General features: G+C 43.7%; 5 protein-coding genes and 1 long non-coding RNA gene across 8 annotated transcripts; 3 read left to right on the forward strand and 3 right to left on the reverse strand.

Annotated features, from left to right (window-relative positions):
- The first annotated feature begins 39,767 nt into the window (after positions 1 to 39,767).
- Positions 39,768 to 52,139, forward strand: DLL4 (delta like canonical Notch ligand 4). Of its 2 annotated transcripts, XM_042791161.1 has the most exons (11): positions 39,768 to 40,562; positions 40,698 to 40,961; positions 41,415 to 41,472; positions 42,271 to 42,540; positions 43,557 to 43,617; positions 43,726 to 43,856; positions 45,292 to 45,461; positions 46,555 to 46,774; positions 47,252 to 47,960; positions 48,685 to 48,793; positions 50,251 to 52,139. In XM_042791161.1, the coding sequence occupies exons 1-11, from the start codon at positions 40,509 to 40,511 to the stop codon at positions 50,254 to 50,256; spliced, it is 2,052 nt and encodes a 683-aa protein (XP_042647095.1). In that variant the 5' UTR covers positions 39,768 to 40,508; the 3' UTR covers positions 50,257 to 52,139. The 2 variants fall into 2 exon arrangements, with proteins under 2 accessions (XP_042647095.1, XP_042647094.1); XM_042791160.1 differs by lacking the exon at positions 50,251 to 52,139 and having other exon boundaries at positions 48,685 to 48,957.
- On the reverse strand, positions 48,997 to 79,541 carry LOC116960978. The gene is made up of 7 exons (XR_004406699.2): positions 79,326 to 79,541; positions 78,247 to 78,362; positions 77,226 to 77,332; positions 72,908 to 73,834; positions 56,339 to 56,426; positions 55,779 to 55,883; positions 48,997 to 49,690 (listed from the first exon to the last, which is right to left on the reverse strand). It is a non-coding gene; the product is annotated as an uncharacterized LOC116960978 (long non-coding RNA).
- Positions 79,542 to 80,431: 890 nt separating this feature from the next.
- Positions 80,432 to 82,924, forward strand: CHAC1 (ChaC glutathione specific gamma-glutamylcyclotransferase 1). Its single transcript, XM_042791268.1, has 3 exons — positions 80,432 to 80,751; positions 80,868 to 80,903; positions 81,114 to 82,924. The coding sequence occupies exons 1-3, from the start codon at positions 80,500 to 80,502 to the stop codon at positions 81,543 to 81,545; spliced, it is 720 nt and encodes a 239-aa protein (XP_042647202.1). The 5' UTR covers positions 80,432 to 80,499; the 3' UTR covers positions 81,546 to 82,924.
- A 12,840-nt stretch (positions 82,925 to 95,764) lies between these two features.
- INO80 (INO80 complex ATPase subunit) lies at positions 95,765 to 166,465 on the reverse strand. 2 transcript variants are annotated; one of them, XM_042791022.1, is made up of 36 exons: positions 166,103 to 166,465; positions 157,861 to 158,046; positions 156,882 to 157,048; positions 156,722 to 156,789; positions 155,134 to 155,295; positions 153,185 to 153,305; positions 151,696 to 151,910; positions 150,653 to 150,706; positions 148,897 to 149,100; positions 146,599 to 146,794; positions 146,342 to 146,409; positions 145,810 to 146,019; positions 145,145 to 145,225; positions 143,855 to 143,950; positions 141,151 to 141,210; positions 140,390 to 140,532; positions 139,239 to 139,323; positions 138,614 to 138,731; positions 137,508 to 137,593; positions 136,356 to 136,523; positions 135,778 to 135,911; positions 134,910 to 134,977; positions 133,356 to 133,449; positions 132,028 to 132,205; positions 126,369 to 126,509; positions 121,167 to 121,392; positions 115,340 to 115,467; positions 110,434 to 110,528; positions 105,552 to 105,624; positions 103,783 to 103,941; positions 102,339 to 102,441; positions 101,683 to 101,771; positions 100,719 to 100,874; positions 99,486 to 99,645; positions 98,451 to 98,669; positions 95,765 to 97,825 (listed from the first exon to the last, which is right to left on the reverse strand). In XM_042791022.1, exons 2-36 carry the CDS (start codon positions 158,001 to 158,003, stop codon positions 97,608 to 97,610), a joined length of 4,686 nt encoding a protein of 1,561 aa, XP_042646956.1. In that variant the 5' UTR covers positions 158,004 to 158,046; positions 166,103 to 166,465; the 3' UTR covers positions 95,765 to 97,607. The 2 variants fall into 2 exon arrangements, with proteins under 2 accessions (XP_042646956.1, XP_032845977.2); XM_032990086.2 differs by lacking the exon at positions 166,103 to 166,465 and adding an exon at positions 165,295 to 165,442.
- Positions 166,466 to 168,661: 2,196 nt separating this feature from the next.
- Positions 168,662 to 198,168, reverse strand: EXD1 (exonuclease 3'-5' domain containing 1). The gene is made up of 11 exons (XM_032990018.2): positions 198,019 to 198,168; positions 197,454 to 197,522; positions 196,393 to 196,444; positions 194,753 to 194,883; positions 193,423 to 193,490; positions 185,750 to 185,836; positions 184,555 to 184,659; positions 184,349 to 184,429; positions 180,176 to 180,319; positions 177,173 to 177,364; positions 168,662 to 170,033 (listed from the first exon to the last, which is right to left on the reverse strand). Exons 1-11 carry the CDS (start codon positions 198,149 to 198,151, stop codon positions 169,716 to 169,718), a joined length of 1,380 nt encoding a protein of 459 aa, XP_032845909.2. The 5' UTR covers positions 198,152 to 198,168; the 3' UTR covers positions 168,662 to 169,715.
- A 240-nt stretch (positions 198,169 to 198,408) lies between these two features.
- On the forward strand, positions 198,409 to 218,847 carry CHP1 (calcineurin like EF-hand protein 1). The gene is made up of 7 exons (XM_032990103.2): positions 198,409 to 198,682; positions 203,884 to 203,956; positions 211,950 to 212,030; positions 213,278 to 213,405; positions 214,262 to 214,323; positions 215,392 to 215,514; positions 216,882 to 218,847. The coding sequence occupies exons 1-7, from the start codon at positions 198,616 to 198,618 to the stop codon at positions 216,933 to 216,935; spliced, it is 588 nt and encodes a 195-aa protein (XP_032845994.1). The 5' UTR covers positions 198,409 to 198,615; the 3' UTR covers positions 216,936 to 218,847.
- Positions 218,848 to 220,630: the final 1,783 nt, after the last annotated feature.

Genomic DNA, 220,630 nt, shown 5'->3' on the forward strand with positions numbered 1-220,630 from the left:
CAGAAGGATGCAATATACCTGCAAAGGCACAGGGTGGGGGGAAGAATAAGGAGCTGTCCTTCTTCAGTATAAAACTGAGGCACCTCAGGAAACTGAACTGGGACAAAATGTAACGTAATCAACTCCTGCCATGTACAGACTATGAGAAAAATATGAAATATGTCACTGCAACAGAACCTCTGCAGAGGAAGTATGGTGAAGTTTGTCTTCAGCTTTTCTGACCTGGGCTTTTTTGTGCATCAGCAAGTGAAAGGTGGGCAGCTCTTCTCGGATACGCAACAGAACCTGTGTGATAGCACGGGTGCTACTAGTGAGTAGCAGGATGGATCTAAGACTCACAAGAGAGGAAGGGAAAATCCAGAGCGGGGCTTTCTGGGATTTGTTTCTTTTATGCGCTACTGGAACCAGGAAATACATCAATATGGAAGTTTAGAAATGGCCTGAGGTTTCGTGGAACTTGCATCAGAGTGGCCCAGTGCCTAATACTACCACAACTCGCAGAGGTCACACACTGCTGGTTTCAGACAGCGGCTCTGGGAATTTCAGAGAGCTGTTTAAAGGAACACTCCAAGGGTTGGCCAAGGTACTGATCAGGCTGTGCGGGAATCTCACGTCACCCCACAGATGCATAAAAATCAATTTTGTTGTTTGTGAACCATCTGTGACAAATGCAGAGTTTTTGTCTGTGCTCATGAACTTTTTTTATCAGAGCAAGCTATGAGCTTCCTTGGCCTATCTGGAGAGTCATCAATTTTTTGAGATGGCTGTTGATGGAAACATTTCGAGTCTTAACTGGATTCACTAAGAAGTGAGATACGCAAAAAGCAAGCCAGTCCTTTTCCAGCACGTGGTATTGACCAGTCACCCACAGCCACACCAAGGGGTTCTCGATGGTGATGCACCGAGACAGCGCCTGCACTCGGCTTTTCTGGAGCACCATGCACCAGTGCAGGAAAAGCTGCAGCCAAGAGACCTGCATCAGACAGCTTCATTTTTATTGCATCATCACGTGGAGCCTTGCTCATAAGAAATGAGATGTCAGGGTGCTAAAGTGCTGGTGGGCAGCCTGCAGCAGAGCTGGTGCCTCTGTTAGCAGAGGGAACTTGCACTGTGGAAGTACAGAGAAGGCCAGTGCATTCACAGAGACAAGAATAAACTATGCTACAATAGGACTTGGCAACAAATGTGAAGCATTGTTTGCTTTGCTGTTGTTGGGGGTGCAGGGGAAAGCACAGTTTCTCATAGAGAAGAGACATTTCAGCCCAGTTCTCTGATCCAGATGGAAACCCGAAATGAGGCTGTACCTTAGCTTCTGGGTTTCTCCAAATTGGGTAGGCTTGGTTTTGGTTTTAGCTGCATCAGAAGCTGGCTTTGTTGCTGTTTAGCTTCATCATAATAGATTTATTTTAGCTATAACTCAAAAGTGACAGGTTCTGCCCTGCGTTAGGCATGGCTGGCAGCTCTGTCCCACCTTACATGGCCACAGCCCCTGGGGTGGCTCCTGAGGTGCACTTCCTCAGGTGGGAGTCCAGGTTCTACCTGTCTGAACTGCAAATCTGGGCAGATGGGTTCAGATAAAGACTACGGGCCACATTTTGAAAAGTGTGCACAACTGCAGATGTAATGTTTTAGGCTGGTGAAGCAAGGAAGAACAGTTTCTGCCTGCCTCAGTGTCAGGAGATAATGTGTTATTCTTTAGTAACTCTCATTAAATGCACCATTCAATCTAGACAAGTTTTAATATGTGCTCACATACCTACAGTTTGATCTATCTGTGTGTCTGTCTTGTTCACTGTTAGGGAAACCTTATTTTTATTCAGCATTGCCACTCAACCTGTGGAGCTGATCACTCTTGCGTGGTGCTTTGCAGGACAAGGACCAATTTGATAAAACCAAAATTTTCCTTTCATGGAAACTGCGGACTAGGTAGGAGTCACCGCCACACCAAATTCTGCATTTTGAATAGCCTGTGTCACTTAATGGCTTGCTTAAACAGCTCTGAAAGCCTGCCTGCTACTGATGGAGCTAGGAGCCGAGCGGGTGTCACAGTCAGGTGGGGCTTTCCCACAAATGCCCCACGGAGCACAGGAACTTTTCATGATGGGCCACATGCATCCAGTAACCTCTGAGTTATGGCCAGGCTTTCATGCCACATGTTTCCCCTATTAGCTTTGCCTTAAGATAACCTTTCTGAATGCAGAAGACAAGATCCCTTGCAACCGTACTCAGGGACTCAACGTTCACACCCTTGCCCTTACTGGTTTTAAAGAACAAGGATATTGCCAAGTCATTTTGTTGTTTAAATGGCCACTGATGACAGAAAGCAAGAATCAAGAACTCAGATACATCTTAAGAAAACTCACCTTGATAGTTGTATTTTACTGACACAATTGTTTTCTAGCAGACACGACCATGATCGCTCCTGGAGCACACGCTGCCTGTGCTCTGTGCTTTCCAGGTAATCTGTTTTTCCATCCCACATGCTCCTGGGGAATGCATGGACTCCCCATCTGCTCCTTGAGGGACTCTGCTCACTCCTCCTACTGAGGAGAATTCAGTGTTTCACCAGCATTTCCCCTTTTGCCCTGTCTGGCTGGAGTTCCCAGACCTGGCCGCCCATCCCCAGGCAAACAAACCTTGCATGTGTTGCAAGATTTTTCTCTTAACATGACCTCACCACACTGAACAGCAACTCCCCTGGTGTGATGTTCAGAGTGTTTCCTGAAACCAAAGGACATTGTCATAGCCAGGGCCTTGTACAATGCACTCCACAAAAGGAGGGAAGGAAAGTAAATATAGAAAATTGAGGAGATATTCAGAGTTGTGAGAGACACAACGAAAGGAAAACTGCCAGGAAATGACTCTACAATGGGGCCAAATCCAGGCTCCTTGGTCCATAATACTTTTTCAGGCAACCCCTCTCCACTAGCAGCTGAACTGTGAGTGCACATCCCCCCTGGAAATGGGGGTAAGCCCTGCCAGAAATTAGTGAGAACCTTTCCACTGAGTTCAAGAACCAGGCTCTTATTTTAATATCTAAATAAAGCTTTGTCAGTTGCTAGCTGTAGGCTTTCAGTTTTGACAATCTGAGCCTGGTTGGGTGCATTTAAAACATCATTCTCTGCAGATATTAACAGACATTTTGTATTCACATACTCACTGCATGCAGAACCAGAGGAGATGCTGATACAGCACAAGCCCATTTATCACCTTGTCATCTGGTCTAGGCCAGTCATCTTTGCACTCTCTAAAGTCAATGGAGGGAGAAAGAGAGGTATTTCCAAAGGATAGTTCATCCCATTCCAAGATAAATGCTGTTATCAGGGGGAAGAGGGGTTAAACTGCTATTTGAAGATGCCTCTATGGTCTACCAGGAAGCACAGATGACCCAACTTAGACTAAACACCTATCCACTAAATAAAAAAGGGATGAATCCCACCATCATGGTCTAAACCGATAATACAATACAGATGTGTAGAGCGGTGAGTGACCAGATGGTGAATTTATCATACTAAAGTGTAGTTTCTTATAATATAAATACAGTTTGATGAAATAGTTGATTTGCTCAACAGACTGCCTCAGCTTGATTACAAGAGCTAGTCTGGAGCCATTACAATTTGTCACAGGGCCCTGTGTATATTTTTAGAAAATACGATGGTCTGGAAATAAAAGATTATGTGCAAGCAATAATTTTTGGTCAATTAATCTAAGGTTCTCTGTACTGAAAAAGAATCCTAGCGTCCATTTTTTCCACACTATGTGCAGAAATCATATTTAATGCCAAATTACATTTAAATGAACAAAACCACTACAAGACTACAATGCATTAAGACTACTAAAGATAGCCTCTCCCATCTATTCCCCTGTGCCTCAGAAGCAATGGTTTTGTTTTGAACTAGTAAAGCAGATTTTGCTTCAAGCCTCTTTGGGTCAGGGAGCTACCCAAATGCTTCAACAAAACTATTTCTGGTACTGTGGGGACTCTGAAAATAAAAAAAAAGCATGAAAATTTAAAAAAAAAAAAAAAAAAAAAAGAGGGCTTGCTTGAGTCATTGTACCTGGTGGGAGCAGTTCCCTACAGCTTGAGCATGGGCAGCCCACAGCAAGCACCTCCCAGGGCAGGACACGAATTAGACCCAGACTCATGACTCACTGCATCTCTCTTGCTGCCCAGGGCAGAGTCATGGCAGATCCCACTGTCTCCCAGTCCCGCAGCGCTCATCCGTCCCCTGGCCCCAGCTCCCCCACAACTCAGCAACCCCAAGACCTGCTCACCTGCCTGTGAGGCACACAGCAAGCCCACGTCTGTGACGCCACCTTCCCCACAGAGATGCAGGATGGAGAGCAAAATCCCAGCGTGGATGATGCCAGGGGACCACAGCGTGACCTCACACAGCTGCAGGGATACCTCCTGGGTAAGGGGCAGGTTGCCTCCAAAATGAAAAAAGAGATGTCCTTCAGAAGAAGGCATGCCTTCAGGGGAAGATCCTCTGAGAACACAGTGCCTGGCCACTAGTAAGCAGCTCTTGTTTTCAGCAAAGGCCAGCCCAGCTCTGCCCCACCATTTGCTGAGGACCTCTAGGCAAGCACTTGGCACGGTTTCATCTGGGATAGAGTTAATGTTCTTCCTAGTAGCCGGTACAGTGCTGTGTTTTGGATTCATTGTGAGAATAAGGCTGATAACACACTGATGTTTTAGTTGTTGCTAGGTAGCACTTATCCTAAGTTAAGGATTTCTAAGTTTCCCGTGCTCTACCAGTGAGGGGGTGCACAAGAAGCTGGGAGGGAGCCCGGCCAGGAGAGATGACCCGAACCAGCCAAATGGATATTCCATACCATGGGATGACATGCTCAGTATATAAACTGGGGGGAGCGGGCCGGGAGGGGCCGATGGATGCCCAGGCATCAGTCAGCGGGTGGTGAGCAATTGCACTGTGCATCCCTTGTCTTTTCTTGGGGTTTATTTCTCTGTCTTTTGGTTAAATTCCTTTTCATCATCATCATCATTATTATTATTATTATTATTATTGTTGTTGTTGTTGTTGTTATTATTACTACTATTATTATTATAATCTTTTCTATATGATTTTATATTTTTATTTTAGTTATTAAACTGGTCTTATCTCAACCCACAAGTTTTACTTTTTTTTTTCTTTTTTTTATTCTCCTCCCCATCCTACTGGGAGCAGGGAGGAGTGAGTGAGCAGCTGCGTAGTGCTTAGTTGTGGCTGGGGTTAAACCACAACAGCACTGCAGAGCCAGGCTCCCCATAAATGCACCTTCCCCATGTCCAGCCTTCTTCCAGGAAAGGTTCTGAAGACATGTATCCTCAGACAGGCTCCTCAGAGGATCTTTTCTGATATATGTTGCCTGCCCAGGGACTTTTCCACTCAAAGAATTTTTTCCAGCTGTGTGGAAAACCAGTAAGAGCAGGCATTTATCCAGCATTTTCAGAAGAAGTTGTGCCTGTGTTAGTAGCTGGCATTGCTTCATAAGAGAAATATCGTGTTGAAAATAATGTAAAAGGTCTTTGGTCTATTAATCATTTAGTTTATGTAACTTTGTTGCTTTTAAAGTTGTATGCAATGCCAGAGCTCAGAAAAGTGACTCTTCATGGGGAAATGCAAATCAGTAATCGAGGTAACTGCTGATTACATCTCCTGAGTCATGCCTTTCCACCGAACCAGTGGCCTACTGCTCTTGCTTTGGATCTGCTCATGAAATAGTCTATCCATTCAAATTTGGCCATTCTTTCACCCCTCTCTGTCCCCCCCTATGGAGCTTTCCTTCATAACAGCCCAAAGGGGAAGAGCCTAGAAGACTGTCATGGTGGTAAGAATGAAGATGTGTTGGAGATTTCGAAGATAACATTTGAAAATCAGGGGACTACATAATGAAAATCTGGGCTACATAATATGACTGTCAAGACTAATATCCTCCAAAAACCATTCTAGTCCTGAGGGCAACTCCCACTGCTACTTCTGTTCAGACCATCTCTCCACTAGTGCTGGGGTCCCATGCCTGACAGACCTGGCACTTAGAGGTAACCTCCTTTGGGAAGTACTTCATGGACTCTGTTGCTGTGTGATTTGGAGAAGCAATCTGGCCAGAGGATGCCTTGAAGGGTGAGATCTGATTGTCCTCTAGCCACAAGAATTATCAAAGCAACAAAAGGACCTGGGTTTTGGTGTTGTCATCTGTGTATGCATGTGTGTGTGTTATCTTGACCTGCAAGTTTCTATATGGCAGGAGGGCTGACGAGGGCTGCTCTGAGGGGCAGAATTTGGATGGTGGGAGGGAGAGAAATGCAAAGAGAAGGATGATGAAGGGCCAGAGTCTCCTGTTAAAGCACAAAAAGGATATAAATGGCTGGTCTAGGTATTGCTCCCAATTCCTCCCTGATCTTTATCTTATTCACATTTAAATGAACATCTAGTCTTTCAATTATCTCTTGCTACCAAGAATGTTATAAAGTAGAGACAGAAAGACAAAGTGGCTTAGTCTCAACCCAGTAATACTCCTTTGGACACTAGTTTTTAATATTTCCACCAGAGCAGTTTTAAATGACACAAACACCTTTCTCCTTATGAAACTGTCCCATAAACTGCATGTCAGATGTCAAGAGGAGCTGTTAACCTCCATCACCCATCTCAACACATCCTCTTTGCAATCTTGCAAACAGTCCAGTCTATATTTACACATCATTTACCCAAGCTAACAGCACAATATACAAATTATAATTAATAATTGTAATTGTCTCTCTCATGGTTCCACTCCCCTTTTGACTTCTGTTGGAATAAATCTGGAGAAATTTTGCCTGCCTCAGGAGAAATAAATTGGTGGATGAAAGAGGGCGGCCAGGCAGTGCCTGTCCCTGCAGCTCCCATGTCATTTTTACTTATTTTTCCACTGTGTATTTTGCTTCTCTTCACACCACTATTGGCAACAGCCAGTGTGCAGGGCCACACACGGGGCTGCAGAGCTTCAGACACGCCATGGCAAAGAAACACTTCAGATGTGACTGTTTAACCTCACACAACCGACTGACACCTCGCCGTTCCTTGCAGGGAACATGGGAAAAGGGAGATGACTCCTGTTCTGGTCAGCCAGTTTCACCAGCCAGCCAGCTGCTCCCTTGGCTCTCACATGCCCACAGGACAAGGGGGTGCTCCCAAACTTGGCCCCCCTGCACCATGTGCTCAGGAGGAAGGCAAGCAAGGACTGGCACCACAGAGGTGGTTTCTCCACCAGCCACAACCCCTGAGAAAGGCCATGAGTGTCCCTGGGGCTCCCTTTTACTGATACCAAGAGGTCACTGAAATGATTAAAAAACATATCTTGAGGGGGAAAGAAGTGTGTCCTTCTCCACTTCACTTACAGAGGCAGAGCCCCATGACACCCTCAGGGTGTGAAGCAGCGCCACCTTTCCTCAGGGCTGTCCTCCTGGGCTTGCTGCATCATTCCCAGGAAGAGAGAACTCAGAGCATGACAGTGCTGGATGAGTCCAGCTCCAGGCTGCAGAGGAAACCTTTCTTTCCGGCCTACTCCCCCTTCTGTCTTCTTGACCCTTCCCAAACCCCGAAGTGTGGTCTGTGCATTTCCCTTCTGAGATGGATCACATTTTTATTAATTTTACAGTAAATCACTTCCCCATTTCCTTTGTTTACGCTAGGTAGATTCGGTGGTTTCCATCTCCATGTGACGCAGCGCTCGGTACATGAGCACAACCCATACCATCGCTTCATCGTATGCATTGCTGACGCTCCAGCTCTAGGAAAAGAAGGTAAAAGGGCTGGCTCCACCCTATCATTTCCCTTCACCAGTTCAGATGGAAACTGCAGCCTCGGGTCCCTTGGTCCCTTCCTCCTTCAAGCAGAATGGTCCCAAACGCTAGCGCAGCACGGCCCAGATGCGTGCTGGCCAGACAAGCACCGCAGCTTGCCGAGTACAGCTGCTCCGCGTCTCAGCTGCTTCTCATGCTGTGAATCTTGTGCTTTGTCTGGGAGAGCACTGCAGCTTGGAAAGGAGGAGTAGCTGGTAGCATCCCCCCACTTCTCTCAGGAAAAGTGGGAGTGACTATCTGAGCCCAAGGATAATGGGTCGAGATTCTGGTCTTCTCGCCTCTGAGACCCTAAAGTAAGCAGCTTGCGTCTTGTCCTAGAGCAACCACAGCCTCAGACCCCTCTTCCCTTCACAAAGCACAAGGGCTATGGGATGGTCAGGCACGACAGTGACAGACGACGAGCCCAAACTATGAACGGGTGGAATGCACACCAGGGCACACATCCTCACTTTCCCCAAGGCTGGGAAGGAGGGAGGAACTTTGACTTCAGTGCCATAAAGCAAAGCCATCAGAGCTCAGCCACAAATATTATCCCAGGCTTTCCCCAGGGACCGGAGCGTGGAGGGAGCAGGCAGGGAGTGGGCAGAGAGCAGGCGGGGAGCAGGCCACCATCTTGCCCATATCCCCAGGCAGAAGGACAAGTGCTGTCCCCTCCTTGGGGTGAATCACAAAATTACCATCTAGTCCTCTATCCTCCTGCAAAGTCTCTTTCTCTATTCTCACATCTCTCACACTCTCAAACGTTGCTCCAAAATAATAACACTAAGTATAAATGCAGAAGATCCTTTCTGCCACCCTCAGAGACAAGAAAAGCTGCCACACTGTCAGCCCAGGCAAAGGCAGCATCCTCTCCTCTACCCGCTCCCCCTCCTCCCAGGGCTTTGGACCCCTTGCTGAGAACAAACAGCTGGCCTGCACTTTTTTAATTTCTTGGGTTTCTATAGCTTGGGTCCCAACCTTAATGTTGTTTCCATGCCATTTTTCTTCTGTGCTGAATAGCAGGCCTGGAAAGCTCCACCTCGCTGCGGGCGGCACGTGCAGCAAGGATCCTGCCGTGCCTGTGCCAGGCGCTTTTCTTCCTAAGGACCTGGCCAGTGCCAATCCCCGAGGGCACCCATAGCAGCAGGTTAAGTGTCTCCATGGAGATCTCCCCAGCTCCCTCTCTGCAGTCCCTCCCTCCTCTTATAGCTTTCGGTTTATTGTAAACAGCATCCCCATCTCAGCCAGAGCTGGTAGCTCTCCGCTTCACCCTGGTCACCTGCCCACCCAAGTCGCCTCACAGCCTGCCGTTGCCTGGGAAAACAGCAATGCCACCCTTTGAAAATAACCCACACGTGACAGAGGGCTCTTTTCATTCCTGGGTTTCTTGCCTTTTTTTGTTTTTGTTTTTGTTTTCCACCTCCCTATTATCAAATTTGCCTGGATCTCTCGTGGCAGCTGCAGCGTCATGCTGCCAATGAGGACTGTGTGTTTGTACAGGAAGGGAGTGTTCAGGGAGAGCTTGTAGGAGGGAGGTTGGGGGGCTGCAACCTCTAAACCCTGCTCCTTCCTTCTTCCAAATACATTGCCCCATCACAGGAAGGGCACTGGTGTGCCCAAGGCTGAGATATTGGGTAACTGTGCAGCCATATCCACAGCATGCCTTGATCCCACCTGACCAGTCAGGAAAGGAACCAGAAATTCCCCAAGTCCCCAGGATTCACCTGCTTCTTCAAGCTCCATACAGTCCAAAGGCCCCATCTCCCATCCAGTGTCTTCCATCCACCTTCCAATGCCCACTAGAGATGAGGGAGCTCCATGGGGAATGGCATTTCTGTTGTGCTCCCTCAGTGGCAGTACAACCCTACCTGGCCTTAGTGCGGTCATGAAAAGCACCCATGGCTGGGAAACAGTGTCCTCTCCCTCACGACTGTTTTTAAAGAGATTTGGGGAAAAATGTGGAAGAGTAAATGCACCCAAGTTCCTTCCTAATCTATCACCCTCCTCTCTAATGCAGACAGCTGGCATGTCCCCAACATATCTCTACAGTTCCTCTGCTCTTGACACTATTTTGAGTCCGTATCTTCACACCAATGAACCGTTCCAAAACAATTTCTCCAATGTATTTGGCACAAACAGACTTTCCTCTGACATGCCTGTGCAGCAGCACCTACTGCTCATTGCCAGGGTATTTGCTGCGCTCAACCCCAAGGAAACCTGCCTCTCCCTTTCTGCAGGAACGCCTTTGACAAGCTCTGCTCCCTGCCCCACTCTCCGAGCAGGGGAGGAGTGCTGGGGTTTGCTACACGAGGCTGTGGGGGCCATGCTGGGAAGAGTATGTGCAGCTAATGCTCAAGTTTCAACTGGCCTTCAGGTGGCCTTGAATCCGGCACTTCATCGCTTGGTGCCTCAGTTTCTCTCACTGGAGCCTGGGAATGACACTGGTCTCCTTTCAGAAGTATTTTGATTCCTTTAGCTAAACACAAGTTAGATAAGCCTCTGTGAATGGCTGAAAAGTTGCATCTATAGTTTCCAATAACAGGCAAGACAATATGTCCTTGGAGCTTGCCCCTACCATAGCAGAAAGTAAAAATCTTTCTAAAATTGACTTGGGACAGAGTTTTGTCACCCAACTCCTCTTAGGATAGCACAAACCAGTAATGGCAAGCATGACTTACCATCCTTCCAGGTTCCCCCAGCTTTGTATCATCCAGCCAGCTCCCAGAGGGGCCTTTGCTGCTTCTGACCCCCAGGCATGTTTATCCGACTTGCTCTCGGGCCACAGAAGTGCAGATTCACCAAACACGGCTGCAGGGAGGCCTGTGCAAACTCCTGTCCAGCAGCTGGTGAGAGGGGGACCCTTCCCAGCGCCTGGCGCACACCACATGTCACCTAGACACGGAGTGTCACAGGTGTGTAGGAGGTACCACATAAAACATGATCATGATAAAATCAAATCTGTGCGACAGGGATGAAGCCACTCTGGTTGCTTCTGAACTGGGATTTGCACAGAAAGAGATTCTGACAGACAGAAATTGAGACAGAGGAATGAGGTCCTGGTGGCAAACAAAGTTCTTCCTATAAAGCAATTTCAGAAGGACTGGAAGGGCTTATCCACCTTCAAGAGCAGCCTCCAACTAAGTCAAACAGAACACTCCTGTTTATTTAATCTCTTTTGTGACCAGAAGGTTCAGGGGTAAGTTTATGTGCATCAGAGTTGCAGAGGCCCGAGTGCTGCAAGTCCCTGTGGGGTGGTGGGTGCAGATGATCAGAGTTGCTCGCATCACTGAGAAACCTGGGGGTAGTTGTCCCCTCCTGCAGCCTGAGCAGTCTTTGGGTACATATAAACAGTTTTGGCACTCACATAGCTACTCCACACCCTTTGCCCCACCAATGTGTACCCCACTTGTCCCAGGACCATTGCCGCCTGTCAACTCTTCCGTAACATCTTCCCTACAAGAGCTACAGATGCTCCCATTCAATGCAAAAAGGGCAACCAAAAAGACTCATCACTAGCAACAGATCTTGTGGAGAAGCTCCTCCAGATCTTTGGGGGAAACCCAACATTGCTTTTGGAAGAGTGATACGTGAAGGTCTCTCTTCCATCCTCACATTCTTGCTCCTACAGCTGTCTCACCATTACAATTAGAAAGCATTTCCAGGGAGGAGAGAAAAAAAATGAGATCTTTCAGTTCCTTTCACCTCCAAGTCAAAAATAAGCTTCCCTACTTTTACTGTTCAAGGCAGATTTTTCCTGGCCTTTAACCAAGTCTTTTTGCCTGATCTGCACTCAGATCTATGACGCACGGTCAACATGTTCAGTGAAAGCTGCATTTTACTGTTAACCAATGAAGGTTTATAAAGGAGAGTGCTTGGGTGTCAACAGGAAAGAAAGCAAGACCCAGAGTTTCATAGTGTCAGAAACTGGCTTTCTTTGACATTAGCTGTGCTAACACCTTTGTTGGTCTGGAGCCGTCCTTTTTTCTTCAGGGAAGTCCAAGTCCTTAATAATGGTGCTCCAACTGCACTCCTAGGGCAGCTCGCACAGCATAAGCTCTGCTCAGCAGACCCTCATACAGACCTCAGTGAGTCTGGACGATGCAATCCTCCAAGTTCTGCGTGATACTCAGGACAGTCAGAGCCTTTTCCACCCCAGTGCACTGCGGCTCTTCCTATAACCTTCCCTCGGGAGAGCAGCACTCAGTGAAGGTGGAGGGAAGCAGGGGAGCTAGTGCTGACAGATGCAAACATTGATGGCTGGTCCAGTCAGGTCCTTCACTTACTTAAACAGGTGCCGTAGTCCAGTCCCTGACAGGGTGAGTGTCTCTCCCAGACAACTTTAATGCACTAGCTGGGTTGATCCAAACTACACTGTTTCATGGAGCAATCCCATCTGTTGTACCTGGAGAATTATCACCTTCGGACAGAGAACAAAGTTAAAACAGTAGACATACTAGTGAAGCACAGGTACCAAAAATGGTGAAAACTTATGAGATCATCCTGTCCTTCCCCCACACTTAGTCAATACAGGATTGTTCCCTGCCGGACTCCAGAACAATGCCACTTAACCTAGATGCAATCATGCTGCAGGAACTGCCAAACACAATGCAATGAAGAGCAGAGAATGAGCTCATATGAGTTAATCCGATTCCTGCAATAAAACAATCCAGGGCTCTGGTCTCCGTCCTGCAACGTTCTCCTGAGCCAAACCTTCTGCACATATCTGCTCACACTCAAACAAAAGCTGGAGCCACTGGTGGGCTGCTGAAATAACCTGGAGCTGACAAGACGCAGGCACAACAATATCCACAACAGGTCTTGCTACCAAAACCATTGCTTTGTTTAGGTGAAATCTATAAACCTTGTTATTCACAAACATTCAGGAGGCAGAGCTTTATTTCCAAGAATGCTCATGGAAAGGAAATCCATTGTATAGGCCAACATGAATAGACCCTTGCATGTGCAATTTGTATGGGAAGCATCCAGGTGGCTAGTGAGAAAATAGCTTCTTATCAAATAAAGTAATGCATTACAAACAGCTACCGATGATTCCCAAGCAGTTAGAAGGCATCCCCATCTGCGAGGTATGCGTCACCCAAACAGGAGTCCGAAACAATGCTGCATAGCAGGCACTGCAGGAACGGCCAGCCACGATGCGGCAAGCACTCTCCATGATCCACAAAATCCACCATCAGCCAAAGTGTTCACACTCACTATCTCACTATTTGCAAGACATGTCCAGAGCAGCAAAAGCACGCTTAGAGGGTGAAAAGGAGCATCTCAAATATTCCTCGGACTGGTAGCTTGCAGTGCCTTATATATAATAGACCTTAAAATAAAGGGTTTAAATGCCATCATGGGGTCCATCAAAACATTCTCCTGAAAGTGGCCTAGATAGCAAACCCATCTCCTCCTTCTTAAAATCATGTAGCTGATAAAAAGCAGAAAGTCTTTCATCACTATTCTGTATGCATAATTAAGTTTCATTTGTAGAACAATGAGTTCTTAGCTAACAAGTGAACACACACACCCCCACCACAGATTTTGTTCGTTTTTGTGACTGATACCCAGAAACACAATTCCTCAGCCAGAGTTTGGGCAGCAAATACGAAAATGCATTTTGATAGTTTTGATGCTGGAATGCAACAGCATGCACAAAAATATGTCCACCAAGTGCAACGTATTGTAAACAGGAGCATAAGTAAAATAAACAAGTACATGTCATTTCATCTGGGTCACAAGTTAACTCAACATGACATTTCCTTTTGTAGTGAAGAACACTGGAGAAAAGAGAGCCTATTTATACATACTGGAATATATTTGGGTAAGTTTTTTCCTAGCTCTTTTGGCTATTTTTGCAGTTAGCCGGTCTAAGAGTTTAGAGGCTTTTCCCCCCTTTCAAGGTCAAGATTTTCTTTCTGCTTGGTCTCACAGGCTCCTAAGTCAAAGTCCTGAATCCTTAAAAATGATGTTGCTGTACAGCTGAGATCAATGATCTAACCATGTGATTTTGCCCCAGAATCAAATAAGAGCCTAGGCTGAAAACAGTAGCTCTGAGTTCAATACTACCAGCTTTTAAAAAGCATTGGAGTCAACCTCCATTTCTCCCATGTTCGTTTTCTCCCTCTGAACGATGCTTTGCAGCTGTGTCTCTTCCAGCAGCAAGGCAGCCGGGGCTCCCTGGGGAGCCCATTTACACTGTTGCTCTTGAATGGCTAAAGTGGGAACACGCGTCCTGTGTCTCTAGACACACACACGCTTGCACACACAGCTCTGTGAAGCCCTGTGGGTGGTTTCCATGGAAGAGGAAGTTTTGGCTAAAGCTTCACTTGCTCTGCCTGCCTCGTACAGAGCAAAGGCAGTGCTGATCTCGGACGCATCCCTCGTGGTCCCTGAGCTGGGCACGGTGCTGTGGTCAGGATCAAATGTACCCGTGGGGATCGCTGTTCTGGAGGCTTCCCACACCAGAGCAGAAGGGGAACAGCGAAAGCTGCTCCACTCCTTATGCAGGTTTCCATCCGGAGCACTCAAAGCACCACACACAGAGGATAAGAACCACAGGGTGGGATGGGGAGGAAAAGAGATTGATCTAGTCATCCAGCAAGCCAGCTGGCTGCAGGCTATGTGTTTTGAGCTCCAGGTCAGGCTAGAAGTGTCACAGCATCCTACACAAAGTCACTCGTTTACCATGAGCAGCAGTGTATGGCAAGCACAAATAACATATTGTGAAATCCTGCGGAGAAAGCTAAGCCTTGCTCTGGGCTAGGCACGCCTTCACAGCCCTTTGGGAAGGTGGCAATGCAAAGCCAAGGCTCGCTGTGGAATATCATGTATGCCTGTGTTGAGGCAGTTGGAGGAATTGAGAAGCAGGCTTTTCTTTTAACAAGGAGATGAGGGAACACTGGCCAAGGTAAGCAACTCCCCAGAGCTCCCTGTCCATTCAGAGTGACTCCGCAGCACTGAGCAAATGAGATTATAGTCATTAACAGCTCATCAGCCCTGTGAGAAGGACAAGAGTAATCACCTCTGCTTAACAAACAAGGGACCCGAGACAGGTCAAGTGCAACTGCACCAGTACTGGGAGCAGCATAGCAAATCTCTGCCCTGGCTCTCTGGGGTACACGCTAGGCTGGGCCTACAGAATGGTCCATCAGCCTCAGTCCTCCGGGCAAAGCCATCCCTCCGAGCCTCTCGGCTACAGGCAGCGAGTAGAGAAGGAGCCAGGAAGGGGACCTGCACTTCAAGGCTGTTGGCTGTGCATCACTGACTCAGCTCTTGCCCACACGACTCCCCGGCATCACCCCAGCTCTTCCTCTTGTGCCGCTGGTACGGGGCTCCTTGGGCTCACAGCTCACGGAGGCTGCAAGGTTGGCAGGAAAGGCTGACCTAACCCTGCACCAAGCGGGCCCTCAGACCTATTGTCTTGAAATCAGGGTAATGATGGATGCCTAGGATGTTTCATCATTTCCCAGCACTGTTACAAGGCCCACATTTAAACCTCATCAAAAATTTTTTGGTTTCCTTTCTGATTTTTATGTGCCCAGAGTGCTGGCCATACCTCCCCCAACCTTTGTTCGCCTTTTATTAAACAAGCGGTCCATTTTTCTGAGGATGTGTAGTACTTTAGAACAAACCTGTTAATTAACTGCATTAGCATAGAGACCCCAGTGAAGTGTTTGCCACTTGGGAAGTGTCCTTCACATCCTCTCCGTCCTTCTCCCCCATCCACCCAGGCTCCATCACTCCCTTCTCAGCTTTTTCCCACACTTGCCACAGGGTCAAACAAATGAAAGGCTGGATGTGTCAGCAGGAGAAACCAGGGCAATGAGCTTCAAAATGCTTTTGACAGAGAGGTTAAAACAAGAAGGTTAAGAGGCAGAGAGATTAAGAGGCTGAGGGCCCTGGGCTGAGTTTAAATAGAGCCCCTGGGCCAAGGGGTGCGGAGAAGCTCCAAGTGAGGCTGGTCAGGGTGGTGTGTCCTCTTTGTACAAGGGCTGCACATGTCTGTTCACACAGGCAGGCACATCATGGTTTTGACATTTGCCCCTCTTAATTTTCCATAATTCTCTTCCCTTAATGTTTTTCCCCGCATTTGTGCAGAAATGAATACCCTAGGCTTCCAGTCTTGACCGGGACTTTTCTATCATTGGTGCAATAAAAGCTTATAAAAACAGTGGTTGCCATACCACCATAATTTGGAAAAGAGATTGCACACAACAACTTGCATGTTTCGGTGGCTAACATAATAAAGCGGCAATTACAGCCCTCCTTTGGGTCTGGTCCAGCTGTTTGCCCAAGAAGTCTCTAGGTGCAGCTGTTCCCACCACCAGATTCAGATCCTTTTAGTTACTGCTGAGATTGTGCCATAATGCTGCTTACAGATTTTGTAATTTCTTCCTTGAAAGCTGGAGAGGGACTTTTTACAGGGACATGTAGGGATAGGACGAGGGTTAACAGTTTTAAACTGGAGGGTGGCAGTTTTAGATGAGATACAGGGAAGAAATTCTTTCCTGTGAGAGTGGTGAGGCGCTGGCACAGGTTGCCCAGAGAACCCTCCCTGGAAGGGTTCAGGGCCAGGTTGGACAGGGTTTTGAGCAGCCTGGTCTGGTGGAAGGTGTCCCTGCCCATGGCAGGGGGGTTGGGACTAGGTGATCCTTAAGATCCCTTCCAACCCAAACCATTCTGTGATTCTACAAAAGCACCTGCTCAGCATGCACAGCCAGTTTTGGTATTAGATAGTCAGGAAAGGCAAAAGCTGAGTTCTGCTTTCAGGCATTTCACAGAGTGAGGCCAGCTCTCATTTTGGAAGCACCTTCTCTTGTAAGTTCTGCACATAAATTCATCTACGTCTGCTCCCCAAACCTGCCTTGCAGGTTAATTCATACCACTCATGAATGTAGGCTGGCTTAAGAAAATGCAGATCACTGCAGCAGTGAATAAAATGTAAATATCTGTAGGAGCTTTGGCAAATAGCTCAGAGGAACCAGAGAGGGAAAGGATGTGCTTATCTCCAAAAGATGAGATTTTTCTCATCTCCTCTGTGCTTTTGATCCTTAGTACGAGTTCAAGTTATTATTTGCACAGGTTGTTAAAAACGCATGAAAGAGTTAAAAACTGGCGACTCCAGCAGGGACAGGAGCAGTGCAATTTGGGAAGAATCATGCTGTTATTCAGCCGAAAACGGCCCACACGCATAGGGATCCCAGTGCCATCATCATCGACATGGGGGAGCAGCAGGGCCTCCCCTTCGGCGCGGGAGGAAACGAGCCGTGGCCGCTCGCTGGGGTCAGGCGGCACGTGCAAGCCTGAAACGCCGGAGCTCCCGGCGCCAAGAAAAATATCTCGGCCGTGCTTCCTCCATGCCGTCGGTGGGCAGGACAGCCCCGGTGCTTTCCTCTGGACTGGTGGTCAAGCAGGCAAAGAGGGACGTGTGTCGTGCTTGGAGCCAGATGCCTGCCCTCCTACACCGGCCCGATGGCGCGGAGCCCGGTGGCCCTTTGCTGAGCAGCGGCCGTCGCGCTCGCCCGCAGCTCCTGGGCTTACCTGGGGCTGGTGGAGCCCTCTGTGACCCCAGAGCCTGGGAGGGATGTCCCCAAGGGCCAGCCCCACTTGCCAGCAGGCTCCTCTGGCACCCGCTCACCAGTGGTGCACAGCACAGCTTCTGGGGTTTATATCCACAATATAAAATCATGACTTTTTTTTGTTGTCTGTTTGGTTTTTCCCCCTCTCCTATCCTCTTTCATAATTCCTGCCTTTCTCCTTTAAAGCCCAGCAGCCTGATTTCCCCTTGCCTTGCTCACATCAACGTAGGTGCAAAATAGCCCTCCAGCCTGAGGCACCAAGAGTGTTGCTGCCTGTACAAAGCACCAAGTAGCAACCCCAGCTGTGAAGGAGGAGGGGACAGGGTACCCGGGATCCTCATTCCCAAAAATGAGCTTGGTCAGTCTTGGCTGCCCTTTTACAGACCTGCACCTCACTCACAGAGCCCATTTCTTTCTTAGTCTTTTTCAAAAAGACCTGAGGTCACTTCGAACAATCCTAATACCAGGACTAGATGGACCTACCCTTCTTAATGCTAATTGCAACGCGATTAGAATAAACAAATTGCTTCAAAACCATCAAATAAAGTCAGTCCCTCTCGCAAACGTGGCTGTCATTGTCCAGCGGACATCGATGTGCTGTGAAGAAAACTCTGTCACGTGCCACGGCTTCAAAAAAGCATGAGAAAACACTCACAGCGTTCCCTTAGATAAGAAGCCACAAACAAATCAGAAACAACAAGTGAAAATTCAATTCAAGGTTTACTCCAGGATGGACGTCTTGCTACGATAAATTAAGGTGTTTTTCATTATTAAAAATAAACAAAGCAATGAAAGTGAACCATGTCACCATTCATACATTTAAAAAACATCTTTAATCTGCTTGGGAAAATCTTTTTTTCCCCCTAACAGGAAAAAATATTAGTTGTCCAGATAACAAGCAAAACAAAATCAACCAAAGGGCATCAAGAGACTTCCTGAAATTGAAAAAAACAATGTTTTGTGTAACAAGTTTAAAAAACAAAACAAAACAAAACAAAAAAAAAAAACACACACAGCAAGCAAAATGATTCCTCCAGCTTCTTCAGGTCGTCAGTGGTTTCAGGAACACAAGGAAGAAATACACAAGCAGTCAAATGTTTTATTTAACCTTGCAGCATTTTACAGCTGTCCTAAGCCTCTTCCCTTCTCCCTTCCCCCCCGGAAACCATTTGTCTTTCTAGTGCCTTATTTTTAACAGCTCAGCTCAGCCCCAAAGGGACATGTGTAAAAACAACGAAAGAACCTAATCCGGCAACTTTGGGGTTCCCAGGACTGAAATAGCAAGCCTGATGCAAATCAGGATGGAGGCTGGTTTGCAAGAGGGAGCGATGCCTCCTCCTCTCGTAGAAGGGCAGAATGGAAGGAGGCAGAGCCGAATGAAGGGCGGCCCAGCCGCTCACCAGCCCTGCGACTGGGAGATGCGGGCGATGCTGGGCCGTGCTAGCGGGGAGACCTGGGGACCCCATTCATCCCGTGGCAAATCAGCCCCTGGAGATGCACGGGGAAGTTTGCACAGAGTCTGCCCAAACTCTGCCTGGATCCCTGCCAGGGCTGGGAAACTCATTCTCATGAGTTCACAAATTCCACCTACAAAAGCCTGATTAAAACAATACAGGAGATGGCGTGGCGTGTCCCCCCCCCCTCCACGTCCCTCTCTCTGCCACCGCGCTATGAAACCACAGGAAATCATGAGCTGTGCCTGCTAAGAACTCCTGAATCCCAGCAAATTATTCACATTTGATGTATTCAGAGCTTTTTATTGTTGTTTAAAGTTACTTATGGCTTCCACAGGTTCATTAGTGATGTTGATTTATGCAGTTTCTAATGTTTGGCCATGTAGATTAAGCATAGCAAGGTAGGGCTCGAAGGCCTCCTGTGTTACAGTTACTCCGGTTTTAAGTAACGCAGTTGCTTGCAATCAGGCAATTAGGCCATGAAATTATATCTGCTCCCTAATAAATACACACAGAGGCAGTTCCCACCCTCATATGTTTATGATCCAGTTTCAAATGCGATCTCCAAAATGCTGAAAGACACTTTCCGTGAATATTTACAGCAGCAGAAGTCCGTCCACGGACTGTTTGCAAAGAGTAATCCCTAGACAGGTGTAGTACTAGCCAAAGCAAATTGATTTAGAAATGTCAACATATATTCATGAATTATTTGCCCAGCTCAAGCACTTATAATGTCAATAGATCTAGGAATAGGGTTCAACTTGCCGTTAAGGAAACCTTTAGCCTTGCAGCAAACACGTGTATCACAAAAGGAAATAAATGCAAGCCTGCTGACCAGAGGAAACCCCCCCGAAGAGGGTGATGGGAAAGAAAAGCACAGTCAAGTCCATGTCCACATCCACATTTTCTAAGGCCATTCCTCCAAGGGAAAGTTGGCAATCTGTGGTACTTTCAGCGTATCTGATCTTCCCTGTCAGCACAAGGTCCCTTTGTTCAGCAGGGTGGTTCCCAGCAACCCAGAGCCAGCCTCCGAGGCAGCCATGAGGTGAAAGGGGCACGTTTCCCATTTAGGGACGTTCCTAATGCTCACCTGCACCCTTTGGCAAGGTGACACTCCCACACCTTTCCTCCTCCAGCAGACCCAACACTTCCACCAGCGGATCGATCCATCACGCCAGCCTGCTGGCTGGGAGCAAGAAACCCTTTACTGGATAAATCGAGCGCTATATGGCACGTCTGTGCTGCCTACACCGCTAACACTACGCTCCGGGGGCCTCCACGCATGCAAACCAGAGGATTTGCCCCTACCGCCTTTTAACACCTGAATTTTGTTATGGGATAAGAAATGCGCCAGAGGCCACAAACCTCGGTGTCGGCCGCAGCCCCTCCCGCGAAATAACCCCCTCCCCTGGCTCTGCTGCCTCCATTCACTCGACGTTCCCGATCAAGGGCTCCATCCTGCAAAGTCACCAGGACCATCCTGAGCCAAACCGCACTCATTCGGCCGCACCATATCCTGACAGGATGTCAGCAGTAAACAGTAGGTAAATACTCATGCTTTATCATCGGTAAGTATTTGTTGTTTTTAGAGACCTGGACTAAAATTCCCACTGAAAAAAAAAAAAAAAAAGAAAAAAAATATGTATGACAAAAGTAGCTTCTATTTTCTGCCCACAGGAGAGCCATGTGAAGAAAGCCATTTCCTTCATCCTTATTCCCCACACAAACCAGTTTGATTATGTTTGCATTGCTTTTTTTTTTTTTTAGATCTTTTGCATCCATCTACTTAATTCTTGGGAAAAGATTTGATTTATTTACAAACTTATTTTACGGATCAATAAAGAGCTAGCCCTGTTCCCCACGAGCATTTGCCTTTTGCAATGTGCGCCTTCCCTGTGTGCGGTAAAATGAGTCCAAAAGCCCTATGACCATCACCACGGGGCAGAGCTGGCACCTACCCCTGGCATGGCTATTGCTCACACAACTCAAATTTTGGCAAATCATTGTGGGTGGCATTTGGAAGCGAGCTCTCTGCAAAAAGCACATTCCTGCAAAACTGAAGGAATAAAGGGGTACAGCAGGCAAACCCTTACTCCAGCATGACTAAAACATAAACAGATATTTGCTGGAAATAACTGGCAGCATTTGCTCAGCAAAGTTTATTATTAGAAAATATAATTGGTATTAATGTCTAGGGTTATCTCATCTGATTGTATCAGCAAAATATGGTATCACTCAGTAATTACTTTTAACATGATTTTCATGGGAGAGCAGTCAATGCTGGAGAACAGAGTTGTCTTTTTAAACGCAGCAAAATACCCCGCCTAATTATGAATTAAACTCCAGGCTGAAGCGAGCTAGCCGCCTCCGTATTGAGTTTGAGCAAGCTGCACTTTCCCATTAAACTTCTGATTATTCTCATAATCATTTTTCCATGGAAGTAACACTTTTCTGAAAAAATAACGTTGTTAGGCCGCAGAACATTGAAATGATACAATAGCTGCCTGCTTGGAGCTCACTTGCCACCTGCTTTTCCTTGTTTTGTTTTCTAGCCTCTAATTACTGAGCAGAGTCAATTCCTAATGAGGCAGTTTGATTTCCTGTTTTTCATACTTCTTGAGCCGCTTAAAGAGCCCGTCCAACATAAAAGGAACCCTTTTCTAAACAGATTTTAAATTAATTATAATAACCTTGGTGGTGGTTGTTGTTGTTGCTCTGCATGTGTGCATGTGTGTGTGTGTGCGCGCATCTGAGTTTTCCATGTCTGTGTTTCTCATTTAATGTTTCCACACGAAATGACCTTTTTTTTCCCGCCCCCCCCCCCCCCCCTCCTGTTTCCCCCCCAACAATGCAAACTGGAAATTCTTGTCCAGGAAATTGTAGCCACAGAAACACTGTGTCTGGGGCTGAGGAGGAAAAGGTGGTGATGTCATGAATAATTGGGCTGTGAGAAAAGAAGGAGCATGAATAAGGAGGGAAATATTCTGACGTCTGTATTTAAAGCTGGAAGATAAACACTTGTTGTGAATGGTACACGCTGCCTTCCAAAAAGGCTGGTAGGAAGAAGAACAGTATTAAATGACCACTCAGAAATATATGAATGATGCTAATGAGGTCTCTCAGCCCTCTCCTAGCCCCACCAAACACACGTAATGCCTCTCACTCCGTGTCTCAGCACTTCCCCTGTAGATATTGGTGGCACTGGAGAGCTGCTGCCATTCCTGGGATTTACAGAGGTCTTAGTCCTCCTCCCGCCTCTGCTCCCTCCTCACTCCATCCCTGCCTGCTCCCTGGGACCCCAGGCCACAGCAAGGGGCTGCTGCAGGCTGCACGTAAGGGGTGGCCACGAGCATTGACCTTGCCCAAGAGGTCCCACCGGACACTGCTCCTCTCTGGCTGGCCACGGGCATCTCACGGATGAGGTCGGTGGACGGTACGAAGGGCTGCCGGGCAGAGCCTCCCGGAGCAGCATCAGAGGGCCCTGCCATCATCCACCCGCATTTCCCCAGCACCCCGGCCCCCCTCATCTCCCTCCCAGGGCGACTTTGGCCAAGGCCGCCCGCAGAAGGCACCGAAGGACTTCGCTCCCCCTTCACCTCGCTCCTTCCATTCTCCAGCCCTACACCTTCCCCAAGGAATTTCCCACGGGATGCTTCATCCGGAGCGGAGCCTGCTGCCGGGCCTCAGTAACACTGAGAGGCATTGCTGAGCAGCACGGAGGAGGTGGCGGGTGATTTCTGTGTGTCTGAACGACAGCTGCTCAGAGAGCATCCAGTCGAGCCCCGGACCGTCATGCTGGGCCGCTCGGCAAGCGTGCTGGAGAAAGGCACCTCCCATCCCGCAAGGTTCGGAGGAGAAAGCAGCAGGCTTGCACCAGCCAGCCCCCCGGCCCCGATACGTTCGCAAGCGCTGGAGGTTTTGCTGTGGAAAACTGCGTACAGAGCTCATTGAAAAAAAAAAAAAAACAAAACACCACAACCTGTTGCTAGAAACACAGAGAAAGCCAATCCATGCTATAGCTCTCAAAATTCAAGTGAACCTCGGCTGGGGAGGGCTACATTCCAACCCCACCCAAATCATAAAGCTGAGAAAACTTCAATGGGCTCTAGCTTCTGGATTATTATTATTATTATGACAGGGTTTTCCTCTCAGGATTCAGACTCTCTCTAAATGGTGGGAAAAAGGGTTTTATACAACCTCCAGTCTCCACATGACAAAGTGACTGCCTATTCCTACAGTCATCTGAACAGAATAGACGGAATAAGCTATTGTCTGTGCTCAGAAGTCAGCGACTACACCGGCACTTGATTGGTCCAGGATGTAGAGGAACAAAAAGGTCATTGAATAAAAGAAGAACAATACTTTTCATGAAACAAATGAGCTTTTGCTAATTTATAACATGTTTGGTTTGGGTATCATATACATCAAAATGATGTAATTAGTAAATGTCATTTTCTGGAGAGAGAGAGCTGAGCAAACCTTTAATGATGGGAATTTCCTGCCCCGGGCTGGAGTCTCTGGACTACCGAGGCATCATAAAGATGCTGTATTTCACTAATAATTAGAATATGTACAAAGTGGGACCTAGATGTGTGACAAGGGAAAAGGAAAAAGTTCACCTACTGCAAAGGTTAGTTGCACTGAAGGATTAATCAGAGAAATACAATGGACCGAAGGCTGATTAAAAATTGTTGTGCACATTCCTCATCCAGTGTTTGAAACCTGGAATCTGAATTGGTCCTGCGTCCAAATACCAACATAGCTCAAACCTGTCACCATTCGGCTCTGGCCCTGACCGCTTGGCTGATGGTCTTTCTGTAATGGGCACAATTGTAAGTTCAGCTCTCAAAGCACCTGAGTCAGAGGGATGTCCAGACCGGGACAGAAGCTTTGCAGATGGTGCAGCACTCTGCTGAACGCATTAAACTGCAAGGGTGATTTTCAATAAGGGACCTCCGTACGCTCAACGCAAACTTCAACTTGAGAAGTTTTGAGGCCGTTGTTCCCCTGCATGCACACAGACACACGCGGTCATGTTCACGACGCGAGGCAAGATCACACCAGAGGCTACACTTTGCAGGTCTGAGGGAAAAACTGCTCTCAGGATGCTCTTCGCTCAGAAGGGAGTCAGAAGTACTGGACACCTCACACAGGAGACGTTTCTCAAGCAGTGTCATTCCAGGTTGTGTAAGGCCACCTCCCGTCTCCAGATACTAACAAAGCTAGACCCACTGCAAGACATGAGGGACCTAGGAGCATACAGAACCTTCTCGTTAAGGAAAACGGTAAGCATTTTGCCCTTTCTTTGCCAATTAGACTTGAAACTAAGCTCAGGGTAGACTTGCCCAAGCCTACCAGAAAGAGCAGCTGGCTGCAGCAGTGAAAGCCAAAAGCTCTAAAACCCCTCTTTCAAATAAGCTTATCAGCTACAGCTGGGAGACGCCCAGAGAACCTCCATGCATCTCTCCCTCCAGGTCCTGAAGCCAGTTCTGAGCTGAATGGTGTTATAATGACAAAAAAATATTGTTTCTGCCTGCATTATAAGGGATAAAGAGACCTAGCAAATACCATGGGGTCTACCAGACTCAGAGAGTCTGCCAAAAAGGCTGTGCCCTGACCTCATTGCTCAGACTTGGGAGAGGACAGAGGTCTACTGCTCTGTTTTCATTTCACCTCTTGTTAACCCTTTCCCTCCAGAATTTTTACATCAGGTCTGTCCTTTTGGCCCCAAAAGATCCTGCTGTAGCATGAAGATCCTCAGGACACCACAAAAGCAGTACAGCACGCTCTGTCCCTGAGGCTCACCGGAGCTCAGCTGCTCTCAAAGCAACACAATGAACAGACTTGACACCTAGAGAATCTTTTCTCGTGTGAAAAATCCAATAGGCAGGTTTATGAACAGAAATCTCCTCTGGCAACAGCCACAGCATTCCCTGAGCTGTGTGATAAATATGTTATATTAGTTCACGTTTCCTTCTTTGCAGGAATTACTCAGGCACATGCGAAACAATAACATGATTTGGAAAAACTTCCTTGATCATTTGTACTGCAACTTTGTTCTTTGTGGCAAATTAAATGTAAGTGGGAACTAAACCAAAGCCCCGAAGGGCTAGCAAATACTAATCACAGAGCCTCTTCTGCCAGTAATGGGCATGTCTGAGCTGGAAATGTTTAACTGTTAGGGATTTTCACCTCTCTACTAGCAAAGGAAGGACACCTCTAAATGTGACATTCCTCTTCCCAGGAAATACCCTTACATTCTCTGTTAGCTCCAAAAGGAAAACACTCCACTGTAAATAATTTACTTCACACCTGCTTCTTTCCTCTACTTTAATTTGCTTTTTCAAAAATTCCTTCTGCTGCCAATTTTTCTATCTTTTATGAAGATTAACCCAGCAATTCCCACATTTGTGAGCAGCTCCAACGGAAATCTGCTAAATTAATAATCTTCAGTCAACAAAACTGTATTCTGATGGGCTGTGGCTGAGCCAGCTGCGTTCCTGCGACTGCGAAAAGAAAAGCGTGAATTTTCTCCTTGGAGGTAGAGCTAAAAATCGGAAGGGGTTGCCACGCATCCCTTGATCTACTGTACATGCCCTAGGTTATTTTCAGGAAAGTGGCTCCCGGTTAACACTCCTGGTCTCAGACGAAGCAGGAAAGCCTGAGAACACTGGGGTGCCGGGATACTCACCCAGCTCCTGCAACCCTGCCACACAGGCAAGCGCCGCAGCCCGGTGGGGTATGTATTTCTGTACTGCCCAGTACGAAGAGTACTGGCAGCTCTCTTAATCATAAGGGGAACAAGGCTGCAGCCCTTCCTGCACAGCCAGTCAGATACCAGCCTATGACACACCAGGTAAAGATGTCGACTCACAGGCGATCCACCTGTTTTGAGCAAACTTCTCATTTACCATAAACGAGTGCATACAGCCCACTTTCGGTTTCTCTAAGTCGCACTCCAGTTTAACTGTCTTGGGCTCACCAGATAAGAACACATCCGTAATCTCAAGGTAATATTAGCTCTCTACAGCTACAACTATTACGAAAATAGCTGTATCACGCCACAAGTGGGATTCAAGTAAATCAGGTTAATGGGCTGAGTGAGAGGGCTTGTAGGTGGGGAGGGAAAGGGAACTTGCTGTAAAAATCAACAGCCTATGACTGCACATGGGTGTAGACATGCGTGGGTGACAAAGCACTGAATAAATGGGCAGCTCTTGTTTGTGCCAGTGGTGTCCTACATTTTTGATGTCTGGATGGGCAGAAGCAATAAAAGATATAATTCCAGTTAAATATTCATTTATTGTCTACTTAGATAATATGCCACTGAGCTGACCAAACAGTCTCTTCTTACTCTACCAGTCCAAGGTCATATACATTGCCAGTAACTGCATTGTTCAAGCCTCATCTTTGGATTTGGTAGAGTGCGTGTTCTCACAGGTCCCTCATCCAGTCACTGGTAGGTGAGGATGGAGCCACCACCCCGTGTCTTCAGATATTTTGTGGTTCTTTCCTGTCCCTTTCCTACAGATGGAGGGACCAGAGCCCTGTTCAGAGCTCCAGAGATGACAATATTGCAGATCCGAATTACGGGCAGTTGAGTTTCATCCCCAAATCCTGTCCTAAAATCTTCTGACAGTCCACCTGCCCATTCACAAAGGGAGATGTGAGAATGACAGCAAGCACAATAAATCTTGGTCTAGAGCTTCACAGATTCGGTGGACAGAAGTGACCGCCTTCTGCATAGCACAGAGCCATCAGATGTCACCTGGGATTCAGGCCCTGCCTGTGCACAGAGCAAACGAAGGACTTTTATAACCACGTAGTATCCAGTAGCATCCTGGAAGAACAGTGAGTTTTCAGTGTGGACGTGTACATGGCATCCATGTGGTGAGGATCTCTGCATGCACTTGGTGTGAGAGATCACCAGGAACAGACAGACACTCAGCGCTAGCTGTTACCAGCAAGCTCACAACCAAACTCCACAGAAATCATCCCATATCTATGAACCTCTGACAACCAATTAAAGAAAATCCCTGGTTTGAGGAGAGAGAAAGCATACATTAGTAATAGGTCTAAGTCAAGAAATCTCATCTGAACACTAGCATGCATGCTCCCACATGTCCATACACCCAATTTCCAGGGAAATGGCCAAAGCAAAGCAGTCATTGGTTCCAGAGTTTCCATACTTTGCTTTTCTCTGATTTGTGAGCTGCTTTACTGATGAAAAGCTGGCACAAATGGTCAGCTGTCATCTCACCACCACAGAAACACCTTCCTTTACCAGACTAGCTTTCAGCACTTACAGCCACTGGAGGGCTAGGTCCCTATGGAAAACTTCTTCCAAACCTCAAAAAAAAAAAAAAAACTTTGATCAATGCAAAACATTGATCTTGACTTACATATTTGAATTAGGTTTACACCTTGCTTGGTGCTGCTTGATTTCCTATTGCCCAAATGCCCTACCTCTGGAGATGTCCCAATAGCAGGCAGTGGCAGTCCAGCACCCCAAACACAGTAAGATCTCACCTAGATGGAGGAAAAGAAAGTAGTAGGATCTAGCAGGGCACATCCTGAGGGGGAACACGGCCCTGAGCTCAGCCAAGAGAAGTCTTTCCATTACTGTGGCACTGCAGTAGGACAGGCTAGAGACAACACCACCGAGAGAGACTCGAGTACCTTCTGAGCATCCCTACATGACTTTACCACGCATGAATACAAAACTTCGCACTCCAAATTTCAAGGACTTCTAACACAACAATGACTTCTGTGACTTACTGACCTTTAGGTCAAAGCAATGTAAATTAGCTTTCATCTGTCAGCAGCTGAGAGCTCCACATTTCATCCAACCCTGAGACTTTCTGGAGTATAGCCCCCAAGCTTAACCACTGCTGGAAGTCAGGAGCTCCACAGTCTCTGGCGAAATCACCAGCAGGACCTGCTGGCTCAGGGACCTGGTTGTGACCTGGGGCTTCTCTCCAGGTCTCCACCCAACATGGTGGTGACCAACAGCCACCACCACCTACACATACTACCCACATTGCACACAATGAATTGGATGGTTTCTGCCTCACTGCCAATGGATATCGATCCACATGCAAAGCCTGAAAGCACCTTTTCTAACGAGTGTAGTACAAACTTTCTAATGCTACTGGCTACCCATCCACATTGGCATGAAGGAATATTAAATGAGCAGCACAGGATAGTTTCCACAGCTGCTGCTTGCGCTGCAGCGGATCCTTTAATAAGATAAAGTATCAGCCTGTAAAGCTACATGTCTAAAATCTCCCAGCAGCACTGAATTAAAGAAGAATGAGTTTGGGGCATCACACGAACCTGGTCAGAACTGTGATCCACTGACTCAGAATTTGGTGGCTGCTTTCATTGGTTTAACAGAATCTGATAGGATTATGAGCAACACATTTCCAGGCTAGCTAAGCTGTACACAAAGCACTACAAAAAAATATGGCAGTGCCGAGTCCGTTGTTAGAGGTGCTTTGAAGTTCACAGCAATACAAGCCTTAGACTCTTCAGCAGATTTTTAAGCAACAAAATTTATCAATCTCTGTTATTTTAGGAGTAAGCCAAAACCACTTTGGTGTTGATACACCACAAACCTCAACCATATTGGGATCATTGCTATGTTTTGCTAAGAAAGGTCCTGTTCTTTAAGCATTGTACTTGTGCAGCAGCTTTTGTTGGTATTTCCTCATCCAGGATGCAGTCACTCAGAGTATGGTGATTTCTATGAATCTTCTAAACACCCTGGCTGACTGCCTCTGAATGACTGTGCAGCTAGAAGTCATGTGAATAGCAATTTTAAGATCGAGCTGGATTTCACCAATTTGCCTATCTGGTAAATAAGAAGAGAAACAAGAGTCAGAGCTAAGAACCTGTTCTGACAACTGATACCAAACAATGCATAGCAGTTGTTGGCTGTTTTTTTGTTTTTTTTTTTTTTCCCCAAAAACTGTTGCGTTCAGAAGAGCAGATACACTTATGTCAGGATATCCTAGGCCTGTGTGCTAAAGCAGGCTTCCTGGGCACCTCTTTAGACCCAGCCTCCTGCCCTCTGTCCCACCTCCTTCCCCGCACCACACAAAGAAAGCACCTCCATATTTTTCCTCCTTTTCCACTATTCTTACGTCCTTTTTCAGCTTTCCTTCATTCTTTACATTAAGATCTTTACAGAAAACATCACCTTACCTACCCAGTGCTTGTCCCCTTAAACATCCAGCACACCCCACAATCTCTTACCTCAGCCACAAACTCCAAGCAAAACGATACCAGCAACAGACCAAGGATAAACTTCTTCCCTGCCACACAACTTGTCTCTCCCCAACTCACCGCTCTTATCCTGCTATTGTGCTGGCTAACAACAGAGCTCAGGTCAGTGCAATTTTTTTCCATCATGAGGAACACCTGTGTCTGGGTTTAGGAAGAGCTCCCTGGCAGGGCTGCCTGGCCTCAGGTGAGCATAGTGATGCCACCTTCATTAAGAGCCTCATGAGAACCACAGAAATAAATTAGCAGGTGGATGCATTTCCTACCTCTAACCATTTCCCCACTGTTTGCAAGATGAAGAGACTTTGAAACAGGTTCATCAGAGAGGATCTTTTGTGGGATTTATCTTGCTCCTGTGCCAGCCGCCCTAAGTGTACCAGTGAACGCGGTCCCCTCTAGGCAAGAAGAGCAGGCAGGAGGGAGCGAGCAAAATTTGCACCAGCAGTTGTATCCCTGCCAGACTTTTATCTCCAGCTTCTTCTGTCATTGCTGCTCTGCTAGAGCTCCACGGGTGGCAGTCACTGCTGGAGAGTTAACATAGGGAAAGCCGTCCCTGGTGATTTTTCTGCCCTGTCATCCTCGCTTGTTCTGAGAAAAAGCAGATATCATGGTGGTTAAAATTCAAGGCAACAGGACACAGACTACCCTCCCATTCCAATTCCTGCTACCATGTCTGATGGGAGAAGAAGTGGGAAATGACCGGGAAAAAGGCTCATAAAGGCCTTGCCAAAAATCTTAAATAAAAAAGCTACATGTAAGAGTACTTTAAAGCTGGAATTAGTCCTTGCAAATGCATGCTCCTTGTTTTCATCAATTTGAGGATTTAGCAGAAATTAATCAGCTGTGAAATGTTTCTAAAATGAGACAAGAAGCAGCACTCATCTGCAGGGGGGCTGCAGCAAGCATGAAATGAAACACAACATGTAAATATGGCCAAAACTCTTAAACAGGAAAACAAGCAGGCACCAAAATAAGCAGTTGTACGATATATTGTGCAAAGTGCATTCACTGGACAATTCATCATGAACAGAATAAAAACGTTTCCCAGTACATGAGATAAAGCATCCCAGTTTGGTGATGTTCTCCAAAGACTTGGGCTGCCAGTGTGTATGTTTCAAGACTGAAGGCTAGATCCTAGATAATAAACACACTGGACATCTAAATTGCTATATATCTTGGCATTTGACCAGCAAAACGTCCATGTAAAACTGTATGCCAGTAAATCTGCCTGCTGCTTTTAAACTGATTATTCAAGGGTTAACTATGAGATTCCCCTAATGAATTAATAAAACAGAGCCAGATTTTAAAAGCTATAAATTCCTTGCAATATCTATTTTGGAGCATTCTAAATGTATAAATAATAAGATGGAAATGCTTTGTAACCTACAAAGAGTTCATTAGTCATGGTATATGTCAGTTGAAACACTCCTTCCTCTACCTTTGCAACAACGCTCCAGATTTTGTTAGGAACGGGCCTAAACCAGCATCTTGCATTAGGCTCTCCTTCTCTCAAAGCTGAAAGGGTGCTCAAAATCCAATCCCCAGTGCGCAACCTGATTTTACCAATTAATCCATTCAGCATCGTGATTGTGGTTCAGCCCCCTGGTTTAATCCATATATCCCAGTTTGCAGCCTTTCTGGATTGCAGAGATGGCTTTTAGTCAGGTGTCCTGCTGCAGCATAAGGAAGGCTTCAACAGCAAGAGTGTCAGAATGCAAGCAACCTACGAGGCTGTATTTCTTTATATCTTGTAGCTAGTTCTGCAAGCTTTGTCATAAGGGTCATGCTCCTCCCAGAACTGGGACACCCCCGATCCTAATCTCGGCCAGACATCCCAAGCACCGGCCAGTGACGGATGCTCCGAAATGCCACCCCTTGCTCCCAGCTCTACCCCAGGCTGCTATGCATCAGGGCAAACCACATCATCCCTGCCCTGCTCAGGCACTAACAAAGGGATTCATCTCACCTGGCTTTAGCTTTCTAAAAATTAGGGGTCTCACCCGATCTGGTCATGCAGGTCCCTCTGGAGTCAGTGGAGAGAGAAGGGTTTCTGCAAATGATGACTCATCCTGTCTAGCACAGTGTCCCCTCCCAGGATGAGTGATATGGCCCTATCTCTCAGTGTTGACTCAAGAGGAGATGCAGATAATTAACGTAGCCTATATACCTATTACGCTGCTAAAGCAGGATGAGACAAATCCCATCCTCAGGTCTGAGAAGAAAGGTTTCCCACCCTGGGTTTGTGTGTGTATGTACAGGAAGAACCACACAGAATGGGCCCATGCCTCACCCCAGGCTTTTCAACAAAACGGTACATCATCCTTACCCAACTGTTTAATCGCTCCATCATGACAGCTACATCCCCTCCAGGATGGGAGCCACGCTGCCGTCTGCCCTCCCACAGGTGATCTGGTCACTTGGGGAGACTTTGGTGGTTGCCCCCCTTAAGCAGCCCCTGCCAAAAGGCACCCAGTGACAGAAGACCTCTTGGTCCCTCCCTGCTGGCTAAGGGTGGCAGCACAGCCCTGCCTAAGAGCATTAAAAAGCCTGACAGGGTGTCCCCACCGTTGGTCAGCTCAAGGAAGGCTCCCATGTAGGCTGTGGAGGAGCATCTCCATCACCATTATCCATGGGCACGGAACTCGAGTGGTACCAGTGCCCTCAGCGTACCATTGGTTTACATCATCTAACACTCACAGACGAAGCGCTTATTGCTCATCCGTTTGGGGCTCGCTATGTGGTCGAGTACCAGCTTTCTTCAGCCTGCTAAATTACCTGATGAAACTTTTGACTTAAAGAATACAGCTGGGAGCTTGGGCAAGCATAGCACTTACCAGCCAACTAGATGTACTGTCGCATATGACTGATAAGATATTTATGCTGATGGGTCAACAGACAGACAGATTCATTAATTTTCTTCTCCCTTGTCCCATTATCTAAGCCCCCCGTGCCATCCACAGCCACTGGAGTGAATGTTCATTTCTATTCCATTGTCATACTAACTACTGCTCTAGTTTAAGTATTCTTTTGAACCCCAAGAACAATGTGCGCAAGGCGCAAATCCATCCCGCTCCTCCATGGCTAAGTAGGGCCATTAGACAGGAGAAACAATAGAAACGCAGCGGGTGCTCTGTGTTTGCTCCCTGCATGGCCGCACACAAAGACAAAAAGCGAGGAGGGCTGGATGGGCCAGGGATGGGTATTGGATACCCTGATGCACTCATTTTCCCAGCATCCCCAGATCACAAAGGAGAAGGGGTTTTGCATGGGCCTGCAGAGGCTACATCAGTCACTGGGCACAGGACCTCATTGTCTGGTTTGTTTTGTTTCCCTGAACAATATGTCACATATTTACTTTCCTCTTGGAGGGCTGATGCTAGCATAAAATCATCACCACGTTATGTCAAAATGTCAGCATGCCACATTGCCACATCTCTACATGAGGCTGCCTCATGGGCCCCCACTAGGATTTCTGCATCCAATCATTTCCCATAAGCAGTGTTTGCAGGATGCAAGATCTTCCTAAAATAGGACAAACCCAGAAATCCTGGAGCCGGTGGCAGCCCTCGCTCATGTCTCTGTCTTGAGTGACTCCATCTGGACAATCTAGGATTGCTTTTGATGGGCTGTGGAAGCAGCTGGTCCTGGTTAAAATCTTTTTTACTAGAAATAAATATAAATGTTACGGATAAAAAGTCAGGATGGTCTTTCTCTCTCTTCAGTCATTAGCAAGTTTTACCTCCAGTGAAGGGATTTTAAAATGGATTTTCTTACTTAAGTGGCCAGCTGTGTTTTAAATACCTTTAACTTTTACCAGTGTGCAGCTCTGAGAAGTTACAACTGTCTTGCTGCAGCTTAGCCGGGTGCGCAAGCAGGTGCAACTCAACACCGAGTCCCACAGACCTTCCCCCACCAGCACTGGCCTCCACATGCCTCCAAAAATTCGGTCCTGGGCGCACGACACCTCCTGCCCAACGCCGGGCTACCGGGAGAGCAAGGAAAGCAGAAGAGCTCAGCCAGAACCTGACAGCAGCACGGCCCTTGCGACGAGGGACCAGCCCGGAGTAGGTAGGTGCCACCGGGGTGACGGCGTGTCATCGGCCTCCTCGGGGTGCAGGGTTGGACATCATGCACCTCCAGCTGCTCCAGAAACGCTTCCCAACGCCCCGCTCGGCTCTCCGCTCCATCCCACCCTGCCGGGACAGCCTGCGCCGTGGCTGCGCCCGGGGCCGGGCGCCTCTCACTCCCAGGGTTTGCTCTGCCAAATCTCACATGCCAGAGGTCTGAGGCTTCTTCCTCCGACTTGCTGGAGCGAGCGCCACAATGCTGGGCCCCTACCAAACATCCCGTGGGCTCGGTATGGGGGGACGGCAGAGGAGGGACGGGTCACACAGGCGGAGCGTGGATCCATGCCACTCCCTGGGGGAAGGGTTAAAACTGCCTTTTGCTGGTTTTCTGTGACAGATCTCTTTACTCAGTGCTATATAATATAGCCCCAAACATATTCTAAGTAGCCAAGGGCTGCCCGGCCATCTGTTTGAAGACACAGACCTTCTGATGCAGGAGTTCCCAAAGCCTGGCCCATGGGACATTTACTATGGAGCCTGCAAAGGGCATTTTTCCCCTTTCAGAAGCCAGCCTGTACTTATTTTGTTATGCTGCTCCAGGCCAGTGTCACATCCCTGAACGCTGACCCATACACGACTTGTATATGAACAAAAATGTGGGAACCTCTGCTCCAGGTGAGACATCTCCATCCTCTCCAACTCTCCCCTGCCAATCTCACCCACAGCTCTGAAGTTCAAAAAAATAGGAGAAAGATTTAGTCACCTCCCACGTACCTACTCTCCGTTCCAGCCATAGCTCCCAGGGGTGCTTTTTATGAGAAATCCCAATTTTATCCAGCTATCCCAGGTAAAATGACAAATGACTGCATGGCTTTCTCACTGACTTTCAAAGGAAACTAGGCTTCTCCAGCCAGGTACATTTGCAAATGGTATCCATGGTCTGCACGGAATTAATTAAGACAGAAACAGAGCTACATAGCTGAAATATGTACATATCTGTAACTATGTTTTTTGCATTACATGTTTCATTTTATGTATTTATTCAGATTTAGAGCAATAAAGGTGCCTTTCAAAGGCTCTAGGCGCTCCCAGAACAATAAATTTTACAATAAACGCAGTCAAATAAAATCCCAGCAGTACTGAAATCACCTCCTCCAGAGGAACTTGGCCAGCCTGAAGCTGCTCCCTTCCTCCAAGAGGAAACTGCCCCGTAACTTCCCCATGCTGTATTTACTCTTCACTCCGCTTTCTCCTATCCCCAGAGACGCTGTTTTCCCTCTCCTGAGACCTGCAGGGTGGCATCTAGAGAGATCCACCTTTCTCCCTCAGCCCCGTTTAGCGTGGAGCGCGTTGTGGCGTAGCCAAAGGGAAGCCCGAGGTTTGCCACGGCCAAAGGGAAACCTGAGGTTTGCCACGGCTCAGAGGCCAGGGGGGCTTGGCCCCAATGCCCAGCAAAGTGGCCCCTCAAGGAGGGCTGTCCCCCTCCTGCCCCAAACAAGTAAAAGGATGGGGCCCCTCATCCCACACAGTCCCCGCAAGGGAGGCCCAAGGCAGCCTTGCCCCTTGCCGTGGGGTGATAAACTAGGCAGGCAGAGTGTCTTTGCGTCCTTGAGACCCAAAATCCCTTAAAAAATGCAAAGTGTCTGTCGGCGAGTAAAATAAAAGGGGACGAAAAATGTCACAAACTGCCCTGATGCTTGTGACCCGCAGGAATCCCAGCGCCACGTGTAATCCTGCCCGTGGGCCGTGGGGCAGCCGGGACGTCACTCCCCAGGCGTTCAGAAACAGCAGCGTTGAAGAAGAAGGAGAGATTGGTGGGGCTCGTGATGAAAGTATTTTTAAAAACAAAAGGAAAATAGCACTTTTAAAGGTTTCCTTTACTTTCCAGCTCTGCTCCGCACCCTGGCAGAGGGTTTCTGCCGAGGCAAAGCCCCGGGCTGGGCGGCTGGGCTGGGGTAGAGGTTTGGAGCTGCTGTGGCATCTGGCATGAAAAAATGTCCCGGGAAGCTGTTACATTAAATGGCCAAATCGATTTATTGAATGGCAGGTGTTAGCTACAAACAGATGGAGAACATAAAGGCATAAGCAGGCATTTGTATGGAAAAGAAGCCATCGATTTGTAGCGAGAGACTCAATAGTGATCGTTATAGCCTTTAATAGAAATGTTCTTATTTTTTATGGGCTGGGCACGGGGCGACCAAAGGGTGGAAGGGGGGAGTGGGGAGGGGACACACACACCCCCCCCCTACACCCACGGGACGTGGGCGGCTGGCTCCGGACCCACACCCCCCCGTGTACCGCTGCCCGTGGGTTCCCGGCCTTGATGCTGAGTTGGGGGGGGGGGGGGGGGGGGGGGCGTGGGGGGGATGCGCCCCCCCCCCCGACCCGGTTGTCACGCGGCGTGGCCGGGCGGCCCGTGGCAGCGCCCGCGCGGCAGATGAGGCACGCGCCGGCCTCATTACAATGAGAATGGGCAGGCTGGAGCAGCCATGTGGCAGCAACAGTTTGCAAATCCCCCCTCCTTCTGTGCGAATCGGGAAACATTTCCAAACATTTGTACCCCAAATCGACCACATTAACACCCCTCGGAGCGGCGCTCCCTGGAGGGATGCTCCGCGCTATGGACATTTAGGCAGAAACAAAACAAGCAAGGAGGATTTTTTTTTCTTCTTTTCTTTTCTTTTTTTTTTTTTTTTAATTTTTTTTTTTTTTTTTTTTAACTTAGAGGCTCTCGGTGTGTGTCAGCGCCGAATCGATGCGCAACTTTCTAGCCGAGGGGTTTAAAAGCCACCGGGGAATCCGGCTCACAAAGTGGGGCTGCGCGCATGGAAAGGGCTGGCGAGCACTGAATTAAACGGGCGAGTGGCTAACTAGGGGATCCAAAAGGCGACCGGCGGAGCCAGCCCCAAAACGCAGGGCTGGAAAGCAGCAGCGCTACCGAGAAAGGCACGCAAGGTGCACCACAAAATCCCCCGGCGCTGGGATGCTGTACTGACCCGCAAAATCCTTACGATAAATTTGAGGAAACGCGGAGCCAGCAGCCGCTTCGCGAGGGGTTTCTCGGCGCCCCACAGCCCACGGGGAAAGGGGAGCCGGCTCCCTGGGGAAGGCGGCTGCAGGGTACGGGGGGGATGGGGAGCTCCCTCGATCCCCTCCAAAATAAGAAGTGCGGAGAAGGGGGAGGAGGGTGGGCAGCGGCTGGAGAAGGGGCAGCCTCCAGCTCCGGTGTGTCCCCTTCCAAAAAAACAAACAAAAAAAAAAAAAACAAAAAAAAAAAAAACACCACCACCCACGGGTGGCACCACGACGTAGCCGCAGCACCAGGCAGGTCCTGTCCCATCAAGACCTTGACAAAAAGCCCTGTAAAAAAACCCTCGGTGGCTGCGGCGTGACCGGGAGCTCCTCACGCACAGACTCACCCCCGCGGGAAGTTCCCCAGTGGGTCGGAGGGGCAGGTTAGAAAATAGAGAACCATCAGAAAGAGAAAGAAGGGGGGGCTGATGGCGGGAGGCGCGATGCAGGTGCTCCTGGCTGGGTTTGGGCGGGCCATAGCGAGCCCTTCGCCCCCCTCCACCCACCCGGGCTCTGCAGCCTGGGAGCAGCGGGACACGGGTGACAGAAAGGAGCCGGGGAGGGGGACGGGGGGACTGGGGGAAGCGCTGGATGTGTGTGTCCCCCCCCGGGAAGGGAGGAAGGGCAGCCTGGCACAGGGGCTGGGCGGGAGGGGAGGCTTGGGCAGGCTGGCAACTTTCACCCGCCCGGAATTAATTAACGTTGTCTCGTTAGCGAGATGCGTTTGGCCTGGCCGGGAGATAAACCGGCAGCAAATGGGGCGCGAAAGGGGCGGGGGGGGGGGGGGGGGGGAAGAAAGCAAGCCCCCTGACCTCAAGTAAGCGAGTTGCAGAGATGGGGAACAGGGTGGAAAATCGGCAAAGCCAGGGGCTCTGCCGCCCCCCTCCCCGAGAACGTGCGCCCCTCAAAACGAGCTGGGACCCCAAAAGCGACCCGGGACAGCGCGTTGGGCCGGGGCCGGAGTTGGTTGGAGTTGCGCTTAATCTGCTCTCGGTCGATTTCCAGGCTCAGCTGTTTGATGTTATTAATGCAACTTTTTTTTTTTTTTTTTTTTTAATCTGAACTCCGTGTGCGTGTGTGTCAACATGCAGCAGGTGGTTTATTATATTCCCCGGTTATTATTTTATTATGGGCTCTTTTTATAGCTGCAATCAAAATAATGCCCTGGAGTTTCGAGGAGGATTTTTACGTCGGTTTTGCACCGCTCACCCGAGCTTCTGGAAATATTTACTCTGGGGGGCGGGGGGGGGAACACGGGCGACGACGACGGATGACACGTGGGGAGCTGGAGCGACTTCTGCTCCTGCCGAGAACGAGCGAAACTAGGTGCAAAAGTTGACTATCAAAATAGCGGCCACCCAATGGGGGGCTGGCGAGCTCTTGGGGCGGGGGGGGGGGGGGGGGGGGGCCGCACCCCTCTTGCCAGGTTTGGGGGAAGGCGGAGGTGGGAGCCGCCAAGGTGTAAGGCTCCAGGATGGCAGAGAGGTTTGGCGGAGCTGTGAAAAGCAGAGATCAGCTTGTCTTGCTTTAACCTACATTAACTCCGGGTCCATATGGTAGATGCTGCCTGTGGATCCCCAGCACCGAAGCGAGGCCCTATTCTTGCACGCCGCCCTGCTTGTGCCAGATGGTGCCTGGACCAAGTGGCCATGCGTGGGGTGGCTCTGGTTAGCCTAATAAACGTCCAATACAAGTCAAAAATCAAAACACACACATACTAACATCTGCTAGAGCCTGCAGTACCCAGCTAGCCTTTCAATACTGAATTAAAGAGCCCCACAGCCCTTCTGTTCCCCTAGGTTAGACACTCATTACCATTTATCAAGCACTGATGTTATCTGGCCTCTCATTTTATTTAGTACCGAAGCTATTAGCATCAGATTTGATTTTGACAGTTGACGCTGCTGCTGGTAAAGCCGGGATCTGGCCGGGCGGATCGCTGCAAAATTCCGAGTTCATCAGCGGCGACACATTCCTCCTTCCCACTTGTTTACGAGGCCGAGACAAAAGAGCTCCTCGACCGTGCCTCTGCCTCGCGGTTTCTCTCCGCCACGGACACGGCTCCCGGCCGTGCCCGCCGAGGCCACGCACACGCGCGAACACGCGGCCCCCCGACATCCCCAGCGCTTGTGGGTCCCGTCCCCCCCCGCGCCCTACGGCTTTTCCCGGCGCAGCGGGGACCAGGAGAAGTTTTAATCCCCTTTTGGCGGCGACCCCGATTCCTGGCCAAGCCCCCTCCCCAAACCTGCCCACACCCACGCGCGTCGGCGCCATGGCACCGTTCACGCCGGCGGCCCTGCCCGTGGCTTTTCCCCGCGGGAGGCTCAGCTATCTCTCCGTGGAAGCCGTGTCGTGCCCTCCCTGCCCCACTCGGGGCGTTTGGGCACACACGGGCCCTAACCGCATCCCGGACCCAAGCTGGTTTCCAGGAAAAGCGGCCGTTTTGTTGGAAACGGAGGGGGAAACGGGACGGCCGGGGAAGTTTACCCGGGGTGCGCCCTGCCCACCCACGCTGCCTCGCCTCCAAACAATCCAGAACCCCGGCTTTCCGCCTTTATTTCCCCCCTCCCTCCAAAAAAAAAAAAAAAAAAAAACGAAACGACCAAAAAAAAAAAATATCCTGGACTGGGGAATTAACGCTGCAAGGAAAGACCCTTTGGGCGAGCAGAGAGGCTGGAGGGCTGCTCGCTGCTCCCCAGGTGACCCACGCCGGCAAGGTCCCCAGCCTTGCGAGCCGGGCGCTGGCATAAAGGTGGCAAGACCTCATTATCATACAGCTGAGGGTTTATCTCTCCCTTCCCCCCCCCCCCCCCTCCGGCCTCCCATCCATTTAACAAGCTGAAATAAAAAGCCACATGAAAGGCCTTCTCTGTGCTTGGCTTTAATGAGGGACACGCGACCCAACAATAAGCGCACGCTGCAATCAGGCCAAGGGCTTTGCTGGCACACGCCAGCCCACGGTCACGCACCGGCCACTGCCCCGCGGTCCCCACTCGCCTGCAAGCGCCCGAGTCCCCCCCTTTGCCCGTTATTTTGTTTTTTCGGTTTTGGTTTTTTTTTTTTTTGGAGGGGGTTGGGGGTGTTTGGGGCAGCAGGAAAACCAGACATTGTCCCCGCCGCCGACCTGGGCCACCTGGATTTTGGAAAGGCGACCGAGCGCCTGCAGGTCCCCGCCGTGGCCGCCTCCCAGCCATCACCCCCACACACCCCCCCCCCCCCTTCGCCCCCCTCCCTGGGTGGGAGGAATAACGCCGGGCCGGCGGCACGGTTGCCCCCGGAGCAAACCGCTGAGCCCCAGAGGCGGCGACGGGGCTGTCCCGGGTGCCCGAAGCACCCTTTTAATTTTACTTTTACTTTTATTTTCTCCCCGGGGCCAGCCCTCGCCAAGGCAGGGCAACTCCTGCCCGCCGGGCCGGGGAGAGGGCGGGCGGAGGAGGGGGCACCCGTGGAGATGGGCGGCGGGGGGGGGGGGGGGGGGGGGGGGGGAAGAAGAAAACAAACAAACAAACAAACTAAGAAGGGTGCTTTTTAAACATTTCATCCCCTGTTGTCGCTGTGGAAAGCTGCTCGGTGGATTTTCGAGGGAACTCTCCCCGAGCGAGCGCCGTAAATATCTCAACAGATGCTGGGCTCGTTCGTAATCAGCTCGGCTCCTCGGCGGGCAGCGCGGCAGCGGCGGCAGGGTATTAATTCTGGATATGAGGGCTCTCCGCAACATTTGGCTCTTTTTTTTTTTTTTTTTTTTTTTTTTTCCAGAAAGGAAAGATGGAAAAGGGGAGGGATCGCCCGTGAGTCTGACTGACAGTTTACATAATGAGCTTGCGAGGATACGAGGCAACTATATAAACAGCTCGAAGGGAAGCAAGTTTTCCATTTACTGAGCGCTGTTAGCACCGGTTGAAGGAGGAGCGGTTCCACACTAAGCACTCCCCTCCGCGTCTCTCACCAAACCCACCCGGCTTTGGAGTTTATAAAGGCGACGACAGCGATCAGAGGTCGGCGGTTGGCTGCAGGATTAATTCCCTGAAGGGGGACGGATCGACACCTGGATTTTACCTTCCGATTTCTGCTGGTGCTCGGGGAATATTTGGAAGAGCAGGTTGATCCAGGAGAATCGCCGTGACGCCTCTCTTTTCTCCCTCGACCGAGGAGTGCTTGCTTGGATCATTTGAGGAATACAGGAGGAAAACTAAGCCCACTAAGAACTGGAAGCTTGAATAACACAAGGATGACAGCCTTGCGCATCTTTGGCTTGACGTTTCTGTTAATGATTTTGCAGCAGGTAATCGCACATCGCAAAAAAAAAAAAAAAAAAAAAGGGTTCGCGAAATGTAAAGTGGGTGATGGAAGCAAGTTTGCATGGCAAAGCCGGGGTAAGGTCTGATTTGGCTATTTTGTGTGTCTCCCCTTTGTGCAGAGGGTGTCCGGCTCTGGCGTCTTCCAGCTGGAGCTGCACGAATTCGTGAATAGCCACGGGTCCCTGGCCAGCGGGAAGACCTGCACCCCCCACTGCAGGACCTTCTTTCGCGTGTGTTTGAAGCATTTTCAGGCAGTGGTCTCCCCGGGCTCCTGCACTTTCGGCAGCATCATCACCCCGGTTCTGGGAATAAACTCCTTCAGCATCAAGGACACGGAGAGATTTGACAGCCCCATTAAGCTGCCCTTTAACTTCACGTGGCCGGTGAGATCCCGCTTGGAAACCGCGGTGGCGATGGCGGGGCAGGAGGGCGGCCGGGGCAGGGTGACACGCTGCTTTCGCCTTTAGGCTTATCCCCAGAACTTCCTTTAAAATTAAAAAAAACAAAAAAACAAAAAAACAAAAACAAAACAAAAAACAAACAAAAAACCCCAAAACAAAATAAAAAAAAAAAAAAACAAAATAATAAAAAAAAAACCCACATGCAGCCCAGAAGCAATATGGGGATTATAAATGTTATTAAGAGAAATAAAAGCGATGAGGGCGTGTGGGGAGGGGATGATATAAGGGAAGGGGGGGTGCGTAGCCGTGGGAGAGGGGCAGGTGGCGGGGCAGGGGGGTGGGTGTGGCAGGGGTGGGGCAGAGGGGGTGGGGCGGGTTTTGGAGGCGCTGGTTGACGCTGGTTTTCTGCCCCCCCCCCCCCCCCCATTTTTGCAGGGCACCTTCTCCCTCATCATCCAGGCCTGGCACGCGCCCGCCAACTACCTGCCGGAAGGTGACTACGGCCGCGCGCGCCGCCGCCAGGGGGCGCCCGCGTGGCGGGAGAGCCCCTCGCGCGCGTCTCGTGTGTGTGTGTGTGTGTGTGTGTGTGTGTGTGTGTGTGCGCGCGCGCCCCCCCCCTCCATGTTCTTACCCCCCCCCCATCCCGAAACAGTTAATGGCCGCCCCCACCTCAGCTGTTGATACCACCCAACCCCCCGGGCTGCCGTTATCCCGCCATCGGGAGCCGGACCCCGTCGTGTTCCCCCCCCCGCCCCGTGCCCCCCCCCCCCCCCCTCACGATAACCCATCAGGGGCCGCTTTGATTCTGCCCCGGCCCTAATCTCCCAACACAATTGCGTTTCCTCCGGTTTATTTTTGGCGTGGGAAAGCGAGGCGGGCTGCGGTGAGAAAGCCGGGAGGCTGCCAGCGAGCCCCGGCCGCCTTTTCCTGTATTTTACACCTTGCTCGAATTCCGCCCTTTGGAAAAGGAATAATGGCTTTGGGATGTTTTTCTGAGCGGGGAGGAAAAGGATATTTCACGGCGGCCCTCGCTTGCAAAGGCCCCTCCGCTAAGCCCCCCTTGGCCGGGGTTAGTGCCCCCCGCTACACCTATATACATATATCTATATATACACATATATGCGAGCGGGGGGGACCCCACTCCGCGCCTCCCCATCGGGACTCGGGGTGCCTCATCGCTCGGGGCAGGCGGTTTTCGTGGCGGTGGCGGTGGGGTGACACAGCACGCAAAGGGGGTTGCCCGCTGGGTGCTGACACCGGGTTGGGTGGGGGGGATTCCGCTGTCCCGCAGGCTCCCGGCCGCCCTCGGAGGACTGGTTGATCAGCCAGATGTCGATCCAGCGGTCGCTGGCGGTGGGCGAGGACTGGTTGCAGGACGTGCAGAGCGGCCCGCTGACCCGGCTGCGCTACTCCTACCGGGTGGTCTGCAGCGAGAACTACTACGGCGAAAGCTGCTCCCGCCTCTGCAAACGCCGCGACGACCGTTTCGGACATTACGTCTGCGAGGCGGACGGCAGCCTGGCCTGCCTGCCCGGCTGGACCGGCGAGTACTGCACCGAGCGTAAGTGCCCCCCGCTCCGGGGCTGGGGACACACCCCGGGGCCTTGGTGGGCATCAGGCGGGACCTGGAGAGCTCACGGAGGCTTCGGCGCGTTGAGGAGCACCGGCCACGCTTGGGCTTCCCTACGCAGGGGTTAGCGTGGGCTGGGGGGTGACGCCCAAGAGGCCTTTGGGGGAAACGCATCCCCCTCCCACCCCAAGGCGTCAGGGAGCTTATTTGGCGGACGCTGGACCCAAAAATGTGTCCCTGTGTTGAGTTCTGCCAGCTGGCCCAACGCTGGTTGGAGCTGTCTTTGCGGTCGGCCGTTAAAACACGGTGGCCTTGACGCGGCTGTAACCAAGCGTTGCGCACAGTTACCCAGGAGGCGCGGGGGGCCCTGTGTTCATCTTTGGGGCCATGTTTTCATGCTGACCTTTCCTGTCTGGAGAGAAAAAGTTGCCTGCCGAGGACTTTGCCCCCGTTGGCTGCAACTCCTGACGCTGCGCTTCGCCTCTGTGAGCGTTAGCGGCAAAGACCCAGCTAGCTAGCAGAGAGAAGGGATCTTGGCTGATATCCCCAAATCAGCAGTATCTAGTCCGAGTTAAAATGCTATAGCGGCTTGCCCACACAAATGCTCCCACTGTTCCTGCTGCCAGAGGAGAATGAGACAGGTGTTGCAGTGTAGAAGTGGGAATCTTTATGGCGAGCTCAGGGTCCCACTGGGTTTCTTCAGTCCTTCGTTAGCACAAGCCAAAGCCGCCTCCTCTTGCTCCTTTTCTAGCGAGAGTTGCAAGAGTTCATGTTTGTTGTATAAACAGAAAAACTAAAGGACAACTTGTCAAATGTTGGCTCTCCTTGTTCACTTCCCCCTGCTCCAGAACTCCCCGTACTGAGATTTTTTAAAACAAAGCTTTGGAAGTGCAAAACCATTTTTCAAAGTGTTTTTTAAAAGCTGGCATTTGCCCTTTTAAGACTGTATTCTGTAGTGCCGTGTGTGTTTACCTAAACATTTCTGCTTTTTTATGTTGTCTTTACAGCCATCTGTCTGTCTGGATGTACTGAACAGAATGGGTATTGCAACAAGCCTGGAGAGTGCATGTGAGTAGATGGCAATTGCAATCTGAACTTCAGTTAAAATGTCACCTTGTAATAGAAGCTTAAACTCTTTTCCATGTCATTAATGTTTTAATTTGACTTTTCTTTTAGCTGTCGTCCCGGTTGGCAAGGCCGCTACTGTGATGAATGCATTCCCCATATAGGCTGCCGCCACGGGACTTGTAAAACACAATGGCAGTGCATATGTGATGAGGGATGGGGTGGCCTCTTCTGTGATCAAGGTTAGTTCTGAAGGTTGCGCTTATGGCTCTAGACTGGGTACTCCTCAGTACTGGACTAAGGAATCTGACCCATTGGATCTAGAATTAAATTTCTTCAAGGTTCTTGCTCATGGGCATCAGTTTTTACCACCACTGTCTTAGATACCAGTTCTTGCATTTGTAGTAATTTTGTCTGAAAACAAGCAAACCTTTTTGGTAGCTGCAGTTTTTCTCTTGAAAGAAAGAAAAAAAACGAAGTTTTTCTCTTGGAGGAAAAAACCCAACAGATTGGATGAGTGTTGAACGGGCAAGTTTTCTGCCTGCTCAAGCTAAGTTTAACTTATTCCCTGCACAACTATAACAATTTACTAAACAGTTTCCAGCAGCAGTAAACACCATCATTTGGGCCTTCCTTATTTTGCATACAAGGAAGTTAACTCATGTGATAAGTCTGGAGCATGAGAGAAAAATCATGTAAGCAAGAATGAAAAGTACAGGTTCCATTTTAAGGTACACCAGACCACTTCCACCTATTCAACCCATTGAATCACTGAACTGTAGCCAGCTGAGCAGTCATGTCCTCAAGGCCGTATATGCACTGCTGGCACTGAGATCATTAAGTGCTCAAAGCAAGCTAAGTGTTTGCAAGACAGTGATAGGATTAAGATGGCAAAGACTGAATTAAGCAGGAAAAGTAAAGTTGCAGGTTTTTTTCTGCTTGTAGTTATCTATTAACCAGTTGTATTCCAATTACTCTATGGTATTTATAGAGATAATAAAGATTTTCTACTTATGTCCTATGAACTTGTGTGCTTAACCTCTGTCTCTAAAGGAAAAAAAAAAAAAAAACAAACGGGACCGTCAAGCTTGGCAGAGCATTTAGACAGCTTAAACTACTAACACTCATAACAGGAGAGCGTGGTAAATAAACAATAAAAGATTTCTAGTGTTTGTTTAAATCTCTAAGGCAAAACATCTTTATTTCCTTCCTGCCTCCCCAGAATGTGCTTCAGAGCACACCTTTTAGAGATGGGACTCACTGTTTTAGTATGTGACATGTTGCTCACAAAGTCTCCATAGTGCTGTGGCGTGTCTGTCGGAGAGCACACGCTTACAAAGTACGCTTTCCAACTTGGCATCTAAATCCCATGGCAGCCAACGGGTTTATGCACACAAAAAAGGGGGAGTATACCAAAGCACTAAGAAAGTTAAATTTTTGCCAGGTCTCTCAAAATTCAGAGCTCACGTATTACAGTGGTGGACATAGAGAAATACTTAAAACGGATGATAATCTGAAACATCTGATTATTCCTGATAATAACCTGGATAATCATCTCCCATATTCCTATTGATGGCAAGCTGAAATACTTCATTGAAAATTCTGTCTTTTTTTGTTGGCTAAAGCATTTTTCCCAGCTGTCAGAGACGTTTTCTCTAACTCCTGGTATTTTTGCAGATCTGAACTACTGCACTCACCACAGACCATGCAAAAATGGAGCAACCTGCATGAACACTGGCCAGGGCAGCTATACGTGTTCATGCAAACCTGGCTTCACCGGTGTTGACTGCGAACATGAGATCAGCGAGTGTGACAGCAATCCCTGTAGGAATGGCGGTAGTTGCACGGTACGGGCATTTTAAATGTAAAGTCTTTGTGTGAAGCAAGCCACAGTATACCTTTTCAGACATGGTTCTGTAACAACATAATGGGAATTCGATAGTACACAGGTTCATTACTGACGCTCACAACTCTCATACTGAACCCTTCCCGAGAGGTGTCAGGGGAGGAAGTCTGTTACTGGAGGAGATGTATCATCTAGATTAGAACCAGTCAACTGATCCTTAGGTTTCTGTGGCAGCCATTATGAGAGGCTGGCAAGATCCAAGGTCGGTGAGGGAGCAGATCTGTAAAAAATAAGCTTCTCAAACCGAGGTTCATACTGAAATGTGCTAAGTCTGTATTTTAATAGCAAACAAAAGAAAACTTATGCTTTCTGCTATGGGAGTGTAGTGTCAGACAGAATGAGGGCAATCAGCTGAAACACTTTCTGTGAAACAGGGTCCTGCATTTTTCGTTTCCCGCAGTCTAGTGTTTCAGTGTGTTTTCAGACTCAGTCAATGATTGATCCTACTTGTTGATAAAGACTGATTGATTATAGATATCAAATGTAATCTGATGCTGGCTTAGATTAGAGCTAGTAGCGCAAGACCCTACCTCCCTTCTCCCAAGGCCTTGCAGGTACAGTACTTGGAAAGAAGAAGGAGTTTTGTTGTGATCCAAGTGGTGGGACTTATCCATCACAAAACAACGTATGCCCTCGTGAAGCAAAAAATTGGGCTCTCTTGCTGAGGGTAAATGTCCTGATCGCCGCTGTGTAGTTCGGCACGTGCCATTCTGCGCTGGGAGGACCTAGGGGATCCCATTAGTCAGCAGTGGTGGTAGTAATGTTTTTGTCTAGCTGCCGGCAGGCTCCCTCCAGCTGCATCTGCCCTGCTGGTGTAGCCACACGCTTACTCCTACACGCTGAGTACGGCCCATTCGCAGCTCTGCCCCTCATAGTCCAGCCTGCAGTTATTTACTCTCCAAATGTCACTTTTGTCACATCCGAACGTGGATGAGAAGGGACCGAACAGCGCTTGCTGCCGACCGAAAACAAGCGTGCAAGCAGCTATCGTTTGGTGCCATCAAATAACAGTAGCCTAATGTTGTGTTTTGTAGGACATGGAGAACGGTTATCACTGCCTGTGCCCCCCTGGCTACTACGGCACTCACTGTGAGCACAGCGCTTTGACGTGCGTAGATTCTCCGTGCTTTAACGGTGGCACGTGCTTGGAAAAAGAACAAGGGGCCAGCTACACCTGCGTCTGCCCCTTCGGCTTCACAGGCTCAAACTGCGAAAAAAAAGTAGACAGGTGCACAAGCAACCCGTGTGCAAACGGTGAGTCTTTTTATCAAAGAACCTTGTGTCTCTGGCTTGTTTGTGCTTTTCAGTGCAGAAGCGATAGAAATCCAATCTGACCTCTACTTTTCCTCTAATACATCAGTCCCTCTCCCCCACTGTATTTCACATCTACCCTAATTTTAGCCTTTTGCTGCGGGGGGGAGGCTTTCACTGGCATTTTCTATGCAATAAAACAGTGCACAGGGTTTATCTTGTGATGGGGAAAGATGGCAGAATTATGTAAATTAAATTGACTTTATCACATATTTAGAAGGGGCATATGTTTAAGGCATCGTGATGCAATTGGGTAAGCTAGAAGGAACTTTTAGACGTGCGGTTGTTTTGTAAAATGACCTCCCTCTTCTTGAGATAGTATAAAATGCTAACCAGGGAGAAGTTTAGGTTTCTGAATTAAGTGCACATGGACTAATTTTATTTTTATTTATTTTACTTTTTTTTTTTTTTTTTCCTCAGATGGCAATTGCTTTTACCTTGGTCAGATTCGTGTGTGTCGTTGTCGGGCTGGTTTCTCTGGTCAGAAATGTGAGATAAACATCAATGATTGTGCCAGAAACCCATGTTCCAATGGGGGAACTTGTCATGACCTGATCAACGACTACACCTGCACTTGCTTGCCAGGCTACAGTGGCAGGAACTGTGACATCAAAACCAGAGACGAATGTGCTTCTGGGCCATGTGAGAACGGAGGCACATGCTACAGCGGACTTTATAGTGCCAACTTTGTCTGCTACTGTCCTTCTGGCTTCATGGGCAACCGTTGCGAATTGCCAGTTTATTCAGTGCCCGTTACACTCCCTCCTAAACCAGTCCCCTGGATTGCTATATCCATGGGGGTGGGGCTGGTGGCTTTGCTCATACTGTTCTGCATGATAGCCATGGTCATCAGGCAGATGAGGATGCACCCAGAGCAGGACTTAGAGACAATGAACAACCTGTCTGACTTCCAGAAGGACAATCTCATTCCAGCGTCCCAGCTCAAGAACACCAATAAAAATAAAGACCTTGAAGTGGACTGTGGACTGGAGAAATCAAACTACAAACCCAAGAATCATAAACTGGACTACAATCTGGTAAAAGACCTGACAAGTAGAGGGACGCAGGAAGATAAATACTACAAAAGTGAAAAGTGTTTAGGAGAAAAGTCTCCCCTCCGACTACACAGGTGAGAATGCAGTCTTCCTCTAGTCTTTAAGGCTCCTCGTCATCATACCGGTCTAGAAGCAGATGAGAAAATATGGGGAGGAAAAAAGAAATCTTGAGCAGATAATACACATAACAAACGAGAGAAAAGCCAGGAATTTTCGTACGGGAGTATGTGTGTCACAGCCAAGTGGTATCCTTAGCCAAGTCAATTAAATCGAGTGTTTGTGCAGGGTGCTGCTAATATGGGTACTGCGAAGGGGGACAGGAGTGGCTAGGTCAGTGGTGAAAGTGAGAAGGTCTTGCCTTCCTCAGTAGATCTTGGAGGAACAACAGTTAAGGCGTACAGTGATTAAGTATTTTGTTTACTGAGAAGAATGATAGAGTAAAACTAATGCCTCTTTTTCAAAAAAAGAAAAGGGCAGGTATTCATTGGCTCATCAGTCTTCTGATACACATACTGAAAGGCTTGTCTGGGACCTGCTTGTGACCATTCCACCGAGGGGTCTGAGGAGCACGCTATTAGGCTGGACATGGCAGAAGCGTAGGAAGACAGTAGCTATTCCTCACTTCCAATTTCTAGTCTAATGTCCTGCTATCATAGAGAACATGTGAAACTTCATCATCTGCGCTTCCCTCCCACACCTTCAGGGCTATCTCATTCCCCTCTCCATATTCATGGTAGATGTTGAGAGTCAGGCTTGTTAGCAGTCAATTAACGTTCTTTTCTCTCTGCCCTGCCTTAGTGAAAAGCCGGAATGTAGGATATCAGCGATATGCTCCCCGAGGGATTCAATGTACCAATCCGTCTTTGTGATAACAGAAGAAAGGAATGAGTGCATCATAGCCACAGAGGTAAGTAAGTACACAGGTGGACAGGCATAAATTCACAAAGTAAAGGGGTAAATTATCCTTTAGAATTGCATCTGAGAAGGTTACTCTATTTCCAGGGATCCCGATGCTTCACAGCACTCACCTCTCCTCTTTTGTGGCCCACGCAGACCGTACGGTGGGGAAAATAAAGAAATTAGCAGCTCTGATTTTATTAAACAAGAGATTTTGAGCTTAGATAAGTCAGCGGGAGACGAAAGCACAGAACATCAGCCCATTAAAATTCAGCACATTGCAGGATTATTTCCTCTTAGATACGTAGTCAGCAAAAATGCAAATTATAATCGTTCATAGGCCTGTTGATATAAAGCCACATTTTTTCCCATGACTACAATGGGTAATCTGTGTTCTGTGGAAACAGGCAAAACTATAGCTTTCCAGCAGAAGATGGAAGGTAGCTGAATGTGTTAGTGGATAGGCGTAACAGCCCTCTAGGAAGTCTGTAGAAAGGTAATTTCAGCCTCTTGGGGTTTAAGCTCCAGCTATGTATTCTTTAACAGAAGTTAACACAGTTATTGATAAACACATCTAGACTTTGATGTTATATTGAAAAGTCAGAGGACAGATACACGAAAAAGGAAGGGCCTAGCGCTGGACTTTAAAGACCTTAAAAAGCACCTATTGAGGAACCAACCAGTTCCTGAAGAATTACTGAGCGTTTGGAAAAAGTCTCAATGGAAGTCAAAAGTAATTTGACATTAACTAATACCTGCCTTCTTCAGTGTAGCCATCTTTAGGACTAGTTTCAGACTCCAGGAAAGAGAAGCTTGCCGTGCCATGTAGCAGTGATCTGTGAACTCAGATCTGCAGGCCTCTGTCTCCCTTGCCAGGGTGGATATCAGATTTCCTCTTGAAGGCAAGCTGGAACACAAGTCAACCAACAGTATTAAAAGTTTAAGACTAAGTGAAAGGATTTTCAAAGATACCAATGACAGCTAGATGCTTCATTCCCATTAATTGACCTAAATACCATATCCTCCTTTGAAGATCTTGCTGACCAAAGCTAGACTCCCAGATTTACATCAGACATCTCCAGAGGTGTTTTTATTTTCAGAATGACAGCCCCTGAAACTCCTCTCCACATCATTCAGTCCTAATGTTTCTGAACATGAGCTATTTAACTATACCATACGCTTTTTACAGAGACCTACCGTTAAGCACCCAGATTTGTAAGCGTTCTTTCCCTTGGTCCAGGTAGAGAGGCTACTTATCACACAGATGACTTTGTTTTTTTTTGTTTTGGCTGGTGATTCTTTGTCTCTGGACCCAGCCAAAACCACTGAATGCTGATAGTTAAACTGCAGTAACGTCTGGCTTGAATTGCTCTGGTTTGGCATACCTGAGTTACAATTTATTAGTGCTGTAATACTCTGTATGCTGTGCTTCCTTCTCATTCCGGGTGTTATTTTATGTCCCGACAGGTATAAGACTGAAGATCAGCCCATTTGCACCTCAGATTTGGTAATGCCAGTAGATGGACATTCCTGCTGCATTGTTTACAATTCAGAACTGGATTGGACTGTTTTTAATTACATGCAACTTGCTGCTCTCAGGCGGAGGATGGAACTGGGTGAACTGGACAGACTGTGAATTTACTGAAAGATGCAATACACCTTTTTGTTCTTACTGCCCTTGTTTGAAGTTTGATACCAGAAATCTCATTGGCTATAGAAGAGGGGAGGCAGAGGGAAGAGAGAGGGGTTAAACATTTTGTTGTTTTAATTTGTTTTTAAAAGATACTGAGGCCAGTTCCTCATGGACAGACCCCTGGCTTTCCAGAACTCTGGTTATGGGAGGTGCCGGTAGATGAGGAGGCACTTAACTATCACAGATGTTGCCACGGAAGGTGTGAAGAAAGACACATTGCTATGCAGATAATGGATACAGTATAAGCAAGGTCTCCATTTTTTTCTGGGTTTCAAAGTGCCTAAAAGGTGTCAAGAGAATCTAACAAGCCCAAACAGAGACTTGACTGCTCTTTTTGCAGTTACCTGAACAGTATTGGGCAGGGGTGGTTGATATTTCCTGCTACACGTCTGTTTGCGTCTCCTCTCTCCTGCTGCATGTGCTGGCGACTCTGTCCGGGGCGAGAGGAGGAAGGGAAGAGGAATTCCGAATTTACATGTCATCGCATTTGGTGATGCTTTGGAGAACTGATTGACCCAAGCCACAGTATGGGATAGGATTTTCGTGGATTTAAACGTTTGAGAAGGAAAGTTGTGAGAAGGAATGTTTACTGCCTCTTCCCCATTCACGAGGAGGAGGCGTGATCCCAGCTCAATTTCAAGCCTTACAAATGCGTTTAAAATCAATCAGCTCCTAGAACCTTTATGTGCTGAGCTGTCTCAGCGGTTTTCATGCCCTTTGCACTACCAGTGGTTGTGAATAGACGTTATTTTTTTCCTTCTCCTTCCTCATTCTCTCCCCCCCCGGCCTTATTTTGACACAAATTTGGGGGTTTATGTCGTGTTTCTGAATTAGGTGCCACCTTCTACTGCAAATAGTCTAAAAATTGCAGCTGTTACTTTCTGAAGGAGAAGCAGCAGTGTGACCTTCCCTCCCCGCCCTCCCCATTTCTCCATCTGGTTGCAAAACTCCAACTCCTGCCCTTCATCCCGGTTCCAAATGCCCAGTAGCGAAGCACCCACTGAGACGCCCTCTGCCCAGACAGATTAGAGTTAGAAGGTTCTAGGCTCAGCCTGTTTCTTTCATACCCACCCACGCTACGCGGAGAAGGGGAAGCCTGCCCCTGGAAACCAGAGGTGTGCAGAAGCTCTTTTCTTATATACGTACATACTGCAATAATACCAGGCACCTGAATGGAAAATGCTGTGCCACTAATGGGATGAGACCGTGGGGTGGGGCAGAATGAGGAGGGAGGAAACAAGATCTCTTCGAAGAAACCTGGACCGTGCTATCTCTGGGACAGCGATATTCCTGCCCTTGTAAATCCTGTTGGACTAGCCCATCTACTGCCCTGAACTGTGCAGACAAGACCCCTTCATAATGTCCACTACTGACCTTCTGCTCTGACCACGTAGGACCATTTTGAAGATGACCTTCAGAAATCAATAATATGGGTTTTAGTTTGTCTGTTTGTAGTTTATTTTGAAGACTAGTATTTCAGTAATTTAAAAAAAAGAATCAGAAGCACTGAACTTTCTACGTTTTATAACATTATTTTGTATATAATGTATATTTATAATCAAAACAGAAGTGTAAATATGTTTATTACTTCTCATGTAATGTTTTTAATGTGATGACAAAGTTTGAATTTTATTTTTTTTTTCAAGCAATGAAAATACTTTCCTGCTACTACGAAGTTTTCTGTGGTTTGTCCTTTTACACTTCAGGTTTCATGATTCCGTGACAGCCGAGGTTACCTGAAGCCCCAGAAGTAATCTTGTCTGCCTGCTCCCTGCCGTCAGCCCTACATTTACATTTTGCACACCAACTGCTGCCGGCTGCTTTTTATAAAAGAGTTATACTGTTAACTGATGACAACAAAGTTGTTTAGATGAGTGGCATTCGTCTGACAAACGTTATACATATTTATATTGCCATATATTTGAATTATATATATATATATGTATATATTCTCTTGCTATGGAGTGGGACTGAACTGTCAGGAAAGTTATTTTTATTAACGCTTCACTCTTCCATGACAACTTGGGCCATGCAAGATACAGATTTAATACCATTTCAAAGCAGCTTAATAAATGTGCTGGCTTGGGGTTCGCTTACAGAACAAGATACAATTACTACTTTTTAAAATCCTATTTCTTTAAATACTTTCAAGGAAGACCCAAATCTTGCCCTCAGGTTGCACTTGCACAGCATCTACATCTAGACTTGCACGACTGTATCCTTGTTTGATGGCAAGGGGTAAGATTTGTCTTTCATTTGTGGGATTAGGGGGACTTTCAAGCTTTCTCCTCCCGAGTTCCCTACGCTATACCAGCAGCCGTGTCCTCCCAGGGCATCTCACAGAGTCATTATCTTCCGCAGCCCTTTTGGAGAACGTTTCCACACAAAAAAGTGTAAAAAGCACATTTGTATAAAACACTCCCAGCAGGTTTAGTAGCCTCTGAAGCACATACATTTACAGTCAATTAAATCTCCATCTAGATCAGCTAGGTGCAATACAGTCATCATCTGAATGGACAAAAGCAAAAGCTATAAGAACAGGAAACCACTGCTGCTCTATTTTAAAACCAGACTTTTTTTGTTGTTGTTGTTGACAAAATGCCAAGAAAGCATCTTAGTGTTGGATGCTTTTCCTATCTTTCCCAAAAATAAAATCCAACCAAAATTTGCTAGTTTTTTTTTAAAAAAAAAAAAAAAAAAAAACAAAACAAAAATAATAAGAAAAACCCCTTGGCGTTAAAACTGCACCGTAACAAACTATTTTTACTTTGTCATTAAAATACTGCAAATAATGGTTTATAAGGGTCCTTCTGAGTGTATTATTAAGGTTACATAAATACTATTTACTTTGGATGGGTTTGTTTCCCCCTCTTCACTTCTTTTCTTAGAGAAACTAACTTTCAAATCCCAGCCAATTTCCCTGGCTACCATAAAAATAAATTTAAGATGAAACTCAGAAATAAAAAGCCACCTCCCCCTCCCCAAACATTCACCCTGTAGAGCAAATTATGAAAAACAAGCCATTGACAAAAAGCCGAGCAGATGCTCCCTGCTTGCAGTCCTTCCTCGGCAATGTGAAATAAACCCAACAGATGCCTCTCTTAATTGAGCACATGGATTACATACACACATGCACTCTGTCCTGCTTAAAACAAAACACACACAAAAATCAAACAGGAAAATAGCCAGAGAACTCTTCCCAAAGCCTAGGCAAGCAGGAATGCTAAGACCGAAAAAGACTCGGCTCTTCCTGCTCAAAAGGAGACAGGAAACGGTATCCGTGGACAGAAGGGAGTTGAAATCCATTAAAACCCATGGACCTGATTATGTAGATCCCACAGGGTAAAGCAGGTACAACACATGCCTTTGTGTATCCACACAGGAGAGAGGAAAGAAAAAAAGGCATCAGCTTACAAGGAAATCTGTGAATATTTACTGGAGGCAGTACCGCACTATGCAGCTACCAGAATAGATCACAGATCCTACACAGGAAAAACAGGAGCGGTGCCTGCTTCCACACAGGAGGAGATGGAAAGCATATGTGAATCTATGCACGTGTGCACATCCCCAAGTCCTTGCCAAAGACACTAGGAGCAAGTTAGCTGAATGCATAATATGACCTGGATTTAACCCACATCTTTGGCCCAAAATTTCCTTACGGAGGGCTGCTGTGCACTGACAGCTCATCAGCCTGCCCGCCGCCCCGAGGCAAGCCCATCTCCCAGCCACCGTGTATGAACTCACTAGGAGGAGCTCTGAGATCCTTCTGGGCTCTAAAGACTCAACCTGGACTTCAGAGATTCCTCTTGAGGACGACAGATGATGCTGGGACTGTCAACGTACTGCTGACAAATAATGCCTTTTCTCTTAACAAGCTAATAGAGGTCTCAGACCCAACTGTACGACTAACTTCTCTCAACATAATTTGCACTGACTATGGCAAGATTTGGCTCAAGGGCTGCACCTAAGCTTGGCTTTCAGTTTTAAAAGACTGCAGAAACCCACTTAAAAGCAACGTGACAAAACTGGTTTATGAACCATTTTACGAATGGACACCTGACTGAGAAACGCTTTGGTGTTTCCTTGTATTAGCACCTGATAGACACTATTTCACAGCCACGCAGAGCCCTTCCATCTGAACAGTTTCAGAGCTGGATTGAGTGAAGGGGGTGCTTCACTTGAGTTGTTCCGTGTTTGGCTCCAGCCCTTCATCATTTACCTCTTTAAACAGTCTGCTGATTAGGGGAAACAGATGCCGGGATATACCCGTAACTATAGCACCCACTGGTGCTGAGACAACATGCAGCAGGGCTGTGCTGATGCAAACACAGCACAGGGCACAGAGTTCAGTTAGGTTGGTGTAGGTGAGGGGTGCTTGTAGAAATTAGGCTTAATACAGGACATGCCTAAAATGGGACATTGCAGAATTGCAGAATGCAATTTATTATGCATGATACTTCTCCAGCAACAGCTCTCAGCCTTGAAAGAGCTGCTGAGAAAAGCTGCATTAGTTATTGTGCAATTGCAACCATCTAGTCCAACAGAAGAAACCACCTCTATAAAAACACATTTCAGGTATTTTCATTGCTCCTCAGTCTTTTTTCAGTAGTCCTTGCTAAAATGAGGAAGGCACAGCAGTTCACTAACAGACCGGTACTGCAGTGACTTAAGCGACAGTTACGTATCTGTGTTTGCCTGTCATTCCCTTATCTCACATACCATATTGATTTTATGCAGCAGATACGACACTCCCAGCACATTTTGCTCACAATCCAAACTCCAGTTGTGGAGAACCGACATAACTCAGTGGCCCTCTGCCACGCTTCACTATTTTCATAACTTCAATTTTACAGCCTCTTTGAAGAGTCAACATCAAGATTTACTCTCCTCCACACTCTCTCTGTTTAAATTTTGCCAGCGCAGCTGCCAGAGCTTGCAGGTAGTGATCCTGCTGGCCAGTGACACCCACAGCAGTGAGATTTCTCCTTGATCACTCTTGAGCCTGCTCTAATCCTGCCCACTCTGCTCTCAAACTTAATCTGGGCAACAGTGTGACTCAGCACCATAAAACTACCATTCCTCTTTCTCCTCCCTCTGCTGGTGTTACCACCATCGCCGTCCTTGCTCCTCTTCCCCTGTGCAGCTTTGGGGCATATTTCTGCAGCACAGTGGCCTGCCGTGCTGCAGGGTGAGGATGGAACGCTCTGATTCACCATGCAAATTATTGTGTACAGAGCAATAATGTCAAGCGCTAGAGCAATTGTTCAGTGCACAGCATTTGGTTCTGGTGACCAGCACATACCTCTGTCCCTTCCTTTTTAAATCTTGATGTCAGACCATCACATTCTCAGAGGTGCTCCCTTCTCCACAGAGAGATCAGCCATCCCCTTCGATGAGCTGTTCAGCCCTTGGGAGATGCAAGGGGGAAGAGACACAATGTTGATCTGCTTCCAAGGCTCCCCCGGCAGTCACTGCCACCCAGAGGTCTTCACTGCCTTCCAGCAACCCTCCACACATGTCCCCGAGGGACTCGGTGGTGACAGGCTCTGTGCAGCTTTCCACACTGCAGGAGTGTGCCCCTGGGCGGGAAGAAGAGCAGGTGAAGTTTAAAGCTGCAGGGCATGGAGTGGACTGGAAAATGACTCCTGCCCACCAAACCTCCATCTCACCATCCTCCCCACTGACTGGGTCACTCAGGGCTTCTGACATGTCATGGCAGAGGGAAGACCTAACAGCTAAGGCAAATAGAGTGGTCCACAGCTGGAGCTAACATAACCCTGGATGTTATATGACCTGCATCACACAGACGATCCCACAACGACCTTCTCTCTTCCGTACACCATAGATTAGTAACGGACTCACCTCTCACGTAGGTAGCAGTGTAGCACATAACTACCACAGAAGGGCTTAATCCTTCTTCTTTTCCTCTGCAAGCATCGTGTCTTTCCTCCTGCCAACCAAGATGGAAGCAATGCTCAGACTCCATCCATCCCTGCAGCCAACCCACCCTGCAGGCTGCTCTGCACAAGGACCAGGTCATTCCCGGGAGGAGGCCCAAGGTACAAAACAGCAGCTTGTTCACAGTCATGTTTTGTAAATACACAGATAAATGAGGGAAACACGCAGCTTGAGGAGAGGCTATTTGGTGAGGATATCTTTTATCTGTGCTTTATGACTTATTTGTTGAGTTGTTATTTGTCTGGCTTCGCAGTGGTTTTGTTGATGATGTTTTTAACTACCTTCCTAGGAGGTCACAGAGGCACCATGTTTGTTTTTACAAATTAAGTTAAACCAACCCATATTTAACATCCAAACAGATCTGCTTAGAGTTGGATTTACATCTGGAGAGGCCATCACCAGTCAGAACAGGATTTGACCATTCCCATCACCAGGCAAGAGCCCTGACAATCCCTGTGCTTGGGCACACAGCTCCCACAATGGTTTGTGAGCTCAGTCAAAATTCCTGGTGCAAATATGAATCACCGTGCATTTGAAATTCCTTTTCTATTAACACAGTTTAATATTTGCATTACATTTTCTGCATTGGCAGAAAATACCAAAGCATTGCCAAAGCCTTTTTGTTCCTGCCCATAAACTCATTTGTTCTCTGGAAGATTGTCAGCAAAGAAACACGAGACAATCTGAACAAAATGTATTGGGAGGGGAGAAACCCACACAGGATAAAAGCATGATAATTACAAAAGAAATAGCCCTACTTTAACCCCCTCTTTCAATTCAGCCCACCAGGTCCTGCTGTTAGCTTCTTCATCAATAGCTTCTCCTCCACTCACGTCTCCTTATATCACAGAGGTTCTTTTCTTCCCCTCTATGAATGATATTTACATTTGTCATAAGTTGCTTAGAAAGAGGTTTTTGAAGTTCTCCAAACCTCTAGATACAATTCACAATGCAGAGTTCACTTACATCCTCGGAACAGGTAGAAATGCCCACGTGCTTGTAATCACAAAGAAGCTCCTTTTTCATGGAGACAGCACGGTTAAAAAGCACCTACATCAGACACACATTTGTCATACGTGGGGAGGAAGCATTTCCTTGCCATTTGGGCAGCTGCTCCACAAGCTGCTCTCAGTCACCTTCCGCAGACGCAGGTTCATCTCACCTCACCACAGCCATCCAAGCGTGAAGCGTCTAGTTTAAGCCAACCATGTGGCTTATCTAGGGTTCGGGGAGAAAGGTAGACCCTTCCAGCACTCTCCCCCGGAGAGGCGGCTGAAATAACTGGAAGCGAAGGGTGACTCTTGAACGGCCAACGCCATTAACTGAAACCTGACAACCACCTTTTAAGACGGTTTGGGCTGTGCAAGAGGCATCCTTAGGCGTGAATTTGAGAAGCAGGCAATGCTTCGCTGAAGGGAGCGGGATGTGGACGCTTAACCCCTACGTGTCCTTGAGAAAGCCTCCCTTTCGCTGGCTGCCCCTTCTCCTCTCCTGACATGCAAGGTGGCGTTGTTCACGCTAACACGACTCAGAAGGATGCTGCGAGGACTCATTCATATCCTTCAGACTCCTCGCAGCTGCGGAAGTGCAAATAAGCCTTTACCAGGCTTGTCTTATTGTTTAAATAGCCGCTCAGTGTAAGCAGCGCCTGGGCAGGCCAGAGTGGTACGCAGGCGTGGAGGCAGACGTCGCTCCCGCCGCCTCCTCTCGCAGCGGAGCAGCGCTTTCCTTGGGTTTGAGCCCAAACTGGGCCGCGCTGCCATCATCGCTTCCTGTTTGTTACCTCACGACGCCGTTTCCTGCTTCCTGCCCGATTACAACCATGCCAACTGTTTTTCCCAAGCTTGAACCAGCTTCCCAGCACCCCCCCCCCCCCCCCTTTTCGGCTCACACAAAAATACCACCATCGACACCGGCCTGGCGGCAGGCTGCTGTGTGAAGCGCAGCCCTCTACCCCCACCGGCATCTTCCCTCTCCCTGGGTGCCCAGTCCCAGGCTAAAAAACTGCATTTCACGCATCCCATGAAGTGGGAGAGAAAGAAACGAGGCGTGGGTAACTCCCAGGGTTTTACTGCAAGCAAGCGCAAGGCAGCAAGGTGCCCTGCAAGGCACCTGAGCCGGCTGGATGCAGGAGGTGGTGGTGTGAGGGACTCGTGGGGCTCGTCTCTTCAGTCACCCTGTATGTCACAGGCTTTTCCATTTACTCAGCAACCTGGCACAGAGCTGGCTAAAGCAAACGCTGTGGGAAAGCACGTTAAAGCATCAAAGTACGGGGGGGTTAATGAGGTCCTCAGTAGCTAGTCCCAGCGGCTAATCACCCCCGCGGTAGAAACGCTTCCACTTTTGTAGCTGAATTTGCTTTCAGAGTCCAGCTACTTCTAGTTATGCCTTCCTCAGCTCTATTCAGGGCATTTTAAGCGTGTGTTATTGTCTCTTTACCTGCAATCAAATTATGTCCCCAGTCCTGTTTCGGTACCTGAGGCAGCTGAGTCCTTTCAATCTCTCCATGACTGTCACAGCTTCTAATGCCAAGGTGAGCTCCCTGGCTTGGGTGGGAAGAACACCTTCCTCCTCTCTACACTCCTGTTTAAGCACCTAAGGACCACACAGACCCCAGAAGGGGTCCGTTTCCCAAACCCCAGGAGGACTGTTGTCTTCCCGCCAACCGCCTGATGGTGTACCCAAAATCCTAACAGGATCCTGGACATCTCTTGGAGACAGGGAGCAGTCTACAGGCTGGCAGAAAGCAAACGCTCTGCAGTTCTGATTTTTAAGGGGCTGGGGGTCAGGGAGACATTGGAGAACAATCTGCATTTAATACCAGTTCACACTAAAGCACACAGGAGCCTCCTAGGAGCTGTTATGTAGCTCTGGCCTGTGCCTTTACCTGCTCTCCTGCAGTCACTGCAGCAATGACCTGTCACAGCCAGATTAAGTGAATCCTCTTTAGCATCCAGTACCCATTTCAGGGCCTGACCCAGCTAACACGTATTACCAGCTACTTACTGTGTCAGGTCACCACCTTTCAAATATGAAGAAAAAGAAATAGCATTTGCAGATATACACCAGAGGCATGTGCCCATTTACGCTTAGCAGAATGCCAGAGAAACCCTGAGCTGGCACTTTTATTTCCTCACATCTCATCTACAGCAGGCAAAAAAAAAAAAAAAAAAGCAACCCTGCTCCTTCACCTTTTGCCTGCCCTGTCTATTACAACTGTAAACTATTTGAGGAAGGAACTGTCCTTTGCTGCAGCTTTTATAATGTTCAGGTGCTTCTGAGATGCAGCATAGGAAAGACCCTGGACATCCTGAACTGCGGAATGAAGATATCAAAGTGGCAATAACTGATCTACAACAAAAAAATAAAAGCCAATTTCCTTAACTGACTCTAAATGAATATGACATATGCATGCTCTGAACTAGCAGTTTTCTTACTAGAACACATGGAAATGAGACTGCACCACGATGAGCGGTCCCACTGCAGCATAAAGCTTTATGGCTATTCCATTTGAGCACTGTCGTCAGGAATCTGAGCAGGCAGTGGTATCAGGGCATTTTCTGTACACTACCTTCATTATGGACTGTCCCACCATGAGTAACTGTGGGGCACGCTGCTGGGAACAGATCATAACATGCAAATCCAAACCAGCAGCACATGGGAGTGGCGAGAGCTCTGGTGTTGAAGGAACTCTTCGCCGTGTACCAGCTATTGCACTCACATTTTGTCTTTGGAAAGCTGAGCACGTTCATCTGTGCCGGAGGGCAGGGAGAGCAGCGGGAAAAGGGACTATGTATTTGCACCAGTTCCAAAAGCCTCGCTCACGGATGGGCACAGGCAGCCTCGCAGTCCCTCTGGAGCCAGAAATGCAGCGTCCCTGACCAGCACTGCTTAGCCAGCAGAGGTCTGTAGAGTAGTCGGAGCCTGAGATGCAGCTCTGAGGCTGTGAAGGCTCAGGGTAGGTGGCAGACTATGTCTGCCTGTCACAAGAGGCACCTTAACAGAGTTGAGCTGTAGGGTCTCTTGTAACTAAAGCCACAGCAGTGCTCTGTCGCTGTGTGCTCTGGTTAATGGGGAATAGAATAGTGGGGCTAAAAGAATAAAATGCCCTGTGCTGCACGGCCACAGACATGCACTGTTACTGCAAGCAAGATTTGGGGCTGCAGGGACAGCTTACTAATATCAGGAATACAGCTGCATTGTTGCACGGTCACAGATTGAAGATGCCTGGCCAAAGCACTTTGTTAACAGAGTTAGAAGGTTTTGCACAGCTCTGGGATCACAATAGCAAGGTCACAAATGACCTGGTCAATAAGAAGTCTGTATCACCATGGGAAGTGCACTGAGGCATTGCAAAATGCTGTCTGCAAGGACAGTTGACAGGCTGGAGTCCTGGGAAGAGGGTGTGCAGCATGGAAACCCACGTTACAGACAAGGTTTCAGAATGGGCCCCTGCAGCCAAGGGTATGCAACTTGGGCATTTTCAATGAGACTGAAAGCTAACGCCCTCTCCCAAAGCTGTAAGAGATAAAGCGAATTCTACCCTTTAAGAAACCCAGGGGATTGGGGAATTCGGTGACTTATTGCCACGTGGCATATGATGCGGTACGCCAGGCAATGCACATTAATTCAGTGCCGGCGTGCAGGGCCAGGAAGGGCATCTCTCTGACAGTCACTGCTCACATTTCAGCTTCAGACTGCAGCTCCACACAAGGAGGGTTACTGCCGAGCAGCAGGAGTGGGGAGAAAGCGAACAGCACTGTTTCCCCTCAGTATGAGATTCCCACCCCAGGACACTCCTCTGGTGTGCTCCCCCTGGCCACGAGCAGGAGCCCTGGGCTGCAGCTGTAGCACCAGGAGCTCTTCGGTGACAACAGACAAGCTGACTAACAAAAAGGTTTGTGTGAGAGACAGCAAGTTGCATCCCTCCCCAGCCTGCTTTCACAAAACTGACTGAAAATAGCTGAACTAGAAGGTGGTGGAGCAGCCACCCTCCGGTGTGCACCTTGAGGTGGCAGAAAGATTTCTGGGTTTCTCAGGGGTCCCTTTGCTTTAGGGGACACCTGTACACCTGGCTCAGCAGCAGCACTGAGGTCCCTGGTACGGAGCCCTCGGGGAGCCAGGGACCAGCTCCAGCCCCCCAAACAGCAGCCTGTGCTGCACAGCATTGTGGTTCTTGTCAGAGGCTCGTTAACATATCAATATTTAATCTCTGTTACTAGGGCACAAAGGAAGAGGGGCTGGGGAGCACAGGGCTTTGGAAGGTGTGCTGGAGAGGCAGCACACGTGTCCGTGGGACTGCCAGCTCCAGAGCCTGACTCCCAGGGCAGCCTGGAGGTGGGTGGGGAGAGCAAGCCACCTGCTTCTCTAGGTTTGGTTAAAGATCAGAGCATCACAGAATCACAGAATGGTTTGGGATGGAAGGGACCTTAGAGATCCTCTAGTCCCAACCCCCCTGCCACAGGCAGGGACACCTTTCACTAGACCAGGGTGATCAAAGCCCCATCCAACTTGGCCTTGAACCCTTCCAGGGAGGGGGCAGCCACAGCTGCTCTGGGCACCCTGGGCCAGCGCCTCACCACTCTCACAGGAAAGAATTCCTTCCTTAGATCTAATCTAAATCTCCCCTTTTTCAGTTTAAAACCATTACCCCTCATCCTATCCCCACCCACTGATCCAGTTTCCCTCCCCACCTTTCCTGCCCCCCCTTTAAGCCCTGGGAGGCCGCTCGAAGGGCTCCCCGGAGCCTTCTCTTCTCCAGGCTGAACCCCCCCAACTCTCTCAGCCCGGCCTCCCAGGGGAGCTGCTCCAGCCCCCCAGCATCTCCGTGGCCTCCTCTGGCCCCGCTCGAGCAGCTCCGTGTCCTTCTGCTGTTGGGGGCCCCCGAGCTGGCCCCAGCACTGCAGGGGGGTCTCCCCAGAGTGGAGCAGAGCAGAGGGGAAGAGTCACCGGCATCAACCAAGATGTCACCATGTTCCCTCAGAGATTGGCACAGTTAGTCACTTCTGCAGCATAGATGCTTTGGGGTATGGCTGGTTGGCTTTCAATTTTTTTTTCTCAGGCTCACACACATGATGGAAATTATACTAACAAAGGGGCAGTTAGAGTAATTTAAGGAGTATTTGTAAGCCTACAGCAAAAGGCATCAGCATGTCACAGCAAGCAGCTGCACTGAGCACACTTACTATGAACAAGATTCCTCAGTGTCCACCTCTGCTTTTCTTTCTCTCCAGCTTCTGTTTCATTCCTTCAGGCCCTGCCACCTCCTTCCTGAGATTTACTACCTGCAGCTCTCCAACCTTTCCGAGTCATTTTCCAGGGGGGCAGAGGCATTCAAGACACCACTGTGCAACCACCCAGGATACCACAGGAGAAGACCCCACCCCAGACCTGCAGAAACCAGCCATTTACCACAAGAAGGGTGGATGCCACCTTCTAACCTAACCTAATTGTTCACTTCCATAAACACCACCTTCATTTTAATGCTGCTAGTCCAGCCACCCCACCACCCCGTGTCCACAGGGTTGCAGTTGCCAAAGGAAAGGGAATGCCTCTTCAGGCAGATACGCAGCTGCCTTAAAGGTGCTGAATAGCCCCAGCTGTAATTTTCTAGGGCTGGGTATTTAGGTCCAAAATGCCTTTGCATTAACCTGTGCAGTATTTGATGCACACATCTTGTTTTCTCCTCTTGTCCTCCGCTTTTTGTATGTATAAAAAGCATTAGCTGAACAGTTGCAGCATGCAATTTCCTATAACCTGGTTGGAGCACGTTCTGGAGTGTGAAGAAAGCTTGTGCTGACAGTACAAAGAACAACTGGTGAAGAGACATGGAGCTCATTTTTTATTTCTCAGCCAGCTTTCCTACTAATGTAATTGCACTGACTCCAGCAGAGTTACATGGATATAAATCAGGATCATAGGAATTCAGGGTGTGGCATCTATTCCCTCTCTCTTCTCCCAACTCCTACTGTTCTGCTCTCTGCAGAATTCACCCTCTTTCTCCGTCCCTTACCTTCTCCGTCAGGTATTGCTATCCACTGGAGGCTACAACAGATGTCTGTACAGTGCTTTGAGATGCCCTGTGAGTGGAGGCTGTGTTACCATTAAAGACAAACACCTCTCCTCAGCTCTGCCCTCCAGCTTGCTGTCACCACCACCTTGCAGGATGTGCCCAAGCGATCAGCACTGCTCCTGGACAGACACAAGCTGAAGGCAATACTGAGGAGCCTCCTTTTGGCTGTAAAACCAGACTGCTAGAGCTGATTGCTTGTCCAAAAAGAGGCATTACCACACCATGGCAATGTAGGTCCTGTGGGCAGGTTCTGTGGGCACTCCAGTTCCCCACTCCGAGCTGAAAAACATTTATACCGAGGAGACTGAATAATTAAGGTAAAATAAGAAGGTTTGGTCTAAACCTGGTGCTCCACCAGGTTCAAAAGTTTTCAGTGTGGGTTCATTTCTTGCCCCTTCCTCCCCCTGTCTCAACAAAAGGACTCGAGATCCTTGCACAGATATTTTCACATGTAACACAGACATCTTCACAAAAAAAGGGACAAGAGATGTGCCATGGAGGCCTGTTTTGGTGCATAGCCATTTATGCTTGCCCAGCAGGTGAGACACACACACACTTCCCATTCACAACTACCTCCTTTAGGGAATGGTTAAGCTATGATTTCATTTACATTTTCCTCTGGGACCATGGGGAGTGCTCAGGGGATGAGAGAATGTTCACCTTAGTGCTGTTAAACAATCACAAGTCATTTGAGTAAGCCTGTAAGGAATTCACCCTTCAGTTCATAATTAAATGTATTGTATCTATTATTTGTGTACTGTGGGGTTCCAAACAGGCCAATGTCACTGCCAGAGTACTCACACTCTCCAAATTGTCACGAACACCATACAGACACAGCAAGGTCTCCTGCATGGCTCCTACTGGAACTCTCCAAGCACAAGACGCTGCCCAGTACATAATCAGCTCTCTACTGCTAGTGTTCACTTAAAAATTCATCTGCCACAGAGGATGTTCACAGAGTAAATGGAGACACCATCTTTCCCAGATATGATTTACCATAGACACAATGCAATAAATAGGTACTTCTTGGAGTGCACTCCAAGGCTGGAACAAGACAAGTGGGCGAGATGTGCAGCAGAAGGTTGGGTTTTTTTATTGTTGGGTGATTTTGTTTGTTTTTTTAATGAATACCTTATTACTTCCATGCCTCCTTTTCATATTCCAGGTCAGCAGATGCTGGTGAAGTTTGAGAACAACCATGAAGGATGAACCTTTATGCTCTTTGGACCACAGAGGAGCTCACTTTCGATCTCTTTAAACCTACCCACTCACACTTCCTTGCAGAGAAATTCCTACTAGCTCAGGATGACATTCCTGCCAGACTCTGAATGTCATCATATGGAGATCTGCTCCCACACAGAAGGGTGCAGAAAAGATGATGTGCTAATGAGCTACCTTCTTATCCCTGCTGTCAGTTCAGTGACTCTCCCTCCTCCTCTTCCCTTCCCCTGAACTGCAAATGTAATTGCTTTCCAGCAGCACTGAGAAGAGCCCAGTCCATCTGCAGCCCTGGAATCCCTCCAGAGGGCAAAGGCTTGGCTTTGTGCTTCAAATTATCTTGTCTTTTCTCTAGAGAAGAAGGAAGGAAATACCAACCAGGGCACGGATGCAGCCAGACTGAGCAGTTGAAATGAGGCCAGCATCCCTTTTGCCATCGGACTACCCAGGCCATCCTCCTGCCAGTGCTCAGCAGGCCAGTGCAAGACTGTTGCCACCCTGTCACTAGTACTGTTATTCTGCTTGGCAGTGCCACTTGTGCCTCTGAGCCTGCTCCCCTCGTGCCTGTCTCAACACATTACCTAGCACCCAGAAAGTGATATAATATCTAATACAGAATGGATTAGCCCAACGCTTAACTCATCTCCCATGTTCTGTAAGGAAGTTTACAATTTCTGCACGCACAAGGCTGGGGCACATGCAAACAGGATACTCTGACATTGCTCACACCGGCTGCCGCTTAAACTCGGGCAAGCCACTTTCCCCTCCCGTTCTTCCTAGGTGTAAAGCGGGGCTTAGAGTTACTCATCTGCCTCTGAGAGGGATAGTTAGACTCAATTAGCTGGTGTAAGAAGAGTTCTACGCATTACTAGAGGACACTGATGCAATGTCTGGGCCTGCTCAGGCAAGAAGTATGCTCAAGGCTAGAGGCAATGAATACAGCAAGGTCAGCACTATAGTTCCATGGTACTTGTTGTCTACTGAAGGCATAAAATCATCTCAGGTGTCATGGTTATCAGCATCTTTCTTTCACATCACCTCTCCATATGCAGATTTGAGCTTGCTGAGAGGCAAATGGTTCTGCTTAGGGCCCTTGGAAATGTATGAGAATGAAAGATCAGCAGAGGAAAAAAAACCCGATAGGTGAGAACGCTACATGGGAAGAGGAGCAATTTGCCTGCCTAGTTTTCTTAGAGGATCCATAGGTATGACATTAGACAAATAACAGTATCTGAGCAGCTGTTTTAACGTCTCTCATACAGAGGCAACATACCAGGGAAAGTATTTGTCAATAAAAATTTGAAGAAAACCAATGATGCTTTCAAACTGTGTTGTTCCTCAACTCCCTTGTTTACGAAATCTATGCCAGACGTTTTTAGCATTTTCAATTTACAGGGTCATATTGAGAGCTCAACACTGTTTTCTGCCCTGTCGTTGTTTCTCAGTTTTCCATTTATAGCTGCTTTTTACTCACCTGGTCACAGATTATGAAATTATTTGTTTTCAAATCTAATGCATTAGATTCTCAGCAAACATCACAGAAAAAACTGGCGGATTCAGCTTGTAACTATTTTGATCTGATGTCTTCTGGGAAAAGGCACGCATAGCCACCAGCTGGCCTTCCCACAAGGATTTCTCCAACTTCAGGGCTCTTTAGATGTTCTTTACTGCTAATGCTCAGCCATCTGATGCAACCTTTGCTACATATATCACTAATACTGCCACAATGATCCTTCTACTCAGGTACTGAGTCCTCTCACCTCATGGTGCATTCCAGCATGAGCAATACGGAAAACATGAAGCTATTGCACAACCATACCATGACACCCTTCTTCCATTACAGCCAGCACAGCGTCTTGCAATTGCTCTTTTAATTGCTCTCATAATCTTCCTCTACCACATATATCTCCAAGGAACATCCAAAAATAGCTCAAAAAAAAAAAAAAAGCAAATTCTGTTATGGGAAAGTAGCTGAAGTTTGACAGAGGGGTTACTTCTCAGCTGAGGGTTTCACAGAGGATGCTGTGGAGTCTAGTTTTGACTCTTCTTCAGTGCAGAACTCATTATTGTGACAGAACTAGAAGACCTCACACCTGCTGATGTTTGAAAGAAGATGCATGGCAGAACTATATTTATGTGCAACATACACCACGTCACCCTGGCTTGAAGGGAGGAAAAGACTCAATTCTTGGCTTAGATTTGCTCTCTCATAGTTATAACTGCTTGACTTCAAGCAGTGCAGTATGTAGGCTTTGCGTTAAAGGAACGGAGCCTTCTTCAGCTACATCCATTGCTGCTTTGGGCCACTCCATCACCTTGCAGCAAACTCTAAATCCTTGCTGCTGTTGCACTTAACCCGCCTACTGATGTATCCTCCACAAGAACTCATTCATAGCCAAGCCCTTGATATGCAACTGCTGCCTGCTCCCCTCCCCTCTCTCTGCTCACCCATGGAAATCACTAAGAAATCTCAGGGCTCTGCTGTGCTACTTTGCACTACATGGCAGCACAAATTTGGAAAGCCAGTTTAATGAGGCAGCTAAGGGGAAAGGGGAATGTTTGGAGGTGGCTGTGCACTCTCAACTGCTGCGCCATCAGGTGTGAGCTTAACCTGTCGAATAGCAGTTTGCTTGCCCCACTCATTTAGGCTAAAAATGTATACACATAACCCTGCCAGCAGGTCTGGAGGGGCAGTGAGAAAAAGCTGGGACAGACTGAGTGCTGTGAACTTTCCCACCAGCTGGATCTAGAAAAGAACAGTCGCCCACAGCCTTCGTTCAAGGAGATTTTGTATTATAGGCTCCCATTTCATCACAGAAGGTAATGAAGTGGGGGATAGGAGAGGAATAGGTGGCCAATGATTCATCTAGAGATGCAGCATTAAACTGTCCCTGCACAGCGGTTTGATGACTTCAGCATTTTCCAGGATTGGAGAGAAAAGGCACTGACAAATTTGGAGGGATTCTTCATGTCTCTGACTCTGAAGGCATCTGTTATGCACAGACTCAGACTCAAATGAAAGGAATCACTAACTGCTTAATCTTAAGCATATGATTAAGTTCAGCATCAAGTGATTTAAACACATTCTTAACAGCCTTCACCCAGGAACCTCTGATAATTTTGATCGAGTCTTGTTTATTTTCTCGTGTAAGCTTTAACAGGGTCTGATCATAACATTATGATACACGCAGATGGTCAGTCCACGAGTGGCAGCACTGTGACCACCCATTCCTGTCTGAAGCAGTGGAATATGGAATAAAGCGAAAGATTTTGGCATTAGCCTGCAGTGACAGGCTTTAGGAATGAGCCTCCGCCAACCAAGATCCTAGAGAGCAGAACACCACCGTCCTCTCAGCCTGCATCCACCCCCGTGTTAAGCCCCTCTCCCCTGGAGAGCGCCCAGGGACCCCAGCTGACATCACGAGCTACCTGCTGCGAGAGGCTCGGGGTCTCAGCAGGTCGGAGCCAAGCGCTATGGGATTGGACGTTGTGAGATTAGAGAGAGATTTCAAAAAAGAGAAGACGATTATCCTAAAGAATCATTTGCTTCTAAAAGGGCTAAAAGGCAACAGCCTTCCTATCTTAGCTGGCACAGATGTCCTAAAAATGGGACTTCTACCAGAGAAGACTGAAAGATATTGGAAAGCCTCCACTGTACTGCAACATGACATGTATGTGTACCCCACAAAATTAAGATTAGGCTCTGCACGTCCCAGCACTGCTGAGAGCAAATTCACATTCATCAGAAGCTGGAATGCAAGCAGCTGTACAACCACTTTGTTCTAATTGTCTAGGGACTCTGGGGTAAGAGTTTATTTCTTTTCTTACAGGAAAGATGGACTCAAGGAACTGGTTTCTGTCCAATACACACATACAACAGGACAAAGAGTCTTTCCTCAACAGTGCAATCTGTACCAATGTGGAGTTCACGCATCTTTGAGGGTTTGCCATACGTGTATTAGCTGAGAGTAGTGAAATCTTAGACCAAGGATAGCATCAAGGGAACATTTCAGGGATTTTCCTTGAAATGAGAGGAGGAAGATACCTACCAAAAAAAATTGACATTATCAGCTGTTGTCCTGGCACAAGTCTAATGTTCCCACCTCACAAAAATCTGGCTGTGCTCTCCTCAGCCTGAGGTAACCTCAGGCTATGTGTAACACCAGAGTTAGTAAACAGGCGGTGACGATGCCCCTGCTTGTGTACAGCATTCCAGTCCAATCATTACATCACATACCAAACACTCAGGTTATGACTTCGATATTCCACTGACAGACCAGTCATCAGCCTCCAGCATCTGTGCAACCAGAGTGCCCGCAGCTTCAGTCTGGCTTGGGAGAAGATTCCCCGCAGTCAGCTCCCTGCCAGATCTCACGCTGGCCATTAAACAGCGAGGGTACGCTGCTAAAACGTGGATCCAGATTCATCCAAACTAGATTGCACTTCCCACTGTGTTGTTATGACCGGCTGGGTGGCTCTGGGGGATGGAGTGCTACAGATGAGGTATGGGGATGCAGGTGGAATTCAGATTGGATTAATTTAAGTAGATCACTTGTAAAAAAAAAAAAACCACGAGCCACATCAACCTCACTTCTACTGTTTCTCCACCTCCCCTCAAAAAAGTCCCATTTTTTTTTTCAAGAGCCCAATAGGCCCAGATGTCTGCATCCACACCACCCTTTACTCCAGTCAAGGCAGGTAAACTGCACTTGCATTCTGATCTGGTGACATTGTCACTGTCACCACGCACAGACAGATGTAACTAAGCAGGGTATTTGGCACTGGGAAGGTATCACAGCACCTCAGACTACCAAAGCTGACATTAGATGGGGAAGAGCAACAAGGAAAACTGGCCTTGGTATAAACAGATGAAGCTACTGAGTTCAGCATAGCTAAGTTTAGCTTCTGCTCTCAGGTCAGTTCCAACAAGCTCAGCACATAGCAGGGTCTGAGACAAGACAAGGTTAGGAACATAAGAATTAAAATCTACAAGGCAGAAATGTCCTGGCAGAGCTGGAAAAGGTTAGTACCAGGTCAGGATCAATAGCAGAACCAATCTCATAGGGAATATCGATAGGTCAGAGTCAGCTATGAGAGGAGCAACATCAGGGCATGGTCAGTGAGGGCAGGAAAAAGTTCAGACTCTGCCACTGCAGCTACATGCACAGAGGAGTTACTGTTAGCATGTTGCTGTGTCTGCTTGGGCAAATACCTCATTCTGTCAACACTGGATGTTGTTTTCAGCCACAGGAACTAAAACACTGGCAAAGCATGACAGCTCTTGATGGAAGAGAACTCTATTTGCTGATGCCCACAGGTCACTGATAGCTGAGGAACTCCTAAGTAGAGCTCAGATGCCTTCACTAGTGATCTTAACCAGCCAAGAGCTTGGTCACTGCCAGCCTGTACAATTTTGCTGTCAATCTCGCAGTTACAGCGTGAGCCCAGCGCCTGTCCCTCGAGTCACCATGTTCTCTGTGCAGAAGGGGATGCAATGTCACGCGAGTCACTTCCCTGTTGCCTCCCAATTAGGAGCATGGACCACAGAACTGCACTGTCAACACTTCCCACACACAACTTCCACGTCGAGGGGGTGCAGCGGGAACACCTTCCCTGCACCTAGAAAAGCTGTCAAGTTACCCTTCCTTACCGTGCATTTGACCAAAAGGCTGGCAGTGGACTTCTCACTTTTGTACAGGGAGCAGGGAAGCTGTAACTGGTCGAGAGCCTGGCTGTTCAGGACTGCAGGAGCTCTGCTTGCTGGGGCGTTCATCGCGTGGCAATGCAGCTACCATTTCATGCAAAATGCTGCCCCCCCCATGCCTTGTTATGCCCAGGGAACAAAAGCAAAGGACACCGCCTCTGGGTAGTGACTTCTTCTTTCTGCCTGGAGACGGGAGGTGAAGTCAGTGCCTCCAGGTACAGACCTGTCCAGATGACACAAAGCTAGGGCAGAAAGGCCAGCGACCGCAGCAAGCCCAGCTGGTAGAGCCACGCAGCCCACAGCCCTTTGAGCTGGCAGCGCCGTGAGTCACGAGCGGTAGAGGTGGAGCAGCTCAGCGGTGCCCAGCCTTCGTACGTGCCCGGAGTCAGCTTCCCCAAAACACACCCCCTTGCGCAGTGTGGCCACAGAGAATTCACCCCAATTTATGTTAATGCTCTGACTCACCCTGTTGATCAGCCTCTCTCTTTGCAGCCACTATACCAGCAGTCTTGGCCCGGCAGTCAAGTGCCTGAAGCCTGGCCACTGGTGTTCCTCCTACCTGCCTTCTGTTACCACCACAGCCTGTGACTTGGTGCAATATGCCCTCATGAGCCTTCCCTTTCCATCTTAGTGCAGGACAGCACAACCATTCTGCCACACAGCCCAGGTTTTTCTATACGGGACAGAAAGGAAACTTTCCCTCCCCGAAAAAGAGGACAGTAACACACACATATGGCCATTTTTCTTTTTAAAGCCAAACACAGACTTCAGAGAAGCTGTGACCAGAGCCATTGACAGTCTGGTAACATACCACAAAAATCGTGACTTCTCTGAAAAAGAGAATCTGTTTTATTTCACTAGAAAAATTCTGTTCCCACACGGGCTACAGCTGCACTTTCTGACCTCTCATTCCAGAGGGCTCGGAAGAACCATATCTTCTCCTAAACTGAACTGAGAGAGGTTTAATGTTGAAATCATTTTATTTTCATCATCCTTAATAGTTCTTAAGTATTTGAGAGTCATGATATCCCCACGGTGGAAGTGATAACACCAAGCTTTCAAATACTGCTACAGTGAATGGCCACAAAGGTTACAAAGTGTGGAATGCACCAGGTCCACCACCCCTGTCCAGGCAGATGCTTTTTCTGTTTTGATCTTGAGTGTGGTTCGGCATAGGACAGTGCCCATTACTGGCCATACGGAAAGTCCAGCAGCTACTGGTTACTATTGAGTACTCGCAGCTGTCCAGCCATGCAAGTTCTTGCTGTCCCCACCTCCAAGAAGGTGGCAGACACTTGACTTCGCAGAGCAGCCTGACTGGCACCCAGGTCGCAGGCAGGAGCATATCCAGCTTTGGAGAGATGCTCAAGAACTGACTGCTGGCCCCACAGCATGGAAAGGATGGTCTGGACAGGCTGCCGGGCAGCACGCGTTCCTTACGCATTTGTGCTCCAGCCTGAACGGGAGTGCTCCTGTGGAACCTGCGCGTATGCACGCAAGTCCTCCGTGCCTGTTATCCTGGCACTCAGCTTTGTCTTCTGGGGCAGAGAGACAGCCTGATCTGACACACAGATGCTCTCTCTGAATTAAAGAGCTGGCAGAACTTGCTTATCATATTTGCCAGGGCACCACAAGGAAGACAGGCAACGCTTAGCAGGTGTGCGAGTCATTTCTTGGCTTATCAAGTGTTTTTTCCATAACATTTTGTTCTAAATAAACAGCATTGTGCTTTAAGGAAGGTAGTGATCATTGGCGCGTTCCGCTCCTCATCTTTGGGAAGAGTGCCTCTAATTAGTAAGGACAGATCTTCAGATCTGCTGGGCTAATCACAAAAAGATTCAGCAAGGGAAGCTGCAGACCTACATTACCAAACTAAAGGCAGAAGAAAACAGAGTTTTATTTTGAGACAGCTGAGAACCAAAGGGCCAAAACCTAAGTGGGCATTATTTAAGAAATCACAAAAGGAGCAGAGATAGTGTTGAGCCAGAATCTGTCCTACTAATACCACAAAGCCAACCACAGTACCTCACACACAACACATCTACAGCTATTTTTCAAACCTTAAACAGTTCTCAACATAGGTGCCGGAGAGACTAAAATATAAAGACAAATATTTTTACCCATTTATTATAGGAACTCTCCCCAGGACTGCAAATTCCCTCAAGACAGAGGCATAACATCAGAGCACAAAAGTCTGCCCAGCGTGGCCATATTGGAAGCAAAGCCTTTCACGATTTGTCACTAACAATAACCTGCTTGGTATGAGCCACTACTTCAGGACCATTTAGGGTTTTTTGTCACAGCAACCAGACTTTCAGTAATTCCAGAAACAATCAAATCTCATTTGCTGATACAACAGCATAAAACATTTTGCCTTCCTCTGCATTAAGCATCCTGTTAACTAGCTCAGTTGCTCGCAACAACACTCAAACGTTCAAAAGAGTGAAATGTGAATAAAATATAAGTGAAGCATACTTACACATTAGAAACTGTAAAAGAGAAAGGATCCAGTGAAGAAGCAACTTCTTGTCAAGATAACTACTTATCCCTCTTTCTCCACACTGATCCATATGGTAAGTGGTTAATTTATTGCTTTGACGGGACAGTCAACACACACATCTTCTTGCCCTGGAGCAATCAAGAGTCTAAACAGCAGCACTGTTGCTGCTCTCCTTTTTGCCTTGATAAGGATTTGGACGAGTGTGTAGCAGGTGGGTTTTCTTTACTCTCTCAGATGAAGACTATTAGTGACGGCTGTAGGTGCAAATCCTTCCCTCCGGCCATGGCGAGGAGGAGCAGGGCTGCTGGGGGATGGGCTGCCCTCCTTACAGCACTGCTTGCTGGGCTCTGCCAGCTGTCTGGGAGAGGGAGGATTTGGTTCTTCTTTGTGCTGCTTAGTCTCATTCTAGACTTCACCCTTACTCTCTCTTTATAGGTTTTTCTCACATCTCTTCAGCTGGGCCTTGTTCCCAAGGAGAAGTCTCTTGTGCTCTTGGGAAGCTGCTGCTTCCTATCTTTAGAAAGCACGCTGGCTAGTTCTGGTCCTTTCTTAAAGCCGGGTGACAGATCTTGTAGCTCACTTCTCTGCTGGCAAGCAGAACATGAATTTCAGCCTCCTTCCACCATCAAGATTCCTGATGATGCTGGAATGTCACCTTGTTTGGGGTTTCTCAGCAGTCAGGGGATGAGATGGTGCTTCAGGGTTTGCATTTGTTCTGCAGCTCCTGCTTTGCCATTAGCACATCAGTCAGGTATTTCAGAACTCACAGTTCTGTGCCTGTTTGGGGATCTGTGGTCATCCTCTAGCTATATGTCTTGGGTTTAGTAGAAAATGAATCCATAACATCTAGGCCACAGAGAAGCAAGACTTGTTGTGAAGATGCTGTGACGATGTGGGCAACAACAGCTGCAAGCAAGTCAGGAAAAAACCTCAATCACTGCAAACTGATGAAGCTTTTCCGACACCACAAATCTGTGGAAATTCTGGAGCTTGGCTCCAACTGACTGAATCTACACTCCTGCTATTTCCTGTGATGCTCCTGAAATAGAAACTTTCTGTTCTTCAGACAAGAGCATTGGATGGAAAGGCACTGTAGTTAATAGATACAATGACATCACATAATCTCTGTTGCAGTTGAGTCTACATAAAGTTACTTTTCTGTTATTGGGTCTTCATCTGGAGGAGTGGGTGATGCAATTTTAAAAACTTGCTGCTCTGAAGGTTAGGATATTTTTTTCAATCTCCAGCCTACCCCATTCATGTCCAGTTAATGCTCATGTGCTTTTGTGCCAATTCAGTTTGAGCAACAGCTCCCTTCTCTTCCTCTTTCCCCCAGTCACCAGGATAAACCCCATGACGTAAACCAGTCCTATTTCCTCATTTACACACGGCCAGAGTAAGCAAGGCCAGCATCCTCCTGGAGGAACAGCTCTTCCCTGTTCTTTCCATGCTTTCATCTTTTTTTTTGAACTGTAAACAGTCTTTCAGTTGCGGCTTCAGCCAGGTGTAGTGCAACAGCATTAACTCTTGTTGATTCGGCAGGTGTTCCCCTCATGCAGCCCGGAATCAAACTGGCGTGTCTCAAAATAACCGTACCCAGTTAATGCCTCCCAGTTTTCCTCTCTTATTCAGTGCAGTCATCTCCCCTTTAACAGTTCCTGTCCGCATCTCACCTAATAACTTGTCATGCATTACTCCGCTGAAGCCTAGGCAAACTACATCTGCACATTCTTTTCTCTGCAGAAGCCAATTATCGAAGACAGCTGTGAAGTTAGTCTGCACTGAAGTGTTTTGCTAAGCCCATTGTGTACTTCAGTTATATTTGCATCCTGAGTTATTCTTTCTGTCAAAGCACATAATAGAAAGGTTTGTGTGTTATTGAGGTCAGGCTAACAGGTCTTCAGTTTGCTACATTGCATTTTATTTTTCATGTCTCAAATACAGGCACTGCTTGCTATTTTCCAGTCATGTGGTACCTGCCCCACTTAGATATATTTATATTCCTTGCTAATAAACTCCTGGTTTGTGTCTGTTCTTTCACCTCCCTTGACACGAGCGCCAGGAGTTCTTAGAACTGTGCTTTTGCTTCGGATGTGGTAATTTTTTTAAAAAGCCTCATAACAATCACCTTCCTGTCTTTCACTGGTTTGCATCTAAGCTGTCTTTAGTCTTGGCAGTCATATTGCTGTCTGTTATCTCACTTGTTTCTTGAAATCTCTTTTTATTTGACTAGAATGCTTCTAACTGAGTTTTAAAGTCTTTGTAATGTGTAAATTATCCCTAACTTCTGCAGCTCTTTCATCATTCCATAGCAAAGTGTCAAAACAGAGGTTTCTCTGTTGCATTATTCCTTTTCCATCCTGTATGCGCTCCCTATTATTTCTTAAACCCTTTTTGAAATCAGCTGGTTACTTCCCTAAACACTTTTCCTTCCCTACTTAGGAGTCAAATCACAGATTGCTTTCTACCTTTGACTTAAACTTCTGAGGGTCTTCCACATTTCTGGCTTTGGACTCTTCAGCCTACCTGCTTGTACCAACCAGTTCCTTTGGGTTTTTCTCAAAGCTGCTTTGTTAAAATTTTAGCTATAAATCCGTTTTTCTTCTCTTTATACTAGAAGTGAAACTAAACTACCTCGTGAAGTGAAATTAAATGACACCACCAAATGAGCCCAGATAAGGTGCTGACACTGACAGTCAAGGCCACGGTTCCCAGCACAAGCCACCTGAGCCCACGCCTCTTCCATCTGTGTCTCACTTCAAAGCTGCCAACATGGACATCCACACAGCTCCCCAAAATGCCCTTCCAGGAGCCAGCGTGGCGACTGGGAAGCAGCGTAAGGCCGTGGGGAGCGAAGAGTGGGGAGTTACACTGCACTGGAGGATGAGCCAGTCTAGTTCACAGCTCACAGCCTGGCACTCACATGAGCTCCTAGGCTTGGGATGCTACAGGCTCAGGCAAAAGGGGTTTCCAGCAGCTCTCTACTCAGCTTTTACGTTCAGTATCAAATTTGCTCATCCCTCAAGCTGTGCCAGTAGGAAGCGTTTGAGTTTCTTTCCTACCCTAAGGTAAGAAAAAACAAAATTCCCTAAGCTATAACCCTCCACACTGTCTCTGCTCACTATGTCTGCCTTTACCCAAGCTAAAATCCAGTCTGAAATTGGAGTTCTGATTCTTTATAGAGACGTTTTTTACAGACCAGTGCCTAGGGGGAGACCTCAGTATCAGTCAGCGACATGGAATGTGACAGAGGGGCAGAGTGACCAGAGCAACCGAGGGGAGCTCCTGTCAGCAGGGTCAGAACTGCCCACCAGCTTGCAGGGGAAGTCGGCAAAAAGCACAGCGCAGCAGATCACTTTGGTCTACAAGACTCAAAAGCCAAAACAATAATGCTGGGTTTTCTTCAGAGGACTTCTCAGTCACTTACCAGGCCACTGGGGATTGATAAACCACCAACACAGCTGACAACAGCCAGAGCTGCAGCAGCCATGGGGGTGAACAGACTGAACACGGCGTGGGTCAGCATCAGCATCAGCCTCTGTCCTGCAGAAGAACCCCCCAGACTATTAATTCTATTATTAGTACTGACATGCAGGCCACTTAAATGTGGAGACTGGTTTCCCTGCCTTGTTTGGTTTCCATCCGAAAGGTGCTTTGCATGCACAGCTTCCTTGTTGTCCTAGATATGCAGACCTTTGATTTTCAGTCTGGTGTCCTTACAGTACTGTAACCACTAGATTTTAGAGTTGTTTGCTCTGAAGTACTGGTACGTCCTTTGCCATTTTTTCTTCCCTGCTTGGGACTATATTTCACCCCATGAGTTATTAAAGCATTTAACAGTGAAAGTGCATTCCCTTTGGATGTATCAAACAAATCCAAATACACCCCTGCCTACTGTTCCATACATCATTCCCGATCCCCAAGCTTTAACATGGAAGCTTTGACAATGCTGCTTCTGTATTTCCATGTCTGAAACAAGGATGACTGCATGATATGGTGAGTGTTCACGTCTGGAGGAGATTTGTAAGTGCCATAAGAATGGTATTGAACAAACAGAAGTGAGACCCTTGGTGATATAGAAGGATATGGCATCATGAATATCAAGGGGAATAGTACTGATTTACATTGCTTTAAAACTTCTGTGGCATTGTTTGAACCTCACCTCCAACTGCAGTAGATCTAATCTTTACTGAAGCCTCAGCAAAAGGGGCCAGATTTATTTTTTAGATTCTCCTGTCTTGCTCGCTATAGCGAGAGGAAAGCGGTGCCAAGCTGTTGGAGGAAGATGTGGTGGTACCTGGAAATGAGCTGGTGATCCTCCTGTCCCCAGTCGGTGTTTTCTGAATAGAACAACTTTCGGTAAAACCCAGCATGTGCCCTCAGCTTACTGAAGCAAATAAGAGCCTGAAACACAAGATGAAGCTAATGACAATTTCAATCCACTGCTACGTGTCATGCCAGCCCTGTTGTTGGTTCCTCTGGCTCTGAGGTGATTCACCACTATCCTGAAAAACAGGCAGCTCTGGCACTGCTAGTCACCCTGCACTGACATGGGAAGGCTCACTCTGGGGAAGCAGAGCATACACTGCTAAAGAGAAACTAGCTCCTCTTTTTCCCGAAACCTGGAAAAAATAGTTTCAGGATGTCACAAATAAAGATACAACCATCTTTTTCTCCTTCCTAATGGTTTCCAGGCCAAAATAAAAATTCTTACTACTGTTAAGCTTTTTAAAAAATTTTTATTACAATTAACAGAGTATGGCCATTACCTTCCATTCCTTTTTCCCTCAGGCACTTTTAAACTGTTGAAGTCCTATGTCTTTCTCCCTCTCCTTTTGTTGCACTCCTGAATCTACATCATGTTCCCTAACAGTTAACCCCCTTGCCATTCCACACCCTCCCTCACCCCTGTTTGAGCATTCCGGTGGCTCAGCTTGGCAGGCTGTTCTCCTTGCCTTACCAACGCAAGCTCCAACACTGACGGACACTACATCCTCTCCTTAGCATCCACCTGCTTTACTTGCACAGCCACATCTACACCACCTGCAAGAAACCTCTTCTGCTCAGCCCTTCACCCCTGGTGATCCCCATGCCCTTTGATTTATTTAACCAAAGTATAATGCAGGTACAGTCAGTAGCAAGAAATGGATTAATGAAAGCTTGAAACCAAAAAAATTCCTGAACTTCCTGCTGTATATGCTACAACTTTGGTAACGGTCTTCCCCTGGGGCTGTGCTCCTAATGATGGAGCAATATCCCAACATCTTTACACAAGAAAATCAGGGACTTGACTTCAAAAGGAGTTTCTAACCTCATACCTAATTCATCTGGGTGTAACAGCACCTAAGGGAGCAGAGATGTGTAGTGGGATCTGAAGCTGGTCCCCTCGGGCTTTTGCTTTAGGCATTGGCTCTCCACTGCAAGTCTGGCCCAGCTGTGAAGCAAAGACAAACATACAATTGAGACAGCTCTGCAATGGAAAGGAGCGATTTTTCTCCCCCGTCAGCAAGCATGCAGTCACTTCCCAGTCATGTATTTTTTAATTTCTTGATCCAATTTTCCTTAGCTTGTCCTAGCAGGTAAGATATCTAGTGCTTCATTTGCAAGACATGCATAACCCAGCACATTTCTCATATGGATAAAATTCACATCCTGGGAAAATCTGAAGAAAGAGGCTAGATTTTTTTTTTTTTTTTTTTTACTGATATCACCGAGACCAGAACCTAGCAAGAGCTTCTTCAGCTTATCTTTTGGACAGTGATTTGTCTGTTACTGCTTGTGCTCATGCTTGATAAGGATGATGCAGCTACAGCCAGAAGTTTTAATGCTTTTATTAACTACATATTGGGGTTTTTCTCAAATGTCCTTGATTTTAGCAGGGAAAAAAACCTAAAGAACATGAAAAATATACACTTGCTGCAATGGGACACAGAGGACTGGTTTAACTCTCAGATGAAACTAGTTTAATTTGATTGAAAGGCCACATTATTTTGTCATTGACAAACTGCACAGCTAAGGCAGGAGTCTTGCTTGTATTTTAGGAGCCAGGATCTGCAAATGTAAGCCTAGAGATTTATTTCTTGTTTTGCCAAGCCGAGCTTTGACATGGACAGCTGCTAAGAAGAACACTTTCTCGAGCACTTCTTTGTGACTAAAGCCTCCAAGTACGGCAGCTGTACAAACGGGGGGCTGGATTCACATTCTGCCTCTGGAAAGGGACTGGTGGGGAAGGAACAAGTGGCTGCAAACCTGTAACAGCACGGGTGTGCGGTGGGAAGGGCTGGGAGGACGCAGCGCCGACCCCATACCTTTGAGCCTGAGTAAGACAGGGAAGGTGATTGGGAAAAGCGCAAGTGAAGAGGAAGATTAAGGAGCTTTGGGCTCTGTTAAGGCTGACCTTGCAAAGGTTCATCCAAGGTGACCAGTCAGAGAGTCTGTCATGCAGGGCCGGAGAGAAGGGCACGCTGCGCAAGGCACGGCAGGACAGATGTGAGATCCGTGCCGGCTGTCGATGTCACCCATGGTGAATGTGCCAAGGTACAGTGAGCACCCACCACCGTCCGTGTGCCTTGCAGCTGCAACGCCCCGTGAAGTGGAATGGAGAGGTGGACGCTGGTTGGAAGGGAAACTAAAAAAAAAAAAAAAAAAAAAAAAAAAAACCAAAACCCAAACAACTGTAAATAGACTATTTGGAGTGATTAGATGCAGAGGACCAGAACAACAACGAGAAATACTTCTGCAAAAATATCTCAATGGTTTTGCGACTCGTTCTTTCTCCCCCGCCCCCCTTCTCCCTCCTGCTACCACAAGGAACAACCCTGTAATCTGAGCCCACCCCCTCGGCCGCCACAACCTGCGGACTCACGGCTGGGTCCCCGCCTCACCCACAGCCACCGCTCGTGGGCCCACCTGCGTGACAAATGTTGCGCATCGCAAGCCCACCCCCCAGCCTGGCTTTAGCACCAGGGGAAGCGCCCGCAGCCGCCTGGATCCGGCAACACTTCCTCGCGTTGGCGTGGCTTCTAGCGCTCTGCTTCACCCGTGCGCCCCTCGCCTCAGCCCCGCGGGCGCCAGGAGCTTCACCCAGTTTAACATTAACCGCCCGGTTTTCCGAGCTCCCGTTTTGGGGTGAAGGGAGGGCGGGCAGCGAGGTGGCCCGCTCATGCCACCCCCCCTCCGCTTCTCCCTTTTGGGTACGGCGGGGCCCGCTCCAGGCTCTGAGGCGGGTGTGCGTGGGGTGTGCGTGGGGGGGGATCCCCTGGGATCTCCCGGCGGGAATCTCCTCGCTGACGCCCCAACGGGCGGGATCCCTCGCACACGAAACAGGCCGATCCCTCAAAACCCGCCCACACCGGCCCCCATCTGCCTCACGCCGGGGGAGCATATCTCCCCCCCCCCCCCCCCCCCCCCCACGCCTGACGCAACCCGCGACCCGCTTTGCCCCACGAGCGGCGCGGCGAAACATCCCGCCTTCGTTGCATCACCCGCCGCGAGCCGCCCCGCCCCGCCCCGCTTCGGGCCCCTTTAAAGCGCCCCGGCCGGCGCGTGCCCGCCCCACAGCCGCAACCGCCATGAAGCGAGACCCGCAGCCCCCGCTCCCCGCCGCCGCCTCCTCCTCCTCCTCCTCTTCATCCCTCGCCGCCCCGGGGGAGGCGGAGGAGGGCGCGGAGCCGGCGCTGGCGCCGCCGGTGTGGATCTTCGGGTACGGCTCGCTGGTGTGGAGGCCGGGCTTCGAGTTCACGTCGCGCAAGGTGGGCTTCATCCGCGGCTACAGCCGCCGCTTCTGGCAGGGAGACACCTTCCACCGCGGCAGCCAGCGGGCGGTAAGGCGGGGCGGCCGTTCGGGGGGGGGGGGGGGTGCGTGTGTATGGTGGTGGTGGTGTGGGGGGGGGGTCGCGGGCCTGGCTCTAACGGCTTTCCCCTTCCCTCTCCCCCACAGCCCGGGCGGGTGGTGACGCTGCTGGAGGACCGGGGGGTGAGTACCGGGGGGAGCGGGGTACCCTCATCTGCTGCCCTCACGGGGGTGGGGAGGGGGGGTTATCCTCCTCTGCCCTCTTACCAGTTGCACAGAGCCCCCCCCCCCCCAAAGCAAGGTGGGCTTGCTTTGAAGCATTAGTGGCCTTTTCCCCACACCCCTGAGCTGCAGCTACAGCACCCCATAACCGCCCCGCTCTGCCCCTCTTAGGCGTGCACGTGGGGGGTCGCCTATGAAGTCCGCGGGGAACAAATCGCAGCGTCGCTCCAGTATCTCAACATGCGAGAAGCTGTCCTGGGGGGCTACGACACCAAGCTGGTGAAGTTTCACCCGCAGGAGAAAGATGCAGAGGAACCCATCCTGGCTCTTGTTTACATTGCGACACCCCAGAACCCGTCTTACCTTGGCCCAGCGTCTGAAGAAGACATTGCAGCTCAAATCATTGTCTCAAGTGGTTGTGCTGGTCACAACATTGAGTACCTGCTGAGACTGGCAGACTTTATGCGCTACTTTTGTCCTCAGGCAGAGGATAAACATCTCTTCTCCATCGAAGAGGCTCTTGTTTCCATCCTTCCTTGCCTATACTACACAGAGGAGCCCTTAGACGAAACTGCAAGTGACCCTCAGAAATCTAAGGGTTGAAACAGAATTTTTTTGCAGGGTCCTGGTAGAAGGGACATAAGGGTGAAAGCAATGGGGACAATCTTAACTATGATAAAATATACTGGACTGAGTGAATAAAGGGAGAATTAGCAAGTAGTAGGGGAGGGAGGAAGTGGAGTAAGACGTGCTTGCTATAGGACTTGCAATGAGTACCTGTTACACTCCTTACCTGTTGCACCACCATAGCCCTTGCTGCTTCCAAGGTGGGGAGCAGGGATCTTTGCTGGAACTTTGCTCTGCAAGACTTGCTTCCAGGGGTCAGACCCGAAGCACTGGCTTTCTTTAGAGAAGAAAGAGGCTCATCTATTCTGTGCACTTTTTTTTTTTTTTTTTTTTTCTTTGAAGACTAGTTGAGCAGGACTTGACTGGGTTTAAGCAGTATATATGTAATTCTACCTCAGATTGGCAAAAACTGTGGTGGTGGGGACTTGGGCAGTTTCTGCCAAATAAGACCTTTTTTTTCCCCTCCCCCCCCTCCCCCCCCCATGTCCCACCTCCAGTACAATGACCTGACACTAAATTTCAGGACTTCTGTGCAATATTAAGTGAACTGGCCTCAGTAGGTTCTTGTAGATCCTACCTCCCTGTGTTGTGAAGGATCACAGTAATGCACTTATTTTCTAAAATGTCGTATTTATTATGTGTTGTATTTCCCCTTAGGAGGGGTATCTAAACTGCTCACATGCCACAGTGGTATGTGGCCCACATCCAACCTTGCATTTGTGCCTTCTAGTTTTAAATCAGTTTTCTGAGGAGCTAAGCCTGCTTTAATGACAGAAGCTTTTCTCCAAGCTCCACTGACCTTGTGCTGCTAACTCACTCCATGAGGAATGGTTCTGCCTGTGTGGGAAGTCTGTGCTGCCTGCGGGCAAGCTGTCTGGATGCAGCAGCGTTTCAGCTAGCCCTGTACTGGATAAACCCGGGATGCTTCACTATAACGTGGGTTTCTGTAGAAGCATTCAAGGGTTCTAGTTCCATACCAGGGTGTCTGTCTGGGACGCTTTTATCTGACTGCAGAGGACCACGACTGAGCATACCTGCAAGCCTTCAAGCTGCCGCAAAGCCTGCCTCGGTCGTGTTAAGCAAAGGCACCGCTGCAAGCTCTGACTCTCCAGCTTCACGTATTAACAGCATGAAAACCCGCAGTATTTTGTAAGAAAACTGCTGCTACCGCAACTGCAGCAAAATAGCTCGAGAGCTGCTGACCCCTGGGACATTTGACTCCTCCCAAATACCACGTGGGGATTTTATTATAAAAAAGATTAGGGACTGTTTGTATTACTGTGGCTTGTATGTATATGAAGTAGTACTGTGCTGTGCCCAGTAATAAAACAAACTGACAAAGTTAGTCTTCTGTACATCAGTGTTGGTCTTTTTCATTACTGACTTAAAGTTCAAATTGATACTTCTTTTTTAATTTGTTGGTTTTGTTTTTTTCTGTTTTTTTAAAAAACCAAAGCCTTTGCTGGTAATGCTGCTGTAGTTCCTATGGGTTTGTGGTTTGGGTTTTTTGTTGTGCTGGGGTTTGTTCTTGTTGCTTTGTTTTGGTGGGGTTTCGTTGTGTTTTGTTTTGGTTTAGTTTTTTTGTTTGTTTTTGGGGTGTTTTTTTGGTGTGTGGTGTGGTTTGGTTTTTTTTTTTAAAAAAAAAAAAAAACCTACCTCACTGCTGAGCATCATACCTCTGCTCATTCTGGAAGACACCCACTGACCCTTTCCCTTTGAGAAAAGGGGACTCTGACTTTCTCTTCCCAGCTTCCAGCTCTGGCTGATTCGGGAGTGCTGGTGCTGACAACAGCTACAAGCCCGCCCTCCTGACTGTATAGGGCAAGCACAGAAATGTAATTCTCCCTTGGCAGGCCGAAGGATTTTTGTTCCGAGTGTAACTTGGCATCGCTGTTTCCCAGAAGTAACCGTGGAAGGAGAAGAAGCTGCTGCTGCAGCCCGTCTGCTGCCTGCACTGAGGGAGACAGTAACTTCTGCCTTGCGCGCCCCGTGCTGCGTGCGGGGGAATGGGCAGCTACCAGCTGCCCCAGCACTAGCAGATCACTGTACCTACCAGTATTATCTGCCTTGGGACTTGAGTGAAAACTAATTGACACAACTGAATTTACCACTAATTAAAGGCAGGTGTGTTTCAGGGATAACGGATGAGAGAGAACTAGGCTTTCCCTGTGCTGTGGAGGCTCTTGCTTCACCTCAGCTGCTGCATCTCCCCATGGGGGCTGTAACCCCCAGCTGGAAAATCAAAGGGTTAAAGAATCAACTTACCTGCAGGGGAACGTTCCCTTACTACTACAAGACTGGGGTTATGCCAAAATATCTCCAGAACAAACAAAACCATCTTTACACCTTTGACATTTGCAAAGGCACAAAGGCGGCAGCAGTAGATGGGCACTAAGCAACCTGCATCACCACCTCACAGGTGGGTCATCTGCTTGGGTCACCCTCCTCTTTCACATTGCTGGCAAAAGACAAGCAGCAAAAAATAACTTGTCAGCGCTAGGAGTGTTCCTTCAGCTGCTGTTTCATCTTCTCTTGAAAAACAAAGTATTTCAAGCACAGATGCGCTGCTTCGCTGCACCACCCTTTTCTTCCCAGTGAGGTCCTTGCAGTGGACTTCCACAAAAAGGAGCCCATTTTCTTCTCAGAAGTGGTGAACGTGGCAGCTTGCTGCTGTCACCCCATCACTGCATCTTCGAGTCACTCAGACAGTGAGGTATCATGTAACTCCTTTCTCCCGAGGCTTCTGCCGTGTCCTGTGAATCTAGGAAGTGGTCACGTTTTGGTCAGTTGCTGAATTTAAAAGGTTAGCATCCCAAATTTGAACTTTGGGTGCCCAGCTTACGCCTGTACTCCTACTCCGAGCCGGGGAGCCGCACTGCCTCGCCTCTGACGAACCAAACGTGAGGAAGATAATTGCTGCTTGGAGGCAGTCGTACAGCCGTGGCACTTGGGCGTGCCAGGCCAGCGGTGACACGCGAGGACAGTGTCCTACCCCGTACGTGTTCCGCTACAGGCTTCCTCTCCCCGTGCCACGACTTGCCAGCCCAGGCAAAGCAGCTGGCCGTGGGCGCAGCTCTAGCCCTGGCCTGGTGGCTGGCCCGGGAAGGAGCACCCACCTTCTCAGAGGGTGAGACAACCACCCTCGTTTGCAAGGTGCTGCCAGACATTTCTGGAGATGCTTCTCTATCTAGTGGCCTCCTCTTACACATGCAGTCGTCTCTTCTCCGACTTCCCTGTGACAAGCTTGTGCCTATCGGGTCCACCTCACATTAGAAACAGGTTGCAGCAAAAACCTGTTTACAAGCACTATCAATCACGCGCTTTCCAAGTCTAAATCCAGCACAATTCACGTGATTTCAGGCCCTTCTTCAACCTTTTCCATTTTCCTGCCCACCAGTTCCCGCACAGCCTTGGAACACGGGCCTGAGTCATCGCTTCCTTGAGTACATTAGGATGGGACCTACCCAGCTGCTTTGCAGCGGCACAGCCAGTTAAATAAAGCAGATGACAACAGTTAATCCAGCCCTGGCTTTCATATGTATAAAGCGCTCCTGAGGGCACACGGTCCTTAACAGGGCAGGAGAAAGGATAAAGAAACTGAGCAATGTTTAAAGGATTCAGAGAAGCCAAAACCAGAAGAAAAAGGCTCTGTTTTTTAGGTGCTACAGTATCATCTCAGTTTCAAGGTGGAGTGTCGAGAACCAAGGAGACTTCACACAGGTAAATCTCTACCAAGGTGATTCCAGCTTTAGTAAAAATGACATTTAAATATAGGCTCACCGAAGTGTGAACTCACTTGTGCTTGGTGTGCTTTTCCAGATGAGATGCCAGGTCAGAAAATGAATGAGACCAAACTCAAGTTTGTAGTTGATGGCCCAGCAGAGGCATGCAGCTTAGCGCCGGAGGGAGGTGGTAGGAGAGGACGGTGCCCTGGGAGAAGGGTGAGGAACAGACCAGCGTGCCTCAGCTGCCTGCAAAAGCAGCCAACGGCTTGGTTGAGTCAACTTGAGCAGAACAGACATTTGAGAAGCCAGAAAGTGGGGCCAGCACAGACTTTGAAGGCTACGGAGTTGCTGGTGCGGGAGCTCAGTCCCAGGAGGAGCTGAAGGGGAGAGGTGCAGCTCCGCAGGCGCACCCACAGCCTCGAGAGAGTCCCCGGGCTCCGCCGTGGGCGCTGGAGAGAGGTGTGCGAGTCACCAGGAATGGCACATCCTGGCTTTAGCAGCTGTTACAGGAGCTGGTTGGATGTCGCACACGTGTTATTCCAAATGTGTCTGCTTGCCGCTCAAGAGACAGGCTGAAATGTGGATTTAATTACTTACGGATGTTTCACAGGCAGAGGCAAAGCAAAAGAGAAAAAAAATAAAACCAACCCAACAAATGGTTATTGCTGCTTGAGCCTTTGCTACACGGGCTGACCGGCTGGTGCAAGTGAGGGAGCAGCCGGTGCTGCTCTGCTACGGAGTCTGCAGAGGCAGCTCTGACAAGGGCTCCCCACTGCAGGATAGAAGCACTTCGTGCACACCGTATGCTGAGGGGATGTGTCCAGAAACGTCTGGCTCGGTAACAGCCCATTCTTCTGCTCCTGCTACCAGGAGAGATTGGATGGTGATACAGGGGAAAGAATGAGGGTCCACAGGGCGTATGTACAGCTGCTCCAGGATGAGTGAGACTGACTTTGCATAAAATATCCAGCACAAAACACGCAGACGTGGTCACCTGTGCACTTCGACGCTTCTCCAGGTAACACATTCCAGATAGCTCAGTGCCAGAATGGCAGCACCGCCAACATGTCCCCAGACCTGGGAGCCAGTCTAGGCCTGGAAGTCCTTCGTGAAACCTGAAATTGGGTTATATCACATTCAGCACAGTAACCTCATCCCAAAGGCAGAGGTGAAAACAGAGGAGCAGAATTCGGATGGGAGACTTCCCTTGGGTCAGACTTCTCGCTACGGTACTGCCAGTTTTCATGACATAGCACATACTTCAGTAGCACCAAATCCAAAGAGTTTTTTTTTTTTTTAGAACTCGGGGACAGATGCAACATAAAAAAGTGCAGTCGCAGCGCACGAGTGGGCAGCGATGTGCCGCCGGCCTGCAGCCTAGCTCAGCACGGCATGGTTCCCTGCACGCAGGAGGAACAGGAAGGGATACAAAAAAGTAGATTTACAGGCAGGCTGTGGAAAAACTACACTTGCAGCAAAATCTGCAGCTACTCAGCAGACTTTGGAATTTTCTACTAATGAGTTGCCCTGCTTTAAGGGAAAACCTCCCTAATTTACATGCTGTATTAAAGTTACGAGAGAAGCCCAGTATGGCTTTGAAAGAGCCTTGGGCCCGGGAGGGAAGGGAGGGCGGAAGGAAGTGGGCATTCCGGGCAGCATTGGGGAAGCTCTACATGCTTTGTTTACAAACGCTGTACACTTTTTGTTTGGCTTTTGGATGTGTTTTATTCTTTCTCAACTCCCTTTTCATCTCATCGTAGTGCCAGCCACACTGATGAGTGTTTATGCTTGCAAATTCCTGAAGCACAGCCAGTACCTTGAACTCCAGAGAATGAGACTGAAATAACGTAGAAGGTCAGGGAAGTTCAAAGGCAGAGAGGTGCTGTTTTCCTAGCTGGGGACACCACGCTGTTCCCAGACCACGCTGGGCTGCACTGGGGACACAAGAACAAAGACTTCTCTCTTATGTCCTCCTGTTTACGCTGCCTTTTGCCTCCCTCACCTCACTGGTTCAACAGGAGTCGTTTCCATGAAGCTTCAATTAAAACCACCAGGGATCAGTCTGGCCTGAGCCTGACAACTGAAGAGACACCTGATAGCTACTGGCACTTCTAAATTCCTACCACCAAAGGGAAGGGGAAGTGTTTATCCCAACTGCTCGAGCCCCGCGGGCTCACATCGTAGGAGCAAACTGCAAAGCGCTGCTTCACCTGCAAGCAGATACCAGCCACTGGGGCACCTGGAAACCTGTAAGCACTTCACCCGCAGGCCAGAGGATGACTTTTGGAGAGGAGGGGTTTGACTCAGCCTTGCTGATTAGCACGCCCATCCTTCAGAAACACGCTGACAGGCCGTGTGCCAGGGCCGTGCGGCCCAGCTGGGCCGTGCAAGCAGACGGCGTGCGGCGCGGCCACCACGGCCGGCCTCCCGCGCCTCGGCCCTTGATCGCTCTTCCAAGCTGCCCATTTCTGCAGACCCAGGACCCGGGGGGGTGTGTGGGGTTCATCAGCACGTGCACATACATGACACGAGGTGCCCGTTCGCGCAGCACCGCTCCTGCCCCGCGTACCCTCGTTCCCAGGTGAAGGGAGGCTGGGGGAAGGTCCAGGCTAACGTGAGCACTGGGTTTCGCTAGCTTATGGCCTCAGCTGTCGGCTTTGCCTTGAAGTGGAGCTGTGGACCGAGCGGCACCAACAGCACAGACAATACTGAAGTCATTTCACAGACTCGCATCCAACCCACTTACAGCAATTACAGCCTCAGCTACAAACAAACTGCCTTGGGGGGCAACCACAGCCAGCTCGCTGATACTGAACCCTCTACACAAAGCATATGTGGCAGTCGAAAACATTTAGAAAACAAACTGAAAAAGCAGCCTTTTATCCCCTCCTTGTCTAGACGGCACACCAGCCTTTCCCAAACTCCCAAGTTGGCGCCGAGGAAGCGCGTGATGCCACGGGAGGGAGGGAGGGAGGGAGGGAGGGAGGGAGGGAGGGAGGTTGGTCCCCGGGCACAGCAGGGCCAGGCAGGGGCTGCCCGGGGGTCTGTTGATGTGACCTCCGCTCCCCCCCGGCCCGGAACCCAGGGCAGTGCTGGCGTGCCCGCTTTCACATGTCACCAGTGACCTCCCGGGACTGCGGCTGGCACGCTGATACTGTTACAGGCAACTGAGGTCAGCAGCTTTGTCCTCAGACACCTTGGGCTGAAATTGCTCGCTTATTTTTGTTTTCTAGTTTACATTCAGTAAAACTGAGCCAATCCTGTATTTCAAGCAGCCAAAAGGTTTTTAGATTATACATAAATTCATTTTAGATTATACAGACATTCATTCTTTAGGTCTGCTTTGTAAGAGTGTGTTTTTCTCCAAGATGTTCCTCTCCACGGACATGCAATCCCATCTTTAGAGAGGGAAAAGAGCAGGAATGCGCAGCTCCCCGTGGCTGCGGTAGGTGCTGCTTTTCATCTTCCCTTTGACAGCGATTGTTAAAGACACTCGGTTACCTCTGGACCTGTTAGGCAGGAGCCAGATGAAACTGTGTCTCTTGTTGCTGTACAGCACAGTCAATTCTGGCAGCATTGGTGTCTCTGAAGAACATCTATATTGAATTTATTCCTGGAAATACATCCTATAAGTGGAAGGGCAGATGAGTTCAGGACTGAGCATAAAAAATAACTGTGGGACTAGCCTCATTCAGAATAAATATCCACTATTTTTATCCCAGAGGATTCCTGCCTCATTTCACTTGACGGGAGGACGCTAAAACTGAGCTGCAGTTCATTTCCTTTTTCTCCTGTACGGTCCTACATTTGTTTATGCAGACCTCGTTCCAAATGCAGGGGGACCGTTCCCTATTTTGACTTTTCTTTGGCAAATCACTGTAGCACGTCTGCAAGCTTTAATTCCTCTTCACAAGACCTCTGTGAAGAGGAATCATTTCCATTATACAGATGGGGAACTGAGACGTGAAGCACATGATTTCAAAAGCGTGCAGTGACTTTGAATGCACCATGTGAAACACGGAGGGATGATGCTTCTCAGAGTACTCAGAACTGTACATTAGGTATTCAGAGATACCACGTCAGAAAAGAAGATAATGTGTGCCCGTGTAATCAGGACTAGATCCTGATGCAAACACGCGAGAGTCATCTGAAGTTTTCACGGACACCCTTACGCTTGCCTTTGCCCAGTGAGGAGCTGTGTGGTTGGCAAGTTTAGTAATTTGCTCTCAGTATTCTTAAACCTTCACGTACCTAAGGTTGCATAACATTTATTTGCCAACTAAAAATTAAGCTCAGCAGAGAAACATTTTGTTGTAATTTGGGGTGTTCTTCTTTTATACATGCCGCTTAAATTCATTGCAGTCCCTCGAGCTTTTTTAGCTAACAGCTGAGGCTCACAGCTGCTGGCAGTTCCAAACTTCTCACATGTGTGTTTATTCCTGTAACATCTCAGACACGAGATCTGTTTTAAATTAAAAATGTAAATGACATTACTTTTCTCATTTGCTATCAATTATATCGCTGCAAGGAAGAGCTAGGCTTCTCTAATCTGTCTGCGAATATGCTACCAAAGCAGCTCTCACTCTTTACATTTAGTAGTTGATTCCAGACAGACACAATGATACATAGCTAAGGACAGAAACCACAGTGTAACCCAATTATAATAATTATACAATATACACCTCTGATTGCATATGCTAATAGCAAGTTATCAAAGCCAGGGGAGCAAGCTGCCTCCTGCAAAGATCATGATGGTGTGTTTCAAAAACATATAAATCACTTGGGGTTAGAGCAGCCCATAACAGAAATCATCATGACTTCCAGTCCCAAATCAACACCACGTTAAAAAACCTACTTGTGCATTACAGATCCAGCATCATAATGTCAGTGTTTTCAACTAGTCAATAGGAATTGAGCTGAGTAACTAATCACTAAAAAACTAGGCAGCAATTATTTTTTCATGCTAAGCAGATTAAATATATTTCACAGGAAAATTATGACTACAAGTTAGATACAGTAAGTTCTTCCAAACTCTGAATGTGACAGAGAATGATGAAAGACTGCAGTCGCCTGGACAGACATCATGAAGCTGAATTACAGTTTCGGGAACACTTGAAATCCAGAGATTGAAATGTATCATTATGCATCTTTAGAGCTATTTCAAGATCCATTTCAAAGAAATACCATAGCGCTGTGGCTGTAAATAAGATTAAATCAATGAAAAATCTGGATTAAATGTCCAGAAAAGAGAGGTCAGAAGAGCCCTCGCATCAGCACCCGCCAGATGCACAGAGTGACCAAAAAATAAAAAAAGGGGGGGGATTTGGATGTTTGTTTTCAAGCCTCTCTCTAAGTTCATGTAGTTTGAACATCCCTTCTGCTTCCTCGGCTTGCAAGGGAAAACCCTGGAGCTTCGTCACAGGTGAGGGAGCCTCATTCACGGGCGTGTCCGGCCACGTGCCATTGCACTTACGGGGCAGCAGCAGGCTCACTCCGCTGATCAGCACGTAGCTAATTGCAGTCACACGCCACACGCTTAATGTAGTTTAAAAAAAAAAAAAAATAATAAAAAAAAAAAAGCAACATTCAGCCAACTATGTGTGAAATTTGCCAACTCTTCCATTCTCGAAAAAAAACAAAAACAAAACCCAGAACCCCAGCAGCTTTCTCTAGGCGGAGTGAAACAGCCAGTTAAGGCTGACTGCGGGGAGGATGGGGGCTACCGGGGGCGACTGCTTCGAAGACACTTCTGTGAGGCAGCTGGGTGGGTTTTAGAGCGACTGATACAAGTTCAGGCTTGTCTATGGAGAAAAGTTACTTGAATAAAGGATGATGTGAATTAGAGAATAATTGTTCCCAGTTAACACAAATGTTCTTCCTCTGCAAAGAGCCTACCTAGGAGGGGAGTTATTCAGGAACAGCGTTGCAGAGCAAGCATCATAAAACCCCTTGCCTGCACAGTAACTGTAAAATTCTGAAATGCATTCACTAGCCTGAATACAAACGAGAATGTCTACATTTAAACTCTACCATAACATCAGGGGAAAATGGAACACCAGAATTTAAAAGAAACATGAAAGACAGCCATGTGAAAGCCAGGTGACATGTTAGCACGGTATGGAGAGAGGGCTCCCACATGTGATTTATTCCTTCCCAGAGGAAGGCCCAGCTGGGAAGTTAAGATGCAGGGATACATCAGAGGAACTACAAGAATAGCTGAGAGGTGAGATAAACAGGAATTGCTTCTCCTAGTAGGATAGCATTTGATAAATACACCTTGAGAATAAAGCCACTAGTTTCAAGAACATTTACATAATAACACTTGTTACAAGAACATTTACATAACTTTAATAGTCTGATCCTACACATCAGTTTTCTGTCCCAACCAGTAGGAGATTTCCAAATAGGTTCTAACCTCAGAGCAACAGTAACAGTTTTTCTTGGTTTTGAAAAAGATGGTGAAGGTTTATTCAGGGCAACAGTGTGCACAAACTACACATATGCTTAGCTTTGTCTTAATTCACAGTTCTCATAACACTGAGATGCAAGGCTATGAGGGTCATGCATTTAAAAATTAACACCTTTAAATGGAAACGCTTCTCCTGCCAACTGAAAGCCCTGAAGACAACACCTGGGTCTTGAGAAGAGCTGGGTAAGGCTAAGGAGCAGGGAGGAAAAAAACAGGTGCTTGCAAACCAGTGTCACAGAGGTGACAAGGGACACTAATCCCTGGCTGCCTGGAAGCTCACATCGGCTCCTGTTGAGTACGGCAGGCTTGACACAAACCAGCAATACTGTCAAAAAAGGAAGAGACAGTCCACAGGGAAACTCAAGAAGCATGAAAGTGGTGTTTCAGTGTTTTCCTCCCCTACCTCATTCTATCAGTGATGGTCATCAGCTAAGGAAGGAAGGAGTCATTGTTTCATACCTGAGTACTGAAACACTTCCTCATGCTCGAGATGCAAACAAATTCCCTCACACGCCCCTAGAAGAACACCATGTAAATAGGGTTTGGTACAAAATGCCAGGAAGACCCATTAGCTTTGGAGTAACTTCACTTTCCTGAGGGAAGAGGCAGGAGCTAAGAGGAGGGTGAAGCTGGAAGAAACCCAACTCATCTTATCATACCTTCCTCTGTTTCATAAGGCGTTTGTTGCAGGCTTCTCAGAGGAGCAAATGCTATTCTGAGTGCTACAAAAAAGACTTGTTCACAATACAGACCTGCTGGTTGAATCTGAGAGCTGGGCCATCTGTATCATCCCAGTAATGATGCTCCTGAGAGAAAGGATGAACCGCCCCTTCCCCTCTCTCATTCACTGCTACGCACCGGGGACAGGCTGCAAATAAAAAAAAAATTCTCCACAATTCAGTTTGTGCTTACACCTAGGAGCATATAATGTGGTTGCCTTTATTTTGGTGCATGTAGGTCTCAGTTACACTTCATGCACAAGCAGCATCCCTTTGGATAGCGAGCTGAAAATTGTTTTTCCGGCCGCTGGAGCAGAAATTTCCAAAGGACAGCAGGCAGCGCATCACCGTCCCTTCTTGAGCAGGAAGGGGGGTGCAGGACGGGCCTGTACGGCTCCCGCAGAGTTACAGTGTGTGTTTCAGACTGCACAGTCAACAGGAAAGGAAAGTTGGAGGCAGAACTGAGAGGCTGAGGAGCCTACAGGCTCCTACAGTGTATCTGGGAGCAGGAGCAGGCCAGCTTCACGGAGAGTCAGAGATCAGGACTGGCAGCGCAGCGGTCACAGGGCAGCATTTCCCAAATTACACTGACCCACATCCTGCCCCCAAGTGATTTTATCGGTCGTGCTCCTCCTCCTCCCAGCTGCAACTCGGCTGGTCCTGAGCTACAATCAAAGCAGTGCAGATCCCCGTCCCTTCTGCACAGAGCTTTTCCCACTGAGCTTTGTGTGCCTCCCCCACTGGGAAATCCTGCTGAAGGAAATACTTCGGGAATATGGGAATAAAGCAAGATACAGCTCTAGGCAGGCAGGCGGCTTTCCACAAACGGAACAGGAGACAGCAAAGAGCAGATACATGGTGGTGGGGAAAGCATGCAACAGAAACGGGGGAAGGCACAGAAGTAACACTACATTTGGACTGTGCAGTATTAATATCCCAAAGTTAAGAATTAAAGCAGTTCTAGGTGAAAGCCCTCCTGCAGTAACCTGTTTATCTCTCTGCAGAATAGGAAGAGGTGATCTAGTGGCTAAACGAAGAGAACAGAATTGACCCATGATAGAAAATGGCTTGAGGGCTAATTAATCTCCCCCTGATTTGGATGAAGTGGACTCCAATTTATCACAAAATAATTAAAAGCAGAAGTTGAAAGAATTCTGAAGACACCATGAAGCCAAGAAACCGAACCAGTTTTAAGGAGTGGGAAGCTTGTGTGGAAGGGACCGCACAGTGACTGTACAGCTTAACAGAATGATTTCTGAGACAGAATGATTTCTGAGGACAGTGCGATGCGGGTCCCTGTCCATCTGATACACGTGATTTTGAAGAGGAGTCGAGATGCCAGAGTGCTCTATTTTTATAGCATAATAACCCTACATGGTGGCTTTCACAACCTGTCTGTGGTGAGCAAGGAGAAGTTTTTCTCTCGCTTCTTTCATGCATCATTTGGCTCATTTTTTTTTCCCCAGCTCTTTTGCTTGGTTTTGACATCCTCAAGGGTGCTGACGATTAACCACATCCAGAGAGAAGATGGAAGGTGAACTGCACTGGGGTTCATCAGGTTGCATTTTATCGGTGGCCTGGCTGGCACGGCCTGTCCACATGCTTAAGGGTTAAATTCAGCAAATCCCTTTCTCCTGGCTCTGACTGCCCTGCAATATATTTTTTTTAGAGAACATAATGGTTTCGATTACCCTTACTCTCTTCCAAAGGAATATTACAGTTGCAGTTTTCAGTCTTTAACTGTAAGATTTAGTTTTGTCACTGCTTGGTAAGACTTTGTCGACTGCGTGTGGCAGTGGGCAGAATGGGTGTCCTAGGGACCCTGCTGAACTAGACATCCCTTGCAGGCTGAACTACAAAAATGTGTGTGAGGGTGGGACATGACAGCACTTTTTAGTCCTAACTTCTCAGATGACCTAAGAAAATGATCACCTTTAAACATCTTCAACAGTAGTATTAATCAGTGAACTGTATTTAAAGAGTTTTGTAGTAATTAGTGAGTAAAATGCTAACAGACAGCACGAGGAATACACAGCATTCCCAACATCCCCCAAAACACACTGACATCTATTACACCATTACAGCTTAAAACACAAACTCAGTTCATTCAATATTTGTTTTCTGCCACTAGCAAATACCTTAATCCCTCGAAGGAAAGTGACTTCCTCTGCCATTAATCCACAAGACAAGTGCGCAACACACAGCTGGAGTGAAAAGATGCTCAGACTGAAACCTCAAAGAACAAAGCTTCAGTGTGCGTGTCCATTTTACTCACTTCACAGAAGTGTTCCCCACAGTGTTGACCACAAAACTACCTCCAGCTCCTTAAAAAAATTCCCAGTCTTTGTCTTTCTAGCACTACTTCCTTTCCCAAATCAAGAAATTTGAGTAGACCAGCCGTCACATGAATTCCTCCTAATTCCTTGCTTAGTATCACAGCAGCTCAGTTATTCTATGATGCATAATACAAAGAATGCATCTGTTTAAATTTAACTTTTTACAGAAATTGAACTGGATATGTTCTAGCAGTTCATTTACTTCACTGCTACATTAGATCCTCCTGAATTTGTTAGCCTGACACAAGGTTTTGCAAGCAGAGAGGCTATCGATACTTTTGCCACAACCTGTGATGTCATCTGGTATTTCTTTTGAAGATTAAATGACTTCATATTTTTATATTACCAGTTTTAAAAATATCAATATTTAATCTTCCAAAAGTATAGCATGCAACAGTACATATTACATTTGTGTAATCTTTTCAAGTTACAATTTATTTTTTTTCCTCTCCACTTTGGATTACAAATTGATACAACTGTCTAGCAGTTTGAAAATCAAGACCGCACATAAAAAAGTCCTTTCAACTCCCATTGAAAAAAATAAAAAAAAAAAGGGGGGGGGGGGGGGGGGGGGGGGGGCGGGGTGTGGAAAGAAAAAACAGTAGAGTATGACGTCCCAAAACAATCAACTGTACTGAATTCAACGATCATAATTCAGGTAGTATGTAGTTACACATATTATACTTGCTTCTGTTTTCTTGTGAACTCCTGCATACTTACTCCAAAACAGATTACGAGATAGTCAGTGAATACAGACATGCCATAAGGGTGGAGCTGTAACTGAAAAAGGTTACAAACGTGATATTCAGAAGAGTGTAGACGCTCTAGAGCATTACACTGAGCAGCATATGTCTCTAGATGCATTTCCAGATGCGCACTCTCCATGCTCTCTTCCCTAATCCTCTCATTCATACAGCTATATGCATAAAAAACACAAAGACACTGATTTACATAAAATTATCTCACTCCATTTTATTTAAGATTTTCTTCTCCAGTTAGTAAAAGAAAGATGTGTCTCTCTTTATACATATGTACAAGTTCAGTTATAAAAATAGACAGCACATTCAAAGAGAAAAAAAGGCTTGGCATTTGTCTGATTCCCTCTAAATATCATATATACATGTGAATAGGAGGGGAAGGGGGAAGTCTTCATGAGTTAATTAAACACCACTTCCCCCTCAATTATCCCCTGCAAATCTGTTTAAAAATCAATCTAACTAAGCTCAGTTCTGCTATTTTCAGGTGTGCAAATTAGAGGCAGAGCCAACAGGAAGCACTCGCTCCACACTGTAGGACGCCAGGCAAAGGATTTGGGGTTGGAAAAAAATTATAATAATAAAAAAAAGTCATCTTCTGCTGTCACAGCCCAGACCTGCAACTCAACTTGCTTCTCTCAAGGGATGAAAGTGCCCCGGCAGAACAGCCTTTTCATTCGACGTGTCAGACAGAAGAACTGCCCCACACCTAAATCTCAGTGCAATGCAGACAACGCTCACGGCAAAGCGAGGGGTTACGGGGGGTGGGGTTTGTGCATCGAGAACGGGGAAGGAGCAACCAGGGCATGAGAAGACAGATGGGCACCGGCAGTGCTGCCCCCGAGCAGCCTCACGGGACAGGGGTCCCGGCACCCGCACGCCGCGGTGAGCTCAGCCAAGCGAGGGTGTGCCATGACCACAAGGGTGAAGGGAAAACACACTGGAAGAACAGTCAGCGGATGGCTGGGATACGAGATTTTTTTTTTTTTTTTTTTTTTTTTTTTTTTTCCCCAGGATTTGGCTGGAAGGGGGAATGGCACAGTTCTCTCCCTCTCAGGACTGTTTTTCGTTGCTCCCCTCGCAGCACGGCAAGCTGCAGAACCGCGCTCTGCTATGGCACAGTGAGAGGAGCAGCAGCAAACTCTTCCGCGGCACTTCAACTTTCCCTCCTCTTGTGATTTGTACAAATTGCAGCCTGACTTTGTTTCTACGCTTCTAAGAGTCCTGCACACCTCAAAAGGGAGATAAATCATTCTGAACATGGCGAGTGTTCGTGCTGATGAGAACTCTGAAGTCCAAACCAGACCACTGGCTCGTGGTTTCTTTCCCTGCATGAAGCAGAAGCAGAGCTGCTGCTCTCACTAGGCCTGCCAGCATTCTGTCCTGCCGCTCGGAACCTCTTCCTGACAAATGGTGCTGAAAAGAGGCCATTCCCTGGAAAACACCTGAGGCACCTGCTTTTGCATTTTAAACCTTTAAAGAACCCAGAGGCCCATGCCAGAAGAAGCCAAGATTGGGTGTTTTTGATCATGCATCATCTTCAGCTTAGCCCCCAACTACCCCAGCATGTACACTGACCAGCTGCCAGCACGGAAATGTCTTGTGACTCTACAGGATACTCCTGGGGCTCAGATACTGATTTCATAGGATAAAACAAACGCTGGGTTCCACCTCAAGCTACAAGAGAGAAAGTATATTGGTGTGACTTCAAGCACACACAGCTGCAGGATATTGCATGGAGTAGCTGGATTTTTTTGGGGAACCTCTGTCAGATGCGTCAATAAAACACAAGCTGACGCTCTCCCAGTCACCCCAGACTCCCTTCCCTCCTTCTCGCAGTGTCTGCAAAGATAGTTTTTTGGAATACACATAATCAAAGTGCTCACATAAACCACCCACTCCCATTGTGCTTTGATTTTCTTTTCACACACACGCTGGACCGTAACAAGGCATTTGTTTGCATGCCTTCAACTGGCAGGGTGGTCTACTCTGAAAGCCAACGCAGTTCAGACAAGCTTTGGGGGTTCAAAATTACTACCGACCACCTGAGGTGTGGGCACCTTTGCTTTGCTTCCGAATTGGAGTTTCCGATATGAGACTGCTGGTCAGGTTTAAGCTTTTGGGAGTCCCACAAACACTGTTTCCTTTGCTCAAAGGGGAGCTCAAGGGAGAAGAGGCGCTTGAAGGTCCAAAATCTGCTAGTCCAGAGGGCCGAATAATTGCTGTTTGCAGAGGGCTACTTGCAGACATGCCTAGTAACGGAAAAGAGAATCAAATTCCACGTGAGCATCTTATTCCACTCGTGTCTCTTCAACAACTAACAACGTACTAACAATCAGCCCTAAGAGCACCCTGTGTTCAATATGATTTAAGAGAGTTTAATGAAGAGGGATGTCCTTAAGATACAAAACATTTTGCAGTTATACCCTGGGCCACCTTCAGCTGGCGTAAAGCTGAAGCTCCATCACCATCAGTTTAGCAGATTTTGGGACCTGATGCTGTAACTTCAACATGACCGCAGCGCAGGAATGCCACAGCCATGCCCATGGGCTTAAACAACACTATCCGATTTGTCTGGACACCAAAACAAAAAACACGAGGAAAAATATCCGGTATGAGGTAATTCAAAGGGCAAGACGAGACTTCTGCAGGACTAGCCTCTCAAGGCCATCTGTGGTAAACCTGGCTAACCCCTCACCCCCTCCACCGCTACCACGCCACACTGTGTACTGCCTGGATCTCAGAATATAATGGACCAGCAATACCAACACCACGACACTTCTCAGCTGTTTTTTGACAGGCTGTGGACAGCAATCACCCGGAGCCACGCTGGTGGCTCTGCGCTGGGCAGCCTGCCTCCTCCCCCTCCCCACGTACCTTTCGAGACGTTGTACCCGTAGGCCGCGTACGCGGCGGCCGAGGCTGCCGCCGCCCCGGCTTTGGCACCTGCCATTGCGGCCGCGCTTCCCGCTATTGACTTCCGGCTTCTGGCTTTCCCAGCGCCGCCTTTCGATCCGCCGCCTGAACCTTTGGGACGGCCCCGGCTTCGGCCTGACTGGCCTCTGCCGCTGAGAGGTGGATCTTGCATTGAAACACCTAACCAGAATGTTGAAACAGTAACTGCTATAGCGTTTCGGGTGACTCACAAGCGAACAGAGCGTCACACCTACCCATCATTTATATTAATGCTGTCCCTATTAACTGATACTTTTAACCTACATTAATACAGACAGTGTTAGCAAGCAGTGATTCCATGAAAACAAATCACGTATGCAAAACTTTACTCTCCATTAACTAAATCTTATTAACTCCGACTGCTTGTCATTATTATTACGAATCCAATCCACAAATAGGCGGAGGATTCCAGGTCCTACTTCAGAATGAAGCATCTTCTTACTTGAAGATAGATATGAAGTTTCTTCCGTGTGCTATCTCTGAAGAAACTTGTCAAGAACCATGGCTCTTACTTATTCCAGTGTAGAAAACTATGGTATTTGAAAACATTTGCCATTATTTAAAATTACAGTGGCTCCAATCACACACTGGAAATAGACAACTGACTATTAGCCCAACAGTAAAGTCAAGGAAAAGTTTAGAGATTAATAGTTCCGTGGTTGTCTGAAATTTGGTAATGTGTACACAACGGAAGGCAAGCCCTCTGTATCACAGCAACAAAGGACAAAACTTTTTAAGAGTAACTAACACAGAAAAGAGGAAACACGTGGTGAATGACAGACTATAAACAGATGTCCTCTCAAATCAGAAGGAATTTCCCAATGAAAAGGCAATCTTTTCCCCCAAATCTTGCCAACCATCTATATACTCTGGTTAAAATGCAGACAACATATCACCTAGCTATACAAAGTCAATCTTTAATAAATATTAGTAGTAAGTCAAAGCAAAAATACTGACCATTCATGGTATCTGAAACAGAGCCAGTAATGGAAGCAGGAGAATTTGTTGCCCTTGACTGAGGTGCTGAAGAAGCTGGATCATCCACAATCACAAGCATATCACTGCTGCTCTCATCGGGGGGGATAGAGCCCATATGTAATTCACTGCTAATGGATATCTAAACATGACAGAGAACAAAGCCATTCACTTCTCATGTTAGGGAAGGGTACAAACATAGTAAGATCTTTAAAAGACATATAGTCACAAGCAATTAATTGGCACTTGATCTGTTCTCTCTCATTTTCTCTCTGCAAGACTAGCAGCATGATACACGATCTGCCTAATCACACCACACCCTCTATTTACATGCTGAGCTGCAGTAAAGACCTCCAGGAACTGCTTGATTTCGATTAATGAAAATAGATGTCAAGTTAAGGAGCAGGAGACTAATGGTCTCAGCACAGATTTAAGAAAACGGCTCTTCAACTGTGCATCTTCAACTGCATGAGAGAAAACAATAGGATTCTTAACCTATTACTACTCCTAATAAAAATCTTGGTCAGCAAGGGAACAATACAACATAGGAAGCTTAATCCACATGGCACAGAACAAAATATATTTGCTGCCAAAATCAATGTGCAATTCTTTACAAAAAGATGAAGGAAAATAAGATGTGTGCCACTAAGAGTTTACAATTTAAATTCCAGAGGAAAAAACCCATGCTAATCCAGAATGAGAAGCAAGCAGAGAAGGAGATGTAGATGAGACTAGCAGAAAGAAACTGAACATCAAGCAGCCGTTTGAGGGATACTGTTTGATTCAGGAGCAGAAAGACTGTTCTTGCTATGGAAGGTATTGGTATGGAAGAAGGCACACGATTACAAATGTGAGCATGACAAAGGCAGGAAAAAGGGAAAATAAAGTAGGAAGGAAGTAAGTGGGACTGCAGGCAGGAATGGAAAAATTTCAGGGGCTGGCCAGGAGGAGAGTCAGGGCATGAGCTCACTGAAAGAAAGTGAGGTAGAGAGCAATAATGAGAAGTCAAGCAACATGAGGAGCTGTAAGGCAGCTTGTTTAACAGCTGTTATGCTTTCAGTAAATTATTTCATTTCCACGGTTTACTTTTAAGACACCTCACCTCCCCACACACTTGAAGTTCTACACTAGCTAAGATAATGGAAAGCAAGACTCCTACAAGACGTAAGGCCACAATTGAAATAGTATATAGTTTAAAGCAGCAGCGAGCTGTACCTCACTGAAAGGGCTGGGCATGGCCGAGTCCACACTAATGAAGGAGTCATCCCCATCAGCAGACAGGTTGGAGTTATCAGCTGAGGGAACAAATGGGATCACAAGGTTCATGCCCTCCTTCTTTCTCTTCCCATCCAATTCATCTTCCTTCTTCTTCTGAAATACATAAAACAATACCAGGAATGAGAAAGACGATACAACAGAAGAAAGGGAAAAATCAACCCAAAATCTCAACATCTAACGCAGTATTATAACTCAAGGAATGCAACGTCCAGAATTTCCCAAAACAAGTTTCTGAAGGGCACAGTAAAGGCTCCTTCTTTAGATTTAAGCGGGGTTTGGTATTTTTTCTTCCTAAAATAGTTGGAATCATGGAGAAGTACTCTTACAGAATTACTTTGGTTTCCATTACCTTTTGGAGTGAGCTTGAAATTCTTCACCATTACACAAAATTCCAATTGATTAATGCAAAGTGTCCCTGTCGCAAAAATTATAAACTAGTTTTAATGATCTTTTTAAACAAACTGATCTTCCCTTGTACCACAGAAGCCAGATAGCTACATGGGTTTTATCTGTGTTTGGTGCTTCATTTACATTCCCTTTTTGTCCTTGGAGAACAAAATCTTGATTAAGTCACCCTTTTGTATGCCATTTGTTTTTTTTCAAGCACAAGTCCTCAAATTGTTGCTTGTAGACTACTGGTGATCTACAGTGTTGTTTGGATACGCAGTACTTCCCTTTTTTTTTTTTAAGTTGCTAATGATATAAAATGCAGATAGCTGTGATATTTTGCAGTATCCTCCTCCTGTGTAAGGAAGTGCCACATGTTGATGTTCAATGGTAAAGGGAAGAAGGCTTTACTCATTAAACTGCCTTTGCATAAAATGTTTCCACACCGCATAATAGTGAGCCTGAAGCTCTTCCAACTATCACTGACACAGGCAACCTCTTTGCCTCAAAGTACCTTTTCAGCATATTTTTCCCTTTTACGTTTACGTTCCTTCACACGATTTGTTTCTTCTTGCTGTCGCTTCTCTTCTTGACGCTGACGCACTGTCAGAAAAGAAATACAAAGTTATCACCACTGGAAAGATATTTCATATCCTTTTGTGAATCTTACAAGAAATTCTAGTTCTAACAGAACTGTGAAGAAAAGTCAGCTGTATTAAAACTAAACCATGTTGAAAACACCACTATCTTAAAACTATTTGTATCCAAATTACTCAAAAGTCTCACAGTGAAATTCTTTCAAGCAATGTAAAAGCATACACCTCTAAATACAGCTTCAAAAGTATGATGAAATACAGCATTTTAACTGATGCTTTTCTTGTCATGACCTACATAAATCTTGTCAAAACTTTGTCATTCAGGAACAATGTAATGATCCTGAGTGAGTGCCAATAAAAACTTTATCACATCATCATTTCTCTCTTGCACAACTTCATCTTTCAGCTCAGCAGGGATATGAAACCAGCTTGTACTAACAAGAATTGGCAATACAAAAAGAGCCAGGAAACAGAAGTTGTTATCAGCAATACATGTGTTTGTAGAGATAAAAACACAGATTTCATAAGCTGAAGTGGAAGATGGGGAAAATGCTACAACACAAATTTCACATACATTTCTTTTCTAGTTCCTCATCATCCAGCAGAAGGCTGACCACCTCTTTTGGCTTCAAGGTGTCAGGCTTGAAATTGCCACCTGAAATCACCATTCGTTGGATCTAGAAGGAAAAAAACAATTGAGAAAAAAGGGGAAATTACTCAAAGCAACCATGAACCATTCACTGACAGACAGCCAAAAAAAGATGCCAGCGCATCTGTGTAAGTCAGAATTCACTCGACTTCTCTACCATACCAAAGTTAGTAGCAAAATTTCAGGGAAGATATATTAAGTGTATAATTAAGAGTATGAAATACGAAAAGCAACTGAGCTAGAAAGCAGAAAATTACCATCCCTTGTGCAAAGCTACACTTCTTCTAAAGCACCATGTAACACACAACAAATGATAACAGTGTTAAATATACTACTGAACAAAAAAAAAAATACAATGGTATTCCTGTCAAGTATAAAATACCAGTCCAATTTTTCAAGTAATCTGCACAGAGGACCATACAGATCACATTCTTAAAGTGCGGGTACAACGTTTTTAGTCTCCTTGACTGAAAACTAAATCTCTGTATGGAGTCAGTGTCTCAGTTTAAGCAATTCACTCAACCTCTATTACTGCAACTATATTAAAAAACAAACAAACAAACAAAAACTAACACAGAAGAGTTGTAACTTAGGAATAGAGTACAAGCTTTAGCATAAGCCAATTCTGATGTTCTGGATTACTAGCAAAAAGACCACACTTTATTTTCAGGTTGATAACAGGTGACTCTAGTGGGGTATCCTACAGAAAATGGGTAAGTTTCAACAAGGGAAACAAGAATGCATTCAGCTGGAGATGCTTCAGTTGCTGCAGCACCATGATCAGCAACTAATTAAGAAAAAAGCTAAAAGAAAGCCTGAATACACAACACATCTGAATGTGGTATGTAGTATGCCTACGGCTACCAAAGAAAGTGAATCTGCTTAATTTTTTCTTGCCAATAAAATGTCACAAGGTTTAAAGGTTCTAATACACTTACTGCTTGATGCTGCAGGACACTTAAGAGTTCTGGCCACCCTCACACCTCAAATAATTTTCACTTGATTAACTTCCAAATTTCTTTAAAAAAAAAAAATTCAGCTGTGATGTAAGTGTAACATGAGAGGAATCAGTAGCCCTGACACAGCAAAGACAGAAGCTCTAGTCTTAAAGAAACCTGAGTAGTTTCACTGCATCCTACGAAATAGTTTTCATGAAGTCATAGTGTAAATAATTAGCTTCTTCCTAGTTCATATAATGCAGCTGTAATGCTGCTGTATTAGAGACACAGATTTGTTTATTTGAACATTCCTTTTCGGCTTCTCTTCCATCTCCCTGCAGGTACTTTTTCTGTTTCTTTACTCATTTTGATATGTGTTTTCTGATACTGTTTTTGTAACTTCTTGTTCCAGGTGATTTCTTTATTCCTACCTCACTCTTCTCCTTAGCCCTTTGTAAGATGCGCTCCTCAATGGTGCCTTTACATATCAACCGGTACACAGTGACTTGTTTGGTTTGACCCAGCCTGTGTGCCCGGTCCATGGCTTGCTGGTCTACTGTTGGGTTCCAATCACTGTCATAGAAAATTACCTGCAAAAGAACACCGGACCAGAAAGGATTAAAATAAAACCATACATTTAGAGCAGCTGGTGATTAAACAAACAAAAACTACTGCCCCACTGCAGACCGTATTAACCTGGCTTTGCCCAGTCCTATGAAGTCTTTCCTATTACATTTCAGATGAGTTTCAAACTAATTGACACTCCATGTTTCAACTTCCACAGAACGTCTTTAGTATTTTCTTCAACAAATCTGCTTCAGAGGCACAAAATTCCCAAGTTTGTCACATTAAATCACTGTCATGTAATTAATTATAGGCTAACAACATCACAAACCCACTTTAGTGTTATTTCCCTTAAGAAGGAAAAGCCCATCAAATTAGAATTTCACATGAGCAGTATTACTCCAAGCTTTTTTTTTTTATTTCAAATCTGGATTAAGTCTAGTTTAGTCTGACACTTCCAGTACTTTTATTGCAAAAAACTGAGATGTCACATTACATTCATATCACCCTATCTTTCTAACAGTATTTATAGTACGCATACAAAACAAAAACATTGGAAAAAATTTTAGACAGCAAAGTATTCAAGAAGTTACAAAACCACAGAACTAAAAACTCTCATGCAAGGAGCCTGCAGAAGCATGACGGTGCTTCCATCCATTTATTTCCTCTGTTGAAGCAACTTCAATGAAGAGAACTTTTCAACCCTGAAAATCCTACAGATACTTGCTTTCTTCTTTTAAGTGACAGCAAGATATGATGGGTTATTTAAAGAAAAATTACATAATATTTTTGATTCAGAGAATTTTGGTTTTGTGTGGCCAAGGATTACAGTCTGTCTTGGGGTCAAATCTGCATGCACACAAGGTATTTGGTTAGAAGCACAAGAATAGCTCTTTACTGAAGAGATAAATGGTTCATGCAGGTCAGTATTCCTTCCCTAGTGATTTAGTGGCAGCTCCTCCAGAGTGCAAATCTTCGCAGTTCACTTGAATCAGTATGCCTCTGCATCTTGTATGAGCAGGGGGGAAGCAATTTATCCTTCCTGACTAGCTGTTATTTAACTACAAATGACTTTGTACTTTTAGAGGCATTGATTCATTCTTCTCTTCACAGAAAAAAGGTGCCTGCTCTCCTGGTTCCTCTGCAACTGAGCCTTAAGAGCAGAGAGTCATAAATAAAACAGCATTCAATGTATGAAAGCATCATTTGCATCTGTTGACCCCTTCAGTCATGCAACTCCTTGCTAGACTCTGGTACTAAAGTATGTGGGGAGAAGGGAAATATTTCCAACTGCAACCAAAAACTGTATACCAAGTGTCCCTTTTTCTACAACTTTATCATCTTGATAACAATATACAGTAAGTATGAGCAAAGGAAACAAGGTCATTAAATTTCATTATGTGAATGGCAGTACTAAAAAATATTGATCAGCATGGCTAAAAGAATGCCAACTTTCACACAGAAAGACCAATTTTCCTACACAGGTCATGAGGCCGGGAGGCAGAAGATGAGCAGCCTGGGAGAAACGGTGGTTGGAGGCATATGAAACAGGAAAAGTAAATAAATATTTATACTGGAAACTAAGTATCAGTAAGCTGATTTTTTGTTCTGTATTACTTTACCAAACTTCACCTACCGTATCTGCAGCTGTAAGGTTAATGCCCAAGCCTCCAGCTCTCGTGCTTAACAGGAACACAAAAATATCATTCCTGTAGATGAAAAAGATTTAAAAACCCTTATTTTGTGCACGATGAACAAGAAATAATCACAGAAGTAATTTTTTTGACCCATATAAAGTGATCAGGGCTATTTCTATTACTTGAACCCTTCGGAACATTTTGTGCTGTTCATGGCCAAGAAATAAGACATATGAGTGAGTGACAGAAGCTAATCTACAAATCAGGTCTGTGAGAACACACAAACATTCAGTTTGCAATAGCAGCTTATTAATCTCTATCAAAACAAGCCAGGGCTTGCTTATCCTGCCCTCATTGGAAATTAAGATTTCATATGGACAAAGAACAATTTTTTGTTTCACAGAACTGATTGATGTTAAAAAAAAATCTTTCCTTAACAATGCTCAATTGATAAAGAAAGAAAAATAAATGTTGAAACAGTAGATGCAAGTTTTGTTCTAAATTTGTTCTTTTGAACAGAACAAACAAATCGGGGGGAGGGGTGGGGAGAGGAATAATCTTAGTATAAAGGCAAGCTGGCCAAATATAGAGGTACATGAGAAAAAGGACAAGGGTCCACTGGCATGAATAGAAGTCCTTCAGTCTAAGAATTTCTCAACTCTAGTCCTAACTGCATTGCTGATTCAAATTTAAAGTTCTAATCTCTGTTGTCCACTTTTCTTATCTGTAAAATGAGGATAAATTGATTCATCTCAAGGTAGTAATATAATTCAGTTGTGATTGACCGTAAAATGTTTCAAGGATGACTATGTAGACAGTACTAATGATCAGATACTGCACAAAAGCAGGAGTCACTCATTTCACTCCAACTTAAGTTCTTTGAAACACACTGTCTGTAAGTGGACGCCATTATTACCCCACACACGCCGTCCTTCCCACCTTGGAGCAGTTTCAGTTTGCTCTAACTGTATCAGATTTACATTCCTCAGGATTCCTCAGACAGCATGGAAGTAGATGACAAACCAGTTGCCTTTGGTAAACATGGCCCTCCAGACAGAAGGCCCTGGTAGAATACCGACCATCATTCCACAGCACACTCCAGGAGGAGCCATCTCTGAACACCTTCCTGGGAGATCCACAGACCCTAATACAGTCATACTAGTCCCAAGGGTTAGAGTTGCTGGCACCAGATTTAGGGATGCTGGCTGCTAATGCAGACACCAGGCATCTCAATACCTGGCTGGGAATAATCCTCTAAACCTAATAATCCTTTACATAACTGATGAGGGTGGGGCACACTAGACAAGTACCTGTAACAGTGCATTAAGCTGTAGTTACCACGTGAGGAGTCAGACAAAAGGGGCGTTTGTTGAGATTCAATGGCAGTTCTAACACCGCACGCGCAGAAGACAAAGGAGACAGGTTTATATGCAGGATGACCAAGTACTGATGAAAACTCAAGTGGTGTGGTGGTGCAACTCTCCCTCTCTCTTGGGCTGCTTGGTACAATTTCCCCCCCATCCCCTTCCCTGGGCCACAGGCCAACCCGAGATGAATTGGGAAAGGCAGTGAAGCAGAGTGTTGAGGCACCCCCTTGGCACCTCTGGCTCCTGCCCCATCCCATACTGCCTGGGAACCGTAATGACAGTCAATCACCTCCTGACAGCTCAGTACATCTACACCTGGGTCGTGGCCCAAAGCGGGCGATACCAGATCTTCAAGATCTAGCAAGTTCTGGGCCTGTGCAACTGGTAGAAAGTATAAGAATATTCTGTAAGCCAAGTTGAGCTGAAGTGGAAAAGTATCTGACAAAAGTCCTTTATCTCGAACCCTATAAATAACGACCCTAAGCAAGACCCTTTGAGCTTTCCTGGGTGGCAGTGGGCTGTGACCAGCATCTCCCCTGAGCTGGGATGTCTCTCAGGCACAGAATCCTCAAGGTTTGAAGACCGTCTGCCCAAAGCCGACGAAAGGCCAGGGTGAAGTTGGAATTCTTGAGGCTCAGTTATTGCCCACTGAGGAATGCTGATGCATTGTCAGTATTTGCTCCAAACTGAAGAGGGAGATTTTCACTATAGACGAGTCTCTTTCATCCACCTCTCTACATACGTGATTGAATATGTATATTTGTCTTCATGAGTGTGGGTATCTATATATTTCACTAGATCCAAATATTTTTGTCTGTCTGTGCGTGTATGTTTTGTGTTCATACATATGTACATATATATTTTGATTTAGGGCACCTTGTAGTAAGTTAGTGTGAACTTTGTCATTCTTGAATCTGTAATTAAGTCGCTGTTTTAATTATAATGTATTCTATCAAATCACCTTGCTAATCCATAAATTGGTGAATCATTAAATGCTGCTAAAATTCAACCTTTTGATCCACCTCACACCATTAATAAAACCTGAATTACTGCTAAATCGTAACAGTGTCAAATATTTTCAACCATGGCAAGTGGTAACAGTGAAATTAGGATTTCTGTTAAGGTTGTGAACCTCACTAGTGCCACTGGGGCATCAGCAGTATGTAAAAGTCTTTAACACCATATGGATCTGTGAACAACTTGACGCAAACAAAGCAGACAGTGACAGTAAGGATTACAAAGAGGGTCACATACTGTACTTTAACAGTGGCAGAGCAAGGCCCTCTGCTTAAGAGAGGACACTCTGCCTTGTCATGTTCTTTTGGTATCACACTGCCCGTGCAAAACCAATTTAAGCACCAGAGACTCTTGCTGGATGAGCAGCGTGAGACATTTCCTTCTTGACTAACTATGTGTAGGCATTCTGTCCTTGAAAGTCCACTCATCAAATCTAAAAGTTCTTTCTTGCCCTTCCTGGAGGAAGTGTGGGTGTATTGCAGGCTATTACGCATATGCTAAAACAACAAAACAAATGTAAGAAACTAAGGGTTTTGGAATCCGTATCCTTGAAGGTCAAGCAAAACTATTTTCTCAGGACTCAATCCTCAAGACATTCACAAGCACATGGGAAGGCTGTATCATAAAAACCAGACTCTTAAAGAACCAATTTTGGTCCAAGGTAAGATTTCCCCCTGACTCCTCTAAAGAAGTTACCAATACACCACAGAAATTATTATGAAAACTATCAATTAACACACACCAAAAAAAGTGCTAAGAACTCTAAAATTATAAAGGCTTCTGGCAGTCCAAAAATCTAAGAGTACAAAAATCCACCCTGAGCCATGGGCAGCTGGGAGGACCTGAAGCCAAGCTGTCAATCTCTAAACTTTATCTTGCAGGTACAAAGCCAAAGGAGCCAGCAGGTCCCTGTTCACAACGCAGGTAATCCTCAGCCAGGAAATCTTTTCACTCTTGTAACAATAGTGGAATGTGCGTATAGACAGTCACCTGAACACCCAGCTGTGAAATGCTTCTGGGAATGCTATATGGGAAGGGAAGAAAGTGGACAGTGCCACAGACTACAGGAACAGATGATCATTCCATAGCTATATATTTTCAGCACCCTGCTAGGATATCCTGTAGGATAGTTTAGTCTCAGTCAGGTTTTTTTCCCTGGAAATACTTCTCGTAAGTAAATCATGTATAAGAGGAACTCAAGTAACATTTTAATAGGAATTCTTGTTTAGACTGGCTGACCTAGATCTCAAAGGGATTTCCTGCCAAAATGATTATTTTTCTTCAGTTGTTCTATTCATTAATAAAACCAAATTTTGTTCATTAATAAAACCAAATTTCTTCACTTCTTTTGTTTAAAGGACCTTGAAGCATCAGGATTCCAGAAGGACATCAGCACCTGCAAGGTGCTGACACCTGGAAACGGGCAGAAAAGTACTACATGGTCCTCTCATTTACTTCACGTACTTGGCACACTTTCTTTTCAAGTTTTATTACTCTCAGAAGTTTGCTGTAAGACTCATCACTGCAACACAGTCCTTCAGGTCTTTAAGCCTCATGAACCAGTGGCTTGAAAGGCTGTATACAGCTTCCTCACCTCCCTTCAGCTACGATACCTTGGGACCACTAACCAAGCACTGTTCTCTAGTCTAGAACGCTGCTTCCACCCTGCAGTAAACAACAATCTATAAACCTACCTCCTCTGAACAAGAAAAGTGACCTTCTTACAAGCTCACATCAACAGCCAGGAAGGGTAACCTTACGGTGAACTACCATACCAAAGTGACATTCTATTGAGCCATATCTCATGATTAAAAGGAAACTTAATAACCATAAATTCAATCATTATAAATAATGCACCCTAGTGGAGACAAAGGTATCCTAAAATATATTAACTTATAATAAGATGATTACATTACTCCTCTTTCCTGATGTACTCGTAAAAATTGCAAGAATCCATTTTGTTTTACTAAATGAAAGGAGTTAGCATACCTTACTATCTAATAAAATCCCCCATTTTATCACCTGTATATTAGTTTAAGTTTTCTTAATATAACGTGCTTAAATGGTTTGTTTTGCAGAAAACTAGGTCACTTTCAAAGCTTCAGCACAGGCAAGATTTTTCAATCTCATCTTCACAGTGTCAACTGTCAGAGCATATAATAAATAACCAATGAACATTTGCTGTCTTTCTACTCAGCTTCTTTATAAGCAATAGCATATCTGGAATGGCAAGAAGCACATTAGGTGGGTACACTAAAATTGCTTCCAATACTGTTTCACAAATAGCAAATTACTAAATACAACTGCATTTAATAACACCACCAGTGACTCCTAGTCAGCAAGTGACCTAGAAACTGTTTCAGATAAATGAGGTCCATTTGATATCAGGAAAGTAATATTAAGTGATTAAGTACAAATTTCATTTATTTCTATTATATGTTATACCAACAATATGTACACAAAATTTAGCACAGAAACACCTTGTAAAATAAATTACCTGTTCTGAAAATCTGCTACCATGTCCCGTCGTTCAGAAATCTTTGAAGAACCATCCAATCTCATGTATGTATGTTTCCTATAAACCATGTATTCCTGCAAAGAACACACACCAGAAAAATACAAGTTGCTCTTGAAACCGTTCAATCTTGATTCTTCCGGAAAAAGCAATAAAACCAGAATTTCTACTTACAAAAAAAAAAAAAAATCCCTAAATGTCATCAACAAACATGCTATAAGCAATACTTTATAATAATAGAAAGTCAGAAATTAAAGCTACTCAATCATGTCAGTTGTTGGATTTCATATAAAAGATAAATTACAATGTCTGTTCAGGTTGGGGATGCATTTGCTGCACTACACACAATGTTATGGTATCGTGCCTTTTTCTATAAGCAGGTAAATAAAATCACTAAAATAGGAAGTTTGTTTTTACAGTGTCTAAATCTTTACTTAATCCTGAGCCTTCACTGTGTAAGTGAACCTTTCCTAACAAACCAGCTATATCTGCTCCCTGATGATTTTAAACCATTTGACTAGTAGTTTTAAAACCCCAGTACTGTACACTGATGTCTGTCCAGGCTTTATCTCGCCTAGTAAAGAGCCCATGAATCTCACTGTATGCAAGAACATTTTGAACATTACACTGGTCTGTCAGCCCACAGCTCATGCCAAGCAGCGGAACTGAAACCGCTGCCTGAGACACAAATCAAATGGCAACAACCAGGAATGCTGTAGGCAAAGGCTTTTTCCAAGGAGAGACATTTTTCATGCTCTAAGGCACTCAGCATTTTCTGATACCTGTGCAACTATCAGTAAAATCTGAATTACTTAGAAGGCTCTTCAAGCTATACAGATAGCCATAGTTTCTTTGTGAAGATACCCTCCGATATTTTAACAATGTGATCCTCGGCTGATGAGATGCAACTCCTACCAGTTCCATGCGTTAGATTTAACCCTACTGGTGCACGTGTCTTTTTGAGATGCTGTGACTGCAAATGAAGACAGAAAGGAAACAGATGGTGCTTTAGCAGCAAGAACTATTGGATTCATCTTGCTCCAAGCTGCAGCGTTCAGCAGATACAGAACTGATGTGCTGCGAGAAGACATGGCAATGCTTGCACTCTAATGAACCTTCTGACAGTGCCATGCTCCGTTCTCCTTTCCACCTATCCTTCAAGGCTCCCGCTCCTCTTTGTTCCACTTCACTACTGCGAAAAAGGTGAAAGAGCTGCCATACTATAAGCAACCTGGGAAAATGACTGCTGTACTAGAAAGAAGCTTCAATGTGTGGCAGATGAAAGAGAAACATAGGTAAATAAAATTAACAGTGTGGAAATAGCCAAAATCTTGGTCCACCTATACAAAACAGAGCTCATGGCTAGCATCATTTCTTGAGTACAACAGAAGTTTAAAGCAGAGAACAGCTACTTTACCACACAGACACTCAAGCCCTAATTTACTACAGATTTATTCAATTTCTATGACAGGTTTCTGTCACCAGCTAAAACCAGAGAGATACAGTTGTCAATCTGGCACTATGCAACCTTTTCTCTAGATCTGATCACTCCTTTTTTCTATTATCACAAAGGCTTTTTCCTTCAATTTCTTCATCTGCTTTTATGATGATTCAACCTTTCAAAATCTTGTTTCAGTCATACCTCATCTCCCTATTAACTATCTTTTCATTAGCATCTTCTAAACAAACTTTAGCACAAACAGAAAACAACTTCTTTCATTCCATTTATCCTTATCCCAGATCGTAGAGATTTCCACTAAGACACAAACTACAAAGGAATAAGCTATTCTACACCTGGAATAATAGCATTCACAGTTTGTTCCCCCAGCCCCGCAAACCAGCTTAGTACATGAGCAGTTAGCTAGTCATCTATTCAACCCTGCTTAACAGGTTCTGGTCTGCCTCCGTCCACCCTCCTTTGGTCAAGAAGAATACTTCACATTAGTGTAACAGTGCTCATATGAAATACCCTTTTTTCTGAACTGTTTTTATCCAGTATTTTTCCAAATATTAACTGTACATTCTTTCAATTCAGAAAAAAAAAAAACAAAACCACAATATTGCAACTTATACTACACTTGTCAGCAGTTGAGTGCTTCGATCATGCACAGAAATGGCATGCTTTTAGCAAGGAAAAAAAAACAAAACAAAAACAAAAAAACACCAACAAAAACCCACCAACCAATAAACACCAAGCAACACAAAAGCCCCCCAAACCAACCAGGAAACAAGAGAGCATTCTGATGTCAAAGAAACTATTTAATTAGTAATATATCTGGTTTCTACTGTAGCTGTGGAAGGCACTTCATGACTGCTCATTTTTCTAGCTCTCACAAGGAGTGATGGGGTGGGGGAAGCCTCATCGGGAAGCTTTAATCTCATGGAGACACTTATACTAGACCTGCTTGAAAAATGTACCTGCCAATATTGTTTAATGTAAGGGGTCACCAAACCACCAAAAGTATCAGTCTAGGAAAAATAGTGACAGTGGCCCTGGCAACAGAGTACCTATACAGGAAGCAAACAACACAATGACTCCAGTGTGCTAAGAATGCAGTGCCCTTAGAAGTCAGTGCTCTTCTGGGCTTTGACACTGGTACTTTCTCAAAAACTACAAAATGTTTTCCCTTCACGTTATTTCACAGACCACATTGAGTACTCTTATGTTTTGACAAAATTAATAAACTTTTGGTAGAATGTAACTAAGACATTTGACTTCATGCAGAATATAATTCGACCCCTCATCACATGAATGCAATGTGATTTCCACGTGAAATAATGGACAACTAGTCTTCCAGAGAGGAGAGAAAACAAATATTACTATTTTAAAATCATCTGCATGAAATAACAGTACTGAACTTACACTTTACCCCCTTCTGTTGAAAGAAAATAATTTTCCTCTTTGTATTTCTATTTGCCATTTTATAATGGCTGAATTAAGCAGCAGTTCTTCAGCTGAGGCTAAATCAAACAAACATGGTTTTCTAACTTTGTAAACAATGTGTTTTGTGCTCTCTGCCCTGCATAATTAGGTTAGTATGATATCGTAGAAATTACACTGACACAGTCAAAATACTGTTAAAAGAAATAGGACATCTTATGCTCTTTCATACTCAAGTAGACAGAGGGGGTGCATTTTGAGATCTCTGGTCAGGAAAACAGTATCTACTGCTATACAGCTTTTGCAAGGATTTTCTTATAAACTCAGTAACTGCTTGATTTTTAGCTTGCTTTACTCCAGCTTCTGTTACATGGGTGGAGAGAAGGAAAAACAGAAGACTTGGTAGGTGGCTTGTTTGGGTAATAAAACTCAACAAGTAAAGTTGAGCGTTTAGGGGGTGGAATAGCAAAATGGTGTGCTCCCAAGCCTTTAAAATGGAATGCTAACAGAAAACAGACACACTAAACACTCCGCTTTATGAGCTTCATGGTGTAATGTAGGGTGTCAACAAACCTGCACTGTGTCCAACTTTTCCCAAAAAGAGGCACAGAAAGCAATGCTGGGCAAAGAGCCAGAATACAGAATTATAACCATGCAAGTTCTGTTTTTCCTCACAGCAGCAAAACCAAAATTCAGCTTGTGCTTTGTTACTGAACTATTAAGTGCTGACCTTAAAATGCACTCCTGCTTATAGAGGACTCATGATTTAGGCAGCTACTGATTCATGTGTCTCATTTTTTCTCTTCTCGTTACTGTGGAGAAGATGGTATCCCATGTCACTGCTAAGGGAGCCCATGTACACCTAGGACTAATGGCTGAAGGATCGCAGGATCTTGATGTTTTAGCAGTATTGAAATTATACTGCCAAATACAAATATTTTTCTCACCTACCACGTATTCACAGTCAGAAAACTTTATCAGGATTGCCTCTCTGAAACTAACATACATCAAGCCTCTTTCTTCTTACTCAGAATTAGATAGTCATTAAAGTTATTAATACTTCACTAACATGGGACAAAAACATTGTGGCACATGATATTCTTTTTTCGGATCCAGCTGAAAACTCACACTTTGCTGTCTTCAACCGAAGCCCAGAGAAATAAAAGTATTTCTCTTTCTATTTGTTGTAAGTATTACCAATAGGAAACCAAATTAATAGCTCTCCTCCTAATGTCTCTTCAGACTAGCTCTTTGGTGGCATGGTTGCTAATGAAATACTGACCTATTTCTTATTATTCTAAGACAGACTGACTGTATTTAAGTAACGAGTAATTGCTTAATTCCTAATTTCTCTCCTGTCATATATGCCACAGAACCTCTTATTATGAATGTCTACCAAACTTCTGCACAGGAATAAGATGATATAGGGAAACAGTAAAAGTCTGTGAAATTACAAGCAACACAAACAATGTACATTTAATCACTGTTCTCCCTCTTCCTTCCAATAAAAGGACATGTGAGCATCAAATGAAAATAGAAGGAAGCTGTTCAAAACCAGCAAAAGAGGCTAATTAAGCCATGTAACCCCTTGCCACAGGGCAGTGCAGATGACAAAAAGTTACATAGACTCAAGATGCAACTGAACAATTTCATGGAAGAAGAATCCATTTAGGATTGCGGAATACACAGAAGGCACATCTGGCTCAGAAAGCCCTTGAGCTGCAAGCTGCTGGACACAGCGACTAATTGTGAAGTACCACTGTTCTCGTACATCTTCCCCATACCATCTGCTGTTGCAGACTGGTGGAAGCATGACACCAGGCTGCACCTGAAGTCTAACTTTGTATGGCAGCTCTTACATTGCAGATTAATGCACTTACCGGGTATCCTTCAGTATAATATTTTTACGTCAGGATTTCTGCATCCAAATTGTAGTATTTTCCCCAAAACATTGTTGCTAAATCTGCACCTACAGAATTTGTCTTCTGTAAGCTATAGCTCTCCTACCTCCAGTAAGTCAATCATCCGCGTCATCTGGGAGTAGATAAGAACTCTGTGACCTTGAGATTTCAGCCGTGTCAACAGAAGATCAAGAGCATGAAGTTTCCCACTGTCAGTGATCAGACTCTCTTTGTCTAAAATGAAATGGAAGAAAAGCAGGTAACTAATAAAGCCAAACCAGATACATGCAACAAGTTAAATTCTAAGTTTTCCTAGCCCTTCTCTGCATTATAATCCCTGAAGTAACAAGTTGTGATGGAAGAAACTGTAACATCCCTTCTGGCTAACACTTACAATCATAGTCACTAACAATAACTTTTGTTTGATGGGATGGGAGAATATATCCACTTGGCAAAATCTCATCACAGACTGAGCTCCTCAGAGTACGGACTCAGCCCTTTTTTGGACAGCCATTTCCCCTTGCGTAAGGGCTCATCCTGACCAGATCAACCACTACAACTTGCCTTGACAGTTGAAGAAAGTTTTCTCCACTTCACACATTAAAACGCTGTCCCCTTTGGACATTTGCTGCTACCTGCTGCTGAGCTGTAGACTTATCCTCCACAGATCTAACATCAAGATCAAACACCTCATCAACATGGAAAGTGAGTAACGGTTCTCTAGGTCACTGTAAAATAACAGCCTCTTCGCAGCATTGCCTTAACTTTTCTTTTTCTTCCCTGACCTCCACTTTTTGGGTTTGGGCTTTTAATTTGTTTTGTTTAAGAAATATTTCCAGATGGCAATCTTTTAAGTCACTTCAGATTTTATACTTCATGTCCTCTCTACTTCAGCACTGCTCACGAAGTATTTTTCAGGAAGGAGATCTTCCTGTTTGTACATTCTGTACATAAACTTCAGTAAACAATACATTACTGTTGAAAGAGGATGAAGAGAAATTTTCTTCCAAAAAAATTATCTGTTGGAAAGGCTACTGATGATTCTTTATTCTTTGGGATATCTGAATTTAGGTTTACAGCCAAAACGGAAAGTTGACAACTGCAGATGGTGCAGGCTAGTACAGAATCCAAATATTTTCAACATGTCTAGCAGGTACCATTCTCTAACGTCTAGCAGGTAACACTTCTGCAGGCTTCTCACTGCACAGAATGAATTAACTGATGGGCTGAAGAAAATCCAGCTTTCTGTAAGGCAGTTAACTGTCTTGCACAATATTCTGATTAAAATAAAGGTATATACAAAAATTAATTCATTCATCTGAGCAGCATGCATTTAATATAGCCAAAACCAAGTTCATACGAGTGGAACAGAAGAGTACAGATCACACAACAGTGCTCCTAAAATGATTTTACAGCAGACAAAACAGTCCATGAGTGCCCAAGTGTGGTGATGTGACACAGAGGGCTAAGTTCGATTTTTACATATACAACCAGGGTTTTGATGAGAAAAGCAGGAATATAGTTTTTGTTCTATACTTAATTCAAAAGATCATTTTGAAATAACATGCCTAAGTTTAGTATACCTCTCAGAAAGGTTGTAAAAAGAAAGTGTTCAGGAAAAATCTCCAAGATTTCAGTGTGTTAAAAAACTTTACTTGCAGGGAGTTCAGAAATTTGATCCATTTCCATTTTTCAAAGAGCATTTGGCACTATTCACCGTTCTTCTTTTGGTTAAAGTTTTTTTAACAACAGAACACAACTTCATACAAGTAGAGAAAGGCACAGTATCCAGTGACTTGTTAAAACTGTAAAAACAAGGTACACTTCCCTCTTACCCTTCCAATAGTGAGGAAAAACTAGACAGCAATACTTTTATCCAGAAACATGGTTTCTTCATCGCTTTAATATGTCAATCAAGATCTCTTTCAAAAATATATTTTAGCTTAAATCTAAAAAATGGGTTTGATGCTGGAATTAGTGGGATCTATATTAGGCCATAAGAAGAAGCAGCCAACAGTCCTGCTTCCTGAAATTCAAAAAATTTTGAGTTGTCAATATCACTTAAAATTATTAGCCACTATATTTACACTATAAGCCAACGATGTGAATGCTATCTCCTTTGGTAAGTTTAAAGCCATACTCCTGCAATTCACTAGCTAAGAATCCAAGACAAGAGAATTCTGCTCCCTCTTGCTTGTCTGCCTATCCAGTCACTCTTTCTCAACTTGCTTTCCCCTTTTGATGGTGGCCTTGTTGCTTTGCCAGGAGCAAGTGCCACATCACTGCCTGAATCATTAGCAACTACCTTAGGGAATCCATCAACAAGAGAGCCAAGCCAAGGAGATACCGCAGGGAAAACTCAAGACCACAGCTCAGGCTGGCACTTCTTCTAAGTGCAACATAATGGATAATGACACACTCATCCCTAGAACAGAGCTCAGTCTCAATCACACACAAATAGTTAATAGTTTTATGCATTCTTCTAAGGAAAGCCAAACTTTGAACTTTGGCAGTTAAGTAAAAATGGAAATGACTTACGGTCATTTGGTTTTAAAATACATCTATGTAAGTCAAAAACTCTGCACAGTAGGAATGTTTACTCTTTATACAAAATGTTATTCTTTCCTTTAAGTCCATACAACCATGACATTCTGCCTTTATTCTAATTGGTAAGCTTGCTATTTCAGAATTAATTGAGTGAAGCAACATGAAGAGTCTAGATATACGTAACAAACTAATATGTTTATTAACCAGAAGTCATCTGACTGGAAGGAAACAGAGAGAACAAACAGGGTCTGTTCAGAAGTCAACCTCAACTTACTCAGATTAACATGTTAGCAAGTTTCAAAAAGCAAAATGCTACCATTTTTCTCACACAGGCATTAATAGGTAGAATTAAGTTTTGGTAACTGGAAATGATGTGCACCCTTTGCTGCTGGCTCCTTAGGTCTCCACTGTGTAAATTACTATTTTTAAATAGCAATGAAATGCAAATTACAAGTAAAGAACTTATTGCAGATGGTCTTACAGTCTGAAAAGTTAGTAACCTGTTAACAGTTCATAATTTGTCCAATATCTCAGCATCAGAGCAGACTGCACTGGTGAGAAAGTGTTTTGTTTTGTTTTGTTTTGTTTTGTTTTTTAGGAAGGCAAAACAGAACTAAGAAAAAAAAGATTTATCATCTCTGGAAAAGAAAACCATTTGACTTTAACCTGGCACCTTTAAGAATGCTGTCTTGATACCACTGTGTTTTCCAAGATCAAATATTTTTGCATGCTTAAAGCCTGCCACCTAGTGCTTCAGAGGACAAATTCTGGAAAGCAGTAACAGAAAATGTTCTTTATTCACACCGTTTTCAGAAAACACCACAATTATTCAAAGGAGAAGAAAAGAAAAGATGTCTTCTGCCTCTAGTTTCTCTCACTTCTATTTCTCATTCCCCTTTCACCTTGGGGAAATAGAAGGCTGTTTACTTCTTTTTTAAATGGAATTTCCAAAATTTGCAATTCTACATTTTCCATTTTTAATGATTGGTGAAAACTTCCAATGATAATGTCTCTAGATTTTTTTTTTTTTTTAATAGCATTAAAGGAACTTTTAAAATTTTAAGCCACTCAGGAGATAGAGGTCCTGGACTGCATGTCAAAGGACTCTCCCCAGGATGCAATTTTTGGGTTCTTCAGTACTGTGTGACATAAACAAGCAAGTAACTGTCAAACTATACTGTATGGCTTTCAGTCTGGAAAAAAAAAAAAAAAAAGTCCTTGCCTTCAGCCACACAGGGAGTTGGACACAAATTATCTACAAGGGGATACAGTGGGATCCTATGGCCTGGGGGGAATAGTTATAAATGATTATGACTCAAAATAACCCTTGTCAGGATCTCTGGCCGATGACTGTAGCTGGGCTCACCGCTCTCTGGAGAATGAGAAAAAGTGCCTCTGGACATGCAAAAAGCAGAGGAAAGAGAGATAAAGTCTGGGTTCCAGTTGACACCCCTGGTTCCCCTCCCGACAGTCTGCACGGCACAATGGGGTCAGTGAGGAGCTAGCTGGCTCTCACAGTAAACAGCCAGTGAGGCCGGTGCTTTTTATCGATGCTAAAAGGACTCAGACACTTCCTGCCATTTAATCCAGGACCATTTTTCTTTCAAAGAACAGGAAAAGCTTCAAGAGATTCCCACAGTGATCGCAGCTGAGCCTGCTGCCAGGGCACTGGGAACGCTGAGGCTGGGAGAGGATAGATCAGGGTTAGGGGGGAGAGGTATCCCCTTTTCTTCTTGCCACCTATTTACCACAGACCTTCACACCTACTGTCCGTTTGCCACTTGCTGGACTTCAGCCTTGTAAATGGCTCCTTCAGCACATCAGTCACTTTGTGATGCACTGTGCCTGCTCCTGCACGTATAAACACAGCTGTCCCATTGTGGTACGTGCCCTCTCCTCTTAGAGTTAAGTTTAAGCTTAAATGCTACTTTCTACCTAATTAAAACACAGCTGTACAAAACTACTTTTTTTTTTAATCCACTTTTAGCTCCAACACCACCTAAATTAAGCCAGCTTTACATAACACACTCACCCCAACCACCTTCTCAGCCAAATTCTTTGTTGTGCTTTGACAACTTGCCTAATCTTGCACCTATTTATTCACTCCTGTAAGCTTCTTGTACCCCATCTTTACTCCTCTGACAAAGTCATCGGCTTGGAATGGAAGTCTTTTCAGGAGAATGCAGCCCCCTCTATTCTACATCAGTTACTTTTCTTCATTTTTCTATTCATGCCTTCTATCTTAATTAATACCTTCACTATTTCCCTCCTTTTTGCTACAGCAATTCATTTTCCGTTTCCAAATAACTGATAAACAAGTCAATGAATTACTGAAGAAACTTCAAAATTATCAACTGTTTTTGAACATTAATCTACTGCAAGCTCATGAAAAATGGTTCCTCCATTACACAGATACAAGCGTGCATGTGTTTCAAATAACTCCAAGTACTTATGAGGTACCTTCCTAAACCAGGCTGTAGCAAGCAAAAGGCCATTTTCCTTTCACTGTACTAACTTCCCCTGCCAAACATCCTTGACCCAAAAGGGTCTGGGAATAACTTAGCATCTGGCAGTGTAAGTTGTTTTTCCTCTTGGCTATCTCTCAGATCTCTAGCACTTTCTGCAGAACTCTGTTCACTGTTCAGGACCATCTTCCGACAGCAAGAATGCGTCTGGCCCATGAAAGTCAGTGCAGTACTGGCATTCAAATTTTAGCTAATCTTGGATTACTTTAGTCTAATTCTAGGAAAAAATGAAGCTCATTTACTTTACTAGTACACTGGTAACCTTTTTCCCACTTTACCAGGAAACATGAGTAAGTCTTCTATATTCCAGATGAGACTCAGTAAATTCCTCATGCTTTGTTTTCCAGGACAACTTCCTCTGAACTTGGTCCCCAAACCCATTCTTCTCATAGCAGATTGCTACAAGTAATGTTTATCCTTTCTAGGAAGACCAATAAAAGATCCCTTAGGTCAGTGTGAAGGTCCTCCAATACACTAGGAGGCAAGGTATGACTTACTTTTCCTGCAATCTTCCTATCTCCAACCCCAAAATAGTATTTGGTTGTACAAGTAGACTGTGCTTTAGAAAGCAAACCCATCTCTTTACAGTCATTTGGAGAGCTGACATGCAAAGAGAGGCTTATAAGCATTAGCAAAGTTTGCATTAGACTTGTTCAGTATCCACTGACAGCTTTACTCTAGACAGAGGATATGAAATCACAGTGCTTTTTAAGATACCAGGGTTAACTTTCAATCTGGAGGAAAAACAAACACACAACCACCCCCATGCCCTTGAAAAGCCCATAACCAAGCATAGTTACCACCGAAGAGCAGATGTCCTTATTTATCTCATCTCTGTTCAATGACAGCCTCCAAACTTACCTGGTATCCTGATAAAAGACCAGCCGTTCTGAGGCCTGATCCCTAACAGCCCTCCTGGATACTCTGGGAAGAACTGGGAGCTTTGCTTCAGCCAGTCAGCTGCTAGCTCAGGGGCTCCATTGAGTACACACTGCTTTGCTTCCAGGCTTCCTCCTTCCTTTAGTGCCCTGCGCTCGTATTCTGCACTTCGGTCATTGCAGTAAAACTCCAGTGGCACAGCTGTTACCTACAAGTAAAATAATCATCAGTACTCTTGTTCAGATTTCCCCTCATCCCCAAAGTTCAGGCACCTTCCCACAGGATGGAATTTTAAAAGTCAAATCATTACTGACACATACAAATGGGAAACAATCTTAGACTGGCTTAAAATAAGCTACGATGCAACATCTCCCCACACAACAACAACAAAAAAAAAGGTCCTGTAAATGACCAAGCACTGACTACTTGCCTTGTGATAAACAATGCCTTGCTGCACAACTGATAGCAAAGCTGAGAGTAAACGAATAATATCCTTGCTGCACCTCTCATTTTGCCTTGATTTTTAAAATTTTTATGTTTTCCCTTCACAATCAAGTATTTACCTAGCAGAGATGAGATTTACGTATTGTCCTTTAACAGAAATTCATGTGGTAATTTAAAATTAGGAAGATACATAAATTAGAAAGGAAAAAAACAAACAGGATAACAGCCCCATTTTGGAAGAGCACTTTTCTTGGTCTTGACAGCTGACTTGAAGAGAGGTGGGCCACAGAAACAGTGCAAGTGAGCACAGGGTGATCTTCCTCTGGCTGTTCTACGAATCCCTTGCCCTATTACCTGCTTCAGCACATACAACCCAGCTGGACAGACCAGTGTTGCAAACACAGGAACTCTTGATTTCACGCCACGTGAGCTACTCTGGAATGGCTCCACCACTAACTACACCCTGCTCTGCCCTGTCCACCCAAATCCAGACAAAGTATGGAAGGTCCACGTTAGGCAAAGAGCTGTATGCCCCATGGCTGTCAGGTCCTTGAGTAGAATTCATCCCAGCAGACAAGGCTGTCCTTTGTACAACCTATAGCTTTCTCTTATCTCTCCCTTACCAGGGTAAGGGACAACTTCAAAATACTGAAGCAATAAAAGCCAAAAGCATAACCGAGCCATGGTACATACCAGGACAGCCTACTCTGCTGGGTTTTAATTAAGATACTTCACCAGTAGTTAAACTGCATGATCCAAAGCAAATATAGCAACTACAACACTTTCACTCAAATATAAAGACTCAATAATTCACTATCTAGCACAAGAATCTTTCCAATAAAAATGCAGACCACCAACTTCTTCCTCCTATCTTTTGTAAACAGAAGTCTGTTTTGGGCCAACATTCTGGGGTAAGCATTTACAAAGCTGTTTATAATGCAATTTACAAAAGAAAGCTAGTAGAAACTTTCACATCCTATCAAGAGACTTAACATACTGTAAATTCACTTAACAATTAGACTAAAACCTAATATTAGACAATTAACCTTATAGCATGGGCTTAAAGCATGGAAAAGTTGTAAGTTTTCAATGCTTTGTTGGTTTCTTCACCAATACAGGAAGCAAATAGATCACTACTTTAGCAGTCATCATTGCTTTTATTTCAGAAGTACAATTTTAAAAAGATCACCCATGTAGATTCATGTAAGTTAAAAACATTGTCATGTGTCCTAACATGCAAAATGAACACATTACCCAGGGGACTATGAAAAGCAACGTAACAAATGAAAAGGAACACAAAGGAAATCAAGTATGTGAAAGCTTTCACATTTTAAAGGAGAGAGCTGCACAGGAAGAAACAGTATGGCAATCTCTAGGGTTTGATGGTGAACAGTATGTAGCTGAGTTTCTGGAGAACTGAGAAAGGGTGGGAATTGGTTTGGTAATGGGACAACTGAAACATTAAATGCAGTGAAAGAACTATCTTTGTATCGCAGCCAAAAAACTTTTAGGTATTTGAAGGGGGATGAATTTTTTGTTCTAGCTTACTCTTGTGTGACATAATTAACTGCTACATACTGAGAATAACATATGTAACATTATATCATTCAAATGAATATATTTTAATGGCTTCACTAAATGTTAAGCAATAAAATAGTTCAAATATCAACAGTTTTAAATATTGTACTTTGGAACTGTAAGATGAAGGGAGCAACCTGTACCTCAGGACAGACTGCCTGATATCTTAGATGCCGGCTGCTCCTCTCTGAGCATTTACCAGCTAACTCAAAGTCAAGGGTATCAAACAAGATCTTCTTAGTAGAAGCCTGTGGTCCACTCCTGATTTACAGGAGCTCTTCTCATAGGAAGAAAGTAATCTCCCAAACAGAGACATATTTTTGCAAGGGCATATCAGCTGTTTAAACAGATTCATAAGCACAATTTTAGTCCATATCAAAATAAAATCAGAAAAGCATACAAAATCTCAGCAGTAACGGTAAAGCTACTGTTTGCAAGATGCCAAGAGCTATTTTTAAACCAGATTGGCTTTCAAGTCTATGCACACCATCACATGAAACACTGTAAATTGAAAGGGACTGTGTTAAGTAAAACCCTGTATACATTCCCACAAAGTACTAGAGACTGTTAAGAGTTGATGCTATCTTGTACTGCCATCTGCAGTCAAAGCATAGGATGTCTTTTGTGGGAGAGGACAAACCTCTCACAGCTCAAGTCTTGCTGCCTGAACACAGATGTACACCACAACAATGGTGCAGACTTCAGTTGTTTCTTTTAAAGGACACTATTAGCCATCACATTTCAGTACATATTTCTGCACTGGACAGACCGGAACAAATACTCTCTCAGGCACAGACAACCCGTCATGTTTATTCCCAGGACACCTAGGATCAGCAGCAACTACACACAAAACAGAGCAAACCAATTTCTGACACAGAAACACGGCTTATCTACTGAAATCAATATGGAGATTCGTACACTAGGATTTTTATAAGAAAAATAAAGTCACATCATAAAATTCTACACGCTACATTTTACTAATACCTTCACCTAAAGAAGCGCTGGGAGAGACAAACTTGAGACAAACTGTGTGTGTGCCTCAGTGCAATTTCTACATTAAGAAGAACAAATATTCCCATGTGGGAAGTATGCCTGTGTAACACTGACTGACATCCAAGGACATAAGGCTATCTTTACTGTCAGCTCCATGCTTTTTTAAATGCATAAACACACTTCTAGGGTAGATCTCTGCATCTTTTACATGGCCTTACAAAACACAGCACATTTCTGAAAGAGATCAAAAAAATCTTCCATTCAAGCTTGCTCATGATTCTCCTCTCTCCTTTTTGTCATGGTGCAGTTTTTTAAATTTCTTTTCCCCAGCTTTGTTTCTGTGGTTTTGCTTGTAACAAAGGTAGTACTAAACCCTCCTATATGAACACATTCTTGTCAAACTCGCTGAATGTAACAGTCATGGTTCAGAAATACATCCAAAAAATAGAGTAATAGGGATATACGAACGCACTGTCACCTTAAATTCAATAACTTAGCTTAGTTAGGGCAATTGTAAAAATGTAAAATCCATTTATCTCCATGCAAAGTTAACCTTTCAGATGTTGTGAGATGTCCAAAACCGCTTCTGACCACAATACCTCTGACACACCGGAATCTACTGAACTGATAAACTAAAGCAAACAGTTTGAGCCATCCTCCAAGTTACTTTTTTTTTTTTTTTGTGATTGAGGCCTCTCTGTACTCCAGAAAATTGCCTGCATAGAAAGAAAGTGACAGCACTAAAGCCCTCCCTCACCACTACCCCCCAGCTGCTACATAAACATACGCTCCTATTTCTATCATTCGCTCCATTAACTTCCCAAAATTCATCACAGGTCAAACAACAACAGAAGGCTATCGTTTCTGAGAACATATGTGCTCTTTCTGCTGTTTCAGGTCTTCTACACTCCTGCCAAAAGTTTCTAACAAGCGTAAAATTAAGTCTTTGTATTCCTAGAAGCAAAAAGCCATGCCTCCACTTAATCATTTTTATACACCAGCCAAACCAAAACAAGCAACTTTTATTCACTAGAATGTATGTCAGATATGATCTCCCCTCATTTTGCCCTTCCCCTTCCTACGTAGCCTTCTGAATCCCTCTCCTCCCTTCCTAATGTATAGGAAGTATTCAACATACTCATCTGCAATGTAAATTTAAGTACAAAAAGCAACAAAATCAAAGAAATCTGAAGGAGAAGTGATTTTCACAATTTACTCTCAGAATAACTGCTTGTTCTAGAACCAGGTAATGTGGTGTGACTAGGAGGTGGTATGTGACTGAGAATTCACTTGGATTCCTGGCCCCTAGAGCTGCAGGCACAGATGAACTCAGCTTGAGGAGCAGCACACAGGTGATAAGCAGTCTGACTTGCCATCCTCCCTTCTCCAGATGCCAATGTATAATTGCACATGCAGCCCCATTTGATCAAGACTACAGCAATAACATCAACAGTAACCGAAGTATATAGCATCTGGATAGCCTACAAATGTAGGTACATTTTATCCAGCTTTGTCAAGATCCAACAACATGGAATGAAAACAGCCATAGACTTACAAAGGTCTCTTGTGTCAACCCAGGAAACAGCAGCTAAAGTAATTTCAAAATTCAGTTAATAGTTGATGGACAACTCCAAACAGTACCACTTAACAGCCAAAAGATTTAGAAAATGCCAACTCAAATAATCCTTACATATTGTGATTTGGTGGTTCCTGGTTTGGAGCATAAGCTGACGCAGACAGAAAATGAACGTTCTTTTCAAAAAAGCATTGCTCCTCAGCCCCTTTTTGTCATCGGAGTTGACCAAACAATCAACCTATTCTGTTCATATCATACCTACATCTTCCCCTTAGATTCCTGGGGAATAATATACTTGACATTCTCTTCTACAGTTTTACTGCTTTGTGTATTAGGAGAGAAAGTGAAGTCTATGTATCTCAGAATAACTCCTGTGGTGTGCATCTTATTACTTTCCTTTTCCTTTCTGTACACATTACAGTCACTTCCCCTACAAAAAAACCCACTATTGAGTACAGTAACAAAAGGATATCCTCACAACAGCTTTACCCAACCAAAAGAAACTAATAGATCATCCTGTCCCTAAGACACAATTCTAACAAGATTTAAAACACAATAGAAAATCTGTAATTTACAACTTCACTTTGACTTACCCGCGGACTGGCTATGCACAGGAAGGACGGCAGCTCAGTCACCTGGCAGCACCGTACACATGAGGTAGCTGATCTCCTTCGATGTATGACATGATCCGAATAGCCAGTAACTGCTTTACAGTGGCTACTGAACACAAGGTTCTGAAAACAAAATTAAGAAGTTACTGGGACTATAAAGAAAAACTCCTCTTAAGTCTTGTGACCACACATGAAAAAGACAGACAAAGGACATTCACCAAATATTTCTCTTTGAAAAATGAAACTCTACACATCTTTTGCAGTGACAATGTACAGGATCTTTGTGTAATTATCAGAACATTCAAATCCAGAAATAGTTGAAATCAGAATAGCTCGTATCAATACTTGCCTTTACACTCAGGTGGAACCAGAAACAAGTTTTTCCTTCTTTGAACCTTCTGACCTTAGCTTTTATAATGAAGGAAGTATGGGAATATTCTAGTAGGTCTGACCCTCAAGCTGTTTTCTAGCTACTCCTTTATCTATTCTGAAGCATGGGTAAAATGAAATTTGGCAGAGAAAAAAAAATTAAGACTCTAAATGAGACTGGACTGGAATCTTTGGCCTTTCATCTTTTCCATCCTTTTCTTCCTTTCCCGTGCAAAATGGCTCTGAATTTTATCCTGAAGATGTTCAAGGTGCTCCTATGGTTACTCACACACATGAACACTCATGTGTAAAACCTGGAATTTGCCACAAATGTATCAATGGCCTTTTGATACAGAAAATTACATTGATTCCAAAGTGGGGGCACTGAGATGACACTGCAGTTTAAAGAAAGGAAAGCTCTTTGAAGATGCTCAACTCTACACAGAAAAATAACAGAAAACAAAATTTTCTTTGCTTGCATCAGTAATTATATTTCCTTATTGTATATACCAAACAATGAAATAAACTGCTTACAGACTAAGACACTTTTGCTACTTAGTTTTTATTCTGACTCTTCTGCATTCATAGCAACCAACTGTTAATTGTTATGTATAATTGCTTCCTATAGTACGCAGAGCATTATTCTGCATACTATAGGAAACAAGCAACAATTTTAGAAACATTAAGAGGTACACCTCTCACTGCCATAGGATCACAGGATATGCTCTCCTGACAATTCCAGCAGTTCACTTAAGTAAAATGTGAACAGCATCTAAAGCTTTGGTACTGTTTTGCCCCAGTTTCTAATGCAACAACATTTACTCCATCCTGATGTATCAAAATTAATTGCATGAGATTTTATAAATTCCCAGTGTTTTAAGTTTTAAACATCAGGGCACACGATAGAAGCAGACACCTTGTGTATCATGTCTTACACTGGTTGTATGCATTCCTATGTATGTCAAAAAATGCTAGAGAACATCCATAGCAGTAGTCTATTATGGATCATGCATTTTGAGCATTTTCTATTTCCAGATGTAGAAGCACTGAGCAAGATACAGACGGCTAGCACATATCATTTGGAACCTGCTGACAAGGGAGAAAAATAGTCTTACTGTACGTACATGCTAGCACCACCTAAGAAATACAATCAGTCAATCCTAGCACATGAGTCTTCCAGCTGCTACCAGTGTGACTGGTGGTCTGGAGCTGGCAAAGAGAAAGTTCATAGTCCCTGACTGAACATCTGCTCCTCTATATCAAAGGTGAGAGCAGAAAGAGCTGACAGTAACCTTTCACTGACAGACGGCAGGGCTAAAAAGCACAGGTCAAAGCTTGGGCCACACTGGGTAACGTGAAGTGATCCCCAAAACAGGCTCTTACTCAGCTGGCAATTCTTTATCAGTAATGCTGGCTTAAGCAACAACTGCTTCACATGTTCACTCCTGTCCCTGCAGAGCCTCTTCCTGTTGGCCTAGCTGTCTGTACTCAGTAAGATGCTGACCGAGACGAAAACAAACCCTTGCCCCTTCACTCCAAGTTAGCTCTGTGATCTCTTCCACCACCTGGTAAAACAGGCCGTGTGCTGAGACAGCAGAGTGGGAAACGCAAGGCTGGGAGCACATGGCTGTGGACAACAGATGTGAACGCTGGCTTACTGATCTAAGGGCCAGAAACGGTGCCAACAGGGCACCAGAGCTGCTGCTGAGAAGGGGGAGTCCCTTCCCATGACATGTTTGTGCTGCTGCTTCTGCTTTTATCACCTGTCACACCCCCCCAGAAGCCTATTCAGCTACACATCTAATTAAAGAACAAATCCGATAGCCATGAAAATACAAAGTTTTCTGCAGTTGCCTCACGCAGCGACGTGACAGTGCAAGCCCGCATCAGTGGAGGCAGGACTTGGAGGCTGGGAGTAAAGAAAGGACAGCAGGAGTCAGAGGGGAAGAGTGACTCCCCCCTCAGCAAGAGCAGGCTACTAGGTGGACTCAGAGCAACTGCTTTAGCTCAGAGCCCCCCTCTTCCCCACCCCTGGCCCACACACTGGGGGTACAGCTGAATTTACGCAGAGGAATCAGCATTGCATGCAGTCACCAGAGCTTTCCAGTAAGTCTTCTCACAGTCAGCACTGGCATACTGATGGTGGCCCTGATCATTAGACGGGTTTGGTAACTTTATTTCCTGGAAAGTGAGAATACAAGAAGTGGATAGAGAGGAAGCTAACAAACTGTAATTCCAAACCTATGCAAGTTTGTTATTTAATTCTCTTTTGGAAGACAATATCAAAGAGCCATCAAAGCTGGCTTTAGCCCAATTAGAAGTACCCAGGAAGAAACATAAAGGAAAACTTCCAAAAAGGTAACCAAATAAAGAGAAAAATCTTATTTTTGTATATGCACAGTATTAGAAGTAGGTCTTGTACATGGGCATTAATCTGGTTTTCAGCATCATGCTTCCTGTATACGAATTATGAGTGGGTCACATAAAAACCATCCCTCTGAATTCCCTGACATACGCAGCCATTAAGTATTCATGAAGAGAGCAGATACCAGATATAACAGGGACAGCAGAAACCAGCTTCCCATCAGCCAAATACATGGAAAAGACTAGGTAAGGTTACAGAACTGAACACGGCCACAGCTCTGAAATGGATCATATACCTTAGTACAACACAGTCAAGAACTGAAGAGGAGGACTGGTACAAAATGATAATGTACACATCTACTGCAACCATGTAATCCAAAGTAAGTGTTGAAAGAGCCTTTCCTACATTACAGAGCTGCACATAAATATGGGTGACTGCTACCAGCATCTTAAGCTCACTAACACTCCTACTTTTTTTAATAGAAAGAAAATTAGGAAAGCAAAGGAAAGAAGGGTTCATCTCAACAGATCAGATAGTCTATTAATTTAAATCAATGTATACAAACTAATACACATGTTGTGGAGGTGCTGAGTAAGGGGAATGAAGAGACCTCACACTGCAGGGGATTTCTGTGTTTGCATGAAGAAGCTCATACTATCTTTAGACAGATGTTACCTCAATTTCAGAAATATCCATTAAAAATAAATGGTTTTTTTCTACTGACTTATTTTCATATTTTGTGTTTCATATCAGAAATGCTGATCTGAGCAGTTAAGAAAAGCCTTTCCAGATTTATACCATTTCCTTTTTCCTCTGTTTCTCCCCCTCCTTACTCCCCTACACGTTACTATCTTATGAAGCCCTAAAGGAAGCCTTGGGGGATTTTACACTGAAACCCTCTCAAATTTTGGCTAAGATAAAAAGTTAATTTTTACTCAGAATGATGTATGCTGCTAAAAGACAGGTATGCAAGCGGAAGTTTGTTTTTCAACTGTCCCTTTGGTTTTACAAGGTTGTGGGGTTTTTTGTTGTTGTTTTTTCTTCTTTTGCTACCCCCCTTTTTTTTTAAAAAAAAAAAAAGTTCTATATGTAAGCTGTGCAAACAAAATTCTGCAAACATAGCTTATTTTAAAGTGACTTCAGGTGGCAATTTGTCTAATGTGCAGGTTAGAAAACAGTTCTAAATAATCTTTTGTAACTGTAGGGCTTAACTTCCTTTAGATTTACTGAGGTTATCACAAATGTGCTGTATTCCACACACTGATGAACTTTGCTCCTCGGCTGGCTGTTTTCTATGTAAAAGGTACTAGTTACACCAGTCACAGCACTGGGACTCCCTGAGACACAAGTAATGACTTCCTCAAAGAACAGAAATTATTTGGAGAAAGCAAAGGGTATATTTAAGTCTTGCCAGGTTGTGGTACAGGTGGGTTTGTAGCTTATCCAAATGCTTTACATTTCATTGTTAATATTAAAACATACATGTGCATATTCCACATCTTGTATTTAATATTTATAATGTTATCTCACTTTCTGTACTTTAAGAAAAATATAATTACTTTCATTTTAATATTTACACACACTAAGCCAAAGGTTATGTGAAGACCTATATTGTCTTTCTACACATGTAAAAATGAATGCTACCTTCTTTAAGCACATACAATTTCTGATACCATCTTCCACTCCTTTACTGTTAGCCTGCAACATTTATGACACCACACAAGTTTCTCTTAACTGTACCAATGGGAGGACAGAGCTGCAGTATAGTTTCAGAGATAAGCATTATACCGTCAGTAAACAAACAGCCAAATGTAATCGCAAAAAAAACTATCTGAAAGCAAATCCATATAGTGTAGACATTTTATCAAGCTAGACATGGAAACACAGAGCAGAAGACCAGCACAGCCAGAGTTAACTGGCATACACACTCAGTTGGCTTGCTCTTTGTTTGATAACTAGGAGGACTCATTTCGTTGGCTTTGCTGTTAACACAGCAAAACATGACACCAAGTCCAAAGTTGGTTTCCTACTGCTTACACGTCTTCCATTTCAACTTCCTCTACACGCTATTCAATTGAATTCTGGCTATCTCCTTTCCCCTTCCAGACTCATGAACAGAAGCAATATTCCCTAGAGAAACTTGGCACGATGTCACTGTTTCAGAAAAGTGGGTTTTTTTACTGCATATCTACTAACTGCCCTAGATGCCTTCCTGACTCCACACTGGCACTTCTGGGAACTTGTTTCCCAGTGAAACTAATCAATGGAGCTATAACCTAACTCAGGAAATCAACAGCAATTTAGTCATAAAAAGACAAAACCTTCACACACATCCCAGGCAAAAGGTCAGAGAAAATGACCTTGCATTACACAGTAAGATGAGTGCATTTGGAATGTATCAGACATCAGCAGAAACAAATTTCAGAGTAGAAAGACACCATGGACAATGTGCGTCCACCAACTCTGAAAGGCTGCTAGGCTGAAGTCTCTGCTTTCCCCAATTGCTGCAACAATGTATTGAATTTGAGAAGAAAAGAGTTGGTTTCAGTCAGAAAAAAAGCATCTTACATGTAAAAAAACATTACAAAACTCTTAAGCTTTTATGTTGAATCCACCCCTGACAAATCATGACTCTAGTTCGGTTGCTTCAGTAATATTTTTAAGATTTCTAATTCAACTGATTTATTTTTTATATCAAGTTTTGAAGTGTATCAGCACATGGAAGATAGCAGTTAAATTATTTTTTTGTTCAGCATTCTGAACTTTATGAACTATATCTAATAAAGCAGATAATAAAGTCATCCTGTTTCCAAGTTTGTTCTCTGTTTTATAAGGATAGAAAGGCTTTCATTATTTCTCACTCATGAGGATTTGCTACTGTCTCTAGATCACAGAAATTTTGCTTACCTGCAGCAAAGTGCAGCTGTGCAAGTTAGGGAAAGACAGCGGGAAATTTACATCAAGCAAGAAATCCCTGTTCCTCAGAAAATGTGACCCTGGCTGTTTCTCCCCATTGGTCTCCATCCAGGACCGCATGTGATGGAGCCTGTAGGATGCTTTCAGAGACAGGAAAAGAGCTAACCATCTGAAACAAAACACAGCAGATACTGCTTTGTGAAAGAAAGGCTTGAGTAAATTTACAACATAACGCTATTTGACACAAATGTTTTTTCAGAATTTCAGGTTTACAGTGTCCAGGCTTAAAGGAAATAATTTTTGCTAGACATTTTCCAATTACATTACTCTTACTTTTTTTTTTTTCTAAGGTGGCTTAACTGAATCCAAGTGTTTAAATCAAAATATACTTTGAAGTGCTTTGTTTAAAACAGTCGAGCCTGAGTTAGCCACTACTACTTCGAATTGTACTCTGACTTCTCTGTAAATTGCTCCATATATAAATTATTCATAACAACCTGCTATTCATAACAACCTGCATAATGAATGCAGAATTTATCATAAAGATCATTCAGATAGATCAAGGGAAATTTGTATTGTTACTGAAACACAAACAAGAAACAGTAGTCCAAAATAACCACAACAATGAAAGAGTATTACACTTACAAAGCCCTAAGCAAAACACCTTTATTTATTAATAAAGACTTGCTTTTAACCTCGTATTTCTTACAGTCACTAACTTCAGTCAGAGTACAATTCGTTGCAGGGTACACTTCAACTTAAAACCGATCACCTCCCTTTCCAAGATAATTCAAGTTCAGGATACTAATAATCCATTATCCTAAGCCTATGCCTTGGAATTCCATTTCATATTAGAAACAGGACATACGGAAAGTAGACAATATGGCTCAGAGCTGAAGAACAACTATCATAGCACAAGCTTATTCCACGTGTGTTAAAACACATGCTGAATTGCAGTTGGTAAGCATTGCAGTAAACTGGCCTTCAAAAGGCTGGATTTTGCACTTGATAATGCCAGCAATGTACAATGTGATCCTAAGCAAACTCTCCTGTTGCCCTTTGACCGTCTTGTATATTTATAATGTTAAATCTTTGTAACAGAGGTTTTCTTTTGACAGAGGCATCAAAATTGCCTTGCATAATGGTGCCCTATACTTGGAGGAACACTCTAGAAGTTCCTATAATATTAGATAATGATAGACAAATTATAATACTAGGAGGCACAGAAAACACAGGTTTACAGACAGACGCCCCTAACATCACCTGTACATTTCCTACAATTACTAAAACAGAGGAAAAAAAAAAAAAGTTGTCCTTACCTGGCTAAATGTCCCTGATTCATGAGGTTTGCTATTTCCGCTGGAGAGACATCAGTAAACCGGAGGAAAGAAAAACAGCTTTCTTCATTGATGCCTACATCAAAGAAATACTGAAGTTAGGCCAACACATTTCACAGACACTCATAGCTGAAAACTTACTTCATCAATTCCAGATACACATGATCTGACACACGACAAATCTGGTGAATAAACAGGAGATCCTAATTTAACCTAGATCCTTTAGAAATACTGGAAATCTAATCTGACATTGCTTTTGCCTGACTCCAAGTTCCAGTTAGTTTTCCTGTCTGGGCAAGAGAAAGGCATTTACCAAGACAAAGACGTTCTAGGCCAGAAAACCATGCAGCCAGTAAGGACATTGATTTAACTTACTAAAAATCAATAGGCAGCATGCGTGTTTGTGAATCTAGACACATTATCTGCCAGACAGCTGACCAGAACACACATACCTCATGCCCAACATGCTCCCTCTCACCCGCCAGTGAGTCGAACGGGTTGGAAGGAGATGTAGGAATTGGTAGGGGAATGTGAGTATGGGGATAAAGACGCAGTGGATATGGTGAGGAAGATGGATACACTGCAGTGAAGGGTGGCAAGCAGAAGAGATATGTTTCGGTGCTAATGAAGAAAGCTTTTCAGACCCACCCATGTGCACTGCAAATCCCCAATACCGTTCATAACTTTTTAATTTTTAACTTTTACACAAAAACTATATGCCCCAAATTATTTTCCCTTTATGGTATGCCAAAAAGGGTCTCCAATAAAAAGGCTATTACAAACAACAAAACAAACAGAAACCAGAAAAATCAATGAGACATACAGAAGTCAGAGCATTACAGACAAGTGCAGACTCCTGTAGCTCTATTTGTTTTTTCTTACTTGAGAAGGGTTTTGCACAGCTGAACAGGTCCACGCTAACAGAATTCAATATAGTAATGCAGCCAGTATCTATCTTGCTTTTTTCTCCCAAAGTTTTTCCCACCCCAGCAGCTGAGCAATCTCATTTGCTCCTTTTAGCTAAAAAGAAATTCAATCATCTATAATAAACTGTATTTGTCAATATAGGCAGCTTATGTGGGTTTTTTGCTCATTGATTAGATACTGGGTCACTTGCATCTCATCTACTTTTTATATGAAAAAGAAATTAGCAGTTTAACATACAATACAGAATGCTCTGAAATTAATCCAAGATTTCTCTGAATTGAATCTGTGAAAAATCCACAATAGACTAAAAAGGCAGCACTGATCCCTTGGAGCAAGTTAAAACAAGACAGGAGGAGTGGAACAAGAGACTGCAGTAGGATTAAGCAGTAACTAAATAAGCTGTCTATAGATTATTCTTCTAGCTGCTTCCCTCCTTACCTCACTGAGTAAATGAAATATATGTACGACTACAAACGCTAACAAATTTCTAACAGGTTCTCAGAGGACTAACTGATCTGGGGTCTCAGTCCTTCCCCCTGAATAAGACATATTATACAACATCATACACAAGTGTGCAACCCAACTTGCTTCCCAGGACTGTAAACCTACCCTTCCTATGGAAGAGAGACTGCTGGATGTGGTCTGGTGCAAATGGCGAAAGTAAAACCCGTAACCACCTGAAAATGAAAGCAACAAAACCAACCAAACTCACTAAGTGTTAACACATACAATTTTCAATCACACAATCAACAGAAAATGCAGAGTTGCCACCCAGTTCTTTGCTGCAAGTATTTCAGCACTCTGGATATCTGGAATTGCACGGCAGTAAGAGAAAAGCATCATCAGTCCACATGCACTACTATTGTCAATTTGACACTGAGACACACCATTGTTCTGGAATTGCATTTGACGCTGTAGAACAGTTAAGTCTTATCTTTGAACGTGGCTTTTTCACCTCTGCCCTGAGCATTTCTCATAACTGGATGCAAACAAAACTAATCAAGAATTGCTACAGTCGGAGAAAACAGCAAACTGCACTTGGGCAGCTTCTATTCATTTAAGGTAAACATTAAAAGCTGTAAAGGCAGTTGTAGATGCTCACGATATATCATGTCACAAGAGATACTGATAGCTTCCTTAAACAAGAAAACTCACTGAAGGGAAACCAGGGGGTTTTTCTTTAAGAATTCTTTTAAAGCTTAATTCTATTACACATCATCAGCAACAACTCTAAACTCCTTTTCCTGACTTTCTCATTCAATCAAAGGGATATCTGATGATCAAGATTCCACCAAGAAAGAGCATCAGATATCAGATCCTTAACAGCTGAATGAATGAAAGAAAACTAGGAATGCATCGCTTGGCCAATGTCATTTAAGCACATCAGGTAAGGGAGTTAATTAGCACTTAGAAAGCTAAAATAAGTCTAAGTAATAACACTATATATGCTAAGCTGGAGGAAGTGGAGTAGGCTTGCCTGTCCCGTGAGTGGTTAAAGACCCTGATCTGTCCATGACGGTAGATGAACTTTGAAATCTGGTATGGCTTTAGGGAGATGTGAAATGGAGACCAAGTTTCTTGTCGCTCAAACAGCTCTGGGTGATTGCACACCTGTAAGAAAGAGAGCATGTCAAACACTGGGAAGAATTAATTTAGTCTGATGCAGCACTTATGTCCCAAATCAACTATGACTATTGATCACTAAAGCTTTAATATTGATTATTATGTCACAGCTATTTTAGTGTATCTGCTCAAATTTGAATACTGTATCTTTTCCTATTCACATAACAGCTACTGCCTCTTCTTCCCAAGTGAATTATTTCCTTCAGCAATCAGTTTGTAACTAAACCAGTTAGCAGATGCATGCACCATTTGCCTACAGCTCTTATACCCCCACATCATGCTACACTGCATCAGAAACACAACTGAGTTGCATGCAAATTTGCTTGCCTATGCCAGAATTTTTTTTATATGGTGTTTTCTAGAAGTCATATTTTAGTTCTGTGCTAATAAATGATTATACTTTCTTAAAATTATTACTTAAAATAGCCTTACCTTCCTGAATTGCATGACTAGATTCATGAGACTACTAGTAGTAGTCTGTGCTTGCTGAGTAGTGCCCATTGAGGACTGCAGTAAGTCATCAATAGAGATTTTGTTTTTCAGAGCTTGGTACAACAGCTTCTGTCGACTTGTCTGCTGGCAGTACATAAGAATTTCAATCTGCAAAACAGTAAAGAAGATTCAGCCTTTTCTATTTCTGAAATGGAGGATGACCACATCAGTACACACAAAGCAGAGAGGAACATATCTTAAGGAAAACATAACTTTCTCAAAAAACACATGTACAGGCAGTTGCTTTCATATCTGTATTTCAGGATCCAGCCTGGGAAGGACTTAACCAATAGGTGTGTTCTGGAAGGCTTCGGTAATGATGTAAGAGACAGACCTTTAAAAGCATGTGAGCACAACTGACTAAACAGATTATTAAGAAGCTCTGAAAACATCATATTTGCAGCTGATCAGCTTAAAATCTGACCTCGATTCTCCTGTCCTACTGTTAAAATGCTACCCATTTAGAGCCAACTTAAGCAGGTGCCAGGAGCCCATGATAATGGCAGGTGCATCACGTAACAACTGCATCTGTGGGAAGTCCTAGTTTTGAAAATAGTAAGCACATCAGAACAAAGTATGTCTCTTAGCCAGTGGTCCCAATATCTGGGGACATGCTGACCGCAAGATCATCCAGTATTGCTAACATCCACATGAAATTAAGAGGCTAAGAAGAAAGAAGAGTATGATGTTGCCACTATGCATTTCTTGCTCTGTACAAGCAAGCAAGGTTCCTAAATCCATGCCACTTTGCAAAGGCAACTGTAGATGTTTATCACCCAGTCACTGCTGTATCAATCTCCTTCACTTCAATTAGTGATATTTCTGTCAACTTAATCAGGCTTAAAGATTTTTTTATTTCTAACTATTAAAATGTTTTCTCTAGAAGTTTATTAATTAGGGGTTGTTCAGTTACATTCACATCTAGTGAGATTGCTGGGACACGGTGCCAGAAACTGGAGGTCTGTGAAAGGTCTACAATCAAATTCCAGGTTTGCAGACTGACCAATGAGTTTGCAAAAACCAGAGTAGAGAACGGACGGAGCTATGACAATAAAGTTGAAATACTCATTTCAGATAAATACTTTTTCTCACCTTATCTGACAGCTCATTTTCCACATCCTTCTTGATTCTTCTCAACATGAAAGGCTTCAGGATCATGTGCAAGCGGGATAGCTGGTCTGAAATACAGGGAATGGGGAAGAAGGAACAATTATTGCACCAAAGATGAGAACTATATGGTATTTTATTACAAATTAAATCTCTTACTGCTCAGCCATTTCCCCCCATATAAGTTCTTACAGCACAGAGTTGTTATTTCTCTGTTAATTTTTCTTTTTTTAAATGGGTGATGAGCTACACTGTTTAACTTCTATATCTAAAGGTTTGCTTCAAAGAATGAACTTCTAAAGCATTTTATGTGTTCTGTGTTCCCCTGGACTCAACAATATGCGCTTAAATTTATCACTGTTAGTGAAGAAGAAAGTTTCAGATGAGATATTGCTAATTCATGAAGAGAGATCATTACAGTTTTAAGTCCTGCCCCTGCCCCCCCATTTATACCATCACAAGAACAGGACATACTGAATTGACAGACAACTGCACTCCTTACAATAACCTGTAAAAACAAAGTTCTGGATGAGAACTCCTAAAGCCTTTACTTTTGTGAAAAGTTTAAACTGTGCTGTGTTCTACTCCAGTTACAAATCAGCTATTCTACCTAACTAGATCTATCTACATAACTATCCCCTAAAATTTACTGTGAAGATTTACTTTTTAAAAAAATAATTTTAATGCAATTTTCCTGAAGCTCAAAAGGTGTTTAGGGATTTGTGTCATAATTTTTTGTCTAGAGCTTGCAACACACTCAGGAGATCTCCAAGATGATGTGCTCTGTAGAAATTTAGAAATACTTAAAATATGTGTTCTTCTGTGTTTGGGAAGGAGGAGGACTGGAGATAAGTAGCAAATCAACATTTTAACTTTTTTTTCCTATTCATTATACATGTTATGTAACAGTCAGAAACACAAGCTTTGACATAAAGGATGGACAACGAACAGTAACATTTCAAACCCATTAGGCACCCTCTGCTTTAGATGACATTTCTCATGCAAAAATGAGACAAAACTTATCCATTAGCAGTTGGAAAAGGCAACAGATTTTTAATATAAAAAATACTGCAATTACACACTGCACTCACTCTCATCAATGGCAGATTTGTTCTCTGCATGGCTCTCGATGTCCTTAGAAAACCACTCATTGAACTCTTCGTGGGAATCAAACAGTGTTGGCATAATAAAATGCAGCAGGGCCCACAGCTAAATGGAGAGAAGAAAACAGTAGATAAAGCAAAAGTCACCCTACTGTTGACAAGGTATTTGGAGATCCCAAACCCTTGCAGCTCTTTATAGGCACAATCATTTTACTAGATCATGAAACATGGCAAAATTAAACAAAACCCAGCTGCATCCTCTTCCTCCCCAACACCACCCCTCCCACCCTGAAAGAATGACCAATATATCAACTTAATAAAATACCATTAGAAAGCAGTAAGAAACACAGCACTATGATTACAGCCAACAGAAGGAAAACACAAAAATTAGATTTCATCCTGTAATCTAGGTATTACTAATCATTAGGTAGCTTCAGTTTTACTTTTACTTGACTGTGTGGCACATTTCCCAATTTTCACCTCCTAGAGCTGATCCCGTGTTTTCTACAAGCATGATCCCACAACCACACAAATGCAACATTTCACTGTTCACATATATTTAGTATATATTCTTGTTATAAAGAAACATCCACTCTTGTGAGCTCCTGAATACCTCAGCCATCGTGTTCTGGATTGGGGTCCCAGTCAACAACAATCTGTTTCGACACTGGAACTGTAGTAGGATCTTCCAACGAACACTGATAAATAAAATTAAGAAAAATCATTAAAAATGCTTTTTGTAGAAGGATATGAAACAAAGAATTTTAAGACCAATTGCTTCCAAGTGACCTTCCCAAATGATTTTTGGAGGTCACTGGGTAAAACTATCACAGCTGCTCCCCAGTCTTTCAAAAGACAATTACAGGAAGAAGTAGCCTTTTACAAATTACAAAGAAACGTGCATAAATTATTTTATTTTTCTAAGTATCTCTATTAATTTTTAATACAAATGCTTGGATACTAATAAAATCTTGTGGTCAGAATAATTAACTTCCCAAAAGAAAATTATGTACCAGAATGACACATATTTTTCAGACTTTACAACACTAAGTGTATGAGCTACTGTAGCAGGAGTGCTGAGCTATACATTACAATCCTCTTAGAGGAGCAGTTTCCAAAGAATGCTGAAGAGACAGACTTCAGTCAGAATTAGTCTGCATCTAAAGCTGTCTTCAATTTACTGTATACAGTGGCAACCTGGACAAAGGTTATGGGAAAGCAATTACAGAAGTAAAGACGAACAAATCCATTTCTTGAAAACAAGCAGAAAGCTTTCTGGCACAGTCTCTGATGAAAAAGACTGAGCTTTATTGCAACCAAGAGTATTCACAAGGTTCTGACCTTCATTTGTGTCTGGAAGTGCCACTGAAAAAGGAATCAAAACAATTCATTTAATGAAGCCAATATAAGCAACATATGCTAAAGACTACAGACTGTTTACTAGGCAGAATTCTGTGTGGAGTCAGGACAGAAGGTGAACAGCATTTCTGGCTGCTTTGATTAACTGTCCTGCACTCCATGAATGTTTCTGCTCCACAGTTCCTTTTTAATTACATTTTACACATTTGGAGAAGGAAAATCTAAATGCAAAAAACTAGTCGATCAATCCAGTGTCAGAGATTTATACACATACTTAACTAGGTTAGACACTAGGGTCTTATGTGTGTCGATTTTAACATCTATCAATTTATGTAATCCTGATTCTTGATATACCTTCATGAAGTTGACAGAGAGGGAAGATTTTCTTTCCAGTTAATTTATTACCTGGAGCTACTCTTGAGTGCTTGTGCTTCATCCAGTACCATATATTGCCACTTCACTCGCTGGAAATACTTCACATCCTGTACTACTAGCTGGTAACTGGTAATCACCACGTGGAAAGGAGCATCCTGAGTATACAATGTCTTCTATAACCACAGAATAAGAAACAAATGTCCACATAATGTAAGTATATTGTGAAGAGTTCACTTGTGTATACCGTAATTTCAGACTTCTGTTTCATAATCTTTTCTCATTATTACTGCATTTTTTCTCAGCTGACTTTTAAAACTAATTACAGCATAGTTATTCAACTGGTGGATCTGGACTTCAGCCCATTAGTCTGAACAATTTCTGATGCTTCTTAATGTGCCAGACAAGACCCAGGCACTGAACCCCGCAAAATGCTGTTGTTAAATCAGGACCAATCTGACAGGCCTGCAGGGATGCTAGACTTGGGCATCCTGAGTTAGGTTATTCAAACAGAATAAACAATCCTTGACACTGAAACTTCCTGCTTTATTTACAGAGCTCTAGTTTCTTCACCTGAACTCCACACTGCCCTGAATTGCCCTGTACCGTATTGCTCTCCAGCACAAGAGAGGCCTTCTACCTCATTATCTTAATGAAAATGCTACTATATGGATGAAGAAACAGAACTCTGTGTCCACCCGTTGTTTTATCTTGGTGGCTTGTAGCAATGGTTTCTGATTTACTCTGCAGAAATAACAAAAGGCGGTCAAAGCACAGAGGCATGCTAGTATTACCTGACTCCAGAACTTCCTGATCACCTTTCTATCGTGGGGATTTCCCCAGTAAGGTAGGACCTGGAACAGTACAAAAGCAGAAAGACATTATTTTAAAATAAAGACATACCTGCTCTAGAATTTTTTACTTTGTATTCTACAAAATAAGAAAGACAGACCTCTTTCTCCAAAACAATGAAAAGAGAAATTATCTTTCTTAACACAGAGAAAAATCAGAAAGCACTTAAAAATACTTAGAACCAGAGCACTCCAGGCAAATGTATAAAACAACTTAAGCTTAGTACTAAGACCAGCTATGCTGAGAATCTCAAAATTGCCCAGTAGCATTACACCTTCTGGTCAGGTTTTTCTAAACATTAAAATTGGAAATTAAAGTTAAAAATGATACTTTGCTTACGGCAGAAAGAGGTCTGCCCTCAACTGCTACAGTTAACCCTACAGGACTAGTGGGCTCATTCTTCTGTTTAACATTCCCCACTGTCCCATTGGTTTTGTATTTCAGAACTGTCCCCAGAAATCTGAGATGAAGTTAAAACATCTAGTTGATCTGGACATATTTTATATAAGAATTCTAAGAAATAAGCACTACTGCCAGAGAAATCTGTTAATCTGTTTATGGCTCAGAATTTCACGGGTCCCATTGCTCAGAACAGATTCTTTGCCCTGCACTGAAACCAGAGTTCCTGGTTAATTATACTGTACTGCCATCTTCTGTCTGATGGAAGGACTACACCCAACTAAGACAAAGTGAGAAATGCCAATTTCGGAGATTGTGAAAGGTCTTAAACATCCCCATCCTTCAACTGACAAGCTCCAAATTTCAAAGTGCCTTTAGTCGAATATTCTTCCAACTGTTCTGAAATAAGGAAAAAACAGACTAATAAAAAAAATTATTTGCCTTTCAGTTTACATATTCTGCCATGGACCTGAAGAAATTAATTCACTGTGGTTTACTACAAGCATGATTGACTACACATTTTGGTATGATTACAAGCACAAACAAAACCGGTTGAAACAGATTGCTTGAAGTTGTAAACATTTGACAATCTTAAGTTCAGAAAACTTATTTTTAAAACATGTTCTGTTCCATGGATGAGGTAAACATTACTATGCAATAAACCCAAAGAAAAGCTATATGATGACAGACACAGTTTGGGGCTTTTTTAAATCAAAAAAGGGAAAATTATCTTTTCACAAGCATCCTGACCACATTTTTAAAACTTTTTCTGTATTTTATTCACGGGAAGGAGAAAACATAAACAGCTGCTCGCCTTTTCTATACAATGAACTGATTAAAGGAAATGAGAGAGAGTAGGTAAAATGGCCAACTTCTCCAGTGTTTTCTACTCCAGGGTTTTTAATCAGGGCCCCTATTATTCTGGGCTATGCAAATACATAAATGTATTATTTTTAGGGTTTTTTAAAGTAACTCCTCCCTAGCTTAAGTATTTCTATTTCTTCATCAGTTTCTTTGAAGTCTCAGTAGTCCCAATTTATCCCAAAATATATTCCAAAACATATAGATGTCCCAGTTTATCCCAAAATACTCAAATCATCCAGTATTGAACTGTGTTCTAGCACTTCTCATACAGATACCTCAAACTATACACCACCATAACTAACACACGGGCTCATCAGGGATCTGCAGAGCAAGCTATGTGGTAAAAGGTAAGTCCTTTAATACTGCTGTACTCCAGATCAATAGATCAAATACTACTTCCAGTAATACTTTCAAGTCTTTTCTTCTACCTTATTAAGTAGCCAAGACATTCAAACAATTAGCTTGGATGTTACTGGTATACTGGTTACTTATAACTAGGTGTCTTGTACTGTTCTCAGTAAAAAAGAAAATCAGATGCTTAAACAAAAATGATCCATATTTCTCATACCAAAGGTTACTATGTTAACAACTCAACTATTTAAATTATAATCTATTCAGCTTTGCAGATGTTACCACAAGTGTCTGACACTTTTGTCTATCTCTAATTCTAAAATTTCAGCAGTACATGCTCTTTTCAAATCTTCCTTTGCAACACTCCAATGTTTTCCACTGGGGAATAGGTTGGCAGCTTGTTTTTCAGTAACTGATTGTTCCTTGCTTTCTACCTTACTATGCTTTCACATTCACAGTATACCTGAAGAACTCAACTTATGTTCTTCTGATTTTTTTGTTCTTATCTAATTGTGCCTCACATCTCTCCTTTTTCTTGATTACTGGCTGTACGTCTACAGTTCTTCTAATTTTCTGTAATAACAACTGCATTCCCTCTAATCTGTTTAGAGTTCAGTTTTGTTCACATACAATCTTTATCCTACTCAAATTGATGTGAATGACTGAAAACACTGCTCTAACCCTAAAGATAGTACATAAAATTGAAATATTATTCTCTAATCTGCTGCCAGGCCCACACATCAGAACTGAACATCCACTCCCTGCACCGCTTCAATTCCTCACTGAGGAGGTGCCTTTAAGCTGATGCAAAATGAAAATCATGTGCTTCAAGTAAGATCATTTTTTAAGACCTAGATAATTAAATGCTCCAGAAAAAACAGGATGATGGGGGGGAAAAAAAAAAGGCAGAATCAGATCCATTACAGAGTTTCAAATTCCAAGATAATTAGGCACCCAAATGTGGCAAAGAACTCAAGAGAACAAAACAGCCTGCTTTTGAGAAAACAGAACTTTCTTGCGCATGCTTATTACCTTAAATTTAGGTACAAATCTGGCGAACTCCTGATGCCAGTTGTTAAGAGTAGAGGCAGGTGAAATTATTAAAAAAGGTCCCCAGATGTTCTCTCTCTAGAATACAGAAATTAAAAATAAAGATTAACGACACCCACAAATTAATTGAGAGGAAAGGATACAGAGACAGTTTGATACAGCTTTACAACTACTAAATGACAGTGGCTACATAAGAGACTGAACTATATCCAACATAGCAAAACATCCTGCACAGCAGGGTGATACAGAATCAAACAGAGCAGATCTAATGTTTAACTAAGACTTAATTTTGTAACAGCAAAGTCACTTCCAGAACAATCTCCTTTGTTTCTGGAAGTTGCCAACTTCACATTACTAACAGCCCCTGTCATTCTGGGGAGGAAGAGAACTTCAGGTGGCATTAGAAAGCTTTGCTCCATCACATCACATCAGAATGCCCTCTGGTGAATAACAAAGCTGACCCATTAGTGTATTAGTAGTTACAAGCTGGCCTGCACAAAGGAGAGCCAGAAAAAGTAAAAGCTCTGGGCAGGCTTCTAAAAATCTCAGGTTTCAGTACTACAGGGAGACGAGCCTATCTGTTATCCCTTCCATACAGAGGAGCTCAAGGGCCTTCAGCTCTGCACACCCTTCCAGTATTGTGGCCAATAGTGCCAGTGGACTGTTATCAAAAGGAACATAAACAAATGCACATAATTGTCATTTGGACACTACTGCAGCTAATTCTGCTTTCAGTATCACTTGGTTGATATCTCCTATTTAAGGCAAGTGACTGGGTGCCAGTCAAGACTTTTTTTTCCTTCAAGAAAGATACCAATTTCTGCATGAAGTAGTAAGCTCCTGTTGCTTTTTCTGTTTTGTTTGTCTGCCTTGGCACAGAAGAATCACTACGCTTCCTTAGAATACCCTACTGAAATATGAAAATCCATGCTGATTGCCATGAAGCTCAAAATTTGGGCTTCATTTCTACAAGTCGCTCGGATTTGTAAAACTCAGTGAACCAGGAAGTGTACAACTTGTGCTCTCATCAGGCTTTTACATTCAGTGTAAGTGAAAAGTTGATTCTCTGTAAACAAATTAAAATTCTATTTTTATTTACATATATTTATATATACAAACACCCCCCCCACATCCATTTCAAAGGCTCCACTTTAAAACAAAGGTTAAAATGCCTTTTAAGACATTTAAGCTTTATAATCTAGACTTCATTTCCAACATGTGAAAAATATGCATCTTCTATCAAGCATACTGACCAGGAAAAGCTCAACCTACCTCAGCCAGATGTGCAAGGAGAGCAATACTTTGTACAGTTTTACCCAGACCCATTTCGTCTGCCAGGATTCCATTGATGCCCTGCAAAAGATCCATAAGTGAACACCTTCACATTACTACTTTTTAATCCATGCAGGACTAGCAGAACAGCTGCCACTGAATTTAGGAGGAGCAGTCCCACTAACAACTCTGAAACACCTTACTGTCTCTTACATCTTCTACTAAGAGATAATTTATCTCAACTACACTTTCATTTCTCAGTCTGATTTTTCCTCCCTCAGCCTGTCTGCATTCCGTGATCACACTGCAAACTGGGTACACACACAAGGACAAGGCTGCCTGCAGTTTACCAGTTGACACAAGACTGAAACAGGATGCAGTTCCAAGCAGCAAAATTCTCCTCAGGGTATAATCCAAGTGATAAACAGCTATATAAACATCCACAAAGAACCTCAAACTTAATGCCCCGAAGTTATTATTTCCTAAATAATCAAGAATACTGATATGTGGCTTACATAATACTTTCCTTTCTTCTAAAGGCATTACAGACTGAGCATATATGTGGCCCGTTTTTAAAACCAGTTATTCTGGTTTTTAACCAAGTTTACTCTAGTGACTTAAGTAATCCTAGAAGTTTTAAAATTTTGCAAGATGTACTCAGATACCTGCTCATATAGGTTGGCCAGCCAATTCATGCCTTTCAGTTGGTAACCTTTCAGTTTTCCATTGAAAATGGTAGGCTGTGGAATATCTTCTCCTGCTCTGATAGACGGGTTTGCTAAACTGTAGCTCTCTCCAAAGCCAGTACCGGATTTGTTAGCAGCCCGTAAAGCAGCTGCCCGACTCTCTTTTGCATCTTCATCAAATGATCTGGTCTAAAAAGGAAAAGGAAAGTATGCATAAAATGAACTTAGTAATTTATCAAGAAACTGTATAATAAAAGGCTTGACATTTCACATTAATACATAGGATGTCTGCCAGAAACTAAGAGAAAACAAGACTGTTCCTATAGCACAGGTCTTTATATTCTGTTTTTCTACCCGTCTAACACAGAAAGTGGCAGTGGAATTAAATTCAAATCTGGTACCCAGGATTAAACAAAGCTACTTGACTCGGCTGCTATGAAAGATCTTGGTTCTGTGGCCTCTAAAATTACTCTGTTATCTCTTCTACTTCATGGATCCAAAAAATACGTACCCTGGCCTGATGAATCTGGTAAGCATCCTCAGCATTCTTCAGAGCTTGGGCCTTGTAATAGTTACTATCTGAAAACAACATCTCCACGTTAGAGCTCTGCAGCAGTAACCAAATTAACACACAGATAAATTCCAGTAATTATAGGAGTGCTTCTTACACAGAAGGATTTTGTACTTGAAATTGTAAATTTGCACAACATGAGGAGTACAGTAAATTTCAAGAATTTGCACAGGAGGGATTACAGATGAACCGCTTACCATAATCTTCTTGGGTGATGTTGACTACCACTCCTCCACCAATATCAATCTGCCTTTGGGTAGAGCTGTCTTCCAGTTTGCGTAGGATTTCCTCCTGTATTCCATCATGTCCAATATCTCGTTTGCGACTCATAAAATGGGCATATAATTCAGTTTGTGTGATCAGGAAGTTAAGTTTTCGCTGCTGTCTCTTAGCCTAAGAGAAAAGCATTTACAAAAAACAAATGAAAGGGAAAATAAACAGGACAAAAGTTTAATGTTTAAAATATCATTGAAGAAAAAAATTTTAATTTAATAATATATCAACAACTAATTTATCTAGATTATGTTATGCACCATCACTGATAACAAAATATTAGAATACTAGTTGCACATAAGAATACTGATCACCACCATAAACACCTGTATTAAAATATAAAATTGTTGTAAATGAAAAGTTCTTTTAAATTCAGTAATCATGGCAAAGAACACCGTAATCTAGTAAAAGAAAGTTTAGAAGTTTTGCTTTCATTGAAAAATTAAATTAAAAGATTGACAAAAATAACCAGGATTTTAGTGGTCTACAGCAAAAGAACTCAACAGTTAAAAAAAAAGCTCTCATGACAGCCTAACTCCAACATTATGTTATTTTCTAGTAAAGAGAATTACGGTATAACACATGAAATACATCACTAGGTAATACAGTTGAGATATTAGCATTGTTTGGCATTTAGCAGGGCATTGCAGGAACTCTGTTCATTCTTAGGTTCTGGTTAAAACATGCTATTGTTAGAAGCTGTCTATTAATCTAAATCAGCTGAAACCTTCACAAAATGCTCATGAGTTTACAAGAATCACAGAATCAGAACAGTTTGGATTGGAAGGGACCTTAAAGACCATCCAGTCCCACCCCCCCCTGCCCCGGGCAGGGCCCCCTTCCCCCAGCCCAGGGGGCTCCCAGCCCCGTCCAACCTGGCCTGGAACCCTTCCAGGGAGGGGGCAGCCACAGCTGCTCTGGGCACCCTGGGCCAGCGCCTCACCCCCCACACAGGGAAGAATTTCTGCCTTAGATCTCATCTAAATCCCCCCTCTTTCAGTTTAAACCTGTTACCCCTCATCCCATCCCTATAATCCCCTATCCAGAGTCCCTCCCCCCCTCTCCTGCCCCTCCTTTAAGCCCTGGGAGGCCGCTCGAAGGGCTCCCCGGAGCCTTCTCTTCTCCAGGCTGAACCCCCCCAACTCTCTCAGCCCGGCCTCCCAGGGGAGCTGCTCCAGCCCCCCCAGCATCTCCGTGGCCTCCTCTGGCCCCGCTCGAGCAGCTCCGTGTCCTTCTGCTGTTGGGGGCCCCCGAGCTGGCCCCAGCACTGCAGGGGGGTCTCCCCAGAGCGGAGCAGAGGGGGAGAATCCCCTCCCTGGCCCTGCTGCCCCCCCTGCTCTGGCTGCAGCCCAGGGCACGGGTGGGTTCTGGGCTGTGAGCGCACATTGCTGGCTCACAGGCACTTTTCCATCCACTAATACCCCCAAGTTCTCCTCAGGGCTGCTCTCAATCCACTCCTCGCCCAGACTGTGTTTGTGCTTGGGATTGCCCTGAGCAGGACCTTGCACTTGGCCTTGCTGAACTTCATGAGGTTTGCATGCATCCACCCATGAGAATTAGAGGCACAGAATAAATAAGAGCATAATTTAAGCATAAAACTAAACATAAGGTATTCTAAAGATTCAGGCTTAGCTCATCACCGCACATGTAAGGTAACAACCATAAATCCCCTATAGACCTCTGACAAGGAAGCTTTTTCTTAAATTCAACCCTTATTACTCTGTAAAGGAGTCCATGAAGCTGTCACCTGGCCAACAAAAAAAGCAATCACAGAAAAATTCTGTGCTCCATACATAAATTACAACATCAGTTTACAGCAGGGGAAAAAAGGAGGGGGGTTAAAAAAAAAGTAAATAATTCCATGTGAATGAAAAGGTGGCTTGCCTTCTGTACCCAGAATGATGTACAAACCATCACTAAAGGTTGGTCCTTACCAACACTGTGTTATGTATGTCTGTGAGACGTGCTGCTTCTCTAATCCCTTCCTCCACTTCACTTACTTGTAAAGGATTTATGCAGTTTGAAGGCTTTTTTAATCACCTCTAGCTAACATTAGAAGAATTATGTAAAGAATTTTAAGATAGCAGAAGGAATACATGGATTATTGCTGAAACAGAAGAAATGACTGAATTTCATGGCCTGGATTTAGAAACTCAAATTATCTGGTCACTTCTGTGTCTCTTCAAGAGATTAACTGTCAGCAAGCTGTGTTTTTGCTGTACCTCTCTCATCTCTTCATCCAGCTTGCGTTGCTCCAGAGCCTCTTTCTCAGCTCGTTTGCGATGTTCTTTTTCTACCTTTTCATACTTTTTCCAATAGAGAAGCATCTCCTTGGTAAGACGACGTGCCCGTGGTAGAGTTTCCTTACAATTTTTCTGGGCCTGGATAGCAGCTCGACGTACCTCCCTCATGCACTGATGGGCAAGCTAGAGAGAAATAAGGTTTTGGAAACAATGGTAAAATGGGCAGATTTTAAAGAAAGCCAGCAATAAACACCACCAAACTTAATTATAACCAAGTCTGATCCTTCACAAGAAGAAAAACTTTACTCAGCAGTAATGCTTCTGAAATGGCGTAAGGGAATGAGAACTTCCAGAAACCTCCTGAGATGGTGAAGACAAAACCTGATGACAGTTTCAGCATGGTATGGTAATTTAAAGGATTGCCCTGGTGGGTAGGGCCTTGAAAGGGACTCAGCAGATCAGAGTTCAAGGTCTGCCTGCAACTCTGACTCACCTATTCTAGACGTTTTTCTGTGGTTCTTTTCTCACTGTTTTAATAAGGCTGCTGCAATAGCAGTATTGGTGGAACACAATCCCATTCACCTTAATACACCGAAAAGCAGAGGGGGGTATCCTACAGTTTTTCTACCATCTCATGAAGAAACATAATACAACATAGCTTTTTGTTCTAGTATAAATAAATTAATGCCATTGTCATAATGGTCAAAATTGCTGGGTTTGGTATTTGTGACAGGGTTTTTTTCTGCCACTAAAATTTGCACATCAACAATTGTAACACACAGATTTCAAGTGATCAAACAAAAACAAAGGAAAAAAAGTGGAATTTCAAAACCTCTAGGTCTGTTGCATCACTCACTTGCTAAAATGCAATTTCTGATACCTACAAATACAATAATCCCAAGCTATTTGCCCAGACATCACAAAGAAGTCCAGTCTCTACTAACTAAGGAGGACCATAGGAAAGAACCTAACCACAGCAAAGTTTCTTAAATATATACATGCAGGTCCCGTTTTCTGCATCCTTTACACAGAAAATGCTCCCTTTCTTCATAATGTATATACAGAATGGAAAATTTCCTACATCGTCTTGTCTCTGATGATTCTCAGCGATATACCTGGTTACCTTTTCATTAGCCATATAAATGAACCAGACACTTGAACATAACACCTGAAAAATGCTCAGAAAGCCACTACCAAGTGTTCCTAAAGTAAAGCCTTCTAGGTAGAAACAATGACACTTCTGAGAGAAGACTCTGATGAGAAGATGAATTCCTTTTGCAATCACTTAAGCAGAAAATGGATCTATTTTTAATCTCAGCTCCTATATATATTTATGTAAATTAACACATTCAATATCCCAAAAGCCCCTTTGATCTAGACAAGAATGCTTAAACCAGAAAATTCTAGTTAGTGGCAGTTCAAAAGTCAAAGTGTACCAAAGTCATTAATTTATTGTATCAAAGATCAGTAAATGAAAAATATATAAACTAAATCTTATGAAAGCCAAAAAGATCCCGTGAAGGAAATTCAAGTTGCTTATCTCTTCCTTATGAAACATGTCAAAATGACACATCTAAAAAGTGAAAAGCCTCATACTAAGTGACAAATATGTGCTTTCTCCTATACTGCCCTGCTAGCACAGTCAGTATTCTAAGAAACAGAAGAAACATAAAGAGGTTACAGTGTACTTGTTACATCCAGTACACATAACAATATAAAGCTAAACAACACTCACCTTTTTGCTGTTGGTTAGGAAAAGGTTGCGGGCTGAGGCTTTTTGTTTGTATGCCTATAAAAGAATACCATCTTACAATTAGTTAAAAGGTTAACGGCTTCACAGTACTTTAAGAGATCACTATCCAGTCTTCAGCAGATACATGTGCCAACTTCATCCATACACACTATTGTATAATTGGTTACAGGTACTGCAAGTATTTTTTATTTTGAGTAAAACAACTTTTTAACCTTAATTAGTGAAGGCATACATAAATGTGTTCCAACTCCTGAAGGAAGCATGTAAAACACCTCCTTTTTCAAGATAATTTCTTTAATTACTACTATCACAAAGCATGGTAGTAGTAATTAAAGATGTTAACAATTAATGTAGATCCTGTGTTCCTTACGTGATCAAAACCAGTCTTTATCATACTGCACATGTCCTTTCCCTGGCTTATGAATTTATAAAGGATGACATAGTAGCCATCACTCATATTTGACTTCTTAGAATTCAAAGTCTGTTAACCATGCACTCAGCAGGTTGTAAGGTCCACTCTGGTCACAGCTCAGAATACTAGCGACAGAGAACCCAGCTGCCCATTTCAAATGTGCCTGAAGCTTGTTTTGTAAATGATACAAACACTTTTCCTTAGACTGTTTCTGAAATCAGTTTCAAAAAAACACACATGCTACAATGATTGAAACATTCCTTTCCTCAACTTTTCGTAAAACCTAGAGCTACAGGATAGTTCTACATAGCTATCCTGTAGAATAGAAGGAGTTTCTGGTAGAGTTTACCGTACTATTCATAGAAAAGGGTGGGATAGGCAAATGAAAGCAGTGGCAAAGCACTGCATGATCTACTTAGATATCATTGGCGATAAGAAATTCGAACTACACTTTGCTTACAGATTACAGAATATCAGTTTGGTCGTTAATGACCACCAGAAAAATCAGGTCTTACTTCACCCCATTTTTCGAAGTGTCAAATCCCCACTAAGTTAATTTTCTATTTAACTTCCTTGCTATCATCACTGATCTAGTGTCATTAGCCAAGCTCACCTTCGGCAACTCCTTTTTAACAATGCTAAGCCACACTTTCCGCCGACGTGCATTAAGTTGCTCAATAGTCAAATGCTTTTTCTTGGACCCAGGTGGTGGTGTATCATGAGAAAACTTGGCAAATACTTTGGTCTGGTGATGGTGGCGTCGTGGTGACTCCTCTGAAGAGAGTTCTTCATCCCGTCTCCTCTTTTTCTTTACTTTTTTCAACTTGCCTGTATGGCAACAGCAATCATAGAAGTCAATTTCTTTTTCTATTTTTGGCATACATTTAGTCAGGTATCTTTCTTGAGTAAACTATCCTAGTCAGTTTATGTGTGAAAACAACAAAAAAGCCAAACTTATCCATGTTTGCCAATTCTGGTACCATCCATTTATCACATTAGATATTTCCTCATTACTTTATAATGGGAAGATTTTCCTGTTTAGTTTTTCCACCCAGAAAACATGCCTTATGAATCAAAATGTCTGGGACCTGGTGCAGTGTTTTCTGCTTTGCGGTAAAATTCTACTTAAAAACATGTAAAGATAAGACATTTAAAGGTAACTGCATTAGCATTCAGTAAGGTAAGTCTCAAACTGAACTCAGCAGTTGAAAAAGACTGGCATGTTGTCATGTATTACAGATACCAGCTTTCAGAGGAAATTGATACTGGTATCAGATATTAAAAATATTCTTTGCGAGTATGCAAAATCATGGATGCTGCAAGATTAGTGGAGAAAATAAAATACACAGTTAAAGGAACTTGCAGAAAGATAGGAAGGAAGGAAGCCCAAAATAGCCCCCTTAAAACACAGCTCAAACTTAAGTACTTGCGCTAGAGAGAATTCACCTCACACTGACAGTTCATAGCCTTCTCTTCCTGCTTCCTTACAGATTTACAGCTGCTGCCAGCAAAATCAAGACAGGAAACTGTACACTTCCTGGCAAACATGCATCTGAGAAACTCCAGCTGAGAGGTAACAGAAGTAATTCTATTTTAACTCACATTAGACATCAGTTCTGAGTTCCCTCCGATTTCCAGAAAACATTCTCACTCCCTATCATTTCTTGTTCGCTAAAATGACATATTGAGGAATAACTGCAGCAGGTACTGGGTAAGTTCTTACATTTTTTCAAAGAACTACCATGTTTTCAAAAATCTCTGCATAAATGGACCATGACACACAACTGTATTTATGGATTCCAAAGCAATGAATAAAGCTACAAGGTACTTAACTGCATAACTCTTTCATTCTAGATTCAGAGGTCCACAAAGAAAAGCTAAAGCCATGAACTCTCAATTCACACTCCTTTTTTTCACCCCAGCTTTCGGAAGCCAGAAGATAAAAAGCACAGTATTTTCTGAAGAGTTTTTTCTTTGACAGAACTGAGTATTTCCATGAAAAACTCCAAAGTTCTGAACACTTATGCTTATTCAAATGAAATAATATAGGAAAGAAGTTTAACCACAACAGCCATTTAAAAACACGAGGTTAGTGACTTTACCTTTTAATTTTTTCTCTTCTTTAAACTTCTTTTTCTTGGGCCCTAGCAGGTGGCGCTGCTGTTCATAGTAGGGATCATGTGTAGACAGCAGTCCTGCACTGTAGTACTGATATTGCTGCAACTGAAGTGGACGTAAATGAGCACAGTAATGGAAAACAGATACAGCAGATAAGACAGACAGCAGGTAAACAAGTTCAGATCTTCATCATAAGAGATCGGAAAACATGCACTTCTCCATATCTAGCACTGTTATCAAGGATCATAGTGTCCAAAGTGAAACCACTGCTCCCAGAGGTGGCCTCCAAGTTCTACACAGGGGGCCAAGACCACCCAGTTAAGTAAGATGGGAAGAGGGAAGCTTACACTTTCAAAGCACACTGCTCTACCTTCCCCACAGGGGTGCTGCCCAGCAAGACAGCACTCTACAAGAGGTGGCCCAATTACAGACCTCCTATTCCTTTTGCTTGCATTCCCAAATTACGTATCTGTTCTAATGTATCATTCCAAATGATGTAAAAGAATGGGTTTAGATAAAAAGCATTTAAAAGATTTCCACTAGGACAAACAACTTGAACATTCAGGTTGTCAAGTAAAAATACAGCTGCCTCAGCATTTTTTCCCCCAAATTATCAAAAAAATCAGTATATTCCAAGCATTATTCAACTAAAATATTAAACAAATATATACAGATTATGTATAAGCAGGCAAATTTAAGACACTACAGGTCAGAAATTAACTATTTAAAACCTAAGCATACTATTAAGCTAATAAAAGATTTTTGAAAGGTAGAAATATCAGCATAAACAAGCTTTTTTGGACAGATGTGTTTCCCCCCCTCATAACTGCGTACTGCTGATCTGACAATACCCTGGTTATTTCCACTGGTTATCATTTCTTACTAGGCTGGAAATACATATTTGTGTAAAATCTAACAAAAGTTATGACCTGTGTAAAAATTTGGTGTATGAATACTTGTGTAGTTACATAATATTTCAAGAAGCTAACACAATCTTGGTTTAAAACTTAACAAATAAACAAAGGAAAGCAGTGGACAGAAGCAAAGACCAGGGTGGGAAAACATTTATTCACTCTTCTGGAAAAATTTCAGAAGAATATGAAGCAAGAAGACAAATTTTAATTTCAGACACATCCTCTGATAGTAGATTAGGATTATTTCCTAAATCTGAGACTACTTTTTGATGCAATTCAAAACCGTTGAAAATAATTTCTGCAAAAGCCCTTATGATTTGAAGAAATATATTATTAGAATCAAAATAAGCATAGAATTTGGCCTAATATTAAGAAAAATACAGAAATGTGACAGGCTATTTTCTTATAAGAAGAGAAAAAAGAGAATATGAGAAGAAAATCAAAATAAAAAAAGAAAGGTAAGAAAGAAAAAAAAAGAAAGTAAAGTAAATCCCCAAAGAATGACAGAAAAAAATAAGGAAGAAAACTAGGAACTCCCTTTCAAGAAAGTAAACATCACCTTACTACTTGTCACCTCAATGATGATGGCAAGTATATTGCCTTAGGTTTAAATATAGAATTTTAGTCTTGAACAGCAGCTGCTACTTGTCTTAGAATTTCACCCACAGCACCTCAGTTTTCATATATATTATCCAAATCTTGCATTCTAGCACTCTATAGTTGCTCTAGTGACTGGGACAGAGTGTTGTGGAAGCCATATATAACACATGTGCCACTACAAGCTACATAAATTATTGGACAGATTCTCAGCATTAGGCATCAGCAGATTTTTTTGTCTGTAATTAATTAAATAACCCTTGTCCGAAACTGGTATTTGGTAGACTAGAACAAACTAACACCACAGTATTTTCCAGTCCACAAAATACTATGTTTTTTGATAAAAATGTAAGAGCAGTTAAAATAACCCAGTTAAAGGAAAGAATAAAAATTAAGGAGATGTAAATATTCTGGATTTTTACCTCTTTGTCTTTGCTATATTTACTTTGATGCAGTTTCTTATATTTGTGTAATCGCAGCATATTGTGAAGTTCCTCCCTTGAAAGAGAAAATTCCTCTTCCTCCTCTCCATCCTCATCACTTGGTGAATCTGTGTCACTGGAGTCTTCACTCAGAAGGATACTCTAACAAGAATAAATGGAAACTAAATTAACAATCGCAAGTCCCTATACTGAATTCATGCAAAACACTCATGGGCCTTTACCTAATAAAGGGCTGTGAATCTGACCCAACAGCAACACCTAGCATTTACAAAGTGTCTTCCATCTGAAACGCTTCAAATGGAAAACAGTTTTCTGAGGTACAGTACTGTGTAGCACCGAATCCAAAAAACATTTTCTGATTTGGGGGCAGGTAGTTTTCTGTTACGTTTGGTGACAGTTAAGTCATATTAAAATCCACGTAATCTGTTTGTGGTCTCAGAAAAGCAGCAGTGAGAAAATCCAGGATACCAGCAGGAGCATTTTGTGATATACGGTTGCAGGTGCTTTCCTATCTCATTTCTATCACTTCCACCTGCATCAGTTGCAGTGGGTTTGGCTTGTGTCTGACCTCTTGGAAACCTGGTTTTGCTAACCGGAGAACAGTACAACGAAAATGCAAAGATGGCCTCAAGCCACCATTCCACTCTCTCCTTCCATCCTCATTTGGGCCTTGTACTGAATTCATCTTAGAAACAAATTTTCAGCTGAGTCGCAAATGTACATTTAGTATGTTTCATAACAGATCATTTCAATTTGGACAGCGTATTAAAATTACTTCAAGTTTCTGAATGTATACTCATTGTGAAATTTAACAGAAGTGCTGCTCCTCACCAAAACTGAAATGCCTTCTTGTCCATTTTGCTACACAAGAAAAAAAACTTCTACTTTGTTCTAGCCGAAGTCTAATATAATATTATCAACTATCACATACTCTTCTTTCCTTCTGTTTCCACAAGGAGAGAAGCCTCTGTAGAATATATTTTTTATCTTTAGTAAGTGTTTTTACTTAGTGTAAAAAAACCCAAACAAACAAACAAACAAAACATCCCCCCAGAACCCCATTTCTTTCTTCTTAGCAAGGGACATGAGCCCCAGTTACCTCCAAAAAAACAGTGAGTAAAACAGCAATCCAATACAGAACAAGACTAAGGAGAATTCATTTGAAGCCTTCTTTTCACCAACACAAAATATTACCACATCTCTATCACCTTATGCCTCTTTCAGTGTGAGATTTTGCATCGATTAAATTGCATCACATTATTTAGGGCAGCTCTTAAAATAACAGTCTAGCTTTCTGAGGTCTCCGTAGTATGCATAAAGTAAAATTAAATGGACTACTGAGATAACAAACTTACTGTAAATGTACTGTATTTGGAAATTGTATTGGTGATAATGTTCTGACCAGTGCTCAACTTATTTTCTTGTTGTTGTCCACTTGCTTAGGTGTTCCTACACCATGATCTACGTCAGACGACAAGCTGGAATCACTCACCACTGTCTACAGGGTGTTGACTGGAAGTCTACTCACAGATTTCATAGAAGCTGCATTTCTTTCCAATATTCTTACCTTCAGCCATTTTCTGCTTTTCTTCAGTTTGGAAAAGTTATACAAGCTCCCTTTTTCAGACTTTGGTTCTGTTTAGAGAAAAAAAAAATAATTCTTAAGAAATAATGTTTTTTCCTGCTTATCCCAAAGAAAGCAGAGATTCAACCCCGTGCATGCCTACCCGGCTGCAGTACTCCATTCAGGGAATGTGTGTTCAGCATCCCGGAATTCCCTGCTCCAGAAGACTCCCCAAGCAAAGTGTTTGGAGGCTCTTCCTTAACTTGCATCAGGGGATCCCCAGACTGAGGCAGCAAAGGATTGTCATCCAATCCATCTTCACTTTCATCGCTGCAAGAAGATACATAATACGGTGACAATGAAATTAAAATATTCAAAAGAGGCGATGCCCAGGCAACTTTCTTACATGTGGCCATATGTCTAAAGGTTTGAGAATTGACACAGCTCCAGATGTAATTTTACACACTAGAAATACAGCTGTTAATAATCCCCTGTTAGCCTCTCGGCAGATATCTGAAAAACATGAACTAAGCAAGAAACTAGTATCAAGTCAAACCAAAGCACTATATTGTCATCCTCAGCACTACTGTACATGTGAGAAATATAAATCTATACACCTTCTACTCCTTGTGTGGATCTTATTACATGCTTGTAAATGTACCTGTTACCTACTACCTATACCGTTATCAATTCTGTAACTCTGCAATTCCAAAACACTGATGAAACTGAACTTAAATTAGTTTGGGATGGAAATATACCCTGGTAACTCATTTCTCATTGCTACAGCTTACATACAAATTCTGCATCCGACAACAGTCTTTGCGTTCTCTGATGGCTACAGACCATTCCCTGTAAAATCAACTTAGTGTTTCTTCATCCTGCTTTTTGCAGACAAAGTTTTGGCCACTCAGCTACGAAAAAGAGCTTTAAAACATCATGCTAATTTGTGTGTGGGCTGGCACCACACACAAGAATTATCAGTGTGAGTTAAGGGAAGCACAGCCGAAAATCTTTAGAGGAGAAGTGTTTATAATTAACAAGACACTACTAACTCCTGAATACAGTGTTGACTGGGAACAATATAATAAAAATGGTTGTCTTTCTTTGGTATTCCCAAGAAAAAGTGGAAGAGGTTTTGGTACCTGGATATACTCCTGTTAAAGATGGCAGACGTCTGTCGTAAAAACTGATCCAGTTGCAGAGCTTTCTCCAGATACTGTAGATAAAGGGGTTTTGCCAGCTCTGAGCAGCTGCCATCCTCCCTGGCACCCAGCTCTGAGGCCATAGAACAAACTTTTCCTCATGCACAGGTGCCTCCGAACACACAGCTGTTAAGAAGAAACAACAGTCACCACCACCACCATCACCTCTGAAAGCAACACATTCAGTGAGCAGGCAAATCTGCATGCTACACCAAACGCTATTATTTCACAGAGTGCATAACTGAGGTAGTTCTGGGCAAAAAGCTTAGGTTGCAGTTAATAAGTATATTGAACAAACAGAGATTCATGCTAACTTTCCACCACAACATTACCATAGCCAAAGACTAGCTTCTTAGTTTTCTGACTTTGTGGATGCCGTTTGGTAAGAACGAGCACTACACCGACCTAGTATGATAATCCAAGTGGTGACAGAGAAGAGAAATGCAATGTACAGTGAAGCCAGTCCCTGAACATCTCAAGTAAACTTTCATCACTATTAAAGATAACATATTTAACTCTGAACAGAGGGCAGGCGTGTATCATGGAGCTTGAATTAAAGCAATCAGATTATCATTCTTAAGATGAATCATCCATATAAATTTACTCCAAAATGGAAAAACTACTGGAAATACTGTTCTTTAGTTGTTTTTACCATTCAGTTCACATCTGTAGTCTACAGAAGACTAGCAGGACTTTTCATTTACTTTAAAGCAAAGTTACTCTTACAGCACTCAGAACATAGCTGCTATCTGTTGAGGCTACAAATACTTGACCAAAAAAAACTTCCATTCTAAAATTCAACCGTTACCTTTATTAAAGTAACACATAATTAACAATTTATTACATATTTACATAGTTTGTGTTTACAAACTTAGAATATACTCTAGCTTAATGTTTCTTCCCACTAGTAAAAATAGCCTGCCCGATTTCCATTTTTTATTTGTTCTCAGATTTTTAAATTCTTAAAAAACCAAACACATCCCCCCTGCAATATTTGCCTAACATATACTTTGAAAACAAAGCTATCAAAACATTTTATTGCCCTGTCAACTGCCATTTTATTTTCCTTCAATTACAAAAGATGTCTTAACAACTCTTTACAGTAATAGCTCTGTCAACTGGAATTCTATTTTTCTTCGATTACAAAAGATGCCATCATTGTTATAATAATAGTGAGAAAGATAATTTTAAATTATTTCCAAAGTCACAGTTATCATTGTATAAGCAAAAATGCTGTTGATACCCTAAATACCATCATATTTACTAATAAATAAATGCCTTAAGCTTTTGCTTCTGGTGGAGGACAAAAATAAAACCAGTCAGCTTTTGAAGGACTTAGATTAACGGTTCTTCTGAAGGATTCTTCTGGTTTCTATCACTTCTTAAAAATACTACAAAACCTGAAGCAAGCTTCACATTAATTCACTGCGAAACATTTAATATTTGTTCAATTATTAAACTGTTAATGACTGCATTGTTTTAGGCTTATATAAGTGAAAAGACAGATTGAGTATCTGGTCTTCAAATCATTCTCTCTTCAGGTATACAGTCTGAAAACCAGCATTTAACTTTTTCTTAGTCTTTTATCCTCAAAAACTACATAACAGATTCAGAACTTTCAAAGTTACAAAAAATTACGGTAAGTGATCACCACTTTGAGACTAATGACTGTGGTTGAACAAAAACAAATTTTATTATTTCTTAAAAAACACCTAGCTTAATATCTTTACCCATACACAATAAACAGCATGTCAGAAATTGTTACATGGGATAACAGCCCTCATTTAAAAATTATTTTTAGACTATGTTCAGCTTTCTGTATGCTAGATCTTCATATGCCTGACAGCAATGGAATGATTGGTCTCTGTTACCAAACACCCATTTCCAGTAGAAGTTAACAGACAGAACAAAGCACCTGAAAGCCTTCCCTATGAGAAGGGTATTAAGTTAGATGTCTTCCAAGAAACTTTCATCTACATATGTCATATTGCTTTACAGCCATCTGAAAAAAAAAAAAAAAAAAAAAACAACACACCCTAAAATCAAAATCTGTCTTCCAAGAGGCAGGGCCATTAAGAAATTAAAAGAGGTTAGGAAATGAGAGGAAACATGAAACTTGCGTCTCTGACTGAAGAAATAATTTAGAAGGAGATAGAAAAGGACATCAAGAAGGTGAAAGTGGTTTTCCTTCAGATCACCAGTAAAACCAATATATGTTATAGGAGCAAGATTCAATCCCTAGTATCATACCAGAAAAAGTACAGTGATCCCTTTTATCACTCCATTTCGAAATATATCCATCAACAAGCGCATGTGTTAACATGGTACTATTTTACTTCTCCAGCCAAAATGACAAGTGTAACCATTGTTTCATGATTCTAGTCAGAACCACAAGGCATTTTTCACCCGTTTACTCTCTGCAGAACACCTCCTTCCCAAAACTCAACATTTAGTGGCACTGCCTGTGCCCAAGGCGCTGTGGGAAAGAAACGTGTCCAGTGGGCACAAAGCACACAGGACTTTATTTGGATTCACCGCCTCCGAGGAAGCTAACCAAAGGTACTCTTTTGCACCCCAGTGAGCCTTGCCCTCACAAAACTATACAAGCTTAACAGCAAAATAAAGGGAAAGAAATAAGATCGATTTGAGGTCAAGTTTTTAATTGCAGGACAGCAAACAGGCCAGAGGCAAAACAAATACAGTCCTATTCCTGATCCCGGATGAGTAGCTGGATGCTTTTCCCGCTGCCCAGCCGCACTCAGGCCGAAGTGCTGGTCTGTGTGGATTCAGCAGAGCGGGTCAGCGTCTCTGCTCCGCACAGGCAACGTGCTCGTCTGGCTCCATGCTCCCGCAGCTTAGGAGAGAACCCAGCAGAACACCGCTGCTTTACGTGGAAGATATAAATGACACTATGAAAAGAGGATGCTATCAGATGTGTTTAGTAATTAGAAAACTAAGGTGTCTTCTCAGGAGCGGCTCATTGCTACCGCACGGATTTCCCAGGCAAATATGAAAACAAGCAATACTACCCTCTGGCTGCAGTGACTGTGAAGAGTAGGTTTCATTCCATATTTTAACAGAGTAAATGCCCTCGTTGTGTACACTATGCTAAGCATGTGTACATTCTAAGCACCTGTCTCATCTGTACTTGTTTCAGATACATACATTCTTAAATATTTTTTATCCTGATCAGGAAACCTTACGTTTCTGCATTTCATAAAGTCCTCCTTGTGCTGACACAGCCTAAGTACTTTGCATTTCACCCATAGAAAAAGACATGCTTTCAGTTGTCCTCCTGTTTTAATTGTCCCATGAGGCTCCTGTACTCTTGTGCTCGAAAGAGTTACTCCTCTGTATCCCACAAACAAACAAACACAGGAGAGCTTAACAATATCCTTAAATGTATTAAGGATGCCCAAAACAAATTTAGTAAGTGTTACACAGGCATACTGAACACAGAAGAGCTCAGCCACCGAATTTGGCCTTTCATTTATTTATATGCCAACAATCACACAATGCTGCTCTGCCGATCAAAGAAATAATACAGGAAGCTAACTGACAGATACTTACTTCTCTATTCTCTGTTCTTTTGTTCCCACTCTAGGTTTTAACAAAGATTTCCAATGGAAAAAACTGCTTGAATACTGAAGTGAGAGAAGATGAGAACAAACAAGTGAGAGGCACACAACAGCCTGATCCACCACAGCAGGTAACAGTGTTTAGGACATCACCAAGACATTGATTGCTTCAGTGGATTTACATAGTGATGACATTCACACCACTTTCCTTCACCATTTTTGAAACAAATCTAACCTTTTACTTACTCAGTTTAAGGAATATTGCAGAAATACAGATTTTTCAAAACATTTTCATTACTGATGGTGACATTTAGGTAAATACTCATGTTACAGGTGGCAAAATGACTGGATGCTGCAGAGTAATCCTGCTGCCATCACGATTTACTGATATGAGCCAATTTTCAGTATCAAATTCAGTGGTTATTTGCTTTCTCCCTTCATCTTCCCTAGAGTTATAAACAGTTCAGAAAACTGGCATTTGGAAATAAATAGCTGCTGCACAGCCTGGCTGGCACTTCGAATCCTGTAACATTCTTACTTCATCAGAAGCTCACACTGAAACCATTTAACTGAATCATGTCCCCCTTCAAATTATTAAAAGCACAGGTAAAATATCAGCAGCAGGATCTGAATTTAATTATATACATATGTACACACACATCAACTTCCTACCCTTCATAACCATATATGTATTTTTAAAGCTCTAAGTTCAGTTCTGAAGAAGCCTTTCTTATCCTATTTTAAATCACATTGCTGAGTTCAATGTTAATGTAGGTGTGGGGTTTCTTCACTCTTCTTTTTTTTTTTTTCAAGTCTGCCCATTATAACATCTAGTCAGTAAATAAACACCTAGCATTGGAGAAGAATCCTCCAAGGATGTCCTCAGAAAGCAGAGTTATGTTTTATAACAAGGTTTCTAAGTTTTATACCCACTGAGCCACAGCAACCAAACAGCAAAAACACTGCTCGCATGAAGCAGTTTAGCTTTAAAAGTAGATTCTCCCTGTTTAAACAAATATCCACTGGCTATTTCTGAATTAAGTCCAACAAATTTTTGCTACTGATACCAATTTAAAGCAGAAGCCTCATAGGTGACAAGCACACAGTTCAGCACTTGTGTCTAGCTGCAAGCTAGAAAGCATTTGCTTTGTATGGCTGTTTGAAATAGTATTTTTTCATCCAAGAAGTTTTTGGTTGCCTTTTTTTGTTTTGGTTTGGTTTGTTTTTTTTCCCCCTTCACTTACTGGCATCTCTACATCTCAGGTAAGACCCAGAGGATTACTTTTCCTTCTCTTCATGCCTAATGCTAACATCAAACATCATAGTAAATAATGGTAACATCTACACTCCTAGCTGAGGGCACATACACAAACAGAAGCTGCAATGGAGGTAAAAGGTACAACATAGCAGCTAATCCACAGTACCTCTTCTTAGCCTATGACAAGTGCAAGGCAAATCAGGGAGGTACAACTAATTCAGTCTTGCCCGCACGCACTAAGTGCACATATATGAAGTGTCACCAGCTGGCAGGGGAGCACACTTATTTGTTCAAATATTTCAGCCCACAAAAACAGTGTTTCTTACCTCTCCTCCATCCAACCAGTGTAAGCACATTGACAAAACATTCAAGTGGACAAAAACCTGAAATCCCAGTCGATACACAGAAAGTATGCGTTCCTCACGTATCTACTTACAGCACTGAAAGTTTTATCCATAAAGCAAGATTAAAAAATGGGAGCAAGAATACAACCTTCTATGCTATCTTAGTTCCCTCACAATTTTAGCAGTTTTCTGGTTTTTTCCACACATGGTCTTTTCAAGCTTTGCATTTTGACACCAACTTATTAAGAGAGATTTTCCAAACTGATATGAACACCTAAGATCGTTTTCTTTCTTGAAGAAATTTACAATTGAGACATACAAGTCTCATCAGAATAGCAGAATTTCTGCTGTTACTACAGAATTTCCTGTAGTAACATCTTCAAGAATAGCCCCTGACACAAACATACATATCCACACAGAAGATTAAGTCAAGATCTGTATGGAAAACTTAGATTAGTACAATAATATCAGGTAGGTATATTTTTGTCAGACATCTTTATAAGCATGTAATTTCTAATACAGACAACTGTGGTGGCATAAAAAAACTGAAGAGTTATTTTGCTTGGAGGAGAATTACATGCTCTTCTTTCCTCCCTCAAATTCTAGCTTGCTTTGATAAATATATAGTTACACTGACAACCATTTTCCAGAGCACACTATGTGCCGGGTCTTAAAGCAAAACATAATCCACATACAGCCTTTTTTTATGGCAGTGTCTTATATTTAAGTTTGACACGTAAGAGATTATCTCTTTTTTAAAAAAAAAAAAAAAAAAAAAAAAAAAAAAAAAAGCCAAACAGAACAGATACGGGGATTTTTCTATGAACCTAAAGCCCTCAGTCTCCACTAATACTCAAGTTGAATGAATAGAAGACACATGCATACAACTGAAGTGTGAGTTCACACCATCTCAGTTTGAAATTAAAAAGAAGCCATTGTAAACACTTTTCTGAGTAATGAAATCTAGTTAAAACTAGATGCTGTCCTATATACAGTAATTTACTTTGCTGTTTTGCTTTTGTGGTAAGGTTTCATATTGTTTTCTGAAGAATGAGACAGCATTTCATTGATCTCTGTTCCACCTTTTAATTGCTTTTAAATACAGAGAAGAGCCAGTGGGGCACAGGCTCCAAATTTTCTAATTGCTGAAATAACAGTCACAGTAGGGCCTAATCTATTATTATTATTATTAAAAAAAAGGCAAAAAAAGCTATACAGCTCTACAAAAAAAAATTTATCAGCAGCATATACATAAGTAAATGACAGAATACCTTAAAACATACCAAACACAAAAGCTGGCATGTCACAGCTCTACTTCTACATCTAAACTAGCAGAAAAAAAATCCTCAGTATTTAGTTGTTCAGTTAGGATACCTCTTGTCCCAAAAGGGCAGTTAACAGTATTTATGGAGACCTCTGACGATGCATCCATACTCTGCTCTACATAACGGCGCCAACTGTCAGCCTCACACATTGCTTTTGCTTCACTCCTCCTCCTCCCTCTGTGTACACAAAATACAAACTGCATGGATGTTTTCGGTTTTGTTTGGTTTTTACTCCCTCCACCCCAGGCCATGAAAAGGGAACTATGTCCAAGAAAGCCCCAAGAAGACCATTTTCTTCTTGCCATCTGAAACAATCCCTAGCATGTAATTCACTTTGTCAAACAGCGTGGTTATTACAGAATTTACAGCTTATTACATTATACCCAAATGGAACAAAACTTGCTCATTTGAACAGTCAAGAAATGTAAGGCAGTATTTTAAGCAACTTTAGCAATATATGTGTGAAAGATGGACTAGAAGTGAATTACAGGGAATATCCTTATACATTGGGAAAGGGTTGAAGCTACAGTCTTATTTCTTGTACTTTTCCCTCACTATCTTACCAACCTCTGGATGTCATGATGTACTCTTCCACATACACGTTAAAGGAACAACAACACAAATACACCATTTCTGATTCATGTAGATTAAAAAAAGATGAGTGCTGGTCACACACAGGCATGTCAGATACGCTGTGCAAATCCATACAGTAATTTGTTCATGAGAGAAAGCTAAAATTCTAGTAACATGCATAAAGACATTTCACTGTAAGAAAAGAACTTGACTTGCACCATTTTCTTCACGCAGTAGAAAAAAATGATCCGAAGGAATTTATTATCACCTAGAACTGTGTGGCGAGGGAAACTTACCACACAAGACTTGCAGCAAGGTAACAAAACGTAGGTATAAGGCTAAATAATACTAAGCCCGGGAAAAATTGTACTAGGCCGTGTATTTGCAGCGAAACGGGATTAGACTCTACCACAGCTCTAAATAGGTATTTCTGTAGCGTAGGTGTTCACTAGCGCAGAGGTTCTGCTGTGTTTTACACCCAACAGCCACTTTTCGGCCCGCCACCACCTCGCTGCAACCGCCGGTGGCTCCCGGGACCGGCCGGGGCCCGCCCCAAGGCCAAATCCGCGGGGCCGAGGCGCAGCGTTGCATCATGCGGCCGCTCCGCGCCCGGGGGCCGCCCCTGCGCGGGCCGGGGTTTGGGAGGGGGGCGGTGGGGTGAGGGTGGGGGAAGCAGCCCCGGCGAGAACCGGCTGCGCGGCCTTGGGGAGCGGATCCACACCCCCACGCGCGCACGTGCGCCCGCAGGTGCGGACTCGCCCAGCGCCCCCCCCCCCCCCCCCCCCCCGTTACAGCTTTTTTTTTGGGGGGGTGGGGGGGAGGGGGGAAGTTTCGGGCCCGGCGGCCGCGGCGTGCGAATCCTGCGCTGGTGTATCGGGGCGCATCCGGCGGGCAGGGCGGGGAGGGGGCCTGTCCCTTTAAGAAGAGGCCCGGCTGCTGCAGCCGCCGCTCAGCGAGGCGGCGGGGAGGGGAGGGGGGGGTGAGGGAGGGGAGGGAGAAGGGGGGGGTGCGGGTGAAGCCGCGGCCTGCCCCAGGCGGAGCCCCGCTACCGCCTCTCGTAGCCCCGGCCCGGCGTGCCCTTGGTCGGTCGGCGCGGTGCCTCACCTGGGTAGCGGGCCTAGCTTCGGCGAGGCGGCGGCGGGGGGCTGGTGGGGGGGGGGTGTTTCCCGGGCTCGCTCCCCCGCTCGGCCTCTCGCCCCGCGTTGCCGGGGCCGGCGCGGCTCGTCTCCTACCGCGGGGCGCTCCCGGCGCCTGCCTCGCCAAGATGGCGCCCGCGCTGCTGCTGCTGCTGCTGAGGAGGAGGCGGCGGCTGCGGGCGCTGGGACGGCGGCGGCGGCCACTTTCGCTCACTGAGAGGAGAGGAGCAGGGACACGGGGAGCCATGGCGGGGGGGAGGAGAGGCGCCATGGCCAGGCCTGAACAATCGAGCCCCGCATACCTCCCCGCCGCCCCGGCCCCGCGCCCCGGCCTCGCCGCCCCCACCCGCGCCGCCGCCGCCGCCGCACGAGCCCCGCGCCCGCCCCGCGCCCGCCGCCCCCGCCCGCGGCCGGCGGGGGGCCCGCTCCCATCGATGCGCTCCCGCCGCCGATTGGTAGCGCCTGGCGCTGACGGAAATTGCCGAAGGGACTCGGCCGAAGCGGCCCGGCGAGTCTCGCGTGATGGGGTGGGGGTGGGGGGAAAGCTCTCGCGAGGCCTGCCCGGCGGGGCGGTTGCGTGCCGGAAGTGACGCGCCCTCGCCCTTGAGCCGCCGCGGGAGCGGCCGTGTGCGCCCACCCGCGTCCCGTCTTCTCCCTACCCCCACGGCCAGGGGGGACGCACCCCCCCCCCCAGCCCCCACCGGGGGTTCCACTCGTCACGCGTGAATAGTTTTAGCGCAGGATGCTCGGGACGAAACGGGCCTGCAAGCGAAGCGTGGGGGCGCTCGGCGTCTGGGCCGGGAGCTGTGGGGCACGGCGGCCTCCCCGCCCCCCCCCCCCCCGAGCTGTACATTTACGGGAAACCGCCGAAGGAATGATTAAGCCCGATCACCTCTTGCCTAGAGATAGCAATTCCTACGCCCTGACTCAGATCTGTGTCACCCTGGCGCACGGTAGGTACTACAGCTAATCGGAAATAAAAAAGACCGTGGCTCCCGCCCCAGTAAAAGTCCGCCAGGGCGTTGTGCTTAGCGAGTTACGGTATCTGCGTCCCTGACTACAACCGGCACTTCCACCGTTTGAGAAGAGTATGTGATTTTGTCGCACATAACTACCACGCTTCGAAAAACTGAATGCATGACAAGGTCTTGCAGATCACTAAAGAAAAAATACTTTTTTTTTTTTCCTCCTTTAAGAAAATTGACGTTTTCTATCTTGTGCACCAATGTGCGATGACTCCATCCTAATCTATTTCTTTGCTTTATGCCGTTCCCAGCTGAGAACGGGAGAGCTGCAGCCACGTTTACCCAGGGTTTGCTGCCAAAAGCAATCCAGCGGCACAGATGCAGTTAGGCTGTCAAGTGCTGGTCTGGAAATCCCTATTCCCTTGTAATACACCTCCAGGCAGACACTTACTTCTCAGAAGGGGCTGAGAATGCAGCTCTGTCTCTTGCCCAGAAGGCTGCCTTTTAGCAATTAGTTTGTATCCTGCACAGAAACACTCCAGCCCACTCTCCATCCCAGGCTCAATGCCCTCACATCCAACCTCCTCTTCCCTCCTCCTTCCTTCCATCATCTGATCTATCGCCATTTTCTCTCTCTACTAATTCAGCTGGACAGACCCAAATGATTTCAGTTGTGGAAATAAAACATGGGTGCTCTTGAGCTGCCTCCAGCTCAGAAGAGCCTGTGTGTTCCACGCTCTGCCTCACTGATCTGTGGTAACACATCACTGCTTGGAGGAGTCTTGCTCCAGGTGGATGACAGGAGCTCTGGTGCTGGAGAGGAGCCCAGTCCACTGCCAGCAGCTCCCAGTATGCCAAATGAAGCACAGACTTGATTTCCAAATAAAAAGTTACAAGACGAACTGGTTTCAAACCAGCTTTATTTTTCTAAAGTGAACTGAGACAAAAGGAACTATACAGTTTGATTACAGAATACTGTTAAGAGTTAAAAAAAAAAAATGTGTAGAAAATGCACTGACAAAGAGCAAACCTTGGAAGTTTTTCTGCCACTCCCAAAGTGAGCAAGTCCCATCTACAGTTTCGAAGAAGAGACCTATATAAATACTGCCACTCTAGTACTCTTTGTGGAGATGAAAAAAAACACACCAAAACACCAGCGCGCATTTCCCCTAACAAGATTTAAATGCACACAGATATATCCGAAGCTTCTAGTCACACCAATTTACATCCAGACCAAACCAGCTCAAACAGGTATCGGTGTGTACTCGCACCCAGATGTTCTGTCCCTTGCAACCCAGTGTCACTACTCCTAACACATTTCCAGCTGGATGCCCAGACTCTTCTCAGGCTGCAGTTCTCACTGGGACACTGACCGTTACCTCTTCCATTCTTCCCTATTTCATGCTGCTCATCAGCATGTACCAGTACTCGTAGCCACAACCCTGAGAACAAAACTATCCTTAGACTTAAGGTGTTCCCCACCCTGTCTAAAGCATCTGGGGAAAAGAGGGGAAAAAAAAAAAAAAAAAAAAAAAAAAAAAAAAAAAAAAAAAAAGGGCATGTTTTGCATGTATTTAAATACATAAACATGCATAAATTCAGAATTTCAAAAGCAAAGAATTTTCAACGGTCCCATGCTTGCAAGTCAAATATAGTGAGATGCCAAAAAAAATGTTCCAAGACTCGGGCATGGCCTGCGTTAATTTTGTCATGTGGTACAATAGTATTATCAGTTGGAGGAGCTTTACTTTTAGGGAATATCAGCCAAAGCAAGTATACTGGAAGTAAACTAGTTTTGCCTTTAGATCTTATTTTGCTTGGGGGGGGGGGGGAGGAGGGGGGATGCTATACATCTTTTAAACTATTTTAACTGCTTTTTTTTCCCCCTTTATACACACTTGTTGATATACACACACCACATCACTGTTACAGCCTTGTCTACACAAGTCTGATACAGCAGTGCTGACAACAGTGGCGTACAACTTTCACCAGGAAGCTTCTTCTCTCAGTTAGCCTAAAATAACTCTGACTTGGCAGAAATGTCCTTTCTATTAGTATACCTCTTTGCTGGTTTTGCCAGCACAGTGGTTCATTAGGGTGTGATCTTTTTCACTTTCCTATGACAGACTGTTGTATAGCTATGCCAAGAGACTTATCTGTATATAAACCAAGCCCACGTGGGTTGGCCAGAAGGTTTATTCATTTTTCCAAGAAAACCCCTTCTAATCTCAATGAACAGGCATTTTCTAAGTTCCCCTGTTTACATATGTAGATTGAATGAGACTTCGGCATACCTGCAACAGGTAACAAAAGAACCAATACAATTTAAGACATTGGTCTGATAACAATGCAAGAAAAACAAAAGTCACTGTTTCAAAATTTAAAAATCGCTCTTGAAAAAAATGGATCTCAAAAATAGACCTCAAGAAGAACATCAGACACAGAAAGAATTGCCTTCTAAAGAAAAAACATCACTGTTTCCATTAAATAATGGGTTTACCTGTCATTGTAAAGAAATGAGCCTTTGTCTGACACTTCTGCATGGGGAATAGCCCCTTTTTTCATTTGGATACCCAGTATAAGCTCACCAAGTCACCTGTAGCATAAATTAGGTTCTTACAGCCAGCTTGAGGTTGGTCTGAGATTCTTCCACAGATCTACCACCTGATTTTGATTTTCAAGCTTTTCTTGACAAACTACATCCTGATTGTAGAAGGATGTCATTTCAGACACCACTTTATTTGTGGGAAGGCAATCCCTGTCACCTTTGTAGTTTCCATTCTTCTGTGGATCATTTCTCTCTCTTAATTCCATGGCTGGTCTGATCAAAAGACCATCCTCATTCATTCCATAGTCTTTTACTGCTTTCTCCCTTCGCAGCTTCTGGACCTTTGCCAGCTGACGCAGCTCCTCTGGCAGCTCCATGCAAGTGGGCTGATAAGGAAAAAGAAAAGAAACAGAAAATAAATCATATCAGTTAATATACATATACATTGCTCTGCTTTTGTTAGTATCGGGTAAGAGCTCCCTCTGTAATTAGCCAGTGGAACAGAACAATCATCTCTCATTAGATCTGTGGAATGTACAACTACCTGCTTACACAAACAACACCTCAGGGGAAAAATGTTGCCCTACACTCTTGCTTTCATTTATTGTTTACTCCTTTATTATGAAGATCTTAAAGTTTAAAGTAATACCTCACATACACGGATTTTAGATGTCTTCTGAGAAACCTTTCGCACTATGAAGTTGCTGTAAACCCCCAAAAGAGGCAAAACCAGTTCACGGTTGCTCATAGGAGCCACTGCAAAGGCAGCTTTCCCAGCTTTTAATTTAAAACCATGGTATTCTACCCTATGGCTCTAAAAAAAAACCCCAAAAAAACAAAAAAACAAAAAACCCCACATGAATACAGCCAACATAGTTAACAAATAAATGAAACAGCTGCTTAGGAAGTACATGAAAGGAGATACACTCCTTGATTTGGTCCCAAGCAGCACATGGGACACTGTGCAAAATCTTCAAGGATGTGCTTCTTAATAAGGACTGCAGTGCTCGCCATCTTTGTAGGAACAACAACAAAAGAAATCCACAGTTGCATTCAGCTGTAGAAAGGAGAATTACACAAATAAGGAAGCTTGATAAAAAGTACCACGAGGCAGCCAAACAAATTCAGTCCTAGCAGGTAGCGTGGAAACAACTTCAAGAAAACATACAAGCAGCATAGAGTAAACATTACCTTACAGCAAAAGATCACAGAAAGGTGAAAGGAAATTATCAGGACTACAGGTTAGGGGAATGGAGAATATGAAGTAAGCATTCTTCAGGAAAGCAAAGACACATCCAAGTGAAGAAAATAATAGTAAGGATGAAGTTACAGAAAAAAACAAAGGGCAGGCCAGAATAATTTTATTAGTATTTAACAAAAATATAACAGAACTAATAGAAAAATTTCTGTAAACATAATATCAACCATGCCGCAGAGCCAAGTGATGACCAGAATACAAAAGCAGCACAGTAAAAAACATTTTTTCTCTTCTACATTCAGAATAAAAAAAAACCAAAAGTGGAGATTCCCATACCAAAAACATTCATTATATACCCAGAACCTACCTAAGATTGTTCCACAAGTACTTAATACCAATACTTGAAATACAAACAGCAGGGTGATTTCACCCCAAATCCTCGAACAGTGGAAGATGAAAAAGCTGAACTACAGTATCTTGCTTAAAACCTGACTTGATACCTAGGGATTGGAAGATGGTTTAAAGAAATGTTCCCGGAAAGACACAGGAAGCAACACGCTGGTCAGTCAGATGTCTGTATGAGCATATGGGTAGAAACAGTAAGAACAGAATGAGAGGTTATACAGAGGTGATGGAAAGAAGAGAGTTACCACAACGTTTGCAAAGGGAAGCCATGCCTCACAAAACCTACGTCTAGAAGTTTGCACAGATCCAGAGGAAGGCTAAATAATTCAGACAAGGATTACAGAAAAAAAAGCAGAGCAAGCACTTACTTTTAAACATCCCACCTTCAGTTCTGTTTAACCAGAAGAACGTACATCCAGCTTCCTAACTGCTACCACATCCTACAGTGAGAAGTAATCCACGCCCTAAACCGCTTAAAGCTAAGCTGCGTGAAAATTTGGGCTCTATGTTCATAATGATTAATATACATTGTGTGCAGTCCCAACTCACCTGACAATTAAGAAAACTTCTCACTCAGGCATGCAATTATGTTTAGACACAGAACAGAGGTTATGCTATCACATGTCCTGAATGTGTTATCTGGTATTAAATACTGCACCGCCCCTTGTCTACTGCAGCTTTACCTTATGTGCACTGGCAAACCAGCTCTGCTGCACAGGGGTGTGCAACTCCTCTACGGTACCAGGGCTCTGCTTGTGAACAGTCACCACTTCAACAAGAAAGGACTGCACTTCTAGGAGAACATCTGCTTCTTTACACTGATGGGTCCCTAGGCTGCATTTGCTTCTTTGAATTTAAGTCTTAAACATCAGAATGCAGCTGCATTTCCAAGTCCCTAACACCACACAATATGAATCTATGAGGAAAGTTAGAAATTTAGCGCATATAGCTCCTTTACTAGCTCTTTTCTAGTGACAGAGCTGCAAATGCACAGAAACCCATTTTACTTGATGTCTGCATCCACAAGAAGAACAATTACTCCTGGCAGGCAGTTAAGCTGAAAACGCAGGCAACTGCAGAGACCTTCATGGCGGGAAGTTTGTGTTGAGTTCTCCTCCTCAGCAGTAAGATTATCAATTTGAGCAAGATGCTGAAGAGGGAAGCTGAGGGTTTTGATAATGCAGTGTTGGGGATCAGAAGTTACTGTTTTGCATCTGGTTTGTGGGTAAAAGTCAGTTGCTTGGGAGGGAGTGTCCACTATTCAGAAGACTCAACTACTACTTGCAGGTGATGACACAAGAAACCACAGAAAGTGTCAGCATACGTTTCCAAAACTGTCAGGATCAAGGAGATGCTTCCCTCCCCCACACCCCCATCTTTTCTCTATTCTCTTCTCCCACTACTACATCAACAAGGGTGTTGCATTATCATTTTTGGCTGCTGTGGACCACTGGCAATACTTTACTGTTGCTAGCAACTGCTAGGATACAGGATACCCATCTTGTCCGCAAGTCTTTCCTGGAGGAAGCTCTAATCCATGGAATTGCATCCTGCCACCTGGCCAGCACGTTTCCCACCTGCCATGCCAGCTCCTCTGTACATCTTCTGTCACTACTGCAACAACTATCAAACAACAAAAGAATGTGTTTTGGCTGTCCAGAAGCAAGGCTGAAGTCTTGCTGGAAGGGCTGCCCACTGCCTGACCATAAAGACTCTGTTTCTTTGCCATTTCCAGCAAAACATCTGAAAGATCATGGGGAAGAAGAGATGGCTGAAACTTCAGGTGAAACCAGGACTACCACCAGTGACTGCTGCAGTTGCTCACGAGAATTATGATATCCAAGTCAAAGACTCAAACATACTATCTGCACAAAATACATAACTGCTGCTTGCTCTGCTCTTACTAGTTTATTGCTGTAAAAGCAATAAACTGTCATTAATCTCCATTCCTACCAGCTTATCCATGGCCTCTGACAACCTAGGACTTTGTTTCCATCATATTATTTATGAAAACCTGTCTTAAGTAAAGGGAAAATACAAGTTTTGTTGAAATAAGCTGGGACGAAACAAAACACTCACCAGTCTTGCATATTCAAGAAACAAGGCAAAATTAGACACAGGTATATGTAATTATGCATAAGTCTGAAATTGAAGCACTCCTGAGTATGTTGAAGGCCACAAGGATGATCTGACCTTAGCAGGAACTGTGCATTTAGCCAGAAAGCAATTCTTGTATTCTGCCACTGATGGGGGCCTGCTAGAGCACAGAGAAACTTCCCACTGAGGAAAAGAAGATGCATGTGAAAAACTGACTGCAGGGATTGGGCACACAGAGCCCAGGGAAGGGTGGTGACAATGACATTCATCAGCCTTATTCACATTTGTTTTTCCTCAACTCTCAGTGGATGCACTGATCCATAGGGGCAAATGAGCAGGCTTGCCTTTTACTCCATGATTATGTGTATTTCCTTGCTGCTCTTTCCAAGAGGAGAAAATACTGGTCCACATCTGGTCCCAGAGGCTGAACCCCCTGATTTGATAAGAGGAGAGAGTAGGTAACTGTCCCAGTAGTCTTTATTCAACATTATTGGTCATTACTCAGCATTATTCAATTCACAGGCAACCTCAGACTGGAAAACCAAAGCATCTTCTTCACCAAGTATATCCTGATACTGTTACTACACACGAAAGCCATTGGCACTGAACTTCTGAATGTGGCAGTGACCCAGGAAAGATTAGGAGGGTGCTACCATGCTAGTCCAAGCTGAAGTTCAGTGTTGTAAACCCTGATCCAGGAGCTGAGATTGAACATGGGACAGCTGGAGATAAGAAGGAATGGGGTTATGAGTTCCATCCAGCTTCAGTACTTCATTTTTAATGAAGTCTCATGATTGAAACTCTCTGTGTGCTTGTTTTGCAAGTATAGTTGACATGGGAGTATCGTAAGTTTGGGGGAATGGGAGAAGGAAAAAAAGCATTCTTCTGTGTGACATGGTATCACTCAATAAGGTCAGAAGAAGCAAGAGCAGGCCAGGGAAGCATGGCTCTTTTAATTGTTCTAGTCAGATAGGACATACTCAAACACCTTTGTAGCCCAAAGGCATGACAGTAGGCATGTCCACATAACTAACTTTCCCTCTGTCAAAAGGCTGAAGACCTGGTGGTTCTGTTCAGAGAGCACAATCCAAGAACTAAAACAGAGGAGGACCCAGAAGCAGCTTCCTTACCTGGATTGATGGAAGTTAGTAAGCTTCCAGACCTGGTCATCTCCAAGTGCCTGTAAAGCAAAGAGGCCATGCTAACTTGAAGATTCTCTTGCCCATTGGCTTTCACTCCCACAACTTGCAGGTAAAGGCTTGATGTACCACACGTGGTTCCTGTTCACTCAGGAATTATGTCCACCTTCCAATTTAGAAGCTGAAGTAGTGCAACTTATCTTTGTGGCCCTGGAGAATTTATTGACTTTGGCTTTGCTACAGTCCTGCTTCAGCAAGAGGCCTCCCTTCCAGTTCTCCAGCATGCAGAGAGCATAGTAGATAATATATTTCAGGTTCCCAGAATGTTTTCCTGGCATGGGTATTTACTTCAGAATCCAAGGAGATCCATTACTTCTTCTGAAGCAGTGTTGGAACTGTGCCAGATCATGTCTGGAGAACACAGCCGTCAAGCATAGGGACTCCAGTTCTGCTGTTGTTGGAGACTGGCTCCAAGGTGAAGTAAAAGTCATCGTACCAGACTGCTGTTCACCAAGGGTCCAAGGTGGAGCACAAGTGTAAATTGTAACTGGTCAGTGTAAAAAGTAAAATAGTCCAGTAAAAGCATTTTCCAGGAAACTTTCAACCATAGCTCCACAAAGTGCACAGAAGGCATAACACAGACCTTGGTGACAGATCAATTGCACTAAATATCCACGAAAAAGCACGAGAATAAATGGGGGAAGCGGGTAAGTATCTTGACTATTACTTCATTCTGAGAATCAGATCTGAATAAAGGCTTTTTGATTCAGGGAATTAATACAGACTTAGCCAGAAAACCCAGAAGTTGCACGAAGAAAGCTTTTTTTTTTTTTTTTAGCCTTTTTTTTAAACCTTAAAACAGATTTAGCTGAACTCATCAACTTGCAAAGGATTCCCTTAAAGTTAGCTTTGTTTTATTCTTGGTGAAGAAGCTGAAGTAACAGACCAGATTTAACTAAACCAAGCTCCATATTTGGAGTTTAAATATGTATTGCAAACAGACTTTATTTAAAGTAGAAGAAACTTCCATTTGTGTGATCTTCTTGCAAGATATAGAAACAACAGAAAATGATGAACAGTGAAATGATGGTGAAAATGGCTGCTTTTACTATCCATACTACAAGACTCCTAAAGCAACTACAGGAAGTATGATTATCAGATGTGATTTTAAATAGATCTTCAAAATGCCATCTGAAACGCTCAGCATCTGATTAATTCTTTGGCTAATCTTACAGAATAAATGGATTTACGAAAGGATTGTTTTCAGCAACCTGAGTATCACTTAAAAAAACACAAATAGCCCAACACAAAACAGAATTCCTACTCTTTTCACTTTAATAGACTCTTCTTTTCCCCTGTGTCATGCCTACTTCTGCAAACATTTCACATTGAAAATTCAGATGCCAAGCTCTTTTTTTTTTTTTCACATGAATTATGAACAACCTTCTTTTTTTGGCAGCTCTCCTCTAAAAAGAAAAGTTTTTCAGATATGACCTCTTCCATCTGTGAAGCAACTGTGACCTCTTGTGGTTATCTAAACTAATCTCCTCCTAAATCCTCAGTAAGGGATTTACTGGTTTGAGCCCTTAAGTAATTCCCAAAGGATTCAACTCTGTGCTCTAGTGTTTTGTTAAACCAGGGCAAAGAAAAAGGCAATTTCTTCCACAAAGATAGACCTGCATTCTCTTTTCCTAATAAATATTTCAAGACATTTATGACTGCATAAATGAGGCAGTAGCAGGATTTAATCATGTTAGTTCAGTTTCTTTGTGATGAATGAGGATGTTTGACCATTAACTTTTCACCCGAATTTAATACCAGCAATATCTTACATAGTTATTGCAAGACCTCATAAGATTACTTCATTGAGAAGGCAGAAAAAGATGACACCAATACCACTGCTTGTTTGGTTCGCATGGACCTGTTCTTTCCTTCTTTCCATTAGTGCGCAGGAAGTCAAGTGCCTTAATTAAAAATCTCATTTCCCCACCTCAGCTTTAACACAAGTGTCTACCATACAAGAGCCACTCCAAGGTATCTGAGCATGCAATACTACTGGTTCTATGTGACCAAGTATGAAAAGTGTTACTTGATTTTTTTTTTTTTTTTTCTCTTTTTAAAATAGGAAGACAAGGTAAGTCAGAGATGCTTTTACAGAAATAAAAATCTTTGGCCAACAATAGACAACATTACTCAGAAACAGCCAGTATAGGCAAAATCGCTCAGCAGTAAAGATGACAGAATAGGAGAAAAACAGAACAAGATGTGAAGACTAAATGCTCTTAGCAAAACACCGCAACTCTGGCAGCTCCAGGTACCAACGCTTCACAACTCCCTGTCTCTCTCCATGCCCTTGTACATACAGAGCCCCTATTGAGCCCAGAGGTTCTCAAGCTCAGGTAAGAGTGAAGAGAAGGCACACGTACCTGTGCCCGTGCCTTAACAGCTGCAGTTCACCAACCACAATACTAACTTGAGGTGGATTTGTGCTAATGGACTAATACAAAATGCAGCTAGGTAGATACAGATACCATCACTTCTCTTGCAGCACACAGCAAACCAGGTATGTGGCACAGACTAGGGTGTACATTTGCAGAAAAGAAAGCTGCTGTAGCTAGGTCCTCCAACATTTATCCATCAGAGCCTTAGATCAAATCACTAGCCAGCAAAACAAAGACATACCTACCTTTGTGCTCCGAAGGTGATGTTCAGACCTAGTCCGATAAACATTTAAATAATCATGTACTACAGCTGTTAGGTCAGACATCAAGTTCTCCATTAAAGATGAGTGGAGCAGCAGAAGGTACCTAGCCTTCAGAGCAAGTGCTTTACACAGAGAAGCTGGAAACGGTCTCAAGAACCATATGTCAGGATTCTCCTGCATATCCAAATGCAAATGAAAACAGTTATTTAAGTAGCAAAAATTACAACAAAGCTTTTAATCGCATTCTTCCACAGTTTACAACATATCTCCCAATGCTGATCTCTCTTTTCAGTGCTACTGAATGCTTGAAGCTTCTAAGGCAATCTGTGTACAAGCCTGTGGATGTTAGAGGAGGGAGTTTGGGAGGAGGGATTGCTTCTTTAAAAAAAACCCCAAAACCAACACACACCTTGTCCTGCATTTAATCTTAGGTTCTCTCTCACCCATCTCCAAAACTCGGTTGGATTCCTAACAGCTGAGATGAAAGATCTAAAGGGAAAAGAACCCCTCCCCCCATCAAGAGAGCCAGGGAAGCAGCTGGGGATAGTAACAGGTTCAGCCATCACAACTGGAACCAGAACAACATGAAAATAAGCCCCAGTTAAGCAGCATGACGGATACCCTGAGCAAAAGTGTCACTACAGGGTGGCTTATGCTGGTATACCCACTACATACGTATTACACAGTCATGTTCTACTTTTGGTCTTCAGACCGATACGAGGATTCGGTCTGGTGAACTAAGGCAGGCATATTGTCATTTGGCTTTAATTTGCCACACAAAATTCTTTAAATTGAAATTTTGAGAGATACTATTAGCATTCTAAAATTTATATAAAAATAAAGCTGTGTTCAAATTAGAAGTTTCACTGAGCTGCTATTATGGCAATATCAAATAACATTTAATCCAGGCTTTCGAGAAAGATTTTTAAGTCTATGACCAGGCAATGCAAAACCACCCAGATTTACTCACTGAGTTACGAGACCAGCCTGAACGGAGAAAAAATGCTCTGGCAGGAAAGAGATTGTTCCTATTCAGTAAAGAAACCCTGCCTATATAGCAAGGTCTCATTAAGTATCTAGTTCTCAAATTCAGTAGCTTCTTTGGAAGTCTCCCCCACCCCTGAAAAAGTGAGGTCAGGTGATTAAAAATCCAGCAAAAAGACGCCACAGCTGGCGCTAGCATATTTATGTATTATTTGTTTAACAAATTTGATATCCTTCTATGATAAGGTCACATACCTAATGGATGAAGGAAAGGCAGTGAATGTAGTTTTTTCTGGATTTTAGTAAGGCTTTTGATACTGTCCCTCACAGCATCCTTCTGGACAAGTTGTCCAACTGTGGGATGATAAGGTTCATGGTGAGCTGGGTGAAGAAACAACTGAAGGGCAGAGCTCAAAGGCTTGTAGGGAATGGGGCTACATCTGGCTTGTGACTGGTCACCAGTGGTATTCCTCAGGGCTCAATTCTATGCCCAGTGCTGTTCAATATATTTATTATCAGGAAACTGGATGCAGGAGTTAAATGCACCATTAACAAGTTTGCTGATGATGCCAAACTGGGAGGTGGTGTCGACTCTCTTGAGGGACAGGAGGCCTTTGCAGAGGGACCTAGATAGGTTGGAGCATTGGACTATGATTAATGGGATGAAATTTAACAAGTCAAAATGCCAGATTCTGCACCTAGGATAGAGTAACAGCAGGCACATAAATTGGGAGAGTGTCTGGCGAGCCGCGCTGCAGGCCGGGCCCTGGGGGTGCTGGTGGGCCGCAGGCTGAGCGTGGGGCAGCCGCGTGCCCCAGAGGGCAAACCCCATCCTGGGCTGGGCAAACCCAGCACGGCCAGCCCGACACCAGCGGTGACCATCCCGCGGTGCTCGGCCGTGGGGCGGCCTCGCCTGGAGCCCTGTCTGCAGGGCTGGGCCCCACGAGTTAAGGAGGGTGTGACGGGCCTTGAGCGTGTCCAGAGGAGGGAAACAAAGCGGGCGAGGGGGCTGGAAGGCACGTCCCGTGAGGAGCAGATGAGCCCTTTGGGCTCCTCTAGCTTGGAGAAAAGGAGGCCGAGGGGAGACCTCATGGCTCTCTGCAGCTGCCTGAGGAGGGGACGTGGAGAGGGGGGTGCCGAGCTCTTCTCCCTGGGACCCAGTGCCAGCACGCGTGGGAATGGCTCAGAGCTGCACCAGGGGAGGTTCAGACTGGACGTCAGGAAGCATTTCCTTACCGAGAGGGTGGTCAGACACTGGCACAGGCTTCCTAGAGAGGAGGCCGATGGCCCAAGCCTGTCAGTGTTTAAGAGGCATTTGGACAATGTCCTTAATAACGTGCTTTGACTTGGCCAGGCCCGAAGTGGTCAGGCAGTTGGACTGGATGATCCTTGTAGGTCCCTTCCAACTGAAATAGTCTAGTCTATTCTATTTATCAAGCTTATGTTCCCCAAATCTTAGAAGCTCCTGGCACATTAAGTTTGCCCTTGTCCTTGTTTTTGTTAATCTTTCAGCTGGGGTCAAGCAACAGAGAACAATGATTTGGCAAATGCTGATGAACTGAACAAGCAAGAAAAAAAATCACTGCTCTAATTTTTTCATTCCAATAGTTCTGGCAATAAAAGTTTCCTCCTTCCCTACTTGATTCAGAATCCATTTTAACCAACTTGTTCTGATGGAACTAGGTTTCAGAATTAGTGAAAATATATTAAGATAATCTGGAACATTTTTTACTCAAGTTAAATATATCCTCTGTTGTACAAGCTTTGTGGTTCTTCAAACCTCAGTTTCAAACAAGCTATTAGGAAATACCAGCATTAGCACTAATGCCAACTAGTGCTTGCATCTGCCTCCCAAGTCAGTGTTACAAAATGTCATTAACTACAGCAATTTCACCACTGCATAGTGCTATGCTCTCAAAAAAACCTGACAGAAACATCTCAAGATGGGCAAAGCACAGCTCACAACTGAGTCTTCAGAAGGTGCCTCACTGAATCACTCACTGAAGCCATCTGCTGCCTGCACTTCATGATGGCATCCCCTTTGGAAGGTATCTTCAAGTGCTGCATCACACACTCCTGTAATGTGCAGACACGGTGTGGAAGGAAGCCGCCTGTTGCCACGGAGAAGTGCAGAGCATCAGCAACCTGTGATGGAAGGGATCAATATTCCATGAGCAGCGACCGTTAACCCAAGGCAAACAACGTGGAGGTTTGACAGTGGGGATGCATATTAGAAGTAAAGTACACTGCAAACAAACTAATCCTCATTTTGACTGCATGCAGTTGCAGAGCTAGTAATCTGACTCCTTAAAGCTGTTAAGTTACATAAAAGGGTAAATTAAGTTTTAAGAATGACTTATACAAGTTATATGCTGTATTAGGCTAAGGCTCCTTCTAGCTCAGTACTCTTGTCTCCAGAGAGCAGGTGGTTATGAGCCATATTAGAAGAGAGTAAACATACAGTGATACTTCCCCAGGATACTTATGGCTCTGACTTTTATCTGAAACCTGAAATAGTGATGCAATGTAAGGAAAACATGATGGAAGAATATGTAAATTGTCAAAAACCTTGTGCCTAAAACCTGATTTTGCCAGTAAGACTCATTTTTGACTACATACAGAGCCAGAAGGGAAGCAGACAACAGCCTCCTGCAGTGACTGCATGGCATGGTTTTCTCCTCCTGGTTTCAGCCCTTCTGCAGGAGCAGCCCTCACTCTTGTCCCTAACCAGGGATCGCAAACATGAGTGGGACTATTGCAACAGGTGTAGAGAGAAGCCAATGGAAAAGAGAAGCCTGGAGGAGAGTCCACTGATGAGGGGAATGGAAAGGAAAAAATAAAAAGCCTGCATCCACAGTCGAAACCTGAGACTGAGCTATCTGTCATTAGAACAACCTACCCTTCAGACTTCTGCTAACTCAAAAGCCCAGATTCCCACTCTGGTCCCTCAAAATGCCCACTGACCTCTCATAGCCCTTTTCTCCTTATTACTTTCTCCCAAGAAACCTTGAGCCACACTCAGCAGAAGCATCTGCAATCCCAACAACGAAACCATGAGCTTACAGGCCAGCCCAGTTTTACTACAAGGGTTAGAGCTGAAGCCACTTTTGAGCTGTTCTGCTACACACTGCCCATGTGCCACCTAGACCAGACCACAGAGTGTGTGGGGGCAGCTGCTCAGCCCCTGCAATATTGACTACAGATTCGTAACCAATCTCTTCTGGCCTTTTATAGCAAGGGTAAATTCCAAGAGCAAACCCCCATTCCTCACTTACCTATAAAGTCCTTGAGGACAAAAATTAATCTCCTTCTGTCCAATAGCACAGGTAAACAAGCTGGTATGTCTTATTAATGACTAAAGCTGCCTCTAAGGCATCAGATAAATAGCTAACTGCTGACTTCTCTGGGACAGAAGCCATGTGTTTGCTGAGCCTACCAGAAGAAAGTGCTAAGCCAATCCATTTACTGAATTTCCAAGGAATAAAAGATTATATGAAGGTATTATGAAGAAAATGCAAAATGTTAGAGCACCACAAGTAGACCAAGCAACCTTGGACTCAGGAAAGAAATGTCAGATATCCTGTGCTCGGTGGTAGGACAGAGAAACTAGGACTGCCTATATTTCTGCAAGGCTGACTACCTTGCTGCAGTCCAAAAAAGTCTACAACCACCAGCTGAAAAATGGTGGGAAACATACTTGGAGAAAGGAACTGCAACAATTCAAACTGGTGAATCCACTGAAGAGAATAAAATGGAGAAGATCCAGGTAAAGCTGACCGTCACTGGATTATAAGCATGAAGTTTCCATCACTCATTACCCAACAGTCCTTTATATTATGCTTCTGACCACTGAAACCTGCTCTGGCTTTTAACTCTCGATGGCTGGATGCAGATAAAGAGGAACCTCAGGAAATACTTTCTCAAACAATCAGTTACTTTTACTCAAAGTCAAAACAAAGATGATGTTCAAATCTATGGAAATATATTCCATTCTTCTCGACAGTTAGAGAGGGAGTTTCTAGTAAAAAATTTCAATGCTTTCCAAACAAGGAGGAAAGACTTAAATATTTAAACAAAAATGAAAGCATCTTTGTGATCAATATTCATAAAAAGTCTAATCTGAATGAACAGGGTTATAGAATAAACTTGTCCACAATGAAGACAATGTGAAAATCTTTCACTGTGAAAATCTTTGTCCAAAGTCACTGCATGCTAATGGCTTGGATCCAAGGGCAGAAAAACTGCAACATGCTGAAGAGTAGTGTATGTACATTCATCTCCAGAACCAGATGGCAACAGTGACTTCTTCACTTGTACATTTTATGAGGAAACCTTGCACAGGCCTCTGTCTTATGGAAAGTCTCAAGCTGTCATTTTTCTTTATTCTTTCAGCACACACCTCGAGGAAGAATTGTATTCTTTCTTCCACAGATATGCAACCAACAACATTTTACAATAGGCAGAGATTTCAGAGTGTGAGAATGCTCTAGCCTTGTGATGCGGAGTAGAAGTGTCCCAGAAGGCAACACTAGGGATGTAAGCACTGACAGCAGCCAGTTGCCTGCTCACCACACAGCTCTTTAGGCTGCTATAGCCCAGCAGTAACACACCCCCACCCAAGGCAGTCAAGTGTGAAACAGCAGGATCAGATTTCCACAAACACTATCATTAAAAGTTGAACTTCAACAGGTGATGCTTAAGTACTGTAAGAACATTAATGGAGAAAACAGTGAACATCAGAAACCTTTCACTGCCATCCTCTACATGTTGTGTTAATTATATTAGGTTACTTATTGTAAGGAATAAACAGTTGCAGTAACTGGCCAAAACCAGGGATAAATAACACTTTTCAAGTTATGCAGGTGGGATCCCATCTAAACCAGAGTTCTTCATTCCATTGCTGTGTTTTTAAGCAGTCTCTCACGTGCACACAGCCTGTTCCAACTTTAACAACACTAGGAAGCTGTCTTTAAGAAGTGCTTCACAAAAAGCATCTATGAGAGTTTGCTCAGCGGTATCTCCCAGTTATTTGCTCCAGCAGTACAGAGTAGAAGACAAGACAGCTTAATTCCACGGTGTCAGGTACACTGCAGGGTAGCCAAAACCAGACTACTTCACTAGCTTATTTACATTCAAAATAGGATTCAGGCCAACAAACCAGAGTAATTGAATCTAAGCCTAGAGATCGATTGGTGCAAGAAAAGCATGCACGTCAACCCATACCAAGATAACAGAATGAGTGCAATTCTGTGTACCTTGGATCCTAGGGTGGGTAGTTCTGGTTAATTATTTCCACTGTATCAGTTACACATTCTAGCCAGTACAGCTCAGAGCACTGGTGGGAATTTTCACCCCTATGTTTTTCATGCAGTCAGGATTTAACACTGACATTTCACCTGTAATGGAATAACATAATTTTTAGGGGCAAAAGGCCAAAACTAAGATCATAAAGGGACTGAGAGAAACCTCTGCTGTATAAAGCTTGCTACGTAGCCCAGATTAGGGCTTTGAAGAGTTACTACAGGCAGTCATATCTATGACATGAAAAGTCAGTACATAGGCAAGGACGAGTCCTATATAACTATGCATAACGTATTCATGCTCATTATGAAAAATCATAGCCAATATGTTATTTTCTTCTCTAATTCTCTTTTTAGTCATACATTAATAACCACAACTACCAGAGACAGCACCAGCAAAAACTGATTTTTGTGGTAACCTGTCCTGTTCTCTCACTTCTACCACTGCTTTTATTAGCAGGTGCTTCCCACTGCTGGATACCCGTTGCCTGAATCTGTTTCTGCACTTCTGAAAAGGACAGAAAGAATAACAAAGAATATAAAGCAAAAGCTGCTCTGGCTCCTGTTTAAGTCACAGTAGCCTTGGGTTGTGCCAAGTTTGACCAAGACCAGTTAATACATCTTAAAAAAAAAACACATTAAACTTGCTGCTGATATTATATATTAGCTACCTTTTAAAATGAGTCTACGCAAGGCTCTGAATAACACTGTCAGCCTTGCCTGCTAGTTCTTCTTAGCTAGAACAAAACCATTATGTTTATATGGTTCTGTGACATTTTAGTAATGTTCAATCTTCTCTGAGAGAATGTTCTGAACAAGGCTGAAGTTTCTCTTGTTGGAACTTTTGTTCCCAACAAGAACATCTGAAGGGTACCTGTGTATCAAAGACATTGAAGAGAAGGACACCATACTGGTGAAAGAGGCAGTCGGAGATCCAGCGGCAGTCATGCATGACCTGAAGCAAGAAAGAGCTGTCAGACAAACTTGTGTCCAACTGCAGCCTTCTGGGTACAAGCAGATCATTGTATATGTATATGGCCTCTGCCACCACAAACGTCCTCACACACCCTGTATCCTTACCTTCACAATGTTCTTATCTTCCAGCACCATTTGTAATCCATTTTTGAAAGCCTGAGGTCCCAGAAGGAAGATATCAAATAGAAAAATGCAGCTCTCTGTTGCTATCTACAACAAATTAAGTTGCCAAGAAAATGAGTGAGGGACAGAAGAACAAAGGATTTCGAAGTAGGAGAGAGTGTAGTGCTGCCCACAAGCCACAAACTCCTATGTACATACTATGTGCTTTATGCTGGGGAGAGCAGGTTTAGTTTCCTTAATGCTTTTTCATAAACAAGTCTTGTTTTCCCTAGAGATGCTCAGAGACTTACAATAATTAGAAAGAATGACCCAGTAGTCTACCATACACAGTTAAATACAGGATTTTGAGACATATCAAGAGCAAATCCTATGCACAGTACTTAAAATAAATTCCTACGCTTACTATAGTGACAATTTAAAGAACCACTTCCAGCAAAATTCTTGTGCTCATGACATTCCTCTCATTGTCAAAGACCACTACCGAAGAAATAAAAGACATCATTTTCCATCCTAGCATTTCAAACAGGATATAAAATTGAGGTTTTGCCTGTGTTCAAATTTATAATGGTTTAACAAAAGCTGTTATTTGAAAGCAATTTAGCCATACCAAAGCAAACATTTTGTGGACACTTCCTTCTGCATAAACGAATTAAGTTTGAAGCATGAACTCCCACACAAGCTTTGGATAAACACTTACTTTTAAACCTATTTTAAAATATACTAAGACTATTTTGAGCTAACATATTAAGCCATTCTCCTTTCTGTCCCTTCCTTTTCACAATGTTGATAATATCACAGCTAATTAAGATACTGTATCTTCTTCAGATGGATTTTACTCTTTCAATTACATTGGAATTGTGATTAGGTCTTGCAGTTTTTCAATAGGTAGCAGCTGCACAAGTGTAATACCTCTACCCATATACAAGTATATAAAGATGGCAGACCAAATACATTGTTATATACAAATGTATATATTACATACAAGTTTAGTAATTATTATATTGCCTTATAACGACATAATTCTTTCTGTAACAGGTCTTTTATGAAATGCCTGATCTGTCTTGAAGAACACCATATCCCTTACCAAAACATAAGTCTTAAACACAGGCTAATCCCCAAATGTTTCTCAGTTATGCCTCTGTTTAGTGGTACATTTTGGGAAATATCTGCCTCTTACCTCAAGCCAAGAGAGTTTTCCATGACGACACAAATTAACACCTTCTCCTGCTATACTGATGACACATTGCCGTTTTAGGTGCAGCACCTAATGAAAAAAATGGGGATAAAATAAATAGTGCCAAAGAATGTTAGGCAGAAAGACAAATAGTAAACTGTAAGTCTTCTGGTCATAATCCATATTTAAAAAGGTAAATACAGACCTGTCGGGGGAGACAAAATGAAAATGCATGCTAGGCCTTGGAGCAGGCCCCTCAGCCTGAACACAAGTACTGAGAGGATCCTGCTAAGTCGACCCTGGGAAAAGTAGAGTTAATGTTTCTTTTTGGTAGCTAGAAGAGTGCTGTGTTTTGGTTTTAACAAGGGGTTTGTTATGAGAAGAATGCTGATAAGCTCACTGATGTTTTCGGCTGCTGCTGGGAAAGAAGGAAGCATGAAGACTGCCAGGACTGCATGATTAGCGCGTAAAAACCTGGTGCAGTTAAGCTGGTAGGAAAGTACTGTAACTTGACGGAAAAGTATTGTAACTTTTGAAAGGTATATAAGCAGCCTACGTGCTGAAATAAAGTGTCTCAGCATCACCCATGATCTGAGTCTGTGCCTCAGTCGCCATAAATGGCACCCGAACCTCAGGCCTAATTAGATGACTCAGTGGTCGTACCGGTGGCGTTGCTTGGCTGAACTCCAGGAGCTGAAAGGAAGCTCCAGGCACGCCAAACAGACTTTTTCTGCAGGACAGAAAGGTATGCAGCTGAGAACTATGGGGAATACTGCATCGCCAGAGCACAGGGTTGTACTTGATTTAATGCAACCAATTCTAAAGCAACACGGTCAACATTTAGACAGCAATGACTTCAAGAGACTGCTGCTTTGGGCTCAAGATCGTGACCCACATTTAAACAGCGCTAACATCTTTGATCCCCAAAGATGGGATGATTTAGGGGTTAAGCTATGGGACCGAGCCACCCGGGGAGACAGAATTTCTTCTGGGCTCCTGGCTGCTTGGCGGATCATGCTTGAAGTATTACATTCCCATGTCCCGTGTAGTGATTTAGAGGATGATAGCACAGAGCCGTTACCCGTCACGACAGATTTGTCGGAACTGTTAACCCCTACTGCTCCGCCAGCGCCAGCGAAGCAAGAGATTCCTAAAAAATCTTGTTTGGTGGGGACTGTTGGAGGCAACCTTGATACGGACCCCTGGGTCCCAGAGCCTTTTGACCCAGAGAAAGAATCTGTCCTGTACCCTCCCGACCCTCATGATAAATGGGCTATGGCACACAGACAGGCTGCAGAGCAGGGGGATTTTGATATGTTGCAAGCATTCCCTGTTATATATACTCCTAACCAACAGCCTAAGTGGGAGGCTATCTCCTACTTGGTTCTTAAAGAACTCTGTCAGTCAGTACAGGACAATGGGCTGGGGGACCCTTTCACAATCGCCATTCTAGAAAGTACAGTAGATTCCTATAACCTGGTCCCTCACGATTGCAAAGCAATAGCAAAATTAATACTTACGGGGAGACAATTCATGCTATGGATGTTGCATTAGCGGGAGGCGTGCTCAGCACAGGCGGCAGAAAATTTGTTGTGTCCGCCTGGACACCAACTTCAGCATATTACTTTAGATATGTTAATAGGTGAAGGTGCCTATGCCACTGCTGCTGCTCAAGCTCAGTTGCCCACTGACGTGACAGATCAATCTAAAACCTTGGCGATGAAAGCCCACGCAAACTTCTTTTGTAAATATCCGACGAGAAGCCACAGAGCCTTTTATGCAGTTTTTAGACAGGCTTAAAGCTAGCCTGGACGAACAGACAGACAACTCCACAGCCTGTGATTTGATATTTAAGCAGCTTTCAATAGAAAATGCGAATCTGGACTGTCAAAAGGTATTAAGAGCATTAAAGGCACCCACAGTTATAGAAATGATACAAGCCTGCCAAGGTATAGGGTCGGAGAGTCATCGAGTTATGTTAATGACTGAGGTGTTTGTGGCCATGAATATGCACCCCAATTCTGGCACCTGTTTCCGATGTGGTCAGCCGGGACACGTGCGACGAGAATGCCCTAATACAAGAAAGGGGGCAAACGCCGGACCGGGTATTTGTCCCTGCTGCCAAAAAGGATGGCACTATGCTAAGCAATGCCGATCCACATTTACGTGGGATGGGCGACCTCTTCTGGCACGGTCTAGCCAGCCTCAGGGAAACCTGTCCCAGAGTGCGACGTGGGGGGGTGAGCTCCAACAGCAACTCACCCTCCTGCCCAGCGCTCATGCCAGCGAGAGAACTTCGCGCCGGAACAACGGGCAGCGCCGGAGTGGAGCTGGCCACTGCAGTCAGTCGATCTAGTGTCCACAGCAATGCATCTTGTTCCCACAAATGTTCGTGGACCCCTCAGAAATGGATGCAGCACCTTGTTAATAGGAAAATCATCCACAACTTGGCAAGGCTTACTCATCCTCCCTGGACTGATTGACTCAGACTATAAAGGGGAAATACAAATAATGGCATGGACCCCTACACCACCTTGTCGCGTCCTGATGGGAGCAAAAACTGCACAACTTGTGTATTTCTATGCTCATCCTCCAGGACATTTGAATTGGGAAAGGGGGGAGGGTGCGTTCAGATCCACTGGGGAACCTCAAATCACATGGGCTCAGCCTCTCACATGTATCCATCCTTCCTTGAAATGCAAATTAATCCATAGTTGTTTGTCTATAAAAATTACTTTAATAGGGTTGATGGACAGTGGTGCTGATGTCACGGTAATCGCACAATCTGCCTGGACATCTAACTGGCTGCTGATGCAGTCAACTGATGCCCTAGGGGGGGTGGGCAGCTTGACCTCCCCAAAACAGAGTGCCAACCTTATCACTATCAAGGGTCCAGAGGGCTGTACTGCATCCCTCAAACCCTATGTACTGCCACTTCCCATCACACTTTGGGGAAGGGACTTCTTGCTTCTTGGGGTATTGTCATGGGGACAGATTTATCATAGGGGCTGCTGGAAGGCAGCAAGTCCCGGCCCTGACATGGACAATGGATAATCCTGGATGGGTCAATCAGTGGCCCCTATCTCGGGATAAGCTGTGACATTTGCATCAATTGGTACAAGAACAGTTGCAAGCCAGACATACTGTTCCCACTACAAGCCCTTGGAACTCCCCTATGTTTGTTATCCAAAAGAAAAATGGCACGTGGCGTTTATTACATGATCATTGTAAGATTAGTGAGGTGATAGAGCCTACGGGTGCATTACAACCCGGCCTTCCATCTCCATCAATGTTGCCACAAAATTGGGTTTTAATAGTTATCAATTTGAAAGATTGGGTTTTTTACAATACCTCTTAACGAGCGCAATGCGCCCTGGTTTGCCTTTTCTGTACCCTCTATTAATGCAGCAGAGCCACACCAGAGATACCATTGGGAGGTTTTGCCACAAGGCATGAAAAACAGCCCAACAATATGTCAATTGTTTGTTGCTTGAGCACTGAGCCCCGTTCGGCTTCAAGTGCCTGACGTTTTGATATATCATTACATGGATGATATCTTGATCGCTGGGAGATTTGAAAAACACACTGTCGAAGCACTGAAACTGATAGTTGATGCAATACACCAATCAGGCCCAGTAATTGCAGAGGACAAGGTCCAAGTGATTCCTCCATAGAAGTACTTGGGGTGGAAAGTAAGTAATCAAACCATAACCCCTCAGAAATTGAATATCACCACACAGATTAATACATTAAATGATTTACAAAAATTATCACAGACCATTAATTGGCTATGACCCTTGTTGGGGGTTACTACCCATGACCTCCACCCACTCTTTCAATTGGTGAAAGGTGATCCAGATCTCATGTGATCACACTCCCTAACACAAGAAGCACAAACGGCATTAGAAAAAGTAACAGCAGCTTTGCAGCAAAGGCAAGGTTATAGAAAGACAGACCACCTACAAATCTGTTTATATGTAATGTTGAGCAATTTTCAACCCTTAGGATTATTAGCTCAGTGGAATCCTGCTCAGAAGGATCCGCTAGTCATTTTGGAATGGGTATTCTTGCCACATCAGTCTGGAAGAACAATTGTCACACAGATGGAGCTTTTAGCTTTGGTTCTACAGAAGGGTAGACAAAGATTAATGGAACTCAATGGATCAGACCCTGGAGTCATATACATTCCCCTTTCACAGGACTGTATTAATTGGTTATACCAGCATTCACTGTCTTTTCAGATAGCTCTGGAAGGCTACTCAGGAGCACTTAGCACTCACCTTCCATCTCACCCTCTACTTCAAAATGCATGGCACTTACTGCTGATGCAGAAAACATGGCTTTCACTAACACCATTAAAAAGACCATGACAGTCTTTACTGATGGCTCCGGAAAAACAGGCTGAGCAGTGATAGTTTGGCACACAGATTCAGGGTTGGACCATGATGGCACCATAGTAAAAGGGTCTCCACAAATTGTGGAGTTGGCTGCAATAGTTAGGGCTTTTGAAAAGGTTTCAGAAGAAATTAACATTGTCACCAATTCCGCTTATGCTGCAGGAATAGTCTCAAGACTAGAGAAAGCCTTTTTAAAGGAAGTTACTAATTCTCTTTTGTTTGCTCAATTGCTATGTCTGCGATTTCTATCACAACACGGCACTGCTGCGTATTACATTATGCACATATGGTCTCACACAAGTCTCCCCAGACCTCCAACAGAAGGAACTAGACAAGCAGACTTCCTTGCGGGGACAACCGTCATCCCACAAACTTTTGCACAAGCTCGCATTTCTCATGAATTCTTTCATCAGGGGGCAAGTGCCTTACGGTGACAATTTCATATTACTGCAGACCAGGCTAAACAAATCATTCAAGCTTGCCCTGACTGCCAACACGTTGTCACCCCTTCTCACATTGAGGTTAATCCCCAAGGGCTTCAGGCCCTTGAGATAGGGCAGACAGATGTTACACATATCTGAGTTCAGACTCCTTAAATATGTTCATGTCTCCATTGATACATTCTCCAGTTGTATATTTGCTTCTGCCTATATGGGAGAACATGCCTGTGATATACAGCATCATCTCCTATTTGCAAAATTCAGAGTCCCCAAAATTATAAAAACAGGTAATGGTCTGGATTATATCTCAAAAATAATGCAAGGTTTTTTTAGCCTGTGGGGCATAAAACACATTACAGGCATTCCCTACTCCCCACAGGCCAAGCAATAGAAAAACGTGCACATAGAACCCTTGAGGCCATGCTCAGAAAACAAAAAAGGGGGAGCGCAGGATATACTCTGCATCAACAGTTCCAAAATACTTCCTATGCCCTCAATTTTCTAAATCAGAGTATAAATGATATGCCCCCAATACAGCATCACTTTTTAAAGACTGGTGAGATGCCAATACAAAAGGCTCGTGTAATGGTTAAAAACTTAGATTGAAGAATATGGTAAGGACCTTTTCCACTGATAACTTCGGGAAGAGGGTATACTTGTGCCTCCACAGAAACCAAGCCAAGATGGGTTCCTGCAAGATGGATAAAGCCAGACCTGTTGCAGTCATCCTCGCCATTGTGATCTGACCTCGAGAGTTAAAATGATGGTTGTGTAATGTTTAATTACAGAGAAAAAGACCAGTCATTAGTTCAAAATGTAAATTCATCTTTAGCAATATATAGAAATAGTAGTGTGTGGTGTAATTATACATCAAGCAATGTTTCACACTACACCAAAACGCCATTAGCCTTGCCTGTAGGGGTGTTTCTTTTTTGTGGGGATAGAGCTTGGCCTGGGATTCCGTCTCATTTAAGGGGAAGACCTTGTAGCTTTGGAAGATTTCAGTGGTCTGTGCTGTATGAATTTATCAGACCACTCTAAATTGAAGAACTACATAAGTTAATGGGAAATCTACATGAACATAATAACTACAACATTTTTGGAGACTGGTTTAATTGCTTAGGGATATGGGTGAAACATTGTTTTATGTTAGGTGTATTTTGTTTGCTGATCTTCATATGCATATTAGTGTATATGCCGTGTGTAATATGATATATACAGTGCATGATTGATAAAGCTGTAGGCAATGTAATGTTAGCTGCTTTAGAAAGCAAAAAAGGGGGAGATGTTGGGGGAGACAAAATGAAAATGCATGCTAGGCCTTGGAGCAGGCCCCTCAGCCTGAACACAAGTACTGAGAGGATCCTGCTAAGTCGACCCTGGGAAAAGTAGAGTTAATGTTTCTTTTTGGTAGCTAGAAGAGTGCTGTGTTTTGGTTTTAACAAGGGGTTTGTTATGAGAAGAATGCTGATAAGCTCACTGATGTTTTCAGCTGCTGCTGGGAAAGAAGGAAGCAAGAAGACTGCCAGGACTGCATGATTAGCGCGTAAAAACCTGGTGCAGTTAAGCTGGTAGGAAAGTACTGTAACTTGACGGAAAAGTACCGTAACTTTTGAAAGGTATATAAGCAGCCTGCGTGCTGAAATAAAGTGTTTCAGCATCACCCATGATCTGAGTCCGTGCCTCAGTCACCACACAGACCAAAACCACAACATGAATCTCAGATATATCGTGATCCAAGAGAAACATACACAGTGTTAGTCCACTTACAGATAGACAGCTGGAAATTCCACAGTTAGAAACAGCAATGATAGGTTTAGCATAGATTATGGATACCAAAAGAATTTAGACTTCCCTGATCTCCTCACCAGAAATTATCCTAAATAGGTTTTAGGAACTTCTTTAAGATCACATAAAGGTGTTCCTTTCAGGCAAAAAGGGGAACCAATTTTCTAAGGTACAAAAGAAAAACCTGTTACTATCAGACATAAAAAGTATTCAGACAATTAAGATAAAGCCATCTGTAGCACACATGTAGCACAACAGTAGAAGGCATAAACAGAAACAAAAACCCAGCTTCTTTTTCAAGCAACAGTTAGATTCTTCTGAAAGCAGGGAAGTCCCTTCCTGTGGGGAAAAGCTTCTTCCCCTGTATGTGCAACACATTTACCATAATAAGAGCCCCAAACCCAACTGATGTTACTGCAAGAAAAAATTGCATGGAGGACCTGTAGTATTGACGGTCTAATGCAGGATCTAAAAAACACTATTAAATTTAATAATAAATCTATCATTGGCTCCGAGTTCTGAAACAAAGCCTTTCTACCAAGTCCACTTATATTACTATATATGATTTAAGAGAAAAAGGTCTAGGCATGCATTGAGTTCCAAATACCCATTAAAGCAACACAATCAATTCCCTCTCCAAATGCCAACAAATCCTCATGCTTTTCCTTTCCTAAACAAAAGAATGTTCACCAAATAGTGATACTGACCCTTCACCTCAGTTACTGGTGACAGAGAATCTGAAAATAGCAACCAACACACACTGATGCAGATTCATATCCACCCACTGCAAATTCACGTGCCCTGCATGCTTTTCCTGCACATATGCGCACTTTAAATACACTCTGATGCCACCAGAAATACCATTTCTACCTGACTTAAAGAAGCCAGTCACTACCTATTGCTCAAATTTCACTACAGTCTTGCAAAAGTGATTTGCAGTGTAAGATGTCATGAAACAGTACTCACAATCTGCCACCTAATGGGTCTACTGACAGAATGGAACAGGCTTACAAGTCACATACACTGCATAAGAACTTTCATTAGTACTTACTGCTGGGGCAAATTTCTGCTGGAAACAATCAATAACTGCGTACTCCACATTCTCTTCTTCCCTCTTCTCTAAAAGGAAGAAAAAAAAAATCATTAGACACTTCCTTCACTTGAATGAACTTTGCACAAGGTATGTATTTTAGTTGTATAATCACTCTACTTTTATGGTTTAGCTGTTCAGTTCTTCCCTCTCCGTTTCCTGAACACACCCAAACAGATTACTGAACTGACTGATTCAGTTGTGTAGAGTCTAGAGCATGACCCAAAATCCTGATTTTTGACAGAAAAGCTGGTTGTTTAGAAGCAAGCTGCGGCATTACTTTTTGTTGTTATGATGCATAAAGGAAACAAAAAGGTTTCAGTTTAAAAAATTACATCCATTAGGGAAAAAAAAAAAAATTGCATCCTCATTCCCAGGTTTTTCTGGGGAAAGAAAAGGATTGTAACAAAGATGAAACTAACAGGCAGCAACACCACAGAACATGGACAGCTAAGTGATCAAGGGAGTAAAGAGAACTTAAGCCAGATTTTAGTAATTTTAACACCTGCTTGACAATGTCTAATGAACAAGTAAAGAAGGGTTGTCTAAAAGACTCTCCCTTCTCTTTAGGTAAGATGCAAATGTTAATAATATGCATACATGACAACACAAGGACAATCTTCTAAACTCTAAAATAACAGTCAATCGAAAGATCATAAGAACAAATTTTTAAAGGATCTCCTAGATCATATCAACCCTTGCTCATTTTCTCCCCCACTACCCAAGTAAATGCAGCTAACCTTTCTGTAGTCTAGACAGGCCTTGCACCCTTGTCATGTCTGTATGAGAACAGAACAAGCCGGTCACATTTTAAATCTGTACCTGTGTATACAGCAGAACCACACAACCAAATCAATGCAAGCACATAACAGCCAGCACAGAACAACAGTCTTACTGAGCTCTGAGTTATCTATCATGCCACATACCTTTCAGGAGTAAGTGTAAGATTAAAACAATCACCAGAGAGGAATACTCACTGGCTGAAGCAGTTTGATTTCTCCAAAAGAGCAGTTGTGCTGCTCAGCCACTTTTACAGTTGATGAGAGCTACAGGATAAACATTCTGGAAAGCAGATGAGTTTCCTTCTGATGCTGTGTACGTATCTGCAGGCAAAGAGCACATCTGCAGATAATGAGCTCTGTACCTATGGGTACCTATGTACCTTTCTGTGACTGCTGTTTTTTCAGCATACATCCTGTTCTGATACAGACAAACCTGATCACAGCCTCTGGGAAAGATGTTGTCTGACAAAGACAAATTATCTACATTGCTTGACTAATATAAACATTACCTGAGAGGGAGTATTTTAAGGTATTTGAGGGTCTGAGCTGTCTCTCTGGGGAAGCACAAGGAGAACTCCATGGGCCACGATCTGCTGGTCGCGTGTCTGCTTGTTCGTTCCCTTCAACAGCTGAAGTGCATCTGTACGAGCAAGGCAACCACACATAGCACAGAAGTCAAAACACTACACATTCCACAAGCATGGACATTTTAATAAATAAAATTATTTCATCCAATGCCATCTACCTGTGTCCAGACAGTAAACTGCTGCATTTGAAGCAACTTCCCAATCCAATGCCCATGGTTCTTAAAGAAGATCTTGATGCTACCCAAAAATAAGCTTACTTTGCACAAAAGGGCCTTTATTTCAGATAAAATTTCACATTTAAAGTAAAAGGTGAAAGCAGAACCTGGACAGATGTTCACTGCAAAGGTCAGCAATGGTTTCAAGGAAAGAAAGAGTTCAAAGTACAAAGAATGGAGTACCTGACCTGAGCCCAAGAACCACATCATTTAAGTATCTGTAAGTCTTTATGTTGAATCAGTATCTGATCCATCAGTTATTGTAATTAAAGGGTGATTTTACAAGTCCACCAATACATAAAACAGTTATATTCACTGAAACTTTACTGTAACCAAATGAAAGCTATTAAATCATATAAAATGGTAGCATCTCGGGACCAAAAACATTCACCTGACTGAAAGTTGTCACATATAGGATGCTTAATTTCTACAACAGGACAGTCTGAGGTCAAGAATACTTCACTGGGAAATATGACTTATTACTATAAATTTCCTTATATTGATATAAAAACATCCCATTATAATAGTATATCTCCAACCATGTACACCTCTATCTCAATAGAGCAAAACATAAAAACCTCTTTCTGACCAGCCTGTAGATGTAGCTGAAGAATCTTGTATATAAAATTGTATGTTTAAAGGATTAACACAGGGATCTGCTACTGAGGTAAGCATATTCAAGTATGTGTGAATGTAGGCTTACTTAACAGGGAGAAAGAAGACAAGATGGCAGCAAGCAAGAAGATTGCTGCTAATCACAATTCTATGTGCTTAACTGTATTTTAAGGACTATTCAGTAGACACCACTTCATTCCTACCTCCCTTAAGAGGAAGAATAAACTATTCAAATGTAGTCTTGTGAGAACACTCAAAAGCAAAGCCATCTAGGACCATGGGTCTGCAGAAGTTTGAACCATATTTTCACCAGCTTCCCAAAGTCACATTTATATATGTTTTGAGAGCATTTGCATAAACCTAATCTTCTCCGTGCAACTGTTCTGGAACTGTTCCACAACAGAAGAAATGCTCATGGGAAATCCCCCCTGAAACCACAAGCTGACAAGGAAACAAACCAAAGCAAATTCTTTTACCTAGAAGCACTAGTGGGAAGAAAAAAAGAAAAAAGAAAAAAGCAAGAGTGAGAAATTGTAAGTAATAGCTTGAAAGAACCTTTTACACAGTGGAGGTCTTCTACCCACCACCCTGTTCATCTCTTTAGAGCAGAAAAATACAAATGTGGCACAGCTGAGTCTGAACATCAGTATTACATCAAATGTAAGCGGTGGCTCCCCTAGCAAGCACTTTCCACCCCTTCTGCTGTGAAAGGAAGGAAACATTTCAACTTACTCAGAGAGCATTCCTGTTCCCTCCCCTGAATCTGGTTCATCCAGCAATTCCACTGCAATAAACAAACAATTTATACTCTAGTGGTGACAAGCAATTTTTTGACACTTATCTCCCCAAAAAAAGAACCATAACCAATACTAACTGTAGGACATGGCCATACATGCAAAAAAAGAAACTGAATTCAAAGTATAGTTTAAATAATTTTAAATTCACCCTGATGTACAAATCTCTACAAAATAACTTACATTGGTAGCCTAGATAAGGTGTATTTCAGAACTCTAGCATTTAAACAAGTCTAATGGCTTAGCATCCTACCAAAAAGAAAGTTGGTACTGAACTACAACTAGATACTTTACCGACTATTATATATACAATAAAGCAGGTACAAGGAAAAATACAGAATGGAGTCAGTTACTATCACTTGCTAAGTCCAATACCTGCCTTCTAGCTGTCTCCACCTCAGCACTTTGCTCCTTGTCCCCAAAGCAGAGCAGATGCCAATAGAAACACACGAGACCTTTATAAACTTGAAATGTTTTCCTTAAATAATCCCATATTCTTATTACTAGTGAATCACAGAAAGAGGCTCAGACAAACAGACGCAGTGCAAAACCAAGTTAATTAGAACTTTAAACAATTTAACTTCCCAGCAGAGTCCATTAGTGAAAATCCTGCACATATAAAAACATATGCAATGAATTTACCTTGCCCTCAGGATGTGAACAGGAGGCACGTTTAACTCAACTGGTTACCTTTGCAGTGGCTACTTTCATTACTGGTCTTATTGGACTTTATTCATTATTTAACTAACAAGCTTTATTGCAGTACAGTCACGAGGCCTTCAGAAAGTGGGGAATTATTATTTCACTGATAGGGAATTATTATTTCACTGATAGGGAATTGGGGAACAAGACTTCCGTGACTTAGAACATTCTAATTCCTAGTGATTTTAAAAGATGTGCAACTGAAGAATTCATCAGCAACCACAAAATGGATTTAAAATGCTGAACTAAGAGTAGGCATGACCCCTGTGCCCCAAAACGCGGTAAGAAAAGCCTCACCATTGAGTATTTCACAGTCAAAAAACATCTTTACTCCTGGAGTGCTTCTGCCAGTTTCCAAGTTCTTCACTGAAATGAGGGAGCAGAGAAAATACAGATATACATCGAGTTCTACTCTTTGGCGTAAAAGCTTATAATTTGCAGAACAAAGTAAGACCGTATGACCCGGTAGTATTATTAAGTACAAAAAGAAAAAACAACCCACAAAAAGCACCCAAAACCAACAAATAGGTTAAGTGACTGCTCTTTCACTCTTACAGATGAGTGTTTCTGTAGGAGGCCTGTGCACCAAGCAGGACACGACCGATGGCTGCTACACCTACGCAGCCCCACAGCTGAAAGCACACGCAGGCGCAGCCAACTTCTGATTTAGCGCGTATTTTACTCAGCCCAGTGCCCACGTGGGCTCCGGGGAAGCACCCACGGGCGCCCCGTGGGGCGCAGCAGGGCAGACTGGCAACGCCACTGGAGGCGCCGCGGAGCCGGGCACCCTTCCTTCCCTCAGCGCCCGGCTCGCCGCCCGCCCTCTCCCCTCACAGCAGCCTCCGCGGCGGCGGGGCCCCACCTGCCCGCAGGAGGAGGCTCCGCTCGGGGCTGACGTGCTGCAGGATGCCCTGAAAAACGCCGCATTTTAAGGTGAGTTTAACGGTTCTCCCTAGAAAAGCACCGAGGCGCTGAGGGGACGCGTTGAGGGCCATCAGACCGCACGCGCCCGCCGCGGCGGCCCCGCCCACGCCCAGCGGGGGAGGGGGCGGGACCGGGACCACCCCGACCCACCACCCAATGGGCGGTGGTGGGGACACGTTACAGACAAGAGGGCGGTGCCCCACGCGCCGCCTGCTGGGAGCAGCGGGCGGCCTGAGCCGCCCGGGGGTGACGCCGGCGCCTTGGCGAGGCCGCGCATGCGCGCGGACGGTCCGGCGGCGGCCGCCGGGCGGATGAGGGGAGGGGCGGGCTGAGGCGGGTGGCGGGGCCGGGCCGGGCCGGGCCGGGCCGGGCCGCACCGGGAAATAAGAGCGGGTGCGGGCTCACCTTCCGCCTCAGTGCGGCTGGGCGGCTGTAACCGCACCGGTGCCGGGAGGGGGTGGCCTGAGGTACCGCTGTCGCGCTGCGTAACTCTCCCCCGGCGCGGAGCGCGGCCCTCCCCTCAGGCCCAGCGGCGATGGGTTCCCGGGCATCCACGCTGCTGCGAGACGAGGAGATCGAGGAGATCAAGAAGGAGACGGGCTGTGAGTGCGGGCCTAGGGGGTGCTGCGGGAGTTTGGGCGGCCGGAGAGGGGCAGCGCCCTGTCCCTCAAGCCGGGGAGGTGCCTCGGCTGGCCTTGTCCCTCGGGGGCTGTGCGCCGAGCCGTGCCCTGGCTGGCGGGACCCCACTGACCCCAGCGACCGGCGGCGGGCACGGCTTGTAGACCTGCGGAGACCTGGGGAACGTCTCTTAGTTCGTGGCCTGTGTCTGTCCGTCCATTCGCCGCGTAGGACCGGCCCCGGGGCTCTGCCGGTCGCCCGCTCGCTTGGGGCTGGCAGCAACCACCGGCTGTAAACACGCAGTTGAGTTACTCCCGGGGCTGGCCTGTAGGCGACAGGGGCAGCTGTGGGAGCTGGTGTTGCTTTTGGCGCACTAAAAAGCGAAAGCTGTCATCTAGTCAGCCGGGATCCGCGAGGCCCTTCGGCTCCTGGCCGCGTTGTGGCTGTGGGGAAGACCTCGCGTGGGAGCCTTTGCCGTGGGTTAAGGAGGTGCCGTCTGTACAACGGCAGGGAGACCGAGGTTGGAAGGGAGAGGAGCAGTGCTCTTGGTATTGGCAGGATTGTTTTCAGTTAACTTCTTATATTTTTGAAGAGTTGTCTGGCTCTCTGGTATTGGAGTTTCTCTCCAGCAGCAGTTTTTAGCCCCCAAAAACTCTCATTGTATAGTAAGTTTTTTCCAAATGTTGTTTCATAGGCTATCGATAAAGTTGCCTTAAGCGTATTCAGAATGAATGCTCAGTGGCGTTTAAAACATGAAGGAGGTAATGTAACTTGCGGCAGTTGGGTATGGTTAACTAAAAAAAGTTAAAATTCCTGCAATAGCCAGCAATTATTCAAGCTGGAGTGTAGTATATAGCTACTTTACCCTATATTTGTAGTATTTGGTCAAGCTGTTCTCCATAAATATGAAGTATATTAGAAAAGGTAAAACTCAGTGTTGCTAATTTGGCTGATATAATGGTTGCGTATCCGAGAAGTCTAGCAAACGGTGACTGATAATAAATGAAAGGTGCCATCAACTAATCGGAGAGGGGAGGTTGTGACATCATAGGTACCACTTTGCTGTTCCCCCCCACGCCCAGTTCACCCAGCTTCAGGTAAAAAAGGTCTTCCCAGATCACGTTTTTTTCCTGGTTATGCTTGCTGATCTGTTCTTGCTATGTGCAAATACTTTCCTCAGATTTCTTTCCAATTGAAATAGTGTCGTATATTAATTTTAGGTGATAGTTTACTTGTGTCAGGAAAATGAGTGGCTACAGAAAAGGAGCGGAAGAAAATTAAGACAGTACTGGCTAGCGTAATGGACAGCTGACTGAGTTAACATAGTTTCCATGATCCTTCTTCCATCTGTCAAGAGAACCTTTTACAGGAAAGCAGTGATAAACAAGTAGGAATGTTGATGTCTACTTGTTCTGCAAGAACTTTTTTTCTTTTAAATCACAAATATCATAGAGTAATGGTAGCCTCACTATGTTTATAAAGATGCTTTAAGAATCAAACCTCGAATTTTGAATGTTCCTCCAAAAGGTTTTCCTCTTTTTTCCTCATGCCAATATGTATCGTAAGTGATGTTTTTAATTCATAGAATTTTACTTACGTGACAGTTAAATACCATTAAGATGGCTATATAGACATTCTAAGCAATAAAACAACTCAGCTCTAGCCTCTAAATGCTTTTCTTCTGCCTTGAAAGCAGGGAGCTTAAGGTTTTCATCAGCAGGTTTAAGCTTTGCAGTCTGAATTTAGTTAATTTTCTTGTGTTTACTATTCAATTTTATAAATTATGCCACTTTGTTAATCAAGCATTGCTAATCTCTGAGTCATGCTTGCTTGTAAGTAATCACAATGTGCCTTGTTGACTTTATAAAATTCCCTTCCCCCCTGCACCTCTCCCCCCAGCTTGTAACTGTGGTCTAGGGATGTGATTTTTCCTCTGCCTTTTAAACTTCTCTAGGTAGATGGAAAATTCCACCAAGCTCTTAGCGCTGTTATACACTTCATATAGGTGCAAATATTTATGTAAGGTTCAAGGTGGGTATAAAAACCCAAACAGGATGCTGGTTTATCTGGAACAAAGTTCATGGGAAGAATGCTAAGTTAGTGTTACTGAGTGGAGTATCCTGTGGTTTATTAGAAACTTGATCCTCATGATGCACTACTTACTAAAGAGTTTGAGAAAGGGACTTTGTAGACCTAGAACAATTTGGCAGTACTACATGTCCATCTTGAACTGAGGAATCCTAAGGATTCTTTTTTTGGCCTCTTTACTGTGAAACATGACTTCTTCAGCTCACCTGGGATAAGTGTGAAACAGCAAACAATGTTTAACCCGTTCAGTTGAGTTCAACTATGGAATTATATAACTTATTTCTTGTTCAACTTTATGTAGCACAAAACTGAATAGCTAATGATACTAACGAGTGATAAACTGTATGTTACTGTTCTGTAGCTGAACAGATTAAAATATATCTTTTAGAGGACTTGAAGCGTAGTCTTTCAAAAGCCATACAATGACACTTAATCTCTTGAATGAAATCTAAGTTTGCATTAAAGTTCTGTTTTTTTTATATTGTGGTGAGAAACACTTTTTAGCATCGTAAGTTTAGAAACATCTGCAAAGCTGATGTTACCAAGAACTGGGGAGTAATGTATCCACTAAAACCTCTTCTTGACAGAAAATCTCCCAGCAGGATCTCAGTAACAGGTGCTAGGCCTGAAGTTGATAGTCCTAAATCTTATATGATGCTGTACAAGAATTGTTTGCTTTGCATATAAACATTTTGAAATTTCAGCCTGAAAAAACCTTCAGGTAGACCTTAATTGCTTTTGTATTTCTGTAACAACTATAAGAAAGGGATGAGAGGTCCAAGATGTTGCTTGTCTGCATTCTATTGCAAGCTTTTGGAAAGCCATTGGAATGTAACAGTATTCCAAGTATTTGGTTCACACCCTTTGTTCCCATGCTTTAAAGCAGTCTACCTGAGGATTAATAATAAACTAACTCTCATATCAGAGCTTAGGAGAAAAAATATTTTAGTGGTAGCAGGTGAGGGATTCTCTGATGGATACTTATGTATTTTCTAAGTATATAAATATCTATTTATAGGAGTTTATGCTAATGTTTTAGACAAGAGTTTCAGAATGTCTAATTGTAAAATCTTTCTAATGGTTTAACAGAAGTAAAATAGAGGGTTCAGCTCCTATTCTAGAGATCTTGACTTAAATTTTTAGAAGGACCTTAGTGGGGTAGCAGTGTAGAGAAAATTATTTCAACTAGTTTCCAGCCTTAACCTTTGATTTTAAGAAGCAGTCATAAATTGCAGACATCGTTTCTGGTCCTTCGGTGGTCAGCAGGGAATGTCAAAAATCTTTATTTTGCATGAGAAGGCTCTGAAAAGTATCTAGTGATGTAGCTTTCATGAGGGATGATAGCCAAAAAGGAAATTATGAAAGAGTACAGTGGTGGACCTGAATCATCTTCCTTTCTCATATAGCTATGACAGGCTTTTTGTCTAGAATTATGTTAACAAAAACACCTCATCTATTGTCAGTAGCTGCATACTATTTATTGCATACTAGCTGTTATGGAGGTGTTCCAAAAACTGAGTTGCTGATGTTAGTTTGGAAATGGTATTTGAGGAGAATTCTCATCAATTTTTTTTCCCAGGGAGGAATGGGAATACATGGCTTCCTATGGATATGTAACTCCAGGCTATTCTTTTTTCAACATCAGTTGTTGTTATTGACCATTATATCTAAAACTCTAAATCAGACATACAGAAATTAAGTCTTTAAAATACTGGTGCCTGCTTTCTCTGTGTGTGTTGCTTAACTTAAAATTGAGCAAGCTGCCCAGTCTGATTGTAGAGAAGTTACCTTAGGTGGAACTGTGCAAATTGCCCAACCCTATGCAAAGAATTGAAGTTGCTAAGGAGAGAAGGAAAAAAAAGACAGTTGCTGGCAGGTCATCCTAAAGGAGGGAACAGCTGAACCTAAACAAATAGCATGGAGAAAGAACAAACCTGAAAAAAAATTTATCCTCATCACAGATCAGACAACTGCTGTGCAACATGTTCCCAAATAAGTTTTAGCAAGTAACGAAAGCATTGTACATGTGCTGGTGAAGGCTTGGTGAAAAATTGAATCTGAAAATTATAGTGAGTCCTAGTTTGCCATTGTAGAAAAATCCCACCTTTGTGTAAACATTAAAATTCACTTCAGTCTTACTTCATGTATTTATTAACTTAATCTGAAGAGGCTCTGAAAAAACATGATCTTCTATCGGGCATTCTTTCAGTGTTAAAGGAATTGCTATTCTGGATAGGTTTAACCCACTCCCATCATGGACTGTGCTAAAGATCTAGATGTCTGGTGTTTTGGGTTGTCTATCTTGGTTATGTTGATACCATGATGCTGGACTTAGTACTGGCTTTGGAATTTCTGTTTAAATCTTCAATTTGAAAGTCTGCACTAACTTTCTGCTTGCTTTGTCCCAACTAGTGCCTGAGCTTCTTTAGAAATAAGTTTTTTAATTTTTAACTCAGTGTCGTAGAAGCCTGGAAATGACTTTAGTGACCCCCAAAATGAACAGACTGTTTAGATTCAGGCAGTCCTGTAAAGGAAGAAAACTGATCAGGTGTAAAGGCTCTCTGTCCACTTTTCCCATGCACAGAAACCAAGTACAGTTTCCATCTTTAGATGGAAAAAGTCAACAGGAGTAGAGATAAGTAAAAGAGAAGGAAAGATACTACAGCAGAGGCCTGGAGTGTCATGAATGATGTAGAGGTTATCAGTGGAGGCTGTGTCCAGATTATTTCCAGCTAAAAAGGAATTAAGGGAAGTACAGTGGAATTGTGAATCAAATATTTTTTTTTTTTGTTTTTAATTGCCATGTGCTGAATCAGATGGTCTCTGATATTCTTTGGTCAAAAATATAAACACATAGAGGGCAGAGTTAGCCATGTATTTGAAGAATTGGCTTACTTGTGGATTCTTGAATATTAAGATGCAATTTACAGCTCAGAGTCCCTAAACTGCTGATTGCTCTGTGCTTCCAATGTAACTTGTTTTGTGTACATTTTTTTTTTGAACACAGCTTCTGACAACAGCATAGTTCTGTGTAATGAGGTCTGTTCCTATGAGGAATCATTGACATGCTGATTTGTTTCTTGTCTTTTCTTTTCAGTCTCCCACAGTCAAATCACTCGCTTGTACAGTCGCTTCACCAGCCTAGACAAAGGAGAAAATGGCACTCTTAGGTGGGTATCTTCACAAGTTCAGCTGTCCTTGCATTGGCACACATCTGTAATGTTGTCTTGCTGTTACAGGATGCCTGCATGTTTTACTCATGTGGTGAATCAGTGAGGCTATTATAGCAGATTCTTTCATACTTACTGTCTACACGGACATTCAAGTTTGTTCCCTTTTATGAAAGGTCAGGAGAAAACTGATTGTTGAACTGAAGTGCTCTAAATACCAATTGTCGTTACTGTAGTGCTGAAAGTTTTAGCAGTTAATACAAGAAAGGTCAGATTTGGTATTCAAGGTCTTACAACAAATGTTCAAAAGTGTTAAACCATATTTTTGGATTGTTATTTCTTACCTTTCTTTATATGTTGCCTCTAATTATTACAAAAATGGTTCCATTATATCGTCTTCATCCTGGCTTTCATAACAAAAGGTCTTTTATATTTTTGGGACCCTGGGCTCTTATTTGTTTCTGATACCCAGTGTCTTTTAACATTACTGAGATCTGCAAGTCCTTTACTGTTCTTAACTTTGCACCTCTTGTTAAACACTTTTGTCTATTAGCATGCTCAGAAATAAAAAAAAAAAAGCTGGAACTGAGTCACGGTGATTAAACAAATACACATTTTATTCTTTAAAATAGTAGTGTAGGATATTCCAAGACTTCTAAAATGTGTGTCTTCTGTCTACAATTTGAAAACCACAGAAATGAGCTGGTTTCTTACAGCTTAATGGATGAAATAAAGATGAGGGTTAAATTTTATCTGCAAAACATTTTTCACTTTGGGCTAAGTCTGCTGGAAAAAGTATTCTCAACTGAAAGGTAAACTCTGAGGTGGTTGCCTCTTTGAAGACAGCAGGCAGAGATATGTTTTTTTTCCTCTAGCCTTCCCCACTCTGGTTATTGTATTGTGTGTTGGTATTGGTTTGCTCTTTATTTACTGAACTAATTATGAATTCTGATTGTATTAAATTGCTTCTTCTCTTTTTTGATGTTGTGTACAGATTACATTACTGTCATGGAAACATGACAAATAAAAGCTGTCCATGATTGCACCAGGGGTGCAATTTTGTCACCAACATAGTTGGTCTAAGACCATATTACCACTAAAAGTCTGTTGATTTTCTGTGTTGATGCTGGTACTCAAGGTTCATCTTTGGAAACTAACCTACAGCTTTGAAAACTTGCCAAGCAAAACAAGGATATCAGAAGGAATCTGATCAGTTTTCAGGTGGATCTTTGTTTCCCAGCCACCGTACAGCTGCATGTGCCAGAACCAGTGCACAGAGAAGCTGGAGATAATTCAGGAGAGAGTAGGAAGGGGACCTTGCTGTAGCATAGTATACGAGGTCTGGCTGGGATGGAGTTAACTTTTTTCATAGCAACTCCATCCCAGTCAAACCCAGTAAACATAGATTCAGTGATCACCTGGGGTTTTGTATATAGTCTTGCAAAATTTGATTTTTAGGATGCACTATAAACCCATAAAAGCTAGACCTACCTATAAACCAACCTAACTATAAAGCTAGAATCACTGCTTAGAAGAGGAAGGTGACAAGTTGTAAGATACACTGTCTTTGGCAGTACTGCCAGCTTATTGCTGTTTCCTTTCCTGAAGGAAATACGCAGTTCCTTCTGGCACCACAAATTGCTGACTTCTCAGTTAACATTTAAGTAATTGGTTGTGGAGTTGTACTGTAAACAGGACTACTGAGTGATTATTTTTGGTTAAAAATACTCTCCCTCCCCTTTTGGTTTGTGTAGATATTTTTAAGTTGACTGGCTCCTATGATTTGAACTGTGGCTGTACTGTAAATATTTGGACTTGCATAGCTGAAGGGATGACAAAATGGATTGTGGGTGTGGAAGCAGTTGGCTTGAGATGGGATGGGCAGGAACTTCTTAAGCCCACTCTGTCACTGAAGCCAATGTATCATATAAATTGTAGCATTGGCTAATTGGCAATTGTGACATACAGATCAGCTGATGATATTGTAGGTAAGGCTAATACTGCTTATGTCTCAAAATTAAATTACTTGAAAAAGAACAACGCTAACAGCCTTTTCAAACTTCGTGTGTGTGTGTATAGTCTTTGCTGATGAATAAAGATGATGGCTGCCAGACTAGCACAAATTGAACTTGGCACACATTCTTCCTCAACTCTTCCCTCTAACTTTGAATTTACCTCTTGGGTCCATGAAGTTTTTTTTAAACTTCAAAGTGATTGTGCTCAGTTTATGTAAGAGAAGTAACTAATTAAATATGCTTTGAATGTCTGTTGCACAATACTTAGTTTCATAGTGTTATGTATCAGGAGGAGTTTGACTTTTGTTGTTGATAATCACGTGGTACTGGGGAAAGGAAATGAAGTTTGTTTGGAAAATCCCAGCAGCTGTGCCAACTGTGATCCATTAACTTGCAGTCTTGGTCTCTAAGCACAGCCTGCTCCCAAATGTTGCAGACTTAGTGACATTCAAATTTTGAAACCTGTCCTGGCACCCACAATAGGTAGAAACCATTAAGTTTAAGTAATAAAAAACTACTTCCTGAAAAAAAAAAAAAACAATGAGGGCAGAGTAAGAACGACAGCTTGAAAGGTCATAAATGTTGGTTTATGAAATACTGATCAAAGGTAGCTTGTTACTTTGAGACAAGCAGGGTGAAGTTATCAGTTGCATACTACTGCTATATGGTTTAGAAGGCATGTCTTCTGATTGTTTCTGTAAGGATGATTGATAGCTTTGATTTACAAATCAGACATAATAGAAATCACTTGTGTGACTACCATCAGGAAAAGTGTTAGGTAGTTCTTTGACATGAAATAAATTTTTAAATGTGTATCACCCTTCTGAAGAAGAGGAAAAGCTGTGTTGTCTTCCTTATCTACATATTAAAAATAGGCAAGGTAAAGATCACGTTCTACAGAAGATCTGGTAGATGATGATTAATCCTGGTTGTTAGAGAAGACGGGTAGTTCATTCTGAAACTATAATCCAAAACTGAAATCTTTCCTAGCCCAATGTTTCTATGCAGTTGTCATGGTTTAAACCTGGCCAACAACTGATCATCATGCGGCAGTTTGCTAGTTTCTCCCATCCCCCAGTGGGGGGGGGGGGGGGGGGGGAGAATAGGAAAAAAAAAGTAAAACTTGGGGATTCAGATATGACTGGCTTAGTAGCTAAAACATGATTATAGTAATGAAAAGGAATATAGTAAAATAGACAGAGAAATAAACCCCAAGAAAAAACAAGTGATACAGAGTGCAATTGCTTACCACCTGCTGACCGATGCCCGAGCAGTGATCAAACCCTTCCTGGCCAGCTCCCTCTAGTTTATATAAGGCACATGACATCCTATGGTATGGAATGGCCCTTTGGCTAGTTGGGGTCAGCTCTCCTGGCCAGCTTCCCTCCCAGCTTCTTGTGTACCCTCGCACTGACAGAGCATGGGAAACTGAGAAATCCTTAACTTAGGACAAGCACTACTTAGCAACAGCTAAAACATCGGCGTGTTACTGATGTTATTCTCACCCTGAATCCAAAACACAGCACTGTACTGGCTACTAGGAGGACAGTGAATTCTATCTCAGCCCAAACCAGTATGCCAGTGTACCTACGTGCAGTTTCAAGGTACTTTCTTTTTACAGAGTTACATAAATGAGATGTAAGAAAAGGGTATTGGAGGCAAAACTTCATATGCCTTGTTTTGGCTTCCCTTCCCCCTTATCCTCTAAATGAGTGTAGCCCTGGTTATTGAATAACTCTTATAAAATCTTTAAAAGTGTACATGAGTAACCTCCCTCAGACTTGCACCATCTGAATGGAACTAGGTTGTAAAAGCCAGGACAACAATGTTCCTTTGAAAATTCTGTTGCCACCTTTGATGTCGATATTGTGAGTTGCCAACGCAAAAAGTTGATACCCTTGGATGACCATAGTTACATCTACATTGTAAAATCTGAACTATTTGTTCTGGCTACATCCTCACTATAGGTCAGGAGGAAACCAGTATGCATCTTTTCTTCTTTATGTTCTGACTTCCAAGGTGAGGAAATGGAAGCATATGACAAGGATAAGCATGTGCTTGCTTCAATGAGTCTCCTTGTTGGCCTGGTACTGAAGTGTACCCCACACAAGAATAAATCTGCTACAGAATTTATCTACCAGGAAATAGCTCTAGACAGATATTTGTAGAACTATTAAAAGGAAATACTTGTCTAAACTGCTCCTTGTGCATGTAACTTTTGCATGGAGCCTTCTACTTCCAGTAATTTATTCTGAGCTGGGGAAGTGACAGGTTAAACACTTCATATACAGCAATTGGTATTGCCTGCTGAGTGTGGATAAAAGAGAGGGTCAGTATTCTGAAAGCTGGTACACGAGAAAGAGAAGAGATACACTGAGCTGTTTGTGCATATCTCAAGCTTATGAAAGCTGTTCACAAGATGGTGTGTCCTGGAGAGGTTCAGAAAGCCTCTGGTCCTGAGAGGAGGATAACAAGAGCTAGCCAGGCCATCAGCTAATCTTTGTCACAGAATTGAATCATCTCAATCTGGAAAGGTGTCAGGCTTGTTCTTATTAGTTCAAACTAACAATGCAAAGTAAAACATAAACGGTAGCGCTCTGGACATGGACTTCTTCACCTTTGCGTAAGAAAATGCAAAGGATTTTTAGCTTTGTCTAAAACAGACAAGCAGGATATGGATTTGGATCAGAGAATGATAGCATAGTAGAATGGTCTATACTTCCATCCTTCACCATGCTTTATTCACAGTGCTTTCTTCCTCTCCCCCTCCTTGCTCATCTAATTATCACCTTTAATTTTAGCGTACTACTTGGCCTAGTGTTTATAAACCAATTATTCCTCTGATAGTTAAGCAATGTTTAAAATCTGTGTAGAGCATGTGTAAGGATGAAGTCAGTTGAGATGGCTGACACAGCTGTGAAAGAGGAGGATATCCATCCCCTTCCCCTATCATTTCTCCAGGCTTCCAGCACCTCTTTGTCAGCCATGATGGTGTTAGATTTTTGAGGGGTTTTTTAACTGCTTCAGGTTGCTAATTCAACAGAAAGATAATTGGGAGGATGGAAAGGAGGAAGGTGGGGAGCTTTTTGAGGGGTTAGTGAGATACATTAGACCACCAAAAGGTTTGAATGACAGAGGTGATGTTAGCAAGGGAAGGGAGCAATGAAACCTCTAGAGTAGTAACCTGTTAAATCTGTTTGACCATCTTGCATGATATGCCTTACTACTTTTAATTTTTTTCACCTTTTTTCAAGTTATTTTTTGTTACCTATACCCTCTGGACATTTTTATTTCCCTCTACCACTTCTTTCACATGTGGTTTGTTTTCTCTCCATCGTTTTACTTCCCCTCAGCTCTAGATCCTTACCTTCCTTATCGCTGTTGAGGGAACAGGACTCTGCTACTATCTAGAAGTAGAAGGAGGATGAACAGCCAGAAATAATGGAAGAAAAAAAGGGGTCTAGTAGGTTTCTTACAGCCTTTGGGGTAAGGCAGAGCCACCGTTATGGTAGGGATCTGCTGTATGCTTTGGAGAGGATATACTCATGCTTGGAAATACTTGTCTGTCTTAGAATCTACAAATTCCTTACTGCAAAATATGTCTAAGTGTGAATGTACTGGCATGTATATTAAATGGTTGGCCTGCATAATGTTAACGTGCAGTTAAGGGTTGCTTTGCATGTTACATTTAAGCAAGGATTTCATGGAAGCCAGGCTTCTGGAAAGATACTTGAAAAAAGAGCCTTGTTGCTACGGCACATGAACACAGAAGTAGAGGGCTTCAGCTTTCCTGTAAGCTCCAGCCTCAGCCAGGTGAAGTTGGTCTCTAATGACTGCAGGAAGCCTTAGTTTGTAAAAGTGGAGAATAACTTACATCATGCATTCATTTACTTTTATGGCTGTTAGAGCGATTTCAATTAGAACACTCACTCAGTAATGTGCTCTTAATAAGCAAAAATGGTCTACTGCAATCCTGATAATGACGGGACAAATAGATTTGAGACCTGGGGAGTTATTTGTGGTTAATTGTTAATCTCCTGTTAGAAAGCAGAACAACTGGAGGCTGAAATGCTGAGTGTAAATTGAGGCTCAATACTAAGAAATAGTGATACACAAGTAAAAAATTCTGAAGCATTAGGATTTTGCTCTAAATGGAAGAGAGGGCAGTTGCTGCGTTTAGCCTGTAAATATTAGTATTAACACTGAAGTACTGTTAAAATTTTGTTACTAGGACATAGGCTTTACACATCACTGCATCTCCTGCCTAAATCGCTAATGCACACTTTGCCTTTCAGCTGTAGCTTAAAATGCAGCAGTCCTGAAAGGTCTGGTAACAAGCTGATCATTTTACACAGATGTTAACTTCGCTTATTAAAAATTCAGACCTGGTCAGAGCAGAAGTTTGCTGGGATAGCTTAAAAATGTGGTCAGGTTGCTCTATTAGAAGGTCAAACAGTTTAACTGTGTTGTAAAAGACATATTATAATTGGGACTCTTAACAGTGCTGTGGCGTGACTGAGTGCAAGGAGTGCTTTAGAATGCATTTAAAACTAGAACGTCTTGCTTCTGTGCCTTTCCCAGGCTAGACTAATAATAAGGTTAGCCAATTCCTTTTTTTCCCTGTCTTTAAGATCACAGTATTATAAAAGGTCAGTATACGTAAATAATCTCAAAATCTGTTCATGTTTACTTTACTCTGCCAGTTTTTTGGTGTAATGACATTGTGAATGGTTGCTGAATCATTTAGTGATCATAGGTTTCAAAAGCAGCTAACATTTAGTAACCAAGTTTGAGACTTTGACCCAAATTTCAAAAACAGCAGGACTATATTTGACTTGAAGGGAATTGCCAGTAATTCTGGAGATTGGGCAGGAAATGTCAAATTATGCATCCAGACAGAATAGATTTTTTTTTTTTTACACACTTACCCCATTGCTGTTATCTTTGCAATATAAAACCTAAATGATTATGGAGTATATCTTGTACTAACTGATAAATTGCTGTGCTCTGTTATAGTAGGAAGAAGAAAAAAAAACAACCCAAACCTGTTGACCGAAGTATTCACTAAGACACATTTGGTGTATCTGCCTTGGTCATGCCAAGATTATCCCACTTTCCCATTAGTGACATTCTATTGAGTTGAAAGAAAAGAATTATTAGCGCAACTCTAACAATAGAATGAACCCTGTGTTCATGTCGTACCAATTTAAAATGTGTTTATATTGGTACAGCTGATGATGTCTTCCAGATCAGAAAAAGCTGTAACTATGTAAGCATAGCTATGCTTATACTATACTGTGTAGGTATAATCACGAGGAGAAAGGAGAATGGCTGGCAAGAGCAGTTGAGTATTTGCAGTGTACTGGTGAAGCTACATCCACTGTACAGACCCCTGTCAGTCTACGTTTACTACTTTAAAATAGGGTGCTGCTTGGTTGAAGATAAAATAATTTGAAATCTGACATTTTTAATAAGATATAAAGTTGCTGTGTTAAACAAAAAAAAAAATCTATTAGAGTATGCCGATTGCCTGTGGTGTGTTTGGAGGAGTATGGTATTGTCCTAGAATCTGGAAGAATAATGCCAACCCAAACGATTCAGTACCAAAATAATAACTTTTTTTAAAAAAATCATTTTCATTTTAAAGCTATTTTAGAAGCTTTCCTTTCCTTAAATTACAAACTAGTTGGCATCATTACAGGAAAGGTTTCTAGCACAAACAATGTTAGCATCTGAGAAGTTCTGTTAACATAAACGAACACTGCTGGTCTGTAATGTAATACAGGATTGGCATTGTCTTTTGTTTTGTGCCATTTGTCATAGAGAAAACATGATTTAAAGAGCTATATTTTAAAAACCACCAAATGTCTTGCAGCAGAAGTAGAACCCAATGGATGTTTTACTGTGAATTCTTTAAGTAACTTTTTCTCCTCTGACTTCAACTTTATGCAGACTTCTTGTGTTCTTGCTTTACTTAGCCGTGAAGACTTCCAGCGGATTCCAGAGCTTGCCATTAATCCACTGGGAGACAGAATTATCAATGCCTTCTTTCCAGAAGGGTGAGTTCCAATGGACTGAATTGGCAAGCAGGCACAAAATTTGTAGTAATGAAAGCACAAAATTTGAATTTACTAATAATTGAACATCTCAAACTTGTCATGAAACGTGTGTGGGTACATTGTTTTTTCCTCAGCATGTTTTCATTCTGTAATGAGGAATACTTCACAACCCTACAAGATTTCTGTGTGCTTTATTAATTGACACACTCAGGCTTTGTGTCACAGTTTTCCACTATTCTTGCTATATTGTTGAACACTTCTAAAGAAAGTCAAGCTCAGATAGGGATTTCAGTTCTTAAAGCAAAGTCATAGCACTACTATTTTATGCTAAGTAGTATTGCAAGTAACTAATTCAGTCTTCTTTTTCACCTTTTAGCTTCTAAGTGTACCTTTGTTGTTAGGTCAGATTTTCTTGTTTGCTTACTTTTGGATTTTGATCACATCTAAAACATAGCTTATGGCAATTCTAACATAAGTCCAAAGAGATGATCAAATTTTCAGTACTGTTTCTCTTGATTATACCTCTAGCTTGTTCTGTGGAATCTGCTACTGTTCTCGAACACATTTGTCATTACTGATTGGTGAAAATTGAGTTGTCTAATCAAGTCATTATAGGTAGGCTTTCCTGAATAGAAAGCAGGAGTCCTGGAAAGCGCTTAAGTAGTTGGTTCCCACAGAAGCTCTCTACAGAAGAGAGCTATTTGTCGGAGAGCAGTGAGCAACAGCTGCCCCACAAGCAGGAGGAAAAGGTGACAGCAAAGCTGGCGGGGCGATGTACTCACTGACAAAGGGCACAGCACCTGGACAGGAAGAACAGAGCAGGTCCAGTCACTGTTGTCACATCAGCCAACAGTCCAGTGGTTGCCGGACAAGCTGACAGTGGTGAAGCAAGTCTCCAGGAAATCAGAGTCCAGATCAGCAAGATACATTGCCAGACTTGGACATAGCTCAGGCAAGGGCCAAGGGTGGGTGAGGGCTTGAGCTTCTTAAACAGCTTGCAGGCAAACAAGGGGAGCCCTTAACAAGACTTCTCACAGCTTTTTTTACACATTGTGCTTCACAACAGCCTGATCCCAGGTTGCAAGTGCACTGTATCAGAGCTGGGTTTGAGCATAGCCAAACCCTGGGGAGGTGGGAGGGGAAGAGTCTGCATGGTGTTAATGCTTTAGATGTTCATGGTCTTCTTTACTGAAGTAAAGAACTTGTATAAGCTAAGCTAAAACTCACCTACTGAAATGATTACACAGAGAGGACCAGGTGAATTTCCGTGGATTCATGAGGACACTAGCCCACTTCCGACCCATAGAAGATAATGAAAAGAGCAAAGACCAGAATGGACCAGAACCACTGAACAGCCGAAGTAACAAGCTCCACTGTAAGAAATGTGAACCTTCCTATAGAAGCAATTAGTTTTCTTTTTTGTTTTTCTGGGAAGGGAGTGAAAGGGCTTGGAGCCTTCTGTCATTCCCTGTGGAATGACATCCTCTAATACCTGATTCTTTAAAATTAACTTACAAGCTTACCTGTTCAGAATGTCAACAATTGACCCATTCTTGTGTTGGGATTTGGTAGAATTGATTGCATCTTGAGTAAGGTTTATGCTTTCCCCAATGTCTCATAACAGAAGTGTTTCAAAATGGTTTGCATTCAAAGTTATTTCAGATTTAGAAGCCACATCCCATATACATGAATGGGCTTTTCTGCTTCTTTCTCCAGTCTTTCATATAATATAGTGCTTTGTCCTCACCTTCAGCTGAGTATTTTCTTGAATATTTGAGTATCTGCCTACAGTATATGAGCAGAATGCTCTTGCTCACTAACTGAAGTTGACAACAGTCCTCAGAGCACTTAAAATTTCTGTTGTGTCTCATCCAGAATATAGTCAAAGAGAATGAATGGTAATGCAGAAGTGGTTGGCTCGGAAGTTTTTCAATCCTCTGAGGGATTGATGGTATCTTAGTGGTAATTATACTTCTGTGACTTGGGGCTTTGAAGAAATACTTCTTCAAGCAGAGTGCTTCTGAAAGTGTTCATACAGGGTACTTAAGTAAGATTCTTCACTTGGCAATAATGTTATTCCTGTATGCAGTAATAGAGCTTTATGGAACTGAAGGTGAATTTCATAGTGAATTAAAATTCTAAGCTAATTATCCTTTTTTTTTTTTTTAATAAATGTTATTAAGAAAAATAATGTCACTTGAATTAAACTGCTCATTTTTTTCTTCCCGTAGTTGCTTTTCGGTTATATGATCTAGATAAAGATGACAAGATTTCCAGGGATGAGCTTCTCCAGGTAAGTAGTACATGGCTGCTGTGGACTCCATCATGACCTTTTCTGTGACTTCACACCCATTTAGAATGAAGAGGGGAGTTACAGCAGTCCTCTCAAAAGAACTTCTGAATGAATTTGGTGGCTAATTTCTTATCTCTGGTTTAAAGCTTTAGATACGGTATGAGACTTTAATCTGATTTTGTAGCCCAGGCTGTTCTATCAGACTGGGAATGCTAGATTCCAATTTAAGCCAGAGCGTTAGGCGAAGCAGATCCTATTGGAAATGGTAGCTAAATATCCAGCAAATACACTAAGCCCCTTAAGAACTACGTTCTGTGACTTCCAAAGGTGCTTCTAACAGGACTTCAAAGGGACAAGCCTTGAGGTGGATTAGTTTGTTTGCCCAATCCTCTGTGCATCCTCTCAGTAGAATAAAACTTCTTGAAACTGCAGCAGAGGTAATCAAAGTTCATCAGTGCTGCATATATATGAAACCGAAACCAGGCTTGAGCTGGGAGTAATTGCATACTACTAATCCTGGGAAGTAGACATGGCAATTTATGGTTCCTGATGTAGGAAAAGGATTTGCTTTTGACTGAAACTGCCCTTGTCTGTCTGCACAGAAAATACTTTACTAACTGTAGAGAGTAATAGCAGTTTTTATTTGACCATATACTTAGATTCCTGTAGGCATCTATCTCCAACAGCAGATATTCAATCAAATGTTAGTATGTTTTGTGGGGAAAGAGAAGAAAGCATTGGAGCAAAACATACTCATTCCTAGTTCCAAAAGCTTTCTCGTACTTCAACTTCTTCCCACTGCCTAGTGAAAAAGCAAGATTTTGTCAGAGGTGGCTACAAGGGGAAGCTGTCTCTGAAAGCCTTGATGTACAAAAGACAAACAGAAGTAATTTCTAGACAGACTCCTATGGAAATCCTCTAGGGTTGTTCTTCTATGGTGTTATTTTAACAGTATACACGAAGAAAATAGCACTAGGAATACTTCTGTTCCTGTGTCAATAATTGTTATTTTGTTTTCTTAATTAAAAAAAAAAAACCAATAATCAGGGGACTTGTGTATGTTAACAGGTATTACGGATGATGGTTGGTGTAAACATTTCAGATGAGCAGCTGGGCAGCATTGCTGACAGGACAATCCAGGAAGCTGATCAAGATGGAGATAGTGCCATCTCCTTTGCAGAGTTTGTAAAGGTTGGTAAAGTACATTTTTACTGACTAAAGGAAACTGCTCACTAATGGGCAAGTCATTCAGACATAAACACAAATGGAAACAGAGGAAGTCTTTCATAGTCCTGCCTGCATTTGGGCAAAGCAAGCCTCCTGCTCTCTCTTTTTCTTCCCTTCATCATGACATTTTTTTATATATGTATATATATATATATATATGTGTATATATATATATATGTATATGTATATATACACACACACACACACACAGAGTCAGGGTACTAATAATTAGTCCATATTTTCTTCGTACTCTTATATAAGCTACAACACTGAATATACTGCAGAATTTTCACTTTTTTATTTTGCAACCACTTCTTTCTACACAAGTAGCATGACTAGGGCAGTCATAACAGAGTAATTTGTCTGCTATCATTGTGCTGATCAGTTTTCACTTGTAGATTTTATCTGTTAGCAACACAACTAATATCAGTATTCACATTCCTAGCTCTAGTCCTTTGAATTACATATTTTGTTAGTCAGAAATAAGTAATAGTAAGGAGCCATTATATAGTTAATGGAGAAAGTTGTCCTATAGTAGAACAATTTCAAGTACCTAATGGGATGGTATTGACAAGAGGAACCAGACTCATCTTGGAGGTGGGCAAGAGGCAACAGAAACAAGATCCAACATGGGAAATTCTGGTTAGCTATAAAGAAAATGTTTTAACAAGAGGATGATCATAGCTGCTGAAGTTGTAGAACCTCCTTCCTTGAAGATACTTAAAACTTAACTGGATAAGGCCCTGAGCAACCTGATCTAGTTGGCCTTGCTTTAAGTAAGAGTTGAGGGAGTTGGACCAACAGCCCTCCAGAGGTCTCTTCAAACTTAAATTACTCTAATCTTGGAACACTGAAGTTCACTGCCTGAAACAGCCTGGAGCAGATTAATGTCTTTGTACCTCAGTGGATGAAGTTGCCTCCCCAGTTTTTACAGTGATCTGCGTTAGTGATGCTGTGGTCCTGATTTTAGCTCTTCAGTGACTGCTCACACCCCTTCCTCTACTTTGTTATCCCTTCTGTTTACTGGCCGTGCATTTCCACACAATCTAATTTTGGGGATCCAAGACTTGCTGGGCTGTTGGCAGACTGAAACTGCATTAGTTAACATTTTGGTTGACAGCCTTTTTCCTAGCTTTAATGGCTGAAGTTTGTTTCCTGGGAAAGAAAATAGTAGTCCCGAATGAAAAATAGCAGTCTCTAGATGAAAGACTGGCTTACCAAATTGAAGACATCCGATGTTCCTGCCCATTTCCTCTATACTAGAGTGAGAAGCCTTGTAGGAGAGAAGTATGTACAGTAACTTAAGTAGCTGGTTTTGAATTTTATTGCAGGTTTTGGAGAAGGTGGATGTAGAGCAGAAAATGAGCATTCGATTTCTTCACTGATGGATGGAGAACCTACTCCTTGCTACTCCTACTATATAATGAATAGAACTTCATTTTTTCCTTAGCACCTTCCCCCAGAGCATTGCTACTGGTGCATATACAATGCATCTCCAACCCCTCCCTGATTTGTTCTACCAATGTGAACATTCCCTGTGCATCAGGAACAAAGGGAAATGGCTGCCATACAACTTGGAAAGGAGCGTTTTTATTATTTTTTTAAAATCTTTTCCTTCCATCTTTTTTTTACCCTTTCTCCCTTGTCTCCTTCTGTACTACTCTTTCGGCAAAAATATCTCTCCTCACATACTGCTGTTTAATCTACAAACTGATTCTTCTGAGCTCTGAATCTAAGAATGGAAAAACGGGAACATGCCACAGAAGCGCCCTCTGAAAACGCTTTGGAGAGAAGCATCTACTCAAATACTAAGTGCAGCGATAATGATTCACTTTTGCTTTCAGTAGCAACATCACATTACAGCTGCCTTTTTTTTTTTTTTTTTTTTTTTCCGTTTGGCTCTTTACATGCAGATTTGTTTCTTTACTGCTTCCAAATCTGCCTTTTACTTGAGGACTTGTCAATTTCTATGGCTTCATTGTACCACTAGCACTGAATGCATGATGATAGCCTAGAGTACTTTAGAGTACTGTGAATAGATTTTATTCTTTGTGGGATGAATTCACAGGGACAGTAGGAGAATCTGTGGTGGAGACAGGCTGTGGTGTCCTCAAAAGGAATAGGAATTCTTCACTAAGTCAAATTGTTTCACTAGCAGATGCAGAAACTTGTTTTTCCTTTGAACAGTTTGCAGACTTGACAGCCAGTGGACCATGAAGTGCCCTCTCCAGGTTGCTTTGCTCTAGGATCCTTCCTCTCATTAGGGTGGTTTTGCCTCTGAAAGTGTAAACTTGTTTACAAGTGTACATAACGCAAGAAAACTAGTCATGCCAAAATCTGCATTTGTAGTTGTGTCACTGCCCCCTGGTAATAGTGTCATGAAACAAAGTACTGATTTTTTAATTTTTTTTTTTTTTTCAATCATAGTAGCCTGGATAATGAGTAATTAATTTACATTTTCCAGAATGGAAGTCCTGATCTGCTAGATTGGTGTTGAGGGTGGTAGCTGTGTTTATGAAAGCTCTGACGTAAGAATATAATTTGGGGAAGTGCATATTATACCAAATATTTCAGACTATATTTCTACACAAACCTCTTAGCAAGTGTAAGGTGATTAATACCATAAATATAATGCTGGTAAATTAAAGAGATCAAAATTATTGAAGGTTCAATAGTAAAATAACTTTCTGTGGCTAGATTGGCACATTATCTCATCTAGTGCAGCTGGAGCATCCTATAGTCTGAGAGGTCCTTACAATAAAACCAAAAAACCCTGGGAGCTTCCTTACTGAAGAATCAGTGTTATAACTGCTTCTCTATGTCATGTGTTAACATTTCTATAAATACTTACCAGTCTCAAACTACTCTCAAACGTGCATTTCCTCTTTTCTCAGTTCCTTTAATGATCACTTGTGTTAAAGAATAGCATGCAAGTCTCTGAAGGATTCTTGATTTGTTTTAAATTAAGGAATTACAAAGTGAAATGTTGCACTTGATTGTTTTGCAGAGCGCAGCACAATTCCAGAAAGAAATGTAAATTAAAAACCTCTACTCTGTATGAGAAAGAAACATTATAGTTTTATGACTGTCATGTAAAATAGGAATGTAACAATGTTAACAGATTGAAAAGTAAAAAAACCTATTTGTAGGCTTTGTGATTTGCTTAAAAGTAGGTGTTGTTCTCTTCTGGCTATATAGTTGTAACCTACAGTTGTGCCTTATTGTCCCAGTGAGACTGGATATTGTATTTATCAATCCATAAATAAACCTTCCACTGTATTAAAAAAAAAAAAAAAAGCCCAAAACTATTCCTGTATGGTAATTGACTAGTCTTTTGTGACTCGAAGAGTTAAATACCAGTAGAATGGTGCTAGTGGGCCTTGCAGATCAATTTCTTATAACTGAGTTTGGTTTTGGGGTACTAATAATCCTTTATTCTGGTAGAATGGATGAAACTAGTGCAAAACATGAGCTCCAGAAGAGGACATGCACTCATAATAATTTGCTGTGGATCCCAGAACAACTTGAGCTTTATACCTCTCCATGGCTCCAAACTAGGCTTCCCCCCCATAGTGTTGTAGCATTGTTCTAATTAGAGGGTATATAATACCAATGCTAGTTTGTGATGTCTGTCCTTCTAAACCCCCACCGTAGACATCAGGTATTTTTGCTAATGTGCTTTAAGGTGAACACAAATACTCTAATAGGTATATGGCAAAAAAAAACACAAACACAAAACAAAACCACCTACAACCAAATCAAAGACCAAGTAACTTCGTTGCAGTAAACTATCAGAATTTCGCTGTTGGCTGGGTAAATCATATGGAAACCACTGAGTATCTTACTCAGTGTTCTGAAATCTACATGTTTACCATGTAACTTAAAGGGTGGTAGACAGTAAGGGAAGCTTTACAAAGCTGAGAAATGTATGTTAAATTTGTTGAAAACTAAGCTGTGCAGATTTCCACAAAGGTAATGTTTTTAGCATATCTATTTATAGAAATTATCTTTAGTCTTCTTGAGCACAAAGGTCATGTGTGAAGGTTAAAGTCTGGAAGAGGGATAAGAATATCAGCTGAGAGGCAGAGCTACTTAGTATTTCATCTTTGTCTTTTGAAAAAGCAGTATAAGGGGTAGGTATTTACAGATGAACCATTTTCTACTGGCAAGTAAAAGTCTAGTTTTAAATCTGCAGACTCAAATTTGTTACGGTGAGATTCTCTGGGTGGTTTGCTGCAGAAATCTCTGGTTTCAATTAATTTTCATTAACTGTTAGAGGATTATGAAGACTGCAGGAAGTGGAACTAGGTTTGATGGCTAATCAATACTTCAAGATGGCAAATGAGTTGACTTAAATAGCTGTAGGCCCCTGAGTTTGGCATGATCGGGGCAAAACAAATCTGAATACAGGATTTGACTTGTAAAAATAATGTTAGTTTTCATAACTCTACAATGGAAAATTACTTAAAAAGTCTGCTTTCAGTTCTTTGAAATGACAACTTTGATTGTAAATAGCGTGTGGATATAACGGTTAAGTTGGCAGAAGTGTTTCATTTAAGCTGATGATCCACATTAAAACACTACATAGCAGAAAATGTGCATTAAATGGTTTAAGATTTCAACTGCAATGGCTTGTAGTAGTTGTCTGTGATGAATCACGGTTAAATGGGGGTGTTTCTCGAGAGTTTTCTGAATGGGTAAGTACTCCTCTTCACACTGTTCAATACATTCACCCGTCAGCTTGAAGTGTAAAATTACCGCTGCTAAAAAAAAAAAAAAAAAAAAAAACCATAAAAAAATTGCAGATGGTACAAAAAACTGTCAGAATGCATAAAAGCAGTCATTGAGAGCAATCACGGTCCCTTGATAGCCGCGGCAGGGCCGAGGCAGCCGGGATGTCACAGGCACCCGGGCTTGCGGTGGGGGGGTGGTGGCGTTGGCCGTTGCTGCGCGGTGAAATGGAGGACGGGGGAGCGGCGGCAGCACCCGGGGGGCAGCAACGGCCACGCCATGGGGTTCGGCGGGGGAACACCCCACCCCTCCCGGGCCGGTTGGGGGGGACGGGGATGACCCGGACACC

The sequence above is a fragment of the Tyto alba genome, unplaced genomic scaffold (genome assembly GCF_018691265.1).
Source record: "Tyto alba isolate M040663 unplaced genomic scaffold, T.alba_DEE_v4.0 Super-Scaffold_18, whole genome shotgun sequence".
Lineage (NCBI taxonomy): Eukaryota > Metazoa > Chordata > Aves > Strigiformes > Tytonidae > Tyto > Tyto alba.

Bases quoted from the DNA above. Each gene is read 5' to 3' on its own strand.
- EXD1 (XM_032990018.2), bottom strand. From the start codon at position 198,151: ATGGCCCTCAACGCGTCCCCTCAGCGCCTCGGTGCTTTTCTAGGGAGA. The intron at 194,884-196,392 runs GTAAGTTGAAAT...TTGCTCGTACAG, and splicing joins GGAACAGGAATGCTCTCTGA to ATGCACTTCAGCTGTTGAAG. The intron at 185,837-193,422 runs GTAAGTACTAAT...TTTTTTCATTAG, and splicing joins AGCAGAAATTTGCCCCAGCA to GTGCTGCACCTAAAACGGCA.
- INO80 (XM_042791022.1), bottom strand. From the start codon at position 158,003: ATGGCCTCAGAGCTGGGTGCCAGGGAGGATGGCAGCTGCTCAGAGCTG. The intron at 157,049-157,860 runs GTACCAAAACCT...ATCTTCTTGCAG, and splicing joins TTTAACAGGAGTATATCCAG to CGATGAAAGTGAAGATGGAT. The intron at 98,670-99,485 runs GTCAGTATTTTT...CATTCTGGTTAG, and splicing joins TGTTTCAGATACCATGAATG to GTGTTTCAATGCAAGATCCA.
- DLL4 (XM_042791160.1), top strand. From the start codon at position 40,509: ATGACAGCCTTGCGCATCTTTGGCTTGACGTTTCTGTTAATGATTTTG. The intron at 42,541-43,556 runs GTAAGTGCCCCC...TTGTCTTTACAG, and splicing joins CGGCGAGTACTGCACCGAGC to CCATCTGTCTGTCTGGATGT. The intron at 46,775-47,251 runs GTGAGTCTTTTT...TTTTTTCCTCAG, and splicing joins AAGCAACCCGTGTGCAAACG to ATGGCAATTGCTTTTACCTT.
- CHAC1 (XM_042791268.1), top strand. From the start codon at position 80,500: ATGAAGCGAGACCCGCAGCCCCCGCTCCCCGCCGCCGCCTCCTCCTCC. The intron at 80,752-80,867 runs GTAAGGCGGGGC...TCTCCCCCACAG, and splicing joins ACCGCGGCAGCCAGCGGGCG to CCCGGGCGGGTGGTGACGCT. The intron at 80,904-81,113 runs GTGAGTACCGGG...TGCCCCTCTTAG, and splicing joins CGCTGCTGGAGGACCGGGGG to GCGTGCACGTGGGGGGTCGC.
- CHP1 (XM_032990103.2), top strand. From the start codon at position 198,616: ATGGGTTCCCGGGCATCCACGCTGCTGCGAGACGAGGAGATCGAGGAG. The intron at 213,406-214,261 runs GTAAGAAATGTG...TTCTTCCCGTAG, and splicing joins CCGAAGTAACAAGCTCCACT to TTGCTTTTCGGTTATATGAT. The intron at 215,515-216,881 runs GTTGGTAAAGTA...ATTTTATTGCAG, and splicing joins CCTTTGCAGAGTTTGTAAAG to GTTTTGGAGAAGGTGGATGT.